Source organism: Haliotis rubra, unplaced genomic scaffold (genome assembly GCF_003918875.1).
Source record: "Haliotis rubra isolate DU_JTF1 unplaced genomic scaffold, ASM391887v1 Scf107, whole genome shotgun sequence".
NCBI lineage: Eukaryota > Metazoa > Mollusca > Gastropoda > Lepetellida > Haliotidae > Haliotis > Haliotis rubra.
Window position 1 is genome coordinate 954,079 of NW_025764970.1, and position 288,358 is coordinate 1,242,436.

Sequence of the window (288,358 nt, forward strand, 5' to 3'; positions counted from 1 at the left end):
GGCTCATATGTTGCCATATAGACCTTGACCAATATCTTAAGGATGATTTCACCAACCCTGAGAGAGAGTAAATGATATTTTATGCCACTGCCAGCAATATTCCGACTGCATCAATGCAGACTGTAAATAATTGGGCTTTGGCCAGGCAAACAATTGGCAATAAATAGCAGCAATCCACAACACAAGGGTACAACAACACGCACTCAGTCCACACATACACATGCACATGCACACGCACGCATACGCACGCAACAAACCTGCACAAATACTGGTGGGATCGACCATGAAACATGTCAACTTCCTTGACCTTAATATTCAGCAAAAGATGTCCTGAAGGAAATTTACTACTGTATATTACCAAAGTGAAACTGTAATAAAAATATATTGAAATACTAATTATGTCATTTATCTTCAGTTCAGATGAACTAGAAGTACAGAATCAATGTGACTTTCACGCCAGGTCTAAGTATACACTCAGTTTCAGCCTGATGAATTGAATGGACCTTCCAGAAAGACATACATTTGAAATGTATAGCCAGTGATAACAGATCTTCCTTCAAGATGACGAAATTACACTTTCCCTGAAAGAAGTATGTCTACAGTATTGTCCTAGTAATTTATCTTACCTCACACATAAATGTCGTTTTCTGATTGGCTGAGCACTCACCTATGATTTTCAATGTACCCCGCTTACAAGCGAGTAACATTTCAATGTACCCCGCTGTCAATGGCAAGTCATTTGGTACTTTTTTGGTAGTAATTCTTTATCTTGAATAACATTGAATCACGTATGATGTATGGAAATTACTAATGTTTTGCGAATGCAAATTGATGGAAGGAAGATAACTCTAAATCTGTTTTTCTTGTCAGCAAAATCTAGCGATGGCTACAAAAAGATTTATACCCGTGCTTCAAACAATTCAAAATTAACATTGAGGTGTTCGGTAAGATAAATACGTTGTTCACTGGTCCCTCGGGGCCCATGGGTTGATGTACCCTCGATGTTTGTTTATGTAACATGCCCCCCCTCGTGACCAGTGAACAACCTATAATGTACCATGCTTATACAGCTGATAAAATGGAAGTGTACACATCCTTAATAAGTTAATCAACATCCATTGCTTATCAAAAACAGAGATTTACAATGACACCAACTTTGATGAAATCAATACATCAACAATATGAATAAGTTTTCATTTGTTTCATTATCACCCTTCCCAAATATGACTTGAGTTTACAACCCAATAACCTCACCAGGTCAGTTGAACATATTCCATAATATCCATAATACATTACACAATACATAAAGAAGAGAATACACATAACATCTACATTACATGGAAAATCAATTACAATTTATATCATACCCCAAGAAAAAATATGTTTATCCTTAAACATGTTTAATGGGTCAGAGGTGTAATTTTTGTTTGAATGACAATATGCCCCCATATAATAAGTATTTGTTAAAACATCATGACAAATATTCTCATTATTTTTGGACAAGACCAAATATTTCCAAAGGACATGGTTAATGTTTCACTACCAGTAAGTCATTGAAACGGCTACAGCCATAAAATACTCTTTATTGAAGAAATTGGTTTCAAGGTAGCAAAGCTAGAATTACAAGTATCATTTGAATGATCATCACAGCCAAATGCTTGGCACAATAAAGGGAACACAGGTATCACGATTCACAATGGTACACTCACTCATTCACTCACAAAACTGGGAACCATGAATTATTGGAGAAATATGTACAGATAGCACATTGGGTAGGTACATGTATTACAAGAAGTATACATTTGAGTCTGACAGGGGACTAGGCAAACTGATTTCTGGTAGTACAGAGACAAATATCTACAGAATACTACAGTTATAATGGACTCAACGGGACCACTCATTGTAGGTCCCCATAACAGTAGTTTGTTACATGCCTTTCAACTCTTCTTTGTTTGTTGTTGTTTATCGCTGGACTCAGCAATTTTCCAGGTATATGACAGTGGTCTGTAGGTAAGTCTGGACCAAACAATCCAGTGATTGGCTTTTCAAACTAAAATATACAGCAAGTGGTATGGACCACAGAAAAAACCAAGTTCATTATACCTTCAGCTCATTGTAAGCATCCTAGCATGATATAAACATAGTTTATTGTATTTTGAAGTTCTCAACTGGAGACACCGAAGCTAGTTTCATAACAACAGGCTTCCATGTTGTAAATAATCACAAGAGCATGGTATTATTGGAGTCTGAAGAGATACTATATATCACTGTAGCCCTCGTGTGGAAACAACATGTTTCAGCTGCAACGATTATACTTAGGTCAGATGTTTTACACTCATGCCCTTTATATACAGTTGAAAGAAGTCTAGTAAACCAGTATATTGAACTTTTGGGTAACTTCAGTAATGTCACTAACAGAAAAGGGATGGGTTAATTTATGCAGGTGTCTAACAATGGACTAAATCTTCATTTATATACTCAAAAATAAGCATGTAAATATATACAATGTTGTATGACATAAACATGTAATGTGGCAATATTCTATGGTGCACAAGTAATACAGTCTATAATCTATAGGTCTGTCCACGAATACTAAACTATGTGGTTTTCTTTTGTAATTGTTATACCTTTAATACATAACTTTGATTGTTCATTACAAAAATACTTTAATAAAGAAACATAGAGAGAAGGTATTTTGAAAACACCTGAATTGTGAAAGCCAGCACTTCACCACAGGGACCTCGGCACCAGCATAAACAGGAATTCTTTTTACTTCTCAAAATATTTCAAATTTCTATTCATTAGTTTAGCGCCGTAAATAAAGAATGTCTGCATTCAGGTTTGCATTTATTATTTCATTTATGGAAAGGTCAGCTAGAAATTTCAGAAATTTGCAACAAAAATAAATATATTTTTATCTCCTGAGTCTGACTCATAGGACAAGAACAAATTCCATATTAAGAATAACTACTCCAAAGTAGATGTTCAAGTGACATAATGATAACCAAAGAAATATATAACAAAGTCACTTAAAAGATAATAGTTTAGACTGATATACTACAGACACTCAATCAGCTGTTAATATCACTATACTCTAACTACCGGGTCCATGATTTGGGTGAAGGAGATATTGTCTATGCTATTTTCAGTCCTGGTGTTGTCAAGAATGGAAGTGACTCTTGTTAAACAGGGACACTCTATTTATTCACTTACTCAGGAATTTGCCAAAATATAACAGAAAATGTAGGACTGAGTGAAATGTCATGCAACATATGAGCTAATTTAATGTGTTAAACCAGCTATCAAGTCTTGACCATATAAAATCAGTGACTGAAGAAGTAAGCATGTTCCAATATCTGTCCTAGAGACAAGCCCATTAAATCAATGTTACAGATATTTCGCAACCTAAACTGGTGGTGTGCCCAACATCTACTGATCCTACAAGTGTGACGATGGATGCTTGTCAGCACACAGAACACTGAATGAGCACATGTGAGAGTGAAGGAGCTCATTTTCAGGCCACTTTGAACATTATTCCAGTAATATCAGTTTAATGTGGGAGAAAAGCCCAATCTTAGGGACTGTTCATAATTCATGGCTAGGGGAGGTGGTGATGATTTTTATGGATAATTTATGTACAAAGTGACACACACACATCCTAGCATGTCAAGTACAAAACTAATGACACCCCGCCCAGTACATGTGTACAAAATTTATGACCCCATCCTACCTCCCCAGAACAAAATGGGTGACCCCCTTTAAAATTGTCATCCCCCTGCTAGCCATAAATTCTGAATGGTCCCTTAGGTGAGGCTTAGGCATTTACCACTGGGTAAAACCCAAGGACATAGGTATGTTCCTGATCAACCTCAAAACATAACCAAGGCATACCATTATTTGAACCCACATTAGTTGGTTTCTGGCTTGCCCAAGGGAAGCAACTCTGCACAACAGAATTGTGATGCCTCAGACAACAGGGGCGCGTTGTTTAGCCGATACGCTGTGCAGCGCTGCGCTTCTATTGGCTGAACAACGCCTCGCTGCATGCATCGCAGCGCTTCGGCGTGCAGCGACGGAGAGAGGTGCTTCCTGCGTAAGCGAGAGACATTCAAAATGGCGTCACGGCATGTCATTCTGCAAGGTAACAGAGAAAACTTGTCTGCTCTTCTGTGACCAATAGGGACAAGTTTTTAATGTTGCGCATACAATTCAAAATCATTGCATGGAATATCTTCTACAGCTTCGTGTGCCAAAAGTGTGGCTAGTATCGGTGATGTGTTTATATTGGACGACGCCATATTGAATGAAGCGCTCACACAGCAGTCCGTTGCACGGGAAAGCAGGCAGCGTAGCGCAGCTAAGCTTGCAAACTTTTGCTGAACAACGCGCCCCAGTTACTGGGCCACCCATGGATTAGCATGACACAAGGGACATAACTCTTGTCAAACTAGTTGAAGTACTTCCTTGTCCCAAATCTTATTTTCAGGAGTTGTTAAGAAAAGAGCAGATTCAGCTTCTATGCATCTAGGAGAATTATTAGAATATGTAAGTGTCAATATGACTATCTCATATGTAGAGTAATCACGAATACACACAAACATACAGATTTAGTTGACAGTGACAACAACTTCTAAACAACGTCAATACATTATTGTACATACATAAAATAATCACATAAGCTGGAAAAACGGTAATAAAAAAATACAGAATTATGATAGCTGAATAGTTCAAAATGGTTTGTTGATATTTAGCATGTACAATTTACCATCCAGTCCAAGCTTCATAAGAAAGATGCACAGATCTCACCTTTCTTTAGGTGATAAAGATATGTCCATGGCATAACTGTGTATAGCATCTACATGATATTTAATACATTTGATCTATACTGACACACTACTGATTTTCATGTATATGTACCCTTACAATCATCGCCAATTCCATGGTACACTGTTTCTATAATACTTCCAAAACATTTCTCCCTCTGGTGGTATTCATATAATTTCACTTGGATATCTGTCAAAGTTGTCACCCTCAATCTTCACTTCCAAAACTGGACATTGAAAGGTTGTCCACATTCCACAAGAACAATACATACTTTCAAACTATGCAAATATACAAAGAAAATAGAACAATTTAGGTGAATTTTCCCATATCAATTTCAAACCTAATGATCACTATAAATGGTTATGGTTTGTATTTGCACACACACACACTATAAACTCAATCAGATAATATCTTGTTCCACAAGGGATAGTAATCAGGTATACTTGAAAGTCTTTCAACTGGAGTCGACATGAGATTGAACGTTTAATGTGGCAGTGATTTCCAACGGACTGTAAAAATGTAACAGCCAAATGAACGGAATATTGCACATAATTGTCAGTCTCAAAAAAACACACAACTAATACTGGTAAACATCTTCATACAATCTCTTGTATATAAGAATTGTAATGAGCACTCTAACAGGTCTTTGATTGGACATACACCAAGAAATCGACATAAATATATCTAGTGCTATAGCTGTGCTCAAACCTGGTGCGAAATGTCTGTTTCTGAGCATTTCATGAGAACATACTCTACTGTTTCATGTTCATTCTGAAGTTTCTAAACCAAAGTTCATTTCACTTATGTGACAGCTTCAACAGGACATCACAATAGCATCAAGCAACATCTTCATCAGATCCAGGTCCAGTGTCAATGTTGCGAGCCAACATGTAGTTGTCCATATCGATGGAGCGGCAGTTGTTGATGGCATAGCGGAGTTTCTCTGCTAGCATCTCTTGGCTGCTGTACACAGGGAGCCGCAGCTGGAAGAAACATGTCTGTGAAGTGGGCAGGCTGTCTACTCCCTGCAACACCAACAACAACACAATATTACACCAGACCAGTCAGTGCAACAGGTCATTTCCCTCTAGTATTGATTGATGGAGGAATGAATTAATATTGTTATGATACAGATCACAAGAATGAGTCAGGTAAGTGGTAAGTTAGACTCTCACCCTATCCGAGGTCATAATCTGGAAGCGCTGTGTAATGTCAGCAGGGTTTGTTGGAAGACGACTTCGTCCAGATATAAAGCGGAGAAACTGGATCCTCTCTTCATTGGTGAAGGCCTCAAGAACATCCCAGAACCATTGAATGATAATGTGGCACTCATCTATTCCTCTATACCTGATGCCCAAAATAAAGCAGGAACTTCAAGTACATCACAATTTTCTATTTTCTTAGACTTTCATTAAAGCAAATATTTCACACCCATAAAACTTAATTAGCATATATTAGTTTAAAATAAGTTACATTACATCAAATTACATATATAAACCTTTCAAAACAAAAGAAAATATCTTATTTTGTATCCTATCAGTTATGTCTGACAATGTTAGTGGAGCCCAGACCTGACGACTTTGCGCAGTACATCAATAGACACCTCTGCAGTCCCGCACACAAACTGTTCGAGTGTCTGAGCTGTCAGGAGAGATATCAGTGGGACTGGGATGATCCATGACATCCCTTCTCTTATGGCTGCAGCCTGAGCAACAACAACATGCATACTTTGTATCACAACTGGATAAACAAATACTGTATGTGGGACAACCTTTTATTTTATGTATTAGATTTTGGTTAGGTTACAAAGGAATTCAACACATGTATGCTGCTCTAATCCAGTTTTCTGTCAATCTATATAGGTATCCCCTATCATACTATTTTAACCTGATATTTATTGCAATAAGCATACCTGTATAAGCTAATCATTCTTTAAAAAAGCATGATTCCAAACCACACAAATTTTTCCTATATTCCTAGTCTAAGACAAAATTGAAAATTTTAACTATAAATTGTATATTTATATACATATCATATCTCACGGTATGCACTTCTCTCTCTTCTTCGACCAAAGCATGGAAACGTGCTGTAGGCTAAGTTGAATCAAATCTTCTTGGCCTCTGTCCCACCTGACTTCTCCCCTCACTCCGATTGCTGGACCTGTCAATCATCTCTGTAAGCGTGCTAAGCGCTCAGAGATGGTCACGTGACATCCCACTACTGTCATTCTCATCTTGGAGCTTTAAGCAATCTGTGATGTGGGGAAGGTCGTGTGGGAATCCATCAGATGATTCAGTGAACTCTGACAGTTCAGTGAACACTGTCAGATCAGCGAATGCTGTTGGAGCAGCGATCTGGTATGGTTCGGAGACCAGGATCGGTTCTGAGACCTAGGTTGGTTCGACGATCTGGATCGGATAGGTGATCTGGTTCGGTGAGAGAATATCTGGAATCATACTGTAATCCGGTTCGGTTAAGTGATCTTGTTTGGGAAGCTGATCCGGTTCGGCCGCGTGATCTAAATTGCTGAGTCAAATGGGACCGGTGCAGTCATCTAAAACGTACTGGACTGAAAATATGTTTCAATCGAAAAACAGTTCACTAGGTTGAAGCGTTGTTCCAATCGAAAATAGAGCACTGGTCTGAAGCGTTGATCCAATCGAAAAGGCATACTGGCTCAAGTGTTGATCCAATCGAAAGCAGCGCACTGGGCTAAAGAGTTTGACTGAACGAGAGCGGTGAACTGAAGTGAAATGGTGCAATGGCCTCTTCTTCCTTTTGTGAGTGAGTGAGTATGGTTTTACGCCGCTTTTATCAATATTCCAGCAATATCACGGCGGGGGACACCAGAAATGGGCTTCACACATTGCACCCATGGGGAATCGAACCCGGGTCTTCAGCATGTCGAGCGGACGCTTTAACCATTAGGCTACCCCACCGCCCCCTCTTCCTTTTGTGAGAGCGATGCACTGGTACAAAGCGCCGGACCGAACTGAAGCGGCGCACTGGCCTGCAGTGACGAACCAACGGAAAACGCCCACACTAACAGGGATTGTTGAACTTGATATCATCACTGGAGTTGGAGGGATCGCCGTAGACAAGCTCGTACTTCAATAAATCATTGTAGGGAAGTTAGAGACACATTGCTAGTAGGGGCTGACAATGCCGTATCAGGTGTTTGAGAAAAAGTCACTAGAACTGTCAATCGGGACTGTGATGGCGAAGTTCACTACCGGAGTGGGGGAGTCATCCTGGAGAGATACTGGATCAGTGGCAGAAAAATACTTCTGTAATTGCCACAGTGTTATCTCTTCCGGGGAAGATCGATTACTTGTCCCATAATGAAGAGTAGAGACGAGTGGCAGACAGAGCATAACACACATCCACACCAGTGGGCGACAAGAAAGAGAATGACAGTAATGGGATGTCACATGACCATTTGAGAGTTTAGCACGCTTACATAGATGACTCACAGGTCCAGCAATCGGAGTGAGGGGAGAGGTCAGGTGGGACAGAGGCCAAGAAGATTTGATTGAACTTAGCCTACAGCACAGTTCCATGCTTTGGTCGAAGAAGAGAGAGAAGTGCAGACCGTAAGATAGGATAAGTTTAAAAATTGTCAAAGTTTTGCTTTCTGTCAAGTCCAACATGCTTCATGCATCATATCTAAGAAGCATCTATCATTATTATGTTTTCTCTCAAAATAAATCGCAGTAACTGATAACCTTTTTTTTTCACTGCTTGCCCTCGCCCAGACTACTCACTTGTTTGTCCATCTCATGGAGCCTGTGCTGCAGAACACGCTCCACATATTCCTTGCGGTTGTGGAAGTGGAGGGGGATGTTGAAGCCTCCAGTCACAACGGCAACCATTCTTTGATCACAACTCTGACCCTCAAAGCAGTCAATAGGGATGAACTATGAACAAGGCAAAATAGATAACAATCAATGAGTTTGGCTGTATGTAGACTTACATCTAGTCTTGGAAATGAATATATTTTACAGAAAAACAGTTCCTAAATTATATTCATAAAATGTAATAAAATGGAGAAGAAAGACTTTATATATTTTCAGAGAGTAAACAAATCTGCAGAGCAATAATTGCTTGAAATTAGACAAAACAGGTAAAAGATTTTATCACCCATCACATACATGCTATTGAACGTGTGTGCACCACCACCTCTCCCCTAAGACACACCCTCCCATTACAAGGTCATGAATGTTACTGTTCATTCTTACCCCTATGTTATATCATCAAAGGCTTATTCATATAGGTCTTTATGCATTCATTCTACCATGAAGTTGGAAATAACTCAATTCCAACTTGTCAGTCAGATGATTTGATGGCCAAGTCACAATAATATGATTTGAGTGTTGACAGTGTTATAAATTCTTTAAGGCAAATATCAGTGTTTCCTTAATACACTAAACAAATAAATCAAAACACAATACTGATCCCATGCCACTCCACTTCACATTTAATCATGTCATCTTCTACTTATGCATTTGAAATATCATTCTAAAATGGCTCATTTGAAACTAAAATAAGAGGTATCTAAGCTACAGAGAGGCTACCTCAAATTTCAAAACTCTGCAGTTTTATCTGCTAATGACCAAATACTGTACGGCAGTCCTGCTTTGTGATGTCAGAATTTCGTTAGTCATTATATTTGTTGTGTCCTCACCTCATGGAAGTTGGTTTCATTAACACCATTCTCCTGGATATCCTGGATGCCCCGCAGACTCTGGATGTACAAGTGGTCCACCTGGCACACAACAGAAGCACACTTTTTATTGCTTTGTTTCTGTTAATAAACCTTAATTCAATTTCCAGCATTTAAATAGTACTAATAATGTGTCCATACATTTATGCTTCAGTATTTCTGGAGTGTGCCATGCTACAGTAATTAATCTCAACTAATATAACACATAGCAAGACATTGGGAATAATGTAAGGGAATAAGATTAAACATCACAATGACTGTCTCAGTTAATCACCATCACAACCTCCATGACATTTAAGTACAAGACCTAATATTTATTTCTATGAGATTTGTAAGGAAAGTACAACAGAGTGTGACTGAACCAACCTCTTCCATGTCCTCCACCTTAAGTGGCATGCCAGCAATGAGCTTCCACACACATGGGGCCAAGTGGAGGTCGAGGGGCTTCTTGGTTCGTACTGCCACTCCAAACAAGATACCCAGGAAGCGGAACAGGACCATGTTCTCCTCCGATGTCAAGGAAGGGTTCAGCAGGAATCTAAACATAGCATCATGTAACTTTAGGGCAACTGCTAGTTTGATATACATTACATTAAGTGTGAGCTAGCAAAACAATAAAGTGTTTATAACAACTTGTAATGAATGGCTAGAACTTTCAACTGGCTGTGCCCACATTCCCTATACATAGGTTACCTGTCTCTGTTGTTTCCGGACTCATTCCTGGCATTTGGTGTAGGGATCAGTAGTGGAACAACTCCAGACTCCAACTCCTATTGGGGAAGGACAGAGATCAACATCAGATGACCAATAACAACCTGACACATTGCAATAAATAACAAGTCTCTATTCTTTACTGTACATAAATGTTTAACCAATCTGTCAATATATTATTTCATTGGTGAATATCCTTGACAACATGTATGTATGGAGGTAGAATAATTCATAATAAATTTTAAATGAATCGATGTCTGATGAATAAACGGATTAGAAAATAAAGGCCCAAATCACAACTTCTGACTATGTATGGATTTCCCATACCATGTTTCCCATACCAATATTCAACACAATACATGTCCTCACCATGCACATTTCTGTGATAGTGTCATCGAACACACCCCCAGCATCATCTGCACCTTCTCCTATCAGCTTCACCTTCCAGGCATGAGCTGGCAGTCGCAGTTCCTCAGGACGCAGCTTCACAACCTGCTGGGCAATCTGCACATACACGGGACGACACTTCTTCCCCCTGGCAGCAGAATTGTGTTTAGAATCATAGCAAAGTAGGCAAATAACACTTATTGTCGTGATTATTCCAATGTAAAGCATATCATGGTATCATAAGAGTGAGTGAATGAGTCAGTTAGTCAGCTTACTGTGGGAGTAAAACACTAAGTGATTTAGCACTTGTGTGAAAAATAAGAGTTTGTATTTGGTGCTGCTAATCCTAGAAACAATTAGATGGAATTTGAAACCACGATTCTAAGGGAATGTTTAGAAATACCTTGTTGAGAGTCTCTTCACTGTTATCTGAGGCCTGCATGTGTTGCCGAGAGACATCGTCTTGCCTATAGATCTCACCATGGGCAGTGTGTACACACGAGGTGACAAAATTGGGCGAAGTCGGCCATCCATGATGCCAGAAATACCAGCATCAAAACTGTTTAATTCCTGGGACAGATAAAATAGACAATATTTCAAGGAAGATCAACATGAAAGATATATGTATATCAAAAAGAAAATGTAAAACTAGCTGATGCCAGTTAACACCAGGCTTAATTGAAGCAGAGAATACCAAACATAACTGCACCAGCTAGGAGCACCAATGCAGTCATGTTCTTACCTGTCTGGGACAGAGATTATGGAGTTTCCAGGAAGAGTAGACAAGGTCTGAGAATCTGTGTAGCACCAGAAGACGAGACTTGATGGCTTCAATTGACATCTCTTTCAGGGATCCATACTGTGGAGGGACGGACTCTGGAGTGCCAAGCTGGAGAGGGGCAGGGGCACCAGGAATACGCTTGGGAGGGGGAGGGGCAGTCCATGCTGCACTGTGAGTTCGACCTGCTGAAATCTATAGAAATACAAATAAACATAAGCCATTTTGGACATTTAAGCATGTTCCCTGTTTTTTAAGTCAATCATCATAGACTTAAGAAACTGATATCTCACCTGTCTGATGTTCTTGGTTGCTAGTCCAGTTATCTGCTGTGGTTCTCTAATGGAGTTGGTGTGTCCAAGACCAAGCTGCCCATCAGAGTTATTCCCCCATACCCACACTTCACCCTTAGAGGTGAGGGCAATGGTGTGGTCAGAGCCAGTCTGAATGTCCGTCACAAAGTGACCACACAAAGCACTCACACACATAGGTATGGTGTGGTTTCTGCACCTTGCATCACTCTGTCCTATCAATCGATCTGCGGGTAAAAGTTCAATATATCTGTCACCAGTGTTTGCAATACTTTAACTTGCCAGTCGGCCATCAGGGCCTGCAAATATTTGAAACTGCCGGTGATTCCGAACGCTCTCTGTCACACACATATATACAGAAACCAACAGAGATTTAGTGGTCGTGAACTTCTACATCCCACATGCACAGAAATTTAAAACAAATGCACAAAAACTCCATCAAAGAATCCATCCAGTGGTAAGCAGAAAATTTGAATAAATGTGTAAACTTGAAAACTAAGATAAATATATCTAAAATTTGATAGGACTTAAAATTACTTTCAATATGTAGTCATTATACAAATACAATGTTCAATGTTTCATGATCTTCTATTAAAGTAGGATAATTCCTGATATTATACAGATAATCCACCAAATGTTCCAAAATACAAACAATAATTAATAGTCTACCTTGGCCCCAAGTGAAGACTGTTCCATTCTTAGTGAGAGCCATGGAAAACTGTGCTCCACAAGCCACCTTCTTCACATTGACACTGTCCAGGGCTTCTATCTTGGTGGGGAGAGACTTGGACAGCGTGTTGCCTAGACCTAGTTTGCCGTAATCCCCATCACCGAAAGACCACACTGACATACCGTCAACAGACACACACAGAGTGTGATTCAGTCCACATGCAACCTGTCCGAGAACAAAGACAAATGTTGGATAGTCCTAACTGCTGAAGTCAAAGTGAGGGGGTGAGTTGGGGGTAACACTGCTTGTTCACAATTTCTGTTACTTCTTGGCATGTCAACAGTGTGTGAGACGAAAAGAGCCGAAACATGGAAAATTTCATCTACATTGGTACTCTATTGACGAAAATAGCATCATGGTCGGAGTGAGCATGGGATCGAACCTATGACATTGATGTGATGAGCAAACACTTTATCCACTAGGCTACCACACCGGCCCCTGATGATAAGAATTCATCCTATGTACCTAATACATTTCAAAAATCAGCAAAACAGTGTAACTTTACATATGTTACCTAAATAACTACATTAGAATTTCCACTCTTGATGCTTAATACATAGATAAATAAGAAACTCACAAAGCCTACGTGGTGTCCCTCTAAGGCTATGACCCTCTCTGGGAGTTTCTTGTTGGAAGTAGATCCATGTCCAAGTCTCCCATAATCACCATTACCAAACGTGAACAGCTTACCATCTGCTGTCACTACTGCACTGTGCTTGAACCCACAGGCTATCTGAAATGTGAAATATTTGACTGTCCACAAAGCCCAAAATGTTGTGTGCTTTCCAAATAATGTTTTCGGGCATTAATACTAATTTCATGACTGACAGTTTTCAAGTTTGTTGTTTCAAAGTGTTTTACCTGCACCACCTCCTCAGCCTGAAGGGCTTCTATCTGTCGTGGCCTCTTCTGTCTGTCACTGTTACCATGGCCCAGTTTACCATAGTCACCATCACCCCAACTGAACACCTCCCCACTCTCTGTGAGGGCCAGACTGTGACCATCGGAGCCAACTGACGATGCCAGCAGCATGCTCACAAAGCCTACAGCGAGAAACTGGCTGATAAAGACTGAACTATCTACTGACATTACTGATGGAATTATACCAGAACTGAGTATCCCTGCTTTTTCTAATGCCAGCTATATCTTAACTACATTTCAACAGACCCTTATGTCCAACACAAGAAATATACAAGCATACAAACTTAAACATGTTCCAAAAACTGTGTCTAAGAGCCCCAGGTTTTCTCTCCTTTTCTTTCTTATTCTTCAGATATTACTACCAACAGGCATGCTTTCATTGGCCAATTTTACTTTAAATAAAGATATTGTGCTTGACTCTGACTTTAAACAAGAGGATAAAATAATGAACAGCTGAGGTACGATGCTCCTGGAGGAAAAACATGACAACAGGTAGTCGGACTGTCATATTCTTAGTAACATATAGTAATGGTGCTCCAGTACTATGCTCAACCTCGGCATGGGCAGTCAGTAATTCCTTCAATAAAGGGTAGACAAAATCCTGCATATATTCAAGAAAGTAGCACCCCACACATGTACTGAGAACACTAGTGTAATAAGTACCCTGCAAGGCTGAGATGATGGTGAGTGTGTGGGTGTCATCAGAGTTGCCCTGTCCCAGGCGACCGTAACTCCCCTCCCCACATGCTAGCACTGTCCCGTTGGCCTGGATAGCAAATGTGCAGTTCTGACCACAAACAATCTGCAAAAAACAAATTCATGGTCAATTATGAATATTATCTCACTTGTCCAAACACAAAGTTTCTTTAAGGAGTAGAGAACACAGCAATCAACAACTGACTTCTGTAAAGAATTCTGTTTTCATGCAGGATATACATGCAACAGTAGGAGGAGAGATTAAGAGTGACACTTAACTCGCTGTTCTGCAACTTAAAAAAACAATTTAAATAATATTTTGCCAATGGAGAGCAAGCTCTAGTAACTTGGAACCAGCCTGCTGGTATGAATATTGATATGCAGTGAAAGTAGTGGGGTTGCACTAATGTAGCATGTTGTTTGGTAAATTAGCAGACACAATTGAACACTATCATATAATGCAAAGGGCAGGTAAACCCTGAAAGTGTTATAATCCCAAGTGTTGTAATCCAAAATATAACATATGTTACATTTGACCACATTCTAAATGATACTGTATATTCATTGTAATACTTACTTGCTGAGCACATGAGAAAGATGGCACTTTTACTGGGGCGAGACAAGATCTCCCTCCCTCACACATCTGTCCATGTCTCCCACTGCCCCAGGTGAAAACCTCACATCGCCCTCCTACTTGCCAGTCTTCTGGACGGTGGGTCACCCAGGACATAATCTGACTGTCCTTGTTTAAGTCCCACAGTGTGTTGTCCTGATTGCCCAATAGATCATACACAAATTATCACAACAAATTGTTCATATGTTCAAATTCATTGAATGTCTAATCATTATTAAACAATTTGTTTTTCTTAGTCATTAAGATTTTATCACCAGTGAATTACATGTGATGAGAAGATAACTATAGTTAAGTTGTATTGTGATACAAATGTACCACACTTAAAGGACTAGTTGCCATATTACTCACATAACCAACACAATTGGAGTCTTCAGAGTCTCTTTTAAGTATTTTGAAGGTTTCGGGGATGGGCTTCCTGCTAGCAAGGGCAGCTGATGTTTTGAGAGTGGTGGAATAGGTGAGAAGCCATTGCCATTCTGACACTAGGTTGTTGTGGGCTGTGGACAACAAGGTAATAACTGGCTACTGGGAAAGTCGAAAGCCACATCTTATGGATGAGGCAAGTAGACAGGAAGCAATGTAAACATATCAGTTAAGCTCCATGATATCAGGAAAAAATATCAAACACATCAAAGTGTTGTACAGTGAATACTTTATGCTGGGAATGAGGATGGTGGTTCTAAGCTACTTTTAGCAATGTCCCAGTAATGTGAATGTGGAGAAACATCAAGAATTTCCTCTGTGTAAGTGCACCTAAGTAGAATGCACAACCAGATCAAATTGAAACAGCCAGGCTCAAATTCTTTATTGAAAAGAAAACTGGTGTAAATAGTCAGTTGGAGTATATATTAGTATATCATTCAGTATATCCTTTACCAGATAGATGAAATCCAAATGCATTGCATTTTTTTGGCATTATCAGATAATCTAGGATTAAAACTAACATCAAGCATATTCTGAAAACAAGGACATAGTCTTTGGCACAAAATGACCACCACCATAATGGACCTGTAAGGGAGATGGTACATCTTGTCAGTGATAATGAGAGATAGCATATATATACACCTGTACAGTCATCAAGACGATTCACTTGTTTTCCCTTACCTGTTTCCTGTGTGTAGTGGTGCAGTGGCTGTGGAGAGAAGCACAAAGCCTTGTCTAGGGACAGTCCGACGGCAAGGGAGGCAAGACACTGGAGGTACAGGCTGTGGATGAGCTGGTCACCAGCCAGGATCACAGGCTGAAACACAAGGTATACTGATTCACCCCACATATTGACAGTATACTTCAGAACTCCAGCAATAGAATGACAGCAGACAGCAATATACACGGTATACTGATTCACACCACATATTGACAGTATACTTCAGAACTGCAGCAATACAATGACAGCAGACAGCAGACAGCAATATACACGGTATACTGATTCACACCACATATTGGCAGTATACTTCAGCAATAGAATGACAGTAGACAGCAATATACACGGTATACTGATTCACACCACATATTGACAGTATACTTCAGCAATAGGATGACAGCAGACAGCAATATACACGGTATACTGATTCACACCACATATTGACAGTATACTTCAGCAATAGAATGACAGCAGACAGCAATATACATGGTGTACTGATTCACCCCACATATTGACAGTATACTTCAGCAATAGAATGACAGCAGACAGCAATATACACGGTATACTGATTCACACCACATATTGACAGTATACTTCAGAACTGCAGCAATACAATGACAGCAGACAGCAATATACACGGTATACTGATTCACACCACATATTGACAGTATACTTCAGCAATAGAATGACAGCAGACAGCAATATACATGGTATACTGATTCACACCCACATATTGACAGTATACTTCAGCAATAGAATGACAGCAGACAGCAATATACATGGTATACTGATTCACACCACATATTGACAGTATACTTCAGCAATAGAATGACAGCAGACAGCAATATACATAGTATACTGATTCACACCACATATTGACAGTATACTTCAGAACTGCAGCAATACAATGACAGCAGACAGCAATATACACGGTATACTGATTCACCCCACATATTGACAGTATACTTCAGCAATAGAATGACAGCAGACAGCAATATACATGGTATACTGATTCACCCCACATATTGACAGTATACTTCAGAACTGCAGCAATAGAATGACAGCAGACAGCAGTAACAGGTTAACACACTGTACACACCCACAGGAATTGAACCCCATTTTTCCTTGCTGACTTACTGTGATTAATACAGGTCAGACCACAAATCTAGAGCATACACAACAATCATACAAAACTGCAGTTAATTAGTTTTAGAGTGTAATGTATACTACCTTTTCATGGAGGTACTGCTCCTGAAGCATGCTTGGTAGTCTTTGGAGCATTCCACGGAAACATGGTGCCTGATGCAATCCTGTGATTCCTCGCAGTTTGAGAGCACGACGAGCCACAGCAACAACACGGTTCTTGGTGAACAACTCTGGGGTGTAGTGGATGTTACTTATATCCTTTTAAAAAGATGCAGTGAGAATTGATTTAATCACACAACTGATATAAATATGAGAACATCCTGGTTGTACATTAAAAAGCTGTCGATTGCTACTTCAGACAGTCGTGCCCCGTTTATCCAGACACTTGTGTTTTTCTTAAAATTGTCCGGATAAACGAAGTTTCGGATTTCTGAACATAGGACCATACGTAAATAGACATACAAAGAAACGAACATAATAGGTCTCAGACATAATCTTTATTGATAAGACATCAATAAATAACAATGCAAACATAAAATCACATCTTGTCAAATACATGTACAGTAGTCAAGTCAATAACATGTGCGATCATACCTGTACATGCAGTTATGCTCGCTTGAAGACATGGATCAAAGCTTTTTGTAACGGCTTTGTAGAAACGTTTCAATAACAGTTCGAGGGAAAGAGAGGAGAAGAAAGGGAGAGAGAGGAGGAGGGAGGTGGCGGCTGCCCAACTTCGTCATCATCATCATCATCATCATCATCATCATCATCATCATCATCATCATCATCATCATCATCATCAGTCTCGCTGTCAGGGCACACTGCCTGCAGGATGTCAGTGTCACTCAGAGATTTGCCAGTCAGTTCGTCACCCAGAGATTCGCCAGTAAGTTCGTCACCCAGAGATTCGCCAGTCAGTTCGTCACCCTGAGATTCGCCAGTCAGATCGTCACTCAGAGATTCGCCAGTCAGTTTGTCACCCTGAGATTCGCCAGTCAGATCGTCACTCAGAGATTCGCAGTCAGTTCGTCACCCTGAGATTCGCCAGTCAGATCGTCACTCAGAGATTCGCCAGTCAGTTCGTCACTGTCGATATTCACAAGGTCGTCAGCAGTAACAGACACAGATGCAACTTGCGCATAGGACCGTAGTGCATCATGAAGTTCCAACAAGGCCATGTCTTCTTCTGGGTCTTAATTTGATTGAATGATATCGACATGGCAAAAGCAGTTAGCGATTGTCTTTTCGCTCATAGAGGTCCAGGCTTGCTTGATCATCCGGATTGAAGTGCGTAAGGTGACTGCTGGATTCTCGTTTGTGTCTCACAACGAGCTTGCGGTAATGTGCTTTGAAAGCACCGATGATTCCTGCATCCATCGGCTGAATGTGTGCAGTCATGTTGGGCGGCCGGAAGTGCAATCTGACATGTGTCAACTTCACATTGGGGGTGTGGCTGGCTGCATTGTCCATCAATAATATAACACGCCTACCTCTCAATCTCATCTGTCTGTCAAATGCTAGCAACCAATCACGAAACAGTTCTGATGTCATCTATTTCACATTGTTCCTGTACCTAACATAAACGTCCAGATTAAAGTCCATGATACCTATGCTATCGCCAAAACTTCTTTTCATTAACAGGCAAATTTCGACTGGTCACAGACAGACAACGCTTCTGATCAAACAACAGTTTATCAGCATAATTATAGTGACCCACAAATTGACACGCCTCAAAAGCAACTCAAAATTAATTCAGTGTCACCTTGCTAATTACAGGTAGTTAATCCTCTCACGCTTCAAAGACTACCGACTTCTTTTAAGTTAATGCACACAAGGCCACTTGGTAAAATGCATGTGTAAACATACTGAAAGGTGCTCAGACATCCGGATACACAAGAAAATGCACATAATTTAGCGTTTTGTATATGAAAATGACAGTCCGATTACGGAATGCGGATTTCCGGATAAGTGAGTAATTTTACAACGTTGAGAATTCGTTTTAAGGAATTTTCATTCGGAAGGCGAGTTTTCCGGATATCTGAAGTTCGGATAAACGGGGCATGACTGTACTCACTCTTTACAAAAACTGTTGGCTTATATGAATCTTACTGAGAATCTACTAATGTATCTGACCTTTGATCTGCTGAAGCACACAGCGAGACTGCGATCGGCAACCCACGAGATACTCTTTACCATACCACTGCCAGTCTGAGTTTGTAGCAAGCAGCCATCCTACAATACAGACATCTAATATTAAACTTCTTAAACATATGAGGAGAAACTATAAAACAAATCAGTCTGAGAGACCCCTGCAAATTAGGGAATGTAGTTAAACAAAGTATCTACCATTTGAACTTGCACCAGCAATGAAATATAGGCAAACAATAACACATAAATTCTAATGACCTTAACAGCTAGTTTAACATGGGCATATTGGTTCAAGCAATAAAGCCACCTACCTGGAGAGACCAGATGTTAACCCATCCCTTGCCACAACCACTAGCTATCATGAGACCACTGGAGCTGAAGGCTATGGCGGTCACCCCTGTGAGGTGCCCCATCAGCATCTGGCAGGGAGTCAGGGGGGAGTGAGGCTGTGTGCCCTGGCTTTCCTCCCTGCTGTCACTTGAACTGGATGAAAACTGAAACATGAAAACACAGGAATATCAGATATCGACAATCACTTAGGGAATAAACTACAGGAAGCTTACTGAAGTCAGTATTGAAGGACATGAGCAGCTCTTCAGTTGGGCCCAGCAATGGTCCATGTTTTAGACATCATATATTTAGGTAATGGCTTGGGTTGGTTTGTTATTATGGGCTGGTTGTAAATGGCAGAGAAACATAGTGACACAAATCTACCAATGCACAAACGCTCATTGGTCTTTTCTTATTGTTAGCAAGAAGGACAGAACGAAACCAATGACTTATAGGTCAGGTGGATAATGTACAACTGTGCACAAGAAAAAACACATCCTCAAAGTATGTTCAAAGTATTTTTAACATTGCAACTGGTTGAAAAGTAAAAGAAAAATTTCAATTAAAGAAATCAAATTTAAAGAATCCAGTACCTCATTCCTGTCTGTTGAGTGATGTTTGACTGCGAAGGGTGAGATGTGGACCTCCACGTTGGATGGCTGAGGGATTTCCCACAGATACACACCTCCATCCTCACACCCACTGGTATAACAATATGATAGAATACATCAATGGTGTTCTCTTTACAAAAAAATACCATTCATGTTTCACAATGTAAACAATATGTGACATCTTAAATTCTAGTATGTACATTTTTGTTCTACGTTTATAACAAACAAACTTCACTTGGCATGTTTGGTAACATGGCAAGGAGAAACAGTTTATTTGTTATACACATATGTGTAATAAAGGAGTTGCTTTGCATACAATACTCTTGTCAGGTTCATTACAACTTGTATGCTTATAAAGACTTTCAAGTTTGAATGACTTTTGATTAATCAAAAGTTCATGGCATTTTAGAACACTACTATTCTAAGAAACAATGACCAAACTTGATTTGTTTCCATGGAAATATGTTAAACCTGACAAAGTAACTGGAAACAGCATACTGTGTGTACTAACTGGGTTTCATGTAATATACTAATGCTGTGAGAGTATGGCAAGTCCTCACCCTGCTATGAGTAGCCTCTTGTTGTCTCCAGACCCCAGGGTAGAACACCACTCTATGGAGCAGAGAGAAGAGGGGTGGGTGAGACTCCATATACAGGTCAACCCTTCACCACTCGTCTTCCACACCTTCATGTTGCGTTCATTCACTGCACATGTCACCAGCACATGGCCTGTTGGGTCCCACTTCATCACAAGCACAGAATTCTGAAAGGAATATCATGCAGTAAAAACTGTTGTCTTCATTGAGCCTGAACATCAAAAATACTGCATTAATTATGGTAGTCATACTTTCTGGGTGTTTTTGTTAGGAACATCTACATATATAAATGCATCTACAGTATTATTCTGAATATATTTTCTGAACAATTACACAGAGAATCATGTCTTCCAGACTGTTAAACTTTTTCATGCATTAGATTCAGTGCTGAAGAGTTAAGTCACTGTGGCCGTCTCGGTTTTGGGGTTAAATTATTATGCTAAATTATCACATAGTGGGTTGGGTAGTGTAAGGCATTTGGGCGGGCGGCTGACCTAGCACCTACCTTTTTAGTCCTTTAATGTAGTGGCTTATGGCCATGCGGGCCTGGTGACCGGGAAGACCAGGCGATGTCACGCTTCTTGCATGCTCCGCCATCCTGAGGGGCAGAGATGTAAGGAGCGTGCGCATTGTGTTTCTCCGGTCACATGGCCGCCATGTTGGCTATATTAGCCTACCCTAGGTAGGGAATCGTCAGTCGTCTCGTACCTGCATCGGGTAAGTTATCTAGCGACTACCGTGTCTTGTACCAAGACCACATTAGGTTTCCAATTCATTTTTGTTTTTCAAGGAGATATATTCATTTAGTGACAGCTGTGGGAGGGGGAGAAATAGATAAGGAACGAGTAAGTTATTTTGTTGATAAATAATAAAAATAAATATAAACACTTGTATAGCCTTGTTTCCAGTATAATCAACTGCTCAAAAGCGCTTGTGAGCAATGAACTGTCCTGGGAATACACAGGCTAACAGTAGCAGACTTTAAACAAATGAATGATTCAAACTCAGGGGCACTTCATATTTCAAAAGCTTCAAAAGAACGTAGAGTTCTCTCAGGTTTGTATTCTTGGATGAGTTCAGAAATGTATGGAGGATAGCACGGAATGTCAGAGTCAGCCCTTTAAACTTGATTCTGTTCTCAACTTTGAGCCAGTGGAGATCTCTCAGGATTGGGGTGATATGTACTGATCTTCTGGTTCTCTTGATTAGTCTTGCGGCAGAATTCTGGACTTTCTGAAGTTTAAAGACAAGACGTTTTGGCAACCCGGGAAGAAGGGAGTTGCAATAATCCAGATGGGAGATTACACAGGCTTGAACGAGCAAAGCTGTTTTTTTTGTTGCTGGTAAACTGTCGTATCCGACTGATGTTTCGGATATTCATGTAAACCTTTTTGGAGACCCGGCTTACATGGCAATCAGCACTGAGTGTGGAATCAAACATGACACCAAGATTTCTAGCCTCCTGGCTAGGTTCGATGACACAAGATGACAACTTAAGAATGGGAAGTGTTGACTTTGGTCTCATGGCTTTTGATGTAATCACAAGCATCTCAGTCTTTTCCTCATTCAGCTTTAAGAAATTCATGGTCATCCAAGTCTTGGTGTCTTCTGTGCACTCTGCAATTCTGGAGAAGGCAGTATTGATTGAGGTTTTATCCTTCGGCTTGAATGATAGATACAGCAGTGTATCATCTGCATACAGATGAAAGCAAAAATTCGAACTAACCTGTAGAGGTTTCAGATTCTTTGAATATATTCCTCCTTGGGGTACTTATAAGCATTTAAATGTCCATTTAAATTCCCTACGACAGTTGTAACAATATTTGAATAAAAATATTTACAAAACAAAAACTACGTTTTGTCTTGTGAGACCACCCTTACAGGGCCCTCCGGCCCCCTACAGCCAAGAGCAGGTAACTCTAGACCGTAACCTCGTACCTCACTTTCCATGCTGAACCACGTCAGACAGAATGTGGGGAAGTGGGCGGGCGTACCCCAAGGAGGAATATATTCAAAGAATCTGAAACCTCTACAGGTTAGTTCGATTCTTTTTTATATATTCCTCCTTGGGGTACTTATAAGCATAAGACAGACTCCTAAAGACGGAGCTAAGGAGCGGCATTCTGTCTGCAGAAAACACCCCGACAAGAAGTGGAATTTCCCAAGCTAAATATAGCAGAAAAAGCACACTTACCCGTCACGGTCCACCATAGCCAATCAGGCGGGGCATGAGCCAGGGTCAGGGTCGAACATATGTAAATTGCCCAGCTAAAACCTCGCTAATGCAAACTAACGAGACACAAAAAGCCACCAGAAACGAAATGCCTTAATATATATATATTTAGCAAAGTTTCCAAGGCCAGTTAAGTCTAGAGCAGAATGCAAAAAGACATGGGAATAAAACCATCACCACATAAAACCCAATACCAAGGGAATATGTAAACAAGATTTTAAAACCCAACACCAGTGTTAAAAAAATTTGGCATAGAATGGTTCACATAATAAAATCCTAAAGCTCAATCGGCTAGAGAGGTGGAACCATGCCCACTGGAGAGAACTGACTGACCGAACCGAAAGCGCTTCACTGGAGAGTCTGTCAAGTTGGTAATGACGGATGAACGCATCTCGGATGGCTCCAAATAGCCGCTGAGCAGATCTCCTCAACGGGCAGGGCTGCAGCGTAAGCTTCGATGTAGCAACTGCCCTAACCGAATGAGCTTTCAACCCTACAGGCGGGATACGCCCTGTTTGAGTATAGCTCATATGTATGGCAGAGACAAGCCACCGAGAAATGGTTTGCTTGGTCGCCGGAAGACCAGCCTGAACCCCGCCATAACACCAAAACAATTGGTTACCCTCACGGGTACCCCTTGTTCGTTTGATATAAGCCTTAAGTGTCTTACGGACATCTAAGACGTGAGCACGTCGTAGAGAGGTACCGGACAGGGAAGGCTGAGTGAAAGCTGGGAGCTCAATAGACGCCGTCACATGGAAGGGACTATCCTTCTTAGGACATTGCGTGAATATCGCCAACCCGCCTGCCTGAAGTCACCGCCACAAGAAACGCCGTCTCCCAGGTCAACAGCTGGAGTGAAAGAGCTGACAGATTGTGAAACAGTGGACTGGACAGCCAATCAAGAACGATTGACAAGTCCCACGGGGGACTAATCCGCCGGACAACCGGACCGATTCTGTCCACGCCTGCTAAAAAGCGCTGCACAAGAGGGTGCTGCCCCAAGAGAGCACCGTCAACAGGAATATGAAACGCAGAAATAGCCGTAGAATATCCTCGAACAGTTGAAGCCGCTAGACCGGCGTCCAACCGAGACTGGAGGAATTCTAAAACACAGACTAAATCTGTAGAAAAGGGATCAAGAATCCCCCTGTTGACACACCAGCGCGAATAACAGGCCCATCTATCCTCATATTGAACGTTTGTCGAATCCCGGCGCGATCCCTGACAGCGGCCAAGCCACCCACTGAATCCTGGGATTCGGGGGGGGCGCTCCGTTCTGGGATAGGAGGTCCGGTCGAAAAGGTAATAGAACAGGAGGCTGAGCCAGAAACCTGAGAATTACCGGAAACCAGCGTTGTGCCGACCAAAGGGGTGCCAGAAGCACAAGTAGCCGAGCTGGTTGTGCGGTCAGCTGTGACAGGACCCTGGAAATCAGTGGTATTGGGGGGAACGCCCACAGTACCCTGTCCGTCCAATCGAGCTGAAAGGCGTCGTTGGCTAACGCTCCCCGATCCGAATCGGGAGCAAAACACAGGAATCTGGTTCGTCACCCCAGACGCAAACAGATCCACCTGAACGACCGAACAACTGGGAGATATCCGAATATCTCCCGGTCGAAAGCATCCACTGTGTGGGCTAGTATATCGCCGCGGAGAGTGCATCTGCACGGACGTTGTCTACCTCCGGGAGATAAACAGGCAAAACCCGAATGCTGAACTGATCGCACCACAGTAGAAACTGCCACGCCTCCTGAAGGAGCGACGGAGACACTGTGCCGCCTTGCTTGAGAATGTAAGACATGGCCGTTTGATTGTCCTTTTCTAGACGAACCACACGGCCCTGCACCAACACCCGGAAGCACTCGAACACCCTGCGGACTGCTCTCAGTTCTAACACATTGATGTGTAGGCTGACTTCCCGCTCCGACCAGAGGCGGAGGCTGAGTGCTCGCCCAGGACAATCCCTAGCTCCGTGTTGAATCTGGCCCCCAAGAAAATCAGATCCTGCGGAACGAGGTCTGATTTCTTGAGGTTGATAATCCAGCCCAGTGACACCAGAGTATCCATCACGCACAGTGTGGAGGCTCTGCTTAACTGAGGACCTAAGGCCCTGAGAAGCCAATCGTCCAGGTACTGGTGACAACACCTGCCCTGAGACCTGGCTAACTGAGCTGGGATTAGCATAAGTTTGGTGAACACCCTTGGCGCCGTGGAGATGCCGAAGGGGAGCACACGAAACTGGTAGCACGTCCCGTCGAAGGAGAACCGGAGGTACTTCTTGAACTCGGGTGCATTGGAACATGGAGGTATGCCTTTGAGATCGATTGACGAAGCCAATCCCCTGTCTCGACGGAGGAGATCACTGACCTGAGTGTCTCCATCCTGAAAGACGGCACCTCCAGTAACTGGTTCAACCCTCTGAGATTCAGAATGGGTCTGAACCTCCGGCCCTTTTGGTCACTAGGAAGTAGGTGGAATAAAACCCCTCTCCTTGCTGACCCACAGGAACCACTCGATGGCTGCCTTGTTCAGTAAGGACTGAACTTCGCACGGAGCTGCCCCGCTTTGTCGCGGGAGGTCGGCACAGGCGCAGCCAACCCCGAGAAGGACGGAGGATCTCGCCCACTGTGGCAAATGGCCATCCCTGAGCGTGGACAGGACCCAGGGATTTGAGGTGGCTGCCTCCCACCCCGGAGGAATAGGGACAACCGCCGACAGGGACGGTGGCATGAGGCAGTGCACCCCCACAGTCGGCAAGTCTCCGCCATGGAGTGGGGGGGCAATAAGGGCTCTGGGGAAGTAATCAGCGGGAAGCCGGGCTGGCTTCCCCTGCCCCGGTGCTGCTGCTGCGCTTTGAGCAGGCCTGCCCTTGCCTCTTGGCGCGCCTGTTCGCTTTGACTGCAAAGGGCAGTCCACTTTGCAGCCGCCCTTCGCCGGGCAGAAGGATAAGCGAAGCGAAGCGGGAAGGCCGGTGGCGCAGGAGCGGAGGGCTGTTCCAACAAAGGCTTAGAGTCTTTGAAGGTAGAAACTGCCTCGCGCCTCTCCGCATAACCTGCAATGCCCCAGGGAACAGGGAGGACCCCATGGTATAAGGTAATGACAGGAGCTGCTGTTGCGTGGCCGGTGAATACCGCGCCACGGACAACCACAGGCGGCGCAAGCCCATCACGGCACCCATCATCTGGCTGGCACAGCACCGAATGCTATCCCGAGCCAGATGAGAGTGTACCCCCGTGAGCTGCCGCGCGAGCACCGGCGCCGACAAGTCGGCGTCACAAGCGCTCTGATCCACCAGCTGTCCCTGCAGAGCAGACAGGTAGGCTGAGTGGACTGCCACTTTTACTTGCTGGGCTGCGCACCGGTAGCACTCCTCGAAGGACCGGTACGCAGACTTCAGCGTAAGTGAATTAGTAGGAAAAGGGGGGAGGCGCCGGCCTTGCCTGGCCGAGGACGACCCCCCTAGAGTGACGGACGCAAAGACGCACTCGTCCACCACTGGCGGCTCGAACAGTGCCTCCTCTCCCAACTGGTACCGCTTGCCGACGTCGGGCAAATCAAACCGAGAGCGGGCACCAGTCAAGAGAGGATTGATCACCTCACTCACCAGTGATGGCAGAATGCGGAGGCGTGCCTCGGCGACCCGGCTAGGCGCGAAAGCCTCCCCCGGGAGCCGAAACATCTGCGGGGTCGGGCGCCTGTACGGTAACGGCCACCTGGGGCAGGGCTTCGGCGATCTTATCCCGAACCTGCCGCAGAGACGAGCCAAAGGAGTATGGAACTCCCGCCTCCGACTCCTCCCTCCCTCCATCATCCTCCATATCCACCTCGGCCTCGTACTCTCATACTCCTGAGAGACCGCCGAAGATACGCCAGAGGCTGAACCAGAAAGACTATAAAGGTCAAGAGGCGCCAGAGGAAATGAGTCGCCCTGCCGGGTGGAACCCGCGCCAGGTCGCCGAGGCGCCCGAGAGGAACCTGCCGCAACAGGCTTCCCGGGCAACCCAGACTGGCTGCCAGGCGCCGAGGTATCCCCGAGCTGGTCGGCGCCGAGGCGACCGCCAGTCAGGGCACCAGGCGAAGACAGGGGCAACCCTGCATCGCCGGCGCCAGGCACCTGTGACAGACCTGAGCATGAAGCTAGGCCGCCACCAGGTGCCGAGGGCGCGCTATCCCCACGGCCGAAGCCGGGATCAAGCTGCCCGGCGGGAGGCACGTTCTCCGAGCCGAGGCTCGGGCCGCGAAACAACCCCCAGATGTGTCAGATCCACCCCGACGACCGGCGCGCTGAGCTCCTTACGGAACCCAGCCAACGCCGTATCGATCAGAGATTTCACTGACGACATCTGTTCCTGAAACAAAGCGGTTAAAGAGTCAACAGGTACAACAGGTGCCGACACAACAGGGGGGGTGACAGATACAGGAGCAGGTTGAGATATAGATGTATTAGTTTTCTCCAACGAAGCCTCCTTGGAACCCCTAGCTCTTTTGGGAGCCGGCTCCGTATGGGAAGCGGCTCCCGTAGACCCCTTTTTTTGTGTGAACGCTTGGACGGGGGATCCTGAGCCCAGATATCACCCCCTGCAGGTTGCTGTAAAACAGCCGGTCCACCCGTCGTGCCTTAATAGTTTGAGGTGTAAAAATGGCACACGCCGGACACCCCTCTTCCTCATGATCAGTTTAGATGAGGCAACGTAAACACACCTCGTGCGTGTCCCTGACGGAAATGGCAGCGAGGCACGAAGTACAGGATTTAAACTGCAACAAGTAAAAAACCTGTGCAAATAACCCCATACACACATACATATATGAAAAAACACGCATGGGCGACACAACTAATGCGACAACGTAGCATACAGTTGACAATAATCATAATACGCACTGCAACATAACTAACAATTACGACTTTTAGCGTAAGATAGAAAATGCTAGCAGCGGAAACGCCCTACATGTAACAACATATAAATAAAACATACTAAAACCACCTGTAACATTGAAAAACCACACGGGAAACCAATGAACAGTGAGGCTAGCGAAGGGACCTGTCCGCCATCTTGACACGCGGTCGGCTCGCCAGGTACCAAGTTACAACTAGAAATTATGAATGAAAAAGTTCAGAACAAGCCTCCCTGCCCATGCAGGGAAAAAAGAGAACCATACATACAGTTGCTGTTTCTGACACACTCATAATTTTGCGCAGGGAAAAGAAACCTTCTTGAATGGACCCACGTCTTGCCGGTAAACGACAGCATGGAAAGTGAGGTACGAGGTTACGGTCTAGAGTTACCTGCTCTTGGCTGTAGGGGGCCGGAGGGCCCTGTAAGGGTGGTCTCACAAGACAAAACGTAGTTTTTGTTTTGTAAATATTTTTATTCAAATATTGTTACAACTGTCGTAGGGAATTTAAATGGACATTTAAATGCTTATAAATACCCCAAGGAGGAATATATAAAAAAGAATGTGTGCTCTAGCAATACTTCCAAGTGGAGACATCGTGAAAAACATAGGTCCCAGTACCGGACCTTGAGGAACACCATACTTGAGCTCTGTCATTTCAGAGCTACAACCATCCACATACACAGCCTGGTATCTGTTTGACAGATACGAATTTAGCCAGAGTAGCGCTTCTCCAGTAACTCCAAATCTATCCTCTAGAGTATGAAATAGTATTCCCTGATCGATAGTATCAAAGGCAGAGGAATGATCAATGAGTATGAGTACTGCTGCACCATCTTTGTCAACAGCCTGGAGAAGATCGTTCTGAACACGAACAAGAGCAGTCTCAGTACTAGGCCCTTTTCTGTAAGCAGACTGTAGCACTTCCAATTGACCGGTACTCTTGTAATGCTGGTTTAATTGTGAAGCAACTACTTGTTCAAGTAACTTGGATGCAAATGACAGATTGGATACAGGTCTATAGTTTTTTAAAACCTCTGAGGCCAGTTGTGTTTTTTTTAAGCAAAGGTGACACAAAAGCTTTCTTAAAATCTGCAGGAACAGCAGATTCAAGAAAGGATTGATTTACAATGTGAGTCATCACAGAGACAGCCTCATCCAGACAGTCCTGGTTGAGCCATGTCGATAACGGGTCCAGGGAACAAGATTTGTTTGGACATAGAGAGATAAGTTTCCTGGTTTCGTTCTCGTGAATCTGGGAAAATGAGGACAGTGATGTATGATTATTAGGAACAGGGGATGGTGGTAACAGGTCTCACAGTTCTACTTTCCAGGCTGGAATGAAGAATTTCAATCTTTTCAGTGAAATTCACCATTTCGAAGTCATAGTCATAGTTTGGCAGAGGGTTTGAATGTTTCTTGAACAAAAGTCTGTCACAGTCGATAAAGATCCTTTTGGCAATTAGACTTTTCAATTGCATCATTGTAGAAGGTTTTTTTTTGCCTTGTATACAAGGCATTGACAGCATTGCGTTGGGCAGAATGCATCTCTCTGAAGACTACCAGATCAGATGATCTCATCCGCCTCTCCAACTGTCACCGATACTGTTTTGCTGCCCGGATTTTGTCATTGTTCCAAGGTTCTTTTGAGTGAACTGTTACAATACGTTTGGATATCGGAGCAAGGTCATTAATGACTTTACAGACTTCACTATCATAACGACAGGCACATGCTTCAACACTAAGCTCAGAGTATCCTTCAAGTGCTGTGGAAAGAGCTGACTTCAAAACAGGAAGACTGATACAATCCCATTTCCGCGGAATGATAGTTCCTGTCTTGGTCTTCTGGGTAGAGAAAAGCTTGCTCTAGCGAGGATAGCAAAATGATCGGATTGAACTGACTGATCAACGGTGGTGATCTTTAAATTGAGTTCCTCGGCTCCAGTGATGATGAGATCTAGAGTATGTCCTCGAACATGTGTTGGAACAGAGACATGCTGAATGAGTCCATGTGAGGAAAGAATACACAAAACCTTTCTGTATCTGAGAGATGAACATTATCAACACGTATGTTGAAGTCACCTAATATCAGAAGTTTACCAGGGACACTGATAAGGAATTCCAGAAAACAGGCAGACTCAGTAAGAAAGTCTTTTCCATCGTGACACGTTTTACCAGGAGGCCTAAATATTGCACGCACCAGCAGTGTCTGACTGTCATTCTCAAGTCTAATGATCAGACTTTCAAAAGATAGGAAGGTTTGTGGAGGAACTAGTTTAGAGAATTTCAAAGTGTCCTTGTAAAGAATAGCAACACCACCATCACGCTTAACCTCCCTAGCAGTTTGTGGGCGAGTTTGAATCCATGTGGTGTTATGCTATCTACCATCACTTGGTCGGAGAAATCACCCCTCAACCATGTTTCTGTTAAAATCAGGATATCAAGTTTTTGGTCAAACAGCAAATCCCTAATTGAATTGGCCTTATCACTTGAAGCTGAGTTAGTTGATAGTTGATATTTCATTTTGGGTGTTAGGTTAGCAGGGTGGATTTAACAGGAAGTTTAATTATGGAGTTGAAGTAGGATTTATGTAGGAACGGGAGAGAGTGAGTGAGTGAGTTTAGTTTTATGCAGCACTCAGCAATATTCCAGCTATATGGCGGCGGTCTGTAAATAATCGAGTCTGGACCAGACAATCCAGTGATCAACAGCATGAGCATCGATATGTGCAATTGGGAACCAAGTCAGTGAGCCTGACCACCTGATCCCGTTAGTCACCTCTTACGACAAGCATGGGTTACTGAAGATCAATTCTAACCCGGATCTTCACGGGTAGGAACAGGAAGGGGAGAAATATGTAATTTTCTGAGTAAAATTGATATTTTATACTTATCCTGACTCATGTATTATTGTTTGTCTCCTTCCTTCTGCGAACGTCAGTGGAACACTTGTATCTCCTTTTTGAAGCTCCCTTCAAAAAAGCAGACGTAAAATCACTACTCACCATGAGTTGTCTCCCTCTCCGTTTTGGCGGGAAAACGGCGCCACCCGTCTTCCCACTCTTTACTCTCTTCGAATTGCAAGCCCGACACTTAGATTTGCTGGAAAATCCAAAGTGCCTAGCAGGGAGGTTGGGACTTCTTACCTCATGAGTCAGGATAAGTATAAAATATCAATTTTACTCAGAAAATTACATATTTTTCCTTATCCTGACTCATGTATTATTGCTTGTAGAATCCTACGGATTTGGTGGTGGGTCAAGCCATTTCTGGATTCCAATTTGGTGATTAACGTCTTGCATACCCCCTATGGGAACTTCCTGGAGAAGCGACCCTTCTTATGTACGAGTACGTCCTTACAAGTACTGGGTCTTATCACTTATGCTAGTCTGTCTTAGACGTGCATATGGACTCTAAAGCTGTAACTCTCCTGAGTGTTGGCTTTTGCAAGTCATGTGATAAAAGGGCGAGTCTCTGTCTCAGCGCCTTTGTGGAACTGTCAATTGTTGTGCTACAACAAGGGGGCCAAAATGGTGAATGCCGGAGACGTCTTCAGTGGCGATGTCTCTCAGGTAGTGGTTGGCAAACACCATGTCCGATTTCCAGAAGCAGCCCTCCATTATCGTCGTGATAGAGCAGTTTCCATGTAGAGCGAGTGTTGACGCCAGAGCTCTAATTTCATGTGGATTGGAGGCTCTTGGAGGATCAAGTCCTGCTGCTTTGTAGGCCCGTAGAATGACAGTTCTCATCCATATTGATATCGTAGTGCGAGAGATCTCTGTCTGTGGCTCTGCCGATATAGGGATGAAAAGACGCTTGAATTTTCGTCTCCTGGTCCTAGACCTTTGTAGGTAGACTTTTAATGCTCTTACTGGGGACAAGGATAGGTCCTGTGTATCCTGTGGCCCAAGGACTGATGATAGTGCTGGGATGTGGAATTGTCTGTCCGGTTGACCTGGCAGTTGATTCTTTGCTATAAAGTCCCATCTCAGTCCCATATGCACGATGTTTCGATTTTCATCAAATCGTGTCCTTTCAAAGTCTAGAGCATGTATTTCCGACATCCTTGCTGCTGTTGCTAAGGCAATCAGGAATAGAGTTTTCTGTGTCAAGAACTCAAAAGATGTCCTATCTAATGGTTCATAAGCGTCACTGGTGAGACGCCGTAGAACTATGTTGAGGTCCCAAGCCGGAGCTTTAAATCTCTGTTGTTGGTCCTCCAGTTTAAAAGAGCGTAGTAAGGCCAGTAACTCTGGTACCTTAGTCAGTTTTACACTCGTCCTCATAGTGATAACTGAGCTCAATGCCGCTAGGTATGTTAAGAGTGTTGACCCTTTTAACCGCTTCGTTTGTCTTAGGTGACAAAGATAGTCCGCCACTTGAGGGTGTGTCGCTTTCATGGCAGTGAAGCCTGTTTTCAAAGCGTAGGTCTCAAAGCTTCGCCACTTGTCGTCATACAAGTTGCGTGTTGACTTGCGTAAAGCTAGCGTGACCGCTTTAGCTGCCCTGGCGGAATATCCTCTCTTATTCAAGCACGCCTTGATACGGTCCATGTGTGTAGGCGGAACACCTTGGGGTTGCCGTGTGCTTGCTTTGTGTGTGGATGTACTAGCAAGTTCGTCCACTCTGGTAGTTGCAGTTGAGGCGGTCCTAGTTCTTGTATGAGAATGGGGAACAATATTCTCGCTGGCCAGTAAGGCGCGATCAAAATCAGTTGCAGGTTCCTCGTCTGCATGATTTTCTGCAACATTTTCGGTATTAGAGCTGGTGGCGGGAATGCGTAAGCGTTTAGTCCTTCCCAAGAGATGCTTAGAGCATCTGTTGCCCATGCTCGTGGATCTGGTATTGGAGAGACGAATGTTACCAGTTGATTGTTGAATCTTGTGGCAAACAAGTCTATAAGTGGCGCTCCTATCTCTTGTATGATCTGTTTGAAGATTTCTGGATGTGGCATCCATTCTGTTGGGGGATGGCTGAGTTGGACGAGATAGTGCTATCACATTCTTGGCTCCTGGAATGTGGCATGCTTTTATGTGGATGTTCAGGTTGTCTGTTATGCTGAACAGATGAAAGCACAGGTTCAGAAGGTTCGCCGACCTTGTTGACCCTTGTTTGTTTATGTAGAACGCCACTGTGGAGTTGTCCGTGTGTACCGTTAGATGAGCATTTCTTAGAATTGCTGGTCCAGTGGAGTATGGCGTTTATCACTGCTTTCATTTCTAGCATGTTGATATGCAGATCTTTCTCTTGTAACGTCCATTTCCCAGCTGACACTTCGTTGTCGAGGTGTGCTCCCCATCCTTGGAGAGATGCGTCCACATAGAGATGTGTTTTGCACTCCGGCTCTGCTAAGTAGGTGCCTCCGCAAACATTTGATCTCTGAGTCCACCATAGTAGATATGGTTTTAGTCTGTCTGGGAGTCCGAAGGGGTCTGGATCGTCCAGATGTGCAATTACGAAGACCTGTAGTGGGCGTAGTTGTAATCTCCCTCTGCGCGTCATATCTTGTGCTGATGTGAGGAGACCCAACAACTCTGCCACTGTCGGAGTGGCCACGGAGAGAGTAGAGCTTGCGATACCATCTGTTGTATCTTTAGCCAACGGTCCTCTGGTACTGTTATGCGGTTTTCTGTTGTGATGAGCCGAATTCCTAGGAACTGTAGGTCCTGTGTAGGCTCTAGTTCCGACTTGAGGAGATTCACTAGCCACCCTTGTTGAGTGAGAAGCCTGATGGTAAAGTCCTGCTGTAGTCTGAGATGACTGGGATCTTGATGAGCCTGAATCCCATCGTCAAAGTAGAATGCACTGCGTAGACCTCGATGATGTAGGTATGTGACTATGGGCTTCGTCACTCTTGTAAACAACCAGGGGGTCGATGATATTCCAAATGGCAGGACTTTCCATTGGTAGTGTCGTCCGTCTAGTAGGAATCTGAGGTACTTCCTTGATTCCGGGTGTATAGGAATGTGCAGATATGCGTCCTGTAAATCTATGCTGGCCATATGGTCCAACGGACAGACGAGATGTAGTAGTTGAGGCAGATGAATCATTTTGAATTTTTCTGGTTTCCGTAGATAATCTCTGTTGAATGTCCTCATGTTGTAAATTAGTCGGAACTTTTCTTTGGAGTTTTTCTTTGGTACGAGGAAAACTGGGGAGTAGAATCCTGGTGAGATCTGGTCCTGGTCTATCACCTCTATAGCGTCCTTCTCTAGTAGAGATGTGACCGCTTCTTGCAGCCTCTCTGTCCGATGGGTCGCAAAGTTTAACCCCTGAGGTGCGTCTGTTAATGGAGGGGCTGCTTGTAGTTGTATTTGATATCCTTCTCTTAGGATGTTGGATACAAATTGGTCTTGAAGAATTCCCCAGTTCTCCCAGTAGCGTTGTAGACGTCCACCCACTTGGGAAGGTTGAACAGGAACGGTTGGGGGTGGAAGACTCCAGTCGTTCCGAACCCGTCCTTCATCGTCTAAAGCCTCTGGCACCTCTGGGTGCCCTGCCTCGTCCGGATCGTCCTCTATAGTTACCGGATGGGCGACGAAAAGAATCCTTTCCTCCTTTGGAGGTCCCCATTTTCTTTTCTCTTGCTTTCTGGATGCCTGCAAATTTAGATTTGCCAGAGTAGCGTTGGGACGTCTGCCTGATGACACTGGCTAGTGTATCAATGGACTTTATCATCATGACTTCCCTGGCAACCTCGTCAATCTCCCCTGCGAAGATTGATGTTGTGGACCATGGAGCTCTGTAGAGAGTCTTAGTGAAGCGTTCACTCCAGTTACATGAAGACAATAGACCTTGTCTTCTGGCAAGCGTCAATGCTGCTGATATGGATGATAAATGCTCTGACATAAATTGGTGGTCCTTTTTCTGCATTAGTAAGGCAGAATAAATCATCTGGTCTTCCTCTGCAGTTGAGTTCCTGAACTTGGAGATGAGCGTTTCATTAATTGCCCTGGATCTGTTAAGTCCGAAGAACATCCTTCATAGTGTCTATCTGTGCCAGCTTTTTGTCATCAATCTTGTAAGATTTGGTCCGGGAGTCATTGATGATTTTATAGTTCTCATCTATCTCTTGTGCCTTCATAAAGGGGTCCATGTTATGTAGAGAGAACTTCTTTGCGTTGAACTGTGGGATATTTGGAGACTGGAACTTTGTTGCCTTCCTGAAGGCTGCGTCTAGGTCCTCTGGTACGTCCGAGACCGGGTCAATTGGAGGTAGAGTGATAGTGTCCACATCATCGTCCTTCATTAGGTACGTGAATGCTTCATTCTCTTCCTTAGAGGGTGACGCTAGGTCCAGTCCATTAGCCATCCAATATTTTATCTCTGAGTCCGAAAATATGATTCCGCCATCATCCTCTGTATCATGTACACTTGTATATGATCGTTGAATATCCATCGTGCATGGAGATCTGCGTGGCGATCTACGTGGCGATCTGTGTGGAGATGAGTACGTTGAACTACGTGTAGTTCTAAGAGGAGATCTGTATGGCGACCTGCGTGGAGGTTAGCGTCTTCTTGACCGGGATTGCCTTCCTGAAGGCAATATATTTCTATGTGGTGAATCCCGTGACGACCTGCGAGGTGTTGTTGACGCCCTTGATGATAATTCAGAAGACCTTCGCGCAGGTGAGAGGTTTTGTTGAGGGTCTGAGTCCCGAGACGTCTCTCTAAACCTTCTAGGAGGTGTAGGTTTCTTCCTCTGTGAAGTGGGTAGCCTGCGTGAAGGTTCTTCATTAGCCTCATCCTCTGATGACGATCTATTTTGTTCGAAGAACGTGCCCTCCTTCGCCCAGGTTTGGTGACGTCATGCAGTGTAGGTCTGCTCTTAGTCCTAGAGCTAGATCCTCTGGTAGGCCTCTCAGATGTATCATCAGTGTGGGGTCCTTCGTGCAGCACTGGTTCCTCTCCCGAGGTTGATGACTTGGGCATGAGAGCCGCCTGGCTGTCCATCATGCGAGGTTCTTTCCTGCGCGAAGCACTTCTCCATCATTTCCATCATTTGTTGAGAGAATTGCTGCATGAAGGACCCGGGGTTGAATGTCTGCGATGACTGTAGTGATGTCGCATCTGAGAGGGTAGCGATATGGTCCAGGGATCACTGTGCCTCATGGATCTCTGCTGTCAGTGTAGAAGGTACCTCGGACTGCGTAGAGAGGGTTGCTGACGTTACCGTTGCTGAGGCTGCGTCCTTTTCTTATGCAGTATCTCTGGGATGAGTATCAACGGCTCATCATATAAGCCTCTTTCTTCCATCGGGACGATTTCAGCAGAAAATGTCCTCGTAGTCTGTGAAGAACTCCCAGTAGAGCTGGTTGGAGCCTTAAGGGTGTAAGGCTTCTTCTGCAACAAAGATGGCCTCTTTTTCTTCATATGGGTTGAGGAGTTGTCCGACGTAGAAGACCTTTTCTTCGACGTAATGGCGGACCTCATCCCACGCCCATCTTCTGAGGACGCCTCCGGCAGGTCACTGGATGGAAGTATGTCGTCTGACAACGATAGACAGCTCTTTAGGGACTCAGCCGGTTTAGCCATAACTTGCAAAAGTCGCCTGGATTTATCCTTAGCACGCCTAAGTACAGAGAAATAATAATTATCAAATTAAATTTTTGTTAATTGCTGACATAATTTACAGCGAGAGCTGGAAGTACATATTGTTGTGCAACTGGGGCACAATAAATGCGGGTCTGCAGCAGAGAACCTAAACCTACAACGAAAACAGGTTTTCATGAAATGTAAACAAACTGAACAATCACGTGAAACCGTGAATAAACAGTCAAATTTGCTAATAAATTTCAAACCATATTGTAGAAGGATACTCCCTGAAACCTTATAAAGGTAACTTATAAGGGAGGGAGACAACTCATGGTGAGTAGTGATTTTACGTCTGCTTTTTTTAAGGGAGCTTCAAAAGGAGATACAAGTGTTCCACTGACGTTCGCGGAAGGAAGGAGACAAGCAATAATACATGAGTCAGGATAAGGAAAAATATGTAGGTTTGGTTTTTTAGTTTTCCTAAACAAGTTTGCCCCTTTATTTTTATTTTTATTCATTTTCTTGTGTTGTGTCTATAGTTGAGGGAAATTGGAACACCTGGCCAGGAACCATTTACAGAACACGTAGGCAAGGAGGACTGACCACATAAAATAAGAACGAGAGAACACAACGCAAAGCACAGTCAGTAGCCATCTGACTCTTGCCATATACATCTACCTTGTTCTGCTGTCACAGGGCATTTGTCTAACAAACCTCACGCGCTAGGCGCCTATTACATTACAAATAGTAGAACTGTGTGTCTATAGCTACATCACAACAACTCTGGCATGTGTCAAAACATTATGCTCATAATGCGTAATGCTTCAGTAATAGACATTTGTTAAGCTGAGGATGAGAATTTTGGCCATTCATTTTCTCACAAAAGATCACCTTCATTACATAACCAAACTACTACCTACCTGATGTGCTTCAGTATTGAGTGGCTGTTCAAATTCGGCCTGACTACATAAAGACACCATTCCATCACTGTAGCCCACTGCAAACCTCCGATCGTCATTGAACCATGCTATTTGAGTCACCGATACTGAAACAGTATCAAATGTTGCTGTCTGACAGGTCTATTCCGTGAATTTGAATTCAATACTCAGCAATGAGAATAAAACTACCGGTAAGCAATATTAAAATGGCACAGGAAAATTGTACAAACTACTACCATACAATAGTCTAATGAAAAGAACATTTGATCAGTATAGAAACATTTACACATGACACAATCCGCTGGTTTTCCAAGGCAACCGAAAGGATTGGGAGCATGTCCTTGTACAGCATGTCTTGTTGCTCTCGTTGTCAATAACTGGATTGTCTGTCCCAGACAGATACTTACAGGCTACTGTCATATATCTGGAATACTGCCAAGTGCAGTGTTAAATAACAAACATTACATTTGTAATGTCAGATATTCCGCTTTGAAATTCTCTGCTCTAACTTTACTTGAATATAGAATTTTTTAACATCATGTACAAGGCCGCATACCATTCCTCCTGTAGCAGTGTTCCAGCTCCTGTCTTCGGTAGGTAGAGCTGTCCAGGGTCTGTATGCTGGCCAGTGAGCCATCAAGTCGTCCCACTAACAAAACATCTGTGGACAGTCCTAGCTGGCCATCAAACATCCCTTTAGACTGTGGCCAGGTGAGAGCTGTCACCCAGTGAGGCTGGATGTCCAGGTATCCTTTCCCACCTTCATAGTGCACAGAAATCAGTACTCGATTGCACAAACATAAAACACATAAGGATAAATGTCAAACTTGTTCGACGAAAGTCAAATAAGGTGTAGGTACATAGTCACCATTAATGACATAACTGAACCATATATGTGTTGATAAAATCCAGACTATACTATGATTTTTTCATGCACTCTTTGCTTTACCTGAAATTGTATATGACAGCTCATAGAACCTCTAATGTAACAGTGTAGTGTCAATACCAGCAGAAGGAGGCAAGCACCATTTTATCTGACATTCTTAATTATACATGTTAAGAAAGTACACTGTCGGATGCCATCACTCTCACCTCCAATGATCCAGATATTGATCATGTTGTCCATACATGCTGCAATCATTTTCCCTGAGCTGCTCCAGCAAACATTAGACAAGGGACTGTTGTCCAGGCTGTCTACTACTGAAACATCATCTCCTTGGTTGAAGATGCAGGTCTGCTGCAGGAACTGATGGGTCTTGTTGGGCAGACTCCACACCCGCACTGTACCATCATATGCACTAGTAGAACACAGGAAACTTGATGCTTTAGTCACCAAACAAATGATGGGAGTCCATCACAAACGTGAATACTGATTTCAACATAATTATTAAGGTACATTGACAAGTAGGTTTCACTCTTTGTGAGGACACAAAGGACGTAATTAACACCTGCATACCCTATGCAATATTATCATAAACTTGTCATTAAGCAAGCAATATGATCACGGTAAGTGAATATTGTTTCACAGCAGTCAGCAGTATTCCCACTCAGTCATACCAGTGGCTGATTATGTGAGCAGCGATCCATGTTTTGGGGGTACATTGACACACATTGATCAGTCAGGTACATGATATAAGTACGTAATCCTTATCTTAGTTAGCTCCAACAACATATCAGGTACACTGGTGACCTGGGCCCTTATTCTCGAAACGTTCGTAGCCCTAAGAATTCTTAACTTTGATCGTAGCCAATGTATTAAGAATGGGCTTGAGAAGTTCGTAGGGCTAAGAACGTTTCGAGAATAGCTAGTCTGGTTAGTTCAAGAAACCTTCTGATGTTGATACAACATGTTTGGGGCAATATCAATAACATCAACATGTAAAATCACAGTTTCATGAGCTAAACATACCCTGAAGCAAGCAGCGTTTTCTTGCAGTTCCAGGAACATCCAGACAGTCTATTCTGATGAGCCTCAAGTTTGGACACAGGGCAGGGAGGCAGGTCTCCCACTAGATCCACTTGGTTCTCAGACATGTAGGGGACACTTTGGCCCTGAGCAGACAGGGCCTGTACAAGCTGGTATGCTGACCACTGACGATGGTGAGAGGGCATCCGAGCAGAGATCACACATGCAGAGAGCGCATTGATGAGTTGGAGCGGGGAGAATTTTGTTTCATCTGATGATGCACTCTCACTGGGGGTATCTGAACAGAAAACAGGTTATATGCAGTGCTGACTTAAGGTATTCATAAAACCCAGGTTTTGAAGTACACGTTTCCAAACCTCATATCAGGTTAAATTTATACAAACCTGTAGAGGTTATGAATTCTTTGAAGAAAGTCCTCCTTGGGGTACTTATAAGCATTAAAATGTCCATTTTGAAACCTACGACAGTTGTAACTATATTTCAATAAAAATATTTACAAAACGAAAAAACACGTTCTGCGTTATGAGACCACCCCTACAGGGCCCCGGCGGGGCCCCCTACCGGCAAGAGCAGGTAACTCTAGCCGACAACCTCGCACCTCACTTTTCATGCTAAACGGATCAGACAGAATGAGGGGAGGCGGGTGGCCGTACCCCAAGGAGGACTTTCTTCAAAGAATTCATAACCTCTACAGGTTTGTATAATTCTTTTTCAGAAGAAGTCCTCCTTGGGGTACTTATAAGCATAAAACAGACTCCCAAAGATCAGAAAACCGGGAGTGGCATTCTGTCTGACACACAGGTGCGAACATGATAACGTAGTACAGCCGTATGAAAATAGAAATCACACTTACCCAGTCACGTGTCTGCCAATGTCAATCAAGGCGGGGGGCGTGACTAAGGCGAGGACCCTGGGAGGTCAAAGCTTAGTGCCCATTGGTCAATTGGTACACACCCCCAAGATAAAACTCCACCTCCCATCCTGATTGGTGGAAGTGAGTAAAAACTAGGGACTCGCCAAAACAAACTACTGTCCATAGCACACCGCTAGCCAAGCGGGGAAAATGGAAAATATAAGCCAAAGGCACCGATACCAAAAGAACGGAAATAAAAAACGCCACCACATACCTTCACCAGTGCAAAATAGGGGAGAATAGACCCGACACCAGTATAAAACACTGAGTAAATCAGCGACAAGGCTCACTCGGCCTGAGGCGTGTTACTCTGTCCACTGTGGAGAATCGTTTGGCCAAACCGAGCACGCTCACGCGAATGTTTGTACAGCTGATAATGGCGAATGAACGTACTCGGTCGGCTCCAAATAGCCGCAGAGCAGATCTCCTTAATGGGCAGAGCAGCAGCATACACTTTAGACGTGGCAACTGCTCGAACCGAATGAGCCTTTAAACCCTCTGGGGGAGTCATACCCTTGTGTATGTAACCCATACAAATCGCCGACACGATCCACCTCGATATGGTCTGTGTGGTAACTGGGTGACCTACTTTACCACCCCGTAACAGCAGAATAACTGCTTCTCTTTACGGATTGACATTGTTCTCTTGACATACGTCTTAAGTGTCTTACGTACATCCAACACATGTACTCTGCGGTTTGCGCTACCAGACGAAGCAGGAAGCGTAAAGGCAGGCAAATCAATAGAGGCGGTGACATGAAGCGCTTTATCGATTTTTTTGGTAGGAATCAGGTAAATGAATACTTACCCTATCCTTGTGAAAAACGGTAAGCTCCGGGTCTGAGGACATAGCATGAATGTCTCCCACCCGTCTACCTGAAGTAATGGCCACCAAAAATGCCGCTTTCCAACTTAACAGTTGAAGCGACAATCCCGACATATCGTAGAAGAAAGGACTAGATAGCCAATCTAAAATGATGAACAGATCCCATGGCGGACTTGTCTGTCGGACGACCGGACGCACTCTGTCCACACCTGCTAAGAAACGCTGAACCAGAGGGTGTTGTCCTAAAAGGGCACCCTCGGTAGGAATGTGGAAAGCTGAAATAGCTGTGGAGTAGCCTCGGATAGTAGACGCGGCTAGGCCGGCTTCCAACCGAGACTGTAAAAATTCCAAAACTTCGACTACAGTTGAAGAAAAGGGATCAAGTATCCCTCTGTTTCCACACCAGCGCGCATAACAGGCCCATCTATCCTCATACTGTAAGTTAGTCGAATCCCTCGGCGAAGCCAGAATTGTGTCTGCAACTGGTGCAGGAATTCCGCTCGCACGGAGGCGACTCCTGACAGTGGCCAAGCCACCCACTGGATCCATGGATCCGGGTGTGGCTGGCCCTCCTGGGATAGGAGGTCCGGTCGCATCGGTAATAGCACAGGAGGCTGTACTAGCGATCTGAGTATTACCGGGAACCAGCGTTGAGACGACCACAGAGGTGCAAGAAGCACAAGTAGTCGCGCTGGTTGGGTGGCTAGCTGCGATAGGACTCTGGGAATAAGGGGTATCGGTGGGAAAGCCCACAGCACCCTGTCCGTCCAATCTAGCTGAAAGGCATCAGAGGCGATGCTCCCGGATCCGGGATCTTGGAACAAAACACTGGAGTCTGGTTCGTCACCCCAGAGGCAAACAGATCCACCTGGAACGACCCGAACAACTGGAGATAGCCCCGAATATCTCCCGGTCGAGTAACCACTCGTGAGGGGCCAGGATACGACGTGAGAGTGCATCTGCACGCACGTTGTCCTCCCCCGGGAGATACACAGATAATACCCGTGTGTTGAACCGGTCGCACCACAGCAGAAACTGCCACGCCTCCTGGAGGAGTGACGGAGACACGTACTGCCCTGCTTCAGGATATAGGACATCGCCATTTGATTGTCCATTTCTAGACGAACCACACGGTTCCGAACCTGCTCCATGAAGCGTAGGCACCGGGGTCTCCAGTGGGATACCCCTGACTAGATTCCCGGTGTCGGTCCACCACCTCAGGTGGGGGAGAAGCCACTCTGGAGTTAGGAGAATTGTCTCGTAACTCCCCGAGTGTGACCACAGCTGTGCTAATGCTTGCTGAACTGGCCGCATCCTCAGACGCGCACGCCAAACTACGTCCACCGTCGCCACCATGTTGCCTAGCAACTGAAGCCATGTGCGTGCTGAGGCCCTGGGGGACTGAAGGAATTGTAAAACAACCCTTTGGACTTTGGAAATGCGGTCTTGAGACAGAGAGACTAAGCCCTGCTGTGTCTCGAATCTCGCCCCCAAGAAAACCAGATCCTGGGATGGAACCAGCTCGGATTTCTTGAGGTTGATGACCCAACCCAACCTGGTGAGAATATCCATCACTGTCTGTGTGGATTCCCGACTCAAGTGAGTGGAAAGCGCCCTGAGCAGCCAGTCGTCCAGGTACGGGTAACAAAAGTTGCCCTGTGCCCTGGCGACTTGAGCTGGCACTAGCATGAGTTTTGTGAACACCCTTGGCGCCGTGGAGATGCCGAAGGGGAGCACACGAAACTGATAGCACCTCCCGTCGAGGGAAAACCGGAGGTATTTCCTGAACTCGGGGTGCATTGGTACATGAAGGTACGCGTCCTTGAGGTCGATTGACGTAAGCCAATCCCCTGCCTCCACAGATGAGATCACCAACCGCAGTGTCTCCATCTTGAAGGACGGTACCTCTAGCAAACTGTTCAGACCCTTTAAATTGAGAATGGGTCTGAACCCTCCGTCCTTCTTGGTAACCAGGAAATAGGTTGAGTAAACCCCTAGATTTTCCTGGCCCGTCGGAACCACCTCGATGGCTGCCTTGTCCAGCAACGCCTGGACCTCGGCACGGAGAACATCGGCCTTTTCCGGAGAGTTCGGCACTGGCGTGCAACGAATCCCGGAGAAAGGAGGAGGGCCTCGCTTCCACTGTGGCATATGACCATCCCTGAGTGTGGACAGGACCCAGGGATTTGATGTGACTTTCTCCCATTCCCGAAGGAAGAGAGGTAGCCGGCCGCCGACAGGGACGTCGGGTAAGAGGCAGTGAATCCCGGCAGTCGGTAGTGTAACAACCGCTTGTGCGGGACCAACAAGGGCTCCGGAGGAATGCTTACTGGGAAGCCGGGGCCGACTTCCCCTTCCTCTGAAAATGCTGCTGAGAGGAGGCAGCCTTGCCCCTACCTCTACCCCTGCCCTTGCCTCTACGTGCCTGAAGTGGAGCCGTCCACTTGGGCGCTTCCTTTCCTGAAGAGGAAGGGTAAGCTGAGGCAAGGACGGAAGGCCAGGCGCGAGCAGTGAGGGGTTGCTCGAGTAAGGGCTTTGAGTCCTTAAACTGGCTAACCGCCTCCAGCGGCCTCCTGACCACTGTCAATGCCCCGGGAACAGGGTTGAGCCCATCCTGAACGGCAGAGACAACAGCGCCTGCTGTGTAGCCGGTGAATATCTGGCCACAGACAGCCACAACCGACGGAGGCCCATAACCGCAGACATCATCTGGCTAGTGCACGACCGAATGGCGTCGCGTGCCAGATGTGAATGCACCTCCGTGAGCTGCCTCGCTAACGTGGACGACGACGCATCGTCGTCCAGGCCCTCCTGGTCCACCAGCTTCCTCTGCAGGGCCGAGAGGTATGCTGAGTGGACGGAAACCTTAAGTTGTTGAACGGCGTTACGGTATTGTTCTTCAAAGGAACAACATTACGAATTCAACACCTGGTTGTTGGAAGTAAACGGAGGCGAACGCCGACCCTGACAAGCCGACGCGTGGCTATGGCCAGATGACCCCCCAGGGCGACTGAGGCATAAATGCACTCATCTACCACCGGGGGGTCATAAAGACCCCCCTCTCCCAACAGGTAGCGCCGGTTCAGCTCCGGGAGATCGAAGCGTGACCTGCCACCTGAGAGGAGAGGGTTAATAACCTCACTGATCAGTGAAGGTAAAATACGCAAGTGGGCCTCGGCGACCCGACACGGAGCAAACGCCTCCCCCGGGAGACGAAACTCCGCGGGTTCGGGGTCATCTGACGGCACGACCACCTGCGGCAAAATGGAAGCAATGCGTTCCCTTACTTGCCGCAGGGACGGACCAAGCGCGAAGTAACCTTCCCCCGGGGCCTCATGCCCCCCGTCCTCATCCATGGCTTCCTCCTCCCGCTCCCCCGGAAGCAAACTCTCGGTATCCAGAGTCGCCTCCGAGAGCACGGAAGTTGGCTCCACAGACAAAGATAGGGGAGCCAAAAGAGCCAAGGCGCCTGGCCCGACTGACCCTAGGCTCGAGGATGAGCCAGGTTGCCGAGGACCCAGGGAAGAGCCTGCCGAAACAGGATTCCCCGAAGTAACGTAAGGCCCGAGTCGACCGGTAGCACCGGCGCTCGGGAAACTCCCGCTTGTGAGCTGGTGGCCAACGGTGCGAGACCCTATATCCACAGCTAATGCACGCTGCCCTGAACGGAGCGAAGCTCGGGCCAGCCACAGGCGCACCAGCAGAGGGGTCACCAGAGCCAAGGCTCAAGGCAACGACCCCTCCGGGGGTAGAACCCGGCCCCGGACCGTAGCCTGAGGCAGGGGAACCCCCGACAGACGACCTCGGAGCGCCGCCAACTCCCGAACGAAAGCCGATCTCCTCACGGAGACCGGACATCGCGTCCGTGATCAGCGAGCGAACCGAAGTCATCTGTTGCTGCAATATGGAAGTTAAATCATTAATACAGAGGGGTGCAGAATCTGATTGAGTGGAAGTGGAGGGGATAGGGGAAGAAGGTTTATCCGCCGTCTTGGCCCGCTTACCCCCACCCCCGCTAGTAGAAGAAGAACTCTTCTTACTTTTAGCCACTTTAGATGGTGGGTCCTGAGCCCGTAAGTCCCCCCCCCGGCTGCAGCAGATTTGTATAAAACAAAAAATCGGCGGATCGACGCTTAGTCGTCTTGGGTGAGAAAATCTGGCAACTCTCACACGATTGATCATCATGATGCTCAACAGCCAAACAACGTAGGCACACATCGTGCGAATCCTGTGGTGGCAACATGGCCGCACATGCAACGCACGGGTGAAACTGTAACAAACAGAACCATTTTTAATGGAAACTGATGTACAGTCTAAAATACACACATATATGCAACACAAGTAAAATATAATACGCACGGGCGATACACCCTATGTGAAAAGCTAAGGCAGTTTTACCCTTTAACATGTATCATGAACAAGGGGCGAAAATGCAAGCTACCTGCGTAACATATACAGCGTAAAAAATATGAAAAAACTTACCCAACTCACCTTACATTGCGGGAAGTGAAAACGTTAGGCAAGCCTACAATAGTAATGTACAAGAAATTACCCTACCACCCTAGCGATGTAACTTAAAAAAGTTACCACCGTAGGACAGAAGGAAGCCAAACCGACCGCCATCTTGCCTGCCACATGGCTGGAAAATGGAGCCTGCCCGACTAAGTTACAACAATCATGAATGAAAAAATCAACCTACAATTCCATCTAGCACCCGTGCGAGAGAAAAGAGGAACCATACATACATTAGTTGATTCTTTAACACTCATTTTCATCAATGAACGACGCGCACATCTCTCTTCTAAGACGACAGCATGAAAAGTGAGGTGCGAGGTTGTTGGCTAGAGTTACCTGCTCTTGCCGGTAGGGGGCCCCGCGGGGGCCCTGTAAGGGTGGTCTCATAACGCAGAACGTGTTTTTTCGTTTTGTAAATATTTTTATTGAAATATAGTTACAACTGTCGTAGGTTTCAAAATGGACATTTTAATGCTTATAAGTACCCCAAGGAGGACTTCTTCTGAAAAAGAATTCGACCATTTCATAACCTAAGTTTTGAAATGGTCGTTATTTAACCTGATACAAGGTTTTCAAATGACCATTATTTATGATTCATACAACTTTGTCTTGCTATGACTGTTTGTAAAATATATCATTATTGAAAACTTCCAATATATAGTGGCGATAACTGGTTTCGAACCTGCAACCCTTCGCTCTCTAGCTTGGCAGTTTTATCCACTAGGCTACGAAGGATCGCTGTGAAGAATGAGATTGTTTGTCAGTATGAACCATGTGTTCCTCACAAGACGGGTACTGCGGGCAGCGCACATGCAGGACACGGGTAGCATGTGCATTGCGCGTGTGAGTCAAGATGTTGGCTGCCAGCCGCATCCCAGTTGACACCGGCTGTTCCATCATTTGCGGGCTGTTCCATCATTTGAAGTCGAATGAAGTGAAGTGTTTAAGAAAATGGTGGTGGAGTATGACTGAGCTTCCCTATTTATTTTACAAAACAACCCCAAGTGCTACACTACCTTTGTCCAGAGAGAGTTGAGCTTGGATAAGCTTCTGACTCCATCCCTTCTGAGCTAGCAGGGACACAAGAGCCTGGGTAACTGCAAATGTTGGAGAGTCTGGCACTTTGTGTGGCGAGTGTCTGGAGCTGGTGGTATCCTCCATGCTACTTGTACTAAGGCCCATGGCTGCCAGCATCAATTCCTGTCACATTGCAGACTTCACATGTACAACTGAACATGATGGAACATGATCTGTAGCATTTCGCAAGGTATTAAAGAAGACTTCTCTGACATGGTTGTTAGATTATTTCTGACCAGCAGATAATGTCGTTCTTCAAAGGCATTTAGAAGTTGGATCAACATAAATACATGACACCATTTATGGATAACAACTTCTTTTCATTCTTTATCACAACATCTCAGAATTATTCAGGATTACAGTGTACATTTGAGATACTGTGGAATGGCACCAAAATGTTTCTTATTTGAAGCCTATCATATTTTCAACAGCAATCCTAAACTCACTAAAACACAAGCAAACCCAACCAGATATACTGCAAATGTTTAGAAAAAAACACCAAACCAATTTGTTTGGGTCCCTCTGAAATCACATTTCCCCAGGGTAAAAATAAATGTGCGAGTCACAGAGTAATCCATATTGTTTAAATATCTCACAAACAGTCTCATTCACTTTTAAGGCTGAGGGATAGATTTATGTAAGTTAAAATCTTAAAAGGGTACTGCTTGTAGTTAAATCTTAATTATATTGATTTCAGACTCATGTGGCTGCACATACCTGTGTACAGAGGGAGATGAGCTGCTGAAGTGAGACAGGACTCTCCTGAACAAGAGCCCCAATGGCGGTTGTGAGATAGCGCAGGTACTCGGACTGATCACGTTGCTGGGTATGGGACATCTCTATCTTCCCTGCAGCACACAGGGACATCAGTCTCACAATCTGCATGATGTCAGCCAGGCCAATGTGATCTAATGCAGCTGAAAGGCAACATGAGCTGCCACTGAAAATGAACAAGAATAGATCATTTCCTTTGCAAAACTGAGTAACAGTCAGTAACTTCAGGTTGTTTCATAAATATAGTAGTGAAACATAACTCTCTTTAATAAATATTCATCAGAGAGTATCTTATTGTTCAACAATTTTTTCTATCCCATCAGAGCTGGCAACACCTGTGTTGCTCTTCAGAGCAAACACCTTTACCACTGGCCAGCCTACCATCCCAGATACAGTAGAATATGACTGACAATACCTCTGAGCCAGCAGGCCAACATCCAAACCACAAAACTACCCTACCACCTCCAGATCCAATAGAACATGACAAAACATACCTCTGACCCAGCAGGGGAACATCCTAACCACAAGGTTTACCCCACTACCTCCAGATGTAGTACAACCTGATTGAACATACCTCCGACCCAGCAGGGGAACATCCTAACCACAAGGTTTACCCCACTACCTCCAGATGTAGTACAACCTGATTGAACATACCTCTGACCCAGCAGGGGAACATCCTAACCACAAGGTTTACCCCACTACCTCCAGATGTAATACAACCTGATTGAACATACCTCTGACCCACCAGGGGAACATCCTAACCACAAGGTTTACCCCACTACCTCCAGATGTAGTACAACCTGATTGAACATACCTCTGACCCAGCAGGGGAACACCCTAACCACAAGGTTTACCCCACTACCTCCAGATGTAGTACAACCTGATTGAACATACCTCTGACCCACCAGGGGAACATCCTAACCACAAGGTTTACCCCACTACCTCCAGATGTAATACAACCTGATTGAACATACCTCTGTGCCAGCAGGGGAACATCCTAACCACAAGGTTTACCCCACTACCTCCAGATGTAGTACAACCTGATTGAACATACCTCTGACCCAGCAGGGGAACATCCTAACCACAAGGTTTACCCCACTACCTCCAGATGTAGTACAACCTGATTGAACATACCTCTGTGCCAGCAGGGGAACATCCTAACCACAAGGTTTACCCCACTACCTCCAGATGTAGTACAACCTGATTGAACATACCTCTGACCCAGCAGGGGAACATCCTAACCACAAGGTTTACCCCACTACCTCCAGATGTAGTACAACCTGATTGAACATACCTCTGTGCCAGCAGGGGAACATCCTAACCACAAGGTTTACCCCACTACCTCCAGATGTAGTACAACCTGATTGAACATACCTCTGTGCCAGCAGGGGAACATCCTAACCACAAGGTTTACCCCACTACCTCCAGATGTAGTACAACCTGATTGAACATACCTCTGTGCCAGCAGGGGAACATCCTAACCACAAGGTTTACCCCACTACCTCCAGATGTAATACAACCTGATTGAACATACCTCTGTGCCAGCAGGGGAACATCCTAACCACAAGGTTTACCCACTACCTCCAGATGTAGTACAACCTGATTGAACATACCTCTGTGCCAGCAGGGGAACATCCTAACCACAAGGTTTACCCCACTACCTCCAGATGTAGTACAACCTGATTGAACATACCTCTGTGCCAGCAGGGGAACATCCTAACCACAAGGTTTACTTCCCACTACCTCCAGATGTAGTACAACCTGATTGAACATACCTCTGTGCCAGCAGGGGAACATCCTAACCACAAGGTTTACCCCACTACCTCCAGATGTAGTACAACCTGATTGAACATACCTCTGTGCCAGCAGGGGAACATCCTAACCACAAGGTTTACCCCACTACCTCCAGATGTAGTACAACCTGATTGAACATACCTCTGTGCCAGCAGGGGAACATCCTAACCACAAGGTTTACCCCACTACCTCCAGATGTAGTACAACCTGATTGAACATACCTCTGTGCCAGCAGGGGAACATCCTAACCACAAGGTTTACCCCACTACCTCCAGATGTAGTACAACCTGATTGAACATACCTCCGACCCAGCAGGGGAACATCCTAACCACAAGGTTTACCCCACTACCTCCAGATGTAATACAACCTGATTGAACATACCTCTGTGCCAGCAGGGGAACATCCTAACCACAAGGTTTACCCCACTACCTCCAGATGTAGTACAACCTGATTGAACATACCTCCGACCCAGCAGGGGAACATCCTAACCACAAGGTTTACCCCACTACCTCCAGATGTAGTAGAACCTAACTGAACATACCTCTGTGCCAGCAGAGTCAGAACCTTCATGACCATGGTTCGAGCCAACAACACCTGTGTGGCTGCAGTGGTCCTCCTCAGGGCCAACAGACGATCAGCACTACTCTGAAGACATGTGGCCTGTTCACCAAGAGATTTCTGTTTGGGATCGAGCTTACTTGATTTGTAGAAGCTACCTACAAATAAAATAAAAATGAACAATTTAAACATTTGTTGACATTATAGTTTATTACAACGTAATTCTAAGATGCTGTAAACTTAGTAAATTAAGTTTTCTTAAAAGATTGAACAACTGTGAGTATTTAGAAATTTGAACCAACCTGCAGACTCTTTGAAGAGAGTCCTCCTTGGGGTACTTATAAGCATTATCTATGTCCATTAAAAATTCCTATGACAGTTGTAACTATATTTTGAATAAAATATTTCCAAAACAAGAAAACCAGGTTTGTCTTGTTCGACCACCCCTGCAGGGCCCCACAAGCAAAAGAAGGTAACTCAAACCTTCAACCTCATACCTGACTTCCATGCTGACCATGATCAGACAGAATGTGGGGAGGTGGGTGGCCCTACCCCAAGGAAGACTCTCTTCAAAGAATCAGCAACCTCTGCAGGTTGTTTCAATTCTTTTCAGAAGAGAACCGCCTTTGTGTATTTATAAGCATAAGACAGACTCCCAAAGAATAGAGTCATAGGAATTTTTAATGGACATAAAAAAATGCTTACAAGTACCCCAAGGAGGACCTCTTCTGAAAATGAATTCAAAGTGTGACAAAACTTACTAAGAGATTCTGTTGTTACTTCTGAAGTACTGTTAGAGACAGATTTTGCCCCAAGAGCATCAGGCTCTAGGAATCGGACAGCTTCAGGAATAGACTTGCGATCACTCAAGCCAAGACGAGGTAGCAGCTTCTGATAGCTGTCAGCACTGATGTTGATACCGCTGTCCTCAGATAGAAATGCTAGTTCATCTAAACACAAACAAAAAGGTTGCACCTCATATGAACTGATTTTGCTAAACATGCCAAAAATGATGTTGTTAATGTCAGTGATGATCATATCTGATGTTACTCTGCTTCAACACTGACAAACACTGGATATATACAAATGGTGACAAAACAAGGGACATTATTGTTTCAAGTGGGCAATTACATGGGCATTCCCATCAAGTTTGTCTCCACTTTTCTTGATGGCTCTTACTTAGCTCTCTACTAATCTCCTCCAGTTATGACAAGTTATACAACAGCCAGAGCTCTTCCCATGGAGATATCTGCTGCAGTTTTATTAAGCAATGATTGGTATTATTTGCCAGTAACCATGGCATATTACCATCCAGTCCTCCATCTGTGGCTCCCAGCAGATCTGGTGCCGACTTGTCAGTGTTGCCCTCTGTCACAGACTCTGGAACTATGCTGGTGCTGTGCTTCCTCTGCAGCAGGTAACGGTCTCGACAGTCCCGACACAGTAAGTAGTGGGGATGCCCTGACCCACAGATACCCCCATAGCCGACTTGCTCATACCGTCCTGTACCATCATAGCCATGGCCACGGCTGATTCCTGGAGTAGGAATTATTAGAGTGTGTAGGTGCATGTGATGTTTTCTTTATTATCAGGAACAAAAAGGAAGTAACCTGCAACCAGCACTGGCCATATAGTCTTAACTACAGCAATTACTATTAGCCATTACTCGATTGTATGGTTGCATTACTATACATGTGACAATAATTTAACCCTAACTCACTCACACAAGTAAAACTTACTACAATTTGGAAAATTTTCTTTCATCATCTGACTGAGAAATAGGCTTCACACATTGTGCCCATGTGGGGAATTAAACCTGGGTTTTCGGGCATGATGAACGAACGCTTTAACCACTAGGCTATGCCACTGCCCCTTCATCATCATGAAGACTACTGAATAAAATAAAATAGAATTCTACAGCTGGTAACCCATAAAATATGATCTATGCGAAACAAAACTAAGGATCTGTAACTCTAGTCTCTAGTACTCAGCTGATGATACATGTATCTATAAAGCCTGCTGAAGATTATGCTCACAGCCATGTTTTGGCATGCAATCTCAAATGTTCAGAGCATATTCCAGGGTGTATAACCAGTATATTAGTCTTCAGCAACCCATGCTTTTGTTAGAGACAACTAACAGCAGTCAGATTTGTTGACATAGTTGATGCATCGTTTCCCTATTACGAAGATCAGTGCTCATGCTGTTGATCACTGGACTGTGTGGTGCAGACTTGGAAATTTTAACTATAAATTGTATATTTATATTCATATCATATCTCACGGTATGCACTTCTCTCTCTTCTTCGACCAAAGCATGGAAACGTGCTGTAGGCTAAGTTGAATCAAATCTTCTTGGCTTCTGTCCCACCTGACCTCTCCCCACACTCCGATTGCTGGACCTGTCAATCATCTCTGTAGCGTGCTAAGCGCTCAGAGATGGTCACGTGACATCCCACTACTTGTCATTCTCATCTTGGAGCTTTGAGCAATCTGTGATGCGGGGAAGGTCGGTTGGGAATCCGACATACAGTGAGATAGGATAAGTATATAATTATACAATTTATAGTTAAAATTTCCAAATTTCCGCAGATTACCCTGTATCTAATCCACAACTCTGAGGTCGCATAACACAAAGAGGCCAGGAGAAAGCACCAACTCCCAATATGCTAACTCCCGAACTTGTGATGGGTTGCTTCTATATGATAAACCCCTTGGCTTACACGGTACAAAAACTCTAGGGAGTGGGCGGTCCCCAATTAATGTGGTTTTCAGCTGCAACTTTTGACAAGCAAATGGACACAGTTTGGCAAGTAGGCCCCACCTCCCCACGATTTATCAGGAAGACCATGTGAATTAAAGTCGAAGACCTTAATCTGGCCAGCCCCTGCTTCGAAACCATCCCCCACAGACACACGCTGGAAGGTGGTGAAAGAGGGAACAGCCCGGTGCTCGACTGGTTCAACGTTCAGTACCAATCCCCACCAAGGATAAGAAAGGACCATAGAAAACCACATAGGTAATCGGAAAATCACCACTTTGCTGACGTAATTGCTCAGAGAGTAGAGGTCAACAAGCGGAGTGTCGACCACCTCTGCCATAAGTAGAAGATTGGCCGTACAGTCTATCGAGTCATGAGAATGACAGTACTACTAGGCCCTAGGTCAAGCTAGGTGAGGTGATCTAAGCGTAAGGAATTCAATACCAAAATAAAAGATAAGATCAATATCTTTTTTATTAAATACAGAATGCAAGACCGACGCGAAGCAGGAACTCCATCTTATCTGCGTTTGCAAACGAACAACAACTGCTGCGCCAGAACCAAGGGACCCAGTTGGTGCAGACCTTCCACGTCAGTGACAGTCAAGAATGTGTCTGACCTGCAAAAGCAACCCTCCATGAAGGCATGAAGGAAAAAGTTTCTGTGGAGCGCAATCATAGATGCCAAGGCTCTTGTTTCATGCGGGTTGGCCGTAGTAGGTTGAGGAAGGTCAGCATAAGCATAAGCACGCAGGATGGTGGATCTCATCCAAAATGCCAAAGTGGTACGAGAGACCTCTGCAGATGAGGCAGTTGACAGAGGAATAAACAGTCTCTTGCGTAACCGACGACGGTCCTTGGAGGCAGCTAAATAGACCTGTAATGCCCGGACAGGATATAGGGAGAGATCCTTGTCGTCGTCAGTGCCCAAAATCGTAGATAGCAGCGGAATGGCGAATAGTCGATCCGGCTGTCCAGGCAATTGGTTTTTGGCGACAAAATCCCACTGCAAACCATGGAAGACTTTGGCATGTCTGGTCCCCTCGTAGCACACCCGGGTGACATCCAGGGCGTGAAGCTCGGAGATGTGGGCAACAGTTGCAAGAGCCAGGAGGAAGAAAGTGTTAAACGTGACATGTTTGAAATCTTTCTCCGCCAGAGGTTCGTATTCCTCAGACGTAAGATGTCTAAGAAGCACGGTAAGATCCCAGTCTGGTGGCTGAAACTTCCATGACTGATCAGCAACCTTGTAAGATCGCAGGAGAGACTGGAGATCAGGGACAGTCGATACCTTGACACCCGTAGCCGTAGTAATAACTGGGCGCGACCAAAAGCAGCGTCATCCGCTGGGTCATGTGTAGCTTGAGAAGTACTTGGGGAAGAAGCGCCACTGGCGGAGATGCGTACGCGTTTAGGCCTTCCCACGGAATGGCGAGGGTGTCCTGTGCCCATGTCAGAGGGTTCGGGATTGGTGACACAAACTTCGGAAGCTGGGCGTTGAAGCGTGTTGCAAAGAGGTCCACTGTTGGGCTTGACATTGGGAGGCACAGAGTCTGAAAGACCTGCGGATGTAGTTTCCACTCCGTCGGCGATGGTCGAGATGAGCAGGACAGGGAATCGATGATAACCCCTGGAATGTGGTTGGCCTGTACCGTGATGTTGAGCGAGTCCACCAAGTGGAAGAACTGCTGTGTCCAATGCAGGAGTTGAGGAGACCCCCGTTGATCCCATGCGATTGCTGTACCACACGACTACAGCCGTAGAATTTTGCGGAACAGATCTCGAGGAACAAAGAGTCTGTTGAGACTGGTGCCGAACACCACGCGGATAAACTGCAGGCGGCATGTGGGGACTAGTTCCGATGTCCGCAGATTCACAAGCCAACCTAATCGGTGAAGTAGCTGAATCCTGAAGAACATATGACAAAGCCATATGTGAATAGCCATGGGGCCGAAGAAATGCCAAACAGGAGGACATGCCACTGGTAGTGGGTGTCCTCGAAGACAAACCAGAGATACTTGTGATGGTCTTGAAGGATTGGGATATGAAGGTAGGCATCCTGTAAGTCGCCCGGCTTGATGATAGTATCCATAACTGGGGAGGTTTTTTGAAGATACATCTCGTTGAAAACCTCCATATGAAGAATTAACCAGAGGACGTCTGAATCCTTTTTCAGCACAAGAAATATTGGAGAATAGAACCCTGGATCGGTGGAGGCCGAGCCGAGGGATTCGATCGCAAGCTTTTGAATTAGTGTTTCTATTGTGGTGCACAGGACAGCTGTCTGGGACGCAGAATAAGTCCTGTGAACCGGTAGAAGAGTCACAGGGGGGTGCCGATCAATGGGAGTTGAAAACCCTGGACAAAATGCGCCAACTGATCAAGTATGGGCTGGAACTGTTCTTGCATGAGGACCATGGACGCACGAATAAAGGCTTGTTGAGGTGATGAGCCATGGGTAACCAACATGGCCACAGCCTCTGATGCTATCAGTACCATTTTGAAGGGAGCCAAGATTTTCCGTACAGCAGAATCAAGATGAGAAAGCTCCCGATCCTCAACCAGGAAGGGAGAGTATGCACGGGGCTTGGTGCCCAGTAAAGAGATATCAGCATCCACAAATCCATGAACGTGGGTAGAGGCGAGGTTAAAGCAGTCCTTGACCTTCCGCAGATTGTCAAATGCCAAAGAACCAGCAAGCTGGGTGATGCATGGCCGAGGCGGGTAAAGGAGCCAAAATCCCCCTGGCGCATATCAAAGACAAAAGGAGATCCAAAGGCGATTGACTTTTGGGTAATTTGAGGGTGTCCGCTATCTAGGTCAACAACTGAGGAGTCTCTACCGCATCTACATACAATAGACATAGACATACAATCCGAAGCAGGAGAAGGTGTGGCAGAGGCAGCAACATGATCCATGGAGGCACTTGATGCAGGCTCATAACCAGTAGATTGCGTAGCAGGACCTGGGAGGGGGTCCCGACCCAATGCTGAAACCACTGCTCTGACAATAGAGTTGAAATCAAAGCGTCGAGAACTACAGTCCGTTTGAGACAAAGTGATACCGATGAAAACCCAAGGTACTCTCTGAAGCGCCGAACAGAATGAAAGCACTGCATTGGAGTGAACGCACTGTCCGTACATAGCTTCCTGATTCTGCAGTGTCTAATCCCAAAGGCAAGCTGAGCACTGATAAAAACTGTAGAAATGAGGTATCAACGCCAAAGTTGGAAGAAGTGTTGAAGGAAAACTCGCAGCAGAAAAAAACACTGTAGGTAACACAGTGTGCGAACTTGCAAACAAATTCATGATGCTGACAGTTCAGCGAACACATTCGGATCGGTGAATACTGTAGGAGCGGCGAACTGGTATGGTTCAGCGATCAGGATCGGTTCTGCGATCTTGGTTGGTTAATCGATCTGGATCGGATAAATGATCCGGTTAGGCAGTGTGATCTAAAGCGCTGAGTCAATCGAGACCGATGCACTCGTCTAAAACGTCTTACCATACAATAATGGTGTACTGGACTGAAAATGTGTTTCAATCAAACAAGAATTCACAAGGATGAATTGTTGTTCCAATCGAAAAGGCACACTGGGCTGAAGTGCTGATCCAATCGAATGCGGCGCATCGGTCTAATGAGTTTGATCGAACAAGAGCGGTGAACTGAAGTGAAACGATGCACTGGTCTCGTCTAGCGAGAGCGACGCATTGGTACAAACAAAGTGATGAATGGACAACAAGTGCCGCTCTAGTAGTAAGCGGCGCACTGGAACTAGACTGTGGAGCATAGACAGGTGGTGCAAGGTACGGCAAAAGGTGTTGAAAGCCAGTGTATGAAAGAAGGCCCGTCCGACCGCCCAAGAAGGATCTAGATTTCTGATGGATGGTCTACATTTACAGCTAGCCAGCCCGACAGTCTGGTAAATTCACCATATTTGGCCTGGTTAAATCCATTTTGGGCTGGTAACAGTTTGAAGTTACCAGCCCTGATGTCTGGCTGGACTTTTGTCTTATTTCATACACTGTGAAAGCGCCGCTGATCCCTGTGGTTGAAAGCGTCTAAATGACTGCACTCGCAGCATGAGAGTGAACGCTTCACCAAGTGCACCCACCATAACAGAGGGGTGTGGAGCACTCAACCAAAGCGGCGCACTGGAATCATCCACCTGAGGAAAACTGGGAGTCTTTGAAATCGTCACCAAGTTAGAAGGCCGAGACTGTGCTGCAGAAGTTGTTAGCACTACCACTCTCAGAGGAGATCAAACTTGTCTGGAGATGGGACTAGACGTTTGATGACGGAGATAGATCTACTCGCTCATGTAGGAGTCTTGAGGCCACCTCTAAAAATCTACGTCTAGATGCTACCCGTCGATATTCAAAAAACCATCATCATTCAAGTGTGAACAAACAGAACACCGATGTGACCAACTACAACAGCCTATACAATCCAGCGTGTGGATCAGCAGCGGAAAAGTTGCTGTTGCACTGATCACAGTGTTTGCGTTTCTTATAAGAACTTTTATTCCATTTATTTCCCATATTGACAATCAAATGTCTAACTGACAGAACAACACACGTCCACTCGGTGTAGCGACAAGAAAGAGAATGACAGGCAGAGACCGTCACGTGATCATCTGAGCGATCTGCGCGCTTATTGAGATGATTGACAGGTACTGCTATCGGAGAGGGGTCAGAGGTAGGGGGGTCAGAGGCCAGATAACTTTTGATTCAACTTAGCCTACAGCACGTTTCCACACATGGTCGTAGAAGAAGAGAGGTGCATACCGTGATAAGTTTAAAAATTATTCCTTACTTCCACATCCAGGATGGCACAGTCTGAGGTGGCGTGACATGACTCCAGTCTCCTGATTACACAGTTCACAAGTCAACATTCTCCCTGGCTCTGTGTCACGCCTCTGGAAACAGAGTAATCAAAGGACATAGATAAATGTGAAGTCAAAGAACTTAGGTGACACACACATATCATAAATATTCAAAGATGTCTCAGGAATACCTCAATCTGATTTGCTGTTTCAATTAACAATCACATACTTCAAACATATCCAGAGATTTTAAAGTATCACACAAAGTTCTTTTTTCTCATTCATGGATTGTACGCAGTATCTAAAATATCGATATATGAAGAATATGGACTGGAAAATGCTGTATTTTAGTTTGTCCGTCACATACTGAATTATTTGCCACCTGGATAAAGATGGAATATTGCCAACTGTATACTCCGACATTCTACCAATGGGAGTTCACCTCTGTCACTTCTCTGCTTGGGTCAAGCGTAAACACATCCTCCAGCCCTTCTTCATTGTACATCTCATCTTGCAAGTCAAAGTCATCAAAAGGGTCATACAGTGGCCGTGCTTCTCCAACCTCATGACGTCTCTCTGGTCTCTCATCACGACGTTCACGACCTGCAACAGGTCATTGTAATAGATATCCATGATAATCAGGATATTAAAGACCAATACGGATCAATTCAACACATATGGAGTTATCTAAATATACATCCTGATGGAGTCACAGCACTGCACCTGTCTTGAATGACAGATATTTTGTGGCCCTGAACACTTTAACTTCAAGATTTAATTACACCATTGTGTACCCTGCTTAAGTAATCAGATAAACAAGGCCTTGTTAACTTTTTATGGCAAAGAATATCAATCAACAGAACTCTTGTCTTCATAGCTGTGATACTATATGTGTATGTATTATCGAATACATCTTCAACCTTCAAAACCACTCCCAGTGACATGACAATAAAGCTTGTGATCATGATATTGGAAATGTATTTTAATTACCAGCCGTGAGGAAGCTCCTGATGTCAATGTGCCGACTACGAGTGAGACGCCGAGGTCTCCGACTGATTCTTGGCTGAGGCAACTCAAACTGCTCATCTGATGATTCATCACTTAGGGAGCCATCTTGGAAGGATGATGTGTCTGCACTGACATCCCTGCAAGTTCATCACAGACAGACATCAATATCTACAAATTTATTTTCTCCAAAGTTTTCCAACAATGACATGAAGACTTGGTTCAGTATGTTAAGCATCTAAACGCACTGATATATTGTAAAGACACTGACAGGCATTAATAATCAAAGGTAAAGCACATTCTCCAATGGCCATTACCCAGAAAACATGTGACACTCACAAGTGACCTGTGTCATATGGTTTTGCATATGGTTAGCAACTAGTTCATCAGGGATTTACAAGACGAGAATTCCTGCGTCCTATACACATAAAAATTTAACCAAACCTGAAGAGGTTTTAAATTCTTCGAAGAGAGTCGTCCTTGGGGTACATATTATGCATTTTCCAAGCTGAAAATGTCCTGTGACAGTTGTATCAATGTTTTTTGAATAAAAAGATTGTACAATAAATAAACTTTTTTATTTATTATCGGCCCCACCTACGGAGTTACCTCCCGTTGCGCATGCGCACCAACTGGGTAAGCTCCTAGGCCCGTATCATCATTCCTTCTGCTGAATATATCAGTGAACAGAATTGCGGGGAGGCGGGAGGCCCTACCCCAAGGACGACTCTCTTCGAAGAATTGAAAACCTCTTCAGGTTTGGTTAATTCTTCTTCATAGAGATCGTCCTTGGGGTACATATTATGCATAAACACAGACTCCCAAAGACCGGAGGCCAGGGAGGAGGGAATTCTGTCCAAGCACACACAAATAGCGATCGTATCATGGAAAAAAATGTAACAGACGCCATAACACTCACCTGTCACTTGTCCCAGTTGCGCTTCCGCGAGAGGCATTATGGGAGGGGAACTGACAGGGAGGAATTGTGCACAAAGACGACCTCCATACGTTTAGCATAGGCAAACGCATTACATGGTACGTAATGTCAACAAAACCCCACCCACCACGTGTCGATTATTAGTGAGCACCGAGGGGGAATGTCAAAACCGCTCACAATCGACTTAATAACTCCTGAGAGAATCGAAAGGGGGTAGTTAGCTCCTAGTAGCGGATAGTCAATAATACACATTATTGTACAGGAGCGTCAATAAACAAACCAATAAACCAAGACTCACTTGGTCAGGGTGGCAGGACACTGTCCACTGGAGAGAACAGAACGGCCAAAGCTCGCTTCGCGATTACGGGAATGCGTATCGAGCTGATAGTGCCGTGATAAAGCGTCTTGGCGGCTCCAAATAGCGGCAGAGCAGATCTCTTCAATGGGGAGTGCGATGCAAAGCCTTTGATGCGGCTACTGCCCTGACCGAGTGAGCCTTCAACCCTCAGGGGAGGCTTGCCCTTAGCCTGATAAGCGGCACAAATACGAAGCGAGCCAGCGAGACAAAGTCTGTTTGCTTTCGCTGGCACACCAGCCTTCCCGCCACCGTAACAACAGAACAGCTGGGTACCCGTCACGGATTCCCCGCGTTCGTTTGATATAGACTTTTAGCGTCTTTACGGACATCCAACGGGTGAGTGCTCGTAGGAGAGGTCCCCGATGTGGAAGGCTGGGTAAGAGTGGGAAGTTCGATAGGAGCTGTCACATGGAAAGCGTGATCGACCTTCGGGCGTAAGTATCTGGGAGGTGAATGCTGACACGATCAGTGTGAAACACAGTCAGCGCCGGGTCGGACGACATAGCATGTAAATCGCCGACCCTACGTCCAGATGTTACCGCCACCAGAAAAACAGCCTTCCAAGTTAACAACTGAATGGAAATAGCCGATAGGTGTGAGAAAGTTGGACGGACAGCCAATCGAGCACAATTGACAAATCCCAAAGGTGGACTGGTTAGCCTGAGAGCAGGTCGAACCCGTTCCGCCAGCCAGCGGCGCTGTATGAGAGAGGGTGCTGCCCCAGAAGAGCACCATCGACAGGGGTGTGAAAAGTGGAAATAGCAGTGGAGTATACGAATGGTGAAGCCGCCAGGCCTTCTTCCAAACGAGCTTGCAAAAACTCCAATACTCGGACTAAATCCGCAGAAAAGGGATCTGCAATGCCCCTATCTGAACACCAGCGCGCATAGCGGGACCACCTATCCTCATACTGAACGTTTGTCGAATCCTGCCTCGAAGCCAGAATTGTGTCTGCAACTGCTGCAGGAATTCTGCGTGCCTCGAGGTTAGACCTGACAGAGGCCAAGCCACCCACTGAATCCGTGGATTTGGGTGGGGCGCTCCGTTCTGAGTGAGAATGTCCGGTCGTAAAGGTAATAGAACAGGAGGCTGAGCCAGAAACCTGAGAATTACCGAAACCAGCTCTGTGGACGGCCAAAGCGGTGCCAGTAGCACAAGCAGCCGAGCTGGCTGGGTGGACAGCTGTGAAAGGACACGGGGAATGAGTGGTAACGGCGGAACGCCAGAGCACTTTGCCCGTCCAATCCAGCAGGAAGGCGGCCGGCAGCCAACGCCCCTGGGTCCGGTATTCGAGAGCAGAATGCGGGTGTCTGATGCGTCCCGCTGGGCGCAAACAGATCCACCTGGAGCGACCCGTACAACTGGGAGATTACTCTGAAAATCTGCTTGTCGAGCTTCCACTTTCGTCGCGGGGCCAGGATCCGGGCGAGAAGCGGCGTCTGCTCGACGCTCTCCAGCCCGGGGAGATAAACAGGGAGTACCTGACAATCGCACTGGTCACACCAGAGGAGAAAATCCCACACCTCCCGGAGGAGCGCTGGGGACACCGTGTCGCCCTGCTTCAGGATGTACGACATGGCCGTCTGGTTGTCCAACTGAAGACGGACTACCTGGCCACGGACATGCTCTCTGAAGCGCTCGAAAACCAACCGCACAGCTCTCAGTTCCAACACGTTGATGTGAAGGTGGGCTTCGGCTTCGGACCAGAGTCCGGACACCGACAGACTGCCCAGAACACCCCCCCAGCCCGTGAGGGACGCATCGGTCTGAACTGTGAGAGCTGGCCTCGGGATTTCCAAGGGGATCCCCCTAGTGAGATTCCCGACATTGGTCCACCACTGAAGGTGAGGTGTCAACCACCCGGGGACTGTGAGACTGCGCTCCAGATCCTCCGTGTGAGCCCACAGCCGAGCCAAAGCTTGCTGTATAGGGCGCATCCTCAACCGCGCCCCCCACACTACAGAGATCGCCGCCGCCATATGGCCCAGTAGACGGAGCCAAGTCCGTGCTGGTGCCTGGGGCTGGGAGAGGAACGAAGATACCACCTCCCGAACTCTGGTGATCCGGTCGGGCGACAAGGAAACGAGATCCTTGTTTGTTTGGAATCGCGCCCCAAGAAAAACCAAGTCCTGGGTGGGTACCAGGTCGGATTTCTTGAGGTTGATGATCCACCCCAGTCGAATTAGAATGTCTATCACTGTGTGAGTAGCATCTAGACTCGCTGGCTGTGTTAGTGCTCCGAGCAACCAGTCGTCGAGGTAAGGGTAACAACGCCTTCCTTGCGAGCGAGCGAGGGTAGCCGGGACTAACATGAGCTTGGTGAACACCCTTGGGGCAGTCGATATGCCGAAGGGGAGCACCCTGAATTGGTAACACATCCCGTCGTAAGAGAACCGAAGGTACTGCTTGAACGATGGATGTATGGGCACATGCAGATACGCATCCTTGAGGTCGATTGACGTGAGCCAATCGCCGGGCTGAACAGATGAGATCACCGGCGCAGTGTCTCCATCTTGAAGGATGGTACTTCTAGCATGCGGTTCAACCCCTTGAGGTTGAGAATGGGACGGAACCCGCCGTCTTTCTTCGGGACGAGGAAGTACGTGGAGTAAAATCCCGCCTGTTCCTCTCCCGGTGGAATGCGCTCGATTGCGGACTTGTCCAGCAGAGCCTGAACTTCGTTGCGCAATATGTCCGCCCTTGCCTGACATGACGGCACCGGAGTGCGGCGTATGCCGGTGAAGTCGGGCGGACCTCGCTTCCACAGTGGTAAATGGCCGATGCTGACGGTGGACAGCACCCAAGCATTGTTGGTAGCCTTCTCCCATTCCGGCAGGAATAGAGAGAGGCGGCCTCCCACACGGCTTGAGCTACAGCCTGATGGGTTAACGGGAGGTCGGGGCAGACCTCCCGCGCCCGCGAAAAGGCTGGGAGCTAGTCGATGAGGACTGCTCCTTGCCCCTACCCTTGGCGGACCTGTTCCTCCGCCTACCCCTACCAAGCGGCCGAAGCCAGCCGGCAGACTCGGGTGTAGGCTGCACCCCGGCGGAGGAAGGTGGAACGGGAGCGGCGGGGGCGAGACACCCGCGGGTGCTCCAACAAGGCCTTAGAGTCCTTGAAGGAGGTAGCTGCAGCGGCAGCCTCCCGAATGACCTGCTGTGCCCCTGGAAAGAGGGTCGCTCCCAGACGGAAGGCGAGGGTCAGCAAGGTCTGCTGCGTCGCTGCCGAGTACCGAGACGTCGACAGCCACAGCCTGCGCATCCCCATGACTGCGCACATCACCGTCGACGCAGCAGACCGCAAAGAGTCGCGCGCGAGGTGTGCCTGTACTTTCGATAGCTGACGGAGCAGCACGACATGCGGCGAAACGTCACCAGCATGCCCCTCCGCCTCCAGGGCCGACCTCTGTATCGAGGAGAGGTAGGCCTCATGGACCACCACCCTGACCTGCTGCATAGCGTTCCGGTAGACCTCCTCGTAGGTCCGGTACGCATGCCTCAGGGGGGCGCCTGCGAGGGCAAACGGTGGAGTAACACGCCCTTGCCGAGCAGCCGGAGCTGCTCCGGAGGAAGCCGAGCCTCCCCCCAGGGCGACGGAAGTGAAAACACACTCGTCCACGATGGGTACCACGAACAGGGATTCCTCCCCAAGCTGGTATCTCCGTACAAGCTCCAGCAAGTCGAACCGGACACGGGAACCAGACAAGAGGGGATCAACCACGTCCTGTACCAACGAGGGCAGAATGCGGAGCTGCGTCTGCGTAGGCTGCCTAGGGGCAAACGCCTCGCCTGGCAAGCGGAACTCAGCCGAGTCCGAGCTGCTAACAGGCACCGCGGCCTGGGGCAGGCCCTCGGCAATCCTTTGCCGGACCTCCCGCAGAGCCGAAGCAAAACGGAAGGCACCCTCATGCTCCTCTACCTCCCCAGTCTCCATCAACTCGGCGCCCGAGCCCGAGTCTGAGGCTGGGTCCCCTTCTGAAAGAGGACCCGAACCCCGACCCGGTGGGCTGCCTAGCACTAGGAACCACAGAGAGGGAGGAGCAGACAGAGTGCCCCGCGTCAGCGCCTGCAAGCGCGCACGGACCCCGGTCCCTAGACGCTGGAGGCATACCAGGCAGAACTGGTGCCTCCGCTCTCATGGGGCGGGAGGGCGCAGGGATCGGAACACCAGGAATACTCAACGGTCCCTGCGCCAACTCCGAGAGGGGGACTGGGAGCACCTCCCCCTCCGGGGCAGCCGAGGCGTCCGGACCCGAAGCCAGAGGCAACGGGTCTACAGACGCCTCAAGGCTGAGGGATCGAGCCGAGCCCGGCGATCCCACCCCCTGACTCTCCGCCCCCCGACCAGAGTGAGCGAGGAACTCCCGCCGGAGCCCTCCAACAGACTCATGGACGAGGGACTTCACGGAGTCCACATGTTGCTGAAATAATTGAGTCATTAATGACATGTCAAACCCACCAGTAGTAGCGGGAGAGGGGGATTGGCCGTGGGATTTTTTTCCCTTACGAGACCGCTTTTGGGTCTTAGACGGGGGGACCTGGGTGAGTTCCCCACCCGCCTCTCGCATCTCTCTATAAAAGAGAGTGTCAGCTGCCCTCCTCTTTTGGGCACGCGGGGAAAACCCAAGACAGATAGTACACACTTCGGCGTCATGGCCGGTTTTCTCCAGGCAGGCCACACATTGGTCATGCCTGTCGGCCCGTGGAATGCTTTGTCCACAGACCGAACAGGAGGTAAAGGCCTGAAAGCAAACACGCAAGCATGTAGCTAACGGCGTACCAGCAACATATATACACGTAGAAAACATTGAAAAATACGTGAAGGCTACCACGGGATGTAATAGTTGGTGCAATACGCAATATTACGACCACATGGCACGCTAAACTTCCCGCCATGGCAGAGCAACGTGTGCGTAAACCACGGGAAAGTGAGCGTAAATAATTAATACAAAGTCACAATTATGAAACAACCAACTGCAAAGCTTTACAGTTCCTTTCATTAGGCAAATAAAGACCATACATACAGGTGGTATCTCAGACATATTCTTTATCTCGTATAAAGTCAGCTCTGCACGGCACATTCGTGTCTGTTCACGGCAGTGACAGCAGAAGGAATGATGATACGGGCCTAGGAGCTTACCCAGTTGGTGCGCATGCGCAACGGGAGGTAACTCCGTAGGTGGGGGCCGTATAATAAATTAAAAAGTTTATTTATTGTACAATCTTTTTATTAAAAAAACATTGATACAACTGTCACAGGACATTTTCAGCTTGGAAAATGCATAATATGTACCCCAAGGACGATCTCTATGAAGAAGAATGACAATGGACGCAACAAAATTTATTAGCGTGTCCACAGGGACAGAAAAAGTCTAAATACCTTTTGTAAAAATTCCAATCAAGTCACAATAAGTTATCACTGAGTTTGCTACTAGCTGGGTTATGGTATCATTTGCAATATATTTACTGTAACAATGTGATGATCATGATACACAATACAATAACAGTATTAATAATAATATTTAAGTGTCTGGGACCCCCATTTTGTTGTCCAGGACCCCTGAAAATTCAGAGTATGAGTCCCAGGGACCCTCAAATACAGGACTCCATGTAAATTTAACCAAACCTGAAGAGGTTTTCAATTCTTCCAAGAGAGTCGTCCTTGGGGTACATATTATGCATTTTCCTGCTGAAAAATGTCCTGTGACAGTTGTATCAATGTTTTTTGAATAAAAAGATTGAACAATAAATAAACTCTTTTATTTATTATACGGTCCCTGCCTCACGGAGTTACCTCCCTTAGCGCATGCGCACCAACTGGGTAGGCTCCTAGACCCGTATCATCATTCCTTCTGCTGAATATATCAGTGAACAGAATTGGGGAGAGGCGGGGAGGCCCTACCCAAGGGCGACTCTCTTGAAGAATTTAAAACCTCTTCAGGTTTGGTTAATTCTTCTTCATAGAGATCGTCCTTGGGGGATTATATTATGCATAAACACAGACTCCCAAAGACCGGAGGCCAGGGAGGAGGGAATTCTGTCCAAGCACACACAAATATAGCGATCGTATCATGGCAAAAATTGAACAGACGCGCCATAACACTCACCTGTCACTTGTCCCAGTTAAGCTTCATGAGAGGCATTATGGGAGGGAACTGACAGGGAGGAATTGTACTCAAAGACGACCTCCATTTAGCATAATGAGACAACGCACATAGTGTGAATGTCAATAAAGCCCCACCCACGAAGTGTCTATTAGTGAGCACCGAGGGGGAATGCAATACTGCTCTGTCGACAAAAACTCCTAAGAGAATCGAAGGGGTACATGTTCTCTGAGTGAGCTCACAGTAGCAGACATGTCAATAATACAAATATTGTACAGTAAGCGTCAAAACAGACCAATAAACCAAGACTCACTTTCGGTCAGGGTGGCAGGACACTGTCCACTGGAGAGAACAATCACGGCCAAAGCTTCGCATACGATTCACGGGAATGCGTGTCGAGCTGATAATGCCCGTATAAATGTGCTTGGCCGGCTCCAAATAGCGGCAGAGCAGATCTCTTCAATGGGGAGTGCGATGCAAAAGCTTTTGATGCGGCTACTGCCCTGACCGAGTGAGCCTTCAACCCCTCAGGGGAGGCTTGCCCTTAGCCTGATAAGCGGCACAAATACCGACGAAACTAGCCAGCGAGACAAAGTCTGCTTGCTCGCTGGCAGACCAGCCTTCCGCCACCGTAACAACAGAACAGCTGGGTACCCGTGCGATTCCCTGCGTTAGTTTGATATAGACTTTTAGCGTCTTCACGGACATCCAACGGGTGAGTGCTGCGTGGGAGTGGTCCCCGATGTGGAAGGCTGGGTAAGAGTAGGAAGTTCGATAGGAGCTGTCACATGGAAGCGTGATCGACCTTCGGTCGGTAAAGTATCTGGGAGGCGAATACTGACACGATCCGTGTGAAACACAGTCAGCGCCGGTCGGACGACATAGCATGTAAATCGCCGACCCTACGTCCAGATGTTACCGCCACCAAAAACACAGCTTTCCAAGTTAACAACTGAATGGAAATAGCCGATAGGTGTGAGAAAGTTGGACGGACAGCCAATCGAGCACAATTGACAAATCCCAAAGGTGGACTGGTTCGCCTGGCGCCAGGTCGAATCCGTTCAGCGCCAGCCAGAAAGCTGCTATGCGAGAGGGTGCTGCCCCAGAAGAGCACCATCAACAGGGGTGTGAAAAGTGGAAATAGCAGTGGAGTAGCCCACGAATGGTCGGCCGCCAGGCCTTCTTCCAAACGAGCTTGCAAAAACTCCAATACTCGGACTAAATCCGCAGAAAAGGGATCTGCAATGCCCCTATCTGAACACCAGCGCGCATAGCGGGACCACCTATCCTCGTACTGAACGTTTGTCGAATCCGCGCCGAAGCCAGAATTGTGTCTGCAACTGCTGCAGGAATTCGCGTGCCTCGAGGTTAGACCTGACAGAGGCCAAGCCACCCACTGAATCCGTGGATTTGGGTGGGCCCGTTCTGAGTGAGAATGTCCGGTCAGTAAAGGTAATAGAACAGGAGGCTGAGCCAGAAACCTGAGAATTACGGAAACCAGCTCTGTGACGGCCAAAGCGGTGCCAGTAGCACAAGTAGCCGAGCTGGCTGGGTGGACAGCTGTGAAAGGACACGGGGAATGAGTGGTAACGGCGGGAACGCCCAGAGCACTTTGCCCGTCCAATCCAGCAGGAAGGCGTCGGCAGCCAACGCCCCAGGGTCCGGTATCCGAGAGCAGAACACGGGTGTCTGATGCGTCCCGCCGGACGCAAACAGATCCACCTGGAGCGACCCGGTACAATTGGGAGATTACTCTGAAAATCTGCCTGTCGAGCATCCACTGCGTGCGGGGCCAGGATCCGGCGAGAGCGCATCTGCTCGCCGCGTTCTCCAGCCCCGGAGATAAACAGGGAGTACCTGACAGTCGCACTGATCGCACCAGAGGAGAATGTCCCACGCCTCCCGGAGGAGAGCTGGGGACACCGTGCCTCCCTGCTTCAGGATGTACGACATGGCCGTCTGGTTGTCCAACTGAAGACGGACTACCTGGCCACGGACATGCTCTCTGAAGCGCTTCGAATACCAACCGCACAGCTCTCAGTTCCAACACGTTGATGTGAAGGTGGGCTTCGCTTCGGACCAGAGTCCGGATGCCGACAGACTGCCCAGAACACACCCCCAGCCCGTGAGGGCGCGATCGGTCTGAACTGTGAGAGCTGGCCTCAGGATTTCAAGGGGATCCCCTGGTGAGATTCCGACATTGGTCCACCACTGAAGGTGAGGTGTCAACCACTTTCGGGGACTGTGAGACTGCGCTCCAGATCCTCCGTGTGAGTCCACAGCCAGCCAAAGCTTGCTGTATAGGGCGCATCCTCAACCGCGCCCGCCACACTACAGAGATCGTCGCCGCCATATGGCCCAGTAGGCGGAGCCAAGTCCGTGCTGGTGCCTGGGGCTGGGAGAGGAATGAAGATACCATCTCCCGAACTCTGGTGATCCGGTCGGGCGACAAAGGAAACGAGATCCTTGTTCGTTTGGAATCGCGCTCCAAGAAAAACCAAGTCCTGGGTGGGTACCAGGTCGGATTTCTTGAGGTTGATGATCCACCCCAGTCGAGTTAGAATGTCTATCACTGTGTGAGTAGCATCTTGACTCGCTGGCTGAGTTAGTGCTCCGAGCAACCAGTCGTCTAGGTAAGGGTAACAACGCCTTCCGCGCGAACGAGCTAGGGTAGCTGGGACTAACATGAGCTTGGTGAACACCCTTGGGGCAGTCGATATGCGAAGGGGAGCACCCTGAATTGGTAACACACCCGTCGTAGAAGAGAACCGAAGGTACTGCTTGAACGATGGATGTATTGGTACATGCAGATACGCATCCTTTAGGTCGATTGACGTGAGCCAATCGCCGGGCTGAACAGATGAGATCACCGAGCGCAGTGTCTCCATCTTGAAGGATGGTACTTCTAGCATGCGATTCAACCCCTTGAGGTTGAGAATGGGACGGAACCCGCCGTCTTTCTTCGGGACGAGGAAGTACGTGGAGTAAAATCCTGCCTGTTCCTCTCCCGGTGGAATGCGCTCGATTGCGGACTTCGTCGCGCAATATGTCCGCCCTTGCCTGACATGACGGCACCGGAGTGCGACGTATGCAGGTGAAGCCGGGCGGACCTCGCTTCCACAGTGGTAAATGGCCTATGCTGACCGTGGCCAGCACCCAAGCGTTGTTGGTAGCCTTCTCCCATTCCGGCAGGAATAGAGAGAGGCGGCCTCCCACTGGGATATGGGGTAGGAGCGCGTGCGTGGACCCTAGTAGCGGAGCTGACTGGGTGTGACACACGGCTTGAGCGGCAGCCTGATGGGTTAACGGGAGGTCGGGGCAGACCTCCCGCGCCCGCGAAAAGGCTGGGAGCTAGTCGAGGACTGCTCCTTGCCCTTACCCTTTGCGGACCTGTGCCTCCGCTTACCCCCTGCCAAGCGGCCGAAGCCAGCCGGCAGACTCGGGCGTAGGCTGCGCCCCGGCGGAGGAAGGTGGAACGGGAGCGCGGGAGCGAGACACCCGCGGGTGCTCCAACAAGGCCTTAGAGTCCTTGAAGGAGGTAGCTGCAGCAGCAGCCTCCCGTATGACCTGCTGGGCCCCTGGAAAGAGGGTCGCTCCCAGACGGAAAGGGAGGGCCAGCAAGGTCTGCTGCGTCGCTGCCGAGTACCTAGACGTCGACAGCCACAGCTTGCGCATCCCCATGACACGCACTCGTCAACGATGGGAACTACAAACAGGGAGTCCTCCCCAAGCTGGTAGCGCCGCACGAGATCCGGCAAGTCGAACCGGACTCGGGCACCAGACAAGAGGGGATCAACCACGTCTGAGACCAACGAAGGCAAAATGCGGAGCTGCGTCTGCGAGGGTTGCCGAGGGGCAAACGCCTCGCCAGGCAAGCGGAACTCAGCCGAGTCCACGCAACCCACAGGCACCGCGGCTTGGGGTAGGCCCTCGGCAATTCTTTGCCGGACCTCCCGCAGAGCCGAAGCAAAACGGAAGCCTCCGTCATGCTCCTCAACCTCCCCAAGCTCCATTGCCTCGGCGCCCGAGCCCGAGTCAGAGGCTGGGTCTCCTCCGAAAGAGGACCCTAACCCCGACCCGGTGGGCTGCCTAACGCTAGGAAGCACAGAAAGGGAAGAGCAGACAGACTGCTCCACGTCGGCGCCAGCAGGCGTGCATGGACCCCGGTCCCGAGACGCTGGAGGCAGGCCAGGCAGAGGGATCGAGCCGAGCCCGGCGATCCCATCCCCTGACTCTCCGCCCCCCGTCCGGAGTGAGCGAGGAACTCCTGGCGGAGACCTCCAACTGACTCACGAACGAGGGACTTCACAGAGTCCATATGCTGCTGAAACAAGTTTTCCATTATCGACATGCCAAAGCCACCAGTACTGGCGGGAGAGGGGGTTTGGCCACGGGATTTTTTTCCCTTTTTTGACGGCTTTTTAGCCTTAGACGGGGGGACCTGCGTCAGTTCCCCACCCGCCTCACGCATCTCCCGGTAGAAGAGCGTATCTGCCGCCCTCCTCTTTTGGGCCCGGGGGGAAAACCCAAGACATATTGGACAAGATTCCGCATCGTGTCCCGTCTTCTCGAGACAGGCAACGCATTGCTCATGCCTGTCGGCCCGTGGAATACTTTGTCCACAGACCGAACAGGATGAAAAGGCCTGAAAGCAAACACGCAAGCATGTAGCTAACAGCGGCCAGCAGCATATAAACACGTAGAAAACATTAGAAAAATACGTGAAGGTTACCACGGAAAGTAATAGTTGGTTTTAATACTCAATATTACGACCACATGGCACGCTAAACTTCCCGCCATGGCAGAGCAACACGTGCGTAAACCACGGGAAAGTTCGCGTATTAGAATTAATACAAAGTCACAATTATGAAACAACCAACTGTAAAGCTTTACTGTTCCTTTCATAAGCAAATAAAGACCATACATACAGGTGGTGTTTGAGACATATTCAATTTCTGGTTCGTCAGAAAGTTCAGCTGCGTCCGGCTCATGAAGTATTACATACGTCTGTTCATGGCAGTGACAGCAGAAGGAATGATGATATGGGTCTAGGAGCCTACCCAGTTGGTGCGCATGCGCTAAGGGAGGTAACTCCGTGAGGCAGGGACCGTATACTAAATAAAAGAGTTTATTTATTGTTCAATCTTTTTATTCAAAAAAACATTGATACAACTGTCACAGGACATTTTTCAGCAGGAAAATGCATAATATGTACCCCAAGGACGATCTCTATGAAGAAGAATCCTGATTTCATCTTCAATAATCAAATTACACAGAGTGATACATGGCCAAACAAGCCCAGCATGTACTAGTGATGTCATGACAGTCTATGAATGTGACTGTTGGAGTTCTCACCTTGTTGAGTCAGCCACCATGTCTGTATCATCTGACAAAGATGTGGCTGAGGGTCTTAGTGTATCTCTACTACTGATGGCGGACAGCTCAGATGGGTTTTCCAGCATCCAGGTGGCCAGACTGTTGATGGATCTTGCTGTGACTTCTCTACCACTGATGCCTGTATGTAACATAGTCGCGGCAATGTCAGGCTGAAGGGGGGTGAACGTAAGTGATATGCATCACACTACAGACAAATCTGGAGCTGACTTACTTGTAAGAATTGTCAGATTTAGTTTTCAATCACCATTTTGAAAAGTGTGCAGGATGAAAGTAAGTAATTAACCTCAATCAAATTAATATTTTGTTATTTTAAATCATTGTTATATATATATATTGCTTAAAGATTATTAAAGCTCAACATTAGGTTAGTTAATGTCACACACCAGTTGCTGCCAGAGCCTGCTTGATATGTGGCAGGGAAAATCCCATCTCCATGAGGTGTGTCACTATAGCAGGTGGGGGTGGAGATGGAGAGCGAGATCGGATTGGAGGAGGAGGGGGATTCCTGCGGGGCTGTAGAGGCACCCCCAGTGATATGCGTGGTCGTAATGCATGGAACATCCTTCTTGTGAATCCAACCATGTCTTCAGCACTGCAATGTCGAAAATATGATACACACTGGAGATGAAGAAGTGGAATGCTTTGACTCACAAATAACATGTAAATCTTGAAAGTATTACATCATATAGAAAGACAATGAGTAAAGTCTACAGGTCTACACAACAGTTCCTATTGTATGTCTTAGGTTTGATCATGCTGACTGAAGCAACCATATTGCTTATATTGAGCACATACTTATACTGGTGGACACTCATATCAACTAATATTGCTGATGAATACTACATAATGATTCCAAGTGTACGAGTGTTAGGATGGATGTTGTCTTCCTACCTTGAACTTGTCCTCATGTATTGCAGAATGGAGGTTTGTTGTGAAGAGTTTTGAGGCTTGTTGGCCTCCCCAACTGCTGGAGAGTTGGTACTGTCTGATGTAGTTTGGACAGTATGTGTTGGAGTGCTGTGATCTGGCTTCACACCTTCACTCACCAGTCTCTCCTCCAGCTTGTCTGACAGGTGAATAACCAAACAATGACCCAAGACAGTCAATGATGAAACAAACTTAGCAAACATATGTTGTTTTATCTTCAGTATAGGTTATGCTCCATTATGTTTGAAAACAAGAAGACGGTCAGTAGCGGCAGCACATTACCGTACTAACGTCAGTGAAAACACTCTAGCAAGTTCTAAACCCGTTGTCTCTCTACAACCTTTTAATAGTGATTTGAACATATTCTGATAGTATTAAGGTTTCAATAAACATGACTGCAAATTATAATTTTATCATATTGATAATATTGCACCAAGAGAAATATTCTTTTTGAACTGGTAAGGTACGCTAATGAAACTGTAACAGCTGATCCAACAGTAAGTAGTGCTTCTAGAAATTACTGTTAAACATAGGAGCAATATTGTCTTCAGATAGAATTTAGAATTCTGTAGTAGAGATACATTTAGGTGGATGCCATCTGACATTCTTATTACATCATAAAACAAAGAGCAAGTACACTCCGTTAATGTACATAACATTTCTATGTATTATGTCAGAAATTTGTATTAACAAGAACTAAATCAGGTTACAGTCATTTACAGTAGCAGTAACATTCATTTTGTCCAGTTCATGTCTACTTATCAGATAACACTCTAATCTCTGCCAGTCAGCTCAGCTTTATCCTGAAGACAATTGGGTCTAAGAGTGATTAACAAATAGGTCATATTATGAACAATGTCTAATAACTGTTGGGTCACAAGTCACAAGGCTAACTACTTCAGGTTAAGTCACCTTAGTGACAAATAATGGCTTGAGGCCTATTCTATAATATTCCTATAAGAAGTACCTTCATATTCCTGTAGACCCAGCTTCTCATCTGCCTGAACTGTGACCATGGATTTATGCAAGACACTCAGAGTTCGTTCCAGCTCACTGAGAGACACAACTCTCCGGAATGGAGATGGCATTGTTGCTCTCTGCACCATCAGCTTCAAAATACTTCTTAGAACACTCTTCAGTTTTTCATCCTTCTGTGGAATGATACCCTCCAGTAATCCTTTGGTGGCATCCAATCTGACCTTCTCTTTTGGCACTAGTAACATCTCTGTGAACTTATTGTTGCAGATAATCACAGAAAGAGCCTTCAGTGCTGACAGTTGTATTGCAGCGTACTTCACAGATTTCAGTTCCTTTTCATCTGTTGAGTATTTAAGAGTACTTGAGTCACTGACAGTCATATTTGAACACTGTGTGGTTGTCATGACATCAGGTTGTTCTGTTTCCTCATCTACTGGGTCTGCAGCATTGTTCGATACCTCTGCATCAGCCTCCCTCTGTGCTCCTCCAGACTCAGTGACAGCATTTGTAACATTTTCTTCTGATCTGGCAACAGTATCACTCTCAGCCTCGAACCACTGATCTCCTGAACTATCTGTTACCTCAGCAATGTCCTCTGAGGAGTCACGAACTCCCAGTGAAGGCTCCACACTTAGAACATTGTCTCCTCTTGGTGCAGGCTCTTCATCAGATTCAGTAGAGGCCTTCTTGTCAGCATTGTGATCAAAGTCCACAGTTTTAGCTTCTTCCTCATCCAGGATGCGGGCTATGTCTGCATCTAGCTCCTTCATGAGGGCATCTTCATTTTCCTTGGCCTCAGGTTCAGGGGCTGACTTGTCTTTGTCCCCAGTGTTGGGTGATGTCGGGGATACAGCAACATCTGATGGTGCTTTCTCAGTCAACAGGAAGGTCATCTCCATTATGGCTTCTAGGTGGTGGGCTCCAATACCGCTCAATTTGGTAATAGCAAATGGGATACTTTCTACAGCTTCCAGGTTGCTTAGAGATGTGTCACTGGAATCAGGAAATATATGTTGAGGAATATGTTTTTCATAAAAACAGCCTACAAAGGTACTGACATTCAAGATATAAAAATAATATCTGAAATCTTGGTTAGATGTTGTTTTTCACCATTTCAGACCAATATGAATACCCTTCAGATACTTGGAAAAATAGATCAGATTAATGGGGTCATTTGTTGTTTCTAGAACCCATCATCCATGTCAATCTGAATCATTAGTTAGAAACCTGCAGTGGAACAATTTTAAAACAAAAAGGTACCATATATTAGGCAGCAAAAAGATTCAAGGAAAAGGCACAAGAGTTGATAATATCAAGCAGACGTTCATTCAAGATACGAATTCACAAGCAATTCTGAATGTCCCATTATAACAAGTAAAACTTACTACAGATCACTGTGCAAAATAAAAGGGAAATATTTTATCCACCATTAAGCAAGAGAAATCACCAACCAACAGAAAAACCAACAGATTCTCATGATTTCTGGGGCAGTGGGCTAGCCTAGTGGTCAAAGCGTTCACTGGTCATGCCGAAGACCTGGGTTCGAATCCCCACATGGGTACATTGTGTGAAGCCCATTTCTGGCGTCCCCCGCTGTGATCTTGCTGGAATATTGCTAAAAGCAGCGTAAAACCATACTCACTCACTCATGATTTCTCCATTTCATTACACCTACCCCACAGTTGTATCGCCTTCATCCCACTGCACCTTGGCTGTTACAGCTCCTTCTCGGGCCAGACCAAGCACCGTCCCCTTCTTCCCAGTGAGTCTGTGCAGGCACCGGCCTCCCACTCTCAGACCTCGATCTGTCCCACCAATAACAACCATGCAGGGCCACACCTGCAGAATCACACAGCAGCTCGTTATGATGCTTATGTGTTAAAGTGATGAGAGATACACCAGACAAGGAAGTCACTTGCAATGAACACAGTGTACATATACTTCTACAAGTAAGGTTAGATTAGAACCTGATGGTGAGAAGTAATTCATTGTTGACTAGTGACCGTACATAAGGGACTGGTCACTTATTATAGAGGCAATAGCAAGAAAACAATATAAGGCCAAAATATCTGAATATCTCAATAGTGTACCATGAATTATCCTCCACCTTATCACACAGAAAGGACATCAGTATCACATTAACTACCACATTGCCAGTATTATGAAGTAGTACCTCTTGGCACAACCAGTCCAGGTTACCCTCATGCATAAACTCCGAGACCTGGTCTGCAAGCATGTGGTGTGGGTGGACTTTATCCGGTGCACTCTCTGGAAACTCGAGGGATTCAGCTCCTGTATAAAGTTGAATAGACACTGAGGTAAATTTGATGCCCTATAAACACTGGTAACAACTACAACTGTAAGTCAGTGAGATGAAATACTGCAAGTAATAATAGTGAGTGAGTGAGTTTAGTTTTACGCCGCACTCAGCAATATTCCAGCTATATGGTGGCGGTCTGTAAACAATCGAGTCTGGACCAGACAATCCAGTGATCAACAGCATGAGCATCGATCTGCGCAATTGGGAATCGATGACATGAGTCAACCAAGCCAGCGAGCCTGACCACCCGATCCTGTTAGTCGCCTCTTATGACAGCAAGTAATAATAATAAGTGTAACATTTCATCACAGTTATTACTCAATTTGTTAGAGCTCTTATCTGTAAACATGCAGGTTAGATGCAATTCTACCAAGTAAAGTACACACCTGATGAAACTTGTATGATGAACATTAATAACCCCCAGGTTTCCTATGTATCATCCCAAACTGGTCTCCACACAAGATATTGCATGAATTCACATTGCTTTGCAGGCATTTGTGCCATTTTCAGTTATCATGGTGTCAGAATCACATGAAATCAATCATCTCCCTTGTACTGAACCTGTTAAGCTGTCTTTTTTACACTCAAGATATTTATTACTGTTTACAAACTAAAAATGTGTCAATGATATCAAATACAGGGCCAGTAGTAGAGTTTGAAACTTTGATTGACTTGTTTAGATTGTATTGACTTGTTTAGATGGTATTGACTTCAACTCACCTGCTTGTTCCTCTGGTTGTCTTTCTTCCTCCAGTGTGTCTGTGGTAGCCATCTGATTGCTATGTATCCTAGCCAGCACATTGTATACCTTGTTGTTGACATGTGAGGTCCACGAGTCTACTGTGTGCAGGTGTCTGATCAATGTGATACCTGCCTCTACCATCACCCCAACAGTGGGGGCACAGTGGGGGTCCCCAGGCAGCAGGTCCCTGGGGGTGCTTCGTAGCTGCATGTCGGTTATCTTCACCTGTGACAGAAAACACTGACATGTTTTACTGTGCTCATGTGTTACATTTGTGAATAAAGAAATAATATGCACAATGACAGAGGTGATAGAATTTAGCTAAACCTGTAGAGGTTTCCAAGTCGTCCTTGGGGTCGGATATGCATTTTCTGCGACTGAAAATGTCATGTGACAGTTGTATCAATGTTTTAATAAAAATATTGTACAATAAATAAAAATATTTTTTATCTATTATACGGCCCCCACCACATGGAGTTACCTCCCTGCTACGCATGTGCAGCCAACCAGGTAAGCACCTAGGCCCGTATCATCATTCCTTCTGCTGAATAAATTAGTGAACAGAATTGCGGGGAGGTGGGAGGCCCTACCCCAAGGACGACTCTCTTCAAAGAATTGGAAACCTCTACAGGTTTAGCTAATTCTTTTTCATAGAGATCGTCCTTGGGGTACATATATGCATAAACTCCAGGGAGGAGGGAATTCTGTCAGTACACATAAATAGCGATCATTAGGAAGAATGTAACAGACGCCACAACACTCACCTGTCACATGTCCAGAAGCTTCAGCGAGAGGCATTATGGGAGGGTAACCGACAGGGAGGATAGGTACTTAGAGACGACCTTGTAGGTTAAGCATAGCAAGTTCGCACACAGTGCGAAAGTAAAAAACCCCACCCACATCATGGTCTGTTAGAGAGCACCATAGGGGGGAAAAAACACTCACAACCGACCATAATCTCTGGAGAGAATCGAAAGGAGTTAGATCACACAACAGCGGACATATCAATAAAACACAATTGAAAGCAGCGTCAACTGTCAAGATAACCAAGACAATCATGTGAATGTGTATCGAGCTGATAGTGCCTGATAAAAGTGCTAGGCCTGCTCTAAATAGCGGCAGAGCATATGTCTTCAATGGGTAGTGCAGATGCAAAAGCCTTTGACGTGGCCACTGCCCTGACCGAGTGAGCCTTTAACCCCTCAGGGGAGGCTTGCCCTTAGCCTGATAAGCAGCACAAATGACCGAAACAAGCCAGCGGGACAGGGTCTGTTTCCTCGCCGGCATCCCAGCCTTCCCGCCACCGTAACAGCAGAACAGATGGGTACCCGTACGGATCCCTTGTGTTCGTTTGATATAGACCTTGAGAGTCTTTCGGACATTCGACGGGTGAGTGCTTGTTGGAGAGGTCCCCGATGTGGAAGGCTGGGTAAGAGTAGGAAGTTCGATGGGAGCTGTGACATGGAAAGCGTGATCGATCTTCGTACGGTAAGTATGCGGGAGGCGAATACTGACATGATCTGGATGGAACACAGTCAGCGCCGGGTCTGCCACCATAGCATGTAAGTCGCCGACCCTATACACCAGCAGAAATACGGCCTTCCATGTTAACAACTGAATGGAAATAGCCGATAGACCTGAGAACGTAGGACCGGACAGCCAATCTAGCACAATTGACAAATCCCAAGGTGGGCTGGTTCGCCTGACAGCAGGTCGAACCCAATCCACGCCAGCTAAAAAGCGCTTTAGAAGAGGGTGCTGCCCCAGAAGAGCACCATCGACAGGGGTGTGAAAAGATGAAATAGCGGTGGAGTAGTTACAAATGGTCAAAGCCGCCAAGCCTTCTTCCAAACGGGCTTGCAAAAACTCCAATACTCGGACTAAATCCGCAGAAAAGGAATCTGCAATCGCCTTATCTGAACACCAGCGCGCATAGCGAGACCACCTATCCTCATAGTGAACGTTTGTCGAATCCCGCCTCAAAGCCAGAATTGTGTCTGCAACTGCTGCAGGAATTCTGCGTGCTTCGGGGCTAGACCTGACAGAGGCCAAGCCACCCACTGAATCCTTGGATTGGGGTATGGCGTGCCGTTCTGAGTGAGAATGTCCGGTCGCAAAGCTAATAGAACAGGAGGCTGAGACACTGCTCCAGATCCTCCGAGTGAGCCCACAGACTCGCCAAAGCTTGCTGTATAGGGCGCATCCTTTACCGTGCCCGCCACACTACAGAGATAGTTGCCGCCATATGACCCAGTAGACGAAGCCAAGTCCGTGCTGGTGCCTGTGGCTGGGAGAGGAATGAAGACACCATCTCCCTTACTCTAGTGACCCGGTCGGGTGAGTTGTGAGTGGGTACCAGGTCAGATTTCTTGAGGTTTATGATCCATCCCAGTCGAACTAGAATGTCTATCACCGTGTGGGTAGAATCTAGGCTCGCTGGCTGAGTTAGAGTGATGAGCAACCAGTTGTCGAGGTTAGGGTAACAACGCCTTCCTTGCGACCTTGCGAGGGTAGATGGCACTAACATGAGCTTAGTGAACACCCTGGGGGCAGTGGATATGCCGAAGGGCAGGACCGTGAATTGGTAACCCATTTCTTCGGGTTGAATGATGGATGAAATCGCACATGTAGATACGCATCCTTTAGGTCGATCGACGTAAGCCAATCGCTGGGCTGAACAGAGGAGATCACCAAGCAAAGTGTCTCCATCTTGAAGGATGGAACCTCTAGCATGCGATTCAACCCCTTGAGGTTGAGAATGGGACGGAATCCGCCGTCCTTCTTCGGACAAGGAAGTACGTAGAATAAAATCCCGCCTGTTCTTGCCCGGTGGTATGCGCTCTATTGCGGACTTGTCCAGCAAAGCCTGAACTTCGCCTCGCAGTATACCCGCTCTGACCGGACATGACGGCACCAGAGTGCGACGTATGCCGGTGAACTCTGGCGGGCCTCGCTTCCACAGTGGGAGATGGCCGACACTGACGGTGGATAGCACCCAAGTGTTGCTGGTAGCCTCTCCCACTCCAGCAGGAATAGAGAGAGGCGGCCCCCACTGGGATGCGTGGTAGGAGGGCGTGAGTGGTCCCTTGCAGATGAACTGACTGGGACAGACCCACGGCGACAGCCTGCAGGTTTAACGGGAGGTCGGGGCAGACACCCCCTGACCGCGAAAAGGCTGATGAGAGCCAGACGAAGAGGACTGCTCCTTGCCCTTACCTTTGGTGGGACGGCTCCTCCTCCTACCCCTGCCCAGAGGCCGAAGCCAGCCGGCAGACTCGGGTGTAGGCTGCACCCCGGAGGAGGAACACGCTATGGGAGCGCGGGAGCGAGAAGCCCGCGGATGCTCCAACAAGGCCTTAGAGTCCATGAATGAGTCCTCCTGAATGACCTGCTGTGCCTCCGGAAACAACGTTGCTCCCAGCTGGAACGGAAGGGCCAGCAAGGTCTGCTGTGTTGCTGACAAGTAACGGGACGTAGACAGCCACAGCTTGCGCATCCCCATGACTGCGCACATCACCATAGACACGGCAAAGAGTCTTGCGGTAGGTGGGCCTGCACTTCGGACAATTGGCGAAGCAGAACAACATGTGGGAAAACGTCCCCAGTGCCCCCTTCTGCCTCCAGAGCCGACCTTTGAATAGAGGAAAGCCAGGCCTCATGGATCACCACCTGCACCTGCTGCATGGCATTCCGGTAGACTTGCTCATAAGTCCGGTATGTCTGTTGCAGGGGGGTCCGCTAGGGCAAACGGTGGAACTAAACGCCCTTGCTTCGCAGCAGGGGCTGCACCTGAGGAAGCCGAGCCTCCCCTGAGGGCGACCGAAGTGAACACGCACTTGTCAACCACCGGGACAAAGAACAGAGAATCGTCCCCCAGCTGGTACTTCTTAACGAGTTCGGGTAAATTGAACCGGAGGCGTGTCCCAACCAGGAGGGGATCCATCACGTCCTGCACCAGGGAAGGCAAGATACGGAGCAGTGTCTGCGAGGGTTGCCTAGGGGCAAACGCCTGGCCGGACAGGCGAACTCAGCTGAGTCCGAGTGACATGTGGGTACTGCGGCTTAGGGAATATACTCGGCAATATGTTGCCGAACCTCCCGGAGAGCCGATGAGAAATGGAAAGTGCCTTCCGGCTCCTCGACCTCCCCAACATCCATAGACTTGGCACCCGAGCCTGAGTCAGAATTCGGGTCTCCTCGTGCAGAGGATCCGTACCCCGACCTGGTGGGAGGCCGAGCCCCAGACACCGAGGGAAGGGAAGAGCCGAAGGAACTCCCCTATCCAGCAACCGACACATTAATCGAACCAAGGTCCCGCCCTTCTCTTCTGGGCCCGGGGGGAAAAGTCCATACAAAGTTCACAGACATCAGGGTTATGTCCCACCTTCTCTAAGCAGCACAAGCATTTATCATGCTTGTCGGCTCTAGGGATATTCTGCCCACAGACAGAACACCCAGTAAACGCCTGAAAGCAAACACGCAAGCATGTAGCTAACAGCGGAACCAGCAGTATAAATATACACATACAAAACATTGAAAATTACGTGAATGCGACCACGGGAAGAAATACTTGGTTAATAACGCAATATGATAACCACTTGGCACGCTAAACTTCCTGCCATGGAATAGCAACACGTGCATAAACCACTGGAAAGTTAGCGTAAAGATTTAATACAAAGTCACAGAAATGAGAAATAACAGACTGCAAAGTCAATTAAACTGTTCTTTGTCTTGTTCAAGAAAGAATAAAGACCATACATACAGTTGTTGAAGTCTCAGACATTCTTCAACACGAAGTAATTGAACTTGTAACTAAGGGTGTAAATACATGTGAACGCTTGAGTGACAGCAGAAGGAATGATGATACGGGCCTAGGTGCTTACCTGGTTGGCTTACGTGATTTTTATCACGTAATTCCTAAGATTTTTATTTACTGTACAATATTTTTATTAAAACATTGATACAACTGTCACATGACATTTTCAGTCACAGAAAATGCATATATGTACCCCAAGGACGATCTCTATGAAAAAGAATAAACAATATTGTTGATTGGCATTTAGAACTTGGAAGAAAAAAAAGACATGAAACATTTATAGAGGAAAGAAGCAGTCCTGAAATATAGATATTTTATGCCTTTATCATTCTTAATTACCCACCTAAATAACATCAATATATGCCACGAAAGGAAAGTTAAAGAACACACAATTCTAATCTTAAAATATTACTACAGTGAAACTGTCATGACATAATATACTGAACAGCAAAAGAATCATGAAGGTAAGCGTTCATGTTTATGGCATGACATAATAGATTAACCATAGTAATATTAAGGAACCAAGGCCTAGATTTTCGAAGCTCTCTTAGCGGTAAGAAGGTCGTAAGTGCCATATATTAACATTAACATTAACTTACGACTATCTTTCGCTAAGAGAGCTTCGAAAATCTTGGCCCAAGTCTTTTTTTAGCTATTGAGCACTATATAAATGATTATAGAAAAGTACCAGCTACATGAAACATTTTATTCTCAATAGACTGATGTAAGTAGTGAATTTTATTAAACATAAATGGCATTAAACTGCAGCAGGTTGATTGTACATGAGAAATACTAAATGTGACATTACCTTTTTCGCCCGGGTTGCTGCTGTAGAAGGTCACACAAGGATAAAGCTCTGCAGCATCCAAGTCTTCAAAGGCAATTCTAGGGTCCTGCAACCAACGGTACATTCATCAAAACTTAACCAAACCTGAAGAGGTTTTCAATTCTTCGAAGAGAGTCATCCTTGGGGTACATATTATGCATTTTCCAAGCTGAAAATGTCCTGTGACAGTTGTATCAATGTTTTTTGAATAAAAAGATTGTACAATAAATAAACTCTTTTATTTATTATACGGCCCCTACCTCACGGAGTTACCTCCCGTTGCGCATGCGCACCAACTGGGTAAGCACCTAGGCCCGTATCATCATTCCTTCTGCTGAATATATCAGTGAACAGAATTGCGGGGAGGCGGGAGGCCCTACCCCAAGGACGACTCTCTTCCGAAGAATTGAAAACCTCTTCAGGTTTGGTTAATTCTTCTTCATAGAGATCGTCCATATTATGCATAAACACAGACTCCCAAAGACCGGAGGCCAGGGAGGAGGGAATTCTGTCCAAGCACACACAAATAGCTATCGTTAATGGAAAAAAATGTAACAGACACCATGACACTCACCTGTCGTATGTCCCAGTTTTCGCGTCCGCGGGAGGCATTATGGGAGGGGAACTGACAGGGAGGAAGTGTACTCAAAGACGACCTCCATTTAGCATAGTGAGACAACGCACGTGGTGCGAATGTCAACAAAGCCCCACCCACCATGTGTCTATTAGTGAGCACCGTAGGGGGGAATGTAAATACCGCTCACATTCGACAAATAACTCCTGAGAGAATCGAAAGAGGGGGTACATGTAGTTAGCTCACAGTAGCAGATATGTCAATAATACGCAATTATTGTACAGCAGTGTCAAAAACAAACCAATAAATCAAGACTCACTCGGTCAGGGTGGCAGGACACTGTCCACTGGAGAGAACCGTACGGCCAAAGCTCGCACGATTACGGGAATGTGTATCGAGCTGATAGTGCCATATAAACGTGCTTGGCCGGCTCCAAATAGCGGCAGAGCAGATCTCTTCAATTGGGAGTGCCGATGCAAAAGCTTTTGATGCGGCTACTGCCCTGACCGAGTGAGCCTTCAACCCCACAGGGGGAGGCTTGCCCTTAGCCTGATAAGCGGCACAAATACACGAAACTAGCCAGCGAGACAAAGTCTGCTTGCTCGCTGGCACACCAGCCTTCCCGCCACCGTAACAACAGAACAGCTGGGTACCTGTACGGATTCCCTGCGTTCATTTGATATAGACTTTTAGCGTCTTACGGACATCCAACGGGTGAGTGCTCGTAGGAGTGGTCCCCGATGTGGAAGGCTGGGTAAGAGTAGGAAGTTCGATAGGAGCTGTCACATGGAAAGCGTGATCGACCTTCGGTCGGTAAGTATCTGGGAGGCGAATACTGACACGATACGTGTGAAACACAGTCAGCGCCGGGTCGGACGACATAGCATGTAAATCCCCGACCCTACGTCCAGATGTTACCGCCACCAGAAAAACAGCTATCCAAGTTAACAACTGAATGGAAATAGCCGATAGGTGTGAGAAAGTTGGACCGGACAGCCAATCTAGCACAATTGACAAATCCCAAGGTGGACTGGTTCGCCTGAGCGCAGGTCGAATCCGTTCCGCGCCAGCAAGAAAGCGCTGTACGAGAGGGTGCTGCCCCAGAAGAGTACCATCGACAGGTCTGTGAAAAGTGGAAATAGCGGTGGAGTAGCCACGAATGGTTGAAGCCGCCAGGCCTTCTTCCAAACGAGCTTGCAAAAACTCCAATACTCGGACTAAATCCGCAGAAAAGGGATCTGCAATGCCCCTATCTGAACACCAGCGGCGCGCATAGCGGGACCACCTATCCTCGTACTGAACGTTTGTCGAATCCCGCCTCGAAGCCAGAATTGTGTCTGCAACTGCTGCAGGAATTCCGCGTGCCTCGAGGTTAGACCTGACAGAGGCCAAGCCACCCACTGAATCCGTGGATTTGGGTGGGGTGCTCCGTTCTGAGTGAGAATGTCCGGTCGTAAAGGTAATAGAACAGGAGGCTGAGCCAGAAACCTGAGAATTACCGGAAACCAGCTCTGTGACGGCCAAAGCGGTGCCAGTAGCACAAGTAGCCGAGCTGGCTGGGTGGACAGCTGTGAAAGGACACGGGGAATGAGTGGTAACGGCAGGAACGCCCAGAGCACTTTGCCCGTCCAATCCAGCAGGAAGGCGTCGGCAGCCAACGCCCCTGGGTCCGGTATCCGAGAGCAGAACACGGGTGTCTGATGCGTCCCGCCGGACGCAAACAGATCCACCTGGAACGACCCGTACAACTGGGAGATTACTCTGAAAATCTGCCTGTCGAGCATCCACTCGTGTGGGGCCAGGATCCGGCGAGAGAGCGCATCTGCTCGCACGTTCTCCAGCCCCGACCTCCCGTTAACCCATCAGGCTGTCGATCAGGTCGGGGCAGACCTCCCGCGCCCGCGAAAAGGCTGGGAGCTAGTCGAGGACTGCTCCTTGCCCTTACCCTTTGCGGACCTGTGCCTCTGCTTACCCCTGCCAAGCGGCCGAAGCCAGCCAGCGGACTCGGGTGTAGGCTGCACCCCTGCGGAGGAAGGTGGAACGTGAGCGCGTGGGCGAGACACCCGCGGGTGCTCCAACAAGGCCTTAGAGTCCTTGAAGGAGGTAGCTGCAGCGGCAGCCTCCCGCATGACCTGCTGTGCCCCTGGAAAGAGGGTCGCTCCCAGACGGAAGGGGAGGGCCAGCAAGGTCTGCTGTGTCGCTGCCGAGTAACGAGACGTCGACAGCCACAGCTTGCGCATCCCCATGACTGCGCACATCACCATCGACGCAGCAGACCGCAAAGAGTCGCGCGCGAGGTGGGCCTGCACTTCAGACAACTGCCGGAGGAGCACGACATGCGGTGAAACATCACCAGCATGCCCCTCCGCCTCCAGGGCCGACGTCTGAATCGAGGAGAGGTAGGCCTCATGGACCACCACCCTGACCTGCTGCATAGCGTTCCTGTAAACCTCCTCGTAGGTACGGTACGCATGCCGCAGGGGGGCCCCCACGAGGGCAAACGGTGGAGTCACACGCCCTTGCCGAGCAGCCGGAGCTGCTCCGGAGGAAGCCGAGCCTCCCCCCAAGGCGACTGAAGTGAATACACACTCATCCACGATAGGTACCGCGAACAGGGAATCCTCCCCAAGCTGGTATCTCCGGACAAGCTCGGGCAAGTCAAAACGGAGGCGAGAACCAGACAAGAGGGGATCGACCACGTCCTGGACTAACGATGGAACAATGCGGAGCTGCGTCTGCGTAGGCTGCCTAGGGGCAAACGCCTCGCCTGGCAAGCGGAACTCAGCCGAGTCCGAGCTGCTAACAGGCACCGTGGCCTGGGGTAGGTACTCAGCAATCCTTTGCCGGACCTCCCGCAGAGCCGAAGAGAAACGGAAGGCATCCTCCTGCTCCTCGACCTCCCCAGTATCCATCAACTCGGCGCCCGAGCCCGAGTCTGAGGCTGAGTCTCCTCGCGAAGAGGACCCGAACCCCGACCCGGTGGGCTGCCTAGCACTAGGAACAACAGAGAGGGAGGTGCAGACAGAGCGCCCCGCGTCAGTGCCTGCAGGCATACACGGATCCCGGTCCGGAGATGCTGGAGGCATACCAGGCAGAACTGGTGCCTGTGCTCTCATGGGGCGGGAGGGCGCAGGGATCGGAACCCCAGGAATCATCAACGGTCCCTGCGCCAACTCCGAGAGGGGGACTGGGAGCACCTCCCCCTCTGGGGCAGCCAAGGCATCCGGACCCGAAGCCAGAGGCAACGGGTCTACAGACGCCTCAAGGCCTAGGGATCGAGCCGGGCTCAGCGATCCCCCACCAGACTCTCCGCCCCACGCTCAGAGTGGGCGAGAACTCCTGCCGGAGTCTTCCAACCGTCTCATGAACGAGGGACTTCATCGAGTCTGCTTGCTGCTGAAACATCTGTGTGATTATAGTCATATCAAAACCGCTACCAGGACGGGAGAAGGGGACTGGCTACGGGATTTTTTTCCCTTAGAGTGCGGCTTTTTAGCCTTAGACGGGGGGACCTGGGTAAGTTCCCCTCCCGCCTCCCGCATCTCTATGTAAAAGAGAGTATCGGCAGCCCTCCGCTTTTGGGCCCGGGGGGAAAACCCAAGACAAATTTTACAAGTTTCGGCCTCAAGGCCGGTCTTTTCCAAGCACAAGATACACTTGTCGTGTCTGTCGGCCCGTGGAATACTTTGTCCACAGAGCGAACAGGAGGAAAACGCCTGAAAGCAAACACGCAAGCATGTAGCTAACGGCGGACCAGCAGCTAAGATACACGTAGAAAACATTGAAAAATACGTGAAGGCTACCACGGGAAGAAATAGTTGGTTCAATACGCAATATTACAACCACATGGCACGCTAAACTTCCCGCCATGGCAGAGCAACATGTGCATAAACCACGGGAAAGTTAGCGTAAAATAATTAATACAAAGTCACAATTATGAAACAACCGACCGCAAAGCTTTACTGTTCCTTTACGAGGACAAAATAAAGACCATACATACAGGTGGTGTCTCAGACATTATACTCTTTCTCTCAGAAAAGGTCAGCTCCGCTCGACACATACGTCTGTTAGAGGCAGTGACAGCAGAAGGAATGATGATACGGGCCTAGGTGCTTACCCAGTTGGTGCGCATGCGTAACGGGAGGTAACTCTGTGAGGTGGGGGCCGTATAATAAATAAAAGAGTTTATTTATTGTACAATCTTTTTATTCAAAAAACATTGATACAACTGTCACAGGACATTTTCAGCTTGGAAAATGCATAATATGTACCCCAAGGACGATCTCTATGAAGAATATGGATATTCTAAGGAGTCAATATTCTGAAAATAGATTATATTCATATCATTCTATATTCCTTCCCTTGGTCATGAACAAGATTCGATGAAACATCTGGCACAAATACTTACATCTCCATTTTTGCCAAATGCAAGTGTCCTTGCATCCATGTCCAGAATGACAGTGATGTAATCTCCCTGGCTGAAGTTAGGTAGTGTCAGTGTTTGTTCCCCATTGTGGTAGAGGTTGCCACTGTATGCCCTGTACAGCCACATGTCCGATGTTGTACGGTGACCATGGTCGCGCACTGGCCACTTGGACACACCCACACAAGTACCTTCATTACACCGGTTCTCTTTCACTATCAGAAACTGAAAAAACAGAACAATGGACAAAACTGAACAGTTGTTTTCTCAAGAAAGCATGTATGTATTGTAGTCATTTACAACCAAGTATAAGACTTGGTTACTTTATTCAAAAGACCTTTGTTCCAAATTTGAGAATCGCATAACAGACAAAAACAAAAAAAGGATTCTTAGATCAGGATACAAAGTTGAGATGTGAGTGCATTGCAGACAGACCAACAATCATGATGCGGGCAAATCCCAGATCTCAACCCACAACAAGCAGATCCTTACATTATCAGAAAAAGTGACTTTTCACAACAAATTGAGGCACTGTATAACACTGTGTGATCTGTGTACTGAACCCTAACATATATCCATATTGCACAGGCAGAAGTTATGAATGACAATAAACTATTACCCCCGTCCACTTGGTGTGTAACAAGTGCCTACCTTCCACTGATAGCAGCCAGACGTGACAGCTGTGCTACCAATACCGAACCCCCTGCCTCCTGTTCCATGTACCAGGGTATGTCCTGCCTCCACGCTGCTGTTCAAACATTTCTCGGGGTCAAAGCATGCTCCCTGCATCATTATAGAGTCTACAATGTTGGTGGCACCGGACACTTCACCAGAGTTTTCTAAGGCTTCTATTTTTCTTAAAAGGTTCATTTTCCTGTCTTGTGCCTTCTGCATGGCTTCTGCTACTGGTATCAGCCACATATTCTTGGACAGACTGTCAAACAGCTGCCCCACAACCTTCAAATGATAGAAAGATATATATTAGGTAAACAAGCAGTTGCATTGTTAATGTAATGTAGGTGGTTTACCTTCAACCTCCAGATGTCAGCTATTCTTAATATTATATATGTATACATATGGTCAAAATGCTGTGATGAAACTAGAAGAAACTAGTAAATCCCTTTCTAAACTTTCATCATAATCAAAATCAGCTAGCCAGGTTACCATAAATCTTAATCCAGGACCAGAAGGCCAATAGAGTTCTAGCAACCGTCATTACTAGTCACTTACTGAATCATCAATACAAAATTGAATCCCAAATCTAAGTCAATGTGTGAACTGTGTATTACATTCAATCAACATTATTTAACTCTAACAATGGCCTGTAAAATAGCATGAGTTGGTTTGGCAAACCAGAGTTTGATGACAGGATAATGTAATTTTCTGACTAAAATTGATATTTTATACTTATCCTGATATTTTATGCTTGTCTCCTTCTTCTTGCGAATGACAGTGGAACACTTGAAATCCCTTGAAGTTCCCTTCTAAAAAGCGGACGTAAAATCATCACTCACCCACAAGTAGTCTCCCTTGCCTCCACAACTTGTCAGATTTCTTCCGAAACTTCTGACATTTTCGTGTGGATTTTAGATATACTAATGTTGCATTAGTCATCTATTGCAACTCCATCTCTTGATGCATGCATCAAGTGGAGATGCAACCCTTCTTCATGTACGAGTCAGTATGTCCTATACAAGTACAGGGTCTATCACTCATGCTAGCCTGTCCTAGACGTGTGCATGGACTTTAACCATTTGCTCTCCAGAGCGTTGGTTTTCACAAGTCATGTGATAAAAGGGTGAGATTTTTCTCAGCGCCTTTGTGGACCGTTAGTTGTTGTGCTACAACAAATGGCCTAAACTGGTGAATGCCTGAGACGTCTTCGGTGGCAATGTCTCTGAGGTAGTGGTTGGCAAACACCGTGTCCGATTTCCAAAAGCAAGTGCTGCTGCTTTATAGGCAATTAGTATAACGGCTCTCATCCATATCGATACCGTTGTCTGTGAGACTTCCGTGAGTGTCTCAGTGAAAAAGGGGATGAATAGGCGCTTGAATTTTCGTCTGTAGATGTAGATATGTGACGATGGGCTTGGTCACTCGAGTAAACAACCAGGGGGCCGACTATATTCCTAACGGTAGAACCTTCCACTGGAAGTGATGTCCGTTGAAAAGGAATCTTAGGTATTTCCTTGAGTCTTGTAGATCTATACTGGCGAGGTAGTCTGATGGACGAACGAGATGTCGGAGCTGAGGAAGATGTATCATCTTGAATTTTGCTGGTCTGAGGAGATACTCCTTGTTGAGCTTCCTCATTTTGTAGATGAGCCGAAACTTCTCCTTAGAATTCTTCTTCTGTACCAGGAAAATTGGGGAGTAAAAACCGGGCGTGATGTGATCTTGATTTAGCTCTTCTACTGCATCTTTGTCGAGTAGAGTCTTGATTGCGTCGTCCAGTTTCTCTGTCTGGTCGGCTGCGTAGTTAAAGGCCAGCGGGTTGCTTGTATCCTCTGCGTAGTATCTTGGATACTTAGTCGTCCTGTAGTATTCCCCAATTCTCCCAGTACCGTTGAAGACGTCCACCCACTGTCAAAGGTTGTACAAGAACGACTGGGGTGGAAGACTCCAGTCGTTCCAAACGTGTCCTTCAGCGCTTGGTTCCCCTGGCACCCCTGGGTGCTCAGCCTCTTACGGGGTTACTTCTGGGGGTTTCGGTTGGGCGACAACAAGAACCTCTTCCTCCTCTTGAGTTGGAATACTTCTGAACGATCCCGATGTGATCGTGTATCCTTCCTGGAGTCTTGAGATCTCTCTCTAGGCCTTCGTGAAGGTTGATTCTTAGACGTAGTTTGCCCTCTGTATGATGTGGAGTGCCTGCGTGCAAGTTCCCGATGTGCGTCTGAGTCCGATGGTGATGACAATCCTAACTACGACGTCTGTAGGGTTCGGGAGAACGCTTCGATCTGCTTCTGAGGGGAGAATTCTTAGCAGCTCCTTCAGGGACGTCTAAGGCTGAACTGACGTTGGTAGCGTTGTCCAGGCTCCTAACTGCAGATGTGGAAGATCGTCGTGTGCGTGAGCCTTCACGCAGGCTTCCCTCTTCTTCCAAGTGCATTGAAGAGACTGCTTAATCTTCACGTAGGCTAGTAGTCATCGTAGTGGTCTTCGTAGCAGCATCTCCTGCGCGAAGTGACGATCCATCATCGACATTATCTGGTCTGTAAACTGTTGCATAAACAGCCCCCGGGTTGAAGTTCTGCGATGTCTGAAGAGACTGCTGCAGGGTTGATGATGCTTCTGACAATGATGAGGCGTCTTCTAAGGCACACTGCACTTGTGAAGAGTTGACGCTGCTGCTATCTCTGGTACCCGATGTCTGCGTTGATAGAAGGTCTTCTGTCAATGTCTGTGCTGATAAAGTTGCCGATGTAGCTGTAGAAGCAGGCTTCGTCTTCTTGCTGATGACTGTGACTTCAGGAATGAGGATGGTGGGATCATCATACACGTCTGCTTCTTCCGGAGGTAAAATCTTGGCAGAGAAGGATCTCGTCTTCTGCATAGAGCTGTGTAGAGACTTCGACGAAGTCTTAGGGGTAGTAGCCTTCTTCTGCTGCATTGAAGACGATCTAGTCTTCTTCATCTGCAAAGATCGTCTGCAAAGAGGTCAGCTCCGTTGATGACGATCTCTTATTGGCTCCAGAGTTCATCACTGGAACAGCGACCTGTCCCCGTAAAACACTCGGCAATTCACTGGAATTATGAACATCGGCAGCAGTAGTTAACACACGGTTATCAGCGCAATCACTCGATTTAGACATGACTTGTGAATACCTTCTTACCCAGTCCATTGCACGTCTATGAATGGAAAAAAAGTAGTTATCAAATTCAAAAGTAGTTAAATTCAGACAATGTTTACAGTGAGAGCTGAAAGAACATGAAGTAGTGCAATCAGGACATAATAAATGTGGGTCAGCTGCAGACAACTGGTACCTACAACAAACACAAGTTTTCATCAAATGTAAACACGATGAAAAAACATGTCAAATAACGTATAATTTAGATCAAATTTCAAACCATATAGTAGAATATAATCCTAAAAGCCGTATACAGCAATATTTTGATGTAAAGGTCCAAAATAGAAAAGGATATGTGCCGTATAGGGACCCAGGTGCTCTCACAACCGTCCTCAAGGGTGAAGAAGGAGAGAGTGACAAACATGGCTGGTCATGTGATACAAAAGGGCGCCAAAGGAGGCAAGGGAGACTACTCATGGGTGAGTGATGATTTTACGTCCACTTTTTAGAAGGGAACTTCAAGGGATTTCAAGTGTTCCACTATCATTCAAGAGAAGAGGTAAGAAGAGGGAGACAAGCCTTTAGCATGAGTCAGGATAAGGAAAAATAATGATCTGCATTGTCAGGTTAATGACAGACAATCAGCACGGTCACATAACTCACTTATGACAGCTGCAGATCAACAGATTTTCTGGTTCAGACTCAATTATTTACAGGCTGTTGCCATATAGCTGCGGCATTAAACATCAAACAAACAAACTAAACTTATGACAATGTATTTACCTGTTGTTTCAAGCTACAACCAGCAATATTGTAGCTATGCAATGGCAGTCATTTATAATCAAGTCTTGCACAGCCAAACCACAGTAAAGAAGTCAGTAATTTCAGTTACAAGTGTGACTGACCTTGTCCTTGTATTCTGTGTCCACCCCACCTGTGGCTGGCAACACAGCCTCCAGCAGGATGAGAGCAAGGAGGCGTGTCCTTAGATTGCTGAAGTATGGCATTCCTGCAACACATCATGCCCACTGATTACAGTGACGACCCTATGGGGATGTTTCCTTATCCACAAACCTCTACACAGACCTTGCCGTGTACACTCCGGAATCGGAATCAGAGTGCATTATCAGTAGATTCATGTTACATGTCATGATAGACAAAACCTGCAATGTGTTGTTCCCTTCAAGTTGATATCACAGAGGTACGCTGTATTTAATTCTCAATATTAGTGGCATGATCATAAAAGTGGTCATTGGAAAGTCCTGAGACTTACATAGCAGGACCTGACCTAATGACATTAAATGATTTATGTTTCAAAGTTATCCTCCGCTTGTACACTGAGAAACTTATGCAAATGAACAGTGTTGCTATCTTATGAATATGTTATTCCAGTTGACGATGCTCATGACATGCATCACACCTCTGTCATCTGTCCCACTAGCTATGTTCAGCAGAGCATCCACCCATCGGGTGTAGGCAAGTCTCTGCTGGATGGGCTTGGAGACTGCAACACGTCTCAGAAACACCAGGAAGTCTCCTACAGCAGTCTGGGATGATGTTGCCTCATTCTCACTATCATCTGTGCAGGACAAAATATATTCTACCATATGAATAAAATAACAAACAGATACGTTAATTTGCAATGTATTCCCCTTTTGGAAAATAATATATATCTCTGTCCATGTAATGATTATTTAAGTACATCCCAGAAGCATGAGTGTCTAAAATGATGTAATTTGCTGTAAAGACTTGTGTTCATTAGGATCTGCAGAAGAGTGTGAATCAGATTCAAACAGATTATATTCCTTGGTCTGTCAACAGTAGGTTGTAGGTTTCACGAGTGTAAGCATTTGTGGTAAAAGGCATTTCACTCTGCCTAACAGACTGAAATACTGTTCAAAGTAGCCAAACCCCATTTCACTCACCTCACATCATCATCATATCATATTTTCAGCATTATACTCTATTACTCAATTAGAGTTTCAGCACATTATGGGAATCTATTATACCACAATCATAGTACATATACTATACAGTACATTATACAGAGGTTCCTCACCTGCAGCACAACCATCCCCTGTGTCCAGGTCGGGGCAAGCTATGTAGAGCAGTTTCTGCAGGTGCTTCCACAGGAGCTCTATGATGGCCTGAATCACCCCTACACTCAGTCGGTCAGCATAGGTACTGGAATACAATATGTCCAGATATCATAGCAATACAACCATCTTATATTGAAAAGTTACCACACAAAAGAAACGAAAAACAACACAAAATAACTACAGTAAAGAATTCACATTTCAAAACTTCTGTTTGAAATCATCCATGAGAGTCTGGGTCTCGTCAAAACTGTAATGACAAGAATGACAGATTATAGGTTGTGAAGAGACAATTCAAATACTTCACCAAGGACTCTGGGATTCCTTTCAATTTCAAACACAGTTTGGGTCTAAAGAAGTGATTAAAGTTTAGGTACAACTGTGATTTGCTTCTGCACAAACTGTGCTAAATCCACAGTATTGCTTCCTTCCTTGCTGTAGACATGTCTAGTTATGATGACACACTACCCACCCTGTGGTGACAGCTATGATCTGTAGCAGCCTGAGACTTGACACCTGCAGTATGGCTCCCAGGTGAGTGGCCTCCAGGCACCGCTGTAATGGTGGAAGAGTGTTGGGGAGGGACACAGAGTTCTGACACAGCTGGAACAACATTGGCAGCAGGCCACATGACACAGCTAGTGACACATCCACAGGCTTGTACTTGACACTGAGGGCCAGAATAGTGGACAGGAGTAGATGGTTCTTGGTGGCTGGAGAACACACAGGTTCAACATATCAACCAACAGTTGGTACTGTGAGACGCAATATATGTACTTTTGAAATCTATGATAGTAGATGTTAAATGTTACTCAACTGAAGTGTCCATAAAAGTTATTGGATCATTGTCTGTGTGCTTTATTATTCATCTGAATATCTAACATATCAATTACATAACCTGACGAATCAAATCTGAAATCCTGAAAAAAGAATCACAGTACTCTAGCTACAGATGACCTGTAGATAAAGGCATGCTCACCCTCCCCTAAAACCTCTGACTTGTATGTGTCTATGAGAGATGCTACAAGAGCTTCATAGATCCGATGGACAGCCAACTGTATCTCCTGCTGTGTCTGTGAGCGGGCTACTTTAATACCATCCTGCACAATAAGAAGCCAGAGAGTTTTAAATATTCAAATTTTAATATCATTCAAAATCACATAGTTAAATAACACATCACACATCATCGCATGACAATGTAACTGTTAATCTGCTAGCTGGAGCTTAGTATGTATACTTCCAAGGAAGCTGAGAATAATTGAGTGCACACTGACATATTGACCAGGCTAATTATGTAGTACCTTCAGTATACATCATGGTGTGTATTTGGTGAATTTTAAGTATGCTCAGTGTTGTTACTATCATCAGAAGTACACTATATGCTCAGTGTTGTTACTATCATCAGTAGTACACTATATGCTCAGTGTTGTTACTATCATCAGTAGTACACTATATGCTCAGTGTTGTTACTATCATCAGTAGTACACTATATGCTCAGTGTTGTTACTATCATCAGTAGTACACTATATGCTCAGTGTTGTTACTATCATCAGTAGTACACTATATGCTCAGTGTTGTTACTATCATCAGTAGTACACTATATGCTCAGTGTTGTTACTATCATCAGGAGTACACTATATGCTCAGTGTTGTTACTATCATCAGTAGTACACTATATGCTCAGTGTTGCTAATATCATCAGTAGTACACTATATGCTCAGTGTTGTTACTATCATCAGTAGTACACTATATGCTCAGTGTTGTTACTATCAACAGGAGTACACTATATGCTCAGTGTTGTTACTATCATCAGGAGTACACTATATGCTCAGTGTTGTTACTATCATCAGGAGTACACTATATGCTCAGTGTTGCTACTATCATCAGTAGTACACTATATGCTCAGTGTTGTTACTATCATCAGTAGTACACTATATGCTCAGTGTTGTTACTATCATCAGTAGTACACTATATGCTCAGTGTTGTTACTATCATCAGTAGTACACTATATGCTCAGTGTTGTTACTATCATCAGGAGTACACTATATGCTCAGTGTTGTTACTATCATCAGTAGTACACTATATGCTCAGTGTTGTTACTATCATCAGGAGTACACTATATGCTCAGTGTTGTTACTATCATCAGGAGTACACTATATGCTCAGTGTTGTTACTATCATCAGGAGTACACTATATGCTCAGTGGATGCTGGAAGTCACCTGGTAGTGGTAGAGTTGAGTGCTGGTGTTCAGACCCTCGGCTGGCAGGACGAGGAGGCCGAAGCAGCCAGCCAGCAGCTGCAGATGGGCTGAGTTGAGGAGAGTGGTGGTGGAGGAACTGTCCGAGGTGAGGTTCTCATACTTCTCCTTCCCAGTAGATAGTAACTCTACAACCTGGTTCAGTGCGTACAGCCGAGACTAAAGGAAGGCAGATAACAGGCCTTACTAGACAGGTCAAAAATACCTTCATTGAACTTCAACCCTCTCACAAAAGTCACAAAAATAAGAGGACCGAGTGTTTCAGCTGACTACTGCTCACCAGGTCTTTCACATTCCATCTTTTAAATAACAGATAAGGACAGTACATTAGTCCCAGTTTTCCAATCAAACACTGGGTATGAACATCAGACAACATAAATGAGAATCTGATGAATATTTTGTTACCTGTATCTGAAAAATGTGATGAAATTGTTTATTTAAACTGTCCCTTATTAAATGTTTATCTAGTTCAGTTGTTATAACACAAGATAAAAATTCCAACTTGTAAATCGTATTTAGAAAAATAGCATTCATTGTGAACCTTACTTCAGCTCTGTTCTGTTGAAGATCCATAGCCTGCCCCAACACTGAGATACTGACACTGAGAGCTGCTGGTTCTGTTTCCTGCTTATTGGCAGAAGATGCTAACTCCTCTCCACACACAAACTTGCCAATCTCTTCTGTGATGTCTCGGTGTAGAGAGAGACCAGTGAGATATGATGACCAGATGATTTCAAGTCCTCGAGTCTCTCCCGCCGCCATCGCATACGCCTCAGTGTCTCCTTGACTTTCTGCAGAGATCCTACATTCCTGCCTGAACATGCTACAGATGTCACACTTTGCTCTATGATTCAGATGCATATTTACACATCATCTGAAGACCCAACCATAAAGTAGATAAGTACATGTAAAGGAGTGTTCAGTTGTAAATTTCACTTACAAATGCTGCTGTCACATACCTTTCCATAAAAAATTACCCTCTACCTGTACAGCTTTCTCAAAGCTTTGGTGTCAAGATAAAACAAATCATACTGTAATGAGCATGTCATCAAAACTTATCTAAAACAGTGTGTATGGAGGAATGTGAAAACAATTGCTGTTTGTGTAGCTGTTTGCTCTCAAAGCAAGTTGATTATGAATAAATAAAAGACATTCTTCCATCAAGTCACCTACTTTTGGTTGTGTTGAAGTTGGGTGTTGCTGTTCCATCTCTGTCTCGTACTCTCATTGATAGCTCCTCCTGCAACAACGTCATACATTTTACAAACAATCATACCCAGCAATAGGGAGCTAGGTAATGGATAGTGACAAGATATTCCTATATTTGCTCAAATCCTGAATTGATTACCTGAGTCTCACTAGAGGCAATCTCTGGGAAGCTTCCTCTTCTAGTCACTCGACGCCCAGGGGACTGCAAGGTATTCTTTTCTGATGCACTGTCTGAACAAACAAAAAAACAGCACAGACTTGAACAATGGACAGATGAGTAATGTGAGAATTTTGCGAATTGAAGAGAATTGACCATCTGCACAGAAATGTTGCACTGGATAATATACAAGATCAATACTACAACATCCAAATGTCACTATAAGCCTGCTGGGTCACAAAACTGTTCATAGCTTATCATAGAAAACATGATGCAGTAGAAGCACAGAATCACCTGATATTTCTTCCAGACTCTCCTGTCTTGCAGCTACTGACTGTGGCTGTGACTGAGTCAGGTGGTCGGACTCATCTGGAAACAACAACCCATGAATTACCAGTCATTGTGTTTGTTTATGGTTTAACACTGTACATAGCAATATTATGGCCATGTGATGGTGATTCATATCATGAGTTTGATCTATGCCACTGGGATACACCAGCGTCAATCAAGTCACCATAAGTCACCTCTTATGACAAGCATTGGTTGCTGAAGACCAATTCTAACCCAGATCTTCATGGGTTCAGTTTTGGCCAGCTTGATGTGTGATGAAACCAGAAGTGATACAAGTCTCCGATGTTTACCATTTTGGTGGAGTATTTACACAAACATCTGCAGATGAGATTATACCTTATCATGCTACATGAGTTCCTTACCTGAAAAGGACCTCACTCCCAACAGCAGGAACACACACTTCTGTAATACTGTGAGGCAAACATCTTCATACGTTATCGGTGTTGAGGACTGTTTGCTTCGACAGCTCTGACTGTCCTCATCCTCTGAATAAAGACAAATTGGAAAAGTTATTTTCCATTCAAGTCTGTGCCCAGGATGTGACAAATGTATTCAATACAGAAGACACCAGGTAACTCTTGAAGACAATGCAATTTGCTGCATATGCCAATACAGCTAGCATAGTCAAATTAGAGTCTTCTATTGTTAAACATGATGTTATGATCTAATTCAGTTAGTCCTAATTTTGTTATTGATAGAGTAGTTGTCATGAATCAATATGTAATTTTTATGATAAAAATCAATACTTTATACTTATCCTGACTCACGCTATATGCTTATCTCCCTTTCCCTCCGACGGTTATGTGCAAACTTGAATCCCTTTGTTCCCTGAAGCAAACCTAAAATCACTCACCAATGGGTTGCCTCCCCTGGGTGTCCCACGTGACCTGAACACTGACATGCTCTCGTCACTCTCTCCTGAATTAAGCCCGCACTAAGACCTACAGGGAGGCCCGTAGTGCTAAAAGGGGGCGGTTGGGAAGGCCCTTCAAATCATATTTTTCCTTATCCTGACTCATGCTATATGCTTAAGGAATCCGACGGAATAGGTGGTGGGTCTGTGTCCCTGTGACTGAATCTGTCAACATAACGTCTGCTGATGTACCCCCTGGGAACTCTTCTTACGGCTTCTTCGTGTTGAATTCTGATGATGGTCGGGGGACCACCTTCTCTTAAATTAATAAAAGAAGTAAATTTTACAGATTTCGTGGATTTTAGATAAACTAGTATGCCTTGATGTCTAGTTATCTAGTATGATCCATATGTTAAGGTAAGAACCTTTCTCATGCTCTCTTCCGAACGGTCAAGTGGAAACTTGAATCCCTTCAATTCCCTTGAAGCGAACGTACAATCACTCACCCTGAATTACCTCCCTTTTCCCGCCAAAACTGGCACGTGACGTGCCATGCCTTGCTCCTCACTCTCTCCGATATAAGCCCCATGTAGGTTTACAGGGAAACCCGTGTGGTGAGAGGGGACGGTTTGGAGGGCTTCATCTCATGAGTCAGGATAAGTACAAAATATCAATTTTATCATAAAAATTACATATTTTTCCTTATCCTGACTCATGCTTATTTGCTTACTGAATCCGACGGAATCGGTGGTGGGTCAACCACCTAACAGGATTCCCTGTATGATTGTATTCACGTCAGCGTTCACTTGATATATATACCCCTTGGGAATTTTCTTCTTCTGCGGCTAACTTCAATATTTCTTGATGCTTGTCGGGGGACCACCTTCTTATACATTCTTAAGTTTTGTGGATTTAGTATACTAGACGTCTGGTTGTCTAGATATCTGCAACGACCCAATATGTTACGGTAAGAACTTTACCGAAACTGGAATCGCGACCCATCTGTTAAGGCAAGAACATTACCATAACTAAGTCTATGTATCACTCATGCGCTGACTTATCTCGTAAGTCAGGGGAACATGGACTCTCAGCCGTTGGCAATGGACAGTTGCCTGGCATCAACAAATCTGCATGACAAGGGCGAGTGTCGAGGCCAAAGCTCTAACTTCATGTGGGTTTGATGCTCTTGGAGGCTCTAACCCTGCTGCTTTATAGACTCTTAGGATCACTGCTATGATCCAGGAGATCGCTGTACGGGATACTTCTACAGTCTTAGCGGTTGATAGCGGGATGGATAGACGCTTGAACTTCCTTCTTCTTGTAACAGATTTCTGCAAGTAGATTCTCAGCGCTCTGACCGGGCATGAAGATAAATCTTGAGTGTCTTCTGGACCCAGGATTGTTGATAATGATGGAACGTAGAACTGACGATCCGGTTGGCCCGGTAACTGGTTCTTGGCTATAAAGTCCCATCTAAGGCCTAGATGGACTGCTTCCCTTCTTCCCGTGTCGAATCTCGTACGGCTGAAGTCAAGGGCATGTATTTCTGACATCCAAGCAGCAGTAGCCAAGGCGAGGAGGAATATCGTCTCTTGAGTTAATAACTCAAAAGTCGTCTGCGTCAGCGGTTCGTATGCATCACTGACGAGGTGCTGCAACACTATGTTGAGGTCCTATGCTGGTGCTCTGAACTTCTGTTGTTTATCTTCCAACTTGAAAGATCTCAGCAAGGCCACTAGTTCAGGCACCTTGGTCAACTTCACCCCTGTCTTCATGGTGATGACTGAGCTGATTGCCGTAAGGTATGTAGACAGCGTAGAGCCCTTCAGATGTCTAGTGGACCTCAGATGACACAAGTAGTCAAAACTTGTCATCATACAGGTTTGTGTAGATCTTCGTAGGGCCAAGGTCACAGCCTTGGCTACTCTAGTGGAGTAACCTCGATTCTTCCAGCAGTACGTAATATTCTCCATACGTGTAACTGGAACGCTTCTGGGTTGCCGTGACGCTGCTTGGTGTGAGGATGGACGAGTAGGTTCGGCCAATCTGGTAATCGTAGAACTGGTTCGCCGTGAATATCTATGAGGTCTTGGAACCATAGTCTCGCTTGCCAATATAAGGCGCTACCAAAATGAGTTGTAGCACCCTCGTCTGGTTGATCTTGCGTAATACTTGAGGTAGCAGGATCGGTGGAGGGAAGGCGTAGGCCTTCATTCCCTCCCAGGATATGGCTAAGGTGGATGGTAAGTCAACAAGTCAGCGTGACAAGGGTGAGTTTCTCATTGTCTGGCAGAAATCGTGAGTATTTCCATTACTACAAGGGTGCCGAACTGGTGGATACCGGACACATCTTCTGTAGCGATATGCCGAGGATAATGGTTGGCCAACACTTTGTCCGACTTCCAAAAGCAGATTTCCAAAAAGGACGATAAAGAGCAATTCCTGTGTAGTGCGAGTGTCGAGGCTCTAGGTGGATCTAACCCTGCTGCTTTGTAGGCTCGTATGATGACAGCTCTGATCCAAAATGAAATGGTTGCTCGGGAGAGTTCAACAGTCGTGGCGGGGGATAGCGGGATGAAAACACCCTTTGAACTTCCTCCTTCCTGTAGTAGTCCGTTCTAAGTAGATCTTCAAAGCTCTCACTGGGCACAGAGATAGGGTTTTGTGTATTGTTTGCTCTGAGGATTGTAGACAATTCCGGGACGTGGGAATTGTCGGTCTGATTGACCTGGTGGCTGATTCTTCGCTATAAAATCCCATCTAAGACCCAGATGGACTGCAGCATGCTGAAGATTTATGTAGAAGGCTACCGTTGAGTTGTCCGTGTGGATCATTAGGAATTGATTCCTCAGTAGGTGTGCCCAATGTTGAACTGCTTTGCTGACTGCCTTGAATTCCAACTGCAACCAAAGGCAACCCTCCATGATGGCCGTCAGGGAACAGTTGCTGTGTAAAGCCATTGTAGAGGCTGACGCCCGGGTTTCATGTGGATTGGATGTGGTCGAGAGTCCGGCAAAAGCGTATGCCTTCAGTATAGTAGCACACATCCAGAAAGACAATGTTGTCCGGGAGACCTCAGCCTTCAACGTAGTAGACAGCGGGATGAACAGCCTCTTACGAAGACGGCGGTGCTCTTGGGAGGCATCTAGGAAGATACGTAGAGATTAGACGGGACAGAGAGACAAATCTTCAACATCATCTGGCCCAAGAATGGTTGACATCGGCGGGATAGCAAATATTCTATCCGGTTGTCCCGGCAACTGGTTCTTTGCAACAAAGTCCCAAAGCAGTCCCAGAAATACTCTGCCATGTCGTTTCCGCACGAAATGAACATGAATCACATCAAGTGTGTGTAAATCCGAAATACGAGCCACAGTAGCTAATGTTACTAGAAAGAAACAACAATTAAACGTTATTTGTTTGAACTCCTTATCATGTAGCGGCTCATAATCACTGGATACCAAGTGACAGAGGACAACTGACAAATCCCATGCAGCAGGTCTGAACCTCCTAGACTGTTCAGTGAGTCTGAACGAACGAAGCAGATACTGGAGCTCGGAAGTAGTAGACACCTTGGTTCCAGTAGTAGTGGCTAGAACCGAATTAATGGCAGCCAGATAGGTTGACAATGTAGTGCCTTTAATTTTTTTTGTAGCTCGTAAATGCTGTAGAAACTCTGCAACAACCTGAGGTGATGCAGTGGTGGGAGAGTTAATCCTCCGAATTTCACAGTAATGTTCAAATTTCATCATACAACAATTGGGTCGATGTCCGGTGCACAGATGTTATAGCTGTAGCTACTCTATGTGAGTAACCCTTGGCTATCAGAGATTTCTGTAAATGCACCAGATGTGCAGATTCAGGGTTTGTTATGACCCAGTACACGTCCGAATGTGGATGATGAAGTAGGTCGTTTCGGGAGGGTAGCGGTACTAGGTTCGGTTCTACTAACTTTTTAAGGCCGATGAACCAGCTTTTCACTGGCCAAAAGGGCGCAACCAAAAGTAGACGAATCTTGCTGGTCACCAGTAACTTTTGAACTACCTTGGGTAGTAGAGCCGGGGGAGGAAACGCATAAGCATTTAGACCCTCCCATGATATGGATAATGCGTCGTGGTCCCACGCCTGAGGGTCCGGGATTGGAGACACGAACCGCAGGAGCTGATGGTTGTATCTAGTGGTGAACATATCTATGTCTGGTTGTGATAACGGGTAGATCATCGATTGGAATATCAGGGGCAGTAATTTCCACTCTGTTGGTGATGGTCGTTTGGGATATGACAGGGCTTCGACTATGACATAGCTTGCCCCAGGAATGTGTCGAGCCCTGGCCATTATGTTGAGAGAATCGATTAGATGGTAAAATTGAAACGTCCACTGGAGCAGAGCTGCCGAGCCTGACGAGCCTTGATGGTTAATGTACCATACTACCGTCGAGTTGTCTGATTGAATCAGTAGATGGGACGACCGTAGTTCTGCCGCCCAATGCTGAATGGCGAGAATGACAGCACTGAATTCCAAATCGTTGATGTGAAGGGCATTTTCTGTGGATGACCACTGCCTGGCCACTTGAAGATGAAGAAAGTGGGCACCCCAGCCCTCGAGGGATGCGTCGACGAACATCGAAGAGTCGATGTGAAGGGCACCATAGAGACTCTGGCGCAAACATTCTGCTCGTCAAGCCATCAATGAGGTGAGGTGAGGTGAAATTGGGTTTTTACGTCGTACTTGAGAATATTTCGCTCATATGACAACGTGCATGCGTGTGTATGTGTATGTGCGGCTGCTTGTACTAGCCAAGACTTAAGCTGGTTTTATAGTGCTAGCCCACTGAGATACCATGCCGCAGTGAAGCATGAATACCCCACTCAGACACATTATCCTGACTCCGAGCCGACCAGTCCTTGTTGTACCCATTAATGCCGAGCGTCAGGCAGGGACCAACAAGTACCATATCTTAACGTCTTATGGTATGACGCGGTTGGGGATCGAACCCGCGACCTTCCGCTCTCCGGGCAGACACTCCAACCACTACACCACGGAGGCGGTCCGAGCCATCAATGAAGGACGGGTAGTAGTTGTACGGGAAGACGGATCAACTCCTTGGGGTTGTTGTTCCGGATGTACAGGCACAAGAACATCTGAAGAGGGTGAAGGTGCAGTTGACCCCTGTAAGTCAGTGCTTGTGTCAACGTCAACAAACCTAGTATCTCCTGCCACTGGCACAGAGTTCAATGCTAAAGGCAGAATGCGCCGAATCTTGTCCCATCTGTCCTGGGGCACAAACAACATGGCCTGTTGTGTGTCGAATACTGCCCCTTTGAACTGTAATCACCGGTCGGTGTTCACTCCAACTCCGTTAGCAACTTGATGGTGAACTGCCTGTGGAGATGAAGGACGACTGGATCCTGCTGAGCTTTACCACAGTTGTCGATATACCTTTTGAAAGTGACGCCTCGACAATGCAGGCAGCTTGTTATCGGTTTGGTTACCTGAGTAAAAAGCCATGGGGCTATAGACATTCCAAACGGCAGTACCATCCACTGGTAATGGTGCCCTTGGAATGTGAACTGAAGATACTTCTGGTGGTCCGGATGTATCGGTATGTGAAGGTAGGCGTCTTGCAGGTCGAGGGAATGAGATTTAAGGAATTTTGCAGATGAGACTTCTGCATTTTCAGTAATTCTACTGAAACCTGAAAATGAGTCTCCTGATGCACCTTGGTAGAAACCTCTCCAATATTGCCACCAAAAAAGCATATCTGATGACCAAGGCTGCCTAAACAATTCAGCCTTGAAATGTTCATCCCAAGCCGAAACATTGAGGGGACATCTTCTACGCACCATGAGTACGTAACCAAACAAATGACCTGAGATTCGGTGAGATCTATAAAAACAGATCGACGAGAAGAACCACTTCACTGGGGTGAACATGACCGCTCAATCGATCTACAAGAAGGGTTTGGGACAAAACCATGAGGTGATCTCGAACGACTAGCAGAACTAGAATGTTCCGATGAGATAGATCGGTGAAACGAACGGGGTCGTCTGTACTGACCGAGAGAAACGGGCTTATCCGGTAACGCAAGTGATACAGATCGGTGAACCGCAGCGACTGTAGTGATGGGCTGAGACGAACCAGAGGCCCGAGAAACCAAAACCACAACTACCCTAGAACTGACCTGGGATGTTGAACCAGGTGAAGGAAGCGTCCCAAAAAGCTTTTGTACCTCTTCTGAGAGGTATGAATCTAAAGAAGCGTCTAAAAAAATCCTCAGCCACGGAGGGTGGGGATTTTGAACGATGAGCGGTGAGGGTGGGATGATCCAGGCGTGGTTTCTTGATAGGGGAGGGGCCTTGGTCGAAAGAGGTATTCCGAGCCCTATCTGCAAGCTTTTACGAACGCAGACCCGTTTATAAGCCTTAAAATCCTCTGTAGATAACCTGCACATTTTTCACAACATTTCTCCCATGAACATTGACCCACACCATCAACACACGATATGTGTGGGTCCCAAGACGAAAAGATTGTTTTAAACTGAGCGCCAAAATAACCTTTTTTTATTTGAAGGATCAGATTTCCCCATGACACAATAAGCAACTCAAACTCAGAGCAATACATGTCCACTCTATCATGCGACAAGAAGAAGAATGATCATTCTGAGGTAGTCACGTGGGTAGATACGGGAACGTGCTGCACGCTTAACCAGGGATACTATAAGGAGAGCAGCCTGGGGAACACGGCCATATGGACAAGAGAGGCCTACAGGGAAAGTTCTCAATCGTTCCACTCAGCGTCGAAGCAAGAGAGAGAAGAGCAAATCGTGAGATAGGATAAGTTTAAAAATATCATTGATCTGCTAAATGTATGTTAAATATTACTGGGCATCAAACCTAAAATTGAAGATAAAAGGTTTACCCTTTAACCTCTACTGGTGATGTAAACAAACAACAAGCATTGTGTTCCTACCTGATCGGCCTTCACTATCATTTCTCTCTGGGTCAGATTCATAGTTATCTGAGATTTCCTCCCCAATCTGTGTGAGACTTGACTCAATGATCTCCTCTGTTACTGATCTCTCTGGCTTGTCATCATCCCTTTCCCCCCGCCAGACTTCCTCCCTCACAGGCCGAGGGGTGCTCCCTCGTGGCAACTTGAATGACACCAGCTTGCTTCGAAGTCGGTACACAAGCTGATACAGCCCAGTCAGCTGTTTGGAAGGACTGGAAAATGTGAACAAAATATGGTTTGTAGGTAAGAGGTAGATAGGTAACAGTGTCAGTCAATCAACTTCTATTCTGGATCATGATAATGAATATTCATGAATAGATTTCAATTTCAATTGGAATCACAGAGGTTCCTCCAATTGTGACCAAAACCTTTTAACATATAGATGGATATAGATTACTGAGTTGAAAAATAAATGGCATATGACAGACTTGTGGGCAACCTTTGTGAAATTTGTAACAGCAAATGAAAAACAAAATTCGAGAACAATTTTAAAAAAATGCAAGGAAAGACATTCAGTCAGCATGAAGTCTTAGCTAATTTGTTTAAGCCCAAGCATGATACATATGCTTGTCTAGTGAGAAAGCTTATGATGGACATTCTTACAAGTAAACTCCAAAAAAAGGATGCAGAATAACATATTCAGATATATTTTGTTCAGGCTGTTTTGATCTCTTCTATGAAAACATTGTAAAGTAAAAGAAACAAAAGCTAACCTTTCCAATTCAAATGCAGCTTTGGCTTGGTTTGTGTGCTTCAGGAGTGCTGCCAGGTAGAACCTGCTGACTGTGTCCAACAACGGCTCATTGTTCAATTCACAGGTATCAAAATCTGCAATTAGAAAGTAAAGGTTGAGTGAGATGGGTAATGTTATTTATAATCCAGCAGCAGAGTCCCAGCTATGACGTGGAGGTACCCCGGTATGTACATAATCTACTGTGGGCCATGAGAACCAGTGGTTGTTCTTTTACTGATAATCGAGGCTGTTGGGTTGGGTATGATGATCCACAATCAGATGTTCAGTTTAATGACAACATGTATGAGGTGCTGGTGCTGCTGTCAACTGGACATCCCCTTCAATTCTACTTAGTATACATATGGGCAGTGGCAATATGTCCACGTTATAATCCTAAATTATAATAGCAATGAGTAGTGTAAACTCGCCCAACATCTGACAAACATGATAAGTCAACTGATTTAACAATTTCTATCATAGTAGGTGTGTAGAGTAGGAAGTAGGGACAATATGGTGGTGAATGTAATGATGAGATGAGTGACGCACCCTGATACTCTGCATAGTCCACCATCATGCTCCACACATGTTGAACAGGCTCTGTCTGATTTCCAAGGCTAAGGTCAAGAAGCAGGGAGGTAACTGTGTCTAAATTCAGATCAAAGTTGGGCTGGACTCTGTTTGTTCTACATTCGAACACACTTTCTTGGATTGCATTTGATATTTTCTCTGAAAGCACAAGATTATAACTTAGAACAAAGCAATGACAACTTCCCCATTCCCAAATTCAGAAAACTGTTGTGAACAGATATGCACTATCATTAACAACTCCTTCAACATTTGGTCGTTGTTTTCAGCAATCTTGTTAAATGTTACTGTTTGTTTGTTTGTTTGTTTGGTTGTTGTTTAATGCCACACTCAGCAATATTCCAGCAGTATGATGGTGGTCTGTAAATAACAGTCTCGACCAGACAACCTGGTGATCAACATCATGAGCACTGATTTATGCAATTGGGATACAATTAAGTCAATTACTGACTGACTGACTGAGTTTGGTTTTACGCCGCTTTTAGCAATATTCCAGCAATATCACGGCGGGGGACACCAGAAATGGGCTTCACTCATTGTACCCATGTGGGGATTCGAACCCGGGTCTTCGGCGTGACGAGCCAACGCTTTAACCACTAGACTACCCCACCGCCCCATTTAAGTCAAGTAAGTCAGCGAGCCTGACCATCTGACCTAGTTATTCACCTCTTACAACAAGCATGGGTTACTGAAGACTAATTCTAACCCAGTTCTTCACAGGTCTCAGATGTTACTTCATGGGAACAAATTGTTTAAAATATTTTGTTTCCTCACCTAGATCCACCTGAGACATTTCCAGCCCATTACTGAAGAGTCTGCTCTCAAGCCAGTATGAGGACTCTGTCTCACACTGGGAAACAGGTGCTCCGAGTAGCATACCACCGATACAATGACCAACAACCAGGGCACATGTTCGCTCCATGTCCACTACCCAGCACCAGTGAATCTCACTCTCTCCTCCTGAGGTGCTCCCACCTGACCAAAACATAAGTTATCAAATCCTGCTGTATAAATAACCTGTACAAAATAGTTCTTCATTCTAAAAACACAAAATGTAGGTCTTGCATGAAATGATAATTATTTGACATATAAACCTAAGACATGTATAAATTAAATACACTGATTCAAAGTGGCATGAGTCCTGTTTAAAATATTGATGAAAATGTACCATGCTGCCATACATACAGAGTATATGAAAGGATAGAAAGAGTTCAATGCAGTATTGAGCAAGATTATAGTTGATAAATGATCACTTTCGCATGCATAAAACGGGTGAAACATAATTGATGTTGGGCAACATGTTTTTACAACAACAAAAATTCACTCATGCAAAGTCAAACGAATATTTCCATGTGATCACCCTTCCAATGAAATAAACTCAACCTGAAAAGATATGCATTGAAACTATGTTCATGCAGATAAGAAACAGCGAGAAGTACTTTAAAATTTCTTAATGTCCTACTTCTGTTGAACTCCAGTTCAATGTCCTCCAGCCTCTGTGTCCCAGGGAGGATCTTACTGAGCTTGTCCAGACAGGGTAGCAGAGAGAGTATCTCATGGAGGACGGGCACCATCATGTCCATGGGTAGCACCAGCAGTGAGTGGAGAATGTGAGTCAACATTCCACCAGCAGGGGAAGCCAACAGCAGCTCTGAGACACACAAAGACGTGGAACAGAAAACTTGTCCGTGCTAAACTTGCTGCATGTTAGATAATCAAAACATTAATGACAGAAGGAAACTGTCAGGAAAGTGCGGTGAAGCCTCAATTCTAGAAGCAAAAGTTGCATTCCCACTGCTATTTCTTCTGTTTAAAGTCTTTTTCTGTCACTAAATGACAATGAAATCTAATGAAAGTGCTCTTTTACTTTCAGATACTCATGCTGAAATGTACAAACAGTGCAACATATGTCTGGGGCACATCAAGATGACATTTGTATACATCACCAAGTGGTATTAACAGGGACTAATGGTGAAGTATGGCCCAGCTGCTGACCTTCAACTTGAGTGGAGAAGTGTTCATTTCCCTGCCCCTGCTGCAGTGCCTGTGTAGCCTGAGACAGGATCTCCCCACACACAGGCAGGAGTAGAGACAGGTGGTGGTGCAGCAGGTTCACCACAGGCACAATCTGGAAGACATCGAAACAAAATGGCCATCACGATGATCACTGAACTATTACCAGTACATCAAGCAACATGAGGGTTTCTGAACTGAACTGAACAGAGACCTTTTTTGACATTTTGATGTGGATTACTAATAAGATGAAAAATATCACATATTTTCCAACAGTTGATAAAAATGTTGTCCAAAACTGGATCTGCCACATTAGCAACTGCCACAGGCCCTTAGTTAGGTAAGATTATTTTCTGTTGTAGTAAATAAATACAGGGGGAAAATAATGCTGAAAGTAGCATCAATTCTACAATTCTGACTATATCATGAGCATCTGGCTAAATAACCACAATGAAATAGCTTAACTAACAATAGTCCACATATCATATCACACACATGCATGCACACACACACACACACACACTCTCACTCACTCACTCATGGGGAGCAAACTATAAATTCTATGGTATGGTATACTACTCACACTTTGCTAAGGATCACAAAAATTCACAACTTTACTATAGTCTGTTTGGCTCAAAAACGATCTGATGAATTGCAACCTAACTCGAAAAATAATACACATATAATACTCAATGAAACGCTGATCATAATCAAAACATCAGACCAACTCTGTGATTTATTTGCAGATGTCCTAAAAAAAAAAAAGTTGTTTAACAAACTATCATTAAAATTTTGACACAGTTCACTATTTGTTACGAGGGAGGAGTGCAGAGAAAGCGACAGACAGGTGTTCGAGAAGCACGTGCACAAGTGCCGACAAAGTTATTGATTCATTAACCTGTGCTGTGCTGTCTCCATCCTTTCTCGCACACCTGGCTGATTGCAGATCATCGGTCCGTTTTTGAGCCAAACAGACTATAAAACGTAGATTCATAATTTGAAATTGTATCCACTTAAAACGGGATAGATAATAATATGGTAACCCCTCTTTAGGCAAACAGTCACTTTAATCTAACCTAATGCACTTGATACATGAATAACCATAAAAATAGTTTTCATGGCACAATCAACCATTTTGCAAATCATGGAACAAGTCATTGACAAGTACACAACACCTGTCAATAGCAGACATGGGATCCACAAAATGCAATCACATACTGAAACCTAGGATCCATACTTCCACTAAGCTTAGATATTTAAATCCAATTTGACCCCACATCATAGTTTTCTGTTGAATCCATGATTTGATCCTTATCAAAGTGTGACTGACTGAGTTTGGTTTTTACGCCGCTTTTAGCAATATTCCAGCAACATCACGGCGGGGGACACCAGAAATGGGCTTCACACTTTGTGCCCATGTGGGGATTTGAACCCGGGTCTTCGGCGTGACGAGCCAACGCTTTAACCATTAGGCTACCCCACCGCCCCTTATCAAAGTGTGAATAGTATATTACAAATAAGAGAGCCAAAGACAGGTATCTGCCAAGTTATGTGGTATGGTATTACTGATCACTATGCTACTAACCAGGCTTCCCTCGGCTGCCTTGCTGAAGCAGAATGCCAGCAGGTGCTTGTGTAGGGAGGAGAGTAAGCTGTGTAGGTGAGATGGAGGGGCTCGGTCGGGGCTGCCGTCACTGCTCTTCTTGTCACTGTTCTTGGCTAGCTCATTCAAGGTCTTCTCCTGTTGACAACCATCACACTCACTTGTAAATAATGCAGTAACTTCTGCATGGTGAGAAGCAGTGAGAAGAAATACTCATTAAACACTCATATCAACCGAGACAGTATCGCTTGTAGGAGGGGATCGGTCTACAATCTGCATATCAACAGAAGCATTCTGAAAATGTGATTTGAGTTTAATGCTGGAAATTCAAATACGTTCACGACCACCTCCGTGGTATAGTGGTTAGAGTGTCCACCCAGAGAGCAGAAGGTCGCAGGTTCCCTCCCCGGTCGTGTCATACCTAAAGACGTTAAAATATGGTACTTGTTGGTCCCTGCCAAGAAGGACTGGTCGGCTTGGAGTCAGAATAATGTGTCTGAGTGGGATATTCATGCTTAACTGCGGCATGGTATCTCAGTGAGCTAGCACTATATAATAACAGCTTATGTCTGGGCTTGTATAAGCAGCCACACATACACACACACGAACGCATGTCTTCATGTGAGTGAAATATTCTTAAGAACAACGTTTAACCTCATTTCACCTCACCTCAAATATGTGCACCATACACTTGATACTATAAGGATCCCAAAGGGTTACATATAAGAAAACTCAGTCAAATCTGTGACTAAAGCTGACAGAATGTCTTTGTGCTCTGATAGCCTAGACAGTTGGTCATGTTTTCAGTCCCAGGTTAGCCAAGTCCAGACTCAGTTACTTACAGGCTGTCATATAACGGAAACATTGGAGACTGGGACACTAAACAACAGTTGCTCTCTCATATACCTGAGGGTGACAGTGTAGCATTGTGGTCCAAACAGATATCCAACATATTAAGAGAAGCCATAGAAGAATAGGACATAACTGAATACTTAACAATGACTTACAGTATGAGAAGCTAGGTTTCTGAGGATAGTTTTCATGAGAACCTCAGCTAACTGCAGATCCGAAGTGGCAGACTCAGAAACTTTCTCTGTGATATTCTTGGTGTCTAGAGCAGTAGAAAATCCCAAAACAGAAGCAATTTGCTGATTGTCTTGGAGGCTTGTCAGTATAATACCGAGCTGCATCCTCTACAATAGATAGTTTGGTCATTATTAACACATCTAGTAAAATCAAGATATTTTTTATATTTGTATACTTATCCTGCATTACTCCTTAATGCATTTAATGCATTTTCCTTTGACAAGGCAAAGCTGTGCGATGGAAACGATGAAGAGAAGTTGTTCCAACTAAGCAAGTTGACATATTGCCATTGCACTGCGCCCACGTGACCCGGAAAGTGCTGACGTCATGTATCTTCACATTACAGCTGGATCATAATATCTGAAGAAATGTGGGGAGGGCCATCGTGGAGGCTACCGCTATGATCTCGTGAGGGTTGTTTGCCCGAGGAGGGTCCAAGTTGGCGGCTTCATAAGCCTGGAGGATGGGGGCTCGCAACCATAACGCCAAAGTGTTACGACTAACTTCTGCCTTGGATGTCTTGGAGAAAGGAATGAAGAGCCGTTTTCTTGAACCACGATGAGCCCTTGACAAACGGAGAAAACACCAAAATGCGAGGACTGGGCATAAGTGAAGTTCAGTGTCATCTTCAGATCCCACAATCGAAGAAAGAGGTGGAATAGTGAAAGACCTGTCGGGCTGTCCTGGCTGATTGTTTGCTATGAAGTCCCAGCACAGTCTCAGTGGACAGCGCCATGTGGGGTATGTTAAAAACGAACCCTAGCTGCCGTGCCCAATGCAAGCAGAAAGGACATCTTCTTGGTGAGGTTGTAAAAAGATATGGCGTGAAGCGGCACAAACGGCGCCTCCCGCAACAAACGAAGCAACAAACCGAGTTCAGAGCTATCGAGTTCTACCGAGTTGTAATGGTACTACCCCTGAGGTGTCTGTGATTATGCAGTAACAGAAGAAATTCAGTGAAGAATTGAGGTGATGCAGTAACAGAATTCTGGTGTTTGTCCTTACAAAAGCTCTCAAAGGATCTCCATTTGTTGTCATATGAGCCTCGAGTAGAGGGTCTGTGTGCCAAAGTTATGGCCCTAGCAGCTCTAGCTGAATAACCCTTGGCGCTTAAAGCCCTTTGTAAATGTACCAGGCATGCAGATGAAACTGATCTGGAGCCACTTTGTGGGTGTATCAGCAGATTGGGCCACTCTGGCAGCTTTAGAGGGTCGTTGGTGACGAGCTTTCTTAGATCCATGAACCAACTCCTCGTCAGCCACGATCAAATCAGTGAGAGCTGGTGGGCCGCTCTGACCTTCTGAAGGACCTTGGAAGAAGTACTGGTGGTGGAAAAGGGTACCAGAGCCAACGATATGTAGGTTCGGATCTGGAAGTTCTGGTTGGTGGCAAACAAGTCTATGTTGGGATGGTGTTGTCTGTCAATATGATGAGTTTGGCATGCTGAAGTCGTGACTGCCAGTGAGACACAGCCAGAATAACTCCCTCCAACTCCAGATTGTTGATATGCCAACTGCGTTGGTCAGTGGACCACTGCCCTGAGATAACCTCGCCCTCGAGATGGGCACCACAGCCTTGGCGAGATGCGGCTACGAAGAGGCATAGAGTGGGTGTTAACCCAGTAAAGGAGACGCCTCCTAAGACTTTCGACTCTATCGTCCACCATCGGAGATACATCTGAAGGTGAGACAGTAGAGTGATGGAGACCGACTGATCCTGACGCCTGATGAATGGGGCTAGGAAAAGTTGGATAGGGCCACAGTTGAAGGCGACCCCTGGTTGTCAGATCCTGTGCTGACGTTAGTAAACCCAGAAGTACTTGCCACTGGTGAAGTGTACGGGATTGATGGAGTGCTGGATAAAGATGCTGCAGAATCTTGAGCCAGTGGTCTCTTGGAAGGGATAAGACTAAGAGGTCCAAATGTATCTGAAACAATCCTCCTATGAACCGGAGCGTGCAAGAGGGAGTGAGTTCCGACTTCATTGACAATCCATCCCAGCTGATAAAGGAGGCGTCTGGTGAAATCCCTGTGTAGGACAAGAGTTGATGGGTCCTGCTGATTTAGGAGACAATTGTCGATGTATGATTTGATTTGAATGTTCCTCAGGTGTAGGTAGGCAGCTATCGGCTTAGTTATTCATGTGAAAAGCCACGGAGCCGAAGAAATTCCAAATGGGAGTACAACCCACTGGTAATGGATGCCATTGAAAATAAACCCGAGGAAACGCCTGTTGCTGGGGTGGATTGGTACATGCAAACACGCGTCCTGTAAGTCGAGACTGATCAGGTAATCATGGGCGCTGATTCTCAACGTTGTCATTTGAAAGTGAGGCGGCGGTTCCGGATAACGTTCATTGAACAGAGATTCTGAAATTGTCGGAGTCCTTTTGGGGAACCAGAAACACTGGGGAGTAAAAGCCTGGCGTCAATGTCGGCCCCTTAACTATCTCTATGGCTTTCTTGTGTAACAATATTTTTATATTGTCCAAAAAGATGTGATGTTGGTTGGGGGGTAGACATCAGTTGGAGTTGATATTGTTAACGGTGGACTGTCTATCAGGGAATGTCGACAGCCCCGACAGAGGATGTTGGTGATGAACAGGTCCCCTAGTAAGGTCCCCTTTCAATATCGGCCCAGTCTCCCACCTACTGGCGTGTCTGTGACTGGAACGGCTGGGGGGTGGGAATTCCCAGTCGTTGTGGTCCAGCACTTCATTGCCTGCCCCTCTGGTACCTCCCCCTGCCGGAACTTCTGTCTTGGCGGGGCTGGTAATTCTCAGATTGTCCCCCTCTCACGGCTTCTAGCACGAAAGGGCTGGTTGGTGTGGGGCTTGAGAGAATTACGCCGGGGTTGATAGTTTCCTGCCCTTGGAATTTTTAGCGCCGAATTCTTAGAAACTTGTTCCAGGGCCTTGAGGGCTGTCTCATCACGGGAGTAAGCAGAAACACGGGAGTGATTGTTGGAAACTTCACCACTGAAAAGGGAGGAAGCAGATCAAGGCTGATGTAGTAGACATTGTTTAAATTCCAAGTCCCATTCTGAGAGAGCCAAATATCCCAGGCTTTGTGGCTAAGTGATTTCAACTAACGCTGCCTTCAGATGATTACTCATATGCTCAATCTGCCTCTGTTGAAAAGTCAATATGCGGAGATGGTCTATGCGATTTGGATTGCTTTCATACAAGTCCTGACTAATAGCCCTCAAAGAGGAAGCCAACGCCGACAAAAGTTTGAGGGAGTGTTGAATTTTTGTCTCAATAAAGGCTAAACGAGTGTCCGGCATATGAAGCGTTACAGGTTTAGATGAGCCTGTCATATGGTGTAAGTCCTCATCAAGTGTGTGAGGCAAATCTGCTACCTCAAGAGCATGGATAGGAAAATCATCCTTCCGAAAACGTAGCGCCTTAATGGATGGAGTAAGGGATAGCCTGGCTAAATCCTTGTCAAGCACCATGATCAAGTCCTCAATCAAGTCAAGATCCAGTGGGGTAGAAGTTGGGTCCGACCAAATAGTGTCCCTCTTGTCAATCCCCCGACCGCGGTAGGGAGCCACAGAGGATAGACAATCCTAAGTGAGTATTGATTTCCGGAGATGATTCCTCATAAATCAGGACAAAGGCAACCTCTGATGAATCAGAATGGTAGTTATAAGGTCTCCGGACTGGAGAACAACTCCTCGATCTGTGTTTCTGTTTAGTGGATTTCCTGCTCTGTCGAGAACCGACTCCTGCTAAGCCGAATCATGATATTACACTTCTATTTAGATAAATAGTAATATGTGAAGTCACAAACCAGTTCTGAAGAATCTATCCAAAAAACAACAACAAAAAACATACAAAATAAATGTTTATAGTCGCAAACTTTAATCCAAGAAAAATCGCACGGCCTGTCAGGCTGGTGACAAGCAGTAATGTGAAGATATGTTATGTCATCACTTTCTGGGTCATGTGGGCGCTGGCAATATGGCGGCTCGCTTAGTTGTAACAACTTCTCTTCAACGTTTCCATCGCACAGCTTCGTCTTGTCAAAGGAAAGCAGTAAATCCATTAAGGAGTAATCCAGGTTAAGGTAATCTTAAAACCCAAAACAACAAAAACATATACTTAACAGAAAGACAAGAAAACCAATCTAATTTCCAACAAACTAGAAGAGACTATGTGGAAAAGAATTTTAATTGCAAAATATCATCAAAGCCATTTATAGCAAAATATACGTAAGGTAGCTGGACTAGTTTATGAATGTATACATAATCATGATAATGACAGTCCTATAAACAAGCTGTTCCTACCTGTCCCCTAGTGAGTGTCTCCCAACTATCTGGCCCCTGGGGCAACAGTGAGTGTAGCAACTCCATCCTCTCTCTTAAAGGTGGCAACAGCAGCGATGCTCCTATCGACAATGTTTCTGACACCGCCTTCAAAATTATCACAGGTACAGGTACTAACATGACAGGATCATTTCTGCAAGTATGTGTACAAATGAACATAAATTGAACAAATTTGTAATTGATATTTTATTACAGAAACCCTGTTTACCAAGAATAGACCCTCAACCAGTGTAGTGAAGGGCCAAATACAGTTTAATTTGAGTATAAAAAGAAGAAGGTTTCATTTGTTTTTCATATATAACTCAACACAAACACAAACTCATCCACACCAAACATGTTCACACAACTGTTCAAACAACACCAAATTGTGTGATTACTGGTAACCTTCTCTGAGAAATTTATGCTGGCGACATAGATCATTTATTTTTACAAAAAGTTAATAAAAAAGTCAATGATACATCATCATTAATGGGAAGGATGAAATGCACATTTGGCTGTAAATACCCAAAAACATATTAATAAAGGTGTTTTTGAATACATACAGTACTTTCTCCAAATCTGCAGGTGTGGATGTTAATGACTAAGATGGTACACATTCACTTTAATCATGTTATTGATTATGAGTTTCAGACTGTAATTTGAGTTGAAGGATGTTGTACCTCCTGTACAAGATCTGGTGTGCTTGTATCCATGAGCCGGAAAAGAAGATTGCGGAGAGGACGTGTCTCCCGACCGAGTATGTCAGAGCCAAGTCCTCCAGCCAGAGCCAGAGACAAATGAGAGCTGAGCAGCTTCAAACACATCAACACAAAGTGATGGTGTTCCCTGAAGAAAGTGTCAATACATTTATACATGTGTTTCTCTGAAATCACAACAAAGATGGCTGTAAACACATCAATAGTGGGTTTTCAAAAACCTCATAACAATAAAATTGGAAATTTTAATATAAATTGTACATTTATATACTTATCCCATCTCACGACTTGCACCTCTCTCTCTTGCTTCGACTTTTAGTGGAACGACTGTAAACTTTTTCCATAGGCCTCCTTGTCCATTCGCCCGTTCCTTAATTAGCTTCCTAGTTCCTAATAAAGCTTGCAGCATGCTCCACTAATTGTCCACGTGACTACCTTGAATGATCATTCTCATCTTGGAGCCAATGTTGTAATCTTAGTGGGGAGGCCGGGCGGGCATCCATCGCGTGACATAGGATAAGTACATAAATATACAATTTATATCCAAATTTCAAAATTTTTAAACTTATCCTATCTCACGACTTGCACTTATCCCACGGTTGGACGCGGGCCGCAGATTACCCTTCTGTCTGGAGAGTGCGAACAGCTGGTCTTGGAGCTGTGTGGACTGATGACAACCGTAGATAGCGATGTACAAGGGAGGCCTGTTATGCATGCACGCAACTGCTCTGCTTGTAGTGGGTTCTCTGGAACCCCTTGGCTTACTAAGCACAACGACTCCCAGGGTGATGGCTGCTCCCGAGCATTGTGGTGTTCGACCGCAACCTTGTACAAGACAATGGATGCAACTCAGCAAGTAAGCCTCGCCTCGCCACGATTTACAAGGTACCCCCGTAGTTAAAGTCTTGTGACTAGAATCGGGCCAGCCCCTGCTTCAAGAAGGCCCCCCAGACACCGACCGAGGCGGGTGAAAGAGAAACACAACTCGGCATCTCCAAGGTTTAACGTTCAGTTCCAGGCGGAATCAAATTGACCCTCACTCCTTTGCCTAAGCTTAGTCAAAGGATGTGCCCGGCAACTTTGGAGGCAGAATGCAATGAAATCCACTTGAATTCGGGAGTGTCACACTTTACTGACGTAATTTCTCCGTGGAGTAGAGGTTAGTAAGCGTGAATGTCGAACACCTCTCCATCGTCATACTGATTGTGCCTCAGGTCTGTAGGGCCACGCTAGGTGGCCACATTCCGATGCCTTGGTATGGAGGCCAAGTGAAGTAGTTCTTAAACCCATATAACGAGAACACAAGGTTGAGATCAAGTTCAACTTTTATTCAGTATATACAAGGAAGTAGTAACGCGAATGCGGAACCGTCCGTCATCTGCGTTGTTGGGCCGATGTAAGCTGCTGAGCCAGTACAAGAGGTCCGAACTGGTGTAGTACCTGGACATCCGTGGTCTCCAGGTCTCGCAGGTAATGTGAAGAGAAGACTGTATCAGAATGCCAGAAGCAACCTTCCTTGATAGCAGTCAAGGAGCAGTTGCTATGGAGGGCCATCGTCGAGGCTAGTGCACGAGTCTCATGAGGATTGGAAGTGGCTGGAGGAGGCAACCCTGCAAAGGTGTAGGCTCACAGGATCGTGGCATGCTTCCAGAAGGCCAATGTGGTCCGGGAAACCTCAGTTCTTGAAACGTTCGACAAGGGTATGAAGAGGCGCTTCCTGAGCCGTCGACGATCCTTGGAGGCAGCAAGGTAAACGTGTAGAGCCCTAACAGGGCAGAGTGTCAAATCTTCATTATCAGCAGGCCCAAGAATGGTGGACAACGGGGGAATGGTTAACATCCGGTCTGGTTGCCTTGGCAGTTGGTTTTTCGCAATGAAGTCCCAGCGGAGACCCAGGAAAGCCTTGCCATGCTTCTTCTGCTCGAACTGCACCCGATTGACATCAAGCGCATGCAGTTCATATATACGAGCAGCGGTAGCCAAAGCTACCAGGAAGAATGTCTTGAATGTCACTTGTTCGAAGTGCTTGTCTTCCAATTGTTCATAATCTGTAGAAATCATATGACGAAGGACGACATACAGATCCCAGCTAGAGGTCTGAACTTCCTGGACTGGTCAGAGAGTCTATAGGAGCGTAGTTGACTCTGCAACTCGGGAACGTGGAAATCTTTTTCCCCGTGGTGGTAGCCAAAACCGAGTTAATGGCGGCTAACGTAGTACCCTTGAGTTTCTTAGTAGTGCAGAGATGCTGTAGAAACTCAGCAATGGCCTGAGCTGAGGTGGAAGTGGGAGATGCAATTCCCCTAAGCTTGCAATAGTCTTCAAACTTCTTCCACTTGTTGTCGTACAAGGAACGGGTCGAAGTACGATGCACTGAAGTGATAGCTGTGGCTACTCGGCGAGAGTAGCCCTTAGCTATGACAGACCCCTGAAGATGCGCCAAACGTGTAGATTGAGGGTCTGAGGTGACCTGTGGCGCAGTTCCAAATGAGGGTGAAGAAGTAGGTCGTCCCGGTTTGGAAGCAGTACTGGGTTTGGCTCTGCCAGGCTTCTTAGGTTGACGAACCAACTTCTCGCTGGCCAGAAGGGTGCGACCAAAAGCAGTAGTATGTTTCTGGTGGCCAATAGTTTCTGTATTACTTTTGGTAGCAGAGCTGGAGGTGGAAACGCGTAGGCATTGAGACCCTCCCATGATATTGCCAACGCGTCGAGGTCCCACGCCAAGGAGTCTGGGATTGGTGATATGAACTTTGGAAGTTGGTTGTTGAACCTTGTGGCGAACAGATCCATTTGAGGCCGTTATAACGGGTAGATCATCGACTGAAAGATCTGGGGCAGTAACTTCCATTCTGTCGGGGACGGTCGTTTGGATCAGGACAAGGCATCGGCGATCACATTTTTTACCCCGGGAATGTGTCTGGCTCTGGCTACGATGTTGAGTGAGTCGATGAGATGGAAGAACCTGATCGCCCATTGTAGCAGATTCGCCGAGCCTGTGGAGCCTAGAGTGAGTGAGTGAGTTTGGTTTTACGCCGCTTTTAGCAATATTCCAGCAATATCACGGCGGGGGACACCCGACATGGGCTTCATACAATGTACCCATGTCACGTGGGGATTCGAACCCGGGTCTTCGGCATGATGAGCGAACGCTTTAACCACTAGGCTACCCCACCGCCCCGTCGAGCCTAGATGATTTATATACCAAACCACTGTCGAAATTGTCTGATTGGATTAACAGACTGGTTGATTGAAGCTCTGTTGCCCAATGTGAGATGGCTTGAATTACCGCCTTGAATTCCAGCTCGTTTATATGAAGTACCCGTTCGTCGGATGACCACAGCCCGGCCACTTGGTGGTCGTGGAAGTGAGCTCCATAACCCATGAGGGATGCATTGACGAACAGGTGATAAGTCGGTGCAAAGGGCATCATAGAGACTCCGGAGCCGTGGACATGAGAGGTAGAAGGATTATATCTGGGAGCAGAGAATCTGTCCTTAATTCGTTTCAGGCTCTTGAAACCATCATTTGGTGTACGTGGTACGTGGTAAGTACCAAAGTAGGTTGGTAAGCCAGTGATCTGGATTCCCTAGTATGGCTAGGTGATCCGGTATTAGTGTTTCCCCCAGGATTATGAAGGGCAGGGTAGACTCAGAGAAAAAAAGGCACTTTAAAATTCAAAAGGGCATTCAGCAAACAAAAAAAGGCACAACAATTAAGGGTTCAATAATTTACTGTGGATGACATAATTTGGGTCTGTTTGGCATGCTTTGATGCAAGTTCATAAAATTATTCGTTCATATTCTCCTCTTCTTTCGTGCCAAGAACTTGGCCACACACTTCCTCAAGTCAATGTCAGTAGAAGACTTAGCATTCATGCTGACCATAAGTAGCTTGGTGCAGTTATTTACTTTCAGCCTGTTCCTATGGTCTGTTACAATGAGTTTCGCCCTGGAGAAGACTCTCTCAACCTCTGATGTTGAAAGGATCACAGTAGCATGGATACTCAGGAGCTTCACAATGTTTGGGTAGAGGTCTCCCAGTTGGGGCTTGAGGCTTGTCAGAGTCTTCAGGATATTGGATGGTGAACAGGTGTCAACTTCCTCAGCAAAGAGTTCCTTGACCTGACTCCACTCAAGCTGTGTTTTATCAACATCCAGGCCAAAGTGTTCTGCCAGTTCTGTAATCTGCAAAATTTGAACAGTATGTCAATATATGAAAATGTGACATCCACCTTGTGTCCAAACCATGGATCCATTTCGTCCTTTCATATTCCACTTGGTGCAAAGAGAACAAAACATCATGGAGCTTGTTTCACCCTCCTCGTTTGCATCCTCAACGTATTTTAGCCAGGGGCGACCTTGTTTCCACTTGGTATCGAAGACAAGCTTGTGACCTGCATCTTTCTTCTTCTGAGTTGTTTGAGGAGCTGGGCCACTGGATGACAACCACTTGTCAATGTCATAGCAAACAAGTTCTGAATCTTCTACATCGGGTCTGAAATACACATACAAGTCAGTTTTATTTCCAGCCAAAATTTATTGTATTTTGTAATTTGGTAATAAGAAAACATCCTTTGAATATTAAGAAAATAAGAATAGTAAAAATACCTTGTACTAATGAAAGTACTTTTTCGCACACAGAAAAAACAGTTCACACTTTTATTACATTTCAGTTGAGGATAAATTAGGGTAAAATATCAGATAAATATACACAAAAGTTTGGAACAATTATTTTTAATTTTGAAAATCTTTAAGACTAGATATGGAGACAGGTAAAAATTGTCTTTGTTCATTGCAGACACCTTATCCACCACAAAATCTACTAACTTCAAATTAAGTATATATAGAAAAATTAATTTAGTATTTCTACCGATATTTTAGAATATGAAAAACTACATGTATGCAGTGCAAAAAATAAACTTAGATACGTTCAGAAATAGACATGTTTGATGTGGCTTCGATTCCTGTGTCTATTTCGTGTGGAATTATTACTTCGGTAATTCGTACATTTACAAAGATTAAATAAAATTTCAACACATATACCCAGTGCAAATATTAACTATAGCAAATGAGAGGGTTTTGTGTATATCTAGAAAATCGAAATGAGAAATACGTGCTTCCGAAAGATTTCTTTCAGAGCGAGGTTGACTGAACAAGGAGAAATTAAAAGTAAAAAAAACATATTAGAATCTATTCACAATCGTAATATTAGAGAGGATAACAATCACCGGTGTGTTTTAAATACTTGAGACAAGCATTGAAAAGGAAAAGGAAAAGAAAAATATTCGGAATAATCTGAAGTGATCATGTCCGATATGGCTTCCCTTTGTTTCATTCGTTTTTATTTTCTACTCACAAAAAGATTGAAATAAGATATGGACGTAAAGTATTTACAGCAAAGATTCTTAAACATAACAGAGACGGAATGGGCATGTTTTATTAGCTACAAAGAGATCACATGAACCTAGATTATTGCTGGAAATGTTTTCTAATTTTGCCGCTATCGGTTCAAAATGGCGGAAGTCATTGTCAAGTCGTACCTGTTTGGCGCGAAGAAATCCACGAGTCGACGACACTTCCTTGCTTCAGCCTTCACAGCTTCTTCTCTTTTCCTCTTTGTTCTTTCTTTGGTTGGCATTGTGAATCAGAATGAAAACGAACAAAGCCGAAATCGCCATGACTTAAATAGGTAGTTTTATTGCACAACAAAAACATCCGGGAAGGGAGCTAACTCCTGCCTTTGTTAAAATCCGGAAAATATTGGATTTTTCAAAGGGCAGATAATGCGGTGATTCAAAAGGGCACAGCGCTAAATGAAAAGGGCAGGGCGCTAAATAAAAGGGCAGTAGCTAAATAAAAGGGCAGGGCGCTGCCAAATATGCCTGGGGTAACACTAGGTATGATATGAAGAACTAGTCCGGTCGCCTGTAGGATCATAGTTGTGCTCTGGATCGTGACTGTGCTCTGGATCGATCTGGTGATCTTGATCGGCACGGTGATCTAGATTGGGCTTGTGATGGTGATCTGGATCCTGAAGGTGATCTAGATCGTTGTGGTGATCTAAAATGATGTGGCGATCTGGATCGGCGATTAGGTGACAAAACCTGAAGTGTTGATTCATGATGAACGTCCCCCGGCGACGCTGTTGTAGCCAGCTCCGTCCGGTTCAATGAGAACTGTGGGGAGACAGTTGGCTGGTTGAACGCGGTTGGCCTGGCTCCAAACAAACTGAGACAGTCGAGGGGATATGTACCGATGATCTGGATGATGATAGTGTGGATCTAAGGTCCCCTGGTAGTGTAGATGGGACAGGCAACGAAGAATTATCGATCACAACCACCCGCGAGTGATCTGACGCTATGGAAGGAGGCGATTGATGCGTACGTAATAGGTGCCGAACGTGCTCAGATAAGTAAGAATCTGATGAAGCGTCCATAAAATCCTCTTGAACCACAGATGTCGCTCTCTTGCATGAAGGTATGACTTTCTGTCGCTGTAACTTGATACGCTTGGCGGGAGCGGGATCAGATTCTGTTGATTTCCTGTCCCTATTGGCGATCTCCGGGAGCAAACACGAAGGTAGGCCTTAAAATCCTCATCTTTTAGTGAATTACACTTGCCATATCGTTTGTTCCAGTTACACTGTCCAACACAGTCACTGCAAGACGAGTGAGGGTCGTCTTGCATTGAGCACAAACTTTCCTTTTCCTTGACTGATTATCAGTTTTCCCCATGATGTTAGGGTGAAATAATGTCCCTAATATACAGCATGTCCACACAGTCATGTGATAAGAAAGAGAATGATCATTCAAGGTATTCACGTGGGCAATTAGTGGAGCATGCTGTAAGCTTTATTAGGAACTAGGAAGCTAATTAAGGAGAGCAGCATGGAGTGCACAGGCGAATGGACAAGGAGGCCTATGGAATAAAGTTTACAGTCGTTCAACCAAATGTCGAAGCAAGAGAGAGAGGTGCAAGTCGTGAGATAGGATAAGTTTAAAAATTTACATTTATATGTCATATTCAGTGAAAGAGAATATAAGATGTACAGCAGTGAATGAAAATATTGATCTGTCATCACTTACCAAATTAGGAAATGGTTTGGGTAAGACAGGATGAAGATCATATTTATTAGTAATCAGTGTTAGGATTTTTTATGACTTGGATATCAACAGGTGATGGTTCTGTACATTTAACCAGCGATGTTGCAGTGGACCTTGTTTATCCAAACCATCCGTGAGAATATTTCACTGGTCAGTAAGTCGTACCAGACATGATTACTCACTCTTTGCTTGGGAATGGAGCAGGAGGTTCTACACTGTCAAAGCCATCACAGTATCTCTCCAGGAATGTTCTCAGTAGCATGAAGGTGTGCTCCTGCAGGTCGATGCAGAATGGACGATGCCAAGCAATGACATGTCTGCAGAATAATTCACAAGCAGAACTGACAAACTGCATGACAAATGTTCTTTTTCATCTTGAAATACATCTTACATAGTCATTTTTTGTAGAGGGTTAACAGTTTTCCAAGGATATCTGACACCAATATTTTTAAAGATTTGAACAAATCTATGGAGGTTGTTGATTCTTTGATGACAGTCCTCCTTGGGGTACATATAAGCATTGAAATGTCCATTTTAAAATCCTATGACAGTTGTAACTTTATTTTGAATAAAATATTTACAAAACAAAACACGTTTTTGTCTGCCAAGAGCAGGTAACTCTAAGCGCTGACCTCTGACCTCACTGTCCATGCTAAAGAAATACAGACAGAATGTGGGAGGACTCTAATCAAAGAATCAGCAACCTCTACATGTTTGTTGGATTCTTTATCATGAGAGATCCTCCTTGGGGTACACCCTCCTTGTATGCTGTACAAGAGGGTGCTGCCCCAAGAGTGCACCATTGACAGGTATATGAAATGTTGAAATAGCCGTTGAGTAACCTCGAACAATGAAAGCAGCTAGCCCCGCTTCCAACCGAGACAGGAGGAACTCAAGCACCGTTACTAGATCTGCTGAGAAAAGGGATCAAGAATCCCCAAGAAAACACACCAGCGCGCATATCAGGCCCATCTATACTCATACTGAATGTTTGTCGAATCCCTCCGTGAAGCCAGAATTGTGTTTGCAACTGATGCAGGAATTCTGCTCGCTTGGAGGCGATTCTGGACAGTGGCCATGCCACCTACTGAATCCTGGGAATCGGGTGCGGCGCTCTGTTCTGGGATAGAAGGTCCGTTCGAAAGGGTAATAGTACAGGAGGCTGAGCCAGAAACCTGAGAATTACTCGAAACCAGCTTTGAGACGACCAAAGAGGGGCAAGGAGCACAAGTAGTCGAGCTGGTTGGGTGGACTTTGGCGATCAGTCACATTGGTGGGAACGGCCACAGTACCCTGTCTGTCCAATTGAGCTAGAAGGCATCGTTGGCTATTGCTCTCAGATCCGGTATCTGAGAGCAAAACACTGGTATCTGGTTTGTCGCCCCGGAGGCAAACAAATCCACCTGGAACAACCTGTACAACTGTGGAGCTAGTATACGACGGGAGAACATATCTGCCCGAATGTTGTCTACCCTCAGGAGATAGACTGGTATCACCCGTATGATGTACTGGTTGCACCATAGTAAAAACTGCCATGCCTCCTGTAGCAGGGACACTGATACTGTGCCACCTTGCTTTAGGATATAGGTGATGGCCGTCTGGTTGTCCATCTTTAGACGAAACCACTTGGTCACGAACCTGCTCCACATAGCTCTTCAACACCCATCAGACTGCTCTCAATTCTAGCACATTGATGTGCAGACTGACCTCGTGCCACACCCATAGGCCCGAGACTGACCAGTCACTCAGAACACCCCCAACCTGAGAGGGAGGCTCCAGAGGGAGTCCCCTGGACTGTCCACCACCGCAAGTGAGGGGTTAACCATTCGAATTGGATTTACTCAACAATCACATGCTAGTCACGTGATTACACAAAACCCTCATTGGAATCTCAGTATGTTTTGATTCGAAACTATAATCTGTTATCAGTAGTGTTTAGTCGTAACAGTGAGTACTTCCTAATTAATTCCTTCTTAATCAATCCTAATTAAATAACAAACAAGTGACACCTTCAACTCAATTAGCCCTAATTAGTTTACACTACCGCATCCCTTTGATTCATGCCACACCGTGTGGAAACAACCTCAGTTCAGAGGGATACTTGCCCATGAAAGGTAGAAGAATATTGACTTTCTTTGCAAATATTGAGCTAAAAGGGTAATTTTGCTTGTTGGGACCATAAAATTATATCAAGATATGAAATATTTTGCTGGGACCGGGATGTTATATTGAGACAACAGAGATATCGAGTTATCAGAGTTCGACACAACAGTGCTCGGCTGAATCTTGCACAATTCATGTAATATAAAAAATCTACATGAAATGAGATAAAATATCTGCAAATTCAGTAAACAACACACAAAAGTAAACAAGCATGCTACAGGCTAACCTGAAAAGGTATGGGTGTATGCACCTCCTGTCCACCATCTTGACACGCACACTTATCAATTATCGCCCATGTGAATAAAAGATAACCACACATACAGTAGCTGTTTCTGAAGTACTCATCTTGCAGGCTTTTAGGAAATTAAACATTCTGGTCTCCATAGGGGTGGTCGAACAAGACAAAAAACATTGGTTTTTGTTTTGTAAATATCATATTCAAAATATAGTTACAACTGTCGTAGGGTTTTAAAATGGACATTTTAATGCTTATATGTAACCCAAGGAATATCTCTGATGAAAAAGAATGTCAATACTATTATGTAAGTAAATTACTTGTCTCTCAACAGGACAGAAGTATGCAGTACTTTTTCATAAGATGTGCCATTGAGAAAGTGTTTAAGGACATTCAGTAGAAACAACTCTCAGTTCAAGCGATCACTAACCTGTCGAGTGGAAGTGCTGTCCATGCTATACTGTGAGAGGTGCCAGCCGAGATCTGCTGTATGGACACACCCTCCACTCCTATCACCTTTCGGGGCCGAGTGATGGGACTCTGGGCATGTCCCCTGGCCACACTGACCCATGGCATTATTACCCCAGGCATACACTTCATTATCTGGACAAAACAATTCTTGTTACAAACTACACACTACTTAACATTGTTGTACACTGAATACACAAAGACATTTAGAAGTGATCAAATGTAACAAATTACAGCTTGCCCATAATGTAAAATGGGGCGATGGGGTAGCCTAGTGGTTAAAGCATTCGCTCGTCATGCCGAAGACCCGGTTTCGATTCCCCACATGGGTACAATGTGTGAAGCCCATTGCTGGTGTCCCCCGCCATGATATTGCTGGAATATTGCTAAAAGTGGCGTAAAACCATACTCACGCACTCACTCATAATTTAAATATTCTAGTACTCTTGGTGTTGAGTCCCGTCTGATGTCTTTTTCAAAGGGATTCTGTATTCATAGCTTTAGGCCATGGGAGTTATACTAACATGCATTTGTCAGAGGGTTACACAAAGTACATGACCTAGAACTTTCCAGTAGTCCTCCCTTTGTGTGAAAGTCTGGTGGCTGAGTAGGTTGGATTGCTGACTTTGTGTGCTGACATTACCCCCAATGTAGGCTGTCACCAAATTTGAAGACATTGTGTACAACAGTTCATGAGATATCGCTAACAAGAATTGGGATGTACGTATGGATGCTGCTGAATACATAGTCCCCTGTTCCGAGTTGCGTCGGGGGACAACAAAAACAATTACGATGAAAACAGTTGTACTAAGCAAAACATACAATGTTCAAATGTTACGATGTAAATACATGACTACAAATGAAACTGTAAGATGAGCTGACCATGAGTAAGTGCTAAGCAGTGACTGTCTCCTGAACAAATGTCCACCACCCTGATATTCTGGAGGTCCTCGATCAGATGAGGGCGTAGTGCTGTGAACTCCGACAGGCCACAGCTCAGGCACGACCCACTACCCCAGGCATATACCTACAAGGTAGCAAATGCATTCTTATGACTAAGGTGCAAACAAAGTCAATCATTCCAAAAGAAAGTTTATCAATTCCACAATGTTTTCAGAATAGTTTAGAGATAACATATACAAATACATAAATCATTTATTTGCATCGTTAGGCCAGACCAATTTTATTTCTTGTTTTATGGATATTTGTCCTCATAAACCTAAAGGCAGGAGGGAAAAAAATAAAAATAAAATGATCAGTCAAACTAATATTCCTTCTAAATACTAAAAGTATTTTATTTTGGGGAAGTTATGAAGTATATAAGGGGCAGAAAGCAATCAAAAGAAGTTTTCTTGTAAGTTTACATTTTTGGCCAATAAAAACACAAGGATTTATTTTTTGAGCGGGGAAAATTAATAATATTTTTTTTTCTTATTCTTGAAAAAATATGACTGGCGGATCCATAAAACAAGAAATAAAATTGGTCTGGCCTTATAACCCTTTCATTAAAACTACTTATTTCAACATTTAATTAACTTAAATCGACCTTTTTGATAACAGTGCACAATTCCCTCCCGCTAACAAAATTTCAACCAATCAGAGGGGCGTGTCTCCATGATGTAATGTGAGGTATGCACATGAGGGTCCGCTGTAGAATTCATGTACATTTCCGGGGGTAACTTATCTTGTTTACATGTTTGTCTAAACCAGAAATCGTGACAATTGTTGTGAAAAATGAAAGCTTTATGTTTTCACAATCTACTGTCATTTAATCTTGTTATCTAATTTGCCTAGCTTCTGAGTTACAACTTGTTTTCATAGACGATTCTGTCAAAATCGCTTGTTGTCGTAATGGTTACCTGGTGGCTAGGTCTGGCTTTTGTTCCCCAATTTACTCGGGTGTTAAACCATTTATGTCAAGTGATTTCAATATGGTTAATTCGGTGGGTTGGCATTTCGGTACAAAGTAGACTCTGACATGTCCAGAAGTAATTCAGACAGCGACAATCTTTCCCTTTCCATGGATTGCCAGTCCTCAAGCAGTGACTGTTTCTCGGATACCAATGATGAAACAATCGCTGGGCCTTATTTGTTCGAGCCAGACGCTAGTGACAGTGAAACTATGATCAGCCTCGCTCATCCTGGTTACAGGAAGAAGATCAACTAGTATTTACATACTGAGCGAGTGGATGTTAACAACGTAAATGTAGCAAGAAATTTATCACTCAATATTGTCACTTCGACCCCACCTCGTTATGTTACAAGTTGTGTCATGCAAAATCCTTTTGGTCATCAATTATATACATATTTTACTATAACTAGTAAGTAGTTTTGATTTTTTAACTGATCTGAACACAAGTAAGATATCGTTCCAGGCTTTCACAACGCTCGCTTCGCACTCACAAACATAACCCATTTAGCACGAACTGCTGGGTCCGGTAGAAATCTGTGCATGGTGACACCATCACCTGACCCCTGGCAGCAATTGATGGAAACGCAATGATTCGGCATGTCTTCGATGACGTCAAGAAACCAGCAAAATGACGAGGTTGTTAACTTGTTACACACTTTATATACAACTAACTGAAAATACTTCCTCACATAACGTCCCTGCTGGTTCGCTGGCGACAGAGTTACATAACCTGTCTGTGGTTTTGTTGGCAGGTGAGAGTGAAGCAGACAACTGTTTGGCAACTTTAAATTGCTCGATATTAATTAACCAAAAGTATTTTTTAGAATGAATTTGGTGTTCCGCTTAAGAGTAACCACAAGTCTTTCATATGTAATGGTAAAAAGAGTACAAAAAACAAAAGTGTATTCGTTCTTTAATGCTGAGTGTGCAATAATCCAGCCATATGACAGTGGACTTCTTCTAATGACATGGATCTAAAACGTTGATAATTTTGATAAATAAAGTTCCCAACAATGTCTTACCTGTCCTGTAGATGTGAGAGCTAGGGAGGACTGACTGCCACAAGCAACCTTCCTGATGTACATCCCAATAAAAGCTTCAATCACTTTAGGTTTATACTGACGATTCATATCTCCATGGCCAAGTTTGCCTGTGGACAATAAACAAACTGTAAAATGCTGCAATAACAACAGTCATGCAGTTATATGCATCAACATCCATCAACAAGATAAATACCAGGGAACTGATAGGATGACCAAGCTCAGCAATTTGTCAGGATTGGCAAGTTCCATATCAAATTGTTCAAATCTGTAACAGTTAATACACTATATGTCCATCAGTACCTTAAACTAGTTAAATACATGAGGAAAATTGTGTCAGTTTCACAGCTGAGTCCCTCTTAAAGCGTATATTTCACATGTAATGTCAGTAATCAGGAGAATACTTTAAAAGGTAGAATATCCAACTGAGACATACCATTATCACCTCCTCCAAATGACCAGACAGTCTTTCCATCCTGTGAAACAGCTATAGTGTGAGAGCTGCCACAGGCAACCTGACCAACACCTGATATGTCCTTCACATGGCGCGGCAAACTCCGGCTAGAACTGTCTCCATGTCCTAGCAATCACAAATGTTTGATTGATCATATAATGTAATGTGCACTGATCACAGTTGGTTTGTTTGGTTGGTTTGATGTTTAACGCCGCACTAAGCAATATTCCAGCTATATGACGGTGGTCTGTAAGTAACTGAGCCGGGACCAGACAATCCAGTGATCAACATCATGAGCATAGTTCTACGCAAATGGAATACGACAACATGTGTCAACCAAGTCAGTGAGCCTGACCACCCGATCCTTTTAATCGCCTCTTACAATAAGCATGGGTTGCTGAAGACCAATCCTAATCCGGATCTTCACGGGTGCGATGATTACAGTCAGAGATTGACATTTCATAATATATATAATGTACATTCCACATTGTACATAGTTTATAAATATGCAATTCAATACTATTGCCCAATGTTGATTTCAAAGAAAACTGCCTCAGCTTCCTGCATTATACAAATAAATGTACAATCACATTTGCTACACACCAAGCCTTCCATAGTCTCCTTCACCCCATGTGTACAGCTCTCCATCTTCCGTGACAGCAGCGCTGTGTCTGTAGCCAGCTGACACACACTTCACCACCTGCAGCAGCAACATGACATATTCTGACAGGATGACTGAGTCATTAACATATTCATACTGTGTTACATATAACATCAAAAATGGAACTCCTTTGTGGATGAGCTCAGTTATGATATATCTAACTCAAGGTAGTGTCCCCGGTAGTTTAAGATCATTTACCTTTCCAGTCAATGGTCCTTGCACAATCTTTGGACTCTTCTGCGTAGAATTATTTCCATTGCCAAGCTTTCCATAATCACCTGGAAGTTGAGAAATAATACATTAACACTTGAGAATCATGTCAAGGTTTTGGAGTTTTTAATAATACGGAAAACATCAACACTGTGAGACACTGCTTATTTAAGAAACATTCCAGAAGAGTACACTAGAAACAATTTGAGCAAACCATTAGACTACCCCACTGCATGTAATGATATTGGAAATTTTAACTATAAATTGTATATTTATATATTTATCCTATCTCACAGTAAGCACTTCTCTCTCTCTCTTCTTCGACCAAGGCGTGGAAATGTGTTGTAGGCTAAGTTGAATCAAATCTTCTGTCCTCTGTCCCACCTGACCTCTGCCCCCACTCTGTTTGCTGGATCTGTCAATCATCTCTGTAAGTGTGCTAAGAGCTCAGAGATGGTCATGTGACATCCCAATACTGTTATTCTCGTATTAGAGCTTCAAGTAATCTGTGATGCAGTCGGGTGGGAATCCATCGTGTGAGATAGGATCAGTATATGAATATACAATTTATAGTTAAAATTTCCAAATTTTTAAACTTATCCTATCTCACGGTATGCATTATCCAACTGCTGGATGGTGGGCCGCAGATTACCCTGTGTTAACACAACAACCGTGAGGTCTCATAACACAAGGAGGACGAATGTTGAAATGATGATGGACCCTTGGAAAGCCTCCGACGATCCCTGTCTGCCACTCGTCTTGTGTCCATTCCACAATAACGGAGAATGCTAAATCGTCCAGATTGGCACAATAAGAGCAACGGTGATGCCCGTCACACCATCCAAAACAGAACAATCGATTACTTGTCACATGATGAAAAGTAGAGATGAGTGGCAAACACATCCACACCAGTGGGCGACAAGAAAGAGAACGACAGTAGTGGACTGTCACATGACCATCTGAGTGCTTAGCACGCTTTACAGAGATGATTCACAGGTCCAGCAATCGGAGTGGGGAATCGGAATTCAATTTAGCCTACAGCACATTTCCACGCCTTAGTCGAAGAAGAGAGGGAAGTGCATACCTTGAGATAGGATAAGTTTGAAAAATTAGTAAAATCTAAATATTTTTTATTTTTGTATACTTATCCTGCACTTCTTACTTCCTGCACTTATTGCTTACGGCTCGAAAAGCGTGGCTTGCCAGACGATGCTAAAAGACGTAGAACTGCAATCACTTCCTGGTCTCGGCTGCTACTCGTCTGCGCATGCGTCACCGGAAGGTGACGTCAGCCACCTCAGATTATTGCCAGAAATCCCATAGATGGCAAACAAAGCGGGGAGGTAGTCAAGAGCACAGGGTGGGCCCTTATAATAAGTAGTGCAGGATAAGTATACAAATTTAAAAAATATTTAGATTTTACTAAAAAAAAAATTACTAATTTTTTCCCCTGCACTTTCATTCGACAGGTTGGAAGGTGGGCGTGTCATCTGAGGGATCACCTCACTTATGTAATAGCAGCCAGCTCAATCCGTAAATCCCGTGCTCGGGAAGCGTTGGTAATGCGTTTAGAACAGAGAGCGAATCAGCGATAAATGAAAAGAACCACTAATTTTAAAGCTGGCGAAGCTTAAGGAACGGACTTGAAACACAAGTATAACTCCTTAATTAACATACATAGTTGTTTCTGAAGAAAACAACTCATTCCCTACATGGTGGTCCATGGGAAGAAAACACAAGGCAGGAGGGTCACTTTCTTCGGGGGATGGCGAATGAACCACCAATGGTCCGAAGCTGTGGACATCGTTAACATCCTTGAAAGCCATGTCACGCAAATAATGACTGGCAAAAACTGTGTCCGACCGCCAAAAACAACCTTGCATAATGGATGACACAGTACAATTACTGTGAAGCGCCATAGTCGAAGCAAGTGCTCGAATGTCGTGTGGATGAGAGGACGTAGGAGGGTCCAGCCCAGCCGCTTTATATGCCTGGAGAATGGTCGTTCTCAACAATAAGGCAATTGTGTTTTTGCTGACATCTGATTGTGACGCCCCGGGATCTGGGAAGAAATAACCGTTTCCATGTACCACGGACGCCTTTGGTGCGATCAATGTAAGTTTTGAGCGCACGAACCGGGCATAAAATCAACTCAATATAGTCTTCAGTGCCAACATTAGATGACAATGGTGGAATGGAAAACTGTCGATCAGGTTGACCTGGTAGTTGATTTTTAGCGATGAAATCCCAACACAGACCCAAATGTACAGAACCATGACGACGACGCTCAAAGACAAAAGGAGAGCCAACTTCCTGGATAAATCAGCAAGGGAAGCGATTCTCAAGTGGTTCATAAGGTGCACCACGGAGATGGTCTAAAACAGTGTTGAGATTCCATGCAGGCGGTCGAAACTTCAACTTCTGGTCTTCAAGTTTGAATGAACGAAGCATAGCCTGTAATTCTGGGATTTTGGAAATCTGTCTGTCAGTGGGAACAGCTAAAACTGAGCTAATTACCGCCAAATACATGGCAATGGTGCCTCCCTTTAGACGCCTGGACGTTCGGAAGTAGGAAATCTGCTATGAATTGAGGAGACGCTTTCAGCGGATCCTGCTTCCTGGTAACACAAAATCGCTCAAACGACTGTCACTTGTCGTCATACAAGTGTCTAGTAGAAGTTCTGTGCGCCCTCGCAATGGCTTTGGCTGCTCTGGCAGAAAACCCCTTCGCACTCAGTGCTTTCTGCAAATGGTCCATGCGTGCAGATTGAACGGATCTGGAGCAGGATGCGGAAGACGGCTGTGAAGGTGCACTAGAACGTTCCTCCACGTGGGTAGAGGAAAGGGATCTCCTACCACTAGACTTTTTAGAACGGAAACCAGTTCCTGGCTGGCCACCAAGGCGCCACCAAAATCAGTCGAAGGCAAGTTGTCTCCATGACTTTTGCGAGAACTTTGGGTAGTAGAGCCGGTGGCGGAAACGCATACACGTGAAGCACCTCCCACGATAGGCTAAGAGCATCCACTGCCCAAGCCGCTGGATTCGGGACTGGGGACACATACACTGGCAGTTGATGGTTTTGGCTAGTGGCAAACAGATCTATGTTTGGAGAACCCAGAGCGTGACTTAGGAGAGTGAAGGCCTCCTTGTGTAGCATCCATTCTGTGGGAGCAACTCTGTCGGGTCTCGAGAGAGCATCTGCTAGGATGTTTCGGCACCTGGGAATATGCCGAACTCTCAACAGAATGTGGAGATTGTCGACCAGTTGAAAGAGCCGAAAAGTCTGATCGAGAAGAAACTGTGAGTGTGTCGACTCTTGCTTCCGGATGTACCATACCACCGTTGTGTTGTCTGTGGCCACCAGAAGACAAGTTCCTCGTAGTCGATGCACCCAGTGATTGATAGCGAGGATCACAGCCTCCAACTCCAGACTGTTTATGTGCCAGCTTTGGTGCTGACCCGACCAAAGGCTGGCAGCTGTCTGATCGTGTAAGTGAGCGCCCCAACCCTTCATGGAGGCGTCCACGAACAGTTGGTAATCCGGTGGCCGCTCTGTCAAAGAGACTCCTCCTAAGAGGTTCAATGAGCAATTCCACCAAAGAAGGTAGCGATGTAACTGAGGTGGAAGACAAAACCGTTGATGAACGTCTGCCCGATGAATGTATGGTTGAAGAAAGTGCTGCAGAGGACGAAGTTGAAGACGCCCTCTGCTGGTAAGGTCCTGCGGCGATGTCAACAATCCCAGGAGTGCCTGCCACTCGCGGAGAGACAGAGGTTCGGAGAGTGCACGTGGAATCAGAGACTGAATCTTGTCCCATCTGTCCAGAGGAATCTGAACTAGGTTCTTGTCCGTCTGGAAATGGCCTCCGATTGATGTCGGAGTGTGAGATGGGACAAGCTCCGATTTGTCCAAGTTGACCAACCAACCTAGTTGGCGCGACAGACGAAGGGTGAAATGCCGTTGTTGTATAAGAAGTAGACAGTCTAGTAGGTGCATAAGGCAATCATCCAGGTACGGGTCCAAATTGATGCCCCTCAAATGAAGATACCGGGAAATATGAATTGTGAACAACCACGGGGCCATTGAAATTCCAAATGGGAGGACAGCCCATTGGAAATGTTGATCGTTGAAATAAAAGCGCAGGTACTTCCTGTCGCTGAGGCGTATTGGAACATGGATGTATGCATACTGCAAGTCCAGGCTGATGACGAAATCGTTGACGCATACCATTGATTTGAGGTATTCGAGGGATGTCATTCAGAAGTGTGGAGGACGTTTCAGGAAAGTCTCACTGAAATATGACAGATTGTGAATCATCCTCATTTTCGTGGACCCTTTCTTCGGCACCAAGAATGTTAGAGAATAAAACCCTGGTGTTGTGACGGGATGCTGGAGTAATTTGACGACTCTTTTCTCCAACAGAATCGCTATATTCTCCACTAAGAGGTTGTGTTGAATCTGGGAGTGATTGTGCCAGTGCGGGAACAGCGTCAGAGGTGGATCGGAGAGGAGAGCGGGAGCCGAAACCCCTGCCTCAATATATCGGTGATGTATGGATCCTCTAGGATGGACCAATTTTCCCAAAAGATCCCTATTCTCCCACCTACCGGTGTAGGATAAACTGGGACGACTGGAGGTGGGAGTGTCCAGTTGTGCATGTCCTTCACTTCACTTGCCCCTACGCCCGTCGCTCTGGACGGGAGCACGGTGACGTTGATATCCTCCCCTGTCTGATTTAGGCTTGGCACTACGTCCCCTGCCACGAGAAAGTCGTCGAGTCTGGTAGGTGTTGGATGGCATGGAGGAAGGGCGTTGTCCCTTTTGAAAAGCTTTCAGAGCAGTCTAGGCTTTGGCAAATTCACACACTTTCCGATAAATGTCATGAATCGCGTTGTTAACCAGTGTCAACGATGACCAGGGTTGGTGGAATAATTTCCGATGAAACTCCAAATCCCATGAAGAAAAGGAAAGTAAGACTTGCCGACGAATGACTTACTGACTGAGTTTGGTTTTTCGCCACTTTTAGCAATATTCCAGCAACATCACGGTGGGGGACACCAGAAATGGGCTTCACACAATGTACCCATGTGGGCATTCAAACCCGGGTCTTCGGCGTGACGAGCCAACGCTTTAACCATCAGGCTACCCCACCGCCCCCCGACAAATGACGTACGTGTTGGCAAGCGCTGACCGAAGGTGCTCACGCAGGTCAGTGACCACCTTGCATTGCCACAGCATCATAGTTGTGAGATGATCCAGTCGATCAGGATTTACTTCCTTAAGATCCTGAGTAATGGCATCAGTCGCTGACGCCAATGCCGATATAGGGCGGAGCATACGATTATGTTCCAAGTCCAAAGCAGCTACCCTTGTGTCCTGAACTTTATAGGAGGAGACAGAGGAAGAGCCTGTCACACGTTTTATCTCCTCATCCACCTTAGTCACTGTCTGGGCAAAGTCCAAGCCATGAATAGTCATCACGCCGGACTCCAGGCGCTTTAATAGTTGGGTTGAGAGATATCCCCGCGAAATCTTCATCAAGTGTAGATAGAATCTCCCTGACCGCCTCATGTGTCGGTAACATTAAGGAAGGCAAGTTCCAAGTAGTAAGCGACTTTGCAACATCTGGTCCCGGTAAAAGGACTGAGGCTACCAAACGATCAGCAATCCAGTCAAACATTTGATCAAAACCAAGGTGATTAGAGCCCATGTCCTCCTCATAGGGGCATAGGGGCAAAGTCTCTCTCTGAGGACGGTGAACGAAACGGCAAGGAGGAACGGCTACGTTCAGATGACGCCTTAGAAGAAGACGCCTTGCTCTGAGGTCTCGACCTATGGTCGCCTGCCAAAGACGTGGAAGCAACGGGAGACCTTGGCATAGGCACTGGGGCTGACACAGTAGACAGGATAGGCACCGGTGCTGGAGGAGGCATAGGCGCTGTAAGCGTCGGAGGTGGCAGAGGTGGTAAATGCACTGAGGGTCTTGTAGGAGAGAGAGGCGCTGATGTTGCTGGAGGCATAACCGGCATGGGCGCTGAGGTACCGGCTTGACCTGATAATAAAGTCAAGAGAGTGCTGAGCATGGTCACATCGAACTGCTGGTTGCCGTATGGCGTCTGCATCATAGATGCCTGAGGCATCGGAAAACCTGTAGACGGTTGATACGCATAAGGAGCCTACCCCGGGAACACTGGAAAGGACTGCGACACAGGAGCCTGGGGCGCCTGACATGGTGCAAACTGTTGACCCATCGGTTGTTGCGGAGACAACATCGGCAACAGCGTAGGAGGCGTAGAAGCGCCAGGCGCCAAAGGTCCAAGCAAAGAAGCGCCAAGCGCCAAACGCTGTAAAAGAGGCGAGGTCATCACCCGGATGCTGGTGACAGACGCACTTGGAGAAACAGTGGACACAGCAACACTGGATGTAGATGTAGCGGTCGTCAAGACCGGCGTCGTAGTAAAAGACATATTCTTCCGTCTCTGTTGCCCCAGGCGCTTGGGTGAAACTCTTGGGTGAAAGAAGAGTGCAGCTGGCACATTTATGGCCAAAGGAACATTGATTGGTACAATTCAAACATCGGGGATGAGGTGCTTTACGAGACTTCCCACCCTTACAATGTATACAACTTGCGCTGTACATGGATCTGCAATAAAGCAGAAAACCCAGTAAACGCACATAAAACATTACATACAATGGTAATGAATACAACAGCATAATTGAGAACAAAGTCTCAAAGAACTGAATGATAAAGAGACCATAATACAGACATAATAAATATACCTCTACTGTATGGTATAATGTATAAGCCTGAACCAAATAAAACACAACGACTACAATTACGGCGAAGTGTTGTAATGGTGAAGTGATAGAGTGATGACGGGACCGTGTTATAAACGAATGACATCACTAAACAGAACTACTTAACTAAAATAACAAGAGAAAGTGAAAGATAATACCTACACTTCTCGTAGAAGAAAAAAATCTGAATACACACAAAGTCAGTTTATTAACCACACACAAAAACTCCTGTAGGATACAATGAACAGCTGGCAACCCACACGTTTAGCAAGGCGTGCGAAAAGCAATAATCTGAGGTGGCTGACGTCACCTTCCGGTGATGCATACGCAGACGAGTAGCAGCCGAGACCAGGAAGTGATTGCAGTTCTATGTCTTTTAACATCGTCTGGCAAGCCACGCTTTTCGAGCCGTAAGCAATAAGCATGATAAGTGCAGGAAGTAAGTAGTGCAGGATTAGTTAAACATTTGTATGTTACCAAGGTAACTCAGAGGTTTAACATCAACATATCTTACTGTTACTGTGTTTGATAATCTTTACATGATATGATCATGTGACGAACTTCCATATGAACTCAATGAATATGCAGTCAGGATACTCATTTCTAAGTGTGAACACTTACCATCTCCCCAGCTAAACACTTCCCCTTCAACAGACAGAGCAAGTGTGTGACCATCAGATCCCTTGGAGGAGGAGATTTTCTTCATCCTTCTCTTTGGCTCAAAGCTGAGCTTCTTAGGCTGGGCCTGGTTGTTAGAATCGCCCAATCCAAGCCTGCCATAGCTTCCTTTCCCACAAGCACTCACTGACCCATCATTGTGGATCAAAAATGTGCAAAACTGCCCAGCTTCAATCTACAGAATATATTACATTTACTTAAGGAAAAGAGATTTGACATGGGTTATCTTATTTCTATCTTATTAAATTTCATCAATTTTCATACAATAAATACTTATTTAAGAAAAATTACATCTAAACTTTAACATATCTAATGTAGCAATTAGCAAGATTTAATATTAATATTGGGGCAAAAAAACAGAACCTTGTGTACCTGCTGACAGTTACTGAATGATGAGGCCTGTTTGGGTGTGAGTATCTTCTCCTGACTGCCCTCTGCCAGCTGGTGGCTACTGTTGCTGCCCCACACATACACATCACACGGCTGGGGAGAGATGGCGGATCCAGTCAAGGCATTGTTAGCAGGGCTGTTCCTATTTTCATCAGGTCCAGCACTGCTATTGGCATATTCCTCAGCGAGTTGTTGCAACTACAACAGCATTGAATAATGCCATGAACATTGCACCAATATGTACAGGTTATACTACATCAAATCAGAATGGGTAGTTTAACAAGCAGTTTTGGTAGGGAGCATTCACTGCATAAATGGATGATTTTGTGTAAGATTATTGTGTGTTTTAAATTTTACATCCACCCAGTAATTAGAACTGACCACATTTTTTCAATAATAGGTCATCAAAGTATAAAATTGTAGGCGTGCCTTCAGAATACAGCACTACAACTTCAGACAATATGTGCCATAAGCATGATTGACAAGAAACCAGTGTTGTGAGAATCCATGGGAAGCAAACTTGTGACTTTGGGACTGCTTGCTTGACAACTAACCAACTGAGGTACATCCACACACTACACTGATGTGAAAAGTTCTCAAGTCATGCCTAAGTTGCTGCCAAAATGAATGGAATAGGTCAGAGGCATTTATGAGGGTTAGGGATACACATAACAGGATACTTGTCCCATTCTGTAATCTACAAGAGACAATGTAGTGAAACATGGGCTGATACTGCACAAACTGAAAATGGCTGCCAACTTTTAAGCACCAGATGTTGAATTAACAGGTCTGTGGGGCTGTCATGTTCAGGACATATCTCCTAACAATAAACATGTTTAAAACAGTGAAGTTCAAGTAATAGGGAGATCCATGTCAATAAAGCATACAATGGCTCAAGGTCTCTTGTACATATGGACAGAATATCTTTTTTGTTAATGCTCACCAATGAAATTCAAGCGTTTTTCTACACAAACAAAATAGAAGCTTCATAAAAACTTACGACTTTAACATGCTTTTGTAAACACATTACAAAACATGTGGTTTATAAAGAGGAATTGAAAATACCTCCTCCAGTAATAGAAGACCAGCTTCATACATAGCAGTGAGGCCAGCTTCATCTCGATCAGGCTTTGTTTTCCTTTCAAAATTTGTGGGACCTCCCTGAAACATGTAAAATACATTCACAATAACAAGTCTTAACAAGCTAAATCATGCAAATGAAGTACTTCCAAAACAAACGCAGTTGCAAGTCCTGTAGCTAAAACATTATTATTACACTTATCATATCTACATAGCTAAAACATTATTATTACACTTATCATATCTACATATATAAAATAAACATGTTGGAGAGAAAATAAAGTGGTTAGAACATGTGCAATAATACTCACATACACACAAACATATTAGAAACCATAGTAATTAGTTTAAATGTAAAGATATATTATAACATACAGCTGAATTCTTCATCTGTTGAAGGGTTGTCTCAAAGAATGTCCATGAAATCAAGCCATGTTTGCCCTGGTTCCCTCGTTTCTGCTCAATCTGAGCTGCAGATGACACTTGAAGAGTCAGTTCAATCCATTCCAAGAGATACCGAAGTGAGCCCCTTTGAGCGGCTAACAATAGCATTAATTCCGATGCAAGTCTCTGACCACAGTTATCTGCCCCTGAGGAGGGACTGGCAGCAGAACACAGAAACCTTGTCACTTGATTCAAGGAGTCAACACCTAAAGGAGTCAGTTTTGTCTCATTTGCTAGAGACAAAGGCGGGAGTGATGTTACAATGTCTACAGCTGTTTGAAGGACATCATTACAAAATGAAAGCTGACCAGATTGTCCTGCAAGATTCCAGTTCTGTCTCAACAATGAAAACAACAAACTAAGACCAGTTTTCACTCCCATTTCAATAAGAGCTTCATTACCCGTCACAAACCTAAGTGATGGATTTCTAGATTCATTGCAATTCTGGTCTCCAGAATCAGATTGTTTACAAGGCTTGAGCCCTTGTCTATCATGATATTTACTGGATACTGCATGATATACTCTCTGTAGGATGACCAGTCTCTGCTGGAGTTTCTGTGCAAATGGTGTGTTACTACAAACAACTTCAGCTAAAAAAAGCTGACTTGATCGAAGTGTATTCAACAGATGTTCTTGTTCATCCAGAGAAAATGCATCTCTCTCGAAATCAGGAAGTGTGGGTCCTCTAAGGTGTATGGCTTGTTGTGAAACTGGTTGAACTTCTTTGTTTGATTCTAACCTTGTGTAAAGTTCTCGTAAACCTTCTTCTGTTGTAATAGATTCACAATCCTCTGACACCCAACTGGAGTTAAAGTGTTCAATCCACTTTACTTTGATTTGTTGTGTTGCAGACATCTTCAAGCATGTGATAGATCACCTGAGAATGATATTATCAAAGAAAGTGAATGTGCTTCAAAAGACAGGAATACATAGCACTAAACTAAAACATATGAACAGTCTACCATTATATGATAGAGTACAAAAATAACCCTCAAAATAATACATAAAGTGAACAGAATTTATCATGTTATCTTCGGATATCCACATTGAGAAAACAGAACTTAGCTCAGTGGATACAGCGTATATCCATATTGAGAAAATAGAACTTAGCTCAGTGGATAACTGATCAATGGGGAAATTATATGGGACAAACCATTTTCATGGCATCAGAAATGAAAATATGAGAAATCAATTTTGTTGGTTAGCCGAACACTTATTTACAGATTTTATGTTCGTTTTATTTCCATCCAGAGGAAAAGAATGCAATCATTTTCTTTCTTAACTATACTAACATTTCTTCTACGAAATGAGTGTGGCCTTAACATGCTTACACACAAGTCACATTAATGTTAAACATTGTTCCGAATATATGTTCTGAAAACTCCCCCGTCTTGCTAACCAAATACTTTACGTGCTATCTAAGTTGTGAAGGATGTTCTTTAGGTTCTGCATAATAGATTACATGTCAAAACAACATATATGGCACCTGAGTATGTAATGAACAAAAGACTACCCATTTGTCTCACTGTACGTACGTAGTATCCGTCCTTGACACTATTACAGGATATATCCTAATAGCATTATTCTATATCTCAGTCAGCTGTCATGCCGAAGCGTCTGCACTGCAGTAAATATAACGTACGCATGCGCATAGCTGTTTATCCGGCGGAAGTCAATTCCGACACGTGTGTTTGTTTTCATTCCGGTTTTATGATCGCTGCGCCTGACCGGTACCTTACGAATGCATATTTTATTGCTGTGACTGAAAGTTGTCAGTTAAATAAATCACTCGTGATATGACAGATGGCAATATACCAGACGCGCTTTGTCTCACTTGTAATCTTGCAGTTGTATATTTCACAGTTTCTGATATTTGGAAATGTATTTTTAGATGGGTACCCTTTCATGGTGATGTCACGACACACTACACAGGAAAATCAGTGTTCTATTTACCAACAATACACTAGTTGAGTTGAGTTGTCCAAAGACGTAAATTGTCTGTACGTCTTTGCTAGGACCATATAATAAGTCTTGTGTGAAAACCTTTGACTGTAAAATAACACAAATGTTTACAAATTACAGGTAACCTCAGACCTGAATGAAAGAGGTTTTAGGATGAGACATCTGTTGTACCCGTCTCCGTTGGCACTTGCAAGATGTATGCTTGGAACATCTCTCACGCCAAGAAATGGCCTGCAACCACTCTCACTCTGGCACAACCAACTTGTTTGGAGGTTTGCTTCTGATTCCAGCCAACAGCTGCCAATCCTCACATTGTACACCAAACACCCCTGCTCTTTATGTGATGATGCCAAGGGAGAACTGGAACCATTATCACATCAGGTTTGGACATGACACATGTAAAGCTCCTGATCTCTCTAATATAATCAATGTGGAACTTGTCCTAGGCACTGCAACCCCCTGAGCAGAGTTATGTCATCCCTTGGGCAAGCCGGAAAATATTTATCAGGGGTTTACACCTGGATTCGCCCCCATTGGGTTTATAGATTTGTCAGCAGGACAACAATGCTCACAGTTTGTATCAAAATGGTAAATGTCAAGACCTGCATCACTTAAAACTCTCCTCCCAACTTCAAGCTGGCATGCTGTGATATAACAAGAATACTGTTTAAAAGGAACATTATACCTAACCAGTGGATGAAATAAGGCCCATCCAACGCCCGAGATGGGTTATATTTCAGACGGACGGTCTACATTTACAGCTAGCCAGCCCGATGGTCTGGTAAAAATTTAGATGTTATATGCATCCGAGTCATATTTGGTGTCTGGTCTGGTTGAATCCATTTTGGACTGGTAACATTTTGAAGTTACCAGCCCTGATGTCTGGCTGGGGTTATGGCTTATTTCATACACTGACCAAACTCACGCACTCTCTTTAATCAATATTCTACTTTAACATAATGAAAATGTACTTTTTTACAGATGTACAAGGATGTATTTGATGATCTAGTTTTGATTCCATATGTAATGTTAACAGACTGAAATATTCAGGGGTTCTTAATGTGTTAATAGCATGTCATGTTTTCTTTTCCCTTAGACTGATGCTATGATGGACATAATTGTTTAAATATACCGGTTAAAAATCCAGTTGCTAACATGCCTGGTTTTGCCTGGCAATTCACTTCAATCTTTAAAGAACAACCTCATTTTCTTTGCAGTTTACACTGAAGGAAGTTGACATCACCGAGCCGGCTAACAAGGAGTGGTTCAAAAAGTATCGCTATGATATCCCAGTGTTTCATTTTGAAGGAGAGTTTCTCATGAAACACAAGGCTGATATAAATGCTTTGCAAGATGCACTGGATAAATTCAACAATAGAACTATTTCATGAGACCAGTGTCTTGCAGGGTAAGATATTTATGTGTATGTCTTCTGTGACTGGGATGTGCATGAGCTTGTATGTGGGTTACACTTTACAGTTTCAGATTCATCTATCTATTTCCCTACAATCAAGGATTTTGATATTTGACATCCCTGTAGGTAAGAAACCAATCTGACATATTACCTACATCTGTGTTGCAAATTTATGCTCTGGAGTGCTAAATAAATGTTCTTTGATCTCATCTAGTTTACATTATCATCATTGCCTTGACATTCCAAGGGTTCAACTGAAATGTCACACTGAGAAAAGTAGTAAGCTGGATGATGACGTCATTCATGACTTTTGTGTTGTGTATTAACGTGCCATTGCAATCATAAGAATAAAGACAATATGCATCATGTTGATGCTGAAATGGTGCATGTTTATGGGTGTGAAGATAAATGGCATCTGATACACATTCACATACTGTGAGTTTCTGTACAATTTGCCTACAATATGTTGTTATTTGTGAACCAACAAGAATAGCATAGGATTCCACAGATAATTCAAATAGGACTCAAAAGAAAGTTTGACCAATTTATTGTTATCAAACTAGATTTGAACAACAATTGTAAACATATGCTGAAATAAATACAAACGTGCAGAGTTTTCAAGAATATGTCAAATAATATACACTTGTGTAGAAACAAGTATCACAGATTCAGAATGTTTATCAGCATTGCAAAACTGTATCACAGATTAATTTCAGGTTGAGACAATGTCCGTTTTAACTTTTCATATACAATTAGACTATACAATAATGATGATGTGGAACTGTTGAGAATGGATTATGTTATGAAATATCATCTTGTAAATAGATGTAAATAAGCAAACGTGAAGACATAATGTTTCCTATAACAGCCAGTCATCCAACTCAACAGTCATTGTTGTAACACTGTATATATACATGCAATACAAATATGAATATTTTATGACAAGTGAGAAAATAATGTATAAGTGGAATGCAAAACAATTGCTACTATATTTTCTGCAACAAATATGGAAAAAGCAAACGTTCAAATAATTGCAATCACAATGTATAACTATTCATATGTTGATGAGTAAACAGGTCTTAATATTTCAACTCTCTCAGTTTTGTCAAACTTGGCTGAAGCATGGCAATAATACAATTCTTTTGACATTTTAGTGTTATTTTCAACATGCAACTGTCCTGTAATACATATCAATTCAAAAACATTTTTGTCATAATTTTTTATCTGCTTTTTGTTTCTTGCTGAATATAAATTTATAATCAAATCAAAGTTTGCTAAACATATGTCTCCTTGCCAAGAACAGCCATCATTTGTGAACTAGTAGCTCGTGTTATCATGATGGGGTTAGAACTGCATTCCATAGAATCAGTTCCCCCCCACAAAATGGTGTGAGAAACTGATGCACCAGTTGTGTCTAGTCCAGAGGGATGACTGTAAGCTTGGAGATTAACAGAATACTTCAGAATAGGTTTCAGCATCGCAGTGTTGTAGGACTTGGGAGTGTCCTGGGGTAGTTCTCGACACTGTGAGCTGCGAGGAGTGTTGGCACTGTGGGATATCGGTGTCTGTGCGGGAGACCTGGCATTGTTGTTAACATCACAGACAGTCTCGGTATGCAACACTGTCTTTCCTTTGGTAGGTGACAAATAGATGATTTTGATGATCTGGTTCTTCTTTCGCCAGTCTGTCACAACTTGGATGTGGTGTTTAACAGCAACCTGAAATAGGCAAGTTGTGCAAAAACAGCTGAGTTCCTGAGTTTGATGCAGACAAATATATGTCTGTGGACATAACACTGCTGACCAAAAGAGTTTTAAGTAGTATTACATAATTCTAAATTCTACAAGGAGACATTTAATACTGGTTTACTTCAGAGGTCTATTTGTTTGCATCAGGTGAACTTTTTTCTTTTTCCCTAGCTAGTGTGTGCATCACATCCATTAGGATGCAGGAAGGTGTTCTCCAGCAGAGGTACAGATAAGCTGCGTATCTGCGTAAATTATGCAAATATTTATGTGAAAACTCAATTCCTATTAAGTCTATTGCGTACAAGTACGCTTCAACTTTTGTAAATACTCAATAGATTTGATGTTACATGCGTACAAACAAAAATAGATCAAATAAGGGACCGTTGATAATTTATGGTGGTGTGTGTGTGTGTGTGTGTGTGTGTGTGTGTGTGTGTGTGTGTGTGTGTGTGTGGTGATGATGAATTTAAGGGGGTCACCCAGTTTGTTCTGGGGAGCTAGGGGGTCAGCAATTTTGTACACACGTACTAGGGGGTCAGCAATTTTGTACATAAAAATATGTTTAAAATTATGCTTAGAAATTATGGGAAGGGGAAGGGGGTAATTGATTTTGTACATGACATGCAGGGGGGTCACTTATTTTGTACATCAATTTTAGGGGGGGTCATTCACATTGTACATGCTTCTCCATAAAAATCATCATCACCCCCCTAGCCATAAATTATGAACGGTCCCTAACTGAGGTATATTGAGAGTTTCTATTTCAGCACCTGGACATGGCAACTTGCAGTCTTTCTTATCGTTTCTCATATAGCAGATCAAATATAAATAACAAACACGTAAACCAACCTTTAAACTTTAATATATTTTTACAATTAATGGAAAATGGCAAAATACCCAATTACATTTGAGTGGGGTGGGTACAATATATTTGGTTACTCAAAGGAAAATTTTAGGATACCCAATTGAGATGAACACAAGCGAGTACATAACTCAATGACCCCAAAAGTTATCTGTAGCTCTGCTCCAGGTTGACACAACAGCTGTGTTTTGAAGAAAGTGATGTGCTTTGGACCTGGTGACCCTTGTCATAAAGGATACACTTGTCTGAAGGACTTGAGGCTGATAGCCCCTGGCTAAGCATGTGAACATTGTAAATACCCATGCAGCCAATGGAATCCAAACTGAATTCTCATTTAGTGGGAAATATATCCTGGACAAATATTCGAGCATGCCTGGCCTAGATGGATTCTCACACACCTACAGGAGAACATCAATGTTCGTGGCTAACTAAACACCATGATCCTTGGCGTAAATGGCACAAATGGTGTCTTGAGACAATACCCAAACTTTCGATTACTAATGACCCACAGGTCTTTTATTATTTGTTGCAAATTTTGCCTGCATCTTAAACGTATATCATCTACAGGGGTGTCCACTCGTCCAGGACAACCTGAATCCACTTGTTAAGGGCCAGGAGCAAGTAAGTCACTTTATGATCCATCATAGCCAGCCTTAGGGTTTGCCTGTCTTGAGATTGATCTTTACATTATGCCTTGGCCTCAACCACAAAAATGAGCAGCTGGCTCTTGGCTAAAGGTCCTCTCATTTCACTGCAAATGATGCTGATCTACCTTCACTGGAGGTAGTGTCAATCCAAGGGTAAGCGTCAATTCCGGGAAGGGTGCCAGTCCCAGGAAAGATACATGTGGATGAGCTTGGAGGTCTGACAGTGGGTGATCCAGGCCCAGTAGTAGCACTGATGTAAGACACTACTGGTGCACTGGGCCACTATTCACTGACCTGTGCAGGTTAGGAAACAGCTGGTATTGCCCCCATGTCCAGAGCTGTCAGGGAAAAAGATCATGTGATCATGTAGGTGATCAGCTACTGCCTCCAGGTTTAATTTCTCCCACTGAGTCTGTTCGGTTCTCGCCTTCTTTATACTTGTCAACAAGAGAACTACCGGAATGCAGCTCTCACTGGCAGGTTCTGCTGTCAGGAATTTATGTTGGGATGTTTGCTTGACTTACCCTCGAAGGGTCTGCTTCTGATATGGCATCAACATTCTGGGTACATATTTTGCAGTGAGTGTTTTAAGATGAACTGTACTGATGCGACTAATGTCAGCAATATGCTGAATTGTAAGAATAGGCAAGACTAAATGTCATCTTCTGCACACTTCTGTGTTACTTCCTGACACTCATTAAAAGGATAAAACCAGTACTAGGAAGTTTATAAGTTGTGAGGTGTCTATCTTGAAGTATGGCATGGTATCTTAATGGCCTAGCACTACAAAACTACCTGGCTTTAGTCCAGACTGTTATAAGCACCTAAACATATACACGGGCCTGAACAAGGCTACATAGCCTGATAAGATCTTCAACATGACATTCAACCCCACTTCATTTCACATCTATGAGATGATATTCTTCATGCACTTATTGAAACATCATATTACACAATGCTATGAAATGCGAGGCTATCGATTTTTCAGAACTATTCATTCACCTGGTGAAGGACAAAGAATTAGTTCTGAAACCTCGTCTAGAGAATAGATAGAAGTTGTTATCCATAAAACATGCTGTGTATTCATGTTCCTTCAACTTCTAAATGTCTTTCATTCAAATAGTCTAGTTAAGAAATCTTTAGTCATAATAATCTAAATATTATTATTGTGTCATTGACCAGATATGACCACCTTGGTTACCTTATGTGTCATTATCTACATTCTTGGTGCAGAAGTGACAATTCCACATGATCAACAGAGCTGATGACGAACATACTTACACAACACCAGATTGTATAAACTGTGAGAAGACAGGCAGTCAGTGAAGCTAGACCAGGAACTTCCCACTGCCCACTCCACTGGGAGTAATGTTTTACCCCCATCAAACACAGAAAAGCACTGCACACAGTCAGTGGTGTGAGCACTATGAAGCACACCAAGTCACATGCCAGATTTTTCCGATCTGATGCAGAGGCCGGGTGTCGCAGAAACTGAAAACAAAAGATCATGCTGATCTGAGAACATCTTATGAAGTCAGAATCAGTGAAGACTAACACAGATATATGACCTTTACCAGGGTCCAACAAGTTCGACTCTTATCAGACAAAACAGCAACTGTATTACAAGATTACAGTTATTATCATCATGGTTGTTGCATCCTGTTCATATGTCTAACCTACTGAAGATCAGCGCCAACTGAGACATGTTACCCTTAAAACATCCCTGCAAGTTAATAAAGTGAGCTTGTAGCAATATCTCTGCCATACAGTTATGATCTATTAGAAGGGAAATGAGCTTTCGATTTGGAGTGTATAATGTATCAAATCACTTGTATATGTAATTTACTAGTGACTGGTCCTGCATATATACTGATACAAGTTTTTCTTCCAACTCCTTGCCTGAACACATCCCATCTCTAGCTATTGTTGTAGGCAGCTCATGCAATAGGCGTGTCATGCTCTGGTCGACTACGGACTTCCATCTGTCTTTCTTCTCTTGTCACCTTAGGGTGTACATGTCCTGTCTTTGAGAGATGCTTTCTCTTTTATTGGGACTTACATGCAGCTCATTGCACCTCTACCTGCTCTCTTTATGATCACAAGTGGAAGAGCTTTGAGGCATACTGCAAGGTAAAAGGCATGTGTCCCAGATGACAGCTTTGGCATAGATGATCACAATACCATACAGAATCTCTAGTAGTATACACAATGGGGCTACGGGACCAGGTCCCTCCCTAATCCCGTAGCCCCATTGTGTATACTACTACTGAGGTGCATGCAAAATATGATGAAAATCTTTTGCATAGTTTCTGAAATATTTGACTTTTAAGTGAGCATGGGGTCGGTCGGGAAAAAGGCTCGGGTCGCCTCGGGAATGGTTGCTCCTCCGAGCGCTGTTGGCAGACGAGTCGCAGTGCGTGTGCATGTGTCTCTCGGCTTGGTGTACAGGTGGCTGGCTGGCTGGCTACATCCCGTAGCCCCATTGTGTATACTATTACTGAGGTGCATGCAAAATATGATGAAAATCGGTCGCATAGTTTCTGAAATATTTGACTTTTAAGTGAGCATGGGGTCGGTCGGGAAAAGGCTCGGGTCGCCTCGGGAATGGTTGCTCCTCTGAGCGCTGTTGGCAGACGAGTCGCAGTGCGTGTGCCTCTCTCGGCTTGGTGGCTGGGTGGCTGGCTACATTAAGCAGAAAAATAGGCATGCAAGACTGATAAAAAATCATGACAAGAAACTATCATCACACGGTGGGTGATGTGTAAGGGACTGTGTCGTGAGGTACGATCATCAACTCCTCTCTGACGAATGCTCTCGACGGTCCGTCTTTCAAGTAGTACAAGTTTGGTTCGCCGTCTTTGATGTTGTTTTTATGGACCATATCTGATCGGTGGCTCGTTTTCTCCCTCGTATTCTCCCGGCTGGTACAAGTACCTAACGCTGACCCGGTCCAGTAATGTTTTCTCTGTTTTATCGCGACGTGCTGCTGCCAACGACGATTCGACAGATTTCATTTTGATGGCTTCGACGGGTCTCTTGCCCACGAGTCTGGCGACTTCATTGTTGATGACATCCACCACTCGTGGCAAGCGTACGACCCATTCCGTGTTTCCGGGATCCATTAAATCCTGTGAGTATTGGTGCGATTGAATCTTTCAACGATGGCTTGGCTATGGTGAGCTCCCGCTATACCTCGTCTCACTTGGACTTTGTGCTTGGCCAGCAGCTGTGACACGGCTCCCATGAACTCGCATCCGGGATCGACTTGCAATACGGCAGGCCATGTCAAGTGACTGCGTTGTATATGCGTTCAAAGGCTTTGGCGACTTCGTTTGAATCTTTCATTGTCAACAGTTCGGCTTCCTTGTAGCGACTGGCGACGCCGACGACGGTCAGGGCGTACTTGTAGGTTTTGCGCCTCACCCTGTCGTGAGGCAGAAACAGGAGGTCGGCTATGTGGACGCGATTAGGCGTTGAAATGTTGAATTTTCTTCTCGGGATGTACCGAGGCGACGGCAGGTAGACTTGCCAGATGGCTTGTTTTTAAGCCAGGCTTTGGCTTTCTCTTCCGAGACTCGAGCTGCTTTGGCGAGTTTCGGGATGGCGTCCGCGCCTTTCCAGTACCCTCGAGGGCTGTAATAAATTTTCTCCATGATATATGTACGCATGTGTGCGTAAGAGTTCAATTATTCGATACGCGTTTGTGTCCGTACGCGTAAGTATACATTCCGTCGATGGCGATCGATCGTTTCGTGTCCATGGGAAACAGCGAGGTCTTGTTGATTCTCAGTCCATATATTCTGTGTCCGTCGCTTCTCAGCATGTTCATTTGATGTTTGAATGTTTTTTTCTTGAACAGGGCTTCCTTGAATCTGGTGTGCTTGATTTTTTTTTTTCACCACGTTTTTTTATGCCTTTTGCCTTTCGGTTTTTCATCGTCGTTGGCTTTCTTGATGGAATACATCTTTGGTCTCAAGCCGACATACTCGGCGATCGGCGTGCCCGCGCATTCGTCCTTCATCTTGCTGAGCACTTTTTTGTTGACTTGGCTGTGCATAGGGTGATCTTTAGGGTAGTTGCTGGTGTCGTACAGGTGCATGTGTTTCTTCATGTCCTCGTACACGTCCTCGGTGTGAATTTCCATCAGCAGGGAATCTGTGTCCGTGTACAGAACTTTGCACCTGTCGCCGTACTGCTTTTTCAGCTCGTTGTAGTAGAAATCGTACATCAAGTGTTTAGATAATTCGAGGATGCTCATCCCCACGTAAACTGGGATTTGATGTGGCTTTTGTTCATGTGCAGCGCTGCCAAGTCGTCGTCGAATATCTTGCTTCGGTTGAACGCCGGGCTGGCTATGAGTTTCCTGAGGTTTTCTTCCTTACTGTCTCTGACTAATTTCACGTTAACGCGTTTTCTCAAATTCTCCATCGTCTTGCCAAACACCGAGTTGTTTATGATCTTGTACAAGTTTTTTTCGAAGTCGCTCGTGGCTTGTTTTCGCAGATTCATGTTCAACCGAATGTAAGGTTCCATCCATGGACTTTGATCGAACTGGATCGCCCTGTGTATTTTCGTGAGTTTCATTCCCAGCGACAAGTACAGCTGCAGATTGCGATAGTGAACGAGTTTTTTGACGTTAGCCAGCTTGTTGTCTCCCAGCAAGTTTCGTTGATATTCAGACATCCCATCCGGCTTCACCGTAAATCATTCGGGAGCTAGCGGATAGCTGTTGTGTGATTCGTGTAGTTCTGCGGGATAGTCCAAGTCCACTTCGAGCATGTAGCCTTTGTTCGAATCCAGCGCGATGCTATTCACGTCAATCATCTTGGGCGAGGATACCCATTCGAATCCCCCGGTGGGGAGATACTGACTCATGGCCCAGCCATACAGGTTGTTGGCGTCGAGACAGACTATGTGTTTGGTCGGTTTGCCGGGGTCGTGACCGGGAAGGTACTTGTTGTTGGCTTTGGCGTATCGTTTGGAGGTCATGGAAATCCCGCCTCACAAGCCTTTTTCCACGAACAGGTGCATGTCATAATCCGTCAGGAGTTTCAGCTCCACGCCGATCTTTTTCAACAAGGTGTCCCAAGAGAGACCGGGGGATGAGAAATACCACGCAGGGTCCAGGTCGTACTGTTTCAAGCACGTTTTTCTGAATATCTCAAACATGTCAGCCAGCAGCAGCATGTCCGTTTTCAAGAACAGGTCATGGTAATCGCCCAAATTCTTGCAGCCCAGTTTGTCCCACACGTTAATCGCGTGCGCTTAATCCTCTTGAGAGATATTGGAATCGGTCGATGGGAGGTAATCGCATCTCGTCGAACTTAGACCAATCGTCCACGTACTCATGGGGGTAGATGCCCTTCCTCAGCAGCAGGGGTCAAGTCTCGGCGTCGGTGTATCAATTGGTGATGTCGAAGTCGTCAGTGTCATTGGCGTTCACCAGACTGTCTAGAGACGACAGCAGGAACTAAATATCAGCTTGCCTCATGCGCGAATAACCTCTGAGCCCACGCTCCTTCGCTCGGAGTTTGAGCTGTTTCACCGTGGGTTGAGGAGGTTTGTCTTTCATGCCGAGCAATGTCAGCAGCAGAGGTTTCCTCAAACGCGAATAACCGATCACTCCACGTTTTTTGGCGAACCTTTTCAGTTCTCAAACGTTAATCATCGTTGCTATATCAATGTGTGAAAAACTTTTTTTAAATGAAAAAATAATTATATTCAGATGCAAAATCAAATCTCTAATAGGTTGTTCGCTATAGTCAGGTGTGAAGTCAAATCTCTAATAGGATTTTCATCGCTATGTTCGGCTGTGAAGTCAAAATCTCTAGTAGTTTGTAGGTGTGCGAAGTATGTCTCACTGTTAAATGTTACCAACCCCATCCATACGTTGGATAGTTAAACTTTCAACTGACTTTAAAAAAAAAGAAGAAGCGATTTTCGTGATGCATGTTAGATTTTTATTCTGAGCAGTCGGTAGCGTTAGTTGAGATAGTCTCTTTTCGTCAAGTAGATGAGATGCCTCGTACCACGTCCGCTCCGTGGGCTTTGCAATGATGATAATGGCATTTCACACCCACGCCGCACACTTCGCATGTTTTAATTCACAAAACCATTTCGTATGGACATCATGTGCAGTGTTTCCGTTCTCCGGCATATGCCGGCTTTTTGCTGGTAAAAATGGGCCAGGGCCGATAAATTCAAATGCTGCCGGTCATCGTGTCCGGTAAACATAAAATCATAAAATGCATAATACAAGTCATGCCATGTATATCAATGTCAACGAGAAGTCGTTCAAGAATAACTTCTATCTAAATATAGTTTCGAGAACTTACGATTTCGTCTCGTAAACAAACCAAATCACGTGACGTAATGTACGAAATGTGATTGGTCAATGTTTTTGTCAGTCATTCTGCATAATTTGTGTGTTCTTTGTATCTCGTCCCCGTATAATAATATGTAGGCTTACAATTGTCGGCGAAATGTAACGATCGTATCAGATTGTTAAAAGCACATGGTGACTGTCAAGCGTGAAAATGGCCAGTAAAAGCAGACGATGCTTTCCACTTTCTTCGTGGTAAAAGAAAGGTTTGTGAATCGGAAGACGATCAAAATGAACTGAGAACAGATGTAGAAACCAGTAAGCGACTCAATATAGGGGAAAGCCTCTGTTCAAGTGGGAACTCTAAAGCTAAAATACGCAAATTTAATTCTGAGTGGCTGACAGAGTTCAAATGGCTGAAAGCCGTTCACGAGGATGACAGTGGAAGTGTTTGAATGTTCTGTAAAATATGCGAACATGCAGCAAAAGTGAATGGATTCACCAAAGGATGTATAAATTTGAAAAAGTCTGCATTAAGAGAACATCGTGACAGTGCTTCCCATCATCATGCTGTAACAACAAGTTTTCATCAAAATGCAATGACTACGCATCTGAACACTGCAACTGAGAAATCTGATGCAAAGTTAACAGCTATGATGAGAACTGTATTATACATGGCACAAGAAAATTTGGCGACTGTTAAATTTTCTGGATTGATCGAGTTACAGAAAAAAAATGTCTATTCAAGTTTGACACACATTCCGATAGCATTGGAGAAATGGAAGATGCTTTGCTTAAAAGTACGGTGAATGAAATGAAAGACAAAATTTCTAAAAGTGAGTTCGTGGGAATCATCATTGATGAGACTGTAAATGTGACAGTTGAAAAAATACTTATAATATTTGTGAAAATTTTGAACGCAAATGGGTTGCCAGAAACACTATTTATTGGAAACTACTCCGTTCACAGTGGTACAGCAGAATACGTGACAAATAAAGTGCACGAAGTACTTGCAGAATGGAATATTCCTCTTGAAAAGGTTATTGGACTGGGTTCAGACGGTGCAGCCGTTATGACGGGGAAGAGAAGCGGTGTTGGTCTTAGAATGAATGAAGGGGGTTCCCCTTACATGATCCACGTGCATTGTATTGCACATAGGGTGGCACTGGCGTCTGCAGACGCTGCAAAAGTATCTAAAACAGTAGCAGAATATCGACGGACACTGAATGACATTTATAAACTGTAACGAATATTCAGCAACTTCGGTATAACCGATTATCGCAATTATCGCAAGTATTGGAGGATTCAGACTTTTCAAGTTTAAAACAACCATGCAGTGTCAGATGGTTGTCTGTGGGAAACGCCGTCAAAAGTGCAAAAAACAATTGGCCAGCCCTCGTTATGGAAATTGAAGAGGAGGCCGCCAACAGAAATAACAGTGCAGCTGTTAATATTCAGAAGAAGATCCAAACGTATTCGTTCATTGCCACCACTTACATGCTCTTGGATGTCTTGTACTACATGGACAAGTTGATAAAGATATTTCAGAAAGAAAATCTCAACATTGGCATGGTTATGCCAATAGTAAATTCGACTTGCACTTCACTGATGGAGTTGATAACAACTCCAGGCGAAAGTGTGAAGTATTTCACAGAAAATCTCCAGAAAGGATATTTCAGGGGCGTGAAACTCAAGTACGCAGATGCTGGTTCTATTCATGCATTTCAAAACATGAGAAAAGGATTTATTGAAGAACTATGCAGTAATCTACACGCTAGATTTCCAGAGGAGAGTTTACATGTTTTGACATGCCTTGATAAGGTTCTGAACCCCATTCGTTTTCCTGAATCACAAGGCGACATTGTCGCATCATACCGGGATTCCCTTGACGTGTTGATAACTCAGTTCAGCCCTGTGATTGGACAAGAGGAAAATGATGTCACAGGCGTTGTCAATGGCGACCGTGCTAGGAAAGACTTCAGCCATTACAAAACTGTCCGTGGTCTCGGCACCACTTCACTGGAAACAAATTGTCGTGCCATTATTATGGAATATGGTGACATTTACCCAGACTTTGCTGTGTTGGCAAAGATTGCCATGACAATCCCAGTGAGCAGCGTGGCTGCTGAAAGGGGGTTCAGCCTCCAAAATCTGGTTCACAATCCCCGAAGCAATCGACTGTCACAGGATCGGTTGAATACTCTCATGACATTAAATATGCACGCAGGAGGAAAGAACATCGAAAAAGCAAGAGTCATTTTCCGAAATAAAAACAGAAAACTCTAAAAGGTATGGTTTTATTGTCTTTATTGAATTAAAGTATCATTGCATAACTCTTATATAAATTGTGACCGCCAGATTGCGTACAGGACCGGAAAATGAAATGATCGCCGGACACTGTGGCCGGTAAAAAAAATACCCAGCGGAAACACTGATGTGTAAAAGAAAATATATATACACACACACAGGATGGGACTGTACCCAGTCGTGGATGAAGTAGCAAAAACACTGGAAACCGTAGACGGTTTCGTTTGCGACAGATATGTGAGATCAAACAACAACTAGAATGTGAACGCGATATGCAGTCGGGATTACAGAACAAATATGACAGGGCCGTCAATTCCGTGGAAGGGTGTTGACAGCGCTCTTGTTCCAGTCAGCATGGGATTAGGCGTAGCAGGTATATGGTTATTATCCACCATCATGGCCGCAGCCGTGGTGCTAGGCATAGAAATAACAGCCTGAGTGGTAGGGTTGATGGGATTGACCCTTAAGTTCATATCTCGCAGACTGCAACGTAAAGCATTGAAACACGACGAAATTAGAATTCTAGCCGAAGCGAAGTTAAACACGATAGACGATCATATTTCCAACGCGCTCACCAACTCTAAAATCTCCGAGGAAGAGTTTCGTTTGGTGCTATCAGAAATCGCAAAATATCACAGAATGAAACATGAGATCCGGGCCAAGTCTCGTAAAAACAACGTCATCAGCAAAGGCGAGGGGGAAAACATCATCGAACAAGGGAAGCAACCGGCCCAACAAACCTTCATTACGAAAACCAAAGAAATTATTATCGGAGAAGATTCACAATAACCTGTTTCACGGACATCAACATAACGTAGTCAGCCATCTCAGCGAGCTGTAGGTAAATAGTTGAGCCGAGACATACACACTGCGACTCGCCCACAGCGCTCGCTCAATGCTACCGAGACGGCAGCCAGTCGACCCGGGGGAACTGCTGAGAGATGCGATATGATTTAGTGGAAATCAACATAACGTTGCCAGCCAGTCGGTTGCACAAGCCGAGCCGAGGCACACACTACGACTCGCCCACAGCGCTCGCTCGGTGATACCGAGATGATGACCCGGGGAGGAAACTGCCGAGAGATGTGTTTCATTCACTTTCAGACATCTGTAGCCTCGCTAGTCAGACCTGCGTTTCATTCAGCTAAAAACACCTCTCGCGTCGATAACAAGTACGACAATACGTTGGATTGTTAGCCTTTCGCCAGACCCACCCCATGCTCACTAAAAAGTGATTATTTCCTAAACTATTTGACCTATTTTCGTGAAATTTTGCATGCATCTCGGCAGATGGCTACGCTATAGCAAAACGGCATTGGGAACACTCTCAATGACTTCATTAGATTAATTAAGACTTAATTACGACAAAATGTTGGACATTTTGCCTTTTCCCGACTGACACCATACTCACTTAAAAGCCATATATTTCAGAAACTATTCGACCGATTTTCATCAAATTTTGCATGCACCTCAGTAGTAGTATACACAATGGGGCTACGGGATTAGGGACTTGGAATCTGGTCCCGTAGCCCCATTGTGTATACTACTGCTCTGTATTTTGAAGAATTGGAAGGGTTCCATTCTGTTTTCCTACCTTGCTGCCATGGTTGTGGCTACAGCGATGGGTACAAAGGTATTTTCACTTCCAGAAGTGGAAATTGTAACCACAAATTGTATATTTATATACTTATCCTATGTCACGGTATGTACCGCTCTTCTTCTTCTACGACCCATGTGTGGAAACGTGCTGTAGGCTAAGTTGAATCAAATCCTTACGGCCTCTGACCCACCTGACCTGTGCCCCTACTCCCTCTGACCCACCTGACCTGTGCCCCTACTCCCTCTGACCCACCTGACCTGTGCCCCCACTCCGATAGCATGATCTGTGAATCATCTCTGTAAGCATGCAGATCGCTCAGATGATCATGTGACGTCCCATTACTGTCATTCTCGTATTGGAGCTTCAATTAATCTGTGATGTGGGGAAGGTCGGGTGGGAATCCATCGCGTGAGATAGGATAAGTATATAAATATACAATATTTTATAGTTAAAATTTCCAAATTTGTAAACTTATCCTATCTCATTGTATGCTTATCCCACGGTTGGATGGTGGGCCGCAGATTGTGTCAACACAACAACCATGAGGTCACATAACACAAAGAGGCCAGGAGAAAGCACCAACTCCGAACTTGTGATGGGTTGCTCCTATGTGTATAAACCCCTTGGCTTACACAGCACAAAAACTCTAGGGAGTGGGTGGTTCCGAATTAATGTGGTTTTCAGCCGCAACTTTTGACAAGAAAAAGGACTCAGATTGGCAAGTAGGCCCCACCTCTCCGCGATTTATCAGGTGACCCCAGTGAACTAAAGTCGAAGACCTTAATCTGGACAGCCCCTGTTTCGAAACAATCCCCCACAGACACACGCTGGAATGGCGGCGAAAGGGAGAACAACCCGGTTGCTCAACTCTTAACGTTCAGTACCAATCCCCCTAACTTACCAAAGGTGAGAAAGGACTTAGGAGCAGAACGCTTCGAAAACCATGTAGGTAATCAGAAATCAACACTTCGCTGACGTAATTGCTCAGAGACAGGACTGACACGCCCTAGTTCTAGCTAGGGGAGGTGATCTAAGCCCAAACGAAAATAGAATACCAAGAAAAAGATACGATCAATAACTTTTATTGATATACATAATGCAAGACCGACGCGAGGGAAGCATTGCATATCATCTGCGATTGTGTGCTGACGACAGCTGCTGTGCAAGGACCAAGGGATCAAATTGGTGGAGACCTTCCACATCCGTGACGGAGATATCCCGGAGGTAGTGTGAAGCTAAGACGGTGTCCGACTTCCAGAAGCAGCCCTCCATGATCGTGTGAAGTGAGCAGTTTCTGTGGAGCGCCTCAGCCTCGTGGGGGTTGGCTGCAGATGGTGGAGGAAGGTCAAAGTAGGTATAGGCACGCAGGATGGTGGATTGCATCCAAAAAGCCAGAGTGGTACGAGAGATTTCTGTAGTAGAGGCAGTAGACAGAGGTATAAACAGTCTCTTGCGCAACCTTCGACAGTCCTTGGACGCAGCGAGGTAGATCCGTAATGCCTGAACAGGGTAAAGGGAGAGGTCCTTTGGGCCCAAGATGGTGGACAGCAGAGGAATGGCGAAAGTTCGTTCCGGCTGTCCGGGTAATTGATTTTTCGCGACAAAATCCCACCGCAAACCAAGAAAAACTGTAGCATGTCTGGACCTCTCAAAACGCACCCGTGACACATCAAGGGCGTGAAGATCAGAAATGCGGGCAGCAGTTGCCAGAGCCAGGAGGAAGAAGGTCTTAAACGTGACATGCTCAAAATGCTTCTTTGGCTAAGGCTCGTAGTCCCATACGTGAGATGGTTAAGAAGCACGGAAAGGTCCCAGGCTGGTGGCCGGAACTTCCGGGACTTGATCAGCAACTTTGTAAGATCTGAGGAGAGACTGGAGCTCAGGGACTGTAGACACCTTCACACCCATAGCCCGCGCAATAACTGTGTAGACAAAGTCGAACCTTTCAATTTCTTCGAAGATGCTGGAGGTACTCCGCAACCACCTGCGGCGATGTTGTAGTGGGAGATTGCCTTCGCTGTGCAGTATGCTTCAAAATTCTTCCATTTGTCATCATAGAGTGACCTGGTAGAAGTACGGTGCGCCATGGTGACTGCCATAGCGACTCAATTGGAATATCCCTTTTAAGTTAGCGATCTATGTAAATGCGCCAGGCATGAAGATGGAGCGTGAGCGGAGACCAATACAGCTGATCGGAGTGAGGATGAACCAGAAGACCGGGCACGATCAGGAAGCGGTACTGGATTTGGATCGGCCAGTTCTTGTAGGTCTACAAGCCAACTTCTGGTCGGCCAATAAGGCGTGACCAAAAGCAGTGTCATCCGCTGTGATTGACGCGAGTTGCAAACAGATCCACTGTCGGGTTCGACATCGGAAGGGACAAAGTCTGGAACACCTGCGGGTGCAGCTTCCATTCCGTCGGGGATGGTGAATCGGGCGGGACAGTGAATCTGCAATGACGTTTTTTCACCCCTGGGATATGACTGGCCTGGACTGAGATGATGAGAGTGTCCACCAAGTGAAAAAAATGTTGTTGTCCACTGAAGCAGCTGAGGAGACCCCATGGATCCCATTCGATTGATGTGCCACACGACTGCAGCGTTGTCCGATCGAATTAACAGCTTGGTTGATTGTAGAAGGTGTTGCCAATGAGTGATTGCTAAATCACTGCCCTCATCTCCAGAATGTTGATGTGGCACGTGTGGTCTGCGAGAGACCACAGCCCTGCCACTTGCTGATCGAGAAGGTGAGCTCCCCACCCATGTAGAGAGGCGTCTACGTACAGGTGGTGAGTCCGCCGCAAACATTCAATTTGTCCATTTACCACGGGAGATGGGGATGGAGTGCCGGAGGAAGAGCGATCAACACACGAAGATTGCCTGCCCTAAAGTGTGGAGCCAGAAAGAGTTTGAGAGGCCGAAGCTGAAGTTGAACCCTGAGAGTCAAAGCCTGGGCCGATGTCAATAAACTCAGAAGCTCTTGCCATTGACGAAGAGTCCTGGGTTGTGATAGCACAAGGGGAACTAACTGGTTGATCTTGTCGAAACATTCCTTCGGAACAAAGAGTTTGTTGAGCTCGGTGTCAAACACCGCCCCGATAAACTGCAGGCGTAATGTGGGGACTAGTTCTCATTTCCGCATGTTCATGAGCCACCCTAATTGGCGAGGTAGCTGAATCGTGAAATTCATGTGACGCCGCAATGGAGCATGATCTGTGCCTGAATGCAGTCGTCTATATACGCCTCGAATATGATCCCTGTTCAATGTAGAAAACTGGTGATGGGCATCGTCACTCGTGTAAATAGCCACGGGGCCGTGGAAGTGCCACTCGGGAGGACACGCCACTGGTAGTTCGTGCCCTCGAAGACGAAGCAAAGAAACTTTCAGGAAGATTGGCACATGAAGGTAGGCGTCCTGTAAGTCTAGGCTGATCATATAATCGCCCGGCTTGATGATAGTTTTGGGAAGTGCTACTAAAACCATCCGGAAATGAGGAGGTTGTTGCAAAAACATCTCGTTGAAAATCTTCAAGTTAAAGAGTCCTTCTTTGGGACCAGGAGTATGGGAGAACAGAACCCGCAATAGGACTCTACCGCAAATTTCTGAACCAGAGTTTCTATGGTGGACTGTAGGACTGGTGTCTGATGGGCGGGATATGTCCTCCATAAATATGACAAGAAGTGAGCCAGCTGGTCAACGGGGGTAACATGATCAGCATCGCAAACCCATGTTCATGCGCAGAAGCAAGATTAAATCGAGGCGTAGCAAATCCTCCGACTGTCCTCCATAAATATGACAAGAAGTGAGCCAGCTGATCCACGGGGGTAACATGATCAGCATCGCAAACCCATGTTCATGCGCAGAAGCAAGATTAAATCGAGGCGTAGCAAATCCATCTTTGACTTTCCAAAGGTTGTCAAAAGCCTCATCCAGAGAAGCCGTCAGCTGAGTAATGCAGGGACGAGGAGGAAAAGTAATAGAGCCAAATTTCCCCGGTCTCATATCAAAGCAGGTGAGAAGGTCTGATGGCGATCTGCTCCGAGATAAGTGTACATTGTCTGCAATCCAGGTTAACAGTTGGGGCGTCTCAACCGCATCGATGCTTGTATCAGACGTTGAGATACAATCCGACACAGGAGCAGCCGTGGCCGAGGGAAGTGCTTCATCCAAAGAGGGAGCCGACACAGTCCTGGGACCAGACGGCCGTGCTACAGGAACCAGTACTGAGGGGTTCTGACCCAGCGCCGAAGCCACCGCTCTAACGATGGAATCAAAGTCGAAGGGCCGGGGTGCAGTAACATCTGCAGACGGATTCCAAGACACTGGACGAATCGGTCTAGAAGAAGATGAAGACGTAGTCACAGGCAATGCCGAAGACACAGGAGGCACATATGATCTAGTGTCGGGCATAGGATGATGAAGTGATGGATAAAAAGGGAGCGCTGAACATCCCAAAGGCATAGTCTGAAGAGGCGCACCGGGCATAAGAGCTGAACTGGTTGAAAGCGGCGCTCTAGGAGGGTGCGCCGAACCCAAAGGAGCCAATGTATGAGATAGTTGAGTAGAATGAAGCGACGCACTGGGGTAGCAACCATAAGTCATCGATGTTGTAGCATGAGACCCTGCCGTGGGTGGAAGCATTGGACCATATAAAAGCGGCGCATGGGAGAAAAGCAGTGGAGTGACATAAGAACGTGGTTGATACGGTCAATGCTACGGTAGACAGCTAGGGAAGGTAAGAGAGCGAGCGCATTGAGACAAAGCGCCGAACTGGATGAAAGCGGTGCATTGGGGTAAAGAGCTGAACCGGCTGAAAGCGCTGCATTGGAGTGAACGCTCTGACTAAGCACACACACTACTGTGTGGAAAGCGAAGTAACCATCCCAAGCGGCACACTGGAAACAACTGGAGGGCCTGTTGTGAAAACAGGCGCCTGGGACTTGGTAGCTAAAGCAGACGGTCGAGGCGGTGCGATGGAGAAGTAGTTAAAACGACCACTCTTGGAGAACAAGCCTGTGAAGTGACGGGATTTAACGTTTGAGGGCGAAAGTGTTGACGCAAATTTTCACTCAGATATGAATCAGAAGCCGCCTCTAAAAATCCTCATCTGGTGGCGGTGATTTAGATCGGCTAACAGCCACTTTAGTATGGCGGTCCGTCTTAGCATGTTTGGATGATGAAGGGCCCTCAGAAGTCTACGTTGATCTCTATCTGCCATTCTTCTCGATCCAACTCATCGATAAGCCGAGAAATCATTGTCTTCCAGGTCACACCATCCCATGCAATCCACACAGAAAGTATGAGGATCGGCGGCTAAAAAGTGGCTCTTGCATTTCTCACAATGTTTCCGTTTACGTGAAGAACTTAGATTAGATTTGCCCATGATAAAGCAATCAAATTCTTTTGTCTAACTGAGATAAACAGCACACGTCCACTCCACTCGGTGTAGCGACAAGAAAGAGAATAACAGCAGGGCTACAGATAAGGGGCGTACAGGCGTAATGTACGCCTCAAAATCAATTAAGTACGACGTAATATAAGATTTCAAGCGTATTGTGTACGCACATAAATACCTTTGTACGTCTAACATTTAATTTCCGTGCGTATCGTGCAAATGGAAATCTATTTCGGATAAATACTTGTCAAGTTTCTTTTGCGAAACACGATTTTACACATGAGGAAACCTCGACAGTAGGAATCCCTTGTGTTGCCATGCAACGATATGCGTCACTATTTTTCGATTGGCTAAAAACTACACTGTTCCTATTTATATCCAGTCGGACCTGACATTTCGCGCATCACACGGTCGCTCCTTTATTTCTCACGCGTCTTCAAATACAAATACATGGTTGGAAATAGTGATCGATGAATCGTCCAGACAAACCACATCACCAACTCGCTCACACAAAAACATGTCAGTACTCCTTCAAAATTCTCAGTACACCTCAACTTGCAATATGACGTGTAAATACACTCGCACCCCCAAAAGTTATCTGGAGCCCTGAACAGTAATGGGAGAGAGATCTTAGAGATCTGCACGCTTATAGAGATGATTGACAGGTCATGCTATTGGAGTAGGGGCAGAGGTCAGGTGGGTCAGAAGGAGTAGGGGCAGAGGTCAGGTGGGTCAGAGGGAGTAGGGGCAGAGGTCAGGTGGGTCAGAGGCCGTAAGGATTTGACTCAACTTAGCCTATAGCACGTCTACACACATGGGTCGTAGGAGAAGAAAAGAGGTGCATACCGTGAGATAGGACAAGTTTAATAATCTTAGTCCTTCCTGTGATCTTGTAGCCTGGCTGACCAGCAAGGGACTTGACCTCAGCTGACTACAACCTGAGGACATCACACTCAAGACAGTCTTTGTATTGTTTGCTTCATCTACACTCACGTTAGTCGAGTATAAATTCCAAATACTCTTGCTTAAGAGCAAGATTCAAAGCGTTCTTTTTCCGTGCTCCTTGACTACTGGTCGCTAAGTATTGGAAGGATAACTGAGGATCACAGGATTTGTATTTGACGACTTTTATGTCGAAAAATCCTGTAACTTGGTGCCACCCATTCCCTGGGAGTTTGTGTTTAGTATCACGAAGGGGTTTTATTAAGCAATCCGTCCATCACAAGTTGAGTCTGCAATCTGAACTTAGTTCAGTTCTTGAGCCCAGCTTCCATGTGAACTAGGCCACTCATGCTTGTGGTATTCCTACAGACTAGGGTAATCTGTGTTCAATCTGTGTTCCCGTTGTGTCCATGCCAGTGTCATAACAACAAGGGAAAGGAAGTAACACGAAATAGGATAAGTATTATAAATATACAATGAATAATTAAATTTTTCAAACTTCATACTTACTTCTATAATTGGTCTTGGTTTCCTTTCTACTTTGAACTCATATTTACATATCTCACATTTGGTTGTGTTCGAGGTACCCAGCCACCTTTCAAGGCAGGTCAAATGGAGGGCGCCAACACTTCCAGTACAATAGCAAGGAGAGACAAGTTCTTCACTGCTGTCTCCATCATGGCAAATACGACACACTACAGAATCACTGCAACAACAAATATTATGAAATGGGGGGAAAATGTTTCAAAGTGGTTCTGAATAGGACATTAATAATTCCCAAGGAGTGGTACAATAAGCAAGCCTCATCCCATTTGTTGGCTCTCACAGTACACAACTGTGATGTCATGAAGTAATACACAACAGTACTTATATACAGAAATGGGCCATGTGTTTGTGGCAAACATCTGAATTGTTGATATGATTTATTCAGTGCAACTACATGATTTGTCAATTTCCTCACAATTAGCTGTTCTTTCCCTAACATTATGTCATGCTTCATGTCATCACGTTTCCAATCTTGTATGTACACTACTTTCTACCATAGTTTCAGTAAATACTTGGTTCGAAGCTTTAACTAAATTTGCAGATAAACTCTTCATGGAGACAAACCTACTTTGTTTTGAAATACAAAATAGTATAACAGATTTATACAAGCTCTAAATATGATATTTAAAACTCAGGCTAAGGTGTTAGGTGGTTACAGAGTCTGAGTTTGATGAATGCAATACAACAATTACACAATGAATTATATTGCATTAAATTATTTATATTTTCCTGATTGAGCAAGAGAGTAGGCTGTGACCCTATTTCAGTTATACCTTAACATGTGGGGGGAGAGTCTGAAGTGACACAGGTCTAAGACATTTCTACTTCGAAGAAAACAATGCTGTGTACAGAACTGACAAAAACAACAATCAGGCCAAATAAACAAAATGTTGTGGTTCCAATTACACCTCTTAAAAATTTAGGGTAGGTTGGTAGGAATTCTTTTTTTCATTAATATTTTTTTGGAAGGAAAGTATGAATTAATAACACATTTATCAATGTATAATTGTTATTCAAACAAGCTTGCGGCCATCATGTCGACATTCTCAATCAGAATGACTGATGTCCATCAGTGCCGGGAAAAAACACTGGTATCTGAAAGTTTATTTTATGCATACCTCTTTAAAAAACTAGGGTCGGCACCAGAATTCAAGGGTTGGTCGGGTAATCGGAACCACAACATATTTTTTTTAGGCCTCATAACATGAACCCATGCTCCAGGGATCCTATAGTATACATAAATCGACAACACTACAGTGCCTTATACAACTGAACCTCCGTACACCTGTAGGACTGCATAGGGATGAATAATTATGATATAATGCACCTAATAATTTAATCATGTTTTAAAAAATCAACTTGCCACCAAATTCATACTGTGGAGTAAGTCTTTTAAAGATCTTTTGACATTGTTGACATAAAATATATAAACACTCACTGATTTTCCAGCAAAAAACATACCCATCAACTTCACTGTTTTGCTACCATGACTATTGGTAAACAAAAAAGAGAAAACTGGCAAGAGTATGTGTGTACCTTTCACTTGTATTACATTGGGATGTTGACATGGAAATAATCTGATCTGGAGCTGGGGTGCTGGTCTGGTTGGGAACCTGGGGTGATGGAGGAAGGGAGGCTATGCTTTTCGGTGTACTTGATTTTATTTTCAACAGTTTGTTTCTTGATGCCAACATGTCAGCCTCCTTCTTTCTTATTTCTTCCTCAAGTGACATGAGAGATGCAGAGATGGCCGCACAGAAGCTTGGGGTTCTAGTTGGTGATTTACTTCTTTGTCTGTAAGAAGATGCACTACCTATACTCTCTGTGCTTGTCGCTGGCAGTACCTACAACATTGATAGAAGAGGGTGCATGTAGAAGGTTGAATGTATTTTATATGGTAGATATTTAAACACGCCACATGAAGCAGTACACTGGGTAAGTAATATCTTCCAGTCTTATTAACAGTTTTAACGTCCCCTGTTTGCTTGGTTTGATAAGTTGTTTTGGCTGTTCTGAGCAACAGTTCCTGTTATTTGAGGTCTGACTTGGCAGCTTGTATGAGTTTGGACCAGACAAACCATTGGCTGGTATTGTGAGCACTTTTCATACCAATATGCCACTCAAGTACAGTCAATCAAATGAGCCCAACTTCAAATCTTCTACAATATTTGGCTCTTTCAAGCCTTACTGATGTGTTCCTCTAAAATAGTCACTATACAACCTGCTGTTTTAGAAACTCAACAAAATTAATAATAATTACATGTTAAGGTCCTGATGCAAATGTTACCACACTAAACGTTATTTATTCATTTCAAATTGGGGTTTATTCAGACACACATTTTCCATAGATATATCTACCTGCTGAAAAAGTCTTGTAGGCAGCATTTCATTCATGGCATCGTGGTCCTTTCCGTGGGGCACTATATCACTAAGACTTGACTCTATTGTTTCCTTTGGTAACTGAACATTGACTTGTTGTTCCACGCCAACTGTCGGCTGTGGAGTGACAGGTTTTTCTTGTATACATGTTTCAAACTGGCTTTCCAAACTTCTCCTAGCTGTTTTCTTCTTTGGAACTTCGAGAAGTTCGGTTGCAGCATAGTCTTCATTATTGTCGGGTTCGAAATAAATCGGTGACAAAGACATCTGCAAGGAGCTCGACTGATCGTTCTAGCCAGCGTTCTCGACGTCTCCGTTCGAGGTCAGCTGTGCGGAACTTCCGGTCACGTGATAACGTATTTATAAAGTTCTGTAAATAAACTTGCTTTTGTGATCACCATATTTTATATTTGTAAATGCTTCTTACTAAATAATAAATGTATTATTGCATTCGCATTAGCAAATATTTATGGGCACATATGGGAGAACAAATAAAACTCTTTCTTATTGCTATTATCTAGATCTACTTGTATTCCTTATTTCCAGTACGTACGCGTCTCAGCCACACCATGATAGAAAGTTGAATGAGCGGTTTCATTCAAAGATTTCAGTTATTTAATTGTCGTTTAATGTCGCTCCCAGTCGTGCTTTAGTTATATGGCAGATGTGTGTGAATAACATATTTTAGACCAGACATTCCAGGGACTGACATCATGCCATGACGATTGTATCCAGCCTCCCATTTCCTGGTTGCCAACCTCGGCATCGACATAACACATTCTCTTTCTTGGCGTCCACTATATGAACCCTTAGTCATACCAGTGTGATAAGTTTATCCCGATATATCAAAATATTTTCTTTACTTGTCACAGGGATAATCTACAACATCTACGTTATATAGTCTCCCTGCTTAATTGTCACTGCATAAAGAACAATAGACGAAAAATATACATCAAAATCAAAATAATGGAAGTCGTGTCCTATTTTAAGGCATCCACAGTATATGAAATAAGACAAGATAACCCTCTGTTATTAGTTAACAGTCGGTTAAATGTACTTAACGGCTGGTTATAAGATAACCGAGCTTTAGCTGGTTACGGGCTGTCTTGTTAAGATAACCGAGTATTGTCCGACAGCCCGTAACCATGCAGGTAACTTGATCTTGGCTGGCAACTTTTGGAATTGTGTGTATGATTGTGCCATTTAGATAGACACATTATCACATTCGGGTTGGCTATTGTTCTGACTTATTTCATACACTGCATCCAACCTAAGGCAATGGTGGAATATCTTACAGCTCTCAATATTGACCGGTCATAGCTCGGGAAGGCCACATTTAAGAAAAACAGAGTTGAAAATTGTGTTGCTCCCCCGGCAATGGGCATGGCTGTGTTATCGTTTGATCATGGCTCTCCCGGCAATGGGCATGGTTGAGTGATCGTGTGATCATGGCTCTCCCGGCAATGGGCATGGTTGAGTGATCGTGTGATCATGGCTCAACCGGCAATGGGCATGGTTGAGTGATCGTGTGATCATGGCTCTCCCGGCAATGCGCTATAGCTAATCCATGTAACCGTATATAATGTGAAGTATTCATTATGTAAAATCTAGAAATCCAGTTGAATTGTTCGAGGAGAAAAGTCCAGATCATGCAAACTAGTTGCCTCAAGTAGGTACTCAAATACCTTTTACGAATTATTTATGATTAAACAACCCATTATTTCTTTGAAGCATTTTAACTAATATGGGAGGATCAAATCAATGTTTTATCCCTTTCTGATAACTGTTGAGATAAAAGCTATGGTTGCCTCAGTTGTTATGTTTACATTCATGCTAAAAACTCAACAACAACAACAAACTTAGAAGAGTGACCATTTACTGCACAAATATACTTATAAACAGAAACACACTGTTTACTCTTTCCATTTCATAGCTGTTTTTAAGGAACATTTCTGACTATATTTGTCAAAATCAGTATTTTTGCCACCATTGCGGTAATGACATTTTGATTTTAAAGTAGTTTACATGAAGACATTAAAAAATACAAATAAAAGTTCTTAAGAGCAAAAGCTGAAATTGCCCTTTTCCATAGAATGACCCATTAGCATGTATCATTTTATCTCAGAACATATGTTACTAAAAACTTCAACAAGAATAAAGAAACCGCCCATCATATGTTAACTAAACAAGCAAAGGACAAGTCACTGTATTATAAAACAATTTTAATCCATTGTGATCAATGGGTGAACTTTATTTGATAAAACGGTATTGATTCCCTTACTTATCGTGGCTTTCGCGGCGAATCGAGTCACCGAGGTTTGTACTTGAAATGTGGCTTTAGCGGCAATTGATATTTTTCAAATGTGGCTTTCCCGGGCGGACACCTATTGACCTCTCACTGGCTAGAATATATGTTCAAGGAATATCGTTCGCCATGAAGTTCAGAATGTAATTCATGCTCACATTAAAGCATCGTGCATGGCAGCTTTCTTACTTTATAATATTTTAGAAACTTTGCAAACCTTTATGATGGGCGAGCAGCCCGTACACCTATTAAACTTTTAAACAATAATTATAAAAATAGATAGGGTCAGTTTTTAACGACCAGCATTGGTTGGTGATGAAGGTGTGTGTATTTTTTTAATTAGAGTTCCTTTTGGTGAATTAATAAACATTCCTAATATTAGTAATTCAGTTATGTAAATTAGAGTCAGTTTCACAGTGGCCTGGGCGAATGTGTACCGTAGTAATCATGTTGATCAACATTATTATCAACCGATCACCCCCCTGGCCCAGGGTCCCTTAGTCTGAAGCTGCTTACCGAAATATATAATTAATCGTGTCCCCAATTTCCTGAAAACCTAATCTGTGAAGGTAATCTTCTTTAAATAGACTAGTTACCCTTGTAGAATTTGTTTAGATCTAATGATATTGGTTTTAATCTAATACATCTGATAACTTATTTTACAATGAAATTCATCACTGTAAGAATTCTTTTGGAAACGTAAAATTATAGACATTTTGGACAGCATCTTAAAATTGGTGCATGGGAGATATCATAATAATGATGTCTGCGTGGAAGCATAAAGTACTTAAAACTATTTGACGTTTTAATAAAGAAACTATCAAAATATTCACTTGAAAATATGATTTGACAATACCAGTTACAATTACAAAATTTATCAAAACTGTCGCCAATACCCCGCAGTCTCATTAAGATCAGATCTTGGTTCTTTCTCCCTCAAGTGTAAGCTAACACCAAGGTTTATTGAGATGCGCAACATTGAAAATGATTATACACGCATCGAAAACATACATACCAGTGAGAACTGCCTTTCAGTGGGATGGAATCAACCACTTGAATACTTGCCATGAAAGTTTAATACTGGACTATTAAGTGAAATAGACCTCAATTTAACACTTCATGCTACAGCGGGGGCGGTGGGGTAGCCTAGTGGTCAAAGCGTCCGCTCGTCACTCAGAAGACCCAGGTTCGATTCACCACATGGGTAGGGCCTACAATGTTTAAAGCCCATTTCTGGTGTTCCCCGCCACGATATTGCTGGAATATTGCTAAAAGCGGCGTAAAACTAAACTCCCTCACTCATGGTACAGTGGAAATGTTCATCTGATACCAACAAAAGTGTCTTGTGTTGCATACAAACCCAAGAAGAATTGTGGAGATAGCGTTCAGGTTCATCATAGGCACCTCTCCATGAATACTGATATCACACAGCAATGATGTTTTACATTGTTATTGGTCTACCCTGAGATAATGAAAACTGTGCTAGGTGAGACAGAGAATATCGTTTTTTTGGAAACGTTTCATTCGGCTGAATACAGCAGTCAGAGAAGCGCGTGTATAATCATTCAGAATATCGGAGTTTGTCATTGGTAGCAGTGTCACAGTTGATATTTACACTCCCATAGATGTTGACCTGACACTAAATGAGATAGTGAATAGTCAGACAATAGGATATTGCGACCCAAAACCACCCATTTCACAATGACCACCATCATTTCACCCTCTTAATAAGCTTGAATTTATATAAGACCCCCTTTCAGTGTGCGAAATACAAGTAGTTTCTAACTTTTGTGAGCCAGTCGGGGAGCTAATGCCTGAATGAAAGTTACTAGCCGGCACAAAAATGCACTAGCCCGAAATTTGAATGTAGGAACTAGGCATAAGATTACAAAAAGGTATCAGGCCATAATCTTGCATGGATAAAAGTGCATTATAATAACTTATAATAAAGTCGGAGAGAGTGTGTGTGTGTGTGTGTGTGTGTTCCACTTACAGAACGCTCGTGTTCTAGATTTCAGAACACTCTTTGTGTGTTCTGTATGTGTTCAATTCAGAACACCCCCGGACGCCTCGGACGCTGTAACAGATTTAGAACGCCCTTTGAGTGTTCTGAGCCTTATTTCAGAACACTAGTGTTCTCAAACCTCCACCAGCCAAACATGAACGAATAAAAACCGCAACAATATGAAATGATTCAAAACTTTATTAACACCTATATTGAATACGAAAACGTTATTATCCTTTAGTTAGACCGCGGACGGCTAAATGGAGTGTAGGAGAAGAAGCTAACCTTAACTGCAACAACTCATTCGTGCACATCTTATAACATATGCAGTTAAAGTTGCACATCATTGAAGAAAACGCTGAAAAAGAGCTCATATATCTCAGGGTCGGGCAAGGATGAGATAACGTCCCCCATTTCTCTGAACCTACAAAACCATCGTGAAAGTGTAGTACATTGCCATCAGTTTCAATACCGCTGCCATGATTCCACCCTCGACATTCACCTTGCATGACACGGTGTCGGCACTTATGGCAACAGCGACGATTTCTGGGCCCACTGAGGCTTTTGTCTTCAGAGCCCCGTCAATCTCATCAACGGTCACATCCTACAATAAATAATACAATTTTACACTAAATAATTCATTTAAAAGATATGATGTGGCATGCACATTATTTCAAATTTCAACTGAACTTTTATTCATGACACACAATTTTGAATGAAAATACTGTTCTATTTCACCCACAAACAAACATGAAAAACGCTTATCCAACGGTTTTAGTCAATATAAAACAGGTTCCATTTTGTAAGAATATGCTATTCACGTTTGTACATTGTGGGAGAATCTTTGTAACCACCTACTTAATGAAAAGTCTCCTAACGTTACAGGATATAAAATAATGTAACACATGATTTTGTATGTACCACTCACCCTTTTCATATACCACTCACCCTTTTCATATACCACTCACCCTTTTAACTTCTATTATTGACCTCTTTGTGGTCTTGTTGGATTTGCCACCCTGATGGAGTCTTGTTTTGTCTTCGATAAGCTGAATCACAGGCAGCAGTTTCATTTTGACCTGTCGCACCAAACGACTTTCGGTAGCGTTGGGGAAAAGACAACCGCGCATGCTTATCATGACGTCACTTTGTTAGAACATTAGGCGTTCTAATCAGAACACACGCCGTCCGAAAAGATACCAAATCAAACGTTACAGAACAGATACCGTCCTGACGTGTCCATTTGATCAAATGTAAAGGAACACTATATGCGTTCTGATAGTCTACTTTAGAGGCTGCTTATTCGGTTATTTATCAATTGTAAACCATAAATAACCAGATTTTACCAAGTTATTTAGAACATTTAGAGGAATCATTTTCCTCTTGCAAAATACATGTATCTTTATTATCCTTCTGGAAAGAAAAGGTTCAAATTAAAATACAACAATTGTTATCGATTTCCTTACAACCTTTTCTAAATGTCTACCTGTATTATGTTCAACCTTTTCTTAAAACATCTCAACAGGTTCATGATTATGTCAAAAGTATTTTATTCATTTCATTTACAAAATCACAGTCTTCTAATAACACATTGTGTTCTGAAATTAGAACACCTACCTCACAGACTTTGAACACATGTGTTCTAAAACAGAACACGCCTGTTCTAAATGTGGCCTATGTGTTCCAATTCAAAACATTCACGGACGCGTCCACTGTTCTGCTTGAACACATGTGGTTTAGAGTGTAATAAGGAAGACGCCTCCAGTTACATGGTTTGAAACTACGAGGCCAAATACACAACACCTAATTCTGATGTATGTACCCGCATATAAAGTGCTACGGTGAACGGTATAATCGTATAGATTATATGCCATACTGGCGTTACACACTGGACAACGACCTTTAACAAATTAAGTCCAGCGAGCTCAGTTTGACATTCGAACCCAGTTTATGTTTGCGTTGTGTGGTCAACTGTACAATCCATTTCAACGCGCATGATCGGTCATTAATGACAGCCCCTAGAAATAATCAATTGACTAGCTATGCCCGTAGAATGGACAATCAGGTGTAGCTCTAGACAAGTCGCACGTGGACAGTCTAGAATATCACACCTGTATATAGCGGGGATCAATAGATGTTGCGTTTTGGCGCAAGCGACCTCATTACAGTGTAATTCTGTGCATGGCCACTTCGATTTTGACACAACATGTCATAAGTGTTCTCTAAAGGCTGTGCCATACATGCAGGGCTTGTAATTTTCAATAATAATAAGTGTCGTTACAAATACGAACACGTGCATATCGCACACAAATATCACAAACTTGATACAGATGTTCTAAACATGTGTAACTATTGCAGTACGTGTCATGTATACATGGTAAGCATCTCCCCGACCAATCAAATCGATGATCATATCGATATCTGTATGAGCTACTAGATTTTAAAAAACAATCACTGTTTGCAATTTGTCATTTCTGAGCAATTACAATGCCATATTTTCAAGTAATTATATATATAAGGGGTCAAGATAATTTTTATTAATACAGATGATTACAACTTCTTTGTTGCGCGCGCGCACACACACACACACACACACACACAAACACAAGGTTGCAGATTGTTTCATGCTTTGTCGGTATATAATAATAGTATTATTCTGCACTAGGACACACACACACACACACACACACACACACATACACACACACAAGGATGCAGATAGTTTCTGTTCATGCTTTGTCGGTATATAATAACATGACACCCCCCTAGCTTTCGTCCTGCGAAACAATTTGGTTGTCATGGTCGCCACATCGTGTCCAATATATCCACACCACACAAAGGATTCAGCTTTCCAATCAAGATTTGGGTGGTTTCTATGGAAACCTTTACATTTCATATATTGATGTCTTCAAATTCATTCCATAACTGCACGCGTCTGTGGGCGTTCTGTGGTCGTCCTGTGGTCGTCCTGTGGGCGTCCTGTGGTTTCAAATCAAGTTTGGTTTAAAGCCGCGTTGAGCATTATTCCCATTATACCGTGTGTCAGCTGGATGTGTGTAGGAGAGCCAAAGTGATGCCGGTCTAACAGGTCCCTCTCTGTGGTGAAAAGGTGTTCCCGAAAAGCAGGCTTGCATGCAAGACAAGCCCCACGATGAATCACCATATATGTGCATGGGACCTGCATCCACTTGCATGGGTATGGGAGCACTCCGGGACAGGTGCAAGATCCCTTACCTTTGACGCCATGCATGCACAGAGACAAAGATGCCCCCGGAACGGTGTCCCCCCATAAGAACTACATCCCATAAGAACTACAGCTTAAAACAAAACATGTTATGGTCCAGTGCACAGATTAACTACATGCTGTCACCTGCATCTGCTTAATGGATTTGCCCAACAGAAAACAAATAAAACATATATAACATTTTTGCTGCGGCAGTTCATGGTGGTTTTGACAGTAAATAGTTTGCCTTCACAAAATGTAAATTTGCAGTCTTCAGTTATGATTGAACAAGTTCCACATTGAGGTGTTTGACATTTTGTTACACTGGCTGATAAACCTTTTTTCATAGCATCACTTTTATACAAAATTGGAAGATTTTATAATTCGACCATAAACTCTGCGCTAAGTGACCCCATGACCGTAATTATGTATGGTCACGCTTCATGCTCTGGTAGGTGTTTCGCTGGAACAGCATATGGTGTTCGTGCAGTTATCGATTTCTTCCTACTTCAGCTATAGTCTGTCAAACAGACCCTTAAAATATATCACATTTTGCCCATGCAGGTCCATTATATATGGCAAGTGTAGATTTCTGTTACATATTTTGTTGATGAACAAAACGTCTATTTTGAACGCAGCTGCGCACTTTGTACTGAAATGAGCCAAACTGGCTAAAGAAAGTATACGCCCATCTTTTTATTTCGATTACAAATGAAACACACATGGTATATGCATGGTTATTGCAATGTGAAGCGTTCGGATCAGGACATCGACTGAAGAACAAAAACGTATGGTGATATCGTCTTAGTAGAGACCATATAATATTCTATGGCATCTGGTATTAGGGCGAGCGACCTGGATTGAGACCTTTTTCATTGCAGTCTCTTGCAGACGTTGACACGCATGACTGGAGGCAGTTAAAATTTGTGAGTAGAGACAAAATAATTGAAGTATTTTTTGTGCTTGGACAAAATCCAGTTTTCATGTGTATACTTTCTATCGCCCGCCAGTTTATGTTGTCGTGTGTTCCGTTATTTGTCACATTATTTCTTGAACACAATCTCTGCAACGAATCTGACTCGTGAGGGTCAGGATTAGAATTGATCTTCAGGAACCCATGCTTGTTTTGTCGTTAGAGGCGACTAACGGGAGGTCATGTTCACTGACTTGGTTGAGACATGTCATCGTATTCCAATTGCTTAGCTAAATGCTCATGATGTTGATCACTGGTCCAGACTCGATTATTTACAGACCGCCGCCATATAGCTGTAATATTGCTGATTGCGGCGTTAAGCAACAAACACATATACAAGATAAATCTTATGGATAAGATTTGTCTTGTATTACTACACCAACTTCTAAACGCCTTTGAAGAATTTCAGCAAACAGAACATAAAACTTGTGCAAGTCCAATGATTATATGTATATTCTGCAGATCTATATAATCTATATATACAACTAAATCTAAATAACCAAGAGAGTCAGGTTCCCTGAGGGAATGACATTTATATATTTATTTATATTTACGGTTGTGTGTATTACCGGCGTAAGGTAAATAAAATTGCTACGGGAAAGATAATCCCGACCTCATAACTGTCAAATATGCCGAGAATGTGGCGGGAGGTGTGACGTCAGGGCTTTGAGTGGGGCCGGCCGTCACGAACCCAGGTTTAGCTTATGCCTCAGTGTTTGGTGACGCCTTCGTGAGTTTGTGTGAAATGTCGATGTTTTCCCCCCATAAGACACACAGTCTAGTCAGTGTGTTTTTTTCTCGGGTCACAATATTCATATGGTATAATTATGAGCTATATTGATGAATAGTCGACAATCTACATTCAGCAATATTTTTCGTCTTTTTTAACATGGTAAAAGGCAACGTGCGTATTCCCAGGTCGCAGAAAGTTATGGAAGACCTAAGCATACACATGCAGTTCTGTCTGTTTATGGTGACACGGAGTGAGTGAAAGAGTTTAGTTTTACGCCACTTTTAGCAATATTCCAGCGAAATCACGGCGGGGAACACCAGAAATGGGCTTCACACATTGTACCCAGGTGGGAAATCGAACCCGGGTCTTCATGGTGACGAGCCAACGCTTTAACCCCTAGGCTGCCCACCGCCCCCTGGTGACACGGAAGTGGTTATAGGTTAATTGGAAATCCAGATAACGAGCACTACCGTTCCACGAACCTATCACACTTCACTGCAAGCCTCTTAACGATAATATACCAGTTATATACACACCATACATTTCGTCTACAGTGTTAGGTCACAACGATTTCGTCATTAAATTGAGCAGTTTTCCAAATATGAGAACACGAAGGCAAATGATTTAACAATCAATGCGTTCACGACTGACATCGATTCACGATTGATTGGCATTTGGACATCTGTTATAACAGCTTGATAATCGATATTTAATTCAGGTGTCGAACCTGCCGATGTGACAGAATTGTTTTCTCCTGTGAGCAGAGCCAGTAGACATGACATAAAAAAGTGCATCATTTAAATGTTTCGGGGAACGAGGAAGTTGTGAAGGACAAATAATAAATTCTATGAAATAGTTTTACCTCAGACCATTTAACAAATATACATCCTCTTTTCTTCTAAATAAACTGTGATACTACTTGTATTCTGTAGCATTTACATTTTCGTTATGTTTTAAAAGTATATATTTCACAAAAGAACTTTGAATGGATCGCAACTAAGTCAATGCCTTATACACCAAGGCCACTTCAATGCAAAGGCAGAAAATATTGCATGATACCAACAACAGACACATATGTTTTGGTATTTTATGTAAAACAAAGCTTATATAAGATACTAATTCAATACTACCAGATATTCGGTAATATGGTTACAGATATCGTCAGGTTAAAGTTTAAGGACACCTTGTTCAACAAATAGCACTGTACAGTATGCATCAAAAACAGGTAAAAGAAACTGATGAATATATACAGCACTAAACAGAAATATATGACGTTTGTAAATGCCACGTTGGGAAACCGGTAGCTTTCGACTTACGTTTTTTACTATATATTATATTGCCGCATGCTTGAGAATGTATGGTGACTTCATGCTCACTGCCTAAGGCTATTGTATAAAGTAACCCTTTGTGACGCTGACACAGCTTGTGTTGCTTTGAACTTTCCGACCTGTCTAGTCTAAATGGTTGTTTCAGTACTTGCAGCATAACGCGGTCCTTGGAACCAAATAGACATGTTTACCGAAGCTTGTGTATTCACATTCGTAAATGTACGGAAAACTGTGAATGAACGTTTATTCACTTATTAAACAATCGGCGACGCCCCTTTTGTACATATGAATCAGCCACTTGAGACAATGGAAGGGGCGTGGCTTTTCAACAGGCGCTGATTCCGCGAGTGTTGTCGCTCTGCGGTGTCATTTTGGGCGATAGGTAGAAGTCATTCATAGTAAATAGGCATGAAAACCAGAAGATCTAAAGTTATTACACGAAAAACCCTGGACATAAAGACTACTCTGTAAAGTTTTACATATCAATTATAATAGAGCACATGTCGCTTTTCAGTGCGCATAGCACCCCATCCCGGTTTACTTGTGTAGGACGCTTCATTGACCCACAAAATCATTGATGCGGAAGTGTGGGCTGGGACCAACAAGGTGCGTGGTCACGTGACAGAAAGGCGGGAGCACGTTGTTGCATAGAAGCCGGCCATTTTGCGAGATAAGGGTTGCATTTAGGTGGATTTTTACCGTTTCGTTCATTGCTCGTAAGTTGAAAGGCGACAGTCATGGCGTCCAGGACAAAGAAAACCACAACTACCACTTACACCAGCCGATCCGACTCTGGGATCGAGTCGCCTGGCTCCAGCGCGTCCTCGCCTCGCCGGCAAAGGCCTCCATCACCGGCAAGAAGGGTTCGTTTGCAAGAGAAAGAAGAGCTTATGAACTTGAATGACCGTCTGGCAGCCTATATCGACAGAGTACGACACTTGGAGACGGAAAATAGTCGGTTGTTTACTCAAGTGCGATCTACTGAAGAAGTTGTGAAACGGGAGGTGACGAATGTTAAGTCACTCTACGAAAGCGAGTTAGCTGACGCAAGGAAGCTCTTGGATGATACCGCCAAAGAAAAGGCTCGTTTACAAATTGAATTGAACAGATATAAGGAATCAAGTGACGAGTGGCAGTCAAAGTAAGTATGATTCAATAGTTGTTTCACTTTAATAACGAATGTCAGATGGGTTGCTGACCGAAATCAGACGTCTGCGATGAGCATGTGTTGCATCGTACCGCTGACGGCTTCAGTTCACATGTGCTACTGTCACAACGACTGGTATTGGCTTCCCATGTTAAATATGGACGTCTGCTGTACGTCGGTGTTTACAGTCGGTCATGTGGGCTATAGGAACTGCTTTGTTACATCCACTAAAATAAGACCATTTCTGTTTTTACATTTTCAAGTTGAAGCCATGTCGTATTTTCTCCAGTGTGCATGTGTGTCTTAGAATTTATTTTTTCAAGGAATGTCTCCAAAAGATGCCAAGTACATAATAACATATATTTCATTTCGGGACATATTTTTGTTTTGGTCAGGCCATATGTCCTAATGGGGTTGACTGATGCTCGATCTCTTGTGTTATCAATACTTGATCAGATAGACCTTCATCTAGAATAGATTCCCCACATGGGCACAATGTGTTAAGCCCATTTCTGGTGTCCCCCGCCGTGATATTGCTGGAATATTGCTAAAAGCGGCGTAAAACTAAACTCAGTCAGTCAGTCATCTAGAATATTGCTGGGTGTCACAATGGATTTGTGAACCCATGGACAATAGATTTGTGTATCTGCTTTTGCTCACACCACAAAGTCTTCACATAGCAGCTGGTCAGTATGACCGACCCCCAAACAAATCCCCATTCAGGATAAGTACTTCTGACACCTGGTCTGTTTATCAAGTTATTCTGTGAATAACAGGTAAATTCATTAATCTATTAGACACACCAGTTAGATGTTTTGGCTGTCACAGGAACATTGTGTCCCAGCATCTGTATTATCTGAACATCTGGCTGAACATGTGGATTGCAGGACGCTGCTGTCATGTGGATCTGGTTCAGTGATTCACCCACCCACCTACCTGACTTCTAGCCTGTTTCGACAAGCCCTCAACCAAATCATCTTCCCTTCCGCCCAGCCCTTATCCTAAAGCCTTAATAATGCATTTGTAGATGTTCCTCAGGTTCCCATATCACCGAGGCTTCCCTTTGATTAAAAGGAATTGTTTCTATTTAAATCTTTTAATTTCAGACAGGGCATTGTTATTCCTGGCCTGCATAAAGGAAACATTCATATGACTTGTCCAGTGCTTATGATTGCACAATTCAATGCTCTAATGCGGTTGTCTCATTGAGCTACCAGTGATCGTGTACTTCCCAGTGAATTAACAATATTATTACAGTATGAACTAGGTTCAGGTTCCTGCATGATAGCATTCTTTGTTCAGTCAGCCCAAGGGCACTTCTGAAATGTCAGCGTGACCTGGTTCTTTCATTAAATCCAGAGTTTTTCAGTGCATTTGTATTGATTGTTGAAGTTCAATAACAAACTGGTTTGACAAGACATGTCTGGGTGGGATCTGAGGAAACAAAACTGTGTAGGCCAAGTAAACTTTGAAAAAATATTTACCTTGAAAGTTGTTTCTGTTATAAAAGTGTGTTGATATTGTTACTAGGTAGCATGTCAATGCAGATTTAGTCTTGCTCCTAGGCTGTACTGAATGATAAATAGACAGATATGTAGTAATTTGGTCCTTTAAGATAATCTGAGGACATTTCAGCTTTTTGTAGAATTTATGTAGAAACAGATAGTTAATGCCAGAGAGAAGTCAAATAGAGTTTTTACAGGTGATTGATTGATTGTAATTCGTATCATGGTATGGTCCCCATAGTACATCTTCAAGTCATTCCTAGATTAAGTAGGTCAATGTCTACCTGATGGTGGTTTGTTTTGGAAGCTGATCACATGGTCTTTCAAAGGCAAGGTGTGAAAGCTGACTGACCAGTCTGGTCAGTGAGGTCACTAAGGTCACTACATTCAGGTGAGCTCCAGGTGTCACATTTACCTGTCAGCGGAGTGAGTGATGTCATATTCTCTTTTTCACTCCCAACATTCCATAGATCAGTAGATCTAGCAGTACACAGAGGTGCTCCTGTCTGAGCTGTTTGTATGACCAACATAGTTGTGTTCTGAGGTCACAAGGCCGTTATGCTCCAAGACATAAAATCAGTAATATTTATAAAACTTTTTGTTTTACTATATTTGTTTTTTAAGTTTATCCAAAGGTAATGAATTGTTTGAAAAAGTAAGTCTGTTAATTTGTTTTTACAATATGTATTTATTGATAAGGCCAGTCCAATTATATTTCTTGTTTTACGGATTTGCCGGTCGTATTTTTTCAAAAATAAGAAAGAAAAAATATAATTTTCACCGCTCAAAAAATAAAATCCTGTTTTCATTGGCCAAAAATGTAAGCTTACAAAAAAGATTTTTGATTGTTTTTTTTTGCCCCATATAATCTTCATAAATTGCCAAAAATAAAACACTTTTAGTATTTAAAAGGAATATTACTTTGGTGATTTTTAATTTTTTTCCCTCCTGCCTTTAGGTTCTCTGAGGACAAAAATCTGTAAAACAAGAAATAAAATTGGTCTGGCCTAATCAGTATTTAATCACTGGATTTGTACATTGTTTATCGTATGTACTGCCTGTTGTTACTTGTATGCAATTTAGGAATATTTACAAAACTTTACAGCTTCCAATATACCAACTGGAACTACGACAGTTAGGCTATGTAATTCAATGTTTTGTAGTTAGAATGGAATCTAGACTTGGTTCATTTTAGGCTTTAACATTACAGTAAGTGCACGGCAGAGGGGAAAACAACATGGCTCGCGGACAATGAGACTGACCAACTGAGAGGTTAATCATGCTAATAACAAACATACTTTATTGAAAATACCCAACAGATTGGGTAACTATACAATATACAATAACTATACAATATTTCACAATTTCTCAATCATTTGATTCTAGGAGACATAACGCATGTTCTCAAGAAAGCTTATTCCCTTTAACAAAAGGCGATAAAACAATCAGGAATTTTGTGTCCATAGTATGTTTCTACCATTTCTGCATATCAAATCAGGAAATATGAACTGAGTATGTTTGATGCGACTTGGGTGGAAGTTTTCACCTTCTATAGGCTGTAGATAAAAGAATTTGAAAGGGAAGTTGAAAGGGGTGGTTACACGTGGGATGGAGTGTACGTAATGATAGTCATACTAATGATATTAATCATTTTGCCAGCTCAAAATAAAAAACTTAGTTCATGACCAATCTTCACAGTGAGGCAGCTGCTTGGTTTTGTTTTTGTCATTGTAACCACAATGGATCTTAAAGTGATCTTAAAAGTATATGAAGCGTTCCAAATTTGAGATTTACAGTGTCATGGCTAGATTGATAGATAGATGACTGACTGTTGGTTGTTTTCAGCAACATTCCAGCTATATTGCGATGACTGATTTATATTTTGATGTATGACGTCATGTTTGCAACTATAGCAGATAGAAATCAAGATTCCTTTTTGAACAGTTTGCATTTCTAAACCAAGTTGGAAGAGGCAATTAAGATAAGGGTGAATAGCCACAGGGCATTGTGTGTTTTTACTGTTCAGTGTCCGACAACAGTGGATGCTAACTGTCACCCAGAGGTCAGTGAACTTGAAGTTTAAAATTCTGTTTTTGAAGGCAAAATATTTGTGCTATTTTGATAGTATTTTCTGCGATGTGTTAGAAGTTGGGTGTGCTGTACATGAGGTCAGTCCAGTAATGAGGTGGAGAGTATTTTCTGCCCAAGGACCTGCATATCCCTGCATGCATGGACAATGGCAGTATTTACTCGTGCCCAACTCACAGGTAATTGTTGTTTGCTGTTCAACTCATGGTGGTATTAACACACTGAAGGTTTGTAGTATTTACTCTACCTTGTGTGTCTCACCCTACCGTACTGTATTTTGCCTTTCTATCAGAATCTAGTTAATTATCCCCAGGTTTAGGTGACTGGTACATACTGATCATCCATGGATTCCCATCACATGGGTAGTGCTTTTGAACCTGTTAAGGAATTTTAATTCTTTTAGAACAGCGCTTGACTTACATCTAGTCTCTGATATTAACATATTTTACAGAAAATACGTTTTCTAAATTATGCTCTTAAAATATAATAAAAAGGAGCCGAGAGACTTCCTTTGTTTCAGTCTGAAATTGGTCGTCTAGACTTGCCACATATTCTAGATTTACTTAGACTGTACATGTATTTAGTATATTTGTTTCAGAGTTTTTATTTGAGACTAGAACAGTACCCCAACCATTGTTTACAAATGACAGTGGCTGTATAAAATCTGTCAATCTGTTCAGATCAGCTGATTGTTGTCCATATGAGTAGACTAAATGTGCTGTATCAGGACACAAGTTTGGTGATTAGTTTTGAACAAGTGTTTGCGTCTGGCCTCTACGACGGTTGCACTTCTTTTCTGGGAGTTTCTAAAGATGAAAACTTTATGAAGTCAGAGTAATTAGTTTGTACTTGCTGTTGGTCAGTGTAAGTACAAATTGTGTATGGCTGCAGAAAATGTTCTCAGAGAATCTGACTGTAGGAAAGTTTAGCTGTAAATGTGAAAATATATTGGTTGTAGTTCAGGCACTGTACCCATGTGGGTAATCAAATCCAGGTCTTCACATGGGAATGCCTCTATGTTACCTTGGTTACCCAGCCTCCCTGCCCAAATGGAAACAGACTGATTTATAGCACTAATTCTACTATCAACATTTGTAAATATCCTTGACTTAGGCGTAGTTTATTGGGGTAAGTGTCTTTATTTGAAGATGCATTTTACAGTAGACCTTGTCAATGTCATAAAATGGTACGAACATTGCATTTTTTTGTTGTCAGTTTTCAAAGGTCAATCATGGAAACAGAATGGTAACTTGTTGATGACTTGGGTACAATGTGTGAAGCCCATTTCTGGCGTCCCCTGCCATGATATTGCTGGAATATTGCTAAGAGCGGCGTAAAACTGGACTCGCTCACTTGTTGATGATTGTTAAACACTCTGATGATGTTTTTCCAATAATGCATGGAGAGATTTAGAATGAATACAGCATCAAACAGGTGCAATATTTCTATATCTTTGTACTGTGTATATATTTGTAGTTTATTGAATATTGCCAGTGTTCCTTCATGGAGTGCTATTATGTTATGTTATCTTGGCATTGACAGTCCTTTAATCACACAGGTCAAAAGGTATAACCAGGGCTCCAGATAATTTTTCAACATCGGGAGTACATACTCCTTATTTTTTCAATATAAGAGTACTGGAAAACTTTAAGAGTACATTTAGAGTACTGAATGGAATTTAATGGAGTACCAGTAATCTTGTGTTTCGTTTCATATGTGCACCAGAACATTGCTACTCTTGTGTAAACAGGTCAATGAACAATAAAACAATACTTTTTTCGGATAAATACGACTGTAAATGATTCTAAGACCTACACCATTGCTGTGGTGCGTATCTGCTACTTTTTCCAAAATATGTCCTTCCTTATCATGCATATTTTTTATCCGTACATACGCTGATATGGCCCTTATCTGGAGCCCTGGTATAACCGTTAATGTTTTCAAGAGTGGTGCACCTTTATTTCTTTGTATGTTATTAGAGATGTTATCATGGCAATATATACAAGTCAGGCTTGTAAGTTTTTTGTTTTGCTTTGGCTCAAGCATATCCTTGGCCTGTGTCAATATGGAGACTTCACCCAACTACAAGTGACTTAAACTGATGCATGCTTGGAGGCTGTTGTTTAAAAATAGATATGGAATTCCACATTTAAAATGTAACGTTTGCCATCACAATATAACTGCAGTTTTATGATTTGAGAATGACTTTTTAAAATGAATTTTAAGTAGCACAAATGTACGAAAGAGCATACTGTCCTAAACATAAACATTAAGTTTCTGCGTTCAAATGCGCTGATGCACTCTGCATTTATGTGAGCTCATTTTTACTATTCATGCATGAAGGATGCCAAATTTTGCATCTGTTAAGTTCTTGGGAGGTGATATTTTTAACTTTCCTCTTGTTTTGTAGTTAGTTTTCTGATATGAATGAGCCAGGATGAGCCATGGAAGCAGTGGGGCCTGTATCAGGAGTATCAGATTAGTTTACCTCATGCTGTCACCTGTCTGTTTCAATCTGAACCGTATATAGTTTGTAGTCTAAAAATAACTTAATACTTTATTCAGGGCAACTCATGGTGTATGAACAGGTGTTTCTATGGCAACAAACTTGAACTGAGGGGTTATCTGTCCCTAGGGTACATTATCACTTTATTGGCTTCAGAGAGGAAAGAAAAAGAACTTTGAAAGGAGTATGCCCTTTCAATTTTTGTAACTTTAGTATTGTGAGCTCCACATGACTTATTCCTCCATATTCAGAGTTTTACAAACTACTCAGGGCTGTAGATAAACTGCAGTTCTGCGAGTATTTGCCCACATGCTATCATTCAGTTGAGGTTTTAATTAAAAATGAAAGTCTCCTAAGGAATTATGACCTTTCCCAAGTGTGTTTAGCCTCTTCACATTCAGCCTCTGCATTGTGGAAAGACTCGACAAACAGGTTGTGGTGTGGCTGCAGACAGTAACTAAGTGTTTGTTTTGCTGAGCTTGCAGAAACACCTCAGCAATGCTTCACCAAATCTTTCCTGTACATGCAAGGTTGATTGTTAAAGCAGACACAGGCAAACTTCATGAATAGCTAGCTACCCATTTGCCCTCATGTGGGGGTGAGCTTCTTTCAGCGTTTCAACAACAAATGCTTGTCATTTGCTCGGGAGTTTTAATTCAAGGAGTATGTATTGGATATGTAATGGTTGGTCCTGTGTAAACAAGGATTATGCATGGAGGTGTCCCACAGCCTTGACACAGGGAGAGGATTCCTTTCAAAGACCTAACGTCTTGCTTGTGGGTTTGTGGACTGTTGAATAATGTGTGTTTCAGTCCTTAGGATTTCTAGTAATGTATCAGAAGCTGCCATTGTGATGGGGTGAAAGGCTTTGGTAGAGTTATTGTCAACTGCAGCCGTTACTGGATGTTGGTATTATGTGAACATCAATAAACAGTTCCTAGCTTCAATGGAGTGATTTGTGAACTTCCATTCAAACCAACACCATGATATGGTGAGAACATTGTTGAACAATGCATTCAATAATGATTATTTGTAAAATTTTATTAAATACACCAATGGATAACTAATGCTTCACTTTGCTTTATTTCCCTTTATTTTACAAGTAAAGTAGTTGATTTATGAAGGAATGGCAGTATATCACAAGGTAGCTAGCAGCCATGCATCCTCATGTAAAACTCCTGTTGTGACTGGTTGTCATAGCAACTATCACCATGGCGGCAGCATAGCACTGGAGTGCATTCTTTGTCTCTGAGTAATGTAGTGACATGGCAGACGCCAGCCAGCCAGCCAGCACTTCCGGCTGAGATGTTTCCAGCCACGTGGTCGGATCTCAATCCGGAGACATTCAACATCACAGAAGACATTCAACATCACAGAACGTTTTGTTAAAATCTTTGTCCTAATAAAATGTCACTGTCTCTCTCATATGAATAGACAGTGCCCAGGTTAACCTGTTGTAGTTATTGATAAATTGTGACACTGTCATATTTTGTGACTGCTCTCATTTTGTAAAATAATTTTATCATACTCATGGTGATTGAGTTACGAGTGAAACAATTACAATGCAGGCTTTTAGGAGTGACATTCTGAAAAACATAACAGTTCATATCACACGGTTTTACATAATTATATTGTCATGATGATCATCACTATCATTGGATAAATTTGATGACTATGTAATTGTTGCTTCAGTTCCTCAGAAAGCAATGACAGCTCAGGGTGTATGTGGCCTCGAAGCATGTTATGAAGTACAATGATCATGTATTAACCTCCATCAGGGAATATATTTATGGGTGTAAGTGATTGATGTGGCCTAAGGTGGTTAACAGGTCAAACAAGTCATTGTCCTTCCCAGATGGTGGTATAGACATGCCATAAATGATACAAGCCAGGCTGTATTGACCAGTTGTCCCATGGTTACCATGGAAGCGGGATCACTCTCACAAGAACTTTATATTGGAAACAGTGGTATTGGGATGGTAATTTGGTGAATTCTATTAATTGTCCTGGCAGAATTGAGTGTTTATTGCTGTTCAGATTGTGAGGTGCTGCTAGTGTATTGTATAAGCTGACAGACAACATAGTTCACTGATGTGTAAATGTGTCCTTCAACTTTGTACTTTGATTTGCATTTATGCAATGGCACTGATCATTCAAATGCTGCATATTCATAGGAATTTATATATATTATTCATTAAATGCAGGCATTAAAATGTTGTAAGAAGGTGCACAATATTTATGAGTTTATTTTATTTGTTACAAATGGATTGTAAGCAATAATTGTTGATAAAACCACAACAGTAGCCATGGCAGTAGTCTTTGATAGTTTTAAGAAATTTTCCTATTTGGTCACACAATAATGACCTCATCTCAGTGATAGTTAATACATGGTTTTTGTTTAGCAAATGTTAAACATTTGCCTCGATATGTAATGGGTACGTAAAAATATACAGTGAACCAACTGAATGTTTTACACAAGCGTTTTCTAAGTATTCTGAATGAGATTGTGTTCTAATTCATTATGATCACTTAAAGAATTTTCCCCTAAAATATACATGACCTAACTTTCATGTGCATTAAATTTCTTAACACAGCAGTTGATGCTGTATGTCAGTATCATATAATACTATTGCCATGTTTGACACATTGATTTGAGTAAGAGTATGTGTGATAAGTGGAAGGGGATCAGTATTCACCACATTAGTGATGCAGGGATGTGTGTGTGGAGAGATTAGTGGCCCTGCACTGACTGACTGGTGGGGGAGGCATATCACATTTCTCATCTGTTGTAGGCAAGTAGTATTTGCATGGGCTTGAATCCCAGTACACCTCACTATACAGCTTCTGTCAGTTAATTAGTCGTGATTGTATAGTTGCAGTGTCAGTTGGCTTGAATCATTCATAGGCATGGCCTTGTTATGGAAGTTATGTGGAGGTGTACAGTGACTCTTGGCTACTGCAATACTGAAACAGTGTTACAGAGGGGTGAATGACAGCTGGAAGACACTGGGGTAATTGGCACCTAGGGGGGCCTTTGTGGAGAATGTGAACCACATGGGATGGCTGACTTATGGAGGACAGGAGGGATGTTTTGTTACAAGGCGTGGCAGAGGATGTTACGTTGTTGACTTGTTGATGTTCACTTTATTGTTTTATTGTGACCTTTTAGTGTTAGAACCCCACATATTTAGTTCACAAGTCATACAGAGAAAACTGAGAAACATTTTTAATCATGAATTCTGCTGGTCATTAAGATCCATTACAAGAGAATTGTGTCAAGAACAAGAGGATTCGTGTCAATCTCTATAACTGTTTTATGGTGGTTCAATCGGATTCATCACAATGCAACAGGTGTTGTGCGGGGTTCCAATCGTAATGATCTATTTTTATGATGAAATGCAAACCTTGATAATCAAGTTTTATTACAAGACCTGGAAACCTTACACCACTTGTTAGAGGGCTGTGTTTTCAGTCTTCAAAGGAAATAAATACACCACCAAAAAACATGTAATAAATTGACAAAACCTTGTACTCAAATCACCTTCAGATTGATTGAATTTAGTTCAGGCGTCAAATGCTGTCAATGGTATTTTATGGCAGAAAGTAATATGAAGAACTGAATTTGTTAAATCGTTACCATGGTTACAGCCCTTGATCATTTCATAGATACAAGAGATATTTTTTGTTTGTTTAAAAATTTAATCGTCTTGTCATTAGCTCTCTTTATTCCATTACTGAACATGTTCCACGTTTGAAAATTGGTAATTATTTATTATTAAACATTTTATTTATAATGAACAGGAATATTTCCTGATTTGAAAGGTTCCTTGATGTTTGAACCAAAGAAGAAACTCAGAAAGGTTAGAATGGGAAAGTTCAAGACAATACTGCAGAAAGGAAAATGACTTGTCCTGAAAGAGATGTCTGACATTCTGCTGACAATTGAAGTCCATCTGATGAGCTCACTGTCTCGCCCAGCCCCTTCAGCTGTCAATCATTATGACATCACAGCTGTGTAATGTTCTTGTGTCAGATAATTAACTTGATTATGTGCAGCATGATACCAACTAAGAGATGGGTTTCTCCCCTGGAGGTCATAGGGTGTAGCTGACACATGGCTGCTTGTTGGGAGGCTCACTACTCAGTGAATGGGGCTGTCAGCAGATCTGGTTGCTGTATTGTAATAGATAACTTTCCTGTATATCATTGCCCTGTTCTGCTCATCTCGGATGACCTCCACAACATATCATGTCTTATGTGAGATTATGGCCCAAAATGCCAAGTTTATGTTTTGTATTTAGCCTTATTCACAAGTTTTGAATTGGTTTGTGATTAAAATAACACTACTTTTGCCAAGTAATAAATAGATAAAAGCAGTTTCAGTTAGATAATAATGTTGAATGAGATAATGTAGTTTCATTGAGAAAGAGTTCCATTTTCAGCATGTTCAGTGATTATTCAGAGGCTGATGTTTAGGCCCAAGTCTTGTGTAAATGTCAGTGAAAATCCCTTATTACAAAATGTGGATGTGGTTGTGATTATTGTATTGTTATTATTTAGTAAATATAATTGGGGCTTTTCATTGGTAACCATGCTACTGATAACAGTCCAATGAAGATGATGTTGTGTTAATGCTTGTTTTCACACAGTTGCAATCATAAGATACCTCTGTATTTTGGAAAATGAAAAGTTTTTAAAAATAACAGTTTGAGAAAAATATTGATTGTTTCTCCTGTTTGCCTGTCTTGGCACTTATTATAGAATAGAACATAAACAACCCCATGCATTTTCTTAATGCAGTGAGCAAGATTTTGTGTCAGATGGTACTCTATATAACAGATTAAGGATTGTATACAGAATCATATTTACGATTGTTTATAGAAGTTTATTACTAAGACTTATAGACAGGCAGAGACAGTTACTGAACTGAACCTGGTAGTCCTTGTTTACTTAGTAACAGAAGTCAACAAAAGTTATATCTCTTTCAAGTTGATACTTTTCTATGTTCCATGTATTCAAGAATGATTTATATGTGATGTCCTAAATGTATTTAGGTCATGTGAGTTACATGTAACAAGTTTTTATCATGATCAGGTCACTAAAAGAAACACATTTTTTGTCTTGAAAATCAAATGCTTATTTATTTACCCGTGTTCTCAAAAGGAAATTTAATTTTTTTGTTTTTTTACTTTGTTTGAGTTTCAATTGTGTATTCTATAGTACTTATTATTTCCTTGAAATCTTGCATTGTCATCTTTAGTTATAATTTTCACTGTTGGAAGATACGGTGTCCAAGTTGATGATATTTTCAGTATTATAACAGGATGAATGTATGTATTAGAAATCAGACTTTTACCTGTCTGTTACCACTTTCATAAAAGTCCATGTGAATAGAGAACAGGATGTTTTGTTGCTTAGTCCTTCATGCTTGTCTCCCTTGTTTCAGATACTATAAACGAGATCGTGAAGCACAGAGTCTAGAGAAGAAAATTGCTGGTTTTGAGGCCACAATCCTCGACCTTCAACAACGTCTTTCAGATGCTGAAAGCAAGAAGAAACCACTAGAGAAAGAAAATGCTGTAAGTTTAGTTGTAATGATGTTCGAACATGATCCAGCTTCTTCTACCCTCAGTATTGTTATTATTCTTTCTCAGGAAATTATATAAGATTTATGTCATTGAATATTTTAATAAACATTAAGACAAATAAATGCAAAGAGTATTAGAATGGTAGCCAAGAAACAATTATAAATGAATATAAAATATGATCTTATAGTTGTTTTTACTGAAGCTTATCAACAAAAGTTTCCAAATGGTAAGAGAACTCTGTTTTGAATGCATGATTTTAGGCGAAGGAGTTGCTTTCTGACATCCAGACATTGATTGTGTACTGTTTACAGAATCTACGAGCAGAAAATGCTGCACTGCAGAAACAGCTGGACAAACTCAAGGCCCAGTTGGAGGAAGAAACACTTCTACGTGCGTCGACCTTGAGAACAGAGTACAGAGTCTCAAGGAAGACATCGCCTTCAAATCTCAGGTGTATGAAAAGGTATGTATACTCAGAAATTAACTACTGTCTTTAGTGAACTGTAGCAAGTTCACAGCCTGGAGACAAACAGTCCAGTAACATACACGAACATGGATTTGTGCTTTGGCGATATATTGACATTCATCAACTGTGTCAGTGATTTTGACAACTGATCCTATTTGTTGCCAAACTGTTATAACATTGTATTGTAATAATAATGTACTGCTATGTCTTGGTGATTGACATAGAGGTTAATTGAGAGAAATGGTTGCACTGAGCATCTGTAGATGAGGACCTGTTGTAAAGAGTGTTGTTGACTGCAGGAACTTGACGAGAGTCGAACCCGGACTACTGTTGAGCTGGAGGAGGTGGATGGACGTCTGCAGCAGGAGTATGAGGACAGACTAGCTCGACGCTTTGCGTGATTTGAGGGGGCAACACGAGCATGACCTGCACCAGGTCAAGGTTGAACTGGAAGTTCTCTATGAGAACAAGGTAAACAGTGATTTCTGTTCCGCTATCGTATCAGTGTGCAGCTTGAGTTTCTAAAGTACTGTCGGAAATGCTAGAAAAATGCTTTTTAGCCTTAATATCTTTATAAAGGTGATAAATGTACTATGTTGTCACTATATCAACTCGCCTATTGTCTACCTAATTTTTATTTCAATCGATTTAACATTCCCATGCATTTAAAGGGCAGTTTACAGGAGAAAATTTGGTACCAAAACAGCAACTTAAGATTTTTTCAGAGTTCAACAACAGAAATCTGAAATAGTCTTTACATTTATGCTAATAATACAGGTGGTGTAAAAATATAAATTAACGTTTTTCCTAAACAAATAAATGTGGAATGTTTGTGTTACTTTACTTAATTATCGTTTTCTTTATGGGAGAAATATTAATATAAATGTTAAGTCTTGATAAATAAGTTTCCCGTCATGCAAGCAGATCTTTATCACAGCGTCCACTATGGCCAACGATTTGCAGTCGATTGTTGCAAAGGTTTATAGGTTTTTCTGCTTAAAAAAGACAGAGGTAAAACTTTCATTAGTTTAGAAAGGGTTTATTACAGAACTTGTAGAGCTGTTGGCATGTCTTACCAACAAGTTTACAATATTGTAAACAAATCAGACAAGACAGGGACCGTCTCAAATGCAAAACCGGGACGTAAAACCATCCTTGACAACTTTGACAAGGGAGTGCTTAGACGGGCGGTCTACAAACTTTATGAGAAGAAAAATATATATATTCTAAAGAAGCTACACCAGTGTGACCGTTAAATCTTTGGCCAATGTTCACAACTAGATTAAACTGACCGAATTACATCCATATTTTTTCAATGAAATATACTGTTGACATGCAAAACATTTATTACAGCGTTGCACATTTCTACAATCAATCGATAAGATAACACAAGTGATAGGATTCTTTCCAATGTACAGTAATTAGGTATGTTTATTTCAAAACAAACACACATACACAAATGATCCCTTACATAACTTGTCACATTATACTATCGTTACTCATATTCAACATTTTGCAGAAAACATCTATTGAGATGACCCCTCGCCCGGCGTGTGCTCAGGTGTCAATTTCACCTGTTGATACCGTGCATGCTGATGACGTAACACAGGCAGTTAATGTTCGTTTCAAATAACGTCCAACTACGTTTTCTAAGTTTTTGGTATTTTCATCAGTAAAAACACATTTTAGGGCATGTCTCAAAATTTATTCCCTCGGTCTACATTAGGTAGATGTTTCTTGAAGTGATATTTGTTATTTAAGTAACTGTAATACCTCTGAATTTTAAATATAAGTCAAAAAGCATTTTTCTAGCATTTCCGACAGTACTTTAGTTGTTCTTCTTATCACGGTATCTAGTTTCTTTAGAGTACCAAATTTTCATTTGCTGTCAAGTTAATTGTGGTATCATACTAAGCAAATCCTTAGACTTTAATAGCCACAGTTGCCATTGTGAAAACTAAAAAAATAGGATTGAAAATGAGAGAGTTATAGTATTAAACTTACTTCTCAATTTGGATCCCTCATAAAATTACCAAAGCTTTAATCCTAAACAATCCCAAGAAACTAGGTTAAGATTTCTGTTTGTTTGTTTACCAATAACGCCCCACTCAGCAATATTGCAGTCATATGGCGGCAGTCTGCGAATAATCGTGCCTGGACCAGACAGTCCAGTACTCAACATCAAGGGCATTGATCTACGCAGTTGGGAAACAATGACATGTGTCTGACCAATTGTTCCCATTTGTTGTCTCTTATGACAAGCATGGGTTGCTGAAGACCAATGAAAACTGGAATCTTCACGGGTTGAACTGGTTAAGTGAGTGAGTGAGTGAGTTTAGTTTTACGCCACACTCAGCAATATTCCAGCTATATGGCGGCGGTCTGTAAATAATCGAGTCTGGACCAGACAATCCAGTGATCAACAGCATGAGCATCATCTGCGCAATTTGGAACCGATAACATGTGTCAACCAAGTCAGCGAGCCTGACCAACCGATCCCGTTAGTCGCCTCTTACGACAAGCATAGTTGCCTTAAGAATTATGACTCAAATGGTGCTTGTCTAAGAGAACTTCACTCGTCAGATATTCACTTGTCCTCAGCACAGTTTAGAAGCCGTCGGCAAGCAGACTTGGTTAGTAAAGGTGGCATTGGTCTCTGCATTTCTCTTACCTCCATGTCAGAATGTGGAGACCTGATCTGGTGTTGTATGTGGGCGGGAAATATGATTTTGAGCTGGAGAGTAAATCCATCATACCCTGCCACAAAGTATACAGGCTGCGCATGGATTTGAACAGAATATATCCTGCATACCACACTAAAAAGCTGTAAGCCAGACATATACAAGTCAGAGAAAGTCACTTGACACAGCACGAGTTAACCTCAGGTTCATGGCAGGTGGTATAAAACTGATAATGTTCTCTTTCATGAGTATTTGTGTTACATTGTACAATTTCAATCACAGCTATGTTGAACGCAGCTGCAAAATGCAGCTGTTAAAAAGAAAAACATACCATGATATTCCTATCCTCATGATGCAAATGGAGGTTAAAGCATTGCAAGTACTCAATTAAAACATGTTTAAACTCGTGACCGGTTTTCCTCTTACGGGCTGTTACTGCAACACCTGCCAAGCTGCACTGTTTAAATACTGCCCCCCTCTGATACCACTGGGGAAAGAAAACTTGCCTGGCAAAGATGAGTGCTTCACTTGAGTGATGCATCTACAGTACAATGTGGGTCATGAAACGCATGCCTCAGTAAACATCGTGGGCTGATGTGGTGATTTAAACAACATGACGCTGTACCGGTTTACCTGATGCATATTTCAAAATGGAAGATGTTTACTCTGGAAAGTTTAGCATGGCGCGGAGGTTCTCAAAGGTAGATTTATTTAGGTTCAATCTTGGATTCAGCCTGTCGCAGTTTGGGCTCTAAAAGGTCATAATATTATTATTCTGTCTGTTGAAATGACCTGATATGGATAGCATGAGTTTGACTTTCTGTTATTGACAGTGATTTACTGGGTAGATATGTAGAGTGATATGTTGGGACCAAGTAGATGAACACACCTGGCCATTCAGAAAGAGATCATTTAGTTGGCCATGGTGAATTCATTCGCAATTTATTATTGCACTATGGATTTTCATTGGAAATAGCAATCTTCTGAATGTGTTTTACCAAGATGAAACACAATCATGCTTTATGTAAATTGCCAAAATGACTGGAGTGAGTGAATATTGCTTAATATTACAGCATGAATATTGCAGCTATTTGTGTTGTTTTAATGCTAGAACATGTCCAAATGATAAAAACTGCATTTTTCTAAGGAGACAGTTTGCACCACCTTTGAATAATCCTTTTCAGGAGACATATTGTGGAAATACCATAGGGCCATTTGTTTTCTTGACCTCAATCTAGCACTCTATGTGAAGTGTGGATGAGTTATTTTTTTCAATTTTGTTCAGGCTTATAGTCAACTCCAATTTCTGTGTTGCAGCTGGGAGATCTTCAGAGCCAGGTGGACCGCAGTGGGGCGTCAGCTGGCAATGCCTGGGACGAACTCCGGACCATCCGCAAGAAGTATGATGATTTGTCATCGGAGGTAGCAAGACTACGCTCTGAGGTAGGAGCCTCAAACTTTATAACTTTGTTACCCATTTCAGAATATTTTGCTATATTTGAAATGCTGTTAGTGAAATTCAGCATGACGACACATTAACAGTGTTCCTCAACATTCATGTCCTATGGTGTTCTAGAATGCTTCCTATGGGGGACGTGTGTCAGAGCTGGAGGAACGTCTACGCCGTGAGCGTGACGAGTTCCTCATCCGCCTGGAACAGAAGGATGCTGAGATCGCAGAGTTGAGGCAGAACCTAGATGACCAGGCCATGGAGTACGCGGATCTCCTGGAGATCAAGATCCGGCTGGACCGGGAGATCGACGCATACAGGAAACTGCTGGAAGGCGAGGAGGCCAGGTGAGCAGCTGCACAGTTGCTTGTTGTTTAACACAGCAATGTTCTGGCTGGACAGTGGTCTTTAGGTGGTCATGTCTGGGCAAGCTAATCTTTGATATTATGAGCTGTAATCCGTACGATGACACGTAGTAAACCAAGTCAGAAGCCTGACAACCTCAGTGATGCGACGTTTAACAAAACATTGCAATATACAAGAAGTTGTTATCCATGAAGTCATTCTTCATTGTGAAAAGAAAGTTGTATTTTATACAGACAATACACAAAGTTATCTCTTTATTCATAGCTGCTAAGTTTTATTTTGTTATTAATAATGCATAAATATTTCACCTCACCAATAACATGAAGTAAGTTACCTCTCTGTATCAATAATGGATCAATATTTTGTGTGTCAGTCTCTCTGATCTAGATCGATAGCCATCCAGATTGATAACCATAACAGATAACATTCATTTTGCCCTGTGTCCAGGTTGAACCTGTCCCAGTCTGCCACAGAGGGAACCCCGCGGAAGACACCCAAGATCTCCCAGGTGTCACGTGGCGCCAAGAGGAAGCGAGTGACTCTGTCCGAGGCGGTGGAGGAATTCTCCCAGCAGGCCAGCAGCAGCGGCTACTCAACACAGACCTCTGCCAAGGGAGCCATCGAGATCAAGGAGGTCAACCAAGATGGCAACTACATTAGACTAACCAACAAGTCAGGCAAGGTGAGTCAGGTGGAAGGGAGGTAACTCTGCAAATATACATATCAGAAACTATTGCTCTATTAGTGACTTTTTAGTGCTGAATTGGTATTTGGTAATCCTTGTCTGTAATCAAGGGAGGATCCATAGGTTACAGTATAACTTAGTGTCATTATGCCCTTGATTCGTCTGCTGCAGCCTGCAGTACTTGTTGCCCTTTACTGCAATAATGCTGGGAGGTAGGCTAGACTTGTTTTTAAAGGAACCCAAGTCCAGGGTTTGATTTCCCACATGGGTGCAATGTGTGGAGTCCATTTCTGGTGTCCCCGGCCGTGATATTGCTGCAATATTGCTAAGCACATTGTAAAACTCCCTCACTGTAATACTGCGGTCTCAACTCTAGCACTGTCTACCAAGGTGAGTTATTAGTCTCACAGTAACAGTTTATTGCTGCATCAGTTACTGGAATTTTTAAATCTGTCATTTTTTTGTCTTTGCATTGACCGTGTTGTTTGTTTTTCAGGCTGTAAACATTGGAGGATGGCAGTTAAAACACGCAGCTGGTGATGACGAAACAGTGTACAAGTTCCATCGCAATGTCACTGTCAAGCCAGGCCTGGATGTCACGGTATGTGTGAGCTCATGCGCCAGTTGCCATATGTTTCAAGGATATTTACCTTTGGAAATCATTGCTAAAACACCAGAAAATCATTGCTGGTGGGAATCCTGGGTTAAAATTATGACAACATTTCTGAGATGTATGGGTTTCTCGGTGAGAAGTTTATGATGGCCCTTCAGTTCAACAGTTATTGGTTAAGTACTTTTGTCTTTACTTGCCTCATTAATCCAATTCTATTCAATCTCATTGGTTTATAAATGTTTCCTGTGGGATATATTTGGGCTGGTGGGGTTGCCTAGATGTTGTGTGTCTGCTGTCTCTTGCCAGGATATTGCTGTAACAATGCAGGAAGCTGCAGAAAACCAAATGCAGTCACTCCTGTTGGATATGATTTTGGTTTGTCTGTTATTCAAGAATCAGCAGAATAGGTCCGACACAAAGGTCACTAAAACTTTGTGTTCAGCCTCATTTGAAGGGATAATGTGTTGATAATTTGCTGTCATGATCTCAGGAACAGAATCAATGTAAAAAATGGATGCATAGGGCCAAAAGATACTTTGAAATATTTTGGTTTGCCGTCCAAGCAGTAGTGGACATGGAACCCAGGACCTGATTACTTAGTTCCTTTTATGTACGTGGATGACCTTGTATTGACCTTGTATTGGCAGGTATGGAGCTCTGATACCGAAACCACACATGACCCTCCATCTGACCTTGTGATGAAAGGTCAACGCTGGTTCATCTCAGATTCTATGAGAACAGTAATTGTCAGCAAACAAGAGGTGAGTCAAGGAATTATACATTCCTGTTATTTCCAAAGAAAATATCAGTACATATTATAAAAATTAAAGGATCAGTTTGTGGAACTTGACCTTGACCTTGACCCCAAAGCCAGTCTTTCATGAGCAGGTTCCAGCATTCTTACAACAACTGTATGTAATGGAGTGACTCTCCAAAACATGATGAAAAAATATCTGAGGCTTTTTGTACAGGGGTCGGTGTGGAGGCCTAGTGGTTCAGTTGTTCAGCTCATCACGCCAAAGATCTGCTAAAAGCATGTAAAACTAAACTCACTCACTTTTGGTGCAGATTGTTTATAGTTGAAGTTAAGTTCTTGTTGACGTTAATAGGATACATCGGGCATGGCTTGCTTTCATTTTGAAACTATTTTACATTCCCTGTTTGACAGATTTTGTATCTAAGTTGCACTGTTCATACTCGCATAGTAGGCATGAAAACTGTCTGTTGATTTGTTATGTCAAGGGCAAGTTTTGTAATGTGCCATTATAGACTTCACTAAAATGTACAGTATTCCAGATACCTGGCAATATCTGCAGTTTATCATGGGCATGGCCTGTGTGTCATGTGATAAATGAAGGCAACAGGCCATGGATATGTTCAGTTCTGTGTTACATTTTGAAATGTGAATGGTGAATATATCCTGCTGTGTTTCAGGAAGTGGCATCATGTGACATGGCCAAGTCCTCCATGAGTAGCAGCAGCTCATACCGAACAAGTTCCAGCCGACCCGGCCGGCGAGCTACTACAGTTTGAAGGGGAGGGAGAAGATGTGAGTACCATTCTCTGTTATCTTGGGTCTACATAGCCGTTTACAGACTCACTTACATGGGACTTATATCAGCTGTTAACAGACTTAGCTACATGGGGTATATATCAGTCATTTACGGACATCTTTTATTTAGCTTACACCTGTCAATATGGATTCTCTTACATGGGGCTTACATCAGTCATATATGGATTCTCTTACATGGGGCTTACATCAGTCATATATGGATTCTCTTACATGGGGCTTACATCAGTCATATATGGATTCTCTTACATGGGGCTTACATCAGTCATATATGGATTCTCTTACATGGGGCTTACATCAGTTAATATGGATTCTCTTACATGGGGCTTGCATCAGTTGTATGGATTCTCTTACATGGGGCTTGCATCAGTCATGTATGGATTCTCTTACATGGGGCTTGCATCAGTCATATATGGATTCTCTTACATGGGGCTTACATCAGTCATGTATGGATTCCTTACATGGGGCTTTCATCAGTCATGTATGGATTCTCTTACATTGGGCTTACATCAGTCATATATGGATTCTCTTACATGGGGCTTACATCAGTTGTATGGATTCTCTTACATGGGGCTTGCATCCATCATATATGGATTCTCTTACATGGGGCTTACATCATTCATATATGGATTCTCTTACATGGAGCTTACCTCAATCATATTTCATGTATGGATTCTCTTACATGGGGCTTACATCAATCATATATGGATTCTCTTACATGGGGCTTAAATCATTCATATATGGATTCTCTTACATAGAGCTTACATCAGTCATGTATGGATTCTTTACATGGGGCTTGCATCAGTAATTTACAGAATTGCTTTTATGGGTTTTTCATCAGTGATTTACACATTCTCTTGCACTGAGTTTGCGTCAGCCATTTACGGATTCCCTCACATAGAGTTTTTAGCTATTAACAGACTCCTATACATGGGATTTACATCTGTCATTCACACACTCCGTTACATGGCGTCTGTATCGTCAGTGATTGCAGGCTTCCTTACATGGGATTCACATCAGCCAGTAACAGACAAAAGACTCCCCTTCATTGTTGTCTATTGAGCGTAATCTTATTTGATAAATCACAAATCCATGGCGTGGAAGTTTTGTGTTGTCCACTTTTCCCCAAATAAGTGGATTACACTAAATTGTGTCTATTGAGCGTAATCTTATTTGATAAATCACAAATCCATATCTGGATTATTTTTCAAATACGATGTCGAAGTGCACCATCCTTCAAGATGGAGACACTGGCGCCGTGATCTCATCTATTCAGCCCGGGCGATTGGCTCACGCCAATCGACCTTAAAGGATGCTGTGATTCAGACACCATACACATCCCTCGCTCAAGCAGTAATCTGCGCCCTTCTTACGCATCGGGATGTATTACCAATTCAGGGTGCTCCTCTCGCATCAATACCGCCCTGCTGGTGTCTACCAAGCTCATGTTAGCTCCAGTTACCCTCTAGCTCGCTTCGGCAAGGAAGGGCGCGCATACCTCTTAATACCCAGACGACCGGTTGCTCGAGCACTAACACAGCCAGCGCCGAAGTCAAGATGCTACTCACACAGTGCGATAGACATTCTAACTCGACTGGGTGGATCATCAACCTCAAGAAATCCCACCTGGTACTCCACCCAGGACTTGGTTTCTTGGAGGAGCCATTCCAAACGTAACAAGGATCTCAAGCTTCCTTCGGCGTCGACCGGTCACCAGAGTTCGGCAAAACAGAAAACATTTAAAACATTGAATGGGTTTTCAAATAATGCATTTAGGGAGTATGTAATAGGCATTGAGCAGTACAATAGCTGTACACTCCTTGGTGAGAAAAGCATGAATACCCAAATACATTAGTTTTGTTAACTGTTGATAATTAATGATATTTTATACTTATCCTGACTCATAGTCTACGGGCTCTCCTAACTGTCATCTCTCATACAATATTTGGCTTCGGTCGATATATTTGGGTGTTATAATGGAGAGAGTGACACATAGCCAGTGATCACGTGGGATGCTGGCGCGGGAAGGAGAGAGAGGCCCATTTGGGGTGAGCTATACTAGACTGTTCATTAGGGAAAAAAAGGGGAGCTAAGCAATGACGTATGAGTCAGGATAAGTATATACAGTCAAATCCTGATGAGTCGAATTCCGGTGTCTCGAATAATATGCATAACTCGAAGTATCTGTCGCTCCTGACCATTCCCTCTTATAGTTGTCATCATTTGAATACCGGTTACACGAATTCGTCTCATAAATACACACGATGACTCGAGAAGAAAATTTGGTCCCATGAGATTCAAACAACAGCAATCTTGTATACATAAACTGAAATCAGTCATTGAGAAGTTGATTGGTGTAGCAAACTGATCCAATTAACAAACCAGCGCGGCTCACACCTTTACGCCATTGACGGGTTAGCTCAAAAGGCAGATTAGTGATTTTATGGAAATCACTGTCTGTGCTAATCAGACTGGAACTGATAAGGTGCCCCTATTAGTGATATGGAAATCATTAATGCTTAGGTGGAGGAATTAGGACTGGATCATCTTTTTTTCTACCCTCATAGACATACCTATGTCTCGAATACATCGATAAGTCGAATTTATTACTTGCACCCCAGCGATTCGACTCATCGGGATTTGACTATATCAATTTTATCGGAAAAATTACATTTTTTAAACTGTTGATAATTAATTGTGAATGTCATTATGGATGTACACAACACCCTGTAAATATTTAGAACAAATCCTTATAACAGTCTTTTATTTTACAGGGTCAAAAGGAAAAATGTGCTATAATGTGATCAACCCAGGCATGTCATGACTACAAAACATTATGCATAGTGAGAGGAAAAGGGACCCAGTACGTTATTGGAGAAGAGTGATATCATTATTTCAGTTATTTCCTGGAGATTGTCTTTAACTGTAATATCTACAGCCATCCAGGAACAAGACTGCCGTGAGGGGACAATTTGGGTCAACGTGAGACTCACTTTGTTTTTCTGTTTGTAATTAATCAAAGACGATAATTTTCTAATCATTATCCCCAACGGCATTAAAGTTGCAACCTGTTCATCCATGACAATACATTATTGGTGCTCAGTGGATCCGAAACTTTACATCTGGTTGAATAGTGTTGACAATTTTAGTATTTGTTTCATTCATTGTTGATGCCTTCCAAATATTGTTGGGTAAATGTTATTGATCGAACTTGTCCCCTCATGAGAGAGTAGATGTTTTAGATGTCTTAAGTTATCTGTTAGTGCGTTAGTGTGGGGTAAGTCTCAGTTGCAGCGAATGATCAAATTTACAGTGCTTAATCACTGCCAGAGTGACGGGAAACAATGATTCAGGAGCTGATCCTGGGAAATATGTACAAATTCTTCCCTCAATGTTTCTTCTTCAGTCAGATCACTATTTAGGAGATATGTCAGTTGACCGATGAAGGAGGTATAGTAGCATTGTGGGTGGCGTACTTGCTGATCTTACAAAACACCTGGGTTTTATTCCCCATTTATCTACTGTGAGTCCATTTTGGTGCAACTCGCTGTGATCTGACAAGATAATTGCTTAGTGTTTCAAACCATCCTCACACATCCTGTTTGAATAGCAATATGTAAAAAAATAATTCAAATCTCCTCAATCGTGTGAGAGCATTGGTTTAAAATTAAAACTATGTACTCAACAGTTTGATAGAGGTGAATTTAAAAGAATGAAAACATTTAAAATACCCATATAATAAACCCAAAATAAATATATGTTGCAATCTGATATGATTAGATAAATTTCTTAGTCATTCATTTGTATCTTTTCTTGTGCATATTTCTCAGCATCATTTTAAGGAGGCTGCCATGTTTGAAAATGGTTACAAATATTTGGTTTGGGCAGTCCTGCTAGTAATGACACTGTTCGAAAATGGATGAAAAAATCTCAGGAATACGAAGAACTTAATCTGACTTTGTTACGTTCCATATTTTGTATTTCCATTTAGAAGATAACAAGCTGCCCTGCTAATATATGTAATCGCTTAGGAATCTATCAAAGTATACTATTTATATCCTACGTTATGAATGTTTTGTGTTTTGTACTTTTATTTCTTGCACACTTCATCATAGATGAACCTGTTAATGTTGTTTTAGAAAGCTAAAGCAGTACACTGATGTGGACCAATAATCCTTGAAATGTTTACATGATATGATTCGTATAACACAACTCACTACTAATATATCAATGGATGTTTTGTAAATTGCAAATGTCAAAGTGAAAAGGATACATTTGTTGTAGAAGTCACTTTTGGCGTTAAATATTTGTGTTCTTTTACGAAAATACCAGCAGATAATCAAATGATAGACTTCTTGATCCAAAATGTGCAAGAGTGTGATTTCAAGAGTGTGATTTCAAGAGTGATGTTCACATTGTTATATTGCATGAAATAAACATCTGTACAAAATAAAACATTTTGTGTCATTTTACAATCAGTGCATCAGTGAATTGGTTTAGCCTTATTAGCTCCACTGTTGCAGCTTTAGTGTCAGTGCTTAGTGCTCAACTGAAAGTCCTACTGTCCAACCTATAAAGCACAGAAATATGCCCTGGTATGATTCCATATCTCATGCAGGAATTGTATTAACTGTTGATTAATTTATCTATGGATGCATCTTTGTCTGTTCAGTTAGTCATTGTTTTGTGGAACAGCATGAATCGGGTGTGCATGTTACTTTAGAATAATAATTGAACAATAATGGTTAGACCACAAATATATTTTTGAGTGACAGTAAATGAGTAACATATGGACATACAAGCTGATTCAGGTTGACGCTTTGCATAATAAACATGTTTTTATCCAAGCTCTGCAAAGTTATTGCTGGGAACATTTTAAGCAACCTACCCTTCACTGACCAAGGGATGTAACACAACCTGTGTATACTTGTATGAAGGGGTGATGGTTTGTATGCTTCAGTAATCTGGTCAGCTGCTTCTCAGTAATGAGAAATGGTATCTTATCGTCACTAACCAACTGGGAACTAGGATGCCATTATATGAAGACATTTGTGATGGTTTTGTTTCGCATGGAAAGATTCATGACTTAAAACATTTCAAGTACTGAGATCTGATCTCACAAGGTGGTTGTGTTGGAGTGAATTGTATCCCTCTGCTGATGACCATTTTTGGGGAAATCTGAAATGCATGTCAGTGACATCCATTTGCAGGAATGTCAATTTACATTTACATTTTTTTTCACAAAACAAACTGATGAAAATATTTGTACTTTTTTTATTCTTTTACAAATTTAAACTCTAGGTTTTACAGCTAGTATCTGGTTCAGGTTTTTATATGTTTTTAAAAAGATTTTTGTCCTCCAATGCCTTTTTATCAAAACTGAACAACTTTGGCATGGAGCGCCTTTAAGTGTTGGCTCTTTTCCTGTGTTATCTGCTTGTTCCATATTTGTTGTTACAGAGCATTCTGTTGCTCTTGTTAAACAAAGGGTTACTTTAGAAAGCAATATTGACATAAATCTCACAGCTTTCATGTGACTTTGTTTAAAATTTCAGTCCTTGCCAGTACCTTGTTTCGTGTGTAGGATAGTTTTGACATGACTGCATTGTTTCACTTCTAACATTGGTCTTTCTTGTTGTGAGTTTTATTCTCTTAGATTTGTCATTTTATTATGTGAAAACATATTCCATATGCTCGCCACCATAATAATCATTACAAATCTATTATTTCATGTCATGCACATAATGTATGTAGATGCCTTTCATATAAAACTCAAACATACTCAACCATGTGTTACCTGTTTCTTGGTCTTGATGGGAGGTGGGGCAGCCTAGTGGTTAAAGTGTTCACTCGTCACGCCGAAGACCCGTGTTCGATTTCTCACATGGGTACAATGTGTGAAGCCCATTTCTGGTATCCCTCACAGTGATATTGCTGGAATATTGCTAAAAGTGGAGTAAAACCATTCATGCTCACTCTTGGTCTTGATTTTCATGTGTGCCCTATGAGGATTCTTGGTTGGAATCCAGTCCCTGCAATGTGGTGATCCTTTGTCTGGTGACCCAAGTTGTGTGGCTGGGTGGATCTTCACCAGGTCTCAAGAAGGACATCAATACAGGCTGTCTTCCCATATTATGCTGACACGTCATGATTTATATGAAATTATTATTGTACTTCATGTCTGAAAGCAGTGTAAAACTGATTCAATCATTCAAGTTTTCTGTGGCGGAGCTTGCTCTTTCAAACCTGCAACACATAGTTACACACCCCTGATCTAAACCAAGGAGCCATGTGACCCTGGTCTAAACCAAGGAGCCATGTGACCCTGGTCTAAACAAAGGAGCCATGTGACCCTGGTCTAGACAAAGGAGCCATGTGACCCTGGTCTAAACCAAGGAGCCATGTGACCCTGGTCTAAACAAAGGGGCCATGTGACCCTGGTCTAAACCAGAGGAACATGATGACTGGCTCCTGGTCTAAACCAGAGGAACCATGATGATCCTGGTCTAAACCAAGGGGCCTCCTGGTCTAAACCAAGGGCCATGACCCTGGACCCTGGTCTAAACCAAGGAGCCATGTGACCCTGGTCTAAACCAAGGGGCCATGTGACCCTGGTCTAAACCAAGGAGCCATGTGATCCTGGAAGGGGCCATGATGGCCTCCTGGTCTAAAAACCAGAGGAGCCATGATGACTCTCCTGGTCTAAACCAAGGAGCCATGTGATCCTGGTCTAAACCAGAGGAACATGATGACGCTCCTGGTCTAAACCAGAGGAACATGATGACTCTCCTGGTCTAAACCATGGAGCCACGTGATCCTGGTCTAAACCAAAGAGCCATGTGACCCTGGTCTAAACCAAGGAGCCATGTGACCCTGGTCTAAACCAAGGAGCCATGTGACCCTGGTCTAAACCAAGGGGCCATGTGACCCTGGTCTAAACTAGAGGAACATGATGACGCTCCTGGTCTAAACCAGAGGAACATGATGACTCTCCTGGTCTAAACCAAGGGGCCATGTGACCCTGGTCTAAACCTAAGGAGGAACATGATGACCCTGGTCTAAACCTGGTCATGACAAACCAGAGGGAACATGATGACTCTCCTGGTCTAAACCAGAGGAACATGTTGACGCTCCTGGTCTAAACTAGAGGAACATGATGACGCTCCTGGTCTAAACTAGAGGAACATGATGACGCTCCTGGTCTAAACTAGAGGAACATGATGACGCTCCTGGTCTAAACCAAGGGGCCATGTGACCCTGTATAAACTAGAGGAACATTGTGACACTCCTGGTCTAAACTAGAGGAACGTGATGACACTGCTGGTCTAAACTAGAGGAACATGATGACGCTCCTGGTCTAAACTAGAGGAACATGATGACACTCCTGGTCTAAACTAGAGGAACATGATGACGCTCCTGGTCTAAACTAGAGGAACATGATGACGCTCCTGGTCTAAACTAGAGGAACATGATGACGCTCCTGGTCTAAACTAGAGGAACATGATGACGCTCCTGGTATAAACTAGAGGAACCATGTGACTCCCTGGTCTAAACTAGAGGAAACATGATGACGCTCCTGGTCTCAACCAGAGGAACATGATGACGCTCCTGGTCTAAACTAGAGGAACATGATGACTCTCCTGGTCTAAACCAGAGGAACATGATGACTCTCCTGGTATAAACCAAGGAGCCATGTGACCCTGTATAAACTAGAGGAACATTGTGACACTCCTGGTCCAAACTAGAGGAACGTGATGACACTCCTGGTCTAAACCAGAGGAACATGATGACTCTCCTGGTCTAAACCATGGAGCCACGTGATCCTGGTCTAAACCAAAGAGCCATGTGACCCTGGTCTAAACCAAGGAGCTATGCGACCCCAGTCTAAACCAAGGAGGCACGTGACCCCGGTCTGGTCTAAAAACCAAGGGGCCATGTGACCCTGTCTAAACTAGAGGAACCTGATGACACTCCTGGTCTAAACCAGAGGAACATGATGACTCTCCTGGTCTAAACTAGAGGAACATGATGACGCTCCTGGTCTAAACTAGAGGAACATGATGACGCTCCTGGTCTAAACTAGAGGAACATGATGACACTCCTGGTCTAAACTAGAGGAACATGATGACACTCCTGGTCTAAACCAGAGGAACATGATGACTCTCCTGGTCTAAACCAAGGAGCCATGTGACCCTGTATAAACTAGAGGAACATGATGACACTCCTGGTCTAAACTAGAGGAACATGATGACGCTCCTGGTCTAAACTAGAGGAACATGATGCTCCTGGTCTAAACTAGAGGAACATGATGACGCTCCTGGTCTAAACCAGAGGAACATGATGACGCTCCTGGTCTAAACTAGAGGAACATGATGACTCTCCTGGTCTAAACCAGAGGAACATGATGACTCTCCTGGTATAAACCAAGGAGCCATGTGACCCTGTATAAACTAGAGGAACATTGTGACACTCCTGGTCCAAACTAGAGGAACATGATGACACTCCTGGTCTAAACCAGAGGAACATGATGACTCTCCTGGTCTAAACCATGGAGCCACGTGATCCTGGTCTAAACCAAAGAGCCATGTGACCCTGGTCTAAACCAAGGAGCTATGCGACCCCAGTCTAAACCAAGGAGGCACGTGACCCCGGTCTAAACCAAGGGGCCATGTGACCCTGTCTAAACTAGAGGAACCTGATGACACTCCTGGTCTAAACCAGAGGAACATGATGACTCTCCTGGTCTCCTGGTCTAAACTAGAGGAACATGATGACGCTCCTGGTCTAAACTAGAGGAACATGATGACTCTCCTGGTCTAAACTAGAGGAACATGATGACGCTCCTGGTCTAAACTAGAGGAACATGATGACGCTCCTGGTCTAAACTAGAGGAACATGATGACGCTCCTGGTCTAAACTAGAGGAACATGATGACGCTCCTGGTCTAAACTAGAGGAACATGATGACGCTCCTGGTAGAGGAACATAAACTAGAGGAACATGATGACGCTCCTGGTCTAAACTAGAGGAACATGACGCTCCTGGTCTAAACTAGAGGAACATGATGACGCTCCTGGTCTAAACCAGAGGAACATGATGACGCTCCTGGTCTAAACTAGAGGAACATGATGACTCTCCTGGTCTAAACCAGAGGAACATGATGACTCTCCTGGTATAAACCAAGGAGCCATGTGACCCTGTATAAACTAGAGGAACATTGTGACACTCCTGGTCCAAACTAGAGGAACGTGATGACACTCCTGGTCTAAACCAGAGGAACATGATGACTCTCCTGGTCTAAACCATGGAGCCACGTGATCCTGGTCTAAACCAAAGAGCCATGTGACCCTGGTCTAAACCAAGGAGCTATGCGACCCCAGTCTAAACCAAGGAGGCACGTGACCCCGGTCTAAACCAAGGGGCCATGTGACCCTGTCTAAACTAGAGGAACCTGATGACACTCCTGGTCTAAACCAGAGGAACATGATGACTCTCCTGGTCTAAACTAGAGGAACATGGTGACGCTCCTGGACTAAACTAGAGGAACATGATGACGCTCCTGGTCTAAACTAGAGGAACATGATGACGCTCCTGGTCTAAACTAGAGGAACATGATGACGCTCCTGGTCTAAACTAGAGGAACATGATGACACTCCTGGTCTAAACTAGAGGAACATGATGACACTCCTGGTCTAAACTAGAGGAACATGATGACGCTCCTGGTCTAAACTAGAGGAACATGATGACTCTCCTGGTCTAAACTAGAGGAACATGATGACGCTCCTGGTCTAAACTAGAGGAACATGATGACTCTCCTGGTCTAAACTAGAGGAACATGTGACGCTCCTGGTCTAAACTAGAGGAACATGATGACGCTCCTGGTCTAAACTAGAGGAACATGATGACGCTCCTGGTCTAAACTAGAGGAACATGACGCTCCTGGTCTAAACTAGAGGAACATGATGACGCTCCTGGTCTCAACCAGAGGAACATGATGACGCTCCTGGTCTAAACTAGAGGAACATGATGACACTCCTGGTCTAAACCAGAGGAACATGATGACTCTCCTGGTATAAACCAAGGAGCCATGTGACCCTGTATAAACTAGAGGAACATTGTGACACTCCTGGTCCAAACTAGAGGAACGTGATGACACTCCTGGTCTAAACCAGAGGAACATGATGACTCTCCTGGTCTAAACCATGGAGCCACGTGATCCTGGTCTAAACCAAAGAGCCATGTGACCCTGGTCTAAACCAAGGAGCTATGCGACCCCAGTCTAAACCAAGGAGGCACGTGACCCCGGTCTAAACCAAGGGGCCATGTGACCCTGTCTAAACTAGAGGAACATGATGACACTCCTGGTCTAAACCTAGAGGAACATGATGACTCCTCCTGGTCTAAACTAGAGGAACATGATGACGCTCCTGGTCTAAACTAGAGGAACATGATGACGCTCCTGGTCTAAACTAGAGGAACATGATGACGCTCCTGGTCTAAACTAGAGGAACATGATGCGCTCCTGGTCTAAACTAGAGGAACATGATGACGCTCCTGGTCTAAACCAGAGGAACATGATGACGCTCCTGGTCTAAACTAGAGGAACATGATGACTCTCCTGGTCTAAACCAGAGGAACATGATGACTCTCCTGGTCTAGAGGAAACCACGTGATCCTGGTCTAAACCAAGGAGCCATGTGACCCTGTATAAACTAGAGGAACATTGTGACACTCCTGGTCCAAACTAGAGGAACGTGATGACACTCCTGGTCTAAACCAGAGGAACATGATGACTCTCCTGGTCTAAACCATGGAGCCACGTGATCCTGGTCTAAACCAAAGAGCCATGTGACCCTGGTCTAAACCAAGGAGCTATGCGACCCCAGTCTAAACCAAGGAGGCACGTGACCCCTGGTCTAAACCAAGGGGCCATGTGACCCTGTCTAAACTAGAGGAACCTGATGACACTCCTGGTCTAAACCAGAGGAACATGATGACTCTCCTGGTCTAAACTAGAGGAACATGATGACGCTCCTGGTCTAAACTAGAGGAACATGATGACGCTCCTGGTCTAAACTAGAGGAACATGATGACACTCCTGGTCTAAACTAGAGGAACATGATGACTCTCCTGGTCTAAACTAGAGGAACATGATGACGCTCCTGGTCTAAACCAGAGGAACATGATGACTCTCCTGGTCTAAAGAGGAACATGATGAGGGGCCATGTGACCCTGTCTAAACCAGAGGAACATGACGCTCCTGGTCTAAACCAGAGGAACATGATGACTCTCCTGGTCTAAACCAGAGGAACATGATGACGCTCCTGGTCTAAACTAGAGGAACATGATGACGCTCCTGGTCTAAACTAGAGGAACATGATGGTCTAAACTAGAGGAACATGATCCTGGTCTCAACCAGAGGAACATGATGACGCTCCTGGTCTAAACTAGAGGAACATGATGACTCTCCTGGTCTAAACCAGAGGAACATGATGACTCTCCTGGTATAAACCAAGGAGCCATGTGACCCTGTATAAACTAGAGGAACATTGTGACACTCCTGGTCCAAACTAGAGGAACGTGATGACACTCCTGGTCTAAACCAGAGGAACATGATGACTCTCCTGGTCTAAACCATGGAGCCACGTGATCCTGGTCTAAACCAAAGAGCCATGTGACCCTGGTCTAAACCAAGGAGCTATGCGACCCCAGTCTAAACCAAGGAGGCACGTGACCCCCGGTCTAAACCAAGGGGCCATGTGACCCTGTCTAAAAACCAGAGGAACATGATGATGACGCTCCTGGTCTAAACCAGAGGAACATGATGACTCTCCTGGTCTAAACCAGAGGAACATGTGACGCTCCTGGTCTAAACTAGAGGAACATGATGACGCTCCTGGTCTAAACTAGAGGAACATGATGACGCTCCTGGTCTAAACTAGAGAGGAACATGATGACGCTCCTGGTCTAAACCAAGAGGAACATGATGACCCTCCTGGTCTAAACTAGAGGAACATGATGACACTCCTGGTCTAAACTAGAGGAACATGATGACGCTCCTGGTCTAAACTAGAGGAACATGATGACTCTCCTGGTCTAAACTAGAGGAACATGATGACGCTCCTGGTCTAAACTAGAGGAACTAGAGGACGCTCCTGGTCTAAATGATGACGCTCCTGGTCTAAACTAGAGGAACATGATGACGCTCCTGGTCTAAACTAGAGGAACATGATGACGCTCCTGGTCTAAACTAGAGGAACATGATGACGCTCCTGGTCTAAACTAGAGGAACATGATGACGCTCCTGGTCTAAACCAGAGGAACATGATGACACTCCTGGTCTAAACTAGAGGAACATGATGACTCTCCTGGTCTAAACCAGAGGAACATGATGACTCTCCTGGTCATAAACCAAGGAGCCATGTGACCCTGTATAAACTAGAGGAACATTGTGACACTCCTGGTCCAAACTAGAGGAACGTGATGACACTCCTGGTCTAAACCAGAGGAACATGATGACTCTCCTGGTCTAAACCATGGAGCCACGTGATCCTGGTCTAAACCAAAGAGCCATGTGACCCTGGTCTAAACCAAGGAGCTATGCGACCCCAGTCTAAACCAAGGAGGCACGTGACCCCGGTCTAAACCAAGGGGCCATGTGACCCTGTCTAAACTAGAGGAACCTGATGACACTCCTGGTATAAACCAGAGGAACATGATGACTCTCCTGGTCTAAACCAAGGAGCCATGTGACCCTGTATAAACTCGAGGAACATGATGACACTCCTGGTCTAAACTAGAGGAACATGATGACGCTCCTGGTCTAAACTAGAGGAACATGACGCTCCTGGTCTAAACTAGAGGAACATGATGACGCTCCTGGTCTAAACCAGAGGAACATGATGACGCTCCTGGTCTAAACTAGAGGAACATGATGACTCTCCTGGTCTAAACCAGAGGAACATGATGACTCTCCTGGTATAAACCAAGGAGCCATGTGACCCTGTATAAACTAGAGGAACATTGTGACACTCCTGGTCCAAACTAGAGGAACGTGATGACACTCCTGGTCTAAACTAGAGGAACATGATGACTCTCCTGGTCTAAACCATGGAGCCACGTGATCCTGGTCTAAACCAAAGAGCCATGTGACCCTGGTCTAAACCAAGGAGCTATGCGACCCCAGTCTAAACCAAGGAGGCACGTGACCCCTGGTCTAAACCAAGGGGCCATGTGACCCTGTCTAAACTAGAGGAACCTGATGACACTCCTGGTCTAAACCAGAGGAACATGATGACTCTCCTGGTCTAAAACCAATGGGGCCATGTGACCCTGTCTAAACTAGAGGAACATGATGACGCTCCTGGTCTAAACTAGAGGAACATGATGACACTCCTGGTCTAAACTAGAGGAACATGATGACGCTCCTGGTCTAAACTAGAGGAACATGATGACTCCTGGTCTAAACTAGAGGAACATGATGACGCTCCTGGTCTAAACTAGAGGAACATGATGACGCTCCTGGTCTAAACTAGAGGAACATGATGACGCTCCTAGAGGGTCTAAACTAGAGGAACATGATGACGCTCCTGGTCTAAACTAGAGGAACATGACGCTCCTGGTCTAAACTAGAGGAACATGATGACGCTCCTGGTCTCAACCAGAGGAACATGATGACGCTCCTGGTCTAAACTAGAGGAACATGATGACTCTCCTGGTCTAAACCAGAGGAACATGATGACTCTCCTGGTATAAACCAAGGAGCCATGTGACCCTGTATAAACTAGAGGAACATTGTGACACTCCTGGTCCAAACTAGAGGAACGTGATGACACTCCTGGTCTAAACCAGAGGAACATGATGACTCTCCTGGTCTAAACCATGGAGCCACGTGATCCTGGTCTAAACCAAAGAGCCATGTGACCCTGGTCTAAACCAAGGAGCTATGCGACCCCAGTCTAAACCAAGGAGGCACGTGACCCCGGTCTAAACCAAGGGGCCATGTGACCCTGTCTAAACTAGAGGAACCTGATGACACTCCTGGTCTAAACCAGAGGAACATGATGACTCTCCTGGTCTAAACCAAGGGGCCATGTGACCCTGTCTAAACCAGAGGAACATGATGACGCTCCTGGTCTAAACCAGAGGAACATGATGACTCTCCTAGTCTAAACCAGAGGAACATGTTGACGCTCCTGGTCTAAACTAGAGGAACATGATGACTCTCCTGGTCTAAACTAGAGGAACATGATGACGCTCCTGGTCTAAACTAGAGGAACGTGATGACGCTCCTGGTCTAAACCAAGGAGCCATGTGACCCTGTATAAACTAGAGGAACATTGTGACACTCCTGGTCCAAACTAGAGGAACGTGATGACGCTCCTGGTCTAAACTAGAGGAACATGATGACACTCCTGGTCTAAACTAGAGGAACATGATGACGCTCCTGGTCTAAACTAGAGGAACATGATGACACTCCTGGTCTAAACTAGAGGAACATGATGACACTCCTGGTCTAAACTAGAGGAACATGATGACTCTCCTGGTCTAAACTAGAGGAACATGATGACTCTCCTGGTCTAAACCAGAGGAACATGATGACACTCCTGGTCTAAACTAGAGGAACATGATGACGCTCCTGGTCTAAACTAGAGGAACATGATGACGCTCCTGGTCTAAACTAGAGGAACATGATGATGACTCCTGGTCTAAACTAGAGGAACATGATGACTCTCCTGGTCTAAACTAGAGGAACATGATGACGCTCCTGGTCTAAACTAGAGGAACATGATGACACTCCTGGTCTAAACTAGAGGAACATGATGACGCTCCTGGTCTAAACTAGAGGAACATGATGACTCTCCTGGTCTAAACAAGAGGAACATGATGACGCTCCTGGTCTAAACCAAGGAGCCATGTGACCCTGTATAAACTAGAGGAACATTGTGACACTCCTGGTCTAAACTAGAGGAACGTGATGACACTCCTGGTCTAAACTAGAGGAACATGATGACTCTCCTGGTCTAAACTAGAGGAACATGATGACTCTCCTGGTCTAAACTAGAGGAACATGATGACACTCCTGGTCTAAACCAGAGGAACATGATGACGCTCCTGGTCTAAACCAGAGGAACATGATGACTCTCCTGGTCTAAACTAGAGGAACATGATGACGCTCCTGGTCTAAACCAGAGGAACATGATGACACTCCTGGTCTAAACCAGAGGAACATGATGACTCTCCTGGTCTAAACCAGAGGAACATGATGACTCTCCTGGTCTAAACTAGAGGAACATGATGACGCTCCTGGTCTAAACCAGAGGAACATGATGACACCTCCTGGTCTAAACCAGAGGAACATGATGACTCTCCTGGTCTAAACCAGAGGAACATGATGACTCTCCTGGTCTAAACTAGAGGAACATGATGACGCTCCTGGTCTAAACCAGAGGAACATGATGACTCTCCTGGTCTAAACCAGAGGAACATGATGACGCTCCTGGTCTAAACCAGAGGAACATGATGACACTCCTGGTCTAAACCAGAGGAACATGATGACTCTCCTGGTCTAAACCAGAGGAACATGATGACTCTCCTGGTCTAAACTAGAGGAACATGATGACGCTCCTGGTCTAAACTAGAGGAACATGATGACGCTCCTGGTCTAAACTAGAGGAACATGATGACTCTCCTGGTCTAAACTAGAGGAACATGATGACTCTCCTGGTCTAAACTAGAGGAACATGATGACTCTCCTGGTCTAAACTAGAGGAACATGATGACACTCCTGGTCTAAACTAGAGGAACATGATGACTCTCCTGGTCTAAACTAGAGGAACATGATGACTCTCCTGGTCTAAACTAGAGGAACATGATGACTCTCCTGGTCTAAACAAGAGGAACATGATGACGCTCCTGGTCTAAACCAAGGAGCCATGTGACCCTGTATAAACTAGAGGAACATTGTGACACTCCTGGTCTAAACTAGAGGAACGTGATGACACTGCTGGTCTAAACTAGAGGAACATGATGACGCTCCTGGTCTAAACTAGAGGAACATGATGACGCTCCTGGTCTAAACTAGAGGAACATGATGACGCTCCTGGTCTAAACTAGAGGAACATGATGACGCTCCTGGTCTAAACTAGAGGAACATGATGACGCTCCTGGTCTAAACTAGAGGAACATGATGACGCTCCTGGTCTAAACTAGAGGAACATGATGACGCTCCTGGTCTAAACCAGAGGAACATGATGACGCTCCTGGTCTAAACTAGAGGAACATGATGACTCTCCTGGTCTAAACCAGAGGAACGTGATGACTCTCCTGGTATAAACCAAGGAGCCATGTGACCCTGTATAAACTAGAGGAACATTGTGACACTCCTGGTCTAAACCAGAGGAACATGATGACTCTCCTGGTCTAAACCAGAGGAACATGATGACTCTCCTGGTATAAACCAAGGAGCCATGTGACCCTGTATAAACTAGAGGAACATTGTGACACTCCTGGTCTAAACTAGAGGAACATGATGACGCTCCTGGTCTAAACTAGAGGAACATGATGACGCTCCTGGTCTAAACTAGAGGAACATGATGACGCTCCTGGTCTCAACCAGAGGAACATGATGACGCTCCTGGTCTAAACTAGAGGAACATGATGACTCTCCTGGTCTAAACCAGAGGAACATGATGACTCTCCTGGTATAAACCAGAGGAACATGATGACTCTCCTGGTTTAAACCAGAGGAACATGATGACTCTCCTGGTATAAACCAGAGGAACATGATGACTGACTCCTGGTCTAAACCAGAGGAACATGATGACTCTCCTGGTCTAAACCAGAGGAACATGATGACTCTCATGGTATAAACCAGAGGAATATGATGACACTCCTGGTTTAAACCAGAGGAACATGATGACTCTCCTGGTCTAAACCAAGGAGCCATGTGACCCTGTATAAACTAGAGGAACATTGTGACACTCCTGGTCTAAACTAGAGGAACATGATGACTCTCCTGGTCTAAACCAGAGGAACATGATGACACTCCTGGTCTAAACTAGAGGAACATGATGACTCTCCTGGTCTAAACTAGAGGAACATGATGACTCTCCTGGTCTAAACAAGAGGAACATGATGACGCTCCTGGTCTAAACCAAGGAGCCATGTGACCCTGTATAAACTAGAGGAACATTGTGACACTCCTGGTCTAAACTAGAGGAACGTGATGACACTGCTGGTCTAAACTAGAGGAACATGATGACTCTCCTGGTCTAAACTAGAGGAACATGATGACTCTCCTGGTCTAAACTAGATGAACATGATGACACTCCTGGTCTAAACCAGAGGAACATGATGACGCTCCTGGTCTAAACCAGAGGAACATGATGACTCTCCTGGTATAAACAAGAGGAACATGATGACGCTCCTGGTCTAAACCAGAGGAACATGATGACACTCCTGGTCTAAACCAGAGGAACATGATGACTCTCCTGGTATAAACCAGAGGAACATGATGACTCTCCTGGTCTAAACTAGAGGAACATGATGACGCTCCTGGTCTAAACCAGAGGAACATGATGACACCCCTGGTCTAAACCAGAGGAACATGATGACTCTCCTGGTATAAACCAGAGGAACATGATGACTCTCCTGGTCTAAACTAGAGGAACGTGGTAACGCTCCTGGTCTAAACCAGAGGAACATGATGACTCTCCTGGTATAAACAAGAGGAACATGATGATGATGCTCCTGGTCTAAACCAGAGGATCATGATGACACTCCTGGTCTAAACCAGAGGAACATGATGACGCTCCTGGTCTAAACTAGAGGAACATGATGACTCTCCTGGTCTAAACCAGAGGAACGTGATGACTCTCCTGGTATAAACCAAGGAGCCATGTGACCCTGTATAAACTAGAGGAACATTGTGACACTCCTGGTCTAAACCAGAGGAACATGATGACTCTCCTGGTCTAAACCAGAGGAACATGATGACTCTCCTGGTCTAAACTAGAGGAACATGATGACTCTCCTGGTCTAAACTAGAGGAACATGATGACTCTCCTGGTCTAAACAAGAGGAACATGATGACGCTCCTGGTCTAAACCAAGGAGCCATGTGACCCTGTATAAACTAGAGGAACATTGTGACACTCCTGGTCTAAACTAGAGGAACGTGATGACACTGCTGGTCTAAACTAGAGGAACATGATGACTCTCCTGGTCTAAACTAGAGGAACATGATGACTCTCCTGGTCTAAACTAGATGAACATGATGACACTCCTGGTCTAAACCAGAGGAACGTGATGACGCTCCTGGTCTAAACCAGAGGAACATGATGACTCTCCTGGTATAAACAAGAGGAACATGATGACGCTCCTGGTCTAAACCAGAGGAACATGATGACACTCCTGGTCTAAACCAGAGGAACATGATGACTCTCCTGGTATAAACCAGAGGAACATGATGACTCTCCTGGTCTAAACTAGAGGAACATGATGACGCTCCTGGTCTAAACCAGAGGAACATGATGACACCCCTGGTCTAAACCAGAGGAACATGATGACTCTCCTGGTATAAACCAGAGGAACATGATGACTCTCCTGGTCTAAACTAGAGGAACGTGGTAACGCTCCTGGTCTAAACCAGAGGAACATGATGACTCTCCTGGTATAAACAAGAGGAACATGATGACGCTCCTGGTCTAAACCAGAGGATCATGATGACACTCCTGGTCTAAACCAGAGGAACATGATGACGCTCCTGGTCTAAACTAGAGGAACATGATGACTCTCCTGGTCTAAACCAGAGGAACGTGATGACTCTCCTGGTATAAACCAAGGAGCCATGTGACCCTGTATAAACTAGAGGAACATTGTGACACTCCTGGTCTAAACCAGAGGAACATGATGACTCTCCTGGTCTAAACCAGAGGAACATGATGACTCTCCTGGTATAAACCAAGGAGCCATGTGACCCTGTATAAACTAGAGGAACATTGTGACACTCCTGGTCTAAACTAGAGGAACATGATGACGCTCCTGGTCTAAACTAGAGGAACATGATGACGCTCCTGGTCTAAACTAGAGGAACATGATGACGCTCCTGGTCTCAACCAGAGGAACATGATGACGCTCCTGGTCTAAACTAGAGGAACATGATGACTCTCCTGGTCTAAACCAGAGGAACATGATGACTCTCCTGGTATAAACCAGAGGAACCAGATGACTCTCCTGGTTTAAACCAGAGGAACATGATGACTCTCCTGGTATAAACCAGAGGAACATGATGACTCTCCTGGTTTAAACCAGAGGAACATGATGACTCTCCTGGTCTAAACCAGAGGAACATGATGACTCTCATGGTATAAACCAGAGGAATATGATGACACTCCTGGTTTAAACCAGAGGAACATGATGACTCTCCTGGTCTAAACCAAGGAGCCATGTGACCCTGTATAAACTAGAGGAACATTGTGACACTCCTGGTCTAAACTAGAGGAACATGATGACGCTCCTGGTCTAAACCAGAGGAACATGATGACTCTCCTGGTCTAAACTAGAGGAACATGATGACACTCCTGGTCTAAACCAGAGGAACATGATGACTCTCCTGGTCTAAACAAGAGGAACATGATGACGCTCCTGGTTGATGACTTCGGTAACAACACTGTACTTTCAGCGAAATACTAAAACATATGTTACTTACTAAAATTCAAAGTCCACCCTTGTAAAAGAATTGATTGTTTACTTGCTACAGATTATTACAAGGACAACGTGTTTTCAAAACTGGTTCTCTGCCTAAGAATAATTGTTTGAAAGTTTATTGAAATACTCGTGATCAGGGCAAACGGTGTAGCTCCTTCACAGAGGACAGCAACCCATACTTGTCTATCGGGTAGTCGGGCTCACTTGGTTGTCATTGTATTCCATGTGCGTAGATCAGCAAGTATGCTGTTCACCACTGGATGGTATGGTCCACCACTGGATGGTATGGTCCACCACGGGATGGTATGGTCCACCACGGGATGGTATGGTCCACCACTGGATGGTATGGTCGGGATGGTATGGTCCACCACGGGATGGTATGGTCCACCACGGGATGGTATGGTCCACCACTTGATGGTATGGTCCACCACTGGATGGTATGGTCCACCACGGGATGGTATGGTCCACCACGGGATGGTATGGTCGGGATGGTATGGTCCACCACTGGATGGTATGGTCCACCACGGGATGGTATGGTCCACCACTGGATGGTATGGTCCACCACGGGATGGTATGGTCCAAACGTTAAGTTAAAACGAATTCAGCAGGTCATACCTGTGTCAAAACATTTTCCAGTCTGGCAAGAACGAAAAGAGAGAATGTCAGGCGCGTAGCATGCCATTTGTTTTCGTGTAAGCCCGATAGGTTACAAAACTTCATATTTTGATAGTATCAAGGGCTTGTCCAACCCTTTTAGCAACAATCATGTGTAAGCACGGGCTTTTTTTTATTATGGTAGGTCCTCGTCTTCGTGATAATAACCGCGTATCATAGCATTTTGAGTTTTAAGGGGTGGAACAGCGAAACTGGTCTGGACGTAAAATGAAAACTGAAGCACTCGCACAAAGTAGCCTGTTGACATGGCACCTTACTTGCCAAATACGAGGTATAGAATGGAATTTCAAGAACAATTACGCAAATTGTGTTAAAATATAGGTTCAGTTATATATTTCACGTGTGTTGCAGTAGGTTGAAGAATAGATGAAGAATAGCATGAACAGTGTTTTAGTTAGATCACGGGGCGGTGGGGTAGCCTAGTGGTAAAAGCGTTGGCTCGTCACGACGAAGACCCGGGTTCGATTCCCCACATGGGCACAATGTGTAAAGCCCATTTCTGGTGTCCCCCGCGGTGGTATTGCTGGAACATTGCTAAAAGCGGCGTAAAACTAAACTCAGTCAGTCAGTCAGTTAGTTAGATCACGATATTTTACAGGAGCTTCGCTGATTAATGAAGACGAATCTCTGACCAGAAACTGGCTCTGCTCTATACATGATACTGGAATCGAGTACAAAATAGGAATGGTATTTTTCCAGGTAGCAGTGATCGGCTACAAGGTACTTGAGGATTGTACCTTACTCGCAAAATACCTCGTTTGAAGTGGAATTTCCTTGTATTTTCAGGTATCAGTGATCGGATTCGATCTACTTCAGGTTTTGCAATCACTACCAAACGTCGGATTAGTGTTTTATCGTGTACTGTTGGTTCCATCTTTGACAGTTTCAAAGACAGCTGGAAGATAAAGTTAAGTATAACACCATGATGATAATTCCGCTTATATTTGAGTGACTCATAACACCTGTGGCACGCGACTAGCACGTGGAAGCAGTCTGATACAGGATACAAACCATTTAGTTCAGAGTAGGTTTCTTATCGCTGGTACTGAAATGCAGGACCGAGAACGTTGACACTAGCCTTCAGGTGTTGCCAGGAAACACACGGTGTGTGTAGCAACCATCAACTCAGGTGAGTCTCGGGGACAATATTTGTCTTATAAACGTAGTTAAGGTGAATACTATCCCACCAAGAATTACCTTACGTTGCTAGGGAACTGGTAGTCCGCCATTATTGTTGTAACTGACTTTCAGGGTAATGCTTTAAATGAGCTTATTTCATTAGTTCAGAGAAAACGGTGTCGATGGACATATGGAGAGTGGCGTTTCTCGGTATTGTGAGGGTCCGCGCATATGATCGAATCCAAGACTGTGTGAGTGTGTGGATGTGCATGTGTGTGTGCGTGAGTGTGACCTGATGTCAATGACCTGTTTAAAGCACCATATGTAAATTTGACTTGCCTTTGCATGTGTTTCTGACGGGTGACGCAGGGTACGCAAACATTTTTCCGAACGCCTCGTATCATCATTATTGGATACTGATTCACAAACACCTTCATGTAATTAGTCGGAACCGTTCAATGGACGCATTTCAGCAGAACCTGTTTTATGATAATAGAAGTAGTTTTGTTTATGTATCTATATTATATTTTATAACATCATTAAGATCACCACTATCTCTGTTGTAACATTTGCTGTAGTAACGTCTTTGTAGCGTTAGTCACCTCCTGTAACCTCATGTCAGCTGGTCAGAGGCAACTAACGGGATCGGGTGGTCAGGCTCGCTGATTTGGATGACACATGTCATCGTACCCCAATTGTGTCGATCGATGCTCATGCTGTTGATCACTGGATTGTCTGGTCCAGACTCGGTTATTTACAGACCACCGTCATACAGCTGGAATATTACTGAGTGCGGCGTAAAACAACAACTCTCTCAGTTACCTCTGTCCACTCGACTTCATCCATCCACTTCTCTATACTGAGAGAGCACTATTTCATTTGCGTTATTCATTCGACGAAAAACAGAGGACGTTGCCCCGAACAGCTGCGCCTAAAATACAGAGATTGGAATCCATAGGTGTCATGTGTCTTATTAATAAAAACAGTTAGCGATCCGATAGGACGTGACATTCAGCTATATTCAGATGAGTGTTACAGCGTTGGACCACGGTGGCACCTAGTTCGGCCTTCCGTTGGCTTGGGAATGTCTGTACAAACTTAGTGGTTCGTTAATCAATACCGTCCGGATTACTTGGGGTTTAGGATATGAAAGGTTTCAGCACCCGACGCTTCTTAATGTACCCCCGACGAATCGTACGTAAAATATCCCTTCAAAGATTGTCTGGCTTTTGTTAATTGCCGTCCAAGCGAACGGAGACCAATCACAGGCCCTCGTGTCTTTGCGAGGATTAAAGATTTTAAAAAACATACATAACTTTGAGATGACCCCCGACTCGAAATGCTTCACAGTACAATATATCATGACAAGGCCGGACACACTCCGGCAGCAGTGATGACTTAGCATAACATCACTGCCACAGGCTAATTTGCATATCACGTGACCGAACTTTTCTCTTGTTTGTAAACAAGCGCGCATATTCACAATAAGAAGAGACTGGTCTTAGGCAAGCTTTTCGACGCGCTCTTCACAATGTTTTACATAATAAAGTGTTACATATATATTCTTCCACAACTGCGACAGTAAGGTTTATGACAGTACATATTTAGAAATCAATCTGGTTGCATCGTTTGCTCTCTGTTGGCTTCGATGACAGCACATGGTGCCGTACAACCTATGTAAACAAAGGATCGCTACGCAAATCGAAATAGTGTTACATGTTTTAAGATATTTTCTCAGTGAAACTACACCACTCTATCAAAGATGTTTAATTAGATGTGTAGACTCGTCAAAAATAAAAGAGTTCCAGAAATATGTACATTTCATTAAATGGACTGTGTCAGATGTGACGAATCGTCACATTTTTCTGGCCTGTGGCAGAGGTACTATGCTGGCTGGCCGAATGGAGCTCTGGGTAGGAGAGTGAGGTACTATGCTGGCTGGCCGAATGGAGCTCTGGGTAGGAGAGTGAGGTACTATGCTGGCTGGCCGAATGGAGATCTGGGTAGGAGAGTGAGGTACTATGCTGGCTTGCGTCATGGAACTCTGGGTAGGAGAATGAGGTACTATGCTGGCTGGCCGAATTGGAACTCTGGGTAGGAGAGTGAGGTACTATGCTGGCTGGCCGAATGGAACTCTGGGTAGGAGAGTGAGGTACTATGCTGGCTGGCCGAATGGAACTCTGGGTAGGAGAGTGAGGTGCTATGCTGGCTTGCGTCATGGAGCTCTGGGTAGGAGAGTGAGGTACTATGCTGGCTGGCCGAATGGAGCTCTGGGTAGGAGAGTGAGGTACTATGCTGGCTGGCCGAATGGAGATCTGGGTAGGAGAGTGAGGTACTATGCTGGCTTGCGTCATGGAACTCTGGGTAGGAGAGTGAGGTACTATGCTGGCTGGCCGAATGGAACTCTGGGTAGGAGAGTGAGGTACTATGCTGGCTGGCCGAATGGAACTCTGGGTAGGAGAGTGAGGTGCTATGCTGGCTTGCGTCATGGAGCTCTGGGTAGGAGAGTGAGGTACTATGCTGGCTGGCCGAATGAAACTCTGGGTAGGAGAGTGAGGTACTATGCTGGCTTGCCGAATGGAACTCTGGAACTCTGCAGGAGAGTGAGGTACTATGCTGGCTTGCGTCATGGAGCTCTGGGTAGGAGAGTGAGGTACTATGCTGGCTTGCGTCATGGAGCTCTGGGTAGGAGAGTGAGGTACTATGCTGGCTTGCGTCATGGATCTCTGGGTAGGAGAGTGAGGTACTATGCTGGCTTGCGTCATGGAACTCTGGGTAGGAGAGTGAGGTACTATGCTGGCTTGCGTCATGGAGCTCTGGGTAGGAGAGTGAGGTACTATGCTGGCTTGCGTCATGGAGCTCTGGGTAGGAGAGTGATGTACTATGCTGGCTTGCGTCATGGAACTCTGGGTAGGAATGTGAGGTACTATGCTGGCTTGCGTCATGGAGCTCTGGGTGGGAGAGTGAGGTACTATGCTGGCTTGCGTCATGGAACTCTGGGTAGGAGAGTGAGGTACTATGCTGGCTTGCGTCATGGAGCTCTGGGTAGGAGAGTGAGGTACTATGCTGGCTTGCGTCATGGAGCTCTGGGTAGGAGAGTGAGGTACTATGCTGGCTTGCGTCATGGAACTCTGGGTGGGTAGGAGAGTGAGGTACTATGCTGGCTGGCCGAGGTGGAGCTCTGGGTAGGAGAGTGAGGTACTATGCTGGCTGGCCGAATGGAGCTCTGGGTAGGAGAGTGAGGTACTATGCTGGCTGGCCGAATGGAGATCTGGGTAGGAGAGTGAGGTACTATGCTGGCTTGCGTCATGGAGCTCTGGGTAGGAGAGTGAGGTACTATGCTGGCTGGCCGAATTGGAACTCTGGGTAGGAGAGTGAGGTACTATGCTGGCTGGCCGAATGGAGCTCTGGGGTAGGAGAGTGAGGTACTATGCTGGCTGGCCGAGGTGGAACTCTGGGTAGGAGAGTGAGGTACTATGCTGGCTGGCCGAATTGTTGCTCTGGGGAGGAGAGTGAGGTACTATGCTGGCTGGCCGATTGGAACTCTGGGTAGGAGAGTGAGGTACTATGCTGGCTGGCCGAATGGAGCTCTGGGTAGGAGAGTGAGGTACTATGCTGGCTGGCCGAATGGAACTCTGGGTAGGAGAGTGAGGTACTATGCTGGCTTGCGTCATGGAACTCTGGGTAGGGAGAGTGAGGTACTATGTTGGCTGGCCGAATTGGGCTGGCTCTGGGTAGTGTCAAGATCACATGTGGTTGAGCTGTATATACGTTGGATGTTTCTTATAGTGTGGTTGAACTGTATGTGTCGGTTGAGTGAGTGTACGTGCAGTTGGGCTGTGTGCGAAGTGAGATTGCACGTGAAAAGCAGGCAGTTTCTGCGACTTAGTCATAAAAGTGGACGGTTTGATGTGACGGGTGCAGTCGTGATATGATAGAGCGGAGCGACGGTGTGAAAGCTGAGCCAGGAAAATTATCATGGCGTGAGTAAATTTTGCATTTAATTATGGAAATTGTTAGATTGTATTTTTATGTCCATAATGTTGAATTGAATAGCACAGTGTCGGTCATAGGTTGATATTTAAACATCACTCAGGCGAAATGTAAACATGGCAATTGTTGGTCACTGTAGTGAGTATGTATAGGCATAATCACTTGTCTGTGTTGAATAACACGTGTATGTTATTCTAAGTGTAATTATGCTGACATTGCTCTGTGTATTATCATTCTGAGTATTTAATACTCTGTATTGTGTTGAATGATTGTGTATTGAGTATATTACACTCGAGTAGTAGTGTGTATAATCATTCGAATTGTGAATTGAATGATTAGTGTACATTGAGTATGTGACGCTCAAGACGTAAACAATTGTGTGTAACAAGTACTTTGTCTTTGTGTAGTGTCGGGGCCGTATTGGCTTGACGGCCTGTGTGCTGGCTAGTTGAGTGTGGCGGGTCAACACCAAGCATGCTGACCAGCGAAGTGATGCCTCTCACCAGTGTTGTGACCGGACGTTGTCCAGTGCCAAGTATGGAGGGCAGGGTAGCCTCAAGGTATTGCCGGTTGAGTGTGGCGGGTCAACTCCAAGCATGCTGACCAGCTAAGCGATGCCTCTCACCAGTGCCTCTCACCAGTGTTGTGACCGGACGTTGTCCAGTGACAAGTATGGAGGGCAGGGTAGCCTCAGGGTATCGTCAGACAGGGTGTGACCGTGTTCGTGAGGACGTGAACTGTACATACCATTAATCTGTGCAACCTCCTGTATAGGAGCCGATCGTCAAATAGATATGGACTGGAATATTACATTTTGTAAATGTTTCATTTGTATGCCTATATTTGATTTGTGTATTGTGTATAGGAGTATGAGTGTATTGGGTACCGCTGGTGTAATGGAGTACTGAGTGTGTATTTGAGTGATGTACTGAAGGTGTATTTGAGTGATATATGACTGAGATGTTTGGATGAATGTATTTGAGGTGAGAAAGGGTGTGCAAGCTGAATATTTGAACTTTTCTTGATTTTCCATTTCATTTTGTTTTGAAATAAATTATATTTATTTCAACACCACCTTTGTTTTATCTCGCATTGTGACATTTTGGTGGCAGCGGTGGATTTGTTTTTTTTGTCACATGTGAGATATGTAGGTCCATTTAGTAATTTCCAAATTACTTTTCGTATGAGTGTGGTACGCTCGTATATTGGGTGTCGTGCGCCTGGTTTCCTTCACATTTTCATTGCTTGGTACTAGTGGCTGTAGGGTGCTGAGGTATAACGGGTCCCTTTGTTCAAACCTTACCTTGTATTAGATAGTATACATTTTACCTGTAGATACTTTGCTTAGTTTCACTATGGATTTAGTGGGCATATGTAAATTGGGCAAGGAGTTAGGTTATACAGGGAGAATTTACAGCAGTTTGTAAGGGAACAGACAGATTTAGAGAGGGAGAGGGAGAAGGATAGATTAGAACGGGATGACCGGGAAAGGGTTCGGGAGATGAAGAAACTAGAGATAGAGAAACTTAGATTGGAGAATGAGGACAAGGAAAAGGAAAGGGTTATGAAGTTAGAGAGCATGAAGTTAGACTTAGAGGAGAAGAAGCTGCAGTTAGAGGGGGAGAAGGGTACTGTAGGTGAAGGTATAAAGCAGGAAGGTAAGCCACCATCTGTTACTTATGTGCCTAAGATGCCACCTTTGATGACCAGAGAGATAACATCGATGCTTATTTACAAAGGTTTGAGCGTGTAGCCAAGTCACAGGCATGGCCAGAGGTTCGGTGGGCAACCTTTCTCAGCACCTTATTGAAGGGTAAGGCACTTGACGTTTACTTCCTCGATTAGACCCCGACAAGGTGGAGGTCTACAAGGAGGTAAAGCAAGCATTGCTGAAGCGGTATGAGATGACTGAGGAAGGGTTCCGACAGAAGTTCAGGACAGCTCGGATAGAGATGGGTGAGACTTTTACTCAGTTCTTAGTTAGAGTTGGGAATTATTTTGATAGGTGGGTAGATCTTAGTGGCAGTGCTAGGACTTGGGAGGGAATTAGAGATTTGTTGTTGAGGGAGCAGCTCTTGCATGGTGTTAGTACAGGCCTTTGTATTTTCTTGAAGGAGAGGAAGCCAGAGTCTGTTGGGGAAATGGCTAGGTTAGCAGAACATTTTGTGGAGGCTAGGAAGGTGTTACGGGTAGATCTGTTCATCCAGTTAGTCAGGGTGGTGATAGGTTCAAGAAGGGCTCAGATAGTCAGGTGAAGAAGTCAGTACAGAGTGAGAAGAGGGATTCCAGAACGTTTGTGCCGATGCATGAGCGGAAATGTTATGGCTGTGGTGATTTGGGACATATGGCATCTTCTTGTTCTAAGTGGAAGTCCAAACTTAAGGGCAATACAGGTGCTGGTAGTGTTGTCATTGAGAGTGTCAGTGATGTGTCCGGTGAGCCAGTTGTAGAAGTAGGAGAGAAGAGTGAGATAGATTCTCAAGGTGTGGAAGGAAGTGATACTAGTGTTACAGATCATTCAGGTGAGGATGACGCTCTAGTGACGTCAGGTACAACGTCAGGTACGATGTGTGGTATGTGTGGGACTATGCCAGTGCGTGTTGGTAAATTGTGTGGCCATTCAGTGAATGTCTTGCGTGATTCTGGCTGTAATGGAGTTGTTGTCAAGAGATCTCTTGTGGATGAGGATTGCTTTGTGGAAGGTGAGCTTCATAACTGTACCATGGGTGATGGTAGGGTTTGTACTGTACCAGTAGCATGGGTTCCTATAGATTCACCATTTTACAAGGGCACAGTTAAGGCAGCATGTTTGGAGACTCCTTTGTTTGATGTTATGTTAGGGAATATTCCAGGTGCAAGGGCTCCTGAGGATCCATTACCTGAAGAGGAAGTAGTAGAGGTTGTTGAAGCTGTTGGTGCTGTAGAGACTAGGCGTCAGAGGAAGGTTAGGGAGCAAGGTATGAAACCAATGAAAACATTTCAGTCTGTTGGCATTTCCTTGAGTAGGCTAGAGTTTATTCAGAAACAGAAGGAGGATTCTGGGTTAGACAAAGTCCGGAAGTTGGTGCAAGATGGTAGACAGAAGATGACGGAGAAGGGTGTGTCACGATATTTCAGTGAGAATGAGATGTTGTATCGTGAGTATGTGAGTCATGATGGTTTGGCTGTTGTTCAGGCTGTTGTTCCTACAGAGTTGAGGTCAGAGGTTATGAAAGTGTGTCATGAATCTTTGATGGGTGGTCACATGGGTGTGAAGAAAACGCTGGACAGGGTTATTTCACAATTTTATTGGCCAGGTGTGCAAGGTGATGTTAGGAGGCACTGTTTGTCTTGTGATGTTTGTCAGCGTACGATTCCAAAGGGGAAGGTTGGCAAGGTTCCTTTAGGTCAGATGCCATTAATTTCTACACCTTTCGAAAGGATAGCCGTAGACTTGATTGGTCCTTTATATCCAGTAACTGATAGAGGCAATCGGTACATCCTAACAGTTGTTGACTATGCGACTAGGTATCCTGAAGCTGTAGCTCTTCCGAGGATAGAAACTGAGTATGTTGCAGAGGCTCTTTTGGAGATATTTAGTCGGGTAGGTGTCCCCAAGGAGATGTTGTCTGATATGGGTGCTCAATTTACGTCATCAGTCATGAAGGAGGTTAGTAGATTGTTGTCCCTCAAGCAGTTAACCACCACTCCATACCATCCTATGTGTAATGGGTTAGTTGAGAGGTTTAATGGCACTCTGAAGTTGATGTTAAAGCGGCTAAGTGCTGAGAAACCAACTGATTGGGATCGTTATTTATCAGCTTTGCTTTTTGCTTACAGGGAAGTACCTCAGGAAAGTCTAGGATTTTCTCCATTCGAGTTGTTGTATGGCAGGAAAGTGAGAGGGCCTGTTCAGGTGTTGAGGGAATTGTGGACAAAAGATATTCCAGATCCAGAGACTAGGACAACCTATGAGTATGTGTTGGACTTACAGAATAGGTTAGAGGAGACAATTGAGGTAGCTCATCAATCTTTGGTTAAGGCATCAGGCAGGTACAGGAAGCATTTCAATCGCAAGGTGAAGGTACGCCAGATGAAAGCGGGTGATAAGGTGTTAATTCTGTTACCTACCAATCACAACAAGTTATTGTTACAATGGAAAGGTCCTTTTGTGATAGAGGAGAGTTTTGGTTCTGACAATTATCGCGTTAGAGTTGGGGATAAGTTGAAGACTTATCATGCTAACTTACTCAAGAAGTATATTGACAGGGAATCTAGTAGCTGTAGTACAGTGGTCAGTGATGTGAGTGTGAGTTTACCACAGTATGTTTGTACAGGCATTGTTGATGTGGGAGATGACAATGTGGAGTCAGATGTAGAAGGGGATTTGCCTGAGATTGTTTCTCCACCTTTGACGGCTAAGGAAACTTATCTTGATGTGAACATTTCTCAAGATTTGTCGGATGTGCAGAAGACAGACGTTAGGGAGTTGTTGGCAGAATTTTCAGATGTTTTGACAGATTTGCCGGGGAGGACCAACTGTATGGAATATAAGGTCAGGTTGACTTCTTCAGATCCAGTTAGGTCACGTCCTTATCCAATACCTCATCATATGAGAGAGACCGTTGCAGCAGAGATACAGACTATGTTGGACTTAGGTGTTATTGAACCTTCAGATTCACCTTATGCTTCTCCAATTGTGCTAGTGAAGAAACCAGATGGTAGTTACAGATTTTGTTCAGATTACAGAGCCATTAATCGTATCACGGTTTTTTGATTCAGAACCAGTCACTTTGGCAGAAAGTCTCTTTGCAAGGCTTAGTAAGTGTCAGTATCTGTCTAAGTTTGATATCAGTAAAGCTTATTGGCAGATTCCGATGGAGGAGGAAAGTAAGGCATATACAGCGTTTATCACTCCAGATGGGCTATATCAGTGGACAGTTATGCCGTTTGGTATGGTTAATGCTTCAGCAGTCTTCACAAGGTTAATGAGGAAAGTCCTTAGAGGGGTAGATCATGTAGACAGTTACATTGATGATGTGATTGAAGGAACTGATAGATGGGCAGATCACATGGTAAGTCTGAGAGCTATTTTCAGTCGTTTACGTCAGTACAATATCACTGCCAGACCCTCAAAAGTGATGATTGGGTACCATACTATACCATTCCTGGGACATATTGTCGGTCAAGGTAATATTTCTCCTGACAGTAAGAAGTTAGCAGCAATCTTGGAATTGTCACGACCAACCACAAAGAAACAGGTGAGATCTTTGATTGGTTTAACTGGTTACTACAGGCGGTTTATTCCAAACTTTGCAGCCATTGCAGTTCCACTGACAGATTTGACAAAGAAGGGTAAGCCTAATGTTGTTGTTTGGACTGATAGTCAGGAACAGGCATTCCAGACGTTGAAGAAGCTCATGGCAAGTGCACCAATTCTAAAGTTGCCGGATTTGGAAAAGACATTTCTGTTGCGGACAGATGCATCAGATGTTGGCATTGGAGCAGTGCTATTACAAGAACATGAGGGTGAGAAGTTTCCCATTATGTATGTCAGTCGGAAGTTGCTGGACCGAGAGAAGGCATATTCTACCATTGAGAAAGAGTGTTTGGCTATTGTGTGGGGTGTACAGAAATTGAGCCGGTTTTTGTATGGGAGGGAATTTCTGTTAGAGACAGATCACCAGCCTCTAGTGTGGATGACCAAGGCTAAGTTGGCAAACGGGCGAGTTATGAGGTGGGCCTTAGCTTTGCAGCCGTACAGATTCTGTATCAGAGCGGTGAAGGGTGTGGAGAATGTCGGGCCGATCTCATGAGCCGGTGTCCACCGTGAGTTTATTTTCCTGTATTCAAAACCCAATGTGATCTGTCCTAGTGTATATAATTATTTTGCAAATAATTATCAAGGATGGGTGTCTGTCAAGATCACATGTGGTTGAGCTGTATATACGTTGGATGTTTCTTATAGTGTGGTTGAACTGTATGTGTCGGTTGAGTGAGTGTACGTGCAGTTGGGCTGTGTGCGAAGTGAGATTGCACGTGAAAAGCAGGCAGTTTCTGCGACTTAGTCATAAAAGTGGACGGTTTGATGTGACGGGTGCAGTCGTGATATGATAGAGCGGAGCGACGGTGTGAAAGCTGAGCCAGGAAAATTATCATGGCGTGAGTAAATTTTGCATTTAATTATGGAAATTGTTAGATTGTATTTTTATGTCCATAATGTTGAATTGAATAGCACAGTGTCGGTCATAGGTTGATATTTAAACATCACTCAGGCGAAATGTAAACATGGCAATTGTTGGTCACTGTAGTGAGTATGTATAGGCATAATCACTTGTCTGTGTTGAATAACACGTGTATGTTATTCTAAGTGTAATTATGCTGACATTGCTCTGTGTATTATCATTCTGAGTATTTAATACTCTGTATTGTGTTGAATGATTGTGTATTGAGTATATTACACTCGAGTAGTAGTGTGTATAATCATTCGAATTGTGAATTGAATGATTAGTGTACATTGAGTATGTGACGCTCAAGACGTAAACAATTGTGTGTAACAAGTACTTTGTCTTTGTGTAGTGTCGGGGCCGTATTGGCTTGACGGCCTGTGTGCTGGCTAGTTGAGTGTGGCGGGTCAACACCAAGTATGCTGACCAGCGAAGTGATGCCTCTCACCAGTGTTGTGGACCGGACGTTGTCCAGTGCCAAGTATGGAGGGCAGGGTAGCCTCAAGGTATTGCCGGTTGAGTGTGGCGGGTCAACTCCAAGTATGCTGACCAGCTAAGCGATGCCTCTCACCAGTGCCTCTCACCAGTGTTGTGACCGGACGTTGTCCAGTGACAAGTATGGAGGGCAGGGTAGCCTCAGGGTATCGTCAGACAGGGTGTGACCGTGTTCGTGAGGACGTGAACTGTACATACCATTAATCTGTGCAACCTCCTGTATAGGAGCCGATCGTCAAATAGATATGGACTGGAATATTACATTTTGTAAATGTTTCATTTGTATGCCTATATTTGATTTGTGTATTGTGTATAGGAGTATGAGTGTATTGGGTACCGCTGGTGTAATGGAGTACTGAGTGTGTATTTGAGTGATGTACTGAAGGTGTATTTGAGTGATATATGACTGAGATGTTTGGATGAATGTATTTGAGGTGAGAAAGGGTGTGCAAGCTGAATATTTGAACTTTTCTTTGATTTTCCATTTCATTTTGTTTTGAAATAAATTATATTTATTTCAACACCACCTTTGTTTTATCTCGCGGCACAGCACAGGTTAATGAATAAATAACTTTGTCTGTGAACGTGCTTCTGTAACACCTGGCTGTCCCTTTCTCTGCACTCCTCCCTCTTAACAAACAGTGAACTGTGTCAATATTTTAATGATAGTTTGTTAAAGAATTTTTTATTTTAGGACAAACATTCTGCAAAAACCTCACAGAGTGGGTATGATGTTTTGATTATGATCAGCGTTTCATTGAGTATTTTATGTTTATTAGTTTTCAAGTTAGATTGCAATCGGTCCGCTTTTGTGCCAAACGGACTATAATGTAAACATAATCATGGATGATTGGCCTATCGAGCACCACTCATGACACCTACCGATTCTTTGTTGTTATTTCTGCAAGTCGATTGAAACCCGATTTTGACTCAACTAAACGATCTTGACACAAATGGATGACGATATGTCCGCACAAAACGGGGGTGTGGTCGAAGCTTATGCTGTGTGCAACTGATAATGAGAAATAGGAACTGTGCATAGTTTTATCGACAGGACAATGGACATTGGACAATACTTCTTAAAAATAAATATCTAGATTTTGCAACCGTATATTGTTTTTATATGCTATGAGTAGTTCATATTACAAATTTGAACGAAATCAGTGAAGAAATGGATTTTTTTGGAAAATATTTTATGTAATGAGTGTAGCGGGAGAATTTAAAATAAAAACAATATACGGTTCCAAAAATCTAGATTTCTATTTTAAAAAATATTGTCCAAACAGTGATTCGAACCCCTGTAGTTTTATCACTGTAGTACTTTTCACGATGCGTGAATTTATCCGATTTAGAACACCAGCACTAAAACGTTATTTAAAGTTTATGTCATATTCTAGGATTCTACTTCCGGAACCGAGTGATTTGTGGGACTCAAACAATGTTCCCGTTAATAACTTTCATTCTGAATGACGTTCAAAAACTTATAAAATATTATTTTATTTTATTTTATCGTTTGTCGAATGAACGTTCACAATGGCCAGTAAATTACTGAAACAAAATAGACAAGTGCATCACACTGGTGTTTAATGCCACGAGTGAGTGAGTGAGTTTAGTTTTACGCCATTTTAGAAATATTCCAGCAATATCACGGTGGGGGATATCAGATGAAAACATTTGACTGTATCCCTGTATACATCCACGGCTTGGGGCGATGAATTTATTACCTCCCTTGGCTGGCTCCGCATTCTCACAGTAGCCAATCAGCTAAGCCGCCGTTACAACCGAGCTTGCCAGTGTCAACAAAGATTGCGGTCGCAGTTGCAAAGGTTTGTTCCTCAAAGCTACCCCCGAGACGGTAGCGAGGTGATGACTTCCGAGACCTGCGTTTCATTCAGCTAAAAACACCTCTCGCCTCGGTAATATATAACAAGTACGACAATATGTCGCCAGACCGACCCCATGCTCACTAAAAACTGATTATTTCCTAAACTATATTTGACCGATTTTCGTGAAATTTTGCATGCATCTCGGCAGATGGTTACGCTATAGCAAAACGGCATTGGGTAAACTCTCGATGACTTCATTAGATTAATTAAGATGTAATTTTCCCGACCGACCCCATGCTCACTTAAAAGTCAATATTTCAAAAACTATTCGACCGATTTTCATCAAATTTTGCATGCACCTCAGTAGTATAGTAGTATACACAATCGAGCTACGGGATTAGGGACTCCTCAAGGGGGACCTGGCCCCGTAGCCCCATTGTGTATACTACTACACCCGGTGACTGTAGTCACTAGCATTACAGAAGGAACATGTGAGGTACCCCATGTGATTCTGATGGTCTTTCTGTAACATACACGGTGCCATGTGCTTCAGTTCTGGCACAAAGTCAGGTATTGCCTGGACACAACCTGTCAGTTTCTTCCACTGATTCATGGACAGTAAGATACCTTTAGCTGTAGGCTATACTTTACCACTTGAGTATTCTTTCTTCCACTGACGAAGGTCCACACCATTGCCATCCAATGTAGCATACATGTTCCCTCCAACAGACTTCATAGCCTCCTCTAACTGATTGTTCCAACCAGTGCTTTAGAGTTAACATAATGCCTCGTTTGGTAGGATAAGACTTGCCACTCGAGTACACATCATACTTCCTGATGTGAATGTTTACTCCATCTTTCAACGAGATCCAGATGACAGTGGGGGTCCTGTAACTCTGATTTATCATCATCACCCCTCCGTCCCAGGAATCTGGCTGCTTCATGTTCACTGAATAGGAGCGCTTGTACAAATTCTTCAAAAGTGTGGGGTCCACATCTTGGTAAGGTGAGCAGTAAGCTTACAAAGAAAACAATGCATGCTGTTAAATTATGAAAATTTGTTTAAAACACACAGAATACATATATCTAGTTTCTGATTTATTTATGTGAAGAAAAGGACTTACCATTATGTAAGCTCTACTGTACTGATTTAGGATACCCCATTGTTCCAGTAAGTTGACCACAGGTTCCACATTTTCAACAGCTATCAGAAGATTACAGTGATTATGTCAAAGGGTGTTCATATCGGAGGAGTCCATCGTGACAGAAGTAGTGCAAGTGAAGTTGTGTGAAAAACAAGGTGATGTTTATACCCAAAATGAGGTCACATAACAAAGGTCAAGTGATGCCGACATAAGTGTCATGAACTGATAAGGATGGGTTTTTCCATTAGGCCACCTAGCAATCAGAGTATGGGGTCACGTGGATTATATAAATAGCAGCAGACCACTAAGGTCAACATAAAGGTCACACACACCTGGTCCAGGATGGGACTCATCCCAAAGGGTGGGGTGGGGCCTACGGGCTCAAAACTCATCGTCCAAATCGATTAGGTCACACAAAGCTCACACACTTGTGTGATGACGTCATAAAACAAAATGGCCGAGTTTCTTGCTATTTACGCCCCCTATACAACAAATCTGCATTAACTTTGATACTTAGATTTGTTTGATTGTTTAACACTGCAGTCAGTACTATTCCAGATGTACGACGGCAGTCTGTAAATAATGGACGCAATCAGTCAATACAGTGAATACATCATTACCATCGACTCAACCAAGTCAGCGAGTCTGACTACCCAGTCCTGAGTCGCCATTCATGACAAACAAGGGTCTTTCAAGATCAATTCTAAGCAGATCCTCAAGGGGTTTGAAGATAACTACCTATACGATGGCACCATGATGATGATGATGAAGATAACTACCTATACGATGGCACCATGATGATGATGATGAAGATAACTACCTATACGATGGCACCATGATGATGATGATGAAGATAACTACCTATACGATGGCACCATGATGATGATGATGATGAAGATAACTACCTATACGATGGCACCATGATGATGATGATGAAGATAACTACCTATACGATGGCACCATGATGATGATGATGATGAAGATAACTACCTATACGATGGCACCATGATGATGATGATGAAGATGATATACGATGATGATGATGAAGATAACTACCTATACGATGGCACCATGATGATGATGATGAGATAACTACCTATACGATGGCATGATGATGATGATGAAGATAACTACCTATACGATGGCACCATGATGATGATGATGATGAAGATAACTACCTATACGATGGCACCATGATGATGATGATGATGAAGATAACTACCTATACGATGGCACCATGATGATGATGATGATGAAGATAACTACCTATACGATGGCACCATGATGATGATGATGATGAAGATAACTACCTATACGATGGCACCATGATGATGATGATGAAGATAACTACCTATACGATGGCACCATGATGATGATGATGAAGATAACTACCTATACGATGGCACCATGATGATGATGATGATGAAGATAACTACCTATACGATGGCACCATGATGATGATGATGAAGATAACTACCTATACGATGGTACCATGATGATGATGCTGAAGATAACTACAGACTTAGCGTTCGCTTCCGGTGGACGCAATGTTGCTCTCGGGACGATACAGAAAGTAATTTCCGGAATGCGAGATGTCGTGACTGGAAAAGTTCGGAATACCGAGGGTTCTGTGTTTACTGCATTCACAGTTGATGTCTGCATACCTGCATGCATAAGGAAGATCTAGCACACTTGCACTACGTGCACACTGCAACAACATGAGCATATATTTGGTTGCACTTCAGAACATGCCAGTTTACAATGTATGTGATTGTGAATTAAACTCTTTGGTTAAGAAGTGCTATTCTTGAAACGCTAAATATCTATAAGTCATTCGTCTGTATAACTGCCGGAAAAATTTGACCATACACTTACAAAGTGAATACGACCACAAAATAGCACACGTTATCAAAACTTTACTAAGCTGTGAACATTCGCCCAAACGTTACACAGTTAAGGCCTAAAACACAACCATGACTAGAGATTATCACTCTATCTATTCCATATCTTGCCCCGTATCATCCCGAGACGCTCATATCTGACTGAGGCCGTTTTCGCCAATATCGGGGTAGCAAAACAATGCATGTACGGGGAAATTATTACTGTATTAAGTGATAAGTATCAAGTACCTCACCAGTTCATGTTTGTTTCATATTTAGATACCATCAAACATGGATACACGTTCTTTTACCCGGCAGTTTACAAACTATATAGATACTAGTATATCGTATATTTACATCAGCATATCTACACTTTTTCTAATGTTTTAAAAGTATCTGGTTCCTAACACCGAGGATCTAAGCTGAATCCTTGATCGACCGACTCCCACACTTACGTGGCAAGATAAACCCGTCATCACCGACGTCGCACGTGTTGTTTTCACTGGTGCAGTACGGCCGTTGACAGCAGTAGACTGATGCCCAGTTTTGACGAAAGCGTCACACAATTGATCTAAACAGTCAGGCAACATATCAGATGTCTCATTTGATTTAGACCCGTGAAGGTCCGGGTTAAAAAAGGCCTCCAGGAACCCATGCTTGTCGTAAGAGGCGACTGACGGGATCGGGTGGTCAGGCTCACTGGCTTGACTGACACATGCCATCGTATCCCAATTGCATAAATCAATGCTCTTGATGTTGATCACTGGATTGTTTAGTCTAGATTCGAATATTTACAGACCGCCGACATATAGCTGGAATAATGCTGAATGCGGCGTTAAACAACCAACCAATTGGTTGATTTAACTCAAGCAGCCTTGACTAATCCATCCTCTAATATCTCCAGGGTATACGTATATACCCTGGAGATTATCGAGGATGAGAATAATCTAGTGGATTAGCATTAAGGTTTCAGTGCAAAGTATGAAACCTGTCCTTAAAGGTCACATGCAACGTAAAACACAACTTTGCAGATTCTGATACCTTTCGGTATGGACTTCCCGAAACAAATCATCAAAAATGCAAATTCAACTTATAAAGTTCAAACGTTTCACTAATTTTCCCCAGACTTTTCTGGGGAAAACGGGTTTCAACAGCTGGGCTGCGCTCATAGCACGTGCGCAGTGAAATAGGTTCGCGCAGCTTGGAAGCGGGTTGTCCGGTGAATACTCGGCGAAGGCTTTGGTGTGAGCTATTTTTCTAATGTTTTGTTGATATCTCACAGGCGCGAGCTTTTTATATGTTATGACAGTAAATTAACTGTTTATATAATTTCACCACACGTTCTTCTTACCGAGTCACTTTCTCAGTTCGATACTTAAAAGCAATGTCATTATTTAGCGTTGACAGAATTTCTAACTGTGATATAGATATGTCGTTGTCACAGACAAAACTCAATGTCTTGTTTTATTGACTCCTGTGTGTCTGCCTGCCTGTCTGCTAATGACAATATTCAATACACAGCTGCTATCACTGACCACATGCAATTTGAACTTAACACCAAGCAGGCTATACACCATAAACAAAATGCATTGATTTATGGCCCGAGTTCGGTCTCTGTCACATTATGTAATTACACAGACAGGCAGGTGTGATACTTGAACACATGACATGTTATGATGTCTGTTGATTGCAAAATGTTATACACAAAAAATGAGCATGTATTTACAAAACCCAACATCTCTACATATACACACACAATAAGCCGTGAGGGCATCTGCAAATGAACCAGCTGTTGCACTTGAGTGCACACCCACCCGCTCTGACTGGGTTCGGTATCCCGGCTGCTTCGTTTCTTGGGAAGTAACCGAAGTACACAATATTGCACTTTTGATTTGCGATTGTACGCTTATAATTTTGTTTATTTGTTTTTTCATAACCAACAATGTATATTATATGTCACGAATAAGTGATAATTGTGTTTTAATTATGTTTGATTTTTTGGTTGCATGTGACCTTTAAGGCTGAACATAAAACTTCCATATGCTCCCATACCCCTCCTCCCAAGCCCTTAACAAACACACACGCACGCACGCACGCACGCACACAGACAGACATTCTCACACCACTACCACCTATCCCTTGCCTCTTAAATCTGTGATAGGTAACAGACCCTGTCTCGTATCAAGCGGAGGATACGAAAAAAAACAACTACAAGCAATACAAAATACTTTAAGGGTAAAAGTGAAGTGCTGTGGCCGATACACATTTCATTTTTATCCCTAAGATACTGAGCTGAGTGCAAACCTGTTTAAAACATGGCAACTTGTTTACTACGCCGAAGTGCAGAGACAACAGGGATCACACACCTGTCATCTTACCCGATACCGTCATCACAACTCGTCCCTGACAACCTGGTTGGGTAGCGGAGTAGCGAGGTATAGATTAATTAACGTGACGTTCAAATCCTCCTTTATCTTCAGCTCGAAGCCAAATTTACAAGACAGCATTTTGTGATCAGCCCGATAGCCTACCAGGAAGTCCGGATAAGAGATCTCTGGTCCCAGATTACAAGTTATAAAGCTGAATGTAGTGACACAGACACTCTGGACCAGTAGCGACAGCCAACCATGAAGTGAGGATAAAACAGCCCTGATCACAGTTATCGAATCACTTCAAACATATTGCAAAGCGTGGTAAAGGCCGTGTGGGGAGATTGAATTAAAAAAGAATGAAAAATGAAAAACGAAAAACGAAAACCAAGCTAATGGAATGAAATAATCCATGAGACACCTGTACTAACTTACGGAAGCGTTGAAGGGACATGAAAAGGAGAATTTTAATTTCTTTTTATATCGTGCACACAAGATAATAAAATGTGCGCACGATGTAATATGGTGTGCGCACGGTATAATACAGTGTGCGCACGATGTAATATAGTGTGCGCACGATGTAATATAGTGTGCGCACGAAATGTTATATCGTGCGCACGACATATTAAATAGCTTCAGCAACAGACACATCGCCTGAAGCTTCAACGTCAGCACAGACATCATCCACATCTCAGACAGCATCAACGTCAGACACATCAGAGATATCGTCCACAGCTGAGACAGCACCAGCAGCAGAGACATCATCCATATCTCAGACAGCACCAGCAGCAGAGTCATCATCCACATCTCAGACAGCACCAGCAGCAGAGACATCATCCACATCTCAGACAGCACCAGCAGCAGAGTCATCATCCACATCTCAGACAGCACCAGCAGCAGAGTCATCATCCATCATCTCAGACAGCACCAGCAGCAGAGTCATCATCCACATCTCAGACAGCACCAGCAGCAGAGTCATCATCCATATCTCAGACAGCACCAGCAGCAGAGTCATCATCCACATCTCAGACAGCACCAGCAGCAGAGTCATCATCCACATCTCAGACAGCACCAGCAGCAGAGTCATCATCCACATCTCAGACAGCACCAGCAGCAGAGTCATCATCCACATCTCAGACAGCACCAGCAGCAGAGTCATCATCCACATCTCAGACAGCACCAGCAGCAGAGTCATCATCCACATCTCAGACAGCACCAGCAGCAGAGTCATCATCCACATCTCAGACAGCACCAGCAGCAGAGTCATCATCCACATCTCAGACAGCACCAGCAGCAGAGTCATCATCCACATCTCAGACAGCACCAGCAGCAGAGTCATCATCCACATCTCAGACAGCACCAGCAGCAGAGTCATCATCCACATCTCAGACAGCACCAGCAGCAGAGTCATCATCCACATCTCAGACAGCACCAGCAGCAGAGTCATCATCCACATCTCTCAGACAGCACCAGCAGCAGAGTCATCATCCACATCTCAGACAGCACCAGCAGCAGAGTCATCATCCACATCTCAGACAGCACCAGCAGCAGAGTCATCATCCACATCTCAGACAGCACCAGCAGCAGAGTCATCATCCACATCTCAGACAGCACCAGCAGCAGAGTCATCATCCACATCTCAGACAGCACCAGCAGCAGAGTCATCATCCAGCATCTCATCAGACAGCACCAGCAGCAGAGACATCATCCATCATCTCAGACAGCACCAGCAGCAGAGTCATCATCCACATCTCAGACAGCACCAGCAGCAGAGTCATCATCACATCTCAGACAGCACCAGCAGCAGAGTCATCATCCACATCTCAGACAGCACCAGCAGCAGAGTCATCATCCACATCTCAGACAGCACCAGCAGCAGAGTCATCATCCACATCTCAGACAGCACCAGCAGCAGAGTCATCATCCACATCTCAGACAGCACCAGCAGCAGAGTCATCATCCACATCTCAGACAGCACCAGCAGCAGAGACATCATCCACATCTCAGACAGCACCAGCAGCAGAGTCATCATCCACATCTCAGACAGCACCAGCAGCAGAGTCATCATCCACATCTCAGACAGCACCAGCAGCAGAGTCATCATCCACATCTCAGACAGCACCAGCAGCAGAGTCATCATCCACATCTCAGACAGCACCAGCAGCAGAGTCATCATCCACATCTCAGACAGCACCAGCAGCAGAGTCATCATCCACATCTCAGACAGCACCAGCAGCAGAGTCATCATCCACATCTCAGACAGCACCAGCAGCAGAGTCATCATCCACATCTCAGACAGCACCCAGCAGCAGAGTCATCATCCACATCTCAGACAGCACCAGCAGCAGAGTCATCATCCACATCTCAGACAGCACCAGCAGCAGAGTCATCATCCACATCTCAGACAGCACCAGCAGCAGAGTCATCATCCACATCTCAGACAGCAGCAGAGTCATCATCCACCAGCAGCACCAGAGATCATCATCCACATCTCAGACAGCACCAGCAGCAGAGTCATCATCCACATCTCAGACAGCACCAGCAGCAGAGTCATCATCCACATCTCAGACAGCACAGCAGCAGCAGAGTCATCATCCACATCTCAGACAGCACCAGCAGCAGAGTCATCATCCACATCTCAGACAGCACCAGCAGCAGAGTCATCATCCACATCTCAGACAGCACCAGCAGCAGAGTCATCATCCACATCTCAGACAGCACCAGCAGCAGAGTCATCATCCACATCTCAGACAGCACCAGCAGCAGAGTCATCATCCACATCTCAGACAGCACCAGCAGCAGAGTCATCATCCACATCTCAGACAGCACCAGCAGCAGAGTCATCATCCACATCTCAGACAGCACCAGCAGCAGAGACATCATCCACATCAGAGAGCACCAGCAGCAGAGTCATCATCCACATCTCAGACAGCATCAACAGAGTCATCATCCACATCTCAGACAGCACCAGCAGCAGAGTCATCATCCACATCTCAGACAGCACCAGCAGCAGAGTCATCATCCACATCTCAGACAGCACCAGCAGCAGAGTCATCATCCACATCTCAGACAGCACCAGCAGCAGAGTCATCATCCACATCTCAGACAGCACCAGCAGCAGAGTCATCATCCACATCTCAGACAGCACCAGCAGCAGAGTCATCATCCACATCTCAGACAGCACCAGCAGCAGAGACATCATCCACATCTCAGACAGCACCAGCAGCAGAGTCATCATCCACATCTCAGACAGCACCAGCAGCAGAGTCATCATCCACATCTCAGACAGCACCAGCAGCAGAGTCATCATCCACATCTCAGACAGCACCAGCAGCAGAGTCATCATCCACATCTCAGACAGCACCAGCAGCAGAGTCATCATCCACATCTCAGACAGCACCAGCAGCAGAGTCATCATCCACATCTCAGACAGCACCAGCAGCAGAGTCATCATCCACATCTCAGACAGCACCAGCAGCAGAGTCATCATCCACATCTCAGACAGCACCAGCAGCAGAGTCATCATCCACATCTCAGACAGCACCAGCAGCAGAGTCATCATCCACATCTCAGACAGCACCAGCAGCAGAGACATCATCCACATCTCAGACAGCACCAGCAGCAGAGTCATCATCCACATCTCAGACAGCACCAGCAGCAGAGTCATCATCCATATCTCAGACAGCACCAGCAGCAGAGACATCATCCACATCTCAGACAGCACCAGCAGCAGAGTCATCATCCACATCTCAGACAGCACCAGCAGCAGAGACATCATCCACATCTCAGACAGCACCAGCAGCAGAGACATCATCCACATCTCAGACAGCACCAGCAGCAGAGTCATCATCCACATCTCAGACAGCACCAGCAGCAGAGTCATCATCCACATCTCAGACAGCACCAGCAGCAGAGTCATCATCCACATCTCAGACAGCACCAGCAGCAGAGTCATCATCCATATCTCAGACAGCACCAGCAGCAGAGTCATCATCCACATCTCAGACAGCACCAGCAGCAGAGACATCATCCATATCTCAGACAGCACCAGCAGCAGAGTCATCATCCACATCTCAGACAGCACCAGCAGCAGAGTCATCATCCACATCTCAGACAGCACCAGCAGCAGAGTCATCATCCACATCTCAGACAGCACCAGCAGCAGAGACATCATCCATATCTCAGACAGCACCAGCAGCAGAGTCATCATCCACATCTCAGACAGCACCAGCAGCAGAGTCATCATCCACATCTCAGACAGCACCAGCAGCAGAGTCATCATCCATATCTCAGATAGCATCAACAGAGACATCATTGACAGAAACACAGCAACTCGAGGTACAACATGCCAATATCCTGTCATGTCGGAAGAGAGCTAGTGATGGTGTACTATCACAAGCTGAGAGAATGATCAATCTTGTCTTCTCAATAATTCTTGCTCAACAATCAGTCAATCTCAGTCAGTACAATAATTTTAATTAATCAGGCATATACACAATGCCTTCAAGACATTGACTGGTTATTTCAGATATTGTACACATTGTTCTGATTGTACACATTGACTGGTTATTTCAGTTATTGTACACATTGCCTGATTGTAGACATTGACTGGTTATTTCAGTCATTGTACACATTGCCTGATTGTAGACATTGACTGGTTATTTCAGTCATTGTACACATTGCCTGATTGTACACATTGACTGGTTATTTCAGTTATTGTACACATTGCCTGATTGTAGACATTGACTGGTTATTTCAGTTATTGTACACATTGCCTGATTGTAGACATTGACTGGTTATTTCAGTTATTGTACACATTGCCTGATTGTAGACATTGACTGGTTATTTCAGTTATTGTACACATTGCCTGATTGTACACATTGACTGGTTATTTCAGTTATTGTACACATTGCCTGATTGTAGACATTGACTGGTTATTTCAGTTATTGTACACATTGCCTGATTGTAGACATTGACTGGTTATTTCAGTTATTGTACACATTGCCTGATTGTAGACATTGACTGGTTATTTCAGTTATTGTACACATTGCCTGATTGTAGACATTGACTGGTTATTTCAGTTATTGTACACATTGCCTGATTGTAGACATTGACTGGTTATTTCAGTTATTGTACACATTGCCTGATTGTAGACATTGACTGGTTATTTCAGTTATTGTACACATTGCCTGATTGTAGACATTGACTGGTTATTTCAGTTATTGTACACATTGCCTGATTGTAGACATTGACTGGTTATTTCAGTTATTGTACACATTGCCTGATTGTAGACATTGACTGGTTATTTCAGTTATTGTACACATTGCCTGATTGTAGACATTGACTGGTTATTTCATTGAGTTATTGTACACATTGCCTGATTGTAGACATTGACTGGTTATTTCAGTTATTGTACACATTGCCTGATTGTAGACATTGACTGGTTATTTCAGTTATTGTACACATTGCCTGATTGTAGACATTGACTGGTTATTTCAGTTATTGTACACATTGCCTGATTGTAGACATTGACTGGTTATTTCAGTTATTGTACACATTGCCTGATTGTAGACATTGACTGGTTATTTCAGTTATTGTACACATTGCCTGATTGTAGACATTGACTGGTTATTTCAGTTATTGTACACATTGCCTGATTGTAGACATTGACTGGTTATTTCAGTTATTGTACACATTGCCTGATTGTAGACATTGACTGGTTATTTCAGTTATTGTACACATTGCCTGATTGTAGACATTGACTGGTTATTTCAGTTATTGTACACATTGCCTGATTGTAGACATTGACTGGTTATTTCAGTTATTGTACACATTGCCTGATTGTAGACATTGACTGGTTATTTCAGTTATTGTACACATTGCCTGATTGTAGACATTGACTGGTTATTTCAGTTATTGTACACATTGCCTGATTGTAGACATTGACTGGTTATTTCAGTTATTGTACACATTGCCTGATTGTAGACATTGACTGGTTATTTCAGTTATTGTACACATTGCCTGATTGTAGACATTGACTGGTTATTTCAGTTATTGTACACATTGCCTGATTGTAGACATTGACTGGTTATTTCAGTTATTGTACACATTGCCTGATTGTAGACATTGACTGGTTATTTCAGTGATTGTACACATTGACTGGTTATTTCAGTTATTGTACACATTGCCTGATTGTAGACATTGACTGGTTATTTCAGTTATTGTACACATTGCCTGATTGTAGACATTGACTGGTTATTTCAGTTATTGTACACATTGCCTGATTGTAGACATTGACTGGTTATTTCAGTTATTGTACACATTGCCTGATTGCAGACATTGACTGGTTATTTCAGTTATTGTACACATTGCCTGATTGTAGACATTGACTGGTTATTTCAGTTATTGTACACATTGCCTGATTGTAGACATTGACTGGTTATTTCAGTTATTGTACACATTGCCTGATTGTAGACATTGACTGGTTATTTCAGTTATTGTACACATTGCCTGATTGTAGACATTGACTGGTTATTTCAGTTATTGTACACATTGACTGCCTGATTGTAGACATTGACTGGTTATTTCAGTTATTGTACACATTGCCTGATTGTAGACATTGACTGGTTATTTCAGTTATTGTACACATTGCCTGATTGTAGACATTGACTGGTTATTTCAGTTATTGTACACATTGCCTGATTGTAGACATTGACTGGTTATTTCAGTTATTGTGCCTGATTGTAGACATTGCCTGATTGTAGACATTGACTGGTTATTTCAGTTATTGTACACATTGCCTGATTGTAGACATTGACTGGTTATTTCAGTTATTGTACACATTGCCTGATTGTAGACATTGACTGGTTATTTCAGTTATTGTACACATTGCCTGATTGTACACATTGACTGGTTATTTCAGTTATTGTACACATTGCCTGATTGTAGACATTGACTGGTTATTTCAGTCATTGTACACATTGCCTGATTGTAGACATTGACTGGTTATTTCAGTTATTGTACACATTGCCTGATTGTAGACATTGACTGGTTATTTCAGTTATTGTACACATTGCCTGATTGTAGACATTGACTGGTTATTTCAGTCATTGTACACATTGCCTGATTGTAGACATTGACTGGTTATTTCAGTTATTGTACACATTGCCTGATTGTAGACATTGACTGGTTATTTCAGTTATTGTACACATTGCCTGATTGTAGACATTGACTGGTTATTTCAGTTATTGTACACATGTAGACCTGATTGTGTACACATTGACTGGTTATTTCAGTTATTGTACACATTGCCTGATTGTAGACATTGACTGGTTATTTCAGTTATTGTACACATTGCCTGATTGTAGACATTGACTGGTTATTTCAGTTATTGTACACATTGCCTGATTGTAGACATTGACTGGTTATTTCAGTTATTGTACACATTGCCTGATTGTAGACATTGACTGGTTATTTCAGTTATTGTACACATTGCCTGATTGTAGACATTGACTGGTTATTTCAGTTATTGTACACATTGCCTGATTGTAGACATTGACTGGTTATTTCAGTTATTGTACACATTGCCTGATTGTAGACATTGACTGGTTATTTCAGTTATTGTACACATTGCCTGATTGTAGACATTGACTGGTTATTTCAGTTATTGTACACATTGCCTGATTGTAGACATTGACTGGTTATTTCAGTTATTGTACACATTGCCTGATTGTAGACATTGACTGGTTATTTCAGTTATTGTACACATTGCCTGATTGTAGACATTGACTGGTTATTTCAGTTATTGTACACATTGCCTGATTGTAGACATTGACTGGTTATTTCAGTTATTGTACACATTGCCTGATTGTTCACATTGACTGGTTATTTCAGTTATTGTACACATTGCCTGATTGTAGACATTGACTGGTTATTTCAGTTATTGTACACATTGCCTGATTGTAGACATTGACTGGTTATTTCAGTTATTGTACACATTGCCTGATTGTAGACATTGACTGGTTATTTCAGTTATTGTACACATTGCCTGATTGTAGACATTGACTGGTTATTTCAGTTATTGTACACATTGCCTGATTGTAGACATTGACTGGTTATTTCAGTTATTGTACACATTGCCTGATTGTAGACATTGACTGATTGTAGACATTGACTGGTTATTTCAGTTATTGTACACATTGCCTGATTGTAGACATTGACTGGTTATTTCAGTTATTGTACACATTGCCTGATTGTAGACATTGACTGGTTATTTCAGTTATTGTACACATTGCCTGATTGTAGACATTGACTGGTTATTTCAGTTATTGTACACATTGCCTGATTGTAGACATTGACTGGTTATTTCAGTTATTGTACACATTGCCTGATTGTAGACATTGACTGGTTATTTCAGTTATTGTACACATTGCCTGATTGTAGACATTGACTGGTTATTTCAGTTATTGTACACATTGCCTGATTGTAGACATTGACTGGTTATTTCAGTTATTGTACACATTGCCTGATTGTAGACATTGACTGGTTATTTCAGTTATTGTACACATTGCCTGATTGTAGACATTGACTGGTTATTTCAGTTATTGTACACATTGCCTGATTGATGACTGTAGACATTGATTGGTTATTTCAGTTATTGTACACATTGCCTGATTGTAGACATTGACTGGTTATTTCAGTTATTGTACACATTGCCTGATTGTAGACATTGACTGGTTATTTCAGTTATTGTACACATTGCCTGATTGTAGACATTGACTGGTTATTTCAGTTATTGTACACATTGCCTGATTGTAGACATTGACTGGTTATTTCAGTTATTGTACACATTGCCTGATTGTAGACATTGACTGGTTATTTCAGTTATTGTACACATTGCCTGGTTATGTCAGTTATTGTACACATTGCCTGATTGTAGACATTGACTGGTTATTTCAGTTATTGTACACATTGCCTGATTGTAGACATTGACTGGTTATTTCAGTTATTGTACACATTGCCTGATTGTAGACATTGACTGGTTATTTCAGTTATTGTACACATTGCCTGATTGTAGACATTGACTGGTTATTTCAGTTCATTGTAGACATTGACTGGTTATTTCAGTCATTGTACACATTGACTGATTGTAGACATTGACTGGTTATTTCAGTTATTGTACACATTGCCTGATTGTAGACATTGACTGGTTATTTCAGTTATTGTACACATTGCCTGATTGTAGACATTGACTGGTTATTTCAGTTATTGTACACATTGCCTGATTGTAGACATTGACTGGTTATTTCAGTTATTGTACACATTGCCTGATTGTAGACATTGACTGGTTATTTCAGTTATTGTACACATTGCCTGATTGTAGACATTGACTGGTTATTTCAGTTATTGTACACATTGCCTGATTGTAGACATTGACTGGTTATTTCAGTTATTGTACACATTGCCTGATTGTAGACATTGACTGGTTATTTCAGTTATTGTACACATTGCCTGATTGTAGACATTGACTGGTTATTTCAGTTATTGTACACATTGCCTGATTGTAGACATTGACTGGTTATTTCAGTTATTGTACACATTGCCTGATTGTAGACATTGACTGGTTATTTCAGTTATTGTACACATTGCCTGATTGTACACATTTCAGTTATTTACACATTGCCTGATTGTAGACATTGACTGGTTATTTCAGTTATTGTACACATTGCCTGATTGTAGACATTGACTGGTTATTTCAGTTATTGTACACATTGCCTGATTGTAGACATTGACTGGTTATTTCAGTTATTGTACACTGATTTGCCTGATTGTAGACATTGACTGGTTATTTCAGTTATTGTACACATTGCCTGATTGTTATTGACTGATTTGACTGGTTATTTCAGTTATTGTACACATTGCCTGATTGTAGACATTGACTGGTTATTTCAGTTATTGTACACATTGCCTGATTGTAGACATTGACTGGTTATTTCAGTTATTGTACACACATTGCCTGATTGTAGACATTGACTGGTTATTTCAGTTATTGTACACATTGCCTGATTGTAGACATTGACTGGTTATTTTCAGTTATTGTACACATTGCCTGATTGTCTGTACATTGACTGGTTATTTCAGTTATTGTGAGAAAAACTATACCTGACATCCTGGATATATATGACTTGGCTATCGGTGGATGCATAAAAAATGCATCCAGTCAGGACTAGTCGTTAAACAGGCAACTGTGCGAATCTTGCAAAGACTGACCGAGATACGCCGTATAGACTCCGGAGACGTACATATTCAACAAATGGCCCAAACTTCATGTATCATTTGGATTCCTATGACAAACTACCACCTTATAGTTTGTGCATTAATGCCTGTATCGATGGATGTTGCCGCCAAATCGTCTGGCTGGAAGTTGCTAAAACAAATAGTGACCCAAAGGTTATTGCCGGATCTCACATAAAGGCTAATGTATACTACCCACCAAAAGTTTAGACTCACTAGTGTAAATGTCGCCACCTTTTAAAGGTACTATTTACACATGAACTGATGTATTGTAAAACGCATTCATTACGTTGAAAAGATTATTGTCATGAGTTCGATAAATGATGAAACTCGGTGCAAAACTTTCTTAACAAAACTTTACACCAAAACGCAGCTGTTCACATGCACGTTATCTGCACATCCTTTTCAGCTTTGATGCATGATCCTCGTGCATTTCATCTGCATAAGGTTTGCAGTTGGTTCCCCCACGTTAGTAGAGTAATTCATCTTCGATGTAACCACATATTGATACATAACATATAGTGAGTGCTTTAAGTGGGTCTAAACTTTTGATGGGTAGTATAGATGCTAATGTATGCATGCGCAGTGACATGCGGACTGAAAATCGAACAGTTGCCGTTTTACAGCGCGAAACTACAGGTGATCGTCACGTGAGCTACTACTTTGGAGCAAGCCAGCATAATCAAAGAATTTAGTGTTGGTGGGGCATTCTGAGAAGACAGAACATACAGTTTTGGATGAACCTGTTTGAAGAGACGGGCATTACACAGGAGACATGCTGGACAAACGTTTGATCCAGTTCTGCTTTCTTCATATCCTGAAAGTAAATATATGTGATATGATATTCATCCTATACACGATAAAACCTTGGAAATTGAGTATCTTTGACGGAAGTCCGGAGAGTATGGAACGCGCATCGCATACGTTCTTCCAGGAATGGTGTTAGAGGAAGGCCAGACATACTGTACTCCCTTCCCGAAATCTATTTCACGAGAGATTATATATGTGAGGTGGAACCTGAACGTTTAGATGTCTGCCTAGATGTCTGCACTTTTAATGAGCAAGTTCCATGTGATGGTGACGTATACAAGATGCCGAGGATATACATGCATGAACGTGGCTTGGAACTTCAGGACGATCCATATACAGCAGCAACGTTGTACACAATTCTGAGAGAGGCCTTGAGACAGGATTTGCACATGTAATGTAATGTGTCGAAACCTACTATTCAGTACGCATTGTTCAAGACACTCTTGGTGTCAGTCTGATTTCCAAAAGAATAGAAATACAATCTTTGAGTATTTCAATAGTTTCATATTTTTGTCAAACCTGAACTGAAACCCAAAATGTGCCAGGTCGAAACTTTCAGTCATGCATATTACCATGGTGGTTCAAGTGGAGTAAAGTACCTTGGCTAAAGGTGTTATAGTATAGTGAGGGAAATATAAGGGATCACATGAAAGCACAGGCGTTCTTTTTATTTTATTCCTGATTTCTTCACAAGCTGTGCGATACACGGTTTGTGAAGAAACCTGGAAAAAAATAAAGAAACACTTGTGCTTTCACGTGATTTTGCCTCAGTATATAATGACTTGCAGAGTTTAGGTTCCATGCAAGTCCTAGTCATGACTGACACAACTGGCACATACACTATCTCGTGGTAACAGCCTCTCGTCATTTGATTTATCGACGTCATAATGTTAGATTTGGCTAATGATAACAATGGCGACAAGAATATCTCGTTACACCATAAGTCATCCGCCCCACAGATATTTCAGACTTTATTTCTTTTTCTGTAACCCAAAGTTAAAATAACAAATTTCCTTGTCACAAAATCAACGCATCGATTAACACAAATGAAACTGATCTTGTGAGAAAGTCTAACATGCAGATTATGACAGGCTATCAATCTGTAACATCAGTACTCGGTGTAATGGCGGTATCTACCATAGCAGGAGCACAACCTAAAAGTACAAAGGACGACATACTCGGCGCCTAACGTATGTAAACTTACAAGGGCTGTCATTTCCAATGTAACCAAACGTAATAAGAAACATATCAACAGAACATGGAACACGTTGTAGTGTGTCTACCACACATCAGAAACCAGAGACCAGAAACTCGTCCTATGCTATGTCCGTCACCCAAACACCACTCGTGAGAACGTTTTTAAACTCTGATCTGAAGAACGTGTAGCTCTCGTAACGGGAGAGAAGTTCGAGGATGCGGCCACATGTACGTGCAACTGGACGCCTTGCTGTCCCAGTCAGCTCAAGAAACATAATGGAATAGCGTCCGGCGGCTGCAGCATAAGGTGTGATCATGTACAGTATCTGAGAAAACTCTCGACTTGATCAGAATTCCTGTCTCGAACAAAACGCCTGAGATGAGACATTGTTTCCCTTTCAGTGTCTGATATCTCATCTGGAAGAACAAGGATTTGGGCAACTTTTCTGGGGTTGGTAAAAGATCAGACCTTGTTAAGGTCTTGCGGACTCTTTACAGATCTCAGGTCCCGAAGAATGTGCGTCCGGCAGTCAATGATATACTCTGGCTTCTGTATCAGCTCTTTGTGAGCAATCTCTAGTACAATGTTGATAACATTTTCTTTGGAAATAAATGTTCTACATTTCAGATTATCAAACACCTCCAGTAGCTCATAAGTGCCACCTGATGAGAAGTATTCCAAGGCCGTTTCGATGGTTTTTCGGTCTGGAGGTGGAAGAAACGCTTTGGTTAGATCACAGACATGTCCACCAAACATTGCTTCTACGACTGCTACAGGTGTCAGGTAGATTGGGAAGTAGTTAGCAGCTTGCCGACCTTTATAACTCATTATGGCAATAGTTCTCCATTCCTCAACTTGAAAATCATGTCGTACAGCAGGTACTTTATATTCGTGCCTTTTCAAACGGCATGGACACCACACGAGGCATCAAGCTTATAATAACGTTTTAGCGGTGATACATTTTGTACGCACGATATGATAAACTTTCCCACAAAGATGTCACATCTTTTGTGCGCACGTCAAAGTATTTCGTGCGCACACTATATTACATCGTGCGCACAATTTATATCTCGTGCGCACGATATATCATTCTTTAAAATCCTGTCTCTCTTCATTTCGTGCGCACGCTATGTTATATCGTGCACACACTTTGTTACTTCGTGCGCACACTTTGTTATATCATGCGCACATTTTAGTATATCGTGTGCACGATATAAAAAAAATAAAATTCTCCTACTCATGTCCCTTCAGCGCTTCCGTACTAACTCACCCAACCCGCATATGATAAATTGCCATTGTACTGGATCATTTTGGACGTAACTGGCACTTAAAGTAAATCCTGTACTTTATTCGGATGGTAGGAATGGATATTATCATCAACATTTAAAGTCTCCAAATTACATGCTTTACGCCCGCTGATCAGATGGCACACATAGATTTTATGCCTGGAATTATTGCGTGGAATACAACTGTTTGCAGTATATAAATTCAAAAGTATTAGTTTCACTGTTCACAGGCCTTAGAAACATCGCTATTCGCAGGTCAACATGGCCTCGACATTGATACTACTTTGCTAGTGTTGTACGCCATACAGACCCGGAAACAAATATACTCAATACAGCCCATGGAAGTCTAGTGGTAAATCTAGATTACCATAGATTCAGGTAAATGAAAACGGTTTCTCGGCCCCTTTTTATAAAATTTTAGATGTTAGGCTAGCTTTTTGTATAAACCTGATGCTTCTATATTAGACGAGTGGCTCAGTTCGACTTAACGATAATAAGGAAAGCATTTTCTTGGACTAACCATTCAGTAGAGTCTTTGAGCAAGGCTTTTCCATTGATTGTCAATGCATTATCTGGCCCAGACGTCATGAACTACAACCCGTGAAGATCCAGGTTAGAATTGAAATTCAGCAACCGTGCTTGTAAGAGGCGACTAACGGGATCGGGTGGTCAGACTCGCCGACTTGGTTGACATATGTCATCGTATCCCAGTTGCTGTTGATGACTAGATTGTCTTGGCATCACAAATTATCCCCAAATGGAGCATCCAAACCGGGCCTTCACAAGAACTACATGGCTTCCCGTCGCCCCTTAAGACAGATAAATACAAAACAAAACGGACTAAAGAACTTTAATACCTTTTCAAACAAAACGTATACAATATCTTTCCTCTTCCTTTCATTAAAGCTTGTCACGTGAGTATATATGTACACGTGCAAAATATATCACAAAAATAGGATAAATGGGTTTAAAGCTGTCCCCGATTACCCAGTCATTACTTCAGTGAGGAATGGGTTATTAATTAGACACGTGGGTGAGTGAGTGAGTGGTTTATTTACTGCTCTAATATACTGGAAATATCGACCTTCCCCGAATGCTTGGCATAATGTTTGATGGCCCCAACCCACTTCTTGTGTATGTACCTCCCCGCAGTCTTCCCCCAGTCGTCGTTGAATCATATATATATTATAAAATGACAAGGCAAGTTATTACCTTTCAGGAATGAGTGGTTGTTAAATAGACAATCAGACTTAATAAAGTTCTATTGAACTTTCTATTGCACCTGTATATTTCCATCAGCTGCATCAAGGCACGTGATGTTTCTGTTCGAAAGGATGAGCAGGACGAACATGTCGGGAACATAGAATGCATGGTATTATCGGTCAGTTGAGATCACAAAACCACGAAATTGCATAGTCTGTGAGAACATGGAGATTTCATACTGTTCGTGAATCCAAAAGAATGCTGACGAAACATAAGGTCCATTCAGCATGATACCTAACGGCTTTCAGAACGACCAAACACTACATGAACATGTGGCGGTGGAGGAATTTCCAGCTGCACACGTCAAATGTATAAGGTCCTGATTAGGATGATTCTACATTTCAAGACTATAATGAACTGTCATTATCCTTATCTGATTTCGTATTATAAAAATATTATATACATTATCTCTTCCGGTGTTGAGGCATCGGGTATCAAGTGAATACTTGATAGATCACGAAAAGAGTGACATATTACAAGTGGTACAGCGACAGTACAGACAGAAACAATCGTTAAGTATTGAAATTATGTTACAATGGTGGAGATCGATACATCACTGAGCAGGTAATGTGTGTACACATGAACCTGTGACGTCACTAGTTGCGTTTCGTGTTGACACTTTCGTTACATTGGGTAGAGAACGATTCATCTCAAAGCAGGTAATATGTGTACACATGAACCTGTGACGTCACTAGTTGCGTTTACGATATGTAAACTGAACATAATGGCACGTATAAAATCTAAAAAAACTCTGAGTGTGAAAACAAAATACAATGGCATACTCTGGATTGAAGACATGTACATCTAATCGTAGCCTTTGAATGAAAGAAGAGCCAGGTTATATAACTGCTTGTAATTAAGGAACACTAAGTTCTATGGATAGTCAACTTCTTTTTTGCAATGAGTGCGACGTTTCGGTGTAGGTACTAACATCGTCATCACCGAATATATATTCTCCTTGTTTCAAATTGTTGTATCACTTGCTTGATAACAATGTTAGTACCTACACCGAAACGTTGCACTCATTGCAATAAAGAAGTTGACTATCCATAGAACTTGGTTTTCCTTCATCTTCACAACTTCTAAAATGCCTCTCAAAGAACTTGCTTGTAATTAGAGGCGACCAACGATGTTAGATCCGCTGACGTAAATGATACATTTCATCAAATCCCTATTGCGTGGCCCGATGCTTATGATGTTAATCACTGGAATGTCTGGTCAAGAAACTATACAGACTGCCACCCGGAATATTGCTGAGTGAGTGAGTTGTACAACACATAATGGAAATGGTAGAATGTCAAAAACTGTCCACACCACGTCACTGATGAAACAGAAAATACATACTAACATTAGGCATGATATAAATCCGCATGATAAGTTCATCTTGCTATCACATAAACAATAGGATATGTCGAAGTTGGACTGAACGATGATCCGCTTCGTTGAGTCACTTATCACTCTATATGTGATTCATTTGAAACGCACCGCGGTCATCTGATCACCCCAAGTTGATGTACAGTTGCTCAATTTGGGTTATGCTGGAATTGAGAGGGTGAGTTGGGTTTATCACCACTTTGAGCAGTATTCCAGTAACGCTGACGTTTACCACTTGGTGAAACTCGTGGGTTAAGATATAATCCTCAAATACCATCTAACAATATATAAAAAACCGAGATTCGAACCCGCGGTTAAAGGAACAAAACTATGTACACTGAATTGCGACTTGCAACTCAGGGTGACGCGACTTAATATCGTCCTTCTCATAATGGAAGCTCGTAGTTCAGCCGTTCCAGAAATACCTTTAAGAAACTGGGATCATAAGCTCCAACACTGCGAGAATAGTTGAACGTTGTGAAAAGAAGCGTAACAAATGAATTTATCACGAACTGGATAGTGCTGCACGAGAAATACACTGAATTGCACGCCCCAAAATAGGAATATACGATCATCAAGCAAGCTCTACTTTTTGCGAGTTCTTGAAATCGATGCGGTGCCTATATGCTTCAGATATTCCCATAACGTTCCCCAAAAGTTAGACCTTTCCCCATGCATGAATATTTTTGTCAACAAACACGTCTGTTTTGAATTTGGCATTCAGGATATAACACAGGAATGTACAGCACAATAGTTCAGATCGTGGCAGTGATATAAGCATAGAAAATGAGTCCAATTCACACGTTTTCCCCATGGATACATTCAAGTAACTAACCCTGCTCAACAATGAGAGGTAGTGTTGTGTGGGGATTCACTTTACCTACACTCACTCACTCGTCAACACTGTGACGTCGGTATGCACAGCGTTGCGAACAACGTATTATTCAACTGTCCACATAAGTCCACACACCCATCACATATGCACAAGCGTTTAACAGTATAATGATTTTCAGTTGTTCCCGTTATAAAATCAATCCAACACATTTGCGCAAGCGATGGAGTTCAACAGTCGAAATGACAGTCAACCTTCTCATGATTGGGTCCGCCGACCACCTATTCAGAGTTCAAGAGTCGAAACGATACTCTGTTGTTCCCTTGATTAAATCTACGATCACGTATGCACAATAGATAGAGTTTAACAGTCAAACATGACACAGCAGCAATTCCTTCTTTCATTTCACAATGTTACATTGTCTTGACTTTGCACTGCAGCAGTGACAAGAGCTGAAGCCCGGAACGGTTCAAATCGCTGCTCACCGGGACACACCATTCCACAAACAGGGTTACGCCGAGACATACACTTGTTCAAAGGCACATTATTGATTCGGAAGAACACATATTCTTGAATTGGCTGATCTCTCCAGAGAAACTCCACACTTTGACAAATAGCTTTTGAATGTTTGAATTTGAGGAAGCGTTAAGTCCACCAATCACACATGCACAGGCGATGTGGTTAACAGTCGAACATGATATTCAGTTGTTAATGTGTTAAACTAACCCCACCACGCATGGCGAGATATACATTTGTTCAAAGGCACATTATTAATTAGAACGAGCGCATAACCTTGAATTGGTATCTCTTCAAAGAAACCCATCTCCTTGACAAACAGCAAACGAGAGTTTCAATTTGACGAAGCGTTAATTAGGACATTCTCACACTCTCACTGTGTGCACCAGATGTGATTACACATTGATCTGCTCCATCTGTACCAGTTACCCTGGAAACGGAACCATGGCAGGAATTTTGAATAATTGATAATGAGATCTTCAGTTTCATCCTAGGAACGTTGAACTACAAAAATCAGGAAGCGTAACATTCTTAACCACGTGAGGCCCAACTTTCAACGTCTCCACGATACCTCCATGGCTGCCGGGGCTCCTGAATACAAAGGGATACGAACTATGGAGCTCCTTACAGGGACGTTTCTTTACGTCCGTCACACTGGTGCTCGTCTTATGTCCGTAGGCCAGAGAAACGCAAAGGTCAAGGTCACCATACCTACGGATGAGGATATCCCGCGTGTTGCAAGGGACTGCTGCTCTTCTGTTCTCAAATGGACGGTATTGGAGTGGAAACAAATCTGTTTTTTTAACAAAAAATTCTCCTTTAATATCCGCTGTTAATCCCCATATATAGGTGGAATCTTCTGTGTAGAAAAAAATATCCACATTCGGCCATCTGAAAGGTTTATTTTCAATAGGTGCAAGGCTTTTCATGTAAAACTTCCACTGAACGTTGCTGGGGGCATATAGTTCATATCCTGGGACACGTGATAAAACATGGCGGATTTTTCTCCATTCTGATGCATTCATTGCAATGTCAGTATCATCATCCCACGGAATGACTCCATGGTGACGGTACATGCCTAGCAGCGACCCACCTATCAGAAAGTACGTCAGGTTTGCCCATTCACAAGCCTGAAGAAATGTTTCTAGTGTCACATGCATTTTTAGACGTTGTTCAGTCGTCATGGACGGTTGAAATTGCTTTTCAATATTATCTGTATCTGAATACATAGTTCTCGCCCACGTCCGATCGAGATGTTGGGACACAGCATCAACGTTCACAGACACGGGCACAGTTATATTGTTTAACAATGTGTCGTCTGCTCCTTCTACCGGAAACCTTTGCCAGTGCACGGCGAGCTGCGCCAAATGCACGACCCCCATCGGCTGAATGGGCAGAGGAAGAAACACTCGCAGACAGGAAAAGCAATAAAGAAGTGCGAAGCATATGGCGATCTTCTTCGCAACCGCCTTGACCGAGAAGCGCATTCTCACTGCGTTCTGTGTGGGAGGGATGTGATGCCAAGGTGAGCGAGGGAAGGATATGAGGTACATCGGCACTGGACACAGCGTTTATCCCTTTGACTCAGCTCGGCCTAGACATCATGTGGCCATCTTGATAAGATGGATTATTGTGCAGTTAGCATAATTCTTCAAATTTGCAAACACCTAGCTGTGACGACTTTCCCGTGGGCAAGGCCCTGTGACGTTTCCAGTTCGCTCGTTAGTCCCACATTGACAGGCGTGAAGAGGAGCAATCTTTCGTTACGAGGGACGGCACCAAGTTTCTCCGCAGTTGTAGTCCATTTGAAATGCTCACGACGAAAAAACATGCGCACTTGGCATTTCGCTCGTCTTCAACAAAACTTTTTCAGGTCTACGTACGGTGTGGACTTCCTCATAGCTGCGCTCTGTCGCGTATCTGCAAAAAATAATATCAGAAGGGCATATATTACAGACTGCAAGATTTACACTGTATTTTTTAATATGTTGACAGCTTAAGCAGTATTGTTGGTCGATGAGTTATCGCCTTTCGCTAACACGTTACCAGGTTCAGGCGATTCGACTATGTTAATTGGAGTTTAGAAGGGTTGATTAGCGTACAATCGCAAATCAAAAGTGCAATATTGTGTACTTCGGTTTTACTTCCCAAGAAACGAAGCAGCCGGGATACCGAACCCAGTCAGGAGCGGGTGGGTGTGCACTCAAGTGTAACGGCTGGTTCATTTGCGTATGCCCTCACGGCTTATTGTGTGTGTATATGTAGAGATGTTGGGTTTGTAAATACATGCTCAATTTTTTGTGTATAACATTTTGCAATCAACAGACATCATAACATGTCAAGTGTTCAACTATCACACCTGCCTGTCTGTGTAATTACATAATGTGACAGAGACCGAACTCGGGCCATAAATCAATGCATTTTGTTTATGGTGTATAGCCTGATTGGTGTTAAGTTCAAATTGCATGTGGTCAGTGATAGCAGCTGTGTATTAAATATTGTCATTAGCAGACAGGCAGGCAGACACACAGGTGTCAATAAAACAAGACATTGAGTTTTGTCTGTGACAACGACATATCTATATCACAGTTAGAAATTCTGTCAACGCTAAATAATGACACTGCTTTTTAAGTATCAGACTAAGAAAGTGACTTGGTAAGAAGAACGTGTGGTGAAATTATATAAACAGTTAATTTACTGTCATAACATATAAAAGCTCGCGCCTGTGTGAGGATATCAACAAAACATTAGAAAAATGGCTCACACCAAAGCCTTCACCGAGTATTCACCGGACAACCCGCTTCCAAGCTGCGCGAACCTATTTCACTGCGCGTGCTATGAGCGCAGCCCAGCTATTGAAACCCGTTTTCCCCAGAAAAGTCGGGGAAAATTAGTGAAACGTTTGAACTCCGATTTCGCGCGTTTTTTTTCATCGCGTTATTTTTCAACTTTATAAGTTGAATTTGCATTTTGACGATTTGTTTTCCGGTAAGTCCATACCGAAAGGTATCAGAATCTGCAAAGTTGTGTTTTACGTTGCATGTGACCTTTAAGCAGTATTGTTGGTCGATGAGTTATCGCCTTTCGCTAACACGTTACCAGGTTCAGGCGATTCGACTATGTTAATTGGAGTTTAGAAGGGTTGATCAGGTGAAGAGAGTCTCGGAAACACCGCTGTATAGTCTGTTTGCAGTGAAAACGTACCGATGGATTTTACTTTAAACAAAAAAGTAAGTCAAATAAAGTGAAATTAAGATTGCGAATCCTCATTTCCTTGCCAATTGAACATTTAAATCTCAGAATTTTATTCAACTTAGGATAAAAGTTGTAATACAAACTAATAATAGCGATTTGAATCTATGATCGTGTGTTAAACAACTTTTATCCTAAGTTGAAAAAAATTCTGAGATTTAAAATGATGAGGATTCGCGATCTTAATTTCACTATATTTGATTTACTTTTTGTTTAAAGTGATGTTTGCACTGCAAACAGATATACAGTGGTGTTTCCGAGACTCTCTTCACCTGATCAACCCTTCTAAACGTTTGTAATGTCATGGTCACATCCAGTTTTCAAGTGTAAAGTTAAAAAATAGAGCTACCCCGTGTAAGGAAGTAAGTGCAGGACATGTCGGATATATAGAAATTTCTGATTTAGCGAAAAGTCAGATATGGCGAAACGACGGATTGAGCTAAATGGCGGGTACAGCGAAACATTGCCTAATGTCGGTACACCGAAATGTCACCTGACCATCAAAGCCCCTTACTCGGAAGTTTGAAAAGTTGATATGTCGGATTTGTCAAATGTTGGACATAATGATACATAAAAAACGATACATATGAATGTCGGATAAAAAATCGGATGATTTATCACAAAACCATGTCTAATCTCGCTGCATTAGTCCAAAACCCGCTTGGGGCGGTGGGGTAGCCTAGTGGTTAAAGCGTTCGCTCGTCACGCCCCACATAGGTACAATGTGTGAAGCTCATTTCTGGCGTCCCTCGCCGTGATATTGCTGGAATATTGCATAAAGCAGCGTTAAACCCAACTCACTCACTCAAAGCCCTATTGACTCTGAAGACGCGTATTTCGGATTTAAATGTCGGTTTGTCTGTTTAACGCTACATTGTACTCGTGACGGCGATCTGTAAATAATCGATTCTGGACCAGACAGTCCAGTGATTATCAGCATGAGAATCGATCTATGTAATCAAGTAACGATGATATGCATCAAGCAATTCACCGATCTCTTATTGCGACAAGCATGGGTTGCTGAGGATCAATTCTAACCATGACCGTGAGTTTTTTTCGCCGTTTTTAGCAATATTCCAACAATATGACGGCGGTGGACACCAGAAAAGAGCTTCACACATTGTACCCATGTGGGGAATCGAACACGGGTCTTCGGCGTGTCGAGCGAACACTTTAACCACTAGGCTACCCCACCACTGCAACCGGAACCTATCAACAGGGTCTAGGTTACAAGCTGCTCAATGTGTGTTGTGATAGGAGCATGTTTGTACACAGTTTACCGACGCTGTGTGTCTGCACCAAGACTGTGAGGTAATGTCAATAAAGGATTTTCTAACACTACCACTGGTGTCGCAGTCGCGGTCTGTGAAGCAACGTGGAAATAGAAACATTTGTCCGTGTTGATAAAAGTATTGTCGCTATCGACTAGACATCTCAGTAGAGAAAGCTGGTAAATCCACGTTTCAGTGCAGTTCAGGAGACAACCACCGATAACCGTGTCAGATGTAACTTGTTCTGATATATTGCATAGAATAATAGCTATGCATGCAGCATGCCGTGGGCATCTGATAACTTTACCCATAGTAATTGTGTCAGGTTGGTTTAACAATGTGTGAGTGAGTAAGGTTTTACGCCTCTTTAAGCAATATTCCAGCAACATCATGGCGGTGGACACCAGAAATCCGATGACTTTAGCCATGTGCACACTTAGAGAGTGTGTCAAGTTGGCTTAGCAGTGAGTGAGTGAGTGAGTAAGTTTTACGCCACTTTTAGCAATATTCCAGCAATATTACGGCGACTCATCTACTCATGGCGCACGGGATCCGAATAGACTCCACACTGCACTGCTAGAAACGATTGGTCTCCCTACCCTAGGTCAAAGGTTGATTTTGTGATACACACAACAGAGCATGGTTATTCCAACGAACGCTGGGACCCTCTCACAATACTGGAACCTGTCCAAACCGGATTGGTACGCCACAGAATGATACGGTCTGGACGGGTCCGCATTGGTGAGATGGTACCTGCAATTTACTCCTCTATGTAATGTTCTGAACACATGTTATTGAAGATAAATGTACAATAATTGATTTAGTTATTCACTAATATTTGTCGTTCCCTTTATCCATGATATCTGCAAATAAAATGAAAACACATGTCGCACAATACACAACTGCCGATGGGTATCTCACACATCCTAGCTTTGAAAAAACAATACATTTTCTTTTTATGGCAGGGCGATGGGGTAGCCTAGTGGTTAAAGCGTTTGCTCGTCACGCCGAAGACCCGGGTTCGATTCCCCACATGGGTACAATGTGTGAAGCCTATTCCTGGTGTCCACAGCCGTGGTAGTGAGGGAATATTGCTAAAAGCGGCGTAAATACCCAATGCACTCACTCACTCTTTCTATGGCTCAAACGAACACCCCAAACATAGTACGGGTCATTTGGTTCATCCCTCAGACTTCATTGTACCAATATATATTTGCACAAAATTCCCTGCCACAGATTTCATTTTACAAACTGTCTCAGGAATTGGTGATGGTTTAGAGTCATTATCAAATTTTATGACATTTCTTTCAATTTCCAAATAGATAAAAACAAAATTGGTACGTTTACTTTTACCCAGCTATAAATTTCCTTTCACGAACGAGTCAGGGGCGGATACAGCTTTTTTCACGAGCGTTTCAATAGTCATTTAACAAAATTTCAAGACAAATAGTGGTTTTACCCTGCAAGCCCCTCAGCCTATGCGAGTGATAGTTAAATAGCAATAACATCAAATTTAACAGCCGTTCTTGCAATTTCAGATTAAATATAATCAAACTCAAAATACTTTCTTTTACATCTCAGTACACATATGCTCTCATATCCCACTAACGACACAAAGAATGTTCGCAGTTATTTATGTTGACAGTCGACAGCTCAAAATGAGCACCTCACTTACTTTTCTAATCCTGTGACTGGTTTCGATAAATCCTACATTTATCCCATTTCCGTCTAGTATGATGTCACCAAATATTGAAAACATTCGTGTTCCTGGTCGACATTTCAAACGAAATATTCTTTAAAGATTTTGAATACAACAGCACCCCAGAAAACAGGAAATATTACCGCCACAGTATAATCTAACCTTTACGCCTGTTGTAGTAACAAGGCTAAATATCAAATTACGGTTTCTCTCGAGGAAATATTTCAGCTGAAAAATTAATGAGACTTTCTCATGCTTAATCTATTTCAACGGGTGACAAACAGGGGCAGATTTTTTTCACTCTGATGCTGCCAGTTTATTTAAGGAATGGCCAGTACGGCGGAATGATGCAACAAAGAAAAATCCCGCTCTCTCTTGATTCATTAAACTGTAGAAAAGACGACAGTCACTTGCCACAATGATTAATTTACAACCTTCGGCAAAGTCCTCTACTTAAAACAAAGACCTGTTATGCTGGCGTTTCATACCAAGCCGCGTACTCCAGCCTGAGGGCAATTCTGAAATAGGGACAGAATCCATTTCTAATTATGCCTCGGGACGACCCCTAGGGAACATTGTCCTTTAAACAGGGAGGGTTTCATCAGGGTAATGGCTATTTCTCTGCCCAAACAGGCAGCGTGGACTTTTGTTTAATAACGGCACTCTTTCTACACGAAACCTTTTCCAACTCCAACTGTGCACGAACATACTCGCGTCCATGTCACGTGTCAAGTTTGGAGAGAAAGTATGACATGAGTGCAAAAGTGTTACTAGAAAGTAATGTTGCAGCATGTGCAAATAGTTTCGGTAAGAAGATCGTAGTAAAGGATCGATATCAAAGACGAACTACATCCTGAATGAAAGCACAGTACCTTACATACACGCCGTGGCTTGTGAATCTCTCGGAGCCAGCTTGTGCGCCACACTGCCAACGCTCTGCCAGTATTTCCTCACTGACGCGAGAGTGATGGAGCCGCTCGGTTGGATTACAACGTACTGTGTTGAGCTGCGAGTAATTCGGTCGGAGTCAGTGGGGGTCGGGGAGGTCATCGCGAGACTATGACGTCACGCGGTGTCAAGAGGCAATCAGAGAAGCACCTCCGTTGCAGCGTCGTATCCCAAGCGGTTCTTAAGTTAATTTGGAAATACACTCTTTGTTTAATATGTCCATCCTCTCAAACATTAATGAATGTTAATATTTTTCTGAGATGAGTATTTATCTTGTTTAAGCTAATATCTGATATCACAATTCTCAGACTTTTTTGTCTGTTCGTACACTGGGCACAGCATTTGTGTTCGGTGTCCTATTGAGTGAGTGAGTGAGTATGATTTTACGCCGCTTTGAGCAATATTCCAGCAATATCACGGCGGGGGACGCCAGAAATTGGCTTCACACATTGTACCCATGTGGGGAATCAAACCCGGGTCTTCAGCGTGACGAGCGGACGCTTTATCCATCAGGCTAGCCACCGCCCGTTTGGTGTCCGAAAATATATTACCACAATATATACAATATATAAAATATATTACCACAATATATACAATATATAAAATATATTACCACAATATATACAATATATATAAAATACAAGCAACTACTTAATTTGAAGAGAAATCCCAGTGTGATAAGAAAGTGTGGAAAATCTAGACATGCTTCATTAAAAGCTTTGTATGACAGTAAGAGCTCGGAGGAAGTGTAAATGATATGGTTCAGAGACAATGAGACAGTGGGCAGCCATGTGTTAGTGTGAGATAAACATGCCACTTGATTGACAGACGCCGCCGAGTTAAACAATAAACAAATGCCGTGAGGCCGTGTGACTATACAGCGGCACATTTCATGAACACCCCCTCCGGTTCCTAGGAAGCAGCCCAAGGGCCCCAACGTACCTCTTTTTTTATACATATACCCGTGTGTTCTCAACACCTTTCTCAACCCTACCTACTCCTCCCGAGGACACCATGAAAACCAGCAAGCAGGGACGGACACAGCTTTTTAAAGGTCACATAAACCCTAGGGGGTACAAATACATAAATCACTAACTGGCATCGTTATAAATGAAACCCCGTCATTAAAACTACTCATTTCGACCTTTAATTGACTTAAATCGACCTTTTTGACAACAGTGCACAATTCTCACCCGCGAACGAAATTTCAACCAATCAGAGCGGCGCGCCTCTGTGACGTCATATGAGGAATCGCTTTGAGGGCCGATGCAGAATTCATCTACATTTTAGGGGAGTAAATTATCCATCGTGTTTACAGGCTTGTATAAACCTGAAATCGTGACAATTGTTTGTGTGAAAATGAAAGCTATATGTTCTCACAATCTACTGTCATTTATTTTTTGTCTCCTGCTTTGCCTATTAGTTTCGAGTTACAACTTGTTTTCATATAGACGATTCTGTCAAAATCGATTGGTGTCGTTAGGCCCTATTTGTATAATGACTGATCCAAATTGGATCCCATTTCTGTGTTGTTTTACCTCGATATTTAATCATGTCATGTAAAAATAAGTTTATATTCTCAAAACAGTGTCGGCCCATAAGTTTTCACATGCAATTTACAGCAATTAAATACTCCCTCGTTGTAACCCGCTTGTTAGGTGGTATAAACCTACACATGTTATTTGTCATCATTCACTTGATGGTCACTTTCTGGAATTAATTTATAACAGGTATAATTAGTGTAAATCACACTTAGATTACCCTGACAAAGGTTTCCATTTGGCATTTCTTTGTGTCTGGAGTAAAATATTCAACATTATAAAACATCGATCAAAGGATTAACCGATAACACGCTGATTGATTAATTACTTTTCTTATTCATACAGCGGAATTGTCAAAAGGTAGTGTTTATGTATGTAGATTTACTAATCTATACTGAATACACTCTGTCGGTGTCTGCGTAAAAACAACGTCCTTCTTTCAAAGGATTAACCGGCAATACATTGATTGATCAGTTCATTATTGGCCCCTAACTAAATTACTGTTTTTAAAGAAAGGCGGACATTATGCAATTAGTTGCCAGGTGTGCTATGTCTTGGGTGACCAATGAGACTATACACCAATACCTGAAAAAGATTTTTATCACTTTTTTCGTATATTTAAACTGTTAAAAGACACATCATTTGGAACAGTTTTGTGGATATTGATGGATACATTCCTCGAACAAGGTAATGGCCTGATATTGTTCCTATAACTTTAATCTGTTTTAATTTTAATATTTGCATTTTGTTTTTATTCATTTGTCGTAGCATTCAACGGAATCACGATTGTTTTCTCCCGTGAAGTGTAATGAGACATGATTTAACAAGCATACACTAGGGTGTGTGTGCGAATTATGATTCACATTGGCAAACTATAAAATGTCTAGATATTACAGTTCTGTTATAAATTCACTATAAGTATTAGCAGATCGTCAGCTTTTATTTAGTTTCAAAATGCATACAAGTGATAATAAACTAATTGGGATTATAAGACCAAATATAAAGACGCACATTGACTAGTATCTACATACTGGTGAGTGGACATTAACCATGGGAATGTAGCAAGAAATTTATCGGCAAGCAGTATTGTGACTCGACCCCCACCTCGCTTCCGTGGAAGAAATCGTTATGTTATAAGTTGTGTCATGCAAAACTTTTGGTTATGATTCCAATACATATTTAATTAACGAGTAGAAAGTAGTCTTGATTTTCTAACTTGATGAAAACAAACTATAATCTCATTATTCTAACAGATTTTTATTTTAAAAATGGCGGCACTATCTGTCGGGAACATCCGCCAGTCTGAGGATAAATGGTATTTAGGTTTCGGTTTTCACCGAGTTGCTGTGCAAATCAAAACTACTTTCTACCGGCAGTAAAATATGTATTTTATTGATGGCCAATAGGATTTTGCATGACATAGCGTATATCATAACAATTTCTCCTCGGCAGCTGAGGTGGCGTCAATATAATGCTCATTTCACAATATTATTGTTACTTTTACCCAGCTGTTGATTTTTATGAGGGGCGGATGCAGCGTTTTCACGAGCGTTTCCAATAGTCATTTAACAAGGAATTTCCAAGACAAATGGTGTTTTTACCTGCAAGCCCCGCCCACCACAGCGGATCCGCCTATGCGAGTGATAGGTTAAACAGCAAAACATCAAATTTAACAGCCGTTCTTGCAATTTCAGATTAAATAGTATCAAACTCAAAATACTTCCTTTAGCATCTCATACACTTATGCCTCTTCATATCCCACTCAACGACACAGCTCTCATATATCCCACTCAACGACACAAGGCTCCTCATATCCCACCAACGACACAAGGCTCTATATCCCACTAACGACACACAAGGCTCTTCATATCCCACTAACGACGTGCAAGGCTCTCATATCCCACTAACGACGCAAGGTTTCTATATCCTAATTAACGACGCAAGGTTTCATATCCCACTAACGACGCAAGGCTCTTTATATCCTAATTAACGAACAAGGCTCTCTATATCCCACTAACGACAATAAGGCTCTCATATCCCACTAACGACACAAGGCTCTCATCCCACTAACGACACAAAGAATGTTCGTAGTTATTTATGTTGACAGTCGACAGCTCAAAATGAGCACCTCACTTACTTTTCATCCTGTGACTGGTTTCAAATTAGGTCCTACATTTATCCCCATTTCCGTCTGTTGTCAGTCCGTAAATGGTAAGAAAACGTTCGTGAACGCGAGGTGGACATTTCCAAGGCAATATTGCTTTAAGATTTTGAATACATCAGCACCCCAGAAAACGATGGCTGCAATGCAACGCGCGCAATTTATTAACAAGGCTAAATATCAGTGCAGTTTCTCTCGAAGCCTGGCACAAATGTGGGAACTATAAGCGCTAATCGTTCAACGGGTGACAAACAGGGGCAGATTTTTTTTTTTTTTCCGCTCTGATGCTGCCAGTTTATTTAAAAGGAATGAAGCCCGAGTACGGGGAATGATGCGACGACAGAGTGACAGTGCTGCTGCTTAGTGTACATGCGACTAACTTCGCCACAATGATTAATTTACAACCTTCGGCAAAGTCCCCTTACTTAAAAACAAAGACCCGTTATGGTGGCGTTTGCATACCAAGCCGCGTACTCCAGCCTGAGGGCAATTCTGAAATAGGGACAGAATCCATTTCTAATTATGCCTCGGACGACCCCTAGGGAACATTGTCCTTAAACAGGAGGGTTTCATCAGGGTAATGGCTATTTCTCTGCCCAAACAGGCAGCGTGACTTTGCTTGATTAACGGCACTCTTTCTACACGAACCTTTCCAACTCCAACTGTGCACGAACATTCTCGCGTCCATGTCACGTGTCAAGTTTGAGAGAAAGTATGACATGAGTGCAAAAGTGTTACTAGAAAGTAATGTTGCAGCATGTGCAAATAGTTTCGGTAAGAAGATCGTAGTAAAGGATTGATATCAAAGACGAACTACATCCTGAATGAAAGCACAGTACCTTACATACACGTGGCTTGTGAATCTTCGAGCCAGCTCGTGCGCCACACTGCCAACGCTCTGCCAGTATTTCCTCACCGACGCGAGAGTGATGGAGCTGCTCGGTTGGCTTTACAACGTACTGTGTTGAGCTGCGAGTAATCCTGCCTGGACAGTCAGAGGTCACCGCGAGACTATGACGTCACGCGGTGTCAAGAGGCACCAGAGAAGCACCTCCGTTGCAGCGTCGCATCCCAAGCGGTTCTTAAGTTAATTTGGAAATACACTCTTTGTTTCATCATGTCCATCCTCCTCAAACATTAATGAATGTTAATATTTTCTTGAGATGAGTATTTATCTTGTTTTGCTTACATCTGATATCACAATTCTCAGACTTTTTGTCTGTTCGTAAACTGGGTACAGCATTTGTAAGTGTTCGGTGGTCCTATTGAGCGGCGAGTGAGTATGATTTTACGCCGCTTTGAGCAATATTCCAGCAAATATCACGGCGGGGACACCAGAAATTGGCTTCACACATTGTACCTATGTGGGGAATCAAACCCGGTCTTTCAGCGTGACGATCGGACGCTTTATCCACATCGCGGTATTAGCCACCGCCCGTTTGGTGTCCGGAAAATATATTACCACAATATATACAATATATAAAATATATTACCACAATATATACAATCATATAATTGTATTTTTCGAGTTTAAATAAATGTTTTATCAGCATTTCCATCACGTGTTGTGTTGATAGTAGTCATGTTGGTGGTCAAGCTGAAGTAGTGCGGCGGTGTTCTATGCGTGCAGTGAAGCGAGACGGTGGGCAGCCATGTGTTAGTGTGGAGATAAACATGCCACTTGATTGACAGACGCCGCCGAGTTAAACAATAAACGTAAAAAATGCCGTGAGGCCGTGTGACCTCTACAGCGGCACATTTCATGAACACCCCTCCGGTTCCTAGGCCAAGCCCGCGGCCCCTAACGTACCTTTTTATACATATACCCGTGTGTTCTAACACACCTTCTCCAATTCTACCTACTCCCTCCTGAGGACACCATGAAAACCAGCAAGCAGGGGCGGGACACAGCTTTAAAGAGAAGGTGTATGTGTGTCTGTGTCTGTGTTAGACTAACATTCAGTCTCTAGAAATGAACATATTTTACTGAAAAAAGTTCATAGTAAAAAAATATAAAATATAATGAAAAGGAGCCCTGAGACTTTCTTCATTTTCAGAAGCTGAGGAAATCTAGACTTGCCACATTTTCTAGACTTGTGTGGGCTTTCTTGGATATATTTGCTTCAGGGTCTGTACGACAGACTATGTCTGTGTGTGTGTGTGTGTGTGTGTTTGTTTGAGAAAGGAGGGTGCACACTTCATCAGTCTTGGGGTATAGTATTTAGAGGCCACACTTTAATGTGTGTGTGTGTGTGTGTGTATTTAGGGGCCACTGTATTAACGATTACCCCAGTCCAGGATCAACATCGTATTCACTTGAACAAGGGTGACATACTTTAACAGAACTCTTTTCAAGGATTAACAGAAGCGTATAAAAGCATACCCGTCGCCAGTGTCGGTAGAGTCTTCCTATGATCTCATATCACCCATTACCTACCTGATTGACTGTGGTGTAACAGTTAAGTGATTAACATAATTGCCAGGAACTTGATACGATATATTAACTCTATGGCAGCTCCAATCATTGAGAGCTATACTCACACTGACGTAACGCTCACACTGACGTAACACTCACACTGACGTAACACTCGGGGAACTCTACATACTGGAAGATACGTAAACATTGCGGTAACACTGTCGAGAAGGTTCCTCTACTGGGAGATAAAGAAAACATGAAGCTGCTGTATCTGAGTTTAACGCAGGGTAGAGTTGGAAACATTATGACTCATTTTTTGGATGGAAGGTTGATGTGTTCGCAAATAGTTGAAATGTTGCCCAATTCATGAACACATATCGACTTTCTCAGACCAGTCATTGAAATATAAATGACATAACTAAAATATTAAACCCCTTACTCACTCAAACGTAATTTGTACAAAGTATATAGCATGCCGATTGATTGCTGCAGTTGGGCCTAGTCTCTCTTATAAACCACAGGGAATATACTCTAGAGAGGATCTCACCCTCCCTTCACTTCATCCTTCACTCCTCCAGCAACCTACGCTCTTTCCTTAACATCGAGGACAACATATTATTATAAGGTAAAGCTAGTTGTCATATTATTAACACAACATTCAACAGTGACATATGACGCATGTATTTGAGTTCAGGTTCACATGGGTTATGCTCACGGTGACTGGTCTTTTCCCTCTGTGCAACCTATGTTCTACAGACGGTGAGTGAGTTTTAGGCAGCTTTTAGCAATATCACAGCGCGGGAAGTTGCTACGAGTGTTGGGGCATGCAAAAACAGGCTGTGTCCATGAGTAGTACACGGATATATAGAGATTATTAACCGAGAGTGTGTTTCCCCTATCATTAATATCATATATTAAGAATAAAAATGGCGTATTATGCGATCCTTTGGCAAACATACAAAGTGCAGCGCAAATAACTCATGCTGTGGGCTTTCTTGGATATATTTGCTTCAGGGTCTGTACGACAGACTATGTCTGTGTGTGTGTGTGTGTGTGTTTGTTTGAGAAAGGAGGGTGCACACTTCATCAGTCTTGGGGTATAGTATTTAGAGGCCACACTTTAAGGTGTGTGTGTGTGTGTGTGTATTTAGGGGCCACTGTATTAACGATTACCCCAGTCCAGGATCAACATCGTATTCACTTGAACAAGGGTGACATACTTTAACAGAACTCTTTTCAAGGATTAATAGAAGCGTATAAAAGCATACCCGTCGCCAGTGTCGGTAGAGTCTTCCTATGATCTCATATCACCCATACTACCCTGATTGACTGTGGTGTAACAGTTAAGTGATTAACATAATTGCCAGGAACTTGATACGATATATTAACTCTATGGCAGCTCCAATCATTGAGAGCTATACTCACACTCTGACGTAACACTCACACTGACGTAACACTCACACTGACGTAACACTCACACTGACGTAACACTCGGGGAGCTCTACATACTGGAAGATACGTCAACATTGAGGTAACACTGTCGAAGGTTCCTCTACTGGGAGATAAAGAAAACATGAAGCTGCTGTATCTGAGTTTAACGCAGGGTAGAGTTGGAAACATTATGACTCATTTTTGGATGGAAGGTTGATGTGTTCGCAAATAGTTGAAATGTTGCACAATTCATGAACATATCGACTTTCTCAGACCAGTCATTGAAATATAAATGACATAATCATAATATTAAACCCCCTTACTCACTCAAACGTAATTTGTACAAAGTATATAGCATGCCGATTGATTGCTGCAGTTGGGCCTAGTCTCTCTTATAAACCACATGGATATACTCTAGAGGATCTCACCCACTCCCTTCACTTCATCCTTCACTCCTCCAGCAACCTACGCTCTTTCCTTAACGTCGAGGACAACATATTATTATAAGGTAAAGCTAGTTGTCATATTATTAACACAACATTCAACAGTGACATATGACGCATGTATTTGAGTTCAGGTTCACATGGGTTATGCTCACGGTGACTGGTCTTTTCCCTCTGTGCAACCTATGTTCTACCAGGGATACTCTACAACTCTTATAGCGTCTCCCGGGTTTTAGGCAGCTTTTAGCAATATCACAGCGGGGAGGTTGCTGAGGTGTTGGGGCATGTAAAACAGGCTGTGTCCATGAGTAGTACGGATATATAGAGATTATTAACCGAGTGTGTTTCCGTATCATTAATATCATATATTAAGAATAAAAATGGTATTATGCGAGCCTTTGGCAAACATACAGTGCAGCGCAAACATAACTCATGCTTAAAATAAGATCTTTCTGTCTAAAAGAACAACAAAATCGGGCAGGGTTTTCTTGGCAGTGTTTTTGTTTTCATTGCATTGGTAATCACCTCATCAATATCAGTTTCTGATACCTGACGGAATCGATTCGTCGTCTGTATTGTGATCGATAGATCGAAATCCTTGGTTGGTACCTGTCTTAGACGATTGCCTTTAACTCGTGCCTCATAATCCGTACCTTCAATTTGAACGAAGTACTCCGTTTCATGTTTTCCAAAGTCAATTACTGCAGTAACGACTCCAAAACCTCTGTTACAGAATCACCAATTTTGAGAATGGGGGCAGCCATGTTTGTTTACGAACTCGTCCACGCAATGTAAACTCGCGACGACGTCATCAATGAAATGTTAAAATGTTTTAGGATTCGCATGGCGTGTATGGAGTTTTGTGAAAGTAGTTCGTGGATTGACGTAATCTGCATAGTTATTAGATTTGGATACCAAGCAGTGTGCAAAATAGTTTCCAACTTTTGTCAGCCAGCCGGGCTAGCTATGCCTGAACGTTACTAGCCCGAAATTTGAATGTAGGAACTAAGCAACAGATTACAAAAAGGAAAAACACCATCATTTATCAGGCCATAATCTTTCATGATTTAAAAGTGTATTACAACTTAACAAGTCGGAAAGAGTGATATATATATGAAATGACCCCATGAAAATTCATGAGCCAGTGACTGTGGGGAGTTACTGGCCCGACTGGATTTTTACTAGCCACGGGCTAGCGGGCTAGTGGCTATTTCGCACACTGATACCAAGTTTATCAGATTGCTTTAATGCACCGATAACACCCTCCATTAGATGATTAATCGATTTAACCCATGTCCATGTACAGTCCGTACAGACTTTACCAGTGTCTATGAACAGCACATTGAGACTGTACCAATGTCAAAGTGAGTGAGTGAGTTTAGTTTTGCGCTGCTCTTAGCAATGTTCATGCAATATCACGACGGGGGACACCAGAAATAGGCTTCGGCGTGACGAGCAAACGCTTTAACCACTAGGCTAATACACCCTCCACCCCCCACCCCAGGTCAAAGAACAATACATATAAATGGTACCAGTGTCCATGAACAACAACAGCAGCAACAACGTCAACGGCAACAGTGACAACAACGATCAGTGACGGGAAACATTTTCCCCAAATACAAGGAAACAAACTCGACTTTGTCGAGCTGATTTTCTTGGAAAGGTCCGAGGAAACTAAGAGTCCATGCATATGTCCATACAAAACACAGTCAAGGTAGATTTGTTTCTGATCCGTGAAATACCCATGCACGTGCCAGGCGAGCTCAGCGATCAAGAAGCATGTGCAGAAAATACCTCAACCGAGGTCGTTCTCCAACGCACACAACATTTGGCCTTCTTTGCTGGCGATTTCATTATGCATTACTAACATCACTGCTTAAACACTGAAATTACAACAGTTTAATTAAGTTTTCTTGGAACGATACCCGTAACTGGCAGGGATCCCAAATAAGTAAAATATCAATAGCCACTCACTGCAATGTGTCCTGTGGCGACTATTCATGCCCGCAGTTATCGGGCCGACGTGGAAACAGTCGAGACTTGACGACGGTAACAGTAGAGATACACCCCGAGTCAGGTATCACGACAGTATTGACAATGTGTACGTCATTCTTCCCAAGTATCGAAAACAATCGTTGGAACAGATGTGCACGCTGATGTCATGCGTGGAGTCACTGCACGGGATGTCATATAATCTGTAGTCAATATCAAAGAGGGAGCTATTATAGCTAGCAGCACGGTGATACGGTTACTGGAGCCAATTAGAAATACGTTTGAAAAAATATGTAAACTTGCTTATAATGTCGAAACAGAAGCATAGATAAAGTACTTTTTCTATAATCATCACTCCATATACACGTACTGATTTTGACATTTGTTAAATACATGTAAAATCACACATATCTACGTGTGATTCCGGGTTAGGGACTCAAAGTGAGTAAGTCTATTTTTACGCCACGTCTAGCACTATTCCAGCAATATCACGGCGGGGGACTGTACCCGTATGGGGAATCGAACCCAGGTCTTCGGCATGACGAGCGGATGCTTTAACTACGGGGCTACCCAACCACCCTTTTTAAGTTTGAGGCATATCGACTAGTTTCAATCATTTGCTGGGACAAGTGTCTTTCCCTTGAAATCCAGATGTTTGTAGTTCACGACCATTAAAGGGATCGGGTGGTCATCCGCGTAGACTTGATCCTAAGCCTAAATTGATGCTCATGATGTCAGTCACTGGGTCGTTTAAACTTGAGTAATTACAGACAACCCATTACTCGCATCGTACTACAAGTACGGGATGTTGAAGACCAATTCTACCCCGGAGGTTCACGGGTGGGAATGAGGCAGTTCTTATTCCCCATTAATAAAATAGATGATGTCTGACATTTGATTAGGCAAACCCGAAACAACAATGGCCATAATACCAAGAAAAAATCTCCCACTAACTAAATGTTAACACAATTACTTTTTCCCCTTTAATGGAAATCATTTTAAAATAATAATTGCTAACTCCTGACTGCAATTCTATGGACGTCTTAGTCCCCAAGCGGTAATAAACTAACGGGCATAAAGGCACTTTAAGTAATCGTATAAAAACAACAACGCTGGTACAGGTTTGAACCCAAGCAGAAAACATCGTCAATGCAGACTGCAATGGGCACGAACTGTGCGTCGGTGGCAGGGACGTGACTGGGAGACAATGCTCTTTATAGATAAAAGTTGGTTTAGACTGTTCCGAAACGAGTTCGCGGTTTTCCAGGCAGAGGAGAGCGACAAGCACCAAACTGCGTTCCATGGACTAGGCGTCATGGTATGGGGCGGCTTTGGTGGCCTGAGAACAATAGGACCGTTTATCATCCGAGGAAATCTGAAATCTGCCCAGCGACACAGGGATGAGTGTTGAGACCTCTTGTGGGCCAAGAGTATTCTTTTTGTGGCATGACAACGCGAGGTCCCACACCGCCAGAATCGTTATCTGAATACCTTCACAACGTTAACGTCAACGGATTGCCCTGGCCAGCGGCCTCTCCAGACATGAACACCATTGAACATCACTGTGATCATCTTGACTGACTGACTGACTGAGTTTGGTTTTGTTCGTCAGACGTTCCACCTCCAGCGAACCGACGGGAACTTGAACAGACTCTCTTGGACCTATGGAACAGGATTCTTGCTGACGCCATCCGCTGACTGACAACGCCGATGAGTAGACGTGTGTTGGCGTGTATGGATGCCAGGGTGGTCACACTGGCTATTGATGACGTGTCCCCTGACTCCAGTCTCACGATGTGACATTTTATGCACTTTTTGAATGAACTTTGATTTTTTAATTTTTGACCGCTTGACTCTTTCTTAATGAATGCAAGATCACAATGAATGCCCGTTAGTTTAGAAATATACTCACCAGCATTGAAAACGCACCAGTCTAAAATTGTCCATATTTTCATCATGAAGTCGAAGGGCATGTCTAGTTATAAAAATGCTTTAGAAACAAATTCCTGTTCACAGTATGAATCTTAATTCCAAAATGCATCAACATGCATTCACGCCATGAAAAAAAGCGAATTGCGTTCTGAAATCGTGCTGACTGTGACTTTATAAGCAGTTGTATGAGAAACTATTATCATTGCTTCACTAACGATTGTGAAACGAGGACAGAGATGCCGAGGTAAACAACTCAGAAAAGAGAGCGTGCACGAGGCATGATTCAGTTTGGCACCAGCAGCAGGGATATTGCTCGACGACTTGGACGGTGCCACTCCGCCATCGTTAGGCTTCATGGACGACATCAGCAGAGAGGCAGCACCCGTGACCTGCCACGACCTTGGCAACAGCGTGTCACGACGTCCCGTCAGGATCGCCATATTGTCCGTGACCATATCCGTAATTGAACACTGCCGGCTGCCAGGACTGCTGCACTCCCTTCATGCTCGACGTTGGACCAATTCTGACTGACAGACACCGTAATGAGCGTATACAATGGGCTAACAGGCATGTTCAATAGAGGTTACAACAATGGCATGGTGTGGTAGTCACTGACGAGTCACGTCTTCACTTACGTAATGCTGACGGCCGATTACGTGCTTGGCGTAGACGTGGTGAACGCTATGCTGATGGGAGTGTGGTTCAGACAGACCGTTGGGGTGGTGGGAGTGTCATGGGCTGGGGTGGAATAAGTTACAATCACAGGATTGCCCTTCATGTCTGTCATGGGCGAGTTAATGCCCTTTACTACCGTGACCAGATTCTTCAGAATCACGTGGTACCATTCTTTCATCAATCAATTTTCAACAGGACAACGCACGGGCACACACAGCTCAACTTTCCATGCAGTATTTGGCCCAGCAACACATCCCGGCAATTCACTGGCCAAAACTGTCACCAGATGTATCCCCTATTGGGACGAAATTAGTCAAAGGCTTTCGCGGCGACAACAGATGCGAAACATCCGGGAACTTGAGGCTGCACTACTGCAGAAGTGGAATGCCATCCCCCAGAACTCTATTCGGACGCTTATTGACTCAATGAAGAGACGTTGCACTGCATGTGTCAATGCAAATGGCAGCCACACGCGATAATGACTTTTCCATTTGACCCCACATGTGTTTGATCCTTTGTGACTGTGAAACGATTTAATGAATGAGCGTCTTTTCTGTGTTGTTGTTTTTGTCAGACGTCCATCTGTTATTATAAACTAAAAAATATCAATTGCTTAAACGTACTTTCAGTAATATCAACTTTTGAAAGTGGTGCTTTTTCAATGCTGGTGAGTAATAATGTTTATCTACCTTGCGGGCTTCCTTCGTAGACCGGGTTCTTTATCGCAGATTCCAGATGTCACCCCAGCGGCCTTTACCTTCCTCAGCCGTTATCTGAGTGGGAGATGACAATCAGACCCAATGTACTGATTACATCGAGAGAACTTCACAACAACGCTACATATCTCTAAAGGCTTGGCAACAAGATAACCTATTACGCTGTCTATATAGTCCAGAGTTCGTCGTCAGTGAGAGTTCAGTTTTGAAAGTGTATTCATTTTGACTTCATGGGTTTTAATTTCATGTTTCTCTGACCTCCCCGTGACGAGAAAGTGGTTCAAATAAATACTATTCTCGGAAACACATGGAAAGATTTTTTAGGTAGAAGAGGATATATATATTTCTTAGTTTTGCTCTTTCAAACCCCATTGCCCACTGAGGTAGTGGGGTAGCCTAGTGGTTAAAGCGTTCGCTCGTCCCGTTGAAGACCAAGGTTCAATTCCCGTATGGGTACAACGTGTGAAGCCTATTTCTGGAGTCCCAAGACGTGATTTGCTGGAATATTGCTGAAAGCGGCGTAAAACTGAACTCATTCACTCACTGAAGCCTTTGGAACCGAGGAGATATGAAGGACAAGAAATAACAATCAGTGTGTTTCAGCATTAAACTCTCGTTAAGGACTCTACACAATGGCCAGGTACATGGCTTTATTTCCCGTGACTGATCAGGTCCGCCACGCGTGTCGCTACACTCTCAGATGCTGAGCTGGTCTTGTCGACTGCCATCAGGCTTGGTCACTTCGGTCGCATAATCAGGTGTCTTTGTCTCCAAGCAAGTTATTGAAATACGACGTTTCACACAGTACTTATTTGAGTGTAACGGGAAATGTCAACATGAGCAAGATGCTGATGTCTGAAGGCCATACCACAAGGCTGACAGATGACAAGAACGATAAGCGGGGTGTTTACATTACTGATTGTTAGGCCAGGTTACCTGAACGTCAGGTAAGTCATATAGTAGGTATGACTGAAACACTGGAATTCAGATATAGATTCAGAATGAATACGTCAAGTGAGAGTTCACCTGTAATATGAAGTGTCAACATCGGAACGGTGTTGATCACTCTCGACCATCGTACTGGCCTGACAGGTGATTGTTGCATGTACAGGTTACATGAAGAGACAGGTGGAAGCCCTATTCGTCACCACTCGCAACCTACAGGAAGAAGCCCATTCGTCACCACTCGCAACCTACAAGAAGCCCCATTCGTCACCACTCGCAACCTACTAGAAGCCCCATTCGTCACCACTCGCAACCTACAAGAAGCCCCATTCGTCACCACTCGCAACCTACTAGAAGCCCTACAAGAAGCCCCATTCGTCACCACAACCAGTCACCAGTCGCAAGCCCTATTCGTCACCACTCGCAACCTACTAGAAGCCCCATTCGTCACCACTCGCAACCTACAAGAAGCCCCACTCGTCACCACTCGCAACCTACAAGAAGCCCCACTCGTCACCACTCGCAACCTACAAGAAGCCCCATTCGTCACCAGTCGCAACCTACAAGAAGCCCCATTCGTCACCAGTCGCAAGCCCTATTCGTCACCACTCGCAACCTACTAGAAGCCCCATTCGTCACCACTCGCAACCTACAAGAAGCCCCATTCGTCACCACTCGCAACCTACAAGAAGCCCCATTCGTCACCACTCGCAACCTACAAGAAGCCCCATTCGTCACCACTCGCAACCTACAAGAAGCCCCATTCGTCACCACTCGCAACCTACAAGAAGCCCATTTGTCACCGCTCGCAACCTACAAGAAGCCCCCTTCGTCACCACTCGCAACCTACAAGAAGCCCCATTCGTCACCACTCGCAACCTACAAGAAGCCCCATTCGTCACCACTCGCAACCTACAAGAAGCCCTATTTGTCACCACTCGCAACCTACAAGAAGCCCCATTCGTCACCACTCGCAACCTTCAAGAAGTCCCATTCGTCACCACTTGCAACCTACAAGAAGCCCATTCGTCACCACTCGCAACCTACAAGAAGTCTCATTCGTCACCACTCGCAACCTACAAGAAGTTTCATTCGTCACCACTCGCAACCTACAAGAAGCCCCATTCGTCACCACTCGTAACCTTCAAGAAGTCCCATTCGTCACCACGCGCAACCTACAAGAAGTCCCATTCGTCACCACCCACAACCTACAAGAAGTCTTATTCGTCACCACTCGCAACCTACAAGAAGTTTCATTCATCACCACTCGCAACTTACAAGAAGCCTCATTCGTCACCACTCGCAACCTACTAGAAGCCCCATTCGTCACCACCCGCAACCTACTAGAAGCCCCATTCGTCACCACTCGCAACCTACTAGAAGCCCCATTCGTCACCACTCGCAACCTTCAAGAAGTCCCATTCGTCACCACTCGCAACCTACAAGAAGCCCCATTCGTCACCACTCGCAACCTACAAGAAGCCCCATTTGTCACCACTCGCAACCAACAGGAAGGTTCGTCACCTCTCAATGTTGCTTTTTGTGTCTTGTTGTTTACCAATATTAAAGCTATGTGATGGCTTCCTGGATCACACAATCTAGTAATTGACATCATGAGCATCGATCTTAGCTACTGGGATACGATGATATGTGACAACCAGGTCATCGAGCCTGACCACAAGAGCCGGTTAATCGCCTCTTTCGACAAGCAATGGTTGCTGAAGACTATCTTTTTATCTGGATCTTGAAGGATGACAGATTCAAATTTATACATTCGTTTGTTTACATTAAGTGAGTGAGTGAGTTTAATTTTACGCCGCACTCAGCAATATTCCAGTTATATGGCGACGGTCTGTAAATAATCGAGTCTGGACCAGACAATCCAGTGGTCAACAGCATGCGCATCGATATGCGCAACTGAGGAACCGATGGCATGTGTAAGCCAAGTCAGCGAGCCTGACCACTCGATCCCGTTTGTCGCCTCTTACGACAAGCATGGGTTACTAAGATCAATATTCTAACCCGGACCTTCACGGGTAGTTTACATTAAGAAAACGGGTCACATGACAACGACATCCATTCACTTGGGCTGCAACTAGACCTTCCTTTCCCACAGCACACTCCGTTTAATAACCCTCTGTGTGACTGATATACCAAGAAAGGGAAAATGTATAAAAGCAATTAACTATCATTGATTTCACGTACCTGTCATTATTGATCCCGATATTTACAATTTTATTTACAGACAGAAAGGTAATGTTCTTGAAATAAACACATGAATATTTTTTTTCAAACAGAGTAATAAATGTATGTTTTACGGAAATACTGGACACGAGACCGCTGCGACTTACCTTGATTGGGTGATTGTTCACGGTATTTACACACCATGCCTAAACTGCACAATAAATAACTTTGTTGCCCTAGATGAAATCAGACATCTGTACAAAATAGTAGCATTTTATTGACAACTTATTTATGAAATTGACTTTGACAGGTACTGCCCTGGGACATGTACGTAACGTTTACCAGCTATAGGTAATATATACCGAGACAACCCACTTCCATAACTTGTGCTTTACCAAAGATGATTAACTTGAGATGAGATGAGATGAGTCTCATTAACCAATGACCTACTTTTCAGCCGATCCGAATTTTCTCGTGTGAAAGTGATAAGAGACACTACAAACAACTATGGTTACACTAAATTCCAATTCCTTGTTTCAAAAGAAAATGGTATTTGCAAATGAATTTTATTTTTAAACTTTAATAAAATCGTATTTCTATATTTTATGGTAAGGTTTAGGCAGCATGACCTTAACTAAGACGTCACAGATTGTCCTGTTTGATGAAGTCGTAAAATGATTCACAATGCATCTGGCTCACTGGCTACACCTGTTATTTGAAACAGTTCTTTGCGCTTATTCAGTGTATTTTTGTAACGTACAGTGTAATTGATATAATATCAAGTCCGTACCAGACCGCCAAACTTTTCTACAGGCCGAGCCTCGTTTTGAGATTTCCACTATATCCGTGTGTCAGAGCATGCTGTACGACAGAGCACGCGAGTTTGCAAGGATTAGAAGGAGCGTCGTGTTGCAATATACAAATAATAATGTATCAAATAATACTGATTAATATTTGTATATTGAGTTGAATGAATTGGTCTCAACATTCAGGACTGGTTATTGTACTAAGTTGCGCAAAAGGACGGAACCCAGTCAGCAGGAAACGAGGACTGTTGTGTAATCAGTGTTTTGACATAACAACTACAGCAGTGGTACTATATATATAACACAGATTAAACTGCTGTGATTGTATATTTATGTAGTTATCTTGGACACCCCTGGGGCGGTTGGGTAGTCTAGTGGTTAAAGCGTTCGCTCGTCACGCCGAAGGCCCGGTTTCGATTCCCCACATGGGTACAATGTGTGAAGTCCATTTCTGGGGTCCCCGCCGCGATAAAGCGGCGTAAAACCATACTCACTCACTCACTCCTAGATACCCCTATACATAGCGAGAACACACTACCTTTAATTCCTTGCTGTAACAATCAGTGCCCCGCATCACATTGTCCTACATCGGGTGATATGATCCGCTCTGTCCTACATCGGGTGATATGATCCGCTCTGTCCTACATCGGGTGATATGATCCGCTCTCACCGACATTAAATGGACCCCAATCTCAAGTTTCTAAAAAAATTGCACCTCGGAAACAAAAGGTAGCTAGGTACACGGTGAGACTTGTTATCTTTTTGCGACATGTTTATCTGCTTTGTGGCGTGACATCTCTCGCGGTTAACGACGTCACGAGTGTCGAATCAGGTAACGAGAAATAGAAATATTATATTACATATAATAATGTTTCATATAATCTTGAAACAGAAGACAAAGTAGGCACAGTGTATGGATAACAAGCCTGTATAATGTTATAGCGACGGTTCAGCATAGATACTATTATGTTATCAGCAAATTAGGAAGTTAGACAACTCCTATAATGTACTATCAAAACCTCGTTCTGGCATATATTCTCATGTGTTATTCGTAAATTGATAGGTTCAACAACATCATTTATGTACTATCATCGCGACGTTTTGGTATAGACCTTCATATATAGATTACTCGTTATGTCTACTTTCTTCTGTATATTGTGCATAGTCTCCCGTAGTTTCTTTCTGAAAGCAATAGTGTCATTGGTGTATACTAAAAGTAATTCCTACATAAACGGTTATTCCACAGACAGGGATTGTATTTTTTGTCAAGACACATGGTATACGTCATTGGACAGAAGGAAAAGATATTTTCGTTTTTAGCTTGGGTCAGCGCGCCCGAATACACCCGTCGCTGTGCGTCTATGCATGTGGGTTTTAAAATCTCGTGCATTTCGTGGTCATAGCTGACGACAGCGTTAATCAGTTTAACATCGGCAGTTAGTTAGACATATTGCTGAGGGGCAGGGTCGTCCATATCGAGCTCCAGCCAGGAGTTACAAATTACTTAGTAGATAGCTTCCATTATCGGGAAGACATTTACACAGAAGCATAGAAGCTTAGTTAACATTCACACTTTCGGTGAATGTACAGTGCGGGGATATTTCATTGGGTTTACGGTTTTGTTTCGGTTTTGGTGGATTAAATGTTCAGACATAATTATTTTGACTTTTCGTTTATTTTATAAATGGGGAATACGAACTGCCTTATTCCCAGTCATCATTAACGAACTATTAAACAATTTGACTTTCATCTTCAGTTGTACTGAGCATGTAGACAATATTATGAACTATAATCTCAAACATAACATCTGCTTACCTCTGGCCGAGGGAGTCCCTTCTGAGGCATGTGATTGAGATCACACGGCGACTAGTCGAGCAACGTTCCTATACTCCCTGCACATGCCGTGAACTGTGTGTCCGTATTGTCCTCACTGATAACCGAGAGAGGTGTATCAACGGCTTCCCTTACAAAGGATAAACGTTACAATGACTAAGTGTGTCAATGACGAATGCTGTCATACGTTGGATGCGTTTCAAGTGTTTACTGGAACTTCTGTACGTGAATGAGTGAGTAAGTAGAGTATGATTTTAAGCCCATTTTAAAGATATCCCAGCAATATCATGGCAGGCGACACCAGAAAGGTCTTCCACGCACGTGGAGAATGGAACCTCGAACTCTGGCGTGACAAAAGAAAGCTTTCACCGCTAGGCTTCTCCAACCGCCAGCTGTCACGAAAATGCAGCCTAGATTGTCTTAAGGAAACTTCAAAATACGGAACAAATGCCCGCCTTGCGGTCACCACATTAACCTTATTCTGAGAGGTGTTCACAATAAAACCTTCAGCTCTCAACCTGAGAATACATAATGATGGTGACCACAACAGGACTACAATGTCGTCATGACACCTCGCAGGTGTTTTCCCACCCTCTCTGTCTCTCTCTGTGTGTGCGCGTGCCTGTTTGTACTGTGGCAATATGTAAGTAACGTCCATTGACGCGGGTACAATAGAATAGGTCTTCAGCAACCCATGATTGTAAGAGGCGACTATGTTGTGTGATCAGGTCTTCAGCAACCCATGATTGTAAGAGGCGACTATGTTGTGTGATCAGGTCTTCAGCAACCCATGATTGTAAGAGGCGACTATGTTGTGTGATCAGGTCTTCAGCAACCCATGATTGTAAGAGGCGACTATGTTGTGTGATCAGGTCTTCAGCAACCCATGATTGTAAGAGGCGACTATGTTTGTGAAGGTCTTCAGGCGACCCATGATTGTGTGAGGGTCTTCAGCAACCCATGATTGTAAGAGGCGACTTTGTTGTGTGATCAGGTCTTCAGCACCCATGATTGTAAGAGGCGACTGTTTGTGTGATCAGGTCTTCAGCAACCCATGATTGTAAGAGGCGACTATGTTGTGTGATCAGGTCTTCAGGAACCCATGATTGTAAGAGGCGACTATGTTGTGTGATCAGGTCTTCAGGAACCCATGATTGTAAGAGGCGACTATGTTGTGTGATCAGGTCTTCAGCAACCCATGATTGTAAGAGGCGACTATGTTGTGTGATCAGGTCTTCAGCAACCCATGATTGTAAGAGGCGACTATGTTGTGTGATCAGGTCTTCAGCAACCCATGATTGTAAGAGGCGACTATGTTGTGTGATCAGGTCTTCAGCAACCCATGATTGTAAGAGGCGACTATGTTGTGTGATCAGGTCTTCAGCAACCCATGATTGTAAGAGGCGATGTTGTGTGATCTATGTTGTGTGATCAGGTCTATGTTGTGTGATCTGTCTTCAGCAACCCATGATTGTCAGGACATGATTGTATGTTGTGTGATCAGGTCTTCAGCAACCCATGATTGTAAGAGGCGACTATGTTGTGTGATCAGGTCTTCAGGAACCCATGATTGTAAGAGGCGACTATGATTGTTGTGTGATCAGGTCTTCAGCAACCCATGATTGTAAGAGGCGACTATGTTGTGTGATCAGGTCTTCAGCAACCCATGATTGTAAGAGGCGACTATGTTGTGTGATCAGGTCTTCAGCAACCCATGATTGTAAGAGGCGACTATGTTGTGTGATCAGGTCTTCAGCAACCCATGATTGTAAGAGGCGACTATGTTGTGTGATCAGGTCTTCAGCAACCCATGATTGTAAGAGGCGACTATGTTGTGTGATCAGGTCTTCAGCAACCCACGATTGTAAGAGGCGACTATGTTGTGTGATCGCTGACCTGGTTGATGCATGCCATCGCCTCCTTAGATGATCAATGCTCATTAGCACAGGTTTGTCTGGTACAGATTTGATTACATACAGACCCACGTCATACTCCTGGAATATTGCTGTGTGCAGCGTAAACAAAACACAATCAAACAAACATACATAACAACAGCATTACTATGGAGACGATGATCACAGCAAGGGGTAGGAAATAGTCCAAAGAACGGGCGCTACAGTCACATGTACCATGGAATCGGTAAATGGTATGGATTGGGTCTTTTCATTACATATCTGAGGTAGGTATTCTGATTTTAGATGGTGAGTTGGGGATCTTTCATTAACATCTTTTACTCGATGTTGTATCATTGGGTTGACAATACCAAGACACAACAGCAAATGACAGACAGACAGACAGACACTTTATTCGGTAAAATACGGCCTTATGGCCCATTTTACAGTTAATAGATAATGTATTTATAATTTCACGTGAGCAGAAATTATAGTGATTATCTAGCAATAAATATATGTTTTATCAATAATGCAAATTTGAGAGTTTAATAAATTTGCCATTAACATATTGTTTTTATGGACATGTTTAATAGGTGGAAGATATTTCTCTCTCAGATCTGTATATTTATCGCAAAGTAATAATACATGAAATTCATCTTCAATGAAGCCCAATTTACAGTTTGCACATTTAATTTGATCAATATCATCTTGTTTATACCTTCTAGAAAGAATTACATTAAAATTGTGAAGAGAAAGTCTAAAGTTACACATGGCTCTGATCAAATCCTTATTTTCTAATGATGTTAGATATTTCTCTGGTTCTATAGCTGACTTAATCGAATTATAATGACATAAAAAGGATGAAGATGAAATACTATTGTGCCAGGTTTCATAATACATATCTTGTAATCTTTGTATTAATGAAAATAGAAATACCTCTTCATCATCAAAGTCTTGCGCAATCCAAACAAAAGAATATCCACAAGTAAACAGCAAAGATCTAACATTTGAAACCCAATTACAACTGATCTTACCATTATCATCAAGAGTTTATAATAAATTATAGCATTGATAAGGATATCGCTGTCGTTCCATCTTTAGTAATTTACACCAATATTTAACCACTCAAACGTGGCTAAGAACGAAAAGATGATAACGCCCTGTATTGCCTAAGATGATTTATTTGAAGCAAACAAAGTTGAGCAAAGTTCTTGCTGTATGTCGGAAGTAATGAAACCAGGTTTCATCCATTCTCACAAATCGTTGAAACAATCTTTCTGGATAAGCTACAAACAGAGTTAGCTTATCACAAGACATATATGCCCGAAGCGTTGCCAGATGCCAGAATCTGTGGAACCAAACGGGCAGATACTTTCTTCATTGTTAAAGTTTCTGTGTTACTAGGGCTTTTTGTGTTACTTTGGGGATGGTTAAGAAGACATTTATAGCTGATGCTTTCTTTTGAGAAGCCATTGCTGGAAAAATAATTCTCACATTTCCAAGTCGAGCAGGAGATGAAATTAAAAATTCCCGCGAATGTATAAAAATGTGCTGATTTACAAGCATCGACCAGTCAGAGGGATTGCTTCCACAACACCCCCTGTTTTATGAGGAGCTATCGTCATCCGCTTGTGACTAGATCGTTCAGTTGAGGGTCAAAATCGACTTTCAATCGACTTGCAGAAATAACAATAAAGAATTAGTAGGTGTTATGAGTGGTGATCGATAGGCCAATCATCCATGATTATGGTTACATTAAGTTTTAATCGAGTGCATGCGATGACAGCGTATCGATCGGCAAAGCAGGCGGGTGGCGTACACCGAAGTGTCCGACCTTGTCATGATTCATTGTACTTTGAGTCGGGGTCATCTCCCAAAAATATGTTGTAATCTTTAATCCTCTCAAAGACACGAGGGCCTGCGGGTTAGAATTGGTCTTCAGGAACCCATGCTTGTCGTAAGAGGCGACTGATGGGATCGGGTGGTCAGGATCACTGACCTGGTTGACACATGACAAACATGATATCCCGGTCGCTGCAAGTCACTATGCGTCTTCAACCGTTTCTGTTGAGATGGCACTAATACACATACTGCCCCACAGAACAAATGTCTGGAATATAGTTAATACAGTGGTCGGTGAAACAATGTCAGTGTTTGGAATCGCCTGAAGGTGGTTGAGAGCGGATTTTGATGTACTGGGACAGGAATCGCCTGAAGGTGGTTGAGAGCGGGTTTTGATGTACAGGGACAGGAATCGCCTGAAGGTGGTTGAGAGCGGGTTTTGATGTACTGGGACAGGAATCGCCTGAAGGTGGTTGAGAGCGGGTTTTGATGTACTGGGACAGGAATCGCCTGAAGGTGGTTGAGAGCGGGTTTTGATGTACAGGGACAGGAATCGCCTGAAGGTGGTTGAGAGCGGGTTTTGATGTACTGGGACAGGAATCGCCTGAAGGTGGTTGAGAGCGGGTTTTGATGTACTGGGACAGGAATCGCCTGAAGGTGGTTGAGAGCGGGTTTTGATGTACTGGGACAGGAATCGCCTGAAGGTGGTTGAGAGCGGGTTTTGATGTACAGGGACAGGAATCGCCTGAAGGTGGTTGAGAGCGGGTTTTGATGTGCTGGGACAGGAATCGCCTGAAGGTGGTTGAGAGCGGGTTTTGATGTACAGGGACAGGAATCGCCTGAAGGTGGTTGGGAGCGGGTTTTGATGTACAGGGACAGGAATCGCCTGAAGGTGGTTGGGAGCGGGTTTTGATGTACAGGGACAGGAATCGCCTGAAGGTGGTTGGGAGCGGGTTTTGATGTACAGGGACAGGAATCGCCTGAAGGTGGTTGGGAGCGGGTTTTGATGTACAGGGACAGGAATCGCCTGAAGGTGGTTGGGAGCGGGTTTTGATGTACTGGGACAGGAATCGCCTGAAGGTGGTTGGGAGCGGATTTTGATGTACTGGGACAGGAATCGCCTGAAGGTGGTTGGGAGCGGGTTTTGATGTACAGGGACAGGAATCGCCTGAAGGTGGTTGGGAGCGGGTTTTGATGTACTGGGACAGGAATCGCCTGAAGGTGGTTGGGAGCGGGTTTTGATGTACTGGGACAGGAATCGCCTGAAGGTGGTTGGGAGCGGGTTTTGATGTACTGGGACAGGAATCGCCTGAAGGTGGTTGAGAGCGGGTTTTGATGTACTGGGACAGGAATCGCCTGAAGGTGGTTGAGAGCGGGTTTTGATGTACTGGGACAGGAATCGCCTGAAGGTGGTTGAGAGCGGGTTTTGATGTACTGGGACAGGAATCGCCTGAAGGTGGTTGAGAGCGGGTTTTGATGTACAGGGACAGGAATCGCCTGAAGGTGGTTGAGAGCGGGTTTTGATGTACTGGGACAGGAATCGCCTGAAGGTGGTTGAAAGCGGGTTTTGATGTACAGGGACAGGAATCGCCTGAAGGTCGTTGAGAGCGGGTTTTGATGTACAGGGACAGGAGGTGAGGTGAGGTGAAATTGGGTTTAACGTCGTGCTTGAGAATATTTCGCTCATATGACGACGTGCATGCGTGTATATGTGTATGTGCGGCTGCTTGTACTAGCCAAAACTTAAGCTGGTTTTATAGTGCTAGCCCACTGAGATACCATGCCGCAGTGAAGCATGAATACCCCACTCAGACACAGTATACTGACTCCGAGCCGACCAGTCCTTGTTGTACCCATTAATGCCGAGCGCCAGGCAGGGACCAACAAGTACCATATTTTAACGTCTTTTGGTATGACGCGGTCGGGGATCGAACCCGCGACCTTCCACTCTCCTGGCGGACGCTCTAACCACTACACCACGGAGGCGGTCTACAGGGACAGGAATCGCCTGAAGGTGGTTGAGAGCGGTTGAGAGGTGGTTGTACTGGGACAGGGTGTCTTGAACCAGTTGGTAGATTGACACAATGGCGAAAAATATAGGTCTGAGAAACAGTCCCAAATTTTCGGAGGAACAGATGAATTAATGTGATAATGATCATGATAACAATGAACAGGTATATGTCCCTGTTTTCGTTTCTGAAGCACTCATCTTATTAAAGTTGTAAAAAGGAACGCTTTGCTATATTGAATTTCGTTTTTAAGAGGAATTCTAATTTCCTCTTCTAAAGGTGTGAAATATATTGCAGAATTAAGTGCGGTTTGTCCGAGAGTTTCTTTGCTCGAAACTATTTGGAAATTAGTTTGCCACGTCTATTTGTTCATCGATACATGTACAGACGATAAACTAGAATCGCTTTGAATGATCAAATCAAAGTTCGCTTTCGTTTCCCGCCGGAAGAACACCTCTTCAACAACCACTTCAGTGAATAGGTTTAAAGTCCCAATGCAACACGAAAATGAACGCTTCAAAGTTTTGCATACGGTGGGTACTTACAGGAAGGAAATGTTCCCAGTGAATGGGTTCGTACGCGGTGTAAGGTCCACAATCGCTTTTGACTCGTGCATGCCTTTTGCAATGTTGAAAGGACTGTTTGATGTGACAAATAGTGAGTGAGTGAGTTCAGTTTTACGCCGCTTTTAGCAATATTCCAGCAATATCACGGTGGGGGACACCAGCAATAGGCTTCACATATTGTACCCATGTGGGAAATCGAACCCGGGCCTTCATCGTGACGAGCGACGTCTTTAACCAGTAGGCCACCCTACCTGCGTTGTGACGGATAGGAACATGACGCTGGCCTGAGTCAGAGGTACTGTGCTGGCCGCATGGAACTCTGGGTAGAACATCGGTCTGTACAGATGCCATGACATCAAAGTGTGTAAGATATGCAATGAGAGGGAAGAGAGGCAATGTGCATTTAAATGTCAAGGAATGGCAATGTATTATACAATAGGCTTTTGTCAGTTGAAAAACGCCTTGTGTCTGTGTGAATATGGAAGCGACATGCAAGGGATTTTACGAACACTTAGTCCTTGTTTACAACAAGTTGTTTTCAACCTTTGAAAATACTGACGTTGACCTTTTTTCAAAAGTACATTCGAAAAGGTGAACTTTACCTTGTACATCACGTAGTCACTTCTACATCACGCACAAGATGTACAAGGTTAAGTTCTCCTCATCGAATGTACAAGGTAAAGTTCTCTTCATCGTGATGTAGAAGGTAACGTTCTCCTCATCGTGATGTAGAAGTGAATTTCTCCTCATCGTGATGTACAAGGTAACGTTCTCATTGTGATGTACAAGGTAAAGTTCTCCTCATCGTGATATACAAGGTAACGTTCTCCTCATCGTGACGTACAAGGTAACGTTCTCCTCATCGAATGTACAAGGTAACGTTCTCCTCATCGTGATGTACAAGGTAAAGTTCTCATTGTGATGTACAAGGTTAAGATCTCCTCATCGTGATGTACAAGGTAAAGTTCTCCTCATCGTGATGTACAAGGTAAAGTTCTCCTCATCGTGATGTACAAGGTAAAGTTCTCCTCATCGTGTGAGGTGTACATCAAGGTAAAGTTCTCCTCATCGTGATGTACAAGGTAAAGTTCTCCTCATCGTGATGTGGAGTTCTCTCATTGTGATGTACAAGGTAAAGTTCTCCTCATCGTGATGTACAAGGTAAAGTTCTCCTCATCGTGATGTACAAGGTAAAGTTCTCCTCATCGTGATGTACAAGGAAAAGTTCTCCTCATCGTGATGTAGAAGTAAAGTTCTCCTCATCGTGATGTAAAGGAAAAGTTCTCCTCATCGTGATGTACAAGGTAAAGTTCTCATCGTGATGTACAAGGTAAAGTTCTCCTCATCGTGACGTTCAAGGTAAAGTTCTCCTCATCGTGACGTAGAAGTAAGGTTCTCCTCATCGTGATGTACAAGGTAAAAGTTCTCCTCATCGTGATGTACAAGGTAAAGTTCTCCTCGTGATGTACAAGGTAACGTTCTCTCATCGTGATGTACAAGGTAAAGTTCTCCTCATCGTGTGTAGAAGGTAAGGTTTCTCTTCATCGTGATGTACAAGGTAAAGTTCTCATCGTGATGTACAAGGTAAACATTCTCATTCATCGTGATGTACAAGGTAAAGTTCTCCTCATCGTGATGTACAAGGTAAAGTTCTCCTCATCGTGATGTACAAGGTAAAGTTCTCCTCATCGTGATGTACAAGGTCATCGTGATGTACAAGGTAACGTTCTCCTCATCGTGATGTACAAGGTAAAGTTCTCCTCATCGTGATGTACAAGGTAAAGTTCTCCTCATCGTGATGTACATCGTGAAGTACAAGGTAAGTTCTCCTCATCGTGATGTACAAGGTAAAGTTCTCCTCATCGTGATGTAGAAGTAAGGTTCTCCTCATCGTGATGTAAAAGGAAAAGTTCTCCTCGTCGTGATGTACAAGGTAAAGTTCTCATCGTGATGTACAAGGTAAAGTTCTCCTCATCGTGACGTTCAAGGTAAAGTTCTCCTCATCGTGACGTAGAAGGTAACGTTCTCATCGTGATGTAGAGGTAAATTTCTCTTCATCGTGATGTACAAGGTAAAGTTCTCGTCATCGTGATGTACAAGGTAACGTTCTCTCATCGTGATGTACAAGGTAAAGTTCTCCTCATCGTGATGTACAAGGTAACATTCTCATTGTGATGTACAAGGTAAAGTTCTCCTCATCGTGATGTACAAGGTAAAGTTCTCCTCATCGTGATGTAGAAGGTAAAGTTCTCCTCATCGTGATGTAGAAGGTAAAGTTCTCCTCATCGTGATGTACAAGGTAAAGTTCTCCTCATCGTGATGTACAAGGAAAAGTTCTCCTCATCGTGATGTACAAGGTAAAGTTCTCCTCATCGTGATGTACAAGGTAAA

At 43.7% G+C, this 288,358-nt stretch overlaps 6 protein-coding genes and 2 long non-coding RNA genes across 13 annotated transcripts; 4 read left to right on the top strand and 4 right to left on the bottom strand.

Annotated features, from left to right (window-relative positions):
• Window positions 1–5,373: 5,373 nt before the first annotated feature.
• Window positions 5,374–140,697, bottom strand: LOC124279627 (probable E3 ubiquitin-protein ligase HERC1). The gene is given in 80 exon segments (XM_046715470.1): window positions 5,374–5,849; window positions 6,000–6,171; window positions 6,396–6,529; window positions 8,589–8,741; window positions 9,509–9,589; window positions 9,914–10,085; window positions 10,241–10,317; window positions 10,628–10,793; window positions 11,049–11,215; window positions 11,388–11,618; window positions 11,717–11,961; window positions 12,404–12,629; window positions 13,042–13,197; window positions 13,326–13,507; window positions 14,049–14,187; window positions 14,659–14,850; window positions 15,064–15,212; window positions 15,820–15,955; window positions 17,087–17,260; window positions 19,139–19,237; window positions 19,465–19,647; window positions 20,077–20,185; window positions 20,655–20,857; window positions 37,273–37,397; window positions 37,847–38,050; window positions 38,383–38,588; window positions 39,200–39,494; window positions 46,488–46,671; window positions 47,266–47,488; window positions 49,658–49,832; window positions 50,436–50,624; window positions 50,983–51,210; window positions 57,249–57,351; window positions 57,701–57,861; window positions 58,249–58,403; window positions 71,017–71,176; window positions 71,442–71,650; window positions 71,950–72,124; window positions 72,953–73,956; window positions 74,639–74,802; window positions 75,137–75,255; window positions 76,004–76,252; window positions 81,653–81,734; window positions 86,650–86,889; window positions 87,316–87,621; window positions 91,361–91,464; window positions 91,876–92,034; window positions 92,515–92,639; window positions 93,024–93,264; window positions 93,531–93,651; window positions 94,770–94,967; window positions 95,355–95,524; window positions 95,527–95,622; window positions 95,982–96,048; window positions 96,157–96,248; window positions 96,469–96,543; window positions 96,888–97,010; window positions 104,348–104,601; window positions 105,103–105,217; window positions 105,669–105,848; window positions 106,482–106,682; window positions 107,170–107,358; window positions 107,703–107,835; window positions 109,306–109,461; window positions 110,331–110,516; window positions 114,699–114,824; window positions 115,397–115,562; window positions 122,717–122,851; window positions 125,363–125,484; window positions 125,486–125,535; window positions 126,283–126,427; window positions 128,335–128,462; window positions 128,789–128,932; window positions 129,410–129,506; window positions 129,666–129,745; window positions 137,099–137,330; window positions 137,528–137,743; window positions 138,611–138,706; window positions 139,001–139,946; window positions 140,605–140,697. Coding segments are annotated over 79 exon segments (14,337 nt in total). The 5' UTR covers window positions 139,925–139,946; window positions 140,605–140,697; the 3' UTR covers window positions 5,374–5,660.
• On the bottom strand, window positions 119,077–121,265 carry LOC124279663. Its single transcript, XM_046715506.1, has 2 exons — window positions 120,972–121,265; window positions 119,077–119,926 (listed from the first exon to the last, which is right to left on the bottom strand). The coding sequence occupies exons 1-2, from the start codon at window positions 121,067–121,069 to the stop codon at window positions 119,638–119,640; spliced, it is 387 nt and encodes a 128-aa protein (XP_046571462.1). The 5' UTR covers window positions 121,070–121,265; the 3' UTR covers window positions 119,077–119,637.
• On the bottom strand, window positions 137,715–165,517 carry LOC124279639 (E3 ubiquitin-protein ligase MARCHF8-like). Of its 2 annotated transcripts, XR_006899433.1 has the most exons (6): window positions 165,173–165,517; window positions 164,351–164,658; window positions 162,779–162,974; window positions 146,984–147,193; window positions 143,089–144,163; window positions 137,715–137,725 (listed from the first exon to the last, which is right to left on the bottom strand). XR_006899433.1 is itself a non-coding variant. In XM_046715480.1 (5 exons), the coding sequence occupies exons 1-5, from the start codon at window positions 165,458–165,460 to the stop codon at window positions 143,720–143,722; spliced, it is 1,446 nt and encodes a 481-aa protein (XP_046571436.1). In that variant the 5' UTR covers window positions 165,461–165,517; the 3' UTR covers window positions 142,977–143,719. The 2 variants fall into 2 exon arrangements, 1 of the variants encoding a protein (XP_046571436.1); XM_046715480.1 differs by lacking the exon at window positions 137,715–137,725 and having other exon boundaries at window positions 142,977–144,163.
• LOC124279653 (glutaredoxin-like protein C5orf63 homolog) lies at window positions 140,933–142,654 on the top strand. Its single transcript, XM_046715494.1, has 3 exons — window positions 140,933–140,977; window positions 141,152–141,412; window positions 142,249–142,654. The coding sequence occupies exons 1-3, from the start codon at window positions 140,975–140,977 to the stop codon at window positions 142,420–142,422; spliced, it is 438 nt and encodes a 145-aa protein (XP_046571450.1). The 5' UTR covers window positions 140,933–140,974; the 3' UTR covers window positions 142,423–142,654.
• Window positions 165,518–176,356: 10,839 nt separating the features above from the next.
• LOC124279669 (lamin Dm0-like) lies at window positions 176,357–202,208 on the top strand. The gene is given in 13 exon segments (XM_046715516.1): window positions 176,357–176,901; window positions 188,453–188,585; window positions 188,906–188,986; window positions 188,989–189,057; window positions 189,360–189,446; window positions 189,448–189,531; window positions 193,059–193,184; window positions 193,318–193,538; window positions 194,005–194,239; window positions 194,739–194,843; window positions 195,503–195,616; window positions 196,290–196,404; window positions 199,200–202,208. Coding segments are annotated over 12 exon segments (1,758 nt in total). The 5' UTR covers window positions 176,357–176,497; the 3' UTR covers window positions 196,389–196,404; window positions 199,200–202,208.
• Window positions 202,209–221,661: 19,453 nt separating this feature from the next.
• On the top strand, window positions 221,662–222,390 carry LOC124279689. Its single transcript, XR_006899450.1, has 2 exons — window positions 221,662–221,910; window positions 222,328–222,390. It is a non-coding gene; the product is annotated as an uncharacterized LOC124279689 (long non-coding RNA).
• Window positions 222,391–227,821: 5,431 nt separating this feature from the next.
• Window positions 227,822–228,541, top strand: LOC124279681. Its single transcript, XR_006899447.1, has 2 exons — window positions 227,822–228,061; window positions 228,479–228,541. It is a non-coding gene; the product is annotated as an uncharacterized LOC124279681 (long non-coding RNA).
• Window positions 228,542–251,763: 23,222 nt separating this feature from the next.
• On the bottom strand, window positions 251,764–279,800 carry LOC124279696. Of its 5 annotated transcripts, XM_046715550.1 has the most exons (3): window positions 279,641–279,800; window positions 273,864–273,947; window positions 251,764–255,333 (listed from the first exon to the last, which is right to left on the bottom strand). In XM_046715550.1, the coding sequence occupies exon 3, from the start codon at window positions 254,964–254,966 to the stop codon at window positions 253,899–253,901; it is 1,068 nt and encodes a 355-aa protein (XP_046571506.1). In that variant the 5' UTR covers window positions 254,967–255,333; window positions 273,864–273,947; window positions 279,641–279,800; the 3' UTR covers window positions 251,764–253,898. The 5 variants fall into 5 exon arrangements, with proteins under 5 accessions (XP_046571506.1, XP_046571496.1, XP_046571524.1 ...); XM_046715540.1 differs by lacking the exon at window positions 273,864–273,947; XM_046715568.1 differs by lacking the exons at window positions 273,864–273,947; window positions 279,641–279,800 and adding an exon at window positions 270,550–270,745.
• Window positions 279,801–288,358: the final 8,558 nt, after the last annotated feature.

Excerpts from the sequence above, each read along its gene's own strand:
- LOC124279663 (XM_046715506.1), bottom strand. The coding sequence starts at position 121,069 with ATGCCAACCAAAGAAAGAACAAAGAGGAAAAGAGAAGAAGCTGTGAAG. Across the intron at positions 119,927-120,971 it reads GATTTCTTCGCGCCAAACAG|ACCCGATGTAGAAGATTCAG; the intron begins GTACGACTTGAC and ends TGTGTATTTCAG.
- LOC124279653 (XM_046715494.1), top strand. Across the intron at positions 141,413-142,248 it reads TGGAACCATTATCACATCAG|TTTACACTGAAGGAAGTTGA; the intron begins GTTTGGACATGA and ends TTTTCTTTGCAG.
- LOC124279639 (XM_046715480.1), bottom strand. The coding sequence starts at position 165,460 with ATGTCTTTGTCACCGATTTATTTCGAACCCGACAATAATGAAGACTAT. Across the intron at positions 164,659-165,172 it reads CTACAAGACTTTTTCAGCAG|GTACTGCCAGCGACAAGCAC; the intron begins GTAGATATATCT and ends TCAATGTTGTAG. Across the intron at positions 144,164-146,983 it reads TTTATACAATCTGGTGTTGT|GTTGCTGTTAAACACCACAT; the intron begins GTAAGTATGTTC and ends TGCCTATTTCAG.
- LOC124279696 (XM_046715540.1), bottom strand. The coding sequence starts at position 254,966 with ATGTACCTCATATCCTTCCCTCGCTCACCTTGGCATCACATCCCTCCC.